The sequence below is a fragment of the Hippoglossus hippoglossus genome, chromosome 23 (genome assembly GCF_009819705.1).
Source record: "Hippoglossus hippoglossus isolate fHipHip1 chromosome 23, fHipHip1.pri, whole genome shotgun sequence".
Lineage (NCBI taxonomy): Eukaryota > Metazoa > Chordata > Actinopteri > Pleuronectiformes > Pleuronectidae > Hippoglossus > Hippoglossus hippoglossus.
This window is the reverse complement of record NC_047173.1, coordinates 14483202-14758129: the sequence shown is the minus strand read 5'-3', so window position 1 is coordinate 14758129 and position 274928 is coordinate 14483202. Positions and strand designations below refer to the sequence as shown.

The 274928-nt window shown below is 44.9% G+C and overlaps 9 protein-coding genes and 3 long non-coding RNA genes across 30 annotated transcripts in view; 5 read left to right on the top strand and 7 right to left on the bottom strand.

The window, feature by feature from the left end:
- ppfia2 (PTPRF interacting protein alpha 2) overlaps window positions 1–23475 on the bottom strand; it is a 119879-nt gene extending 96404 nt beyond the window's left edge. For 3 of the 11 annotated variants that reach the window (XM_034579034.1, XM_034579039.1, XM_034579037.1), the window contains exons 1-2: window positions 23096–23474; window positions 15078–15336 (exon numbers count right to left, since the gene is read on the bottom strand). In XM_034579034.1, the coding sequence (XP_034434925.1) occupies window positions 15078–15326 (249 nt within the window). In that variant the 5' untranslated portion in view covers window positions 15327–15336; window positions 23096–23474. Of the gene's footprint in view, window positions 1–15077; window positions 15337–23095 lie in introns of all 11 variants that reach the window. The other 8 variants (XM_034579042.1, XM_034579044.1, XM_034579038.1 and 5 more) reach the window with 5 other exon arrangements.
- Window positions 23476–45301: 21826 nt separating this feature from the next.
- si:ch73-352p4.8 (cystine/glutamate transporter) lies at window positions 45302–50335 on the top strand. 3 transcript variants are annotated; one of them, XM_034579060.1, is made up of 13 exons: window positions 45302–45530; window positions 45594–45888; window positions 46656–46782; window positions 47175–47290; window positions 47411–47536; window positions 47627–47726; window positions 47800–47844; window positions 48330–48453; window positions 48549–48652; window positions 48748–48844; window positions 48999–49148; window positions 49259–49436; window positions 50131–50335. In XM_034579060.1, the coding sequence occupies exons 2-13, from the start codon at window positions 45660–45662 to the stop codon at window positions 50193–50195; spliced, it is 1461 nt and encodes a 486-aa protein (XP_034434951.1). In that variant the 5' UTR covers window positions 45302–45530; window positions 45594–45659; the 3' UTR covers window positions 50196–50335. The 3 variants fall into 3 exon arrangements, with proteins under 3 accessions (XP_034434951.1, XP_034434952.1, XP_034434950.1); XM_034579061.1 differs by having other exon boundaries at window positions 45302–45582; window positions 45659–45888; XM_034579059.1 differs by having other exon boundaries at window positions 45302–45888.
- A 153-nt stretch (window positions 50336–50488) lies between these two features.
- Window positions 50489–51516, top strand: LOC117757690. Its single transcript, XR_004613187.1, has 2 exons — window positions 50489–50589; window positions 50770–51516. It is a non-coding gene; the product is annotated as an uncharacterized LOC117757690 (long non-coding RNA).
- foxm1 (forkhead box M1) lies at window positions 51370–56771 on the bottom strand. The gene is made up of 9 exons (XM_034579052.1): window positions 56583–56771; window positions 54899–55395; window positions 54666–54814; window positions 54284–54475; window positions 54039–54167; window positions 53875–53934; window positions 53486–53534; window positions 53174–53346; window positions 51370–52984 (listed from the first exon to the last, which is right to left on the bottom strand). Exons 2-9 carry the CDS (start codon window positions 55350–55352, stop codon window positions 52163–52165), a joined length of 2028 nt encoding a protein of 675 aa, XP_034434943.1. The 5' UTR covers window positions 55353–55395; window positions 56583–56771; the 3' UTR covers window positions 51370–52162.
- Window positions 56772–56843: 72 nt separating this feature from the next.
- On the top strand, window positions 56844–58900 carry rhno1 (RAD9-HUS1-RAD1 interacting nuclear orphan 1). The gene is made up of 3 exons (XM_034579064.1): window positions 56844–57021; window positions 57138–57325; window positions 57408–58900. The coding sequence occupies exons 2-3, from the start codon at window positions 57161–57163 to the stop codon at window positions 58116–58118; spliced, it is 876 nt and encodes a 291-aa protein (XP_034434955.1). The 5' UTR covers window positions 56844–57021; window positions 57138–57160; the 3' UTR covers window positions 58119–58900.
- A 206-nt stretch (window positions 58901–59106) lies between these two features.
- zmp:0000000711 (tubby-related protein 3) lies at window positions 59107–80143 on the top strand. 6 transcript variants are annotated; one of them, XM_034579056.1, is made up of 12 exons: window positions 59107–59222; window positions 67350–67391; window positions 69964–70015; window positions 73477–73639; window positions 74415–74645; window positions 77308–77441; window positions 77529–77720; window positions 77810–77922; window positions 78146–78263; window positions 78344–78442; window positions 78536–78707; window positions 79102–80143. In XM_034579056.1, exons 1-12 carry the CDS (start codon window positions 59203–59205, stop codon window positions 79233–79235), a joined length of 1470 nt encoding a protein of 489 aa, XP_034434947.1. In that variant the 5' UTR covers window positions 59107–59202; the 3' UTR covers window positions 79236–80143. The 6 variants fall into 6 exon arrangements, with proteins under 6 accessions (XP_034434947.1, XP_034434946.1, XP_034434944.1 ...); XM_034579055.1 differs by having other exon boundaries at window positions 69961–70015; XM_034579053.1 differs by lacking the exon at window positions 59107–59222 and adding an exon at window positions 64452–64958 and having other exon boundaries at window positions 69961–70015.
- A 575-nt stretch (window positions 80144–80718) lies between these two features.
- Window positions 80719–83841, bottom strand: LOC117757731 (protein mono-ADP-ribosyltransferase TIPARP-like). Its single transcript, XM_034579112.1, has 6 exons — window positions 83696–83841; window positions 82476–83316; window positions 82218–82377; window positions 81943–82130; window positions 81576–81845; window positions 80719–81492 (listed from the first exon to the last, which is right to left on the bottom strand). Exons 2-6 carry the CDS (start codon window positions 83285–83287, stop codon window positions 81051–81053), a joined length of 1872 nt encoding a protein of 623 aa, XP_034435003.1. The 5' UTR covers window positions 83288–83316; window positions 83696–83841; the 3' UTR covers window positions 80719–81050.
- Window positions 83842–84594: 753 nt separating this feature from the next.
- Window positions 84595–87613, bottom strand: LOC117757688 (nuclear factor 7, brain-like). Of its 2 annotated transcripts, none has more exons than XM_034579062.1 (7): window positions 87526–87613; window positions 86914–87350; window positions 86661–86756; window positions 86347–86577; window positions 86244–86266; window positions 86026–86156; window positions 84595–85554 (listed from the first exon to the last, which is right to left on the bottom strand). In XM_034579062.1, exons 2-7 carry the CDS (start codon window positions 87340–87342, stop codon window positions 85010–85012), a joined length of 1455 nt encoding a protein of 484 aa, XP_034434953.1. In that variant the 5' UTR covers window positions 87343–87350; window positions 87526–87613; the 3' UTR covers window positions 84595–85009. The 2 variants fall into 2 exon arrangements, with proteins under 2 accessions (XP_034434953.1, XP_034434954.1); XM_034579063.1 differs by having other exon boundaries at window positions 87457–87573.
- LOC117757691 lies at window positions 84595–100321 on the bottom strand. Its single transcript, XR_004613188.1, has 3 exons — window positions 100312–100321; window positions 97308–97313; window positions 84595–84953 (listed from the first exon to the last, which is right to left on the bottom strand). It is a non-coding gene; the product is annotated as an uncharacterized LOC117757691 (long non-coding RNA).
- A 4819-nt stretch (window positions 100322–105140) lies between these two features.
- On the top strand, window positions 105141–140632 carry ptn (pleiotrophin). Its single transcript, XM_034578260.1, has 5 exons — window positions 105141–105319; window positions 129574–129668; window positions 130200–130373; window positions 132482–132643; window positions 140075–140632. Exons 2-5 carry the CDS (start codon window positions 129575–129577, stop codon window positions 140128–140130), a joined length of 486 nt encoding a protein of 161 aa, XP_034434151.1. The 5' UTR covers window positions 105141–105319; window position 129574; the 3' UTR covers window positions 140131–140632.
- A 394-nt stretch (window positions 140633–141026) lies between these two features.
- LOC117757281 lies at window positions 141027–157852 on the bottom strand. Its single transcript, XR_004613076.1, has 2 exons — window positions 157815–157852; window positions 141027–142797 (listed from the first exon to the last, which is right to left on the bottom strand). It is a non-coding gene; the product is annotated as an uncharacterized LOC117757281 (long non-coding RNA).
- chrm2a (cholinergic receptor, muscarinic 2a) lies at window positions 147394–211129 on the bottom strand. The gene is made up of 3 exons (XM_034578258.1): window positions 210961–211129; window positions 184537–184683; window positions 147394–149216 (listed from the first exon to the last, which is right to left on the bottom strand). The coding sequence occupies exon 3, from the start codon at window positions 149173–149175 to the stop codon at window positions 147673–147675; it is 1503 nt and encodes a 500-aa protein (XP_034434149.1). The 5' UTR covers window positions 149176–149216; window positions 184537–184683; window positions 210961–211129; the 3' UTR covers window positions 147394–147672.
- Between the last annotated feature and the right edge of the window lie 63799 nt (window positions 211130–274928).

Genomic DNA, 274928 nt, shown 5'->3' with positions numbered 1-274928 from the left:
GCACGTTTTCAGGCACGTTAGTAAGGACGGGGGATTTAAACTGATACAGAATCAAAACGCTTGTGTGGACAGAGATCGTTTTAGTTTGAAAATGAACTTTAGTACAGATTTAGCCTTACTTCAGAAGTTTATTCTGCCACAGTATCTTTAACAGAGCCATCATGGACTAAATGCCAGAAAAAAAAGTACTGATTCTGTTCTTATTTCATTCTGGAGCTCTGAAAAAAGTCGATTTACGCCCGTCGTCTCCAGCTGCTGCGAGCCAAGAAGCTTTCTCTGCAGCATCCTGGGAGGAAAACTGTGTAAGTTGGAGGTTTTATGTGGGAGTGTGTGAACGCTGGAAACTTTCTTTGAATGAGCGGTGTCCAGTGTGACTGGGAGGAGAACACGGGAAGAGGTCATGCGGTGAGTTAAGGCTCAGATTAGTCAGAACTCAGGGTGAAAGAAATCCGAGCCCTGCGTCGCCCCCCCCTCATCGCCATCGTTTCCATCCATCTCTACTTTTAACTGGTTCCTCTCCTTCCCTCTTGCGTTCGAGCGGATCAGCGCTGTCACACTGACGGACGAATCTAAACAGGCGTCGCAGCCGCAGAGATGTATTTGTCATAACAACTGCGCATCAGGCTCAGTGGCATTAGTCAAGTCAGAGGAGAATTGCATTCTTAGACAACGGCTTCAGTGCACGTTTTTGTTTATTGGAAAAGAAAACAGAGAGAAGCCCGAGAGACCGTGTGTGTATTTTACTCGGAGCATCACCACATCATTATTTCATTTATCATTTCTAGATATTGATGTTTTTTTTAATACTAGTGCAGAGTCCTGTGGTGCAGTTTTCTTTCTGAAACTGTAAAAGCTGCAGTAATTGATCCACAGCAAATTAAGTCAATTACATGTTGTCACGAATCTGGACAAAGAGGTAGATGCAAGAATAATTTTTCACTTTCTTCCACTGACATTGCGAGAGAGGATGTTTCTTTTTAACATTTTCCCCAAGGACTCATGGATCTTGATGGGAAAAAATAAAATCTGGTATATCTTGAGGATATCTAATCTGTACGAGTGTGTGTGCAATTTGTTGCACCTTGATTGAATTTAGAGAGACTGTTGGACCTCTATTGAGTAACATACTTATGTCTTAAATGTCATATATTATCCAATGAAACACAATGCATAGCGTATGAAGTGTATATTTACCTCAAACAACCAAAGCATTATTTCACATGTACGTGCAGCGGATCAGCTCCCTGAGGCTCACACTGATAACCTCTGAATATAGATTACATTATACCGTAGGTCTGCCGAGATCATTCTATCATGTGAAAGTAATAACCGTAAACCTCTCGAGGCCTCGCGACAGAAAAATCTTGGTTTAAAAAAATCTGCCGCTTTTACTGTCGCCATATTCAGGTTGGAGCTTCGGTCGTTTCATCTCCACTCAGAGCTGAAGTGCTCGGGCCTGGGAAATCCAAAGCATCGATTCAGACGGAGAGAAATTCTCGTCTGACGGTTGCGTCATTGCAGCGCTGCGTTTATATAAAATAAAACCCAGAAAAAACAGCCTTTTAGTTAATAAACAGAGGAGCGTTGACATCGCACTGCAAATCAGTTGAATCATGAATCAGTGGGTGGAGCCCATCGTCCTGGTCTCCTCACGCGGCTGGTGAAGATAAACACTGAGCAGACAGAATTCATCAAGCGAGCAGCACGGCGCCGTCGACTCGACACAAGGCGTCCAAGCACAGGCCTATAAATACATCCCATAATACAGACAGAATGACTGACACGAACCATACTCGGTTGCTAATCCAAACTCCGGGGGATCAGTGATCAGCCGAGCATTTGTCTGCATATTACATGACTAATGCTGTCAGAGATGGAGGGAGATTACCCCAGATTGGCCAATCAAGATGCTAATTAGCTGCACGAGGCATTTCGGTGGCGGCGGGCCGGCGCCGACGGCAGCAGATCAAAATCAACTGCTGCTGATCTATATTCAGTGCGCGCTCTGCGAGGTGGGGACGGTAACGTACACAGAGCGATACACTACGAGCAGAGGTTCGATAAAATGCAGTTTGCCGTCGCCTGAGGCCATCAGTCATTTACAGGCGCCCATAAATCAGGAGACCTGTGACGCTCACATGCTGCGGCAGCGGTGCAGCGACGCTCTCGCAGCCAAGCGGCTTCAGTCAAACGCTTCTTTGTCGGGGAAACAATGGAAACATTTTGCCGTACACAGAGAAACAGTAACACAGTTAGTGGTGCGACGGATGAATGTTTTCAGTCTCTGCGGCATTGCGGCACCATCTCACACAACATACCCCGATATGATGTGCACGAGTCTGCAGGGAGCTGTTTGGTGATTACAGTTTTACTGGGAATTAAAAAAATAAAAATAAAAAAAAGAGGTATAAATGTGAAATTCATCCTTTAAGCACCAACAGGGGTAAAATTGGCTTTGATTGGACGCACATCTGTTCGTCCCTCTTTGCATGAAGCCACAGAGAATGGTCTGCAGTAATCGTACAAGCAATTAAGAGTCTGTACCGTGAGAGCGTTAGAATTTCCGTCCCTTTAATTGGCTCCAAATGACGTCATCGGGGCAAGATGACTGAATTCCTATCAGAGATATTTTTGGCTTCATTTCTGGAAGTGGAGACGCATCGTTTATCTTTATTTATTTATGTCGATAGATCCGTCCTAGAGGTCTTAATTTGTTTCTGTCCTTTCTCAACAGGCCTCTTAACAACTACACGGATAAACAATCATACCAGGTTAAATAGGAAAGTGAATACTCTCTGATACAAGCGATGTGCTGTCCTCTCATTCATATTGTTTTCTTGTTATTTCATTACTCCGCCTCCCGTGTTTCTATTTGGGTTCGAGCTTACGAGACGCTCCGTGCACAGCGACGCTGTTACTCAGACGCACAAACACTGACTCACACAACAAATTAAACATTCATCACATCCATTTCCTTCTTTTGATGCTGCAAAGCTTTGTGCGCTGGTGTATCTAACCGTTTATTCACAGAAACCAAAGGTTAAACACAGTCGCTTTAGTTAATGCATTCGTTTGTTTCATGAATGAGCGGGACAACTGTAAATAAGATGATGTGTAAAGGAGCCAAGGCTAATTTACTGTTGTCCTAAATATTAAATTTATCAAAAAACACGATTTAACGTCAGATAGGAAGACGTGCGTGTCTGAATATGAGATAATTCTGCCCCTATATCCCATAAATGCCTTTTCCCAGCATTATCAACATGCTGGATGCGTTTCCAGTCAATCATATAGAACGACACCTGCGTCATTGTTTCGATGCAGCTCATGAGAACTTGGCGGCTCCAGTGCAGCGCCGCAGCAGCAGCACTGGACGTGGCCGCGCTGCCGTTCACCACGCGCCCTTTGTGGGGTACCTGCGAGAGGAGCGCGGCGGGCAGCAGCTGGCCACGGGAGGTTGGCACCAGATGACTGCTCTCAGCACGGGGAACAAAACAAGCAGCTGTGGGAGCGGTGGGTGGGACGGCCCGGTCTTTAAAAGGAAGCCAGGCTGTGATTATCACAGTGCAGAGCGGGGCCACAGGAAGCTGTGAATATAACCAGGCCAGCGAGCTAACACTTGATGCTAATTAACCACTGACACCTGCAGCCTACAGCTTCATTCTGACTCCAACGCTGAGTGAGACGTTAGTTTTTACATGAGGACAGAAAAGACCAATACAAACGCTAAGATATGTCAAAATACATTTTTCTCAAAGATGGTTTCTGTCATTTTAGGTAGTTCTGATCACGCTCGATGTTCAAGTGATCATGTTTCTGGTAAGTTTGGTTGTTTGATGACATAAAACAGGTTTAAACGACATGATTGACAGTCGAGACGGACTTTGTTTACCGTCTCTGATCCAAACAATAACAAAGGACAAAAATATGAAGTTAAAATGACCAAGCTTTAAAAAATGTATTGTAAAAATGGGTCATTTTGAACCGTTTCTGGGAAAGAACCATTATGCTGACACATGGAAGACAGTGGAGACGTGGGACGGACAGAACCACATGAAACAGACCATTAGTATGTTTTAAATTAGCGATTTCTCTAGGTCTGAATGGCATTATGTTTAAAATATGGTCATTAAATACCATAACTCTGAAGTAGTTTGTTTAAACAGACACCAAGAGGGTCTGTTGTGGGTCGAAGAAAATAAAATGAAAAGTAAACTCCATCTGCTGCATGAAATTAATTTAATTTTCATGAAACTGCATTAAATCCTCGAGGTTCTCTGGGATTTTGAGTGACGCGTCTTCTCATTACAATTCAAGAAATAATGGATTGAAGGTTTGCTGGTTTATAATCATAAACCGAGTAATTCTAGCTGGATTTTAATAACTCCAGAGAGCAGAGAGTGGTTCCACTGTCTGAGAAAGTGTTGGTTGAGCTCTGCCACCAAATAAAAGTGAGTCCATGTATTTAAAGAACTAGAATAAACCTGCCTCTGTGTGCATTTTGTCTTCTGGAGATAATCCACATTCCCTTGTTTCAGAGTGAAAACCTGCTGCATTCAGCTGTAAATTAAACACACGGACAGCAACAGTGACATCAGAGGCAGGAGCCAGACAGCCTGAGAAAAGCTCAGCGGAAAATGCAATAAGTCAGGAAGCTCCACTGTGCATTCCGCCCGCCGTCACTTGGAAAATTGAAATCTCTGCCGCTTCTATGATTTATTCAACGCGCTGAATATTAGTGCAAAACGCAGAGTCTAGAAGGACTCGCTCGTTATTTGAGTTTGAAGAGGCCGACATCCGAACGTCATTCACAGTTTAGGGGGGGGGGGGGGGTTACGTCGCTGGAAGATTTTCTGCTCTCACACTCTGGAGGTGATTGCAGTTGTGCAGTTTTCTACAGGAGGACGATGAGATGAATTGTCTCCACTGACCAGTGCAATTTCATACATCCCCCTCCCAGACTCACATGAGGTCACCAAGACCTTTGACCTTCGTCCACCAAAATCGAATCAATTCATCTTTGAGTTGAAGTGAACGTTTGAACCAAAATTTGACTTTGCTCCCTCAAGGTTTTCCTGAGATGTTGCCTTCTCGAGACAAAGAGATGTTTTGTGAGGTCACTGTCACCTCGACCTTCAACCACCAACATCTAATTAGTCAAACTACCAAAATTCAAAGTTGTTGAGATATCGTGTTCACAAAAATGGGACGTACACACAACCCGAAAACACAATCACTGCAGCCACTTGCTGTCCCCGGCACAGAGACATAAAAACCCACCAATAACTAGAATGGCAGTCAGTAAAACTCAGTCCCTCGCCAGGACCCAGCAGGCTCCTTAAATCCAAGCTGCACACACTCAGAGCTGCAGTTTCCTAAACAAGCCTGGTCAGTTTCATCGAGATTGAAAAATGCTCTTATCATGTAATAATCAAGATTTAAAAAAATGTATATTTAACTTTGGAATTCTTGCGAAAATTCTTGCCTCAGTATCGCTCTATATTACCCAACACTGGGGAAAGTGATTAGGAGAAACATGATTAAGTGCAACGCTGTGCTGCACGCTGTGGGTTGTGGTGGTGGTGGTGGTGGTGGGGGGGGTTGTTGCAGCTGGAAACCTGAGTCACATCAGTGGGCTGCACATCTGCCTCAGAGAAGAGGAGGAGGAGGTCGTAGATGTAGTTTGGGTAAGATGCAGGTACGGAGACAAGGTGGGGTGGGGGGGGATCAATTCCTCGGAGAGCGTGAGCAAGTCGTTATGTTTCACCTTCAAAAACCAAGGATTCCACGCCCGTCCTCATCACGCGGCTACGCTGTCGGTGTGGGAGGGAGAAATCAAATATAGGTCGTGTGTTGCTGCTATAAAAAGGGCATCTGGCTCATACTATTCCCACCACCGACATGATGACTGCACTTTCTGGACAATGTCAGATATGTTAGAAATGAAGCGTTATTGGCGGGACCTCGATATGACATCATCAACGTTTTGCATCCGGGATATTCCTGCTTTCGTTTCTGGAGCGTCAGAAGGAAACTGAGACGAGGGAACCGGCTGATTCGAGAGTGTCGGTGGACTGGACAGAGCAACTGGTGAACAAGGAGCTGGTATCCATCACCGGCAGACACAAAATAAACAGATGTAATTGCTTTCGGAGGCAGGATTACATTTTGCAGATGAGCACGGGCGAGGAGCAGCGAGTGTTGGTCATAACCTCGTTTTCACTCGGCTCACTTAAGTGGCTCTCAAGGGAGCCGGGTTCTCTAATTCATTCAGGCAAAGCAGGAAGGCAGCGTGGACGTGCACGTGTGTGCGTATGTGGACTCAGACTTGAAAAATGATGTATTTCTCGCCTCAGGGTCTGAGTCGTGCCACAGTTCTTCCTCGCAGTGATGTAAACTCTAACACGACTCCCCCCCTCCCCCCGCACACAGGCGTGCACACTCACGTACGTGGATCTCCACTCGCTGGAGGAGGTGACATCAAAGTGTCTGCCTGAGCGTTGTCGCTTCCTCTGCGCACATGATTGATCATCAAATGTTTGTGTAGAAAATTGAAGAAGAAGAAAAAATCCCCAGGAGAGTGTCACATCCATCTCGCTTCTTGAAAACAAAGTGGGAAAAAACAGGGAGTCGTGCATGTAACTCATCACGTCCACAGGAACCAGAGGCTGCGTGAAATCACCTCACACAGTGAACATGCTCGTTTATATTTATACGTCTCCAACAGACTGATTTCATTAAGTGAATTAAACTCGTAAACCACTGACCAGCAGCGTGAGTGCTGGTTAACAGGGGATTACTTCCTCTACCTCTCCCTGGGGTCCTCCCTCTCTCCGAGTGACTGTCACAGCACACGAGAAAATGGAGGATTTCCAGCTATAGAACGATGTTGTCTCCATGTTTATGACATTTCATGGAGGGATTGTGTTTTGTCTTTGTTGGGGTCCTCTGTGTCTATGGCGACATGTGTGTGAGGTTCCACCCTGGCTGACTGTAGGAGCTACCTGGGCTTCAAACAGAGCTGTGATTGGTCAGTGGAGAAGGGTTTTATTGTCTGTATTGTTGTTGTATTAGCCTATGTGTCAAAAAAGTGCAATATTAACCACACTGACCCTAAAACTGGGTTTCTCCAAATCATAGGTCAAAGGTCAACAAAAAATCTGGTCAGAAAACCACATATTTCCTGATATTTCCACAAATAACAGCCCCTCCGGATAATTTCAGATGCTCTTCAATAATTTCAGATGCTCTTCAATCCGACAAAAGACCCCTCGGAGGAAAAAGCTCTTTTACAATGATTGATGTGAAGGAGCCTAGATCAAAAATTAAAACCCTTACAAAAGCCAAACAGAAGCGACAGCTTAGCAGCACCAAATATTTCATCCGGCAACTGGGTCGGTCATGCTTTAGTAATAACCTCCCGTCTGTGGAGGAGTCGTCCCTGCCGCAGACGCTCTGACAGACTGATGCTGCACAGACGCACTTTCCTTCTCTCGGCTTATATCAGTCAACACATCACCATCAACACAATTTACTATGTACGTCATGATCACTAATAGATTCTGTTTTCTTCTTCTTAAAACAACAAGCTGGTTGTTTGTTGTCGTTAAAGTTAATTTAACATCCCCTTTTAGTTATTTGGGACTTTTAGAAATTTGATATTTTATTCATAAAGTGTTTATTCCGACATTACAGCAGTTTTAACAGTTAGTTTTTAGTTTTTTCCCTCATTACAGTCGTAAAATTCCAAACATTCTTACGAGACACACATGACACAGCTCATCACAACGACTGCACTATTCTCTGCAGGTCAAACAGTTACGTGCTCATGTCGTTTAAACTTTCAGGGAAAAACAACTGCAACTTAATTCAACTTTTAAAAGTCGTAAATAGAGACGACAACAAGCAGCTATTCTTCATCACTCGTCTGCAAACACTGGAGAGGAGGAGCTGGATGACACGAGCCACAGTGTGATGTAAACACACCGACCGGATGAAGAGATGGATAAATAAGAAAGTCTTTGTACACAAGCAGCTGCTGTCTCCTTGTTAGGTTGATGCACTGCTCCTGTAACTTTCTGACTTTACAGCCCCCCCCCCCGCCCTGCTGTGCTGTTCATTACACAGATAATGACATCTGCAGGAGATCCAAACCCTGTCTTCTGTCCCCCCCCCTCGCCAACCCACTGTCAGACTCCGGTCACCCAGCATCTGGCGCTTGGCACTGGGATGATTCATCTGTGGGGAGGTACTAGATCCGTCTCCCTAATCAGACCCTAACCTTTCAAGGGTATTGATCAAGCGTCTCTGTCGGAGACGCCGCAGACACGCCGACGCAGACGGCGGCGCGTGGGCCAAGGGTCCGTCCCGGTTTCTGTCGATGTGGAGAAGATTAAAGGGGAGAGAGGAATTAGGGGAGGGGCGGAAAATCGAGGCTTTCGGGGGAAACTGAGAAGAAATAACTTTTCTTTCGCTCGTAAATCAACACTTGTGAGACGGTAGGTTTTGGAGCTGACCGTGCCCAGGACATCTATAAATGACCCCCCCAACATTTCCGTATCACGTAGAAATCCACAGACATAATAATGCTATTTAAGATGCGTTCTGAAGCTTGGAGTCGTCACTGTGGACCTACTCGATGTCAGCCCCCCCTCTCCTCTTCCGACCGCGCATCGGCTGCACATCTAGCCTGCAGGCGGCGTGAACTGGGGCACAAACAATAACAGTAATCATGGAAAATCATGTGCTGCTCTGGCGGAGGAGACCAGCTGACTGGCTGACTGCTGGAGCCCAGAGGGCCTCCTGTACAAGCAACAGAGAGTCAGGGGTGGAGGAAGGGCAGCAGCGAGGAGGGGAACGAAAGAAAAAAAAAAAAGACACATCAGAGAAGGATTCGCCTTCTCATCCCCCTCTTCCTCCTCCTCCTCCTCCTCGAGGAACTTCGTCATCTTCGTTTCCACACTGTGCCCGTGTCGGGGAGCTTCACCGTCTCCCTCCTCCCTCCTTCCGAACCACTGGGCTGTTCTCGACTCACCCCCACGGACGTCCAGGAGTGGTACGTTCCATGATTATTTGGCTATATTGGCTGGAGAAGAAGAATGCGATGACATAGCTGCAGAGAGACCCTTTGACAAATGGCCGTGTCATGTATGATTAATAAACACAGGGGTTGGCTTCCACTACTGCACTAATTACGAATCTTTAAATGAAACTTTAATTGCTGTGTGAAGAGCATGTTTCCAGGCTCCATCAGCCACGGGAACGATGTCTGCCGAAGCCAGTGGGATGGTCGTGAATGAACAGACCACAGATCAATTGGCTGCTCTGTACAGTAATCTGCTGCAGACGTAGTTTTCATTACTACATCAGTGAGTGTGTGTGTGTGTGATCAATTGCCTGGTATCTCATTACTGTGCGGCCGGGCAGAGAAAGCTCTCGGATCAGCGTCTGGGGACCTGAGGCCGAGCTGCTGGTCCTGAGTGTCCAGAAGCCGAGATTTACACGTCCACAAGAGACGGAAAAAGTGACTTATTACTAGATTTATTATTATAACATTTCTAAATTTGAATGTGAAATAAAATGGCACTCAGAGAGCATACCTCCGCCAAGGCCACTTGAATAAAACAAGTTTACCTTACCTTGTAGCTGAGGCCACATTTCTCTGTTACACATCGGATGTAGTTACAGGTTTCAAGCTGTGTTTGTTACGGCAGCAGCGGAAAGAGACTACACTGCTATGAAACCACATTTAAATCCACGGATTCACACATCAACAAAAAGGTTGTATTAACGCTGCATCTTGTGATGTGACAGCAAGAGAAAGAAAATCAGTTCCTCTCTGAACCTTCTACCAAGTTTCCAGGTAGTTTTTGCGTAATCCTGCTAATTGACAAGCAAAGGAACACGGTTAAAAACATAATCCCCCTTGAACCTTAACAGTTTCCTTAAATTCAATCAAGCGGCACCAAATTTCACAAAGTCGTCCATAAATTATTCCCTGGGAAATTGGTGACAATGTCAAAAGAAATCCCAATCTCACGCAAAGTTCTTTCTTAGCTCATGTGCTACTATTTCACGTAATCCTGCTGACGAACACACAAACAACTAAATTAGGGGCAAAAGCAGAAGGTCTTTGGAGGAGGGAATAAAAAGTGTTTGTGAGATGGATTTCAAAGATGAGTGTGAACTTTATTAAAGATAAACCAGCGTAAATCTACGAGATCGAACAGTATGAAAGTGTCCGTCTGTCTGTGATTACACAAACTGCTGTTAAATCCCAAAGCAGCGACTGTGACGCAGACCTGCTCCTTTCAAAGGCCACTCACATGTCTCGTTTGGTTTTTCGGAAAAGAACGAAAAAAAAACAAAACAGTGGCCCACTTCACTTTCTCAACCTTACGAGCTTGTTCAGTTGTCATGTGACTTTATTCCTTTTTGCAAGATTTAAAAGGTCAACTGCACTTCTGGTGTTTCCCTCACAGTTTAAATCCACCTGCTGACCTTCCAGGGTCAACAACACCAAGGTCATTAGTCATAGAGTCTCCAGATGTATGTTCCCCGACAAGAAATCTCAACGCTGTGGAGAACATTAGCATCGGCAACAGTGTCCATGAGACCATGTTTGGCAACAGAGAACAAACAACATGAGGAGAAGGCTCCCGCGGCCCCTCGGGACCCTCGGAGTACAGTAACGCACAGCTGAGCGCTGCGGAGGACGCTGCCTGTCTGCCGGCTCGCCTGCACGGAGCAGGGGTGGTGTGTTGGGGGATGGGAGGACGGTCACATGCGCGCTGGCGCTTTAGGCTTCGGGTTGTCTGCACGCTCTACATGTCTTTCCTCAGCTCTCTCTCTCTCTCTCTCTCTGAACTGAGTCCATGGAGTCTTTTCTCCGAGCAGAGCGACTCCAGATTCCTCGTTGCAGAGGGAACGAGACAGAATAATGAAAGATGAGGAAGAACAAGAGGTTTGAGGGTGACAGTGGTGACAGTGGTGCCCCTCATTCCCCACAAGAAGAAACTAATCTTGATTTACAAATGAATCTGGCACATATAGGGGACAGATATCTATGAGTGCTTGATTGGATTTAAGGAGTCTGCTTGGCCTTGAGAGAGGTACGTTCTCTAATGAGGTCCATTCTGGTTGCCGTATATTTCTGCTTTCCAAAGCAGACACTTCATCCTGTGGACTTGATAAGTGGCTAATTTAATAAATCATTGAATTAATTATATCATGTTGAGCTTCAAAACTGTAAGTAATGAAAAACTAGACGAACTAGACAATAACCGTGAAGTAAAGGATTATTATGGAAGACTGATTTGCGAAATATCTTTGGATAAATTGCTCATACCTCGACAAAATTAAATTAATTAAATCCAATTCAGCCGCAACAAATTACACAGACTCATAAATGTCAGTCCCCTAAACTTGCCTGATATTTCTCACCAAGATCCATAAATTATTCTCAGAGAAATCAATGAAAATATGGAGAAACACCCTTTCACACGGTGTGAAATGATCCGGATCTGCACCATAATTTCATCAAATATTCCCCCAACCCAAATACTGCATCCTTTCACCAAGGGTCAAGCTAATCCGTCCAGTTGTTGCACACAAACAAACACAGATAAAGACGTAAACTCCTTGAATCCAGACGACAAAAGGAGCAAGTTACAAACTTTCCAAACCTGCCAAAGGTGAGTTGATTGAGACTTGAGGTTTTCGGTGGCGTATTCCTTTAACTGTGACATTTACGTCTATGTGCACGAGGCACGTCATGCAGCGAATGGGCGTATGACACATATACAGCTAATGGTCGCCCGCTGTGTCACAAAATGGACGGATGAAATGTAGGAAGGGAAGACGAGGGACAGTGGCTGGGGAAGGGACAGTGGGATTGTTATGCATGTGAAGGGGGGGATGCGGTGTTGCCCTGGAAGCGCCGAGCGGGGACGGCGAATGTCACTCCGATCGGTCGGAAGTGTCATGATGTGAAGCGGAGTCGTGACCTCGGATGGAGGGGAAGGGGTAGGAAAAAAAAAACAGAGGAGAGGAGGAAGACACAAAGCAAAGCGTAAACAGAACAGAAGAGGCAGCGACAGCAGAAACAGAGGGAAGAGGAACGGAGGGGCGGGGGAGACGAACGAGAGGGGAGGGAAGTTTGCGGTGGGCCGACGCCTAATCCTGCCAGAGCTCGGGGCTTCAGGAACAGAGTGATATCAGCGAAGACACACTCACAGGCTGCGTTTCGCCTAAACGAGGCCACTTGTGTCTTTTTAAAGGGAATTTCTGCTGCTTCTCTTCTCATTTACAACCTCCACAGACTGAAGAGTGACCTGGAAGTCACCCATCGTCTGTAAGTCGTTATCTGAGCGTTGATCCAAAATGCAATCCCCCTGAAAATGCTGCATAATTAAAAAATTATTAAGAGGAGACATGATATGATATTCAGGTTCATAATCTCAATTTAAAAAACGCATCACTTTCCTCAGACTGTCCATTGCTGCAGCTCCTCTTTTCAGCCTCTGTCGGAAACACTTGGGTTTTAGATCCTGTGTCTTTACGGCCTCCTCTCTCGCTTTGTTCGGGGGCGTGCAAGACTAGCAGCTGGACGTACACTATCAAATTGTGGGAAATCGTTAAGTGATGTCATTACGAGTCTTTGGGCTTTTTAACTTTGGAGAACTTTACGAATCTACTGCGTCATTTAAATGTGGTTTCCACAGTTTTCTGCTGCACTGGCTAATGCTACACTACCGGAAATCACCTCCTCTTCCCTGTCGTAAAATCAGTAGTTTCCAGCGCCAGTCCAGCACGACGGCTGTTTTGGAGCAGGGAAGAAGAAGTGATATCCAGTAAAAGAAAAATGTCCTCGCCGATACTTGACCCGACATTTGCAGCAGTATTGGAACATCTTTACAAAACCCCATTCATAAAAGAAGTGTACAATCATTACACACCAATAAAATCCAGAGACATTCACACCAGCACAAAGGTGACGACTGCATCTGCAGCATAAAAATCATTCTCTCGGTCCAGAAAGGAAGAAGCTGCAAGCAGAACTCGCATCCTGCTGCATATTGAGCAGCATCACAGCAGGAGCACTTTCCCTCGACTAACTAAACGTCTCTGTGTAATTACCAGGGTCTAACAAACCTCTTCACAAACCATTAGAGTAACGTTGATATCATACAGGCCAATGAGACTCCATCAGACTAATTAATGGAATCGGTTGTGCCAGGACGCCGCTCGGAGGATCCCAATCACCGGAGTGACATCTAATTTAAGCCCGGGTGCCAGGCAAAGCACCAGAACAGTATGTCAGCTCTGTCATTACACAATGACAACCAATGCATCACCGCATCGGAGCCCTCGCCGCCAGTGGACGTCAGTTGTCTGATAATGGCAATGTTATTTCACGTCGGCGGCCCTGGATGTTTTCTGTGGGAATGGAAGTGAAATAGTCCGATTTGCAAGAGACATGCAAGATTGATGTCCTCCTCTTTTTTTTTCTCAGAGGGTAAAATATATGAAGAGAGCGTTTTGTAGCTGGTTAAGTTTTCCCTTTTTTTGGTCTTGTACTCTCAAACTGTATATCATGTCCACTGGTTAACTTCTGAAGAAGCAGAACGCCCCGAGGCTGCAGCGTGAGCCGCAGACTACATCACCCCGAGTTCAGAACCACAGCGTTACACAGATCCACGATGAAACCACGGCAAACGCAGACACTGATTAAAAAAAAGCTATATTTACAACATCTCGGCACGCACCCTCCGGCAATGTGTTCCAGAATGGAGAGGTGTAAGTGGGTTAATTCAAATGATTCCAAAAGGCCAAAAGCTCAAAATAGGAAACATCATTTTAACATTTTCAAACCCCCTTTAAGCCTTAATGTGCGATGACACCAGAGCTAATGCAGACACAGTGTGCGCCCCGCCTGCGTCTGTGAAACCATGCGGATTACTGCGCTATCGGTGGACGCCGCCTGCGAACAAAGTCCTCCTCTCTCCACCAGCGAAACCTCCAGAGTCTGCTGGTACGAGGGTGAGAGAGCATGTGACTGGAATTACCGACACACTTGTAGAAAGTGCTAATCTCTGCTTGCTGTTGGACTTATTACATAAAACTCCTCTCTTTCCCACATGTTTCCAAACATGAACTAAACACACAACAAAGTTTATTGTTTCACCATATTCCACCATATAGGCTGCTGATAAATAAACAACAGCCTAACACGACTTCTTTATCGAAAAGAAAAAGATCCCCATGCGCTGGGAGTCCAACTGCTAACTGGCCCACTTCCCAAAAATATTAATGGATGCAAGCAAGTATGCTAAATTCACATTTTTAAAACTCTCTTGCATGATTTAATTAGAAATTAATGAGAATCACTGAAATGGAAAATTTGCCCAAGTAAAGCCACTGGAAGACACCGAGTTTGAGCAATGTTCAGTTAAGCTGAAGTCAAGTTATACACGGTAAATTAAAAAGTACACACAGTTTCAGCGAGGGACACTGATGGGGAAGAGTTGATGCAGAATGTCGTGCTCACAACCCGTGTGTCCGTCATCTACTCATAAAGGAAAACACCTGGTCAAACCTCGCATTTCCTGGCAAAGCAGCGCCGATATCACTCATCAAATACCAGCATTCATATATCACTACACCATACATCAGGTCTCATTCCACACAAACCACAAACTGCATGCAACAAGATACTGAAGCAACAAAACTGGAGGAAGATTCAATGAAGTTCAAAATGTACTTTGAGGCCAAAATCACATCAACGTCTCTCAATTTCACTGCAAACCGCAAAAATATTTCTGGCAAATCAGATCCACACAGATAAAACTAGGATGTCGCTCAACAGATGTGTCCGGTAGTTTTTGCTTTAACGAACAGACAAAGGTCAAAAACGTGGATGTCCACATCTTCAAGAGGTTAAAACACACACACACACACACACACACACACGTACAACCCTAACATGCCTGGTTCGATTCCAGCCACGGACCTTAGTTGCATGTGTTCCGGTCTATATTTGCACAAACATCCTATCAAGCGGCGTCCGGGTTTCTTACCTGTGGCAGGGCGGAGCTGAGCTGGCGCTGCAGCGAGTCGCGGTCGTAGACGACGTCCTGCAGATGCTGCTGGGACAGTCCGAGGCTCTCCTGGGTTTCCCTCAGCGTGTCCAGCAGCCGGTCCCGCTCGTCCAGCATGTTGACCATCAGCTGCTCGAAGTGGGAGTCGGGGTCCGAGGAGCTGCTCTGAGAGCCGCGCTGGCTCAGCGCCGTGTCCTCGCTGATGGTGGGCATCACCTCGCACATCATCTTGGCTCTGTTGGAGAGGAGGAAGATCAGGGGGTTAAGGAGGGTGGTGATGAATATAATAATGTTGTAGCGCATCTGATACATATAAGAATAGAAACTTCATCATCGAGAGCTAAAAGTTGCTAATAGTAAGAGAACAGAAACTAAATGATGACAGTTCAAATTGAAATTGGGCGTGGTATTTAAATAAAAACCTCTTTAATATCTAAATTGGATTCAGGCTGGAGGTAAGAATTAGAACTAATCCCTAAAGATGAAGATTTATGAGTAGAACAAACGTGTCCAAGTCAGTGGATGTATGAATATCCACCGTCACTGTTTGTATGGCTTCGTGTATGTGACTGGGCCTGAGAGAATCGGAGCTCGGCTGAGCGTCGCCCCACCGCTTCAGAGCTGCAGAGACGTCTTGGGAGGCCGGGCATTTTGCCCTAGATTTCATGCTCGTGCTGTTTAATGGGCCAGCCTGGATTGAGTTACATAATACACCATATCTATGCTATAGTGGAAATGTGAGGCCATGTTCCAGCTTCCCAGAGGGAACCACAGGAGTCATCACAACACAAATCTGGGTTTGCATCATCACACATTGGTGACGCGCGCAAAGTAATGTCACTTCACTAACCCATCGACCAGACATTGGTTCCTCCCGAGTGGGTTAAAATAGCAGGTCTGGGTCTCAGCGTGTTCTGGCACTAAACCGGGGTCTACCATATCTTCTGCAGGCACCGGGCCAGACCCCCACCAGTCCACCATTCAGCCACCATCCGCTGCCGCTTAGATCTGAGAGACCGGGGCCCGGCGTGCTGCTTGGCTGGACACGCTGCACATGCCAGCCGGAGGACAGACTGAGACATGGGTGGTGCATTTTAAGTAGAAGGTTTATTCCCTGACTGTGGCTCAGAAGATGTGTGCAGGGAGGGGGAAGGCGCTGGATGCGTAGAAATGCATATGAATCATCCGGGAGTGGAAACAGGAAGAAACTATAGGCCGCAGGTTGAGTAGCAACAAGAAAAGATCCCTTATTTTTCTAATGTTCTCATTTTCCATCAAGTGAACTATTCTGTCGACTTCTACATCCAAAATGGCGGCTCAGGACAGATTTCAAGTTTATTCAAGGGGTCTTTGCAACTTCTCCTTGAAAACATTCTCCACTTGTCCCCTCAGTGCACCAACAAAGCTGTCCTCAAAATCCAAGGCACAATTTCTGTTGTTTAAAGTGTTTTTATATTTCTCCTTTAATCTGCGAGGAAAGCAAAGTGCATTGAGGACGGGTGTTTTTCTGCTTCGTGGCACAGACGATCCCCTGCTGTCCTGTTGATGCACCTCCTGCTTTGATCGTGCCGTGACCGTCCCTTAAATCATTCCTGCTGTCTATGAAAAATCAATAGACACGGAGCGTAAGTGGACTGACTGATCTGCTATTGTCTTCACCCTCACAAGTAAAAGAAGAAAAGGCAGAAAAACCACATCACTCAATTGTGCCATTCAAAAGGCTGTTTGGCCGAACTTGAGATTCAGAAAAAGGACAGACAAGTCTCGTGTTTAAAAGCCTTGACGCAAAATGAAGTGATAAAATAGTCGCTGCTTTCACCAAAATGCTCCTCTGCTGTTTTTTTTGTTTTATAGGGTTTGAGGAGCGAGTCGTTCTTTTCTCTTTAGTGAAGTGCAGGCAGGCTGCGGTGGTGACAGGTAAGAGTTACCGTGATCCTCCTGAGTAGATAAACACTAATCACCCACAGTGTGAAGAATGTGCCGTCGGAGCCGTCGTTGCCAGCCGGGATGCAGATGTTGTCTTGATTGCCCATCGCCAAAACACTGACAATACATGCTCCCTCTCAACGGAACACTCAATTTGACCCCCTGTTAAAATGGTCAACAGGACGACGACTGAGAGAGTCTGTGCACATTTCCTCCGCAAACGCAACATCACGCCACATTACGATAACGTACGGCGGGGGAAATCTGCCCCCGGAACGCCACGAGCCTGTCAGGCTTCGGCTTTGCATAAATGCATGTCTAATAATGAATATGTACGATTTTATCTGTCAGCGTGATCCTCGTGGAGAGAAATTGGTACTTGTGGTAATAGACCTAAGACTGTTGTATAAACAAGATGAAGCTCAAGTGACTGAATTCAGTGCGGCTGGTTAAAGATGTGGAATCTGAGGCTAAAATTATGCTGGAATCGCAGGAGGGGAGGAACAGCAGCCGCTCAATTGAGCACATTGTGAGCCGCGGATGCAGTGAGAGACGCACACAGACAGACAGGCAGGGATCATTGGGCTTTTCTCTCCGTGCCAGATGCCAATCAATGAATTATTCAGGGGGGTGGGAGGGAGGTTTTCGTCCCAATCGGTGCAACAGATCCAGAAGTCGTTTATTTTTACTGCATATAGCCTCATCCAACCCTCGGACAGAGACACATGGCTGCAGACACAAGTTGAGCCAACAGCACAGACCTGCTGAGCAAAGGTTCAACAAGCACACGAGCAGAGTACAAAGCTTCACGTGATCCAATGAGGAAGAGATCAGGTCAGACACAGCAAAAACCTGAACTCGTATTAATCAAAGTTTATGTAAAAGTCCGGGAAACTGTGCTAAGACCCTCATTATCACTTTTGTAGTCACTTCTGTTCAGCGGCTCAATGCGCTTGGCAACATGTAGAAAATACTACAATAGCCTATTGTACAATACTACACCCAACAATTAACGTCCATGCACAAAGTAAATGGTATTTATATAGCGCAAATACCATTTATTAAAACTACTCAAAGAACCTGACAGCACAAGTCACATTCGCCCGTTGACACACTTTCATACAACGCTTCTGTATGCAGCACTTTTACAAACACACACCATTCATACACGACGACCTCCTCTCTACCCCCTGAGCCACAGCTGCCTCCACAGATCACAAAGTAGTGCACCTCTTTCATGCAGGAGCCCAGAGTTTGCATCCCGTGACAGACTTCCACTTGTTCAGTTCGGTGTTGTAGTTTTTGTTATTTAAAACGAGAAATCTATACAGGTTTTTTTGGGGGGGAATATAAAAGTCTGTGGTAAAAGAAGCTCCACTGCTCCTGAAGCTCCTGAACGCCTCTCCAGTCGTCAGTCTGACGCCTCTACATCGTTCATTTGCATAACGCACACCTAACGGCGGGTGTGGAATGACCCCTGACAAAGCCAGGTCAAGTGAGAGCGGAGGCTGACTTTTCCTACACACCCTGGAAGCGGTTTACCGATCAAAACGTAGCTCCAAGTCCAGGCAAACACCCTAAACGTGTCGCTAACCCTGGAAACCACAGCAAAACTTTTGAGAGTGAACACACATCAGGTAAAGTGAGAGCAGAGGCCGACCTTTCCTACACGCACAGGAAGCGGTTGACCAATCACAACAGAGTTTACAGAGCATGTGAACCTTTTCAAGCAACAACACAAATCAAAAGTATGAACCTGAATATGAGTGTAATATATCTACTTTAAAGAAAATGTGGAAAACAGCCTCGCCTACATGTAATTTTGACAACAGATGGGTGTGAGGGAGGCGGGTTTCGAACTCTGGTCAACAGAAAGCGAGACAATTTAAAAACATTGGTATTGGACATTAAAAAAAGGTCCTCGGAGGGTTGACTACTTCAGATTTTCTGCAAAGAAAAGAAATTTAAGAAACTGATTCTATTTTCTATACGACTATTGATTCTATTTTCAGAGAAATGGAGAAAAGGAACAGGCGAGGAACCGTCTACTTGAGGACAGGAACGTAAATTCTGCCACTTGTGCAGAACCTCTCCGTTTTGGCGAAGAAGAAGAAATCGGCAAGCGGCAGCTAATTCCCTGAATGTCCTCAGTTAATCTCATTAATGGGAACAATTGTGTGAGCAGATAAGGAGCCGTGCACAAAACAGCAGTATGTTCCTGAGCTGTGTACGGCCACGTGGGGCACATTCAGCGCTATCCGCGGCCTGGGAAACATCAAGAGTCGTGCGGAGAGCGAGCGCGTGCAGAACGGGCAGCGGAGCGAGCATGACACTCTGCGGCTTTGGAGATAAGCGCTCGTCGAGCCGGCCGTGGAGGGACTGGGAAAGAAAAGCAGCGTCACTTAATAGTGTGTTTAAAGCTTTGTTTTCATCAAGCATGGAATTCTTTCACTCATTAAGCAGGGAGATGGTCGTTTAGACACGAGGAAGACGAGACAAATTAGGCCTGGGGAAAAAAACCTATTAAGGACGTAATGTGTTATCAAACGTGAGGTCAGCTTCTCAAACAGTTGAGATCACCCTCGGCTCGTCTGTTCGAGCTCGTTTCCTCACCGCGCGACCACGAGTGACAACGCCACTACATCCGCATCAGTACCAGCAGCACCAGGCTGATGGCACGCGTTGCTTTGTGGCCGCCAGGGGAGCTGACGGCTGCGAAACTCCACCTTTAAATAACGTCCGTGTGTGATTTCTTGGCGTGGCGCTGGGCACAAAGTGCACCTGCAGGCCGCATTGATGAGCCCAGAGGGTAATGGAGAAGCTGTTGCACGCCACTCCTTCCCACTTTGGCATCCATATCAGGCCGGCAGTTGGGGGGAAAGGGTGACACAGCGTTTTTTTGTGAATGGAACGGGCCAGATTGCACCGAGAGAAATCCCATTCACATGGCTCCCTGCACCGGGGAGACAAGCGAAGAGACGGAGCTGCCAAGAAAACGGCAATTCAAGTCAGTTTGATTTAATCGGAGCCACAGGATCATACAATCACGCTCAAAGTGGAGTCCGCCGAGCAGATGGAGTGAACAGTTCACTCATCTCTGACACCGCGAGGCTGGGACATCAAATACAGAAATAATAACCCGCACGAGGCTGTGATATCTGCAGTGGGACTGGTTTGAATGCAGGTTCTCAGCTATACACTGAGGTCACTGAGGTCACTGAGGTCACTTCAGCTGGGTTTATTCTGGGAATTCTGTGTTTTTGTGGCCTCAAGTGTAGTTTTCACTCTTTAAATAAAAATTAAACATACTGGAAGGGCGCCTCAAATGTTGTACTTCCATCCCAGTCCAGTATTTATTGCTATACTGGCTGTTTTTTTGTTGTTTAGTTGTAAATCATCTTTCAGCAACTTGGAAAATGCTCTTTCAATAAAATACATTACTAGAATATTTACTATTATAAACACTACAAGGTCTTACTAATGAATAGTTTCTAATATTTTTATATTATTAAACTATTTCTATGCCAACAGAAAAAAACGTTCAGCATTACACTGACAGAATTTTAGTCCTGCAATAGAAAACATTTATGCCTCTTCTATGCAATTTTTTGACCCAATATTCTCTCCCTCGTTATCGACGATCCATCAAACACCAGAGAAGAACGCTGTGCTCCAGGTAATATCGGGCGAGGCAGCCGTACGCCTGTGAACGTCATGTGGTGCAGTGACGCTAAATTTAGCTTCAAACTTGCAATCACACCGAGCAGTGCTAAACACACGTAGATAAACCAGTATGAAGCCGCCATTCTACACAAACGCTCTGTTTTACATGTTCACATGGTTACACAGAAACCAACGTTTTGGAAAAATCTGCACTTTAGACGCCTAAATGTTAAGTATAATGACATTTTTAAAAACTCTCCTGCAGTCTGTGGAACGCCAGCGCTCAGTTCAATGCATTTTAGAGTAATGACCTTCAGCGAGCATCTCACTGTACCTGTGGGCGACAGGGATACAGACACCAGGCGACGAGGCAGCGGAGGAGAGAGATTTTAAAAGGACAATCGAGGTAAATCTCATGAAAGACTGAAGGTAACTAAAAGCAAAAATATCATCGATAGAAACACGGAAGGAAAATGGTGACTATGAGCCTTTAATGGACATCTTCTCATTTTAAAATGTCGGTGCTATTTGCTCCTGTAAGAACTTCCTGATCTGGAATAGATGCCACAGGTGCACTGGTATTTGTCCACACCACAGTTTCCCACAGCTGAGAATAAACCATGTGTCCCACTGTTACTGGGAGGAACCCAAACTGCTGATTTATCTTAGTTATGCACGTTCCATCCACGTTGTCCTCATCTGCAAGAGGACAGATATTTACAGTCGCCTTCCTGGGACCTAAAATCTACTGATAGCTGCTGCTGCTTCATTTCCTTGAATATCAAAGTATGATAGTCACAGAATGTAAATGGAAATAAGGCCAAACATGAATTAACACAAAAAAACTATATTCCTCTGTAGTAGACACACAGAGTAGTAGAAAGGTGGAGGAGACGGAGGATGGCACGGGTGTAGAGTTACACCCTGGCTGCTGTGGAGACTGTGTGTGTGTCTATTTGTCTCTGAGGGTGCTACACCTCGGCCTGTGGGTGAGCCTCTGCTGGGGGGGTGGGGGGGCTCTTCTGATGTGTGTGTGTGTGTGTGTGTGCTGAACTGAGAGTAAAGTCCGCGTGCACATGAAAGCACGAGAGAACAGCGTGCAGCCTCCAGCATCGCCCACAATCTCCTGCAGCAAGGTCACGCAAACCATCAATCGATACAGATTGAATAAGAGCACAGATCGAGGTGAATGAAAAAGAGAAGAGCTGCAGGTTGTGAGTGGTTTGCAACACGCCGGTCGCCACCAACGCCAACATTTCACCTTCCTCGTTATGGAGGCGCTCCGTCCAATGGCCTAGAGGAGACACCCTGCATGGTTTAGGAGACTCCTGCCACAGGTAGCCCTCTGCTCTGGACAATCAAAGCTTTGTCTGCACACCAGACGAATTCTGCATTTGCACGGCGGCGGTGCATCACTGGAAAGTCACACGTCAAATGAAGCGTTCCACGTCTGTGCCACATTCAGAAATAGTGAACAACACAACTTCAGCCGGTTGTCGTGTGTGTGTGTGTGTGTGTGTGTGTGTGTGTGTGTGTGTGTGTGTGTGTGATGGGGGCGATGCTGCCATATTGTGCAGCGTCGTGGTTGCAAATGTTCATATTAATTTGCAAGATCAGAGCAGGAGCATCGCTTTGCCCGTGGCGTGGAATTAAGCCAGCTCCTGCATGTGTTGCATGTGTTCATTCATTTACATTCATTCATTCATTCATAGATTGGCCACATAGGAAGTGTGAGAGCTGCTACACACACACACACACACACACACACACACACACACAAACACACAAACACACAGAGCTATTATAGAGCAACAACCTCTCTCTCCCTCTTCGCATCTCTGTAATAGCTGGTAATAATATCGTTTATAGGAGGGGCAGCTGTTTCTCTATGACAGCTCCTCTCTTTTATTGTTATGAACACAAACACACACACACACACAGACACACACACTGACTGCGGCGTTGTAACATCTCCACATCCTCTGAAATGTTAATTGGGGAGAATCCTTGGCCATTGTCTCAAGTGCATTACATCATTCCAGCCTCTCAGTCTGCATCCCGCCCCCCTTTAACTCTCTCCTGTGACAGCCGGCCCCATCTTCTCCTTCCTCCTCTGCTTTTTTTCCTCCCCTCTCTCCTCCTGCAGAGCCCCCACAATGTCAACCAGACACACACACACACACACACACACACATACACACACATGCAATGCATATGTCACATACACCATGCATGCAGCATCCATCCACATCTGCAGCCCACATCTGCACAAATAAAAAAATAAATAAAAAAAACCCGAGGATGCTTAGGAAGGAGGAGGGCACCGCAGGAAAAATCACCTTGAGGCTGCAGGAGCGGGGCAATGTAGGTCACCGCAACACCGGCGGGAGCAGCGGGTGCATACTCACAATTTATTCCTCCGCTACGAGGAGAGGCTCCGGCAGCGGATCGGTGACGACCGCAGTCTCCCCCGCAAGCCACGCAGCCGCCGAGCGCACGGTCCCTACCAGGCTCCGTCGAGCAGCAGCAGCAGAAGCAGCAGCGGCGGCAGCGACGCCGGGGATCCGAGGATGGAGCTGAAGGTGCGGCTGGTCCCCGCCGCGGGCATCGTCAAAAACGCGCAAGGCCGGTGGTCGCCAAATTAGCCGCGTCGGGTGATGACATTTGATTTCCGGGCACAACACACACACACACACATATACACACATACACACATACACACCGGTTGGAGAAATTATGGCATGTTACAAATTTCTGCTGTGACAAGCGGAGCTGGAAAAGACCATTGTTGGAGAGGACGGAGGGGAGGCGTGTGGAGTCTTAAAGTTGCAGCTGTGCAATTCTTTCCACAGCAATACTACTACTACCAATACTACTACTACTACTACCAATACTACCACTACTCATACTGGTAATAGTGAGGGTGATAATACAGATTTCTGAAGCTATTATCCAATTTTGAGGTGCAAAAATTTGAAATCAAAGGAACTTTAAAAAAAGATTAAAGGAAACACCAGGCTACAAATCATAAAAATAAGACAAATCAAATATATCTGAGACATAAGAGTTTGAAATGAATCTATTTCCTGTCCATACACTATGAATGTGATGTTCATGTTTCCATTCAAGTTTTTTTCCCAGGGTCATTAAAGCAGCCCCACTGGAAGCTGCAGCTTGTTCACCTTCTCCAGTCACACAGTTGGTCTGTGCCAGCTCCCAATTGTTGAAACTGGGATTGTTCTGGGACTGTTTTCTGACACTGTTGCATTTAGTCTGGTTTAGTTTTGAAAATTAGAGAAATTTCCATCGAAGATCATTGATTCAATATCATTTTTTTAAAGAATATTTTGTTGAAGAGATGGTGCATGTATATTTGAATACAAGTCTATAATTTTCACTTTATGCCCACGTATTGAACGTGGTTCAATACCACACTAATCTTCTGGTTTCTGTTTTCTAGTTTAAGAACATGGGGCTGACATTAGGCGAGAGTTGGGCTTCACTCTGGACCCGTCACCGATGTATCGCCAACAACCATTCACACCTATGGACAATTAAGAGTCTCCTAATAAACCCAATTATTCAAACTACATGTCGTTGGGTGGGGTACCGTGAGAAGTGCCAAGCTGGGATTCAAACCAGGAACCCTCTAACCACTGCACCACCTTCAACACCCGACACTGAGCCAACCAGCATGAATCTAAACACTGGGTCAAGAGTAGTTCAGCCTTGTGTCGGTGCTGCTGTGTATTGATTGAGTCTGTTTCCCTCACAAGAGAAGTAACAGTGGGAGGAGCCACTAAAAGCCACAACTTTGAATCACAGGAAATAAAACAGCAGGTGACGAGTCTAACCTGAACCTAATGTTTACTGTTGAAAACATACAGAGGTTTCCTATTCCATGTTGAATGTCATTGAATATAACATTATTTAGCTTCTCTCTTCTTCACACTGGTGTTTTTCTGTACGGTTAAACTTTCGACCTGAAGCGAAATGTTACCCAGTGGCTCAGTGATGGTGTGACCGCAGAAAGAATAACACCATTTCTCTGCTCATCAAATATTAAAGAGCTTGAATGAGTTGAGTCTGAGTGTCACTGAAGCTGCTATAATTTAGGTTTAGAAAAAAAAAAAGGGAGGCATGAATGTTTTAGTAAAGCCTGTGTGCGTCTCCAGGAAGCTGCAAAGATTGTTTAGAAGAGACCGAATCATCTCTCTCTTGATTTAAATGTGCACCAGTAAAATAGTGAGGTTGAAAGAAAGATTTTACAAACCACAGACTTTAAAACAGCAATTTTTTAACTCTGATTCACAATTTGTGGCCAAAATTTGACTCTAACCGGACAAAGACTTGCATATAAGAAATAACTCAAGCCATTATACATCAAGGATAAATGGATGTGGATTAAATAACAGATCCAGGAACTTTCTTCAACTTTTGTTTATGACAAATAAATCAAAAATATGTTGTCAGTGCACTTGTCAATTTTTCTTTTATATCTCGACAACAACAAGGAGCCAGACAATGGTGTGTTGGGCTGTTTGGCCTTGGCGCAGGCACGTGCTCTACAGAGAGCCACTCTATTGTGACTTTGTTTTCAGAAGAATAAATGAGTGAAAACAGTGTGAAAAACACAACGCTCTTCAACAGAGGAGTGAAAATCTAATGGCACAGAGATAAAAAGACATGTGCACATACACACATAATGTCAATGGGACAAATCGTTGCCTGTAGTCGTGGTTGTCTCTGTCCATGGTGCTGATACCTCTATACTTTGTACTATGTCCCACTGGGGGGGGGGGGGTCTGTGGAGACTGTTTGTTGTCCTCACTTAGATAATTACATCTCGTCTCTTTTGTAAAAAAAACAATCACTGTGTAAGATCTATGGACTTGGATCTCCATTCACAGGAATCTACTCTCCCTGGATTCTGGGAAAACATCCATCCTGGTTGATTTATCTTCCCGCCGCCCGTCGCCGGCTACGCTATTTAATCAACAGACATTATGCACTAGTTTGGTGTTTCCTGTCTCATTCTTCTCTTTAGCGGCAACCGAGTCCCATCTGGGGAAAACGCTTTCAGATGGCTCCTTCCTCTGCTGCAGCTCCAGCTTCTTTTTTTTTGCCTCATGTCTGATAAATGACCAAAACAAACAAACTGGAAAAGTGGCGCTGGCTGTCCCACCAAGTGAAGAAATACTATTGCTTGCAGGTCGTGAAGCTGGCGAGTACCGACGCACCCAGAACCCGAGGTTCACCGCTGCAGAGATTCAGCTGCAGGTTTGATTTGGTTTATGTATCAGGTACTCACGGATAAATCCTATTGCAACGATAACATCATTATAGCCTCCTGTATCACATTGTAATTCTTGACATTGATTGGTTTGGAGATGGGCGTGTGTCTCACGTTGGCGTTGTATGAGCATTCGCTAACTTTTTTGAATAAAGTGCATGGGGGGGGGGGGGGAGTAGCCTTTCCGTTTGAATGGAGAAACTAAATGAACCGGTTCAGTTCTCAGGATTCATCTCAGGGTTCGATTTGGTTGATGGAGCCGCTACCTATGAATAAATGCTCCTCATTACTATCGCGACAATAACCATTATAGTCGTGTGTTTATCATGCAAGTGGCTGCTCCTATAGCATCCCACCCACCATATTGACCCACCATATGCCTCATCTGCCACTACAGGGCCCTGTCACTCACTCGTTATTAATTTCCCCAGAGCAGTCAGCGTACGCCTCTGCATATGAATGCTTGTAATGCAGCCAGGTGACGAAAACCTTATCTGAAAATATATATATATATATATATATAGACAGGTTTTGACTCCGTGAGAGCGGCAAAGGCAGAGCTGAAATCAGGGATTTGCACGTTGCATCCTTTGACTGTGCTCTCACTTGAAATGATGCTAAAATGGGCGCCGGGTTAAAAGCCAATGATCAAAGCGATAAGGGAATCAAGAGGAAGCTATAAAAAGAAACGAGACCTGTGACGCTGCTCAAATCTAAATCCTCCTCCTCGTCGTAGCTTGACACGCTCAAAGTGTGAATGTCATTAGACGAGTCACCCGCCCCCTCTCCTCCCCTTCGTCACGCAAGTGGCCCCTCTTTTCACACGGCGGGTTCGTGCATGCAAATCTCAAGGATCTCGAAAGGCTAAGCAGTTGAGCTCCTCGCGGCCGATTAGAAAGACACACACACTCGCAGGCTGCAGGAAACGCTTTGGCAAATGTTTGCCCAGGACGATGGGGGGGGGTGGGCTTTGTGCACCGGTTAATATTAATGAGTAAAGGTTAAAATAAGCAGTCATCCATATGATGTGACAGCTGAGAAAATGCCCAGGTGAACTCAGGGGACGGCGGTGTGGCGTGCCGCCTCGCCGGGGCGGTTTCACAGGAGATCAAAGAAAATGTCTGACACTTTCCACTTCTGTTAACATGTCTTTTCGAAGCCTCCCTCTTTAAAAGTCCATCACCACAGCCTCCCTCTCCCTCTGTCCCTCTCCCACGGGGGGCGAAAAAGTCCTCCCCAGGATTTACACCCTCCCAAACAACACACATCCAGGACATACATCAGGTGTAGAAGTGTGCAGAGCGGGAGGGACACAGGAGACGGAACTCGGAGGATTACATTTCTTTTTTCCTGCTGCTCCCTCCCCCTGCGAAAGTGATGTTATTGCACCTTATCGCACATCTCCACTGTCTCTCAGCTCGACGGCACAAAACACCGGAGCCATGCCCCCAAATTAAAGAGAGTTAATACTCTTTTAATAATAAACACACTATTTATATTGTGCTATTCCAGTCTTACTGGCTTGACAGTAAAATTCACATTCACCCATCTGTGGACACACTTCTATACCCAGCACTTTTTCTATCACAAACACAATGAATGAATACATTCACTGTTTCGAGTTCAGTATTTTGGCAATGGACTGGAGAAGCAGGGAATCGAACCACCGACCTTCTGGTTAGTGGACGCCCCCTCTCTACCTCGTGATTCATGCCGTCAACATTTATTACACGACCACCATGTGCCGCGGTGTCTTGAGAGACGTGAGTCATCTCATTAATCCAAGTAGGAGAGGGTTGAGTTAAAGGCCACGTTAAAATAAAGTGCCCTCATGAGAGGCATTTTTTTATTTTTATGACAAACACAGGGACAGTGTGGAAAATGCCTGAAACCAGCAGGTGAAGCTGTTTCAATAAAGGTGAGACGGCTGCATTGTTTTTTTTGTTTTTTGTTGGAGAGTATCTAAGAATAAAAGATAAATAATGATGATAAATTATAAATGAAGGACTCGCTGACTAAGTGGATGAAAGTTTCATCGCTCTGGTCTCACACTTCACCTACAAAGCAGACGTCTGGGGGAGAAAGTCTGTCAAACATTACATAACAGTTTCAAACATCTCTCGTCGACACCGGAGGGAGAACGTAACGCAACAAAAGCTCTGGAAGCGGAAATAAAGTCAAATGTAAATGAATGCTCTGAAACGGAAAAAGAAAAAGACACTGAAACATCACTTCATCCCAGCGTTTGATTCGTTTTTCCTTTTACAATCTGTGTACGTCATCCACAAAGTTCACAGACCTGGCATGTCAGAGGTCAGCGTCCGAGTGTCAAGGCCACGTGTCTCTCCCATCGTACCTCACACAGACAGGAAGACGAGCCTTGCCGCTGTAACCATTAAGTATTAATCCAGTGTGCGCCTCCGCAATTTGAAAATCCAATTGACTTTGTGTGGCAGCACATCGGGGACGAGAGGAGCCGAGAGAAAGCGCTGCCTTGAACCCATCAGTGGAGCTTTGAGACGACCGTAACCCCCGGCGTGATGAATTGTTCGCCATGATTACAGTTCTGTGTACCGCCACATTTCCGTTCAAACTGTCATATATTTTTAATGCGTCCGGGCTTTTTTCACATCGATGCAATGAAGTTACTGTTCGTATTTCCAATGCAGGAGATGGTGAGAAACAAGGAAGCATTTAAAAGATGCTGTCGAGTCTTGTGGGGATTTTTAAGTGAATCTTTAAGGCACGAGACAGTTTGATTACGCTGAGAGAAATGAAATCATTTCACACGAGCAAAAGTTGTGATTATATGTTAGAATTACACACAGAGCAGACACATGGATTCTTCATCTTTTTTTTTAAGTTCTACCTGCACTGATGTTGCTAAGAGACTGTTGAGTTTTTACCAAATCGTCCCACAGGTCTGAAATACCTTCTGGTTCATCACAGCATCTGCTTTTTTAGAATACAACCGTAGTTCAAGAACTTTTAAGTGCTTATGTACTTTACTTAGGCAGAGCCCGTTGTCACTGGGCTGTCTGTTTGGCCGGTGGTGATGCAGGTTGCAGCTTTTCTTTCTGAAACTGTAGAAGTGACCTGCAGTGATTGTGCTGTGGTGAGTACAGACCGGCTGCTGCACAAAGAGCTGTTCACCCGTTTGTTCAATACCAAATCGCACTAAATTCAACGCTGCATTTCCTTGGGCCTTTAACAACACATGTGCCAAGTGTGAAGACGATAAGATGAACGGTTCTTGAGATATACGAGTCAGATTCAGATTTCTGGACTCTATAAAAAGTTTTTGTTTGAGAAGTGCTACAAAATAAAAGACCTCCAAACGGCCACTGTTAAAAAAAGTTTGTCCACCTGCTCCTCCTCGCTCTGCGGCAGAACCCCGCGTCTGCTCCGCCCTCGCAGTGAGCGATCCTAAATCCAAATCGGTTGAACTGGCGAAGAAAATTCTCCCTCTTGCGTGTGCGCCGAGAACAGAACTCCTGTTGCATCTGGTCCCGATTGGCCGAGCAGGGTCCCAGTTGCCAGGCAACCATCCAGCGGTGTAAGGGGCCTGTAGCTGACAGACAGCTGCTAATGAAGCTGGGATGGCGGGTAGAGGGAGCGCGCTCCAGGAACAGGGGGCTATCCGACCTCTTTTCTCATGCCTCACACGTCCTGTGGTCCTGTTACACAGAGGCAGGGGTGTGTATCTACCCCACACTCATTTGCTTCCTCACTGTGTGTGTGTGTGTGTGTGTGTGTGTGTGTGTGTGTGTGTGTGTGTGTGTGTGTGTGTGTGTGTGTGTGTGTGTGTGTGTGTGTGTGTGTGTGTGTGTGGAGCATCCTCCCACAGGGGCCAGAGTCAGCTGCTTGAATGCAATCCAGTCTGAGACATCCCCCATCTCTTACGCCATCGCCATCCCCCTCGTCACCCAATGACTAATATTTACACAGTGGAAGGAGGGAAATGCGTCCATAAGCTCTATACATGCTCACGGGGTTCCAGAGAGAGAAGCCAACGTCTCCCCTTCACTCTGAGATTTTAGAAAAATGGAGGATTCAGAGGCGTAAGGACACAGATGGCATCCACACCAAACATGATGACCACAGAGCGAAGTGTTGATTGCCGTGCAGGAGCAGGTCACACATACAGATCCTGCACAGCGAGCGTCCTGCTCGGTTCTGCTCGGACTCACTGAAGATTCAATGGCAACTAGAATGACACACGATTCAACAGTCTCCTTATGAAACCACATTCAAATGAGCTGAATCTGTACCTTTACCCCGATCCACGCCAAACTTGATTGGGTCCTCTCTTTACTCGAGTCCCATCCTTCCCTTAAGTTTCGTTCAAATCTGTTTGGTAGTTGTTGCGTCATCCTGCAAACACACAAAATAAAAGGGGTGAAGATATGTTTGTGTCAAAACTTTTCACCAAAGTATCTCATTGCACTCATGATGGAGTCTTGAGCTGTACTTACCTTCTGCTTTATTGTCCGTCTCAGTGCTTTAGACTCTTCTGCTGCATGTTGCAGCGATGCTTGATAAAATGCTCTGTTTATTGATGCAGCCTGACTTCAGCAGCCATTCTGTGCAGCCACTGAAACAGCGTCACTGCGCTGTCGGGTCCCCGGTGACTCTCTGCCTCGCTCGTAAGTGGATCACAGCTCAGATCCCGGCTTAATTCACATTTCTGCCCGAAAGGGCGTCTGGGAATGAATCAAACAAAGCGGTGTCAAGTTTCTGGATTTGTATATGAAATTCATTCAGTGTCTGTTCTGTGCAGCCGAGGACTGTTTCACCAAGTGTGCAATATACAAGCAACAGTTGTGATACCTGACGTCGCCTCCATTCACAATCAGTGTCTAAGCTATGAAGCAATTTTCAGGTTTCAGAAGAAGAACAAACGTCACAACCATCATACAGAGGAATAAAATGTTTAACTGCTATTTTATTTTGACAAAAAAAAACATGTTCTGCAGCTTTCAACTGCATCTCTTCTTTTTCCAAGTGTCCTCAGTCATATTCAGTTGTGGTTAATTGAGAATATGCACAAATTCCATAGATATAGAACTATAAAGTAGAAGTCTGTGCTGTAAAATATTTCTTTAGGACGATGCCTCAATTTTTAGGGAGAATGCAAACTCAAGCCTTGTATCTTCACTCCCATCTAAACAGTTTTTTCTTCTATAGCACAAAGCCATTAATCCTCAGTAATAAAACCTATAAATAAACTATAATAAATATATTAACGAGCACTTTGACACAGAAAATATAATATAACAATAATCTAATCCTTCCACTGCACGTCAGTCTCATGATCATCTCTCTTCGTGTCTCAACAGTGACTAAATATCACCATAAACACTTTTGGACACCCAGGATCACCTCGTCGCGTCATGTCCGACACGTCCGGTGCACGATGAATCTTCCAATGTGGGAAACAAGATCGCCGGGTCCCAGGATAGATAAGAGCTGCCCGTCAAGGTCTTCCAACACTTTCTCTCTGCCGGCAACAACTGATTGATGGCGTCCCATAAAGGTTTTATGAGGCCGGTGTCAAAGGGCCTTGTACTCTCGCCTGCTGTGGTTTCCACTGTATGTTTCGGGGGAAATGATGGACCACCTGTCCGGTGCATCATGGGACTACATGCCGAGGGAAGGAATCGTTACATGTTGAAGTCACGTGATGCATTTCAGAGGAAGTGGAGGTATTTATCTTTATTCTCTGTGGTGAAAGTCCATGCAACATGCAGCATTTTGAGTTTCTTTCTACAAATATATATTACACCACAGCCATTAAATCTTAAATCTGCTCAAACCGCCAATCATTGCTCATCCATGTGACAGGAAATGACTTCCTCAGGAGCTGACGTATATGGAAAACATCCCGTCGTCTTCTGCACGCTGCATTATTTCCTCCTGTAGGTTTCGTGCTCTCCATTTCAAAGGCAAAGTGTCTTGGCCCTGCTGAGAGGCCAGATAGGCAGCGGACATAAATAATTCAAGCGGCTGCAAGGGCAGGATACACACGGGCTCCTGAGAGATCTCACCAGTGCCGGACTGGTTATTTAGGCTGGAGCAAGGGGTGAAGAAGAAGCTCTGACGTCTTCCTCCGAGGCCTCTGGAAGGTTTTTTTGACGCAGGATGATTCTCGGGGTTGAAAATAGTAGCACGGACGCTCTCTGGAGTTTATAAATGGAATAAGAGCTGTGGCTGCAGTTGTAATTGGCTGGGGTTAAGATCCCGGATGGAGTATCGGCTCAGCACCACAAATAGAAAAGGGAGCGAGGCGATTACCTACGTCAGCGGGTGGGAAGAGGGGAGAACTAAGTTTACTGGAACGAACAAAATGAAATGATTTCTTTCCTCCGAGGGACTGATGAAAAATACTGTTGAATGAAGGTGGGTCAAGACATCGAATCGCTAAATGAATTCATGAGTTGATAGTCGTGACTCATCTCGGGGAGGATTCCTCGAATCGGCTGCCAAGGGAACTTCCATTTCCCTCCAATTCATCCTAAACAGAGCATCCGCGGCAACGGACGCTCTATATTTAGCACGCTGAGCGGAAGTATAAATAAAAAACCCAGGCAGGCTGATTAAGTCTCCTCAAGAGCGGAGAAGTTTAGAATTAAACAGAAAGGCTAATTAGCCGAAGCCATCGGGCATGAAATGAGAGTGAAGCCGCTGCACAATGTGTGACTCAGAACATGCATGCATGCAAAACTGCAGTCGACGTGTAATCAAGAGATATCAAGGTGGCAGCTGGGAGTCGGAGCTTATTGACATTTGGTTTGTGGAGGTGAAAATCTGTTATTCAATGTGATTTCATCCTATTTGATCATTTGTGGATCATAAGACAGGATAAGTCGACGATGAAAGGTTAAATCAATTCTAAAAAGTTATTAGATGTCAACTTTAAGTGATCTTCCTTGTCTGTATTGGCAATATCGGGATTTCCAACGATGGATTTTGCAATTTCAAATTGAGGCCTAGCGTCAAATCCTCTGGACGCATGGGTCCAAAAGTCACCTCCTCCAGAGGGAGAAGGTCGTTCAGTATCCCTCCCTCGAGAGCGTCCAGGAACCCAGCAGGAAGAAAGCTACATGCATTTTAAAGCCCTGAACATTTCCCACTTAATCATGGCAGGTCAGACTCTATCGACCCACGGCGGAATTCGACCAGGGTCGAGCTCGTTCCACTGGATTTATACCCTGAGCTATTAGCTAGTTCCTCCCACCTGGTCCCATAGTATCCAGACTGCATACGTCTATGACTAGATGCTGATTGGCAAAGGAGCTGTATACTTGGCTTAAGGCCAAATTATATCATCTTATTTCAGCATCCGGCCACTGTAATTAGCATAAACATTATTTTTACACCGAAGCATTTAGTCTGGAGTCACTAATAAAACGAAGCTATTAGCCTCTTGAGCTCCTGTTCTGGCTGACAGAGATCCCGGACCGCACGCTGGTCCAAACAGTTGGCTGCCGTCCATCCTCTCAGGCCAGTGTGAATCAGGGGATTGCAGCTCAGCGAGTGGAAACACACACTGAAGCCCTGGGAACGGGCTGAAATCGACTTCCTCCTCATTAACAGCAGAAAAACGTGCGGAGAAGCAAAGGTCAGCCGCCCGTGGTCGAGCTGAATCTTAATAACCCACCAGCGGACACAATGAAGCCTGTTGAACACAGTCTCTCCAGGTGGGACGGCCTCGATCAACGCCTCAGATCAGACGATCGCGTTGAGTCCAGAAGAACAAAACCTGAAGCAGCCTCCAGGGGGCGCTGTGTTCTCCAAGCCAAACCATAAAGATTAGCAGATGTGTTCACTTTTAGACACTGGACTCCTCATTAAAATTTTTCTTTCATGCTTTGCAGAGCCATGATTTATTCATGACTGCTTTCTGCTCCGGACCATCCTCACAGGAAGACCTGGAGGGGGAATCAATAGAGGAGACAAGAAAGAAAAGCTCTCTGCCTTTTCCCTCCAAATCTATTCATCACACTTCTCTGTGGATAACTTATTCTATTATGTCACCGATCAGATGGAGAAGACACCGTCCTCTGCCTGTAGGTGAAGTTCGGCCAATTTCACGAGGACTTTTGTAGATTTTGAGTGAATAGTGAAAATTCTGCAAGTTCAAGTGGTGGTGGTCTTACAACTTGTTTAAATTAAAAACTGCAGAATATAAGGTTTCAATTATCAGGCAGTCACTGTTTGTAGGTTTCTTAAACTTCAAATCTAGTCATATAACTATAAGATGATCAAAATCTGATCCAGCTACCTGGGAATTGACTGTGGAACATCTTACCATCTCTCTACCAGTCCACAGCCCTGTTCACACCGGGTATTAACATGTGGTTTTTGTGATCAGATCACAAGCGGACTCCTACAGGTGTGAACGCAGAGGCCAACTCTGAGACTGTATTTATTTCATGTGTTTGAAAGCCCGTGATGATGAACTTCAGGGAGAGATCTGACCTCCTGTTCTGGTTAAAAGAGGAAACCAGTTAAATGTCTCTAAAGTTCTGAATAAATGACTCGAACGTGAGTGGCACATTATTCACAATGTCGCCTTTTTTACACAACCTGTTCAAGGCCTCACTATTCTGTATGAAAAGGTATAAACACAGAAAGGGGGCGGCACGGTGGGTCAGACACGTCACACGTCTGATTCCAGAATGCAGACAAAAATCACACAGGGTGGGATCATGCCGGCGTGTTTGGATCAGTGATCAGGCGTGTATTTAACATGTTATACTGAGTGTTTAACTCAACATTATTCACATATTATATATATACACACTATACTCTCCATGCTCCTCTGTGTGGAGGGTGAGTTAACAAAGAGGCTGTGTGAGTCAGCGCACGGGGTCAGGGGAAGAAAGTAGGTTTCACTCTGTGTAGGTGGAAGGAACAGAAAGACTTAGAACGCCATGATGAAGCTGGAACTAGGAACAAGTTACTGCCTGGTTCACATCCAGGTTTGAGTTGTGAATTGGTTCTTAAGTATTCCTCTTAAAGCCAGGGTTGGTAATTTGTTTCTGAAACACTTATTATCTTATCTGTTGAAATCGTTTCTGGACGATGGAGGGTGGGATGCGTCGGTAGTATTTTTTCACAGCCTGCTATCGTCATCTTTTCCAGGGTTACCAACCCGAGCTTTAAGCCAAGTATTTAATGGGTTCTTTCGTTTTGCATAATCATAAACGAACAAATCAAAAGTGACAGGAGTGAAAACACGACGTCCTTGGGTGAGGAAGCAAAAGATGCTCAAGGAAAACTGCAGACAAAGCTGATGAATCCTTTTCTGGGTTTGTCACGACGGCCGATTCCTCTCACACCGTTAATTATTCAATATTTAAAGTAGAATATGGATCATAGCAGCAGTAATTCATAATTCAGTACTAATCTATGTTTTATTGTGGTTTATGAATACGCGAGTCAAACATACATGAAGTCTCAGCCCCGTTGTCTCATTGATTAATCGATAGGGTTGCAGGGGAGGCAAACAGTGTAATTGTGAAATTGTTGCCGTGAGCTCCGCCACAGCGCCTGTGATTTAATCTCAGTTATGAGGTGTGTGTGTGTGTGTGTGTGTGTGTGTGTGTGTGTGTGTGTGTGAGAGATAATGGCACTCTGGCTTTTTATGAGCTCGGGCCTCGACATCAGGAACGTATTTCATAAACAGTCTCGGCCGTGTCTTGTCCAAATAAAAGATGATTCAACCTGTGTCTGTTGATGTGAACGAGATAAGGGGCTGCAGAGGGAACAGGGTGGAGACGTGTGCGACCTGGACAATCACATCCTGTTCAAAGATCCGTTGATTGTCTTGTTTTTTTCGCTCTAACAAGCGGTTGCATGCCATTTAATCTGAACCATAGAAATATAACGAGTTTAAAAACACTTAATTTTGCCTCATACAGAATCAGATAAATTACCTGAGAGCCCAAAAAAGGGAAGTGTGCACCCGCGTGTTAGGGTGAGATTGAATCAAGAGGACATACACACGACAGCAGCAGCCCACACACACACTAATGCATCTCCTCCTACTTCCCATATGCACTAAACTGACTTCAGGGAAGATTGTAACACTGTTAACATCATCTGACTGGAGGAGTGTGTGTGTGTGTGAGGTTCAAATGAGGTGAAGGGAGCTGATTAAGAAAAGTAGACATGACTATTTGCTCCCCCCCCCTTCAGATATTTCTCCCTTTTGCCAAACAGCTGTAACAAAGTCCTCTTTGTGTTCAGAAAAGATTCCGGACAACGTGATGGATATTTCATTTTATTGTTTAGCTTTGGGAGAAATAGTAGACGAATTGCCGCAAGAGGAGTCTGTCCTCGAAAGAAACTAGAAAGGCCCTAAGCGTGCGTCTCTGAGCAACTGTTGTACTTTTGCCTCTCGACCTCGAGTTTCAGGCGCTTTCGTGGCCACCATTTTCTTCATGTATTATAAGGTAGCAGCCGTACAAACCGGGCTCGGTGAGGTTGACGTGAAGCTTATGTTAATAAAGGTGAATTTTCTCTCGGTGCGTTTGGGTCCTCGCCTCCTGCACAGCTGCTGACGGATCAAGCTTCCAAACGCGGCAGCGAAACATAACAAACATCTGTCACAACGATGGATTCGGCTCCAGATGTTCACCCTCACTTCTGCTGCTGCTGCTGTGAGGCCGGTGATTTCTCTCTTTTTGGATCTTCTCCCCAAAAACAATAAATGTTGTTTTGGTTGTAACAGAATTATTTTACAAAGCCAATGTAGAAGAGGGTCTATATCTATATATATATATATAATAGTAAATGTAGGTGCATGTTTTGCAAAAAAACTGAGAGGGCATTGCTAACAAGTGTGAGACAGAGACAATATGTCTGCTGTGGTTTTATATGTTAATAAAATGATAATTTCGAATATAAGTAAGAACCATAAAACTATCTCGCTCTCCAGCTCCAATCCAAACGACCCATACATCCACCGGGCAGCGAGGGAGGCGTCTCCTAGCAACTGGTTCTCAGCTGAAGCATTGGGTCTGCTGGCGTGTTCTGGAGCGGAGAACACTGGCTCGGCTCTGTGGGTCTGAAGAACTGTCCCCCCCCGTGCAGGACGGAGACAAATTCAACAAGTGTGCAGACGGATGAAGAGGATAAATAGTGTTAAAAATGGAAGTTATGGGATGTGTGTGCTTTGCAAAGCTGAACGCAGACCCTGAGAGAAGTGGACGAACGATGTCGTACTGAATGAATTATGCCTCACTTATCATTCTAGTGGACGACATCACAGCTCCGTCAAATTAATGCGGCGCAGTAAAGCGGAGCACTTCATCATGTGGGGCGTAAATTCCCCGCCCGGACGGATTTACATTGATTGAGCACACAGCGATGAGATGGACACGCCCCCCTCTGGTAATAAAACGCCACAATCAATGAACCTGTCGGCCGGGTTTCAAACAAGCAGTCCGTTGGCGATGTGAGGACGTCCGTGTGAGGAGGGAGATGTAAACAACGAGAGCTCGGCGAACTTCCGAGATGCAGCGGTGCGGAATCGCAGCATCGTGTGATAACCGAATTCCCCAACATTTGCATAATACACGCAATTAGTCAGGTACGCCCCCTGGCCAATCAGAGCAGACAGGGCTTTATCAAGGGGGGGGGGGGGGGGGTTCAGTGTTTCAGACAGGGACTTAAAAGAGGAGCTGCAGCAATTAGGAGCATTTAAACCTTTTAAAATAACAACAAGTCGTATGAGCAGAATCCAACTCCACAGTTTTTTCTGTAATGAGTTACAACATTGTGGATTTACTCAGGTGACTACGTATGATTTGTTTCCTTTTCGAAATATTAAATCTGCTTTTCTCACGAGGAGTTTTAATTGGGTTTAATACAGAGAGAACGAACTACTCTGTCGTTAGAGAGTTCTCTGACTCTTGGGGGGGGGACTCGATACATCAGGAATGCACGTAGGGAATTTCATCACATGGACGGTGACCTTGACTTTTGACCACCTTGATTCTGTTTGTGCTGAAATTTGAAGAAACCTCCCCCCCCCCCGGGGCATTCTTCACATATCACAGTCCAGAGGCCAGAATAACGGGGTTTGTGGGGGTTCAGTGACCTCAACAGGAATCGAACATGCAGACGAACCAAAAAACACGACGCCTCCGGCCAAAGCTGCTGCGTATGCATAAAGCACAAGTAACCTTTTATGATCTAAACTGCATTATTCAAGACGACAGTAAACCACAGCAACATCACCATGGTTACATCTTCCCTCTTCCTTTTCGCAAACACAGCAGACGGAGACGTTAATTAACAATAACAGACGTTTCAGTGCATTTTTAGCTTTTGGCAGCTTATTGCCATCTTAAGATTGATGTTATTTCCGTGACATTTACAGAAAGGTCCTTAATTATCTTGAAGACTGTGACTTGTATGCATGGTGACTCTTAAACTGTAGGTAATGCATCTGAGGCACGTACGACATTTTAAAAATAGGTTTATGTGATGTGAGCTGCTTCTTGGATTGATGACGTATAAGATGGTCGTTACAGGAGGGAAACAATATGTTTGACAGCTCCCTGAAACAAAATACTAATGCTGTATACTGCGCTTGTACACGATGTACATGTAACAGCAGCCTCGGGTTCTGGCATGTGTGGTTTCATGGCTCATCCAGATTATCCCACAAGTAGTCAATCATTTATTTAGTTATTTGTCAAACACAAGCAAGTTCTGATCAAACCTGAGGCCAGAACATGATTCTTTACCAATAATATTCACAAATATTCTTATGATAAGTTTCTGACTGTGTGAAAAAAAAAAGGTGTTTACCATCTTAGTCACCTCCACAATTTAAGTATCATGCTCCGGCGTTTAAGAGGATTTAAAAACCACTTCTTTTTAAGGACACGAAACGGGTCACGGCTAAAAGAACAACCTGATTAAATGAAGAAACAGATCATATATATATATATATGAGATGGAAGAGAAAATTAACATTGTCGGAATTACATGCTTTTTCAACCTTTATATTAATTCCAACCCTCTTCTAAAGGAGGTTTAGATGTTCTGCTGTTCTCATTTTTAATCACAGACTCCAGATACTCTTCAGGACAAGTGATCTCTGGGAAATGTAGTGCACTGAATCTCAGAAACAGGAAGTGATGCTCTACTCTCTGCATCACTGTGAGTCTTGCACATAGACTGGAAAGTGAAGCCAATGCATAGGTGCCTGAAAACTGTGTTCTCTTGTATGACCAGTAGAGGGCGAATCCTCCTTGTTGCAAAAAGAAGTCTATAAGAAAGTGACTCTACTTCTCACTTGATTTAAAACGTCAGTAAACATTTTCCTATTAGTGTAGGCGGGTGTACAGGCTCCACCCCACTTCTCCTCCAAATATAGACTGTTTGCAAAACCACCCGCACATTCACCAGCCTCTTCTCACTATATAGGGACTTCTATTCAGAGGGATACACAAGAAAATACACTTTCCCACACAACTCAGGTCATTTTGTATTGCGGGAAACAATGAGTCCACCAAAAGAGGTACAACCCATTTTCAAATAACCAAACCAATTAACCCTAAAGGAAATGGAATCTACTAAAAGTCTGACCGAAGCCTTGACCGTGCATGAGTGGTCAGATTTTAATCCGTCCCCTGCACCAACAAACAGCTCACCGAGGCACCGAGTCCATTTTTTATTGTCGTGTTTTACAGCACACGCGGACACGGAGGCGGCGAGTTTACACCACCGACTGTGGCTTATCAGCGCGGCTCAGCACCGGCGGCGTTAGAAGTCGTCAGCAGAGACGAGCCCCCCCCACAGCCCAATCACACAGGAAGTAACACGACGTAATTACACTTTAATTCAGGCCGAATCAATATCTGCTGATTGAGAATTAGCTTTAACGAGCAATTTATTACGTCGCAGCGAAATGGACACCGTGGGTTCATTCCTCCTTTAATGCTCTCGTAAATTCATAAAAGGAGTCATCCACGGGATACAATGCACGGTGGGAACATTTCCTTCGCACGTACGAGCACTAAAACTAAAATGAGATGTGCTCTATTTTAAGTGTATTTCACGTTGTTGCGTCCCGCGGAGAAACAAGGAAGCAATAACAATTAAAAGTAGAAAAATAAAACAATAGCGAACGAGTGGGAAAGCGTACGAAACAATAACAGGTCCTAAGATTCATCAGCAGATGCCTGCTCATAATAAAATGGTAGTTTGTGAGTTTTGCTGTGAGATTTGATTCATATTTCCCCTGAAATGTGAAGTAATTTACGATTCATCAATAAACAGCACAACAGATATTTATTTATTGACTTCTGACAGTTGTACATGCTGATATGAAGCAGTGGATATAAAAACCTCATTAACCGGACCCCACAAACTGAAGCTTGGTCATTTAAGCACCAACTCAAGGTCCTTTGTCACTGACACAGTTATGAGAGGAGAGTGGTACAGGCCCCGAACTCTGAAATGACTTAACCTGCAGTTACTGCTTTTAAATTTCTTCTTTAATCTCTTAAAAAGAAACAATTTTTCAATATCTGGGTGAATTTAAATTTATTTTATTTACATTTATTCAATCTTTCTTTGAATTAAATTTTTATTAAATTGTATTGTACCTTAGAGAACTGATATACAAATAAAGGAGGCATTTCTGCAGACTTACCCACAATTCATAGCATTGTGGTGCAAACCACAATAAAGAAGCAACAAACATTGACATTACAAATAAGACATTACAAAATTATTTGACGTGTATTTTGGGTTTACGACCTAAACTGCAGGCAGCCACTAGGAGGCGATGGAGAAGCTTCGGTCGTGTCGTCCATCTTGTTGTCTACAGTCTAAACACACAGCTCGGTGCTAATAACAGCCTGAATTTGTGTAGTTGTTTGTCACAATGATGCCATTTTGAGAATAAATAGTAAAGTATTTACAAATTACCTCTCGTCCACTGGAGCCTGGATCGTGGTGACCTCACAAGTTCAGTCCCTCAAGCAGCTGAGCCATGAAGAACGTAAACAACTTCAATAAAACGTCATAAACTAGCTAAGTTAACTCACATGTGTTGGCGTCATCACTTAATCACCAGCTCATGTCAACAAAGTTTGAAATGTTACAGGCCACATTGTGAATGAGCCTGTATAAGGGGTTTCCTGACATGAAGTACAGGGGCAGGACTGAGCAGGTGCAGGTGAATCCAGGAAGTGAAAGGACAGGGAAGTTTCAGTAACATTTCAAAGTAAAACAGGAAATACAGGATGATACACGTTTACTTTATCTGGAGCTTTGAGGGATGTTGCATGTTTAAACAGTGTCATGCTTCGGTTCTTGTAATGACACTGACATGGGCTGATATTTAAAAAAACAGGAAAACGTTCAGAGACGACAATAAAATCCATAATTTATGATGTCGCCCATGACAGCAAAGTACATTCACGACAAATGATTGCAGTCAAACGTCGACCACAGCAGAGTGATTTATTAATTGTGTTCATTAATTGTGATGATCACTGACTATATTTCTTACGGTTGATGGTAAATTGTTTTCTTGTTTCACTGCCACGTAATTAAGACAAAGAATTACATCGATCTAAAATACTGTAAAATCGGACGTAATCATACGGTAAATCAGAGACCCCGGCCAAGCTAGGATTCGAACTTTAAGAGAGACAGTGCTAACCACTGAACCACCGTGCCGCCTGCTTCTCACAAACATGTGGTATTTAAGAGTCCCAGGCATGGAGAACACAAAGCTCTAAGTTCATTTACCCTGTGTGTGTCTGTCCAGAGTCTTTGTGTCTGTAAGAGACGACGATAAAGAAAGAAAAAGAGATTAGCCACAGAGAGAAAGAGATTTTCCTTCTGGGAGCCATTGAGCGAGAAGAGGATGATGTTTTGTTTTCGTCTTTTATTTAAAACTGGATTCCTTGCGTCTTGGCCTGTGGACAGTGGGGGGGGGGGGGGTCCTCCTCCATATCACTGCACTGCAGAGACAGAGGTTTTTCTATTTACACTCCAGATTCTGGAAGACATCAAAATCAATGAAAATTTGTTCTTCCCTGCATTCTTCCCTCATGTCTGGATGTTATCCATCCTGTAGTTTTTGCCTTGGTCTGCTAAAGTAAGAAGACAAAACAACAAACCAGGGGTGGAAACACAACTTCTTTGGCAGACATAATAAAAAACACACAAAGAAGACACCACAAGAAATGTCCAGTTTTTCTTCTTTGCACAATCCAAAGCTATAGTTCACTTTGTATAGAAGCATCTGCCAAGTGAGGTAACAGTAATGATTTATGTGCTGAGGAGTTTGCAAAACTCCCTCAAGCCTTTCGTGGCAGATAAACAAATGGAACTGAACATACTCGTTGAGATGTGTATTCGCCATGTGCCCGACCACAACAAACTGAAAACCTGAAAGTTAAACACCACACCCTGCCTCTGCTCTACTGAGATCTTCCCCCATCGATAGATCATTGATTCCAAAGGGAATTCAAGAGTTAACATCTTTGTTTGGGACAACTTGTCAGGATTTGTTATTCCACAACCGACCGAAACTTGGTTCCACTAATCCAAACCTGGAACTACAGCTGCAATCGTCATCACTACCACCTGACATCAGACGTCTCGCCGAAGAGAAGCAATTCCAGGCGTCGCCTTGGAGAGGTTAGTGTGATATATACAGATATATGTGTTCAATAATTTAGAATCACCCTCAAAGGGAAAAGGTTTGTGACCCCTGACCTGAAGGTACGTGCTGTTATCACGTCTTTTTGAAGCTGTACTTTCAGAGATGAAGTTTTAATAATGATGAGGACCTATAAGCCCAAAACAGGTCAATGCAGTCAAGTATTTATACATTTAAAACAAGCTAGTGTCTCCTCAGTGTGTGCGCTTGGTGATCGTCAACTTTTGAAAATGTTCGTAGGATCCAGGGGCCAATTTTTAAAGCGAGTCAAATATTTGTAATTGCATAGAAAACATTTTAAAGAAAAAGGAAGGTTTGTTTTTTGCGTATCCAGCTGAATTCTCACGAGTGTTGTATATGCATGTATGATATACATACATACGTGTGTGTGTGTGTGTGTGTGTGTGTGTGTGTGAGGGTTAATTAATTCCCAGGACTATAGCGCACACACCCATGCACCAGACGCCAGGACTTGTTCCATGCATTCAAATACCTGGTTGCCGTGGGCGATTTCTCTACAAGGGAAAACTGATGATTATTTTTGATAAGGGGAGAGATGATTAATGTTAAACCCTGAGCAGGAGCGCATCAAGGGTTTTTTTGGGGGGCCCTGGGCAAAACTGCCAAACCAACAATCCACCTCCACCCCAGGAAACACATGATACTAAACTACATAATTCCATGTCTTCAAATTATTCATAATTATTATCAACATTATAGACTGAGTGCAGAGTGTGTTCTATTGGCTGGGGCCTCATTAGGGGGTTTCTGACCCCGGTGTTGTTGCAGGCACACAGTGTTGTGTTATTCAAGTGTGTATTATTGATATTCACTTTTTATCATTATCATTTATCTTATTCTATTTTGTTTTACTTAAATTATAGTGTTGATTATACATTTTTTTTTATCTTAATTTTCTTTTATTGTTGTATTTTCCATTATCGATTGCTTTGGTCTGCATTAGTGTCCAAATCTGAATGTTTTAAACTCATTTTTGAATCATTTTTAACATCCTATGTTTTGGCAATCACCTGTAAATCTGATTGTTTGAAATTTAATTAATATGAATTATTCTCTTTGTTTTATTTTCATTATGACGGTTCTCACATGTTTTCATGTCACGTCGGCTCCTCCTCCCCGAGGTTCCTCTTTTAACCAGAGCCATATGTTCAGATTCTGTCAACGTTTAATCGTGTACACCTGAAGAAACTGTTGAGAGTCAATCCTGTGATTAACACGGGTATTTCTATACATTTTCTAATTGGCATGTGTACTGAGGGAAATCACATTATAATATAATGACACCTCATTGTGCTGGAAAGCCTTTGTGTACCTCACTCTGACAACAGCTGATTTACAGAATGGAAAAAGCCTTGGGGACCCTCCTGGGTAAATGGCTCATGGGAGATGTCAGGGTTTATTCCCTTTGTATTCTGCTCCCGGTGAGATGAGCCTATGGGAGTGAGGCGACCGGACAGGACTCCTGGGAGGTCAGGTGGAAAAGTGGCAGGGGAGTTGGGCTCACGTCTCCTGGGGTGGGTGTGGAAGCTGGGGGCAGATTCACCCCCAGAGAGAGAGAGGTGGAGGTATAGATTCAGAGCTGAGTGGGATTTCACACTGCGGTGCTCAGGATGTCATGGAGAGAATTTCAGCATCTACCTTTAGTCAGATTAAAGAAGAAACCAAAGTTAGCAACTAGTTATTTAATAGATTTCAGAGTTTATATGGATTGATATCGTGCTCTTTTCTGCTGGGAATAAGTTAGTAAGAACTGGGTAAACAGGAATAAGTGGCATAAGCTCTAAATGCATCAATAGGTGACATGTGGAGAGAGAACACAGTGAAATAAAAGAGCTCTATCTGCTGGCCGAAGGAAGAACAACATCCCGATAGTAAAAAAACTGTGCAGGCTGGATGCATGAACTTCACAACAGTGTGTAATTTAGTGGAATTGATTTAGAGGAAAGGATGAAGAGATACTGAGGGAATGAGAGATATGCACCAAACTGAATAAGAAGGGATGCTTCTCTATATTTAAATAGTCGTGAATTCAAATACATGCTATGATGCATCCCAAACATCCTCATATGACACAGACTCACAGCAGAAGCCATCACATCCCACAGTACTGTCCGCTCACATCTAAAACCTGCAGACACACATCAGACATCTTTACCAAAACCACATCTTGGTATTTTCTGTGTGTGGAGGAATTTTAATGAGCAGCGCAGTCGCTGATGAAGTGAAACTGACATCGATGCAGTGGTCAGCCAAGTGTAAATGAGGAAAAACAAGCTGATAGAGTTCCTCTGTTATTCTACTCTCTGTTATCCGGAGGCCTGTTTGATCCTGGCTGGAATATCAGTGTTTGCTGAAATAAAGGACTTCAATAGCAAAGAAGTTGAGCTTTACAGAGTTTTAGAAAACGTGTGTTGTTGGTGAAAGGCCGCCCTCCTGCGGCCTGTGCAGCTGCCTCTTTCAAAACCCTGACCCTCTTTCCCCCCCTGTACCCGAGAAGGCCTCCCCCAAGCTGCACAGGAATGCAAGCGCACATGCACTGAAAAGAAGAACAGTTCAAATAAGGGACGTGTTGAGCTTCTAAACGGCTGCTTTTAGCTGCTGGAGCTCGTTCTTTGGCCTCCTCGAGTTGGGTGGGTGGGTGCTGAGAGCCAATGAGGGGAGCAAAATACATGCAGGAGAAAATGAGAGGGACAGTCAGGGAGAGGGTGCATGTTGTGGCAGGTGGTACCTCATCCTTCTGCAGCCTCACAGAACTTCAGACTTGTGTCCTGAGGGTTGGCAGGACATAGAGGAGCGGTGGCTGCTGTTTTTGGGGAGAGCAACAGAGGGAAAAGGTGGAAAGAGAGAGAGGGAAGCAGAGGTAAGACCTGAATCTGGACAGAACTCAAATTGAAGTTCAAACAGGCGGAGGAGCAGAGGAGACTCGTTCAGATTGTCAGTTTGCAGCCACGCAGAGATGGAGACGACGCAGAGGAAGACAGAGGGAGACGGGAAGAAGGAGGTGACGGATGAGGAGGTGGTGCACCTCCGCAGACAGATAGGCCTCCTGCCCGCTGTGTCCTTAATCATCGGGTCGGTGGTGGGCAGCGGCATCTTCATCGCACCCAAGGGCGTCCTGATGAACAGTGGGAGCGTGGGACTCTCTCTGCTGGTGTGGGCGCTGTGCGGGATCCTCTCACTGTTTGGTAAGAGAAGTAAAAACATGTCACGGTATTTTAATACTGATGAGGATAATATCAATTATAACTTTATTCATGTAGCAAATTAAAATACAGCTGATCAAATAATACATCATCATTTAAAAGAGTAAAAGAAACGGTTAAAATTGGTAAAAGTATGTTTTGAGAGATGATTGAAAGAAAATGATTGTGTGATCCTTTTCAAACAGTTATACTTATAAATAGTGTTATGTTAGCAGCATATGAGGTTTTATTGAATTTTGTAATGCATCAATTAACTACATGGACACTAAACTCACTAGAGCTGCATTTTTATTCGGATCTGCACCAAGTTGAACAAATCAAGTTCAAGTTTTTAATCAAGTTCTGTTGATACATCCTCCATCCACTGTGAAAGCTCGCTTAGAAACAAAAGCTCCAGTAAACAGACGGTAACTAAACAACCCTAAACCTCTCTGCCAATGGGGGAGCATGACTGTTTGCAGGGTTTTAACAAACACTGGGGTCCGAACACTGGGGTTGCTATAGGGACCTTCAGGGGTAAAGTGTTCCCTGATCTATGGATGTGCATAAAACACACGTATCAGGTAAAATGTTATGATTAAACTGAGCCTATAGGTTCCAGTGTATTTTCCCTCGGAGGCCTGTGTTGTTTGAATGTGATTGTGTCAGGTTACTGTTTGTGTTGCGGCCAACTCTCCTCAAACACCTTTACAGAAGATATTTGTCTTCATCGGCGTGTGACACATGTTCCCTCTTGTCTGTTCCGTCAGGTGCTTTGTGCTTCGCTGAACTGGGCACCAGTTTCACAAAGTCAGGGGGTCAATACATCTACCTGCTGGAGACTCTGGGGCCGCTGCCTGCCTTCCTGCGCCTCTGGATAGAGTTCTTATTCGTCAGGTTAGTTTGGACTGATGGTGGAACGCGTCCCGTTTAATTCAATCAAGCTGCATCACACGCTGATTTCACACACTCATAGATATTATGTCTTTTTCAGCTAGATACATGAATTAATAATCAGAGAAAATGCTTTAAAAAAACAACTTGTCTACTCATACATATACACCATGTCTGTTTTATGTATCTCTTTATTTATATGTGCTGAATGCAAAGTCATTTTTGGATTCACACCAAAACTTAAATGAGTTCTTTCTCGGTCCATCTCCCATCCTTCCACAAAGTTTTGCAGAAAGCCATTAAACAGTTGTTGCATAATTCTGCAACCAACAGACAAACATTAAAACCTAAGCTCCTTGGCAGACGTAAGTAACAAACGTATTTTCCATCTCCAGACCGGCCGTGGCTGCCTACGTGTCGCTGGCATTCGGCCGCTACGTGGTGGAGCACTTCTTTGAGCCGTGCGAGCCTCCCATGGGGCTCATCAGACTTTTCAGCGTCCTCGGAGTGAGTGAGTGGTTTCATACGACCTCCTTCTACCCACGATGCCATCATGCGCCTCCGAGCGATCTCTGATTAGGATCCATATAAACTCTTCTTTTACCGGTCGTTTGTCTTTGTGTCTCGGCAGCTTTCGTCACGGTGGTCAACTGCTGGAGTGTGACCCTCGCCTATCGCACCCAGATCACCTTGACCTTCGTTAAAATGTTTGCTCTGGTGCTCATCATCGTCCCTGGTTTCATCGCATTAGGCAAAGGTGAGAGGACGTAATGGTTCCCTCTGAGGATACAGGCGGATTTACGAGTTATCGATGACGCTCAGTTACTTTTCTCTATGTTCTTTCCAGGACACACAGAGAACTTCCAGAACGGGTTTGAGGTCGACTCATTAACATTGGACAGGCTGCCGTTGGCCTTCTATAACGGCCTATATGCCTATGGTGGATGGTAGGTTCATATTTTACAACCAACAATCTGAACTCTGTGCTTGTGAGTCTGACTTTTCTGTTTTCTCCCTCAGGTTTTATCTGAACTGTGTCACAGAAGAGGTCATTAACCCAAACAGGTATTTTACATTCAAACATCATTTCTCTGTGGTTCATAAACTGTTTGTGAAGATGGACGATACGTCTCCACTTCCTCTGACTAACAGAAGCCAACATATTTCTCGATATTAACACTGCAATGCACCATTAGTGTAGTGAGGGTGCTCTCATACCTCCATATCTCCCCCACCATATTCTGATTTGTGTCACGACAGTTTCATAATCAGCCAAAGAAGATTTTTACACGTCTCTTAATAACAGAAATCTCTAACTTGGTGTTTTGCTTCGTTGCTTCATATTGTATATCCGTGTGTAGCGCTGTTTGCTATGTGTTTGCACTATGGTTCATAAAGTTGTTACCATCCACACGGACAGTCAGACCTCGTAGTTTCAAGTGGCATCAATGCATTTGTCCTTCACTCTTTAGTCTGTCTATCAGAATCTGTTTGTGTTTCTGTGGTGAAACAACATTCCTGTGTCCTCTGTGTGAATGGTGTCTCCTCAGAAACATCCCGCTGGCCATAACCAGCTCCATGGTGACAGTGACGATCCTGTACGTGCTCACCAACGTGGCCTACTACACCATGATGACGCCCGCTGAGCTCCTGCTGTCTGACGCTGTGGCCATGGTCAGTGATCGGATATCAAATGACAAAATCTGGACCAAACAGAGCAACTGTTGTATGTTGTTGTCGAGCGTTTGTCTGCTCCTGTGTCTCTGCAGACGTTTGCCAACCGCGCCATCCAGGCGATTGCTCCTGTGATCCCAGTCCTCGTGGCCCTGTCGTGCCTCGGAGCTCTCAACGGGGGCTTGTTTGGATCACCAAGGTAATCTGGAGGCAGACAGATGGTTATTGTCATTCGTGTGTTTGTGTTCGGGCTGAGAACCTGGTTGTAAGTCCTGCTCGCTCTTTGTGCTGCAGGATGCTGTTTGTGGGAGGCAGGGAGGGCCACTGGCCGCTGATCTTTTCCATGATTCACATCCGCAGGAAGACGCCTTTGCCTGCTGTGATGTTTCAGGTAAAGTGATTTCAATGCACTGAACACAGGAGAGTTTCAAGGGACTTTACTTCTAAATATCTTTGTCGTCTGCCTTCTTTAAATTATTATTATTAGTAGTATTCGTAGTAATGTTATTGTTATTATTCTGACACTCAGTCTTGTCTGTCCTCAGTACCCCTTGGCGATGTTGATGATATTCAACGGGGAGATCTACCAGCTCATCAACTTCGTCTCCTTCTCTCGCTGGTTCTTCATCGCCTTGACAACCCTGGGGATGCTCATCCATCGCCACCGCTACCCTCTCCTCCCGAGACCCTTCAAGGTTCGAGTGCATCGTCCGGACCGGCAGAACTTTCTTACCGTTTATCTCTCTGTACCCTGACCTGACCGATCACTGTCATCATGTCTGCTCTTTTCCCAACGAACCCACAGGTGCCCGTGGTCATCGCAGTCACCTTCACGGTGGCTTGTTTCTTCATCGTGGGCATGTCTCTGTTTTCTGACCCCTTCAACACCGGCTGGAGCTGCTTTCTCACACTGACCGGAATCCCAGTTTACTACGTGACCGTCCACCGCTTCCGTCTGCCCAAGAGGTTTAGAAGCATCTTCAGTGAGTCACAGGATCTGCCAACTTGTCATTGCTGGGACTTTTATGAATGTTATTCTATCAGTTTTGAATATATGTGAAAGAAATGAAAGATTTTGCTAAAGCTTATTATTTAACACAATTATTTCAAAGGTACATAAAACTTATATCAGTTTTACAATTATATCTTCACATTTACAACCAAACTGTTTTTAACTTTGAAAATACTTGAGCAATGCGTTTTCTGGGGTCCAATATATTATATTGTGTCGAGATGAAACAATTACTGACTGATAATAGAGGCAAAGAAAGATATCAAATAATGGCATGATGAATATTTTTATGAATTATTTAAGGACAAGTTCAAAAGCATTAAAAACCAGCCAAAATATCCCAGCACTGCAAAGAGTTAAAGGCTTTTTTTTAATTTAGAAGCACAAATTCATCTTAACAAAGAAATCAGCTGCTTGTAGTTCATTATTGACAAGTTTACAAGTTTTTTTTCTTCTGTTAAAGACGAAATACAAACAGAAATATCCTCCAAATGCAAAGAAGCACTAAACCTAGCTCAGGCGATACAATAGGCCATTGTTTTAACCTCGAGCTCGGAGCTGCCAGACTGGAGCCTGTTGGATTTAGACCAGAAATTAGAACGGCAGCTATGAAAAGCCGTCTCAGCTTTTGCATAAGTCGGATTCTCTCTCTTCTGCATCCACAGATTTCTGCAGCAAGCAGCTGCAGATCCTTCTGGAAGTGGCTCAACAGGAAATCCAGACATACTGAGGATGAGGACATCACGCCCCCTACTGGCAGACTTCCTGAATACCACCTTAACAAATGCCTGGAACATTTCTTGTTTACCCGGCACAGCCACACAAGATGGGCAGTGTTTTCAAACCCGTGTTCACGTGTGTGTGAGTGTATCTGCAGATGATTAACTTTCCTTTCGGAGCTGATCGTCATAGGTGAAGATATGTCTACAAAGAATAGGGCTAGAGAATAGTCTGTATTTAAAGATGGACGACCAGCTCCACTTCCTCCCACCGTTCAGAAATGAAGCCAAAATATTGCTGCCATGTGATGAGAAGTAACTAAAATGAAAGAAACCATCTTTTAGAAAAATGTATTTGATGTTCACCTATTCCTCATTATTCGTAATATAAGCTGAAATGAAGGAGTTTTACTACTTTAGAGAGATTAGATGTGACCTACAGTGTATTAAGACTAACATTCGTCATCTTCTGTGGAAAAAATATTGATAATATATCACAATGAAATGGCATTATTTCTATATTTGAAAAGGTAGCATTGCCTGGCTGTGATTGGTATCACCCCTCCGCTGCTTTTCATTTTTAAGACTTTCTTGTAAATTAGCTTTTTAAATATGTATAATGTAAGTACAAGTCCAGTGGCCACCGTCCACTTGTCCAACTCCTGAAGACACGATGATCTGGATGATTGAAAACCTCCACAGGTATAAACACCAACAGTTTTATTGTACAGTCATATACAAACACCAAGAAGGCACATGAAGCTGTTTGCTAGAGGCCACAACATTCTGATCCTGCAAACACACCAGGTTACTGCGATTTAAGTCTTATGAAGTAAACACAACACACTCGCTAGTCAGTGATTACTTTGTGAAATCTTAAAACAAAACAAAAAGTACATTTCTCATTCTATCCACCAAAGCTGAAAAAACTGTTCTGACATGTTCCCTGTTTTCCTGTCTGTGCTACATGATAATGTAAAAAAAGGCAGTATGTGTTCTCACTGAAACAGAATCTGTGCTGTACAGACACAACACATCAAGCATTTCGTTTCCAAAAGATGTGAAATGTTTAAAAATCCCTCTTGCTGATACAAAGTGCCCTGAAGATAGATACTAACAAACTGAGGAACAATTACTGTGACGTCTCACGTTTTAAATGTTTTTTTTTACAATTAACATATGGAGACAATCCTATTGCTGTTTGTTTTTTTTATTACCAACTCTTCTACATCACAATCTAAACGTCTAAAAGCTGAGTCCAGGAGGCCGACGCCTCGCTGGCCGATCAAGCAGTAATATAAATGTCTTCACATTTACATATGTAAAAAGCTACAAATATATATATTAAAATGTGCAAATCAACATACATATACACTCACTTCTCTTCTCTAGATTCCTTCACAAGTACAGACGGACACAACAGGAAGGATAGAAGATGAAAGAAAACAGGACCGAGTAATGAATGACGCAAAAAAAAAAGCGAGCCAGCGGATGGAGAGGAAACAGGACTTACTAAGCGTCCCTGTCAATCATTCTGTAAAAAAGGTTTTGATTACAAATGGCAGCTAGAAACAAATGAAGGAAGCAAAGCAGATGCAAAGGGAAGGTAATTCAAATGAACAACCACAGCAACTGAATGGAAGGATGCACTCTTCACATTAAAGCTGCAACTTCAGCCCAATCAAACTCGAGGAGAGGTGCCAGCGTGGAGAGTTGCTTCTCTTCTGTTTTACACTAGTGTTGTTATGGAGTGAAATCAAATCAGCTAAAATAAATACATACAAGTGAAGTGCTGAATTTTGCTGTCAACCGGATAAACTGACTTGTTCCTGTTTACCCAAAAGCTTGTGGTCGTCATATCTCTGATTTCTTGTACGTTTGCACCTGCTTTGCTGTTTCTGTTCCAGCTATCCATCCCATAGTGTTTTGAGAAAAAGTCACTGCCCTGTAATATATACACAACATTCCTGCCCTCCAGCTACTTAAACTGTGGAATGTACTCGGACCAGCTGATGTTGGCCATACCCAGGTCGTCATCGTCCAGACAGGAGAAGCTAATGTCCACCAGTATCTTGCTCAGGCTGTCGTTCATGGTATCCAGGACGAAACCCTCTGTGATGGAGCGGTTAGTGGGGGTGCCACCTCCTGCCTGGAGCAGCTCTCTGGAGCAGCTGCTCTGGGGGCCGTCGGTGGGAGAGTCAGATGGTTCCGTGACTCTGGAGGGAGCGGAGTTGAGCAGCTCTCTGGGGGAGTTAAACAGAGGCCAGTCTTTAAATGGGGTGCTGCTGAAACTGAACGAGTTGTAGTCGTGGCGGGGGGTGACGGCGGGACCCCCCGGTGTGCGGATGGGGCTGAAATCCAGGACGTCCTGGCGCCCTTTCCCCACAGGGGTCACCTTCCAGGGCTCGGGTGCGGCGTTAGAAGGGGGCTTGCTGGGGGTGGAGGAGGTCAGTTGGCTGTTACTCTTTATGGGGGTCTTGAAGGAGAACTCCCGTTCGGGGGTGTGCTGATCAGGCTTCTGCTCGTCCACCGTAGTGTCTTGCATGTCGTGGAACATGGAGGCATCGGAGGCGACGCCAGAGTCAAAGAAAGTGTTGTCAGGACAGAGGAGGACGGGCTCCTCGTGCACAGAGCGAATCAGACGCTGTTTACGCCTGGAGCTGCTGGCCTGTCTCCTCGGAGGGGCTTTGGGAGTCTCGCATTTAATCGGAACGCATACTGGCTCCTGCTTTATCTCCCTCTGATAGCCATCGCTCTTCTCAGGAAACAGAACCACAGCTGGAGCATCACTTTTTTCCACCTGTCAGACATACATACCATCAAATTCACACACGTTTCAACACATAAATACAAAATCTACCCACACTAACCACTACTTCGCCTGAAAAGCTGATCCCATATGACTACTATGCTAAAATATATCAAATTTAGTACTTTAAAGATTGTTTGGATTCATCCATCACTCTGTGGTGCAGGGCAGAGACGTTACCTTAGGGGCTATCCGCACTCTCTTGGTTCCTCGTGAAATGTTCCTTTTCTGCTGCGAGGACGACAGGAGAAACGGGGCCGAGGAGGACGGCAGGTAGACGGAGGAGGTGACGGGGAGCTGGATCGGGACCAAGTACGAGTCGGTTCGAGGGAGGAGAGGTTTCATCTTTCTCTCTGAACAGAGAGAAGACAGCAGTAACTCAGAGGAGGACATTTTAAAAACGTGAATATTTCTGTTCATTTGCCTTCTTCAAACTGCTGCTCCCGTCTCCCCAGTTAACTCTAATAAAGTCCTTCCTCTCTGTTAACTCACCAGAGCCAGTTTGTGTCTTTCTTGCATCAGGAAGCACCTTCTTTTGTTGCTGTGGGGAAAAAAAAGAACAAAACAATTCTATTGCTTTAGTACCATTACTGTGCCCTCGGATTTTTGACTATACATTCGTGACAACCTGTGAAAACAACTTGTCTTATGTCTGTCCCTACTTGGATACATGTTTGAGTCTGCATGTCCACTGAAAGCAGACGAGTCCATCACTGTGAAATCTGCCTCCTGCAACAAAAAGTTATTTTCCCTAAACCTCACATCAGCGGCTGCCGCTGAATTCTTTGGATCTCCTGATTTTTCTGTCCCTTCATCTGCTGCCTGACTGAAAAGCTGAAAACTGTTCCTGGAGAGCTGAAAGAAGAGTAAATCAGTCTTACTTGATGGGGAAATAAAAGCATTGGCACGTGGACAGGAGCAGTCATTGGGTCACAACCCGGCTGTGGAGAGGGATGGGAAGGGAGAAGGGGATAATACAGAAGTTGAAATCCAAAACAAGTCAAAAGTGACACAAAACAATGGATCAGTGAAAAGTTGTGCTCACCCTGTAAACCTGATCCAGAGTGAGACATCGATTCGCCTCGGGCCGGATGGTCCAGAAAGAAACTTTACCGTCCGGGGACGTGTCACGAATGAACATGTCGTGCAGAGAGAGGTTATGGCGAATGGAATTCTATAATAATGAATAAGAAAAATCTTTACTGCATGTTTCAGTCTGTGATGAGAGGTTTACTTTGTCACGTATTGTGGTATATGTGGCCATGAATTATACATTGTATACATTAATACCTTCCATCCTGGTTTGGCCACCTCTCTAAAGTAAGGGAAGTGCTCCTCGATCCAAGTGTAAATCTCTTTCAGTGTCATCCTTCTGTTCTTTTGACTGTTGATGGCAAACTGGATCATGGCCATGTAGGAGTATGGTGGCCTCTCTGACGTGGGTTGTTGAACAGCTTCTTCCTCGGCTGGTTTATCCTGTGCCTGTAGAAAAAAGGAATTAAAACACAGAGAAGAATAGAAAATGGTAGCATTTCAGTGACCGACTGGTTAAAGGACAGGGTTTAGGGGACATTGTTGGGACATGCCTGAGATCAGTGTTCCTCCCCCAGAAGCAGCTGTTTACACATCAACATTAACAATCCCAGTGAGAGAATGAGAAGGAGCAGCTGACCTGAAGAGCTTGTACATCTTGGTCGCGGTTCTCTTTGCCGGTCACCTGCTTGGGAGGAGCTGGTTCCAGGGTAGATGGGCTCATTCTGCCCAGCCACTGAATGTTGGTGAGACTTTCGTCTAAAGGGCGACACTCCAGCTCCTTGTTCACTGAGAAGAAAGAAACAAAAAACATTAGGGCTAACACGAAAAAGATACGAACAAGAATGTGCAAAAAGAATCTTAGGTCTTTACATGATTTAATTCCAGTGAGCGGTTTAGCGCCAGGGGGCTTGCGCATAGTTTCCACTTTCACTGGTTGTCCGTCTGCTCTTATCGTAGAGACCCCATCCACTTCAGCAGCAGCCTGACAAAAGGATCCATTGTTGCAGCTACCGCTCTCACTCAGAAGGATGAACTTGTTAGGTCCCTGGGCGCCGCACTCTTTGCCTTTGGCAGTGAGGGCCCCGATGACACTTTGCAGGTCAGCTGTCTTGGGAATGACGACCACCTGAGTGTCGGACATGGAGGGGTGATTCATGATGCGGATCCCATCGGGGAAGCACCGAGTCACGTCCGGTTTCGTGGATTCTTCTGAGCCGGACGCAGCCAACTGGCTTTGCGATCCAGCTGCTGTTGTCGCGTCATTTTGCTGAAACGGCAGCTTCCTTCTTTTGAGGATCAGGGGTCTCCTTGGGCTCCGTCTCATGGTCAGCAGATCACTGAAAAGCCGCTTGTTCTTTAATGGAATTCTGTACAAAGCAAAAGCACAAAACAGTTGACTCAGAAATACATACGATTGTTACAAAGACGGCTAAACATTAACAATAACTCTCAGTAAATGAAATTTGAGGTAAAGATGTCCTGTTAATACTTAGAATAAACTCTTTACTTGACGTAAGGTGTGCTACAACAGTGTCTGCTTTTAAAATCTGATTATAAACCGTTTATCCACGCAAACTTTAAACTAGTGAGTGGTTATGGTTTACCCCTCCATTTAATCTGATGCTGAATCAATATATTTGTAAAATTAATTACGTTGTATATTGAATTCTCCATTTTTACTTTAATGATTTGGGTCTCATTTGTTTTTATTCTACGTTTTAGCTTTGAGTCTGTGCTTGTCATATTAAATATGCTAAATAAAGTGGTGAAATCGATGCAAAGCTACTTGCTAGCTGGCTGTTAGCCTGGTTTCAAACCTTTGCTCCTTTCGCTGATTGACTTAACAAACAAAGAAAATCAATCCTCACTGGTAATAATCAATATTAAAATAATAATAAAGGTTCAACTAAACCGGGAGATGAGATTTCAGTGTTTCAGTTTCTCAGCTCTGCACTAACTAACTGTCTGTTTGCATAAATCAGTTGATCCAGAACAACAGACGTTATGTGACGTGTTCTGTGTAACGTTTACTGCAAATAACTCAAATTTAATTAAAACACCAGGATAACAAAGGAACCCACACACAGCCTCCGATCTGAGGTCGGTTTGTGCAGCTGCTTTGTATCGGCTACGAGGGGCGGTGCAATCCTAAATAAGTACTTTTTAAATCACAATAAGTGATGTATTATTTAGGTAAACAACGCCGAATCACACAGTTGTGTATAATTGTTGATAAAACATCACAAAATATCCGTTTTACGATGTACACGTGAGTCGGAAGTGGTGAAAACGTTAAAACAGCACGTTGCGGAGGTTGAATTCAACAGGAGGTGAATCGGTGGAACAATGGCGACACGTCGTGCATCTAAATGACTCAAAACGACTTCTCTTGTCTCTATAAACCTGAATGAGTCGCTGGATACAAGCTGCTGCAGCGAGTTATCCGACATTACATCTTTCTCTGGGCTAAATGTGACAGGGGAGGCTAAGGGTTAGCCACCGTTAGCAAGGAGGCTAGTCGCCCCTGCGCTATTGTGACGAACCGGAGACGAACCTTCACATTACTGCGATGTTCCGGGCTGTTCCGCTCGACCTGCGCTGCTGCTGCTGGGGATTAAAACCCGTGTTTTCATTCAGCGTGGAGTCAAATAATCCAAATATTTCATGATATCAATAAAAAAAAAAACTTCCTTCTTGTATTTACATGACGTCGTCTGCAGCCCGGAGACGTTTTTGAATTTTGGCGCTGCCCCGGCCCGCTGTGATGACGTGAGCACAAGATTCCACCAATAGCAGCTCGACGGGAGACGGCGACGCAGCCAATCGGAGACGAGGATGGCGGCAACCGGGAAATGATTTGTAACGCGAGGAAAAAGCAAAACAAAAAAAGTTCAGAGTTAAACAACAACAACAACGGAATATTTAACTTTAACATGCATGTGTGTTAATGACATGTAATGACGCATGTGTCTTACGCAAGGAACCAAATAAAGGTACGTTTAATATTAGGGCTGTAACTACGAATGGAAACGTAACAAGGGTAAAACAGCTGGTTGTGGATGTACGTTGTTGTGATGCTCTGCTAACCCTAACCCTTTTATGTATTTAGCTGGACGGGAATGACTTCTATTGATGCCCCGTAAAGCCTCAAACACAGGGAAGCCTCCATTGCTGTTTCTGGAGCGACCACTGAAAGGAGCCAGACTCCAAAATGTGCCCGATGTGCGAGCTGCTCTTGAACCCAAAGAGTTCTTCACAGAGACTCGAGCACAGAGCAGCTCCACTCTTAATTCGTGGGTAAGTTGTGCGTCGATGTGAGCTTCCTGTGCAGCTATTTCACCGGCTTAATATGAATATTATATGACTGTCAATCTTTCAGGTAAACCCACAATTTGACCCATCACTCGTGGCTGCACCTCCAGCAAGAAGAGGGAGGAGGAAATGTCAGTCTACCACGAGCATCCTCGACCGTTGCAGTCAGCTGTCCAGGAAAAGCAGTGTGTGCAAATTCCCCTCATTATCGTTCCAGACGAGGTCAAGAGACCATCAACCGAAGAGCACACGTGCAAAGAAAGCCACAGAGTCGGCTGCTGTGCCTGATGAGGGAAATCAGCCACACAGATCATGCCGAATCAAAAAGGCGGTTTCAAATGCACAGCACGTACAGACGCCAAAGAGACAGTTGGCCTCAATTAGGAAAAAGAAGGTGGAGAGATTTTCTGACAGTGCTGCATCCTCCAGCAGATGTGTTGACCAAGCTGAAGCCTCATCTATTCGAGGGGAGAAATGCAGAATTCCAGCAAATACTTTAACACCTGACTCCCATGAGTTTAGCAGTGTCGGTCCACCACCAGATGTGGACACTCCGACACTAATACAAGAGGGGAGCAGTCCCTCTTCCCCCTCCTTACACATGCTAGTGGCTCAATCATGTTCACCGCCAAGTAATCAGCCACCGGACATTTTGGTGGCGGACACACCAGAGAGGGATTATGGGTTGAAGGTGACATGGAGGAAGCGGAAGGATCTGATGTTGATGTTAAAAACGCGAGGTCTTCTCTCTGATTCAGATGTGCTCATTCACAGCTGATGTTCAGGTTTGGTGAGAAGATAATCAGGCAATAATATCAACAGAGAAGAAACAGCTGTTATTCACTGGACAATTTCTGTGATCAGAATTCTCTATGAAGCATTTTACTGAACTGAATTGAGCTTCTGCTTCTGATTGTCACACATCAGGTTACTGACTGTTTACTGTTTATTTTGATTCAATTCAATGACCAAGCCGAGGAGGTAATGATATAACTGCCTCACCCATCCTGTCTGTATAAGAGTCAAATCGAATACTGAATAAATCTGATTATAAGTCTAATTACTGCAATATCCATGGAAAAATCTTTTTTTCTCCCATTTCTGAGAATATTTTTACAAAGATTCCACTCATACTGGGTTTTTCCAGATAATGTTGCAAATCAAAGGCAAGTCTTGTTTTCAAATTGCAACCTCTAGCAGAAAAAAACCCTATTTCTTGTTATGTAAATACTTCTGCATTGAAATAACTATATATTGATCCGGGCTGTGCCTACATGATCTATAACTGATATCACATCAGCATAACTTTCTCAATGACACGAAAATCATAGGTTTGATAAAAGCAAATGTTGCGGACGGACAATTTGATCGTTGTTTTTGATGCAATGCCATGTAACTCTAAACATCATGTATTACAACAAAAGAGATGTGTAATAAATATATGTGTGCAAAGGAAGACGAGCAGTGTAGGTAATGGGGGGGCGGGCGGGGGGCAGGTAGCTGTTATGCATGTAAAAATAAAACGGAAAAGCAAAATACACTGATGAATAAAATACTTTAGGCAAAACATTTCTGTCATGCTTTCAGAAATCTGATATCTTTGTTGGTGGCCTATAGAGATATATAAATATATATATATATATAATAAAAGAATATAATATTTATACTTTTGATCCTTTTCATCATACACTCTCCTCCTCCGCTCGGGCACATCCTCCAATCAGCGTCCGCCTAAGATCGCGGCTTGACCAATCGCAGCGCGGCTTCTTGGTGTGTTCGGTAACTAAGGACCGCAGTAACATCAGTTCTCCGCAGACCGTGAACCGCCGCACGAGGATCTTCCTTAGCAACCGCGGACGAACATGAGTTACTACAGCATAAGGTAAATAAATACAATTAAAACACGTTACTCTCCCGTCGCGGCTGTTCAGCTCGTCAAACTGTTGCGTGAGTTGCGGCTCTTCCGTCTGTTGTTTTTCTTCTCTCTCCCCCCCCACCCCCCCACCGAGAAACTTAAACTCTCGCCCCGCAACTTTCTCCCGAGCTCCGCTGCGTCCAGGCGGCTAACGCTAGCTGCTCCTAACGGTAACAAGCTAGCTCCTGCGTTCCCCCAGCTGGCGGGGAGGAAAAAAACAAATGACAGCGGCCGCGTGAGGAGCGGGTTTCTCGGCTCGACGATGAGTGTTGGTCCCTGGACGCCGAGCTCAGCGGAGGAGCTAACGCCCGTAGACATTACTGCCATACTCGTGGGGGTGGGGGGATAACTAGCCCCACACTGGAGAATAAACCTTCAGCTGGGACCACAAAAAGCTAGCACACGTAACCAGGGGGCTAAATGTACGTGTCCTCGAACCTGTGGGAGTTGAGGAACGCAACAACAGTGGGCAACACCGTGTTGTGCAATTCTGTACAAGACCACCCATGTTTATTTAGCATCTGTAGTCTTTGTCATTACAAACAATGCGTCGCGAGCAATGTCCTTACCTATTGACTTCACTGGAATTAGTATACATGCAAATATATGACATTTTCTATATATTTATATCTGTAGTTTTATATTGTAAAGCTTTATTCTAGCATTGTTTTCACCTTCTTTTTAAATACACTTACATCTGCTGCAACATTAATTTTTACAGGCTATGTTTGTCCAATGCACAACTTTGTATAGTTTCAGGTATTTATCTATAAATTATAATTGGCTTCAATACTCTGCCTGGGTTACTTGTGTCTTTCCATCTCCTTATACTTAAAGTATTGTATTGTCAATACCTCCATTAGCACATACTTCTTTACAGTGACAGCTTTGAGGTATCTATCTATGTATCTATCTATCTATCTATCTATCTATCTATCTATCTATCTATCTATCTACCTTTTAAATGACTAGACAACACCACATCACTGTTTCATTAAACGATTTGCATCACCGGTTGTGTTATAGGAGCTTGTGCAGTTGCTCCCACGGTGCAGCCTTGTGTTTGAATTCAGTGAGTGAGATGCAAAACAAACAGGAAGAAACACAACAAGGTTTGCACGTCATGTTTGAGCACGTCAGTCTGTAGCGTCTGTCTGTGCCGTGTCAAAGCATTCCTGTATGGTTGTTACACCACCCGAATGAGCCATACGGCCGTAGACATATACATTAACTAGGAAATAAACCAGTCGGTTATTTAAAAGTTACACAAAATCTGGCAACTGTTTCTAAATCTTAAATCAACACTATGAAAATTTTGTTACCTTCCAGGAAGCAAAAAAACGAGTTTCATGGCCCACTGACTTGGAATATGGAGAGTGTTTCCTCTTTAATTCCCACTCCTTGCCCTGAAGTCTACTCTTGCTTAATGTAACTTTGGTGAGGGGGTGTGATTTCCTGCAAGAAGAGCGTAATTGACTGAAGCTGCTCTCAGACATGCACTGAACTCCTAAGTTCTTTCTGCAGCCCCTTGGTAAAAATTCTGGAGAATCTGTAAGTGAGCCCATGTGAGTCGGCAGCTAGATACTATCCAGAAACTCACAGCGTGCGAGTGGGTGCGTTGACAGACACAAAACTGAAAAAACAAATTGAATACAAATATCTAAGGATGAAAAAGAGGTGCCATACACGTAGAAGACGCCAGCAATGTCAACTTGGAAAGACAAAGAACGTGTTAAAACACAAGAATCCTGCAGTGGAATCATGTTTTTTCGTACTCTTCTAAATCAGACAACCTCCTAATGTGTTTTGTGTGAAAGGCAAACTCTTGAAAATGTCTGCACCTAATTGTGTGGACATTCATGTCTGAAAACGTCTCTAATGTCGCAGCACAAATTACCAGAATCAAGACCAAAAAGTTCCAGAGTAATGCTGTGCTGTAGATTGGTTAAAAAGCCATTTTAAAACAGTGTTTATCTCCAATATTCAACGAGGTAACTTCTTAGAATATGAAGAATTCTAAACAGAGTTTGGTTTATTTGTTACGGTGGCAGCTCTTCTGGTTCAGGAAGCCGAGGATTATGGGAGATATCAACTGTTCCGTCGTGTTTGCGTTCAGTGAGTGGGAATATGCAGTCAGAGCTTTAATAGACTTTGTTTTTTCTCTACATAAAAAACACTTAATTGCTCTGATCAACTTTGTTCCCTGCTTCATATTTGGATGGGGTTTTCTTTAGTTTTTCTTACTTCTCTTATTTGAGCCACCTCCATCTCATCTCATCTTCAACTTTCAACAAGCCGGGGTAACGCCACCACCTTTGTCCCCAGCTTTCCATCTCTTCCCCCCAAAACGACCATGGGTCCATCTGCTTTCTTTAATTCCAAACCACAGTCCACTCATTTAAAAAATCTATAACTCACCACATGCTATTTAAAGATAGTGGTACTACTAAAGCCAGAACTAAATGGGAGCAGGAGCTGCGGATGGAGCTATGCCCAGAGCTTCATACCTACAGGAATTTAAAGTATGTCCCTTTTACTTAACTTCAATAGTTGCAGTCACATCTGTCATAGCCAGTGGTATGAGGCTCTTACTGCCAAGACTCCTGTTATTTCCCAATGCCTCAAAGATATCCTCAAAATTGAAATAATAAAATATTCACTGAGCGGCTCAAGGGAGAATTTTGTTTGCTTCACGGTTTGGAGCAGTTGCCTTCCGATTAACCCCAGTGTGTATTTGTGTACTTATGTATATTTGTGGTTTTGTTTGGTTTTTCCCCCCCTCTTTTCCTGTTGAGTATGTATGTAAGGTGCGTGATCACTCCCAGATACAGTCAGCTATGATGGGGAGTTAGGTGAGGGTGTGCGTGCGTTGTCCGTCTCGTAATGTTTGTTATAGTCATATATTTAGTCGTTTTAATTATCATCTTTTTGCATCTTTGGTACACATTTTGGGAAAGTATACCGTCATGTTTGAGGTACAATGTACAACATTTAGCAAAAGCTAGTATAGCCACACTCCACACAGAGTTTGCCTCAGCGTCGGGCTTCAGAGTGCTTCCTGCAGCTTTCCCCTGACATATACTCGACAGGTCACACAAACAGGTGTTGGACAGAAAGGGTCGTATATGCTTCTGTGTGTGCACGATGGAAGCTGCGCAATTTCAAACACTGGAGCAGAGGTCTGCTTTCATTTGGCAGGGAGATAGAAATCAGAGTAGCTCCCACCTTTTCCTGTTACAGTTGCAGTCTGATTATTTGATTTTATCAGACATGTAATCCAAAGTATTGTTTATAACATCATAGTGGTGAGGAAAAGCTATTTTCTTTACAAATGACCTCACAAATCAGTATGTTTCTTGCTTTATCCAGGATTATTAGATAAAAAACAACTTTGCATAGCTACCACCATATTTATGTTTTCCCCAGATGTCTCACAAGCTTTGCGATCTTACCCAAGGAAAAGTCTTGGCCTTGTTACTGTGTCGGTTGAGTAATGTGAGACACAGCCATGGTCTCATTCCTGATCAGCACACCAGCTGTGATGTACACAGTTTGTGTTGGTTCACAGATGTCTGTCGCAGCGTTTTGTAATGATCAGTCTTGAAAGGCGGTTGAATGAGGTACTCTTCTCTACTCCTTTTAATTCATCTCTCACAATTGCATTAATCTCAGTCTTTATGTGTCTTATGATTACTCCTTGTAAGAGTGTGTCACTGGAAAATTTCCCAAAGTACGAGAACTTTCGTAATAATTCCTCCCTTTGAATTGAACTGGTGACTGGCGGTCTCTGGCTGACACATCTGAGGAGACAACAGTTTTCATAACAGCATCACAAGTGTAAAGTTGCAAAGACTCCCAACATGAGTGTAGTGTTGAAAGTGGGAGGCTGATAAATGTGTCTCCTCCTTTCTGTTGCACTGTTCCAACACTGCAGGCTTGCTGTGTAGTCTGCCACACATCATGATAACAGTATGAGTATATTGTTGAACAAGTAAAGAAAGGCTATGAATAAGCTTCCCCCACCAATATATATATATATCAGGGGTTTTGCAGGAATTGTGAGCACAGTTGGAACATGTAGTTGACCAACCAGGGTTTGGCTAATCTACATGTGGTGCAGGCCTCCCGAAAAGGAATTGGTATGACATTTAAAATCAGCGAGTCATCTTGTATGAACAGTGTTTCACCATCCTTATAAATCAAGTCAATTGAAGAAAATTCTCCTCAAGGTTAGCGGCTGACCTCTGCAGCCTCAAGCATAGTTTGTGGTTGAGTTGTGATTTACTGTGGTTGTCCCGTGGATTCCAAACACACACGGCCCAGCTGGCCCTGAGTAACACACTCAGTTTCTCATGTGCTGAGAGACTGGAAGATGAAACATTTCTGGTATTTCCAAAGAAACTCACTTGAATAATTCAGCCCTACAAACATTTTGTACAGTTTTTGCTGTATGTCAAGGACGAGGTAGAGTTTCTAGCATCATGTTAAGTAGCTGCTTTCAGCCGAAGAAGACTCCATCTGCTAAACATTTAACGAACAGCAGCTTTCCTTTCTTATCCACCTTAACAAGATAGAGCATCATTGTAGGGAGCGTCATGTGTCTCCCCTTGTGGTCCCCAAGAGAAATAGTATTATTACCAGCTCTTGTAGCACATTTCCATCATTTGTTTTGAGCTCAGTAATTACTCCCTCTGGTGAATGGCTCCCCTGCTCATCATCCATTGACATATTTGTCATTATCCCACCGTCTCTCAGGACAAACAAACACAAACACGCTCATCATTTTTCTCTGTGCTTTCTTTCCCCTGCTCTTGCAAATAAGCACAGGAAAAAAAACAACACAGGATTGGGAGGCTCTGGTCTCCTAGCAACTAGATGAAGTCCCCCACACTGTCTGTTTTTAGACAGGGTGATCTATAGGCATATTGTGGGGAATGATGACTGGAATATTTTACTCGCATGCTGACAGACAATACCGAGCGACGTAGTGATATCAAGGGGGCATTTGGGTTATTTAAAGATTTATAAATTCCCGCTATTGCATGTGTAACCGAGATGCCAGACAGGGCAACAAGCAGTGTCTTCCTTTTATGAGTCAGAGGAAATGAGTGATTCTGAAAGTTGTGGAAAGCAGAGAAATACAGGAACTTTGGTGACAGCTGTTAATGTGACAGATATTTTTAGAAATACTTCCAGCTTTATGTCAAACAGTAAGACATTTTCCAGAGATTTTCCCGCCTGCCCCCTGCTGCTACCTGTCCTGTCGGTTCATATAACTTTGGTGAAGTTCGTCGAACATTCACACTTTGCTCTGTTAATGTTGATGAGGTGATATGTCAGGATTTAAGCTGGTCACTGTCATACCTATCCCCAGCTGAATCCCTGTGCATTGCCTGAAGTGTGAAGTCATGGTAACAACAGCTCCAACCCTCCCAACCTCAGTCTGCCTCAACACTGGGAGATGTTACTCCCCTGGGTGGGACACAGCTACTCTTTCGCAGTGACATAACAGCAGAGCTCTTGGTGCCTGCAGGGCTTACCGCTGGGGCACGATTGCACAGTAACTCTGAGCTCCAGTGTAAATGAATATTTTTGCAACAGGGTAGATAGGAGAAGCCCAGGACTATAAATTCCTGCAGCCGCATCCATGGACACTTTAAAGAATGAGGGATCTCAGCCTGTCTACAGTCGCTGGTCATACAGGTAGCTGCACACATGCACGTTTATGATCTTTGCACTAGAAAACAGCCACTCTGCTGTTGCCCTCGGAAGACTTACAGTTTGTTTGTTCGAGTTGGACTCATTCATCAACACAGACACAGATTTTGGCTTCAGTCGTCCAAGCTGTATTTCAGGGTTTAGAATTGCAGAGCAGCCTCTGCCAGGACGGTGGGTTAGAGCTGTTTTAATGTTTCTTCCAGTCACACTGCTAGAATTCCCAGCTGGATGGTCGACCTGCAGTCAAAGATGTGCCTCTTGCTCATGTTTCCGCCAACCACGTCTTTACTTATTCAGAGTATCAGGCTGTGACCGTGTGCGCTGTAACCAGAGTCGAGACGATTCGTGCGTGTGTCTACTCCAACTTGTTTTTTATATGCCGTTTTAAGTGGCACACTCACAACACTTAAAACATGCGTAACTAGATGCCACTGATTTCTAAAACAGCTGAATTTATTTCTGACTGTTAAATGCGTCTCTTTGTCGAGGCTCCGTGATGTCTAGATGCTTTTGTAATCACAGTATCACTACTACTCTTGTACTGTTTTTGGAGAAGTACTTTAAGAAATATCCGGAAAATTGGTTCACATATGACGCGTTCACAGGAAACATTCATGTGAGGAGTGGCGCCTAGGTAGAGCACACAGGAGGCAGGACATGATTTATAATTTAATGTTGTGAAAGCACAGCGTTTTTGATTACAGCAGATTGACACCGGTATCGGAGCTCATCCCCAAAAGCTTGAATCTTCACGTCTTTCCAAGTTGACGTCTTTGTCTGCTTTTATCATCCTGAAATCATTGCATTTGTAAATCAACCACTTCATGTTTTCCTGAAGCATCTAATGTCTTTGACTAGCATGTGGGAGGACACAGTGATGCTGAGGAAACAGATTAAGACACAACATCATCAGATCCTTGCTCCAGACCTCTTGAAGCGGCTTCACAGTAAAATCCAGAGGTTTTGAAGGAGCAGCGGCATAATTATTTACGCTTTAGCCTCACAGTGAAAGTGTTGTCATGGTGAAGTTATCAGGTTTTGTACCACAGTGTCTGAACAGAGACATACAGCAAAACCTGCACTCCCTGACCATAAACTATCGTTATAGCTGCAGATGCTGCTCAGTGGTAAACGCACTTATATGCTCACTCAATTGCAAACAAACAATTTACCGCCCTATGTGTGCCATACTCAACACGAGCCACCAGAGACTGCCTGTCCACAGAGCTACACTGTACCCGTCCTCCTTTCATGCATGTAATTTGGGTATAATTTGGTATCATTTCTCTTTGTGCTCACTGTGCTCTCAGCCACAGGCAGTGAAGCATTTCATCTTATCAGCTCTCATTTAATCCTGCATGCTCTCCAAGTTGGAATAGCCTGTGGCAGGAATTAATTCAACTTTCATTCAACTTTCAAATTTTCTTTTTGAAGTGGCAAAGTGGAAGGCTTTTAATTAAAATTGACAACAGACAAATTGGACTCTATTCCAATTATAAGATCCCTCTGGTTAATGCCATGCAGATTTTTTTTATAAATAGCTTTGATATTGTCTTCTGGAAATAAGTCACTGATCAACTTGTCCCTCTGAACCAATGGTGCATTAAAATCATATTAGTCCTGAGTATTTGTATTTAGATGTGGAGCAGAAAAACAATTACACGCCTTGGTACAGCCGCCTCCTCCTCTGTCACTCAGTAAATCTTTACAGCACAGTGCTAAGGCGTCCAGTTACGATGGAGCTGTACTGAACTGGATGCAGGTTTTTAATCAATGCCGGTGGAGGCGAGCTGTTGACGGAGCCGGAATCTCCATGGTTACCTTGGTCTGACACTCAAGGAAGGGACAACAGTGGCGTGTCCCTCTCTTGTCACCCAAGCTGTGACGAACTGATGAAACATTGATCACTCACAGCTGTGATGAGGCACCAAGTGTGTGTGTGTGTGTGTGTGTGTGTGTGTGTGTGTGTGTGTGTGTGTGTGTGTGTGTGTGTGTGTGTGTGTGTGTGTGTGTGTGTGTGTGTGTGTGTGTGTGTGTGTGTGTGTGTGTGTGTGTGTGTGTGTGTGTGTGTCCGTATCCAGGGGGGATTGTCTTGACGCCCAGCAGATTGACGTCTTAATGATAAACTCTGAGGGATCTTGTCTTTTATTTTAACCGACACCTGCTCAACAATTATCCTCTGACTTCATTATCAATAACTGTCCACTAAATTAAAGCCTCTGCTTGTAGTCAATTAACAAATTAATAAACCCATATAGGATTTTGGATTTGTCGATTTTATTTAATATCCCATACATCTTTTGATCTTGTTAATTTGTGTCACTCTCTTATTTCCGACATGTCCGGGGCTTGGGGCCAAATTGCCAAATGTTCCAGACCCTCCAGCTCTGCCAGCTTCTCCTCAAACGCAACAACAAGGTAAACGGCAACACACACACTCCACAACACACACTCACACAACAAGCATCTCTTGTTACACCTGTGAGTTGAATTACTCGAAGATTACCGACAGACTTAAGCATGGATTCAAACTCTGTTTTTCAAATTACAGATCATCATTAGTTGAAAAGCAATTTTGGTGCATGGTCAATTAGTATGGTCTTAAGGTTATAAAATGTCATGTGAATAGTTACAATTACCTGTTGTATTTATCTAGAGTACGAGGGAAGATCTTCAAAAAATATCCATGACGCAAATACCAAATTAATCTTTTCATATTTTCTATTTCCTTTTCACTGATAAGATGAGTCACTAGTTTTGATTCCTCTTTTGTCTGGAAACAATCTTAATGTGCTTCATCAAGTGGCAGGTTTTTTATCTGGTAAAACATCCCTGGCTCAGGAGTGAACAGTATCATTACAACAGAGAGATTGTGTTGGAGGTAGAAAACATCAGTCAACATCCCATAATGTAACATAATATAGAGGTTATTAACCAGACTGTGCTTTGTACCATGGAAACAGTCATATTAATGGCACAGCTCAGTGGGAAATCTTAGTAAACATTTTAATCAGAGTTATTTATGCCTTGGCGTGATTGTACGATATTCACATTAGTTTTAGACAAACAGTTAGTAAGTCTCTCTGGCCTTCCTGTACGTATTTTCCTAACTTAAAGTCTGGAGCCTCTACAAACCACACAACACACCGTAATGACCTCTCCCATCCGTGTGCCAATGTCAGCAGTGAGGATCCTCAAAGGAGGATTTACAAGTATTGATATGAGACACTGGTACCAGATGACTAAGAATGGTCATATACGAATATAAATGCACCTGAGTTAGCTGAGAGGCTAGTTTCCATCAGCTGACCCTTTTGCCAGATGTTGATCCTGCAGTGATACAATTGAGTAGAGAATAGATAAACATAATTTTATTGTTACTCGTTATTTTTCTACTTTTTGGTACACGTGGGCACATGTTAAATAGTTTAAAAGAAACAACAATTCATTTTGATAAAATATAAAAATCTCTACATCCAATTACTTTATTAAATATTAATATTTTTGCTCAAATAGTTATACTATCCAAGTAACCATTGGGCCGGATAAGCAGATATGTCACAGTACAGATATTCTGATGCCACATTTGCATCTTTGCCACCATGAACTCAATGAGCTCCTGTTACACTCAAGCTTCTGCTGTGTGTTGACACAATGCTAATGATTTCACACGATGCTCATTACGCCTGTCAGCACCAGGTAAATCTCTTTGTTTACCAGTATACCAGAGTTTACCAGAGGGGAAACATGGATTACTATTGTTGAGGTGTTGTTGTTTTCAGCTTTTTATTGGCTGACTTATCTGGCTTGCATGTGTTGTCCCCCATTGTGAATCACGAGCGATCCACAGGTTTTACCCACTGTTCACTTCTCATATACACTCACTGGCTCAGTGTTAAGTCCGAATTGATTAAATAAATGAATGTGTGACAGTAGAACGAGCTCATCAACAGCTTCCTCTGTGTCCACGTGTGTTTGTCACCCAAATGTCTTACTTCCTCTGGTCCTCAGCCCTTGATTATGTTCAGTGTTCTCAATTAGAGTGGAACGGGCTTATTAAGGCACAAATGAGTTTCCGGCACTCGACACCTTTTGCCATTCACCTACTGTCCTCCGGAGATGAGCTGTGATGTGTCACGTCAGCGAGCATCAGGCATGAGATCCTTAAGAAGCGTGTGTGTCGTCACCTATACACACTAGACCTTTGGAGAGGATGCGAGAGCGACTTGAGAGAGACGGAGGAATGAGTCAAACATTCGATGAGCTTACTTAATGGGGGCGATAACTCTTCTCTTCCTACCCTTAATCCCCTCCTATCAAAAAAACATTCTCGCCAAGCAGAACATGTTCTACTTAAAGGTTTACTCGACTGGGAAAGATGAAAGATATGAGAAATGGAGTCGGTGACCCTGCACACAGAGGAAGACAGCGGAGACGTAGTGTAGGTCTCTGACTCAGACGCTGACAGTACAGACTCCTGCTGTTGCCCTTTTCTCTCCTCCATGTAGCTAAGCAACATGGACCCAGTCCCTTCAGATAGGTGTCCAGGGTAAACGCCCAGAGGACCCGGAGTGCGAGGCATTCTCTCAGCTGGAGCTTTGTCCTTCTCTTTCTTCCCTGTACAAACTAGCTTTCTTCCGTTTTTTCCTCTATGAGTGAGCGGTGCCACGTTACAGCTACAGTCTCAGGAGGTCATTTAATTTAAGTTTAAGTCCATTTAGTGGTTTTGACTGAGATGTAAGCTACATGTCTTTAATTCTTTTTACTGAATTTTCTTTTTAAAACTGCTGCTACTGTGCTACAGTAATGCCTTGAATAGTTTATTTTTGATTAAATATCATACGTGATAAAAGGTCTTTATTGCTTCATATTAATGCAGCAGCAGTGATGCCCTCTACTGGTTTGAGAAGAGAAAATCCAAATCCAATGTAAATGCCTCGTGAAATGTGAAATCTCTGATTCCTTACGATGTTTCTCCTTCTCTCAGCAGCGGCATCGAAGATGACAGCGCCAGTCTCATGCAGCAGAAGCTTGAAAAACAGGTAGGAAGCGTCTGTTGTTTGCTTCTTTTCATTTTTCTGAAGAGAAAGTAGTGTCTCCAATGTGTTGTAGATCCCTGCTGTTATCACTGCTCACACTAAGATGGCTGTTTTAGGCTGAGGGCAAACATCGGCCGTATGAGCTCCAGCTAAGATTTTGCGTAATACTGGTAAATGACGGGGCGGAGAAGGCCTTGTGTTCTGCTCTTTTTGTCACCGAGGGGTGCCAGCTGTTGGCAGGAGCAGCTTCAACATCATGCAGCGGCGTGCAGTTTGCTGATTAGTGTTTTCACCTGCACAGTCACTTGGAATTTTAATGCTCATACTGCCTCCTCAACCCTGAACCGCTCCCTGTTGTCGCTCGTTACAAAAATACAAAGTGCTTCACGAAAATCCATGGGAAGGAAAACAAGACAAAACACAGATAAGGAAGATTGAATGAAAGAAAAACAAACGTCCGTTATAACCAGTTATAAATCAGTTTTAAGCAAATATTTTAAAACTGGTTAAGTGCTGGTAAGTCAAATCTCCAGAGCCTCTGGGCCCTGATGGTAAAAACCAGTCACCTCTCAGTTACCGGCCTTGACTTAGGCACTAGTAGCAAGTGTTGGTAGGAAGATCTTACATTATGGCTTTTGGTGCATAGGGAGACAGCAGCTCTCTAATATAACTGGTCACTAGACCGTGCTGAGCTGTAAAAGTTATCAAACGTAATTGAACTGGAACGGAACGGAAGCGAGGATTGGAGAGAAATGTGCCCTTTACGCTTGTTGTTGGTTAAAATGCGAGCAGCAGCTGAAGCAGAGACACTGAAGATCGTCTGGTACATGACGAGACGTAGCCTTTCCTCCGCCACACGTTTGTTCTCTTTTCATCCTTTCTCTCCTCCCGAACGCTCCGCGAGACGCTTTATCCCCCGAACGTTGCTGTAGAGCGGCGGCGTTGCACTTTGATTTGAGCTTGAAGCCGCGCGCCCGCTATCTCAAACGTCAGGCGGAGAGAAACAGGAGAGCCAGACTGGTGAGTTCAAAGTGAGGAGGATTTACTGCGGGGCTCCTGTTTGTGTGTGTGTGTGTGTGTGCTGCAGCCCAAACAGCCTCACTTGAGTCTTTTGTCCTTACATAACTCACGAGGACAAACACACATGCAATCGTGCCCCAGAGGGGAGATCAAATGAAAGTTGTGGTAAATATGAAAAAAAATATATTAAACAGTGAAACATTTTCCCTATGTGTGCACTCACTGTAGCATTTTCCCCACCTTGTTTCAAAACGCCAAATGAAAACCATTCAGATATTAAATCCAGGATGATTGTGACTGAGCGTATATCTCACTCCGGGCGCGCTTCACAGCCTCCCTCTCTCCTTCTCTCGTTCTCTGTCTATCTCTCTCCTTCTGGAGTGCTAATGACCACTGATTCAGTCAGCAACAGCAACACACACACACACACACACACACACACACACACACACACACACACACACACACACACACACACACACACACACTCACACTCACACTCCAGCGCTCAGTATTTGGATGAGAGACAGAGCGTTTTTTTTCCAGAGGAGGCTGTTGGTTTATTGATCCTCCAGCTCAGCCCCAGAGAAGGAATGAGCGACAGGAAGAGAAAGTCATGCTTAGGAGAAACGCTGCTGTTGGGACTTAGCTGTATCTGACCTCGAGACCAACAGGACCAACTGTGATGTTATTTCTGTAGAGAAACTTTGCCCCACGCTTGTTCAGGATGTCAATGGAACGGGTTTGTAACTTCATACGTTTTTCTTTTTTCATCTGTCGCGAGATGAGATTGTTCCAGTAATATCCAGCAAAGCAACTTTAACTTTAAACTTTTCAGTGTATGATGTGCGTGCCCTCATTGTTTTTTCTTCTCCTCCCTATGTAATTGTTATCAGATTGATTGAAAGGGCACACATGATTATACAGTATGTTTCAAGTCGCCATCTCTTTTCCCATGTTTTGACGGACAAAGGAAAGACTGTAAAAGCCTGAATGAAGTCACATCCTGGGCTGAGTCTTTACACAAGAAGGGAATATTACAATAGATTGGCTCAAAATAGTTCACTGTGAAGGAAGAGAGAACAAACTGGTCAAACTTTGATTGTGTGTAGAATAAGTTCAGGGTAGGGCTTGGTGATATGGCCGAAAATGAGATCAAGTAAATAATACAAATATTTTTATCAGTCAATATCGGTAATTATCACGATACATTTTTTGGACAGATTTTTGCTCCTGAGTGAAGGTTATGGTTTTAAACATTTGTCTATACTTGATAACAGTGCACATTACATAAGCATTGTATCAGCTATATGGGACTGTTGTTATATTGCCATCGATGACAATTATATTGTGATAATTATTGATATTGTTTTATCACTCAACCCCAGTTCAGTGTGCAGCTAATCTCAGTTTTTATACAAATAAACTTGTTGTGGTTTCAGTTAACTTGTTAGTCATTATCTTTCCAGATTCCCCAGCTGAATCTATTGAGGAAGTGATAAATGTAGGTCTGGATTGTACCGCTCCGACTCTTATCATGAGGTTATTCATTAAATGACTATTTTCCACATTTGCAACACTTCCCCACAAGTGTAATCATATTAAATAAGGTTTTTCACAGATGAGTGGTAGCTGTGTGGTTGGTGTGGTTGTACAGAGGGGAGGTGGAAACAGCGAGACCGACCCTGAGCTCTGGCACAATGACCGCTGAGTTATGAAAGCTTTTTAGTCCCGACAAATATGAGACAAGGCCTCCCGGTGTCTTCCAGCTCACTAAACAGCATCACTAAACAGGACTCATCGTTGTGCCTTTGACACGCCAATTAACGGGCTTGCGTAATCCATCGGCTGCTCTGACCGCAGAGGCCGGGGCGCAGGGTTGAGCGGATATAACGTGAAGTCATTATACGTTTATATCACAGGAGCCAACGGAACATGTCAATTCGGTTTAGTCATTAAGCTGAGAAGGAAGAGGGAGAAGTGTTGTCGCGATTTGAAGATCCTGAGACCAAATCTTCATGTGATGGACGAGCAAACAACACCGATGAGACATAGCATCCATTACTTTGGTCTTTGTTTGAGATGTATCTGAGCCTTTGCCTCGTGATTGTTTGGTTTTAAGTATGGCTTAATTTCCATATAACATGAATTAACAGCTAAAGAAGCTTTTTGTTTCTTTACATTAAAACATCCAGTGGTTTAACTGAACCTTTAAATGAGTAAATCAAACATACAAACATATATGAACAAATCTAATGTTAGATGTTAATGACACAAACAAGTGGAGCGAAGCCGGAACGGAGGAGAGAAGGTTGACGTCTCATTTCGTTGGGTGGAGACGTCGACGTCAAATGCTCTCAACCTCCTGTAATGTTCACTAGAGGACTGTATCACATTTCTAAAGTTTCACGCCACTTTCCCCCCCCCCCCTGTTTGGTCAACAGAGGGCACTGTTGGAACAGAAGCAGCGGAGGAAGCGTCAAGAGCCACTCATGGTCCAGCCCAACACGGAGGCCTGGCCCCGGCGCTCCAGGACGCGGCGCGGGGAGGAGCAGGCGCCACTGGTGGAGTTCCAACCCAGTATCGTAAACGATGTCAACATGGATGGTGAGGGGGAAACAACTCATCACCAAACAACCCCCCCCCGCTGTTTCTTTAATGTTGCATCAACAACTCATGAAGGATATTTCTTCATTATTTTGTGTAAAAACACAGTTGCTGCTATTTTCCCAGAAAAGTGTTGCATTTGTGGTCAACATCCAATTTCTACGCTACATTACATTAACTCTTCCACTGTGTCATGTTCACTGATTTCCGTGTGGAGCGCTCTGTTTGAGGATTAAAACACTCCATCCTTTATTTCCCCCGGAGCTGGAAGTCTTTGCCTGCCAGTGTAGGATGATCACAAAGCGAGCCGCCAGACTACCAGATTACTTAGAAGGGTTAGTTTGTGAGATCAAGCAGCGACAATATTCTGTTGACTTGCCGCTCCGCTTCACAGCGTGATGCAGAAAACACATGAAGGGCAACGCTGTGCCACACAACGTGGGGGAAACAACATGTTTATCTAGTCTGAGATTACTGCGTCCACTGCAGTGTAGTTTGGAAGTTTGGACAAATCGATAAATTAACAGCTATCTAGATAATAGTATTTGATATCCAGACATATACACAGGACTGCATGTGGCACTGTTAAAATGTGCTTTGGTTAATGACCTATACTGACGCCAGCCACCAGTGGGCAATAGAGGCGCTTTGGCTTCACTTTTGGGGAGTGGTCAAGTCGTCCATGTTTATTTACAGTCTATGGTTCTTTGTTATAACCAGAACAATAACAACTAAAGTTACATCCAACTGACTTACAGCTGGTTTCTCTCACTAGGTATTGATGGCCCAGCAGCCTTCATGGGCTCAGACGTCCCTGATCTTGGAACCAAAATCCAGATCCTCTCGCCGAGCCAAACCCAGAACAAGTCCCAGTCCCAGTCTGAGTCCCAGTTCCAGCTTCAATCCCAGCCTCAGTCCCCTGCTTGTGAGGAGCCCGAGAGAGACAGAGACACTGAGACGCTGCTCGAGCCCAAGACGGATATCCACGAGTTACTGCAGAAACAAGGTGAGTCCCGACAGAGATGAGTCCCTCAGCGTTTGACAAAGATTTAGACTATACAAGATAGATATCACCCATATTAGAAAAACAGCTGTGTAATTGTTGTTTTTGGAAGAAAGAACCAAAGTGTTAAATGTTTGGATTAATAAATCACTTCCTAAACCTAGATTATCAGTCAAAAAAGTTATATACCGGAGAGCAGAGACTCAAAATCGACAACAAATTATCTTTTCTGGTAGAAGGAAGTTGTGGACTGACTCCAAAAACAGCACAACAGTCAAAAATGTTTTATACATCCTGGTTGGTTTTGGTTCAAGTCCATGTTAGTGATTGGCCAGTGCTGCGTCTTGTCAGATGACGCCGTGATGCGTCGCAGCAAAAGTTGAATCCGATTCAAGTTGTTCGCAGCACGGTGCAGAGCTGCCTTGTTGCTGCTCTATCGCCTGGTCTCATTCCCAGTTTTAGTAAACAATGTTCGACAGTTCAACACAAGCTCAGTGTGACATGAGGTGGAAGAAGTGAGGCTCAAATATAAATAAACACCAAAGAGAGGAGAGACAAGAGGAGGTTACTCAGATCAGGATGAGCTGTCATCTTAATGAGTGTGTGTGTCGTGTGAATCCAGTCTTAGTTAAAGTGATCACAGTCACAGATCAGGAGCTCAGAGACTCTGAAGCTTCTCCTGCTGCTGTGAAGAACAGAGATACAGACGCTGGTGTGATTGACGGTGACGCAGCGAGAAATGGGTCATTTAATAATAGGGCCGAGCATCGTTCACACTGCAGTCTATGGCACCAGTGCAGCTTCTGCCAGCCACACTCACACCACCAGCTGCCAGGGCTGCATTTTTTATTTTTTTAAGGTTTATGGTCTTAAAACCCAGTCCAGAGTGGGTTGTGTGTGTATTTTTATTTTTTTATCCACTTGCCCCTGTAGACAAAATAAAGTTTGTCTTCTTGACATCTTGACTTTCATTACACAATAATCTGGCAGCCCCAGTCTGAGCTCCAGTGTGACGACGCCTCAGTAGAAGATATCATTGTCTGTCTCATTAATGGACGAGCTCGTTGTTATTGTTCTGTTAAACACAGGAAGACGTCCTCTATCTTTAGCTTCCCGTCTTTGCTTATTATCCCAACGCCTGAGGACATGGAGGAAATATGTGATAGCTCATTCAGTCAAAGTCTGTATTTTTGTCCATGATGTGTGAATCTTAATTTTCTGCCGTGTGCAAACTTTTCTGTGCATGTGTTGTCTTTATTTTGGGTTTTGTTGAGCGGATTGTTGGTTGGAGCGTTGTGAGTCCGCTCTGACATTTCCAGATGGTTGATTTCATGAGCCACTGGCTCACACAACTTTGTTTGGTATTTTAATTGGAGCCCTGTAGTCACTGTGGGTCTCAATCTGTATTTGTAATGACTCGCTCTTTGTCTCGGGGAGAGATGCACATCCACGGTTCAGCTACTGTAAAAACACCAGAAAAAAACCTGCCATCATGTTATTAAACAGTGATAAATAACACTTTCAACACTCGCCTTCTACAAAACAGCATCGGCCAATTCAAACCCTGACCTCATTTAAATCTGCTGAAGATCCAGGAGGAGGTGTCTGAGGTCTGAGAGCAAGTAGAAAGTGTCCAGTGTGTGTGAAGACCGGCTCCATGTAATTAGTCCGACTTTGTAACATACTCTATAGATGTTATTATCATTTCTGGTCGAGCGTTTGATTCACACGTTACATTTAATCACAAACATTAACACATCAGAAACAGTTTCCCCGGCTCACCGAGATGTTTCCACGCCGGCGTCTGACAGCACATTCAGACCGAACCGCAGCCGCAGCCAAGAGCCGCGTCCCGGCGGATAAATCCAATTATCAGTGAAGAGACAGATGTCTCAAGCAGTCTAGATCGGCTGCAGTCAGCCAGGCCCGTTCTTACATCTTCACGACCGTGTGACCGCTCTGTGGAAAACATGCAACCCCACGGAGGGACGTCGGCCTTCATCTCCCAACATTAAACTCAGAAACTGACTAATAGAAAGATTCATCCACTGTGACAGGTACAGCTTCAGTAGAGACTTGTAAAATGTTGGTTGGATGAGCAAACTGAATTATCGTGTAGTTCTGTCTGATAAAAAGATATTTGGAGATGACTCGGTTGGATTCATTCTTTATTCTTCCATTTTCTTGCTTTGCTGCTTCAGATTTGAAGTCAGCCTCCTCCATGTGGAAGAAAAACCCTTCAGAGAAATGCAAAAGTCTTAATTTCTAAAAAAAATATAGAACTTAGATGTAAAATATGAATATAAACATATATTTTCTGTTTTGTTTATTCTGTAAAATCTCTCAAAAAGCTCACTTTGTCCAATTCTTATCCGCCGATATATAACTATTCAAAGGGGAGTGAGTGTAACTGTGTAATCCATTAGCCCCTGCTTCAACTGTTGCTTAAATATTGCATCAGTTCTTGAGAAATGTACGAACCAAAACATTTAAAAATACACCTGAGGGACAATTTTGTACCAAAAGTAAAGAAACCCTCTGGGAAGAAACAAAATAAAGTCTTTCAGACTCTTCTGTAGTTTGGGATTTGAACCTCTGGGACTAATTGTCCTTCTTCTGTCTTGTGTGAATAAACATCACACAAATAACTCCTCTTCCTCACCAGGCCTCTGTGGCAGCATGAACTTCGACGAATCCAGCGAAAACGAGGAGGATACGGAGGAAGATCGGACACGTTCCCTGTCGCCTCACGCAGACTCCACCAGGCCTGAGTCTGCTGCCAGCGGCAAAGACGTTTCAGTGAGTCACCGACAAGCCTCAGGCTATAGACCACATAATCCCAATCCCAGCCGAATGACTCAAATGTCCGTGTGTCCCTCTGCCCAGGAGGTCGTAACCCCAGGATCCCCCACACCGGACAGCTCGCTGATCGACGTGGCCAATCTGGAGGAGTTCGTCCTCCGTCCGGCTCCACGCGGCATCACCGTGAAGTGTCGAATCACCCGGGACAAGAAGGGCATGGACCGCGGCCTGTACCCCACCTACTTCATGCACATGGAGCGAGAGGACGGCAAGAAGGTAAGAGAGGGCCGTGGTGCTCTGAGAATTCATTATATCCCTGTTGGAGTTTTTAGAGACATGTAGAGACGTTTATCATCTTTTTCCAGGTGTTTCTGTTGGCAGGCAGGAAGAGGAAGAAGAGTAAGACGTCCAACTACCTTATCTCAGTGGACGCCACCGACCTGTCTCGTGAGGGAGAGAGCTTCATCGGTAAACTGAGGTAAAACCGCAATCTCCTCTTAGGTTCGCCTGCTTGTCAGTAGCATACCTGAATCTAAATGTAAAAGGTCAAATCTGCCTAACATCCTGAATATCTTTTTTGGGGACGTGCTTGGCAATGGAATTTTGTGCTGATGGTATAAAATCAACTTTAACAAGTGTGTGACAAACAGCTGAGTTCACCAGGACTATGACCAAAGGTTATATCCATGCAACCACTACAGGTCCAACCTCATGGGCACCAAATTTACCGTGTACGACAACGGCACCAACCCCTGCAAGAACCCCGGGGCTCTGCTGGAGGAGAGCAACACGCGACAGGAACTGGCCGCCATCTGCTACGTGAGTGACAGACCAGCAGCCATCAGTGTGTCTCCTGTTCATTCGTTATATGAAGCGAAACTCTCTGTGCCATTTGGCAGGAAACCAACGTACTGGGATTCAAAGGACCACGTAAAATGACCGTAGTCATCCCGGGCATGAACATGAACTTCGAGAGGGTCCCCGTGAGACCTCAGAGTGTAAGTGTGACGGTTCCTTTTTATTTCAAACTTGTGTTATTTTAGCACAAACCTGTTGTGTGGCTTGTTAGAACGGATGTATTTGTGTGACAGGAGCAGGAGAGCCTCCTCAGCAGGTGGCACAGCCACTCACTGGACAACCTGATCGAGCTGCACAACAAGGCCCCGGTGTGGAACGACGACACGCAGTCCTACGTGCTCAACTTCCACGGACGAGTCACTCAAGCCTCCGTCAAAAACTTTCAAATAGTTCACGACAACGACCGTGAGTACACATCCGTCCTGATCGTTGTTAGATTCCCCCCTCTGTCTTTTGTTGTCTCGTTTGTTTGTTTGTCAGGAGGATTACACAAAAACTATTAAATGTATTTCTAAGAAACTTGTTGAAAGGAGGAGACATGAGGCAAGAAAGAAACTATTATTTAGAAAAACAACAGAGCAGATTTTTTACACCTAATTGAACATAGGGGGCGTTTTTTTAACATTTTCCCTGAGAATAATTCATGGATCTTGATTAAATAAATCAGGGACATTTAGGGAACTAATATCTATGAGTGTGTTCAATTTGGTGCAGCTTGATTGAATTTAAGTGGACTGTTATTCTCTGCTATACTGTTATAAACTCAGTGCATGATCGAGTCTGTTTCCCCTCCAACCAGCCGACTACATCGTGATGCAGTTTGGCCGCGTGGCCGAGGACATCTTCACTCTGGACTACAACTATCCCATGTGCGCCCTTCAAGCCTTCGCCATCGGCCTGTCGAGCTTTGACAGCAAGTTGGCCTGCGAATGAGCCGCTGGCTTTTTTACCCGCACGCACACACACCCCCCCTCTGCCGCCTATCCTCAGATCTCCTCTCAGGAGGTCGCCCCGGCAGCACCGCTGTCACGTGGTCGTCACCGGGAGTCACACGGATGAAAAGAGAAAAACTGTGATGAGACTGAAAAGACGACGTTTGTCACAGGTGTTGGTGAATCCAACAACTCCCCTGTTTCCTGTTTTGAGTTTTTTGTTTGTTCCATGATCAGTTTTTACCCGTTGTGTACTGTAAGTGTGTACAAATACACGTGTGTACAAAGTGAAAGGGAAAAACACACACGGCTCTTATCTGTGCTGGAGACAGGAGCTCTCGTTAGACACTCAAACATCAGACCCTGTTTGAAGACGTGTGTATTAATCCTGTCTTTTCTGTCGTGTCCACTCGTCTGGCACCACCTGCTGGCCAAACCTTATATCTGTCAGTAATAAGTTGTTTTTCCATCCATCCATCATCTTCCTCTGTTTCGACTCTAGTTTGGTTTTAAGTATGATTTCATTATCCTTCACTTAGAGCTCAGTCTAATCTCCTTTCTTTGTTTTCGTGTCGTCCTCCCTCTGATTTGTTCCCGTGTGGAAAGTGCATTATTCAGGACTGACCTGTGTTTTTTTGAAAGTGTAATTTTTTTAATCCATGTGACTGTGCTACTTTTTTCCTTTTTGTCTTAAAGATAATTTGTATCATGGTAAAAAAAAAAAAACTAAAACAAACGCAGCATTGCACATTTTAAGTGAAACTGTAAATACAAGACAATGTAATATCTTCTTATTTGATTTCTTCTTTCACGTCTTAAAATGGTTAATGCCATTTCAATGGAAATTTGAAATGACGGTTAAGTTAATCGCTGATAGATCATATATTCATGGTTACACAAAAAATTATTTAACCAAGATTTCACTTTAAAGCGACATCTACAGTCGACTGAGGATTAAAGTGGCGTTTTGTTGAGTTGAGATGAAGTCGGAGGCCATTTGTTTAAAGTCTAAATCTGTTTCAACCCCTCTTTTGAATTATGAGTGGAAATTAAAGGGACAGTTTAGTTTATTATTACATTTCTGTACATCATACAGTTTATGAGGCTTTACATCATCATTGAACGTCACCAGTACTTTGATTTAAAGTGCTGGTCGTCTGTGAAGGTCAAGTGGAAACAGAACTGTGTATTACGCACAGTTACTTTTAATTCGGTTTTCATCTGGATCCTTAATCGATGGTTTTAAAGGAATTAATGTTGCAGATATTTTAAAAATAACTGTGCCAGCAGTTTATAGAAAATCGTGTTTTGTACCTAAAAATGTTGGTTTGAAGACCGAATCAAGATTTATAGAAGATATTTTAAATACTTTTACAATAAGAGACTCTATTTGAAACTAACACACTATCAGGTATATGTTTGTATTTTAACAGATGGAAAATATGACACTAAAAACTTCATGTAAACGCAGTGAGACACGAATGTATCCGGTGAACTGTTTATTTTCATAAACGGGACAGATGTCAATTTGATTCAGAACATCTTCAAGAAGAAAAAAAATAAAGTGCTTATTTCAATAAACGTTTAAATAAAAATGTTTAAATGACCAAAATAAAAGACATTTTGAAAAAGTGCTTCACATGTTTTTGTTTTTAAATGCATTTTAACATTTTAGCTGACGTGTCTTTGAGGTAGAACTTCATTGCACATAATCTACGTTGTGTACATTTTACGAGAGCAAACTGAACTTTGAGCTTTTGTAACATTTCAAGTCTTCGTACATCTGAACGCTTGTGAACACTTCTCCTCTTCCTCCTCACATAGGGACCTCTTTGGGGACGTCTTGGTACTTGATCAGGTAGTATGGGTAACACTGGCAGCTGTCAAACACCACAAACATGGTGGGGAAGTCCGTGTTGTCCACGCAGGTGTCGTAGAGGAGGTGCTTGGTCCTGGGGCTGAGCGGCGGCGGGCGGCGGTAGTTGCTCTTCCCCACACTCGCCTTCCCCACCAGCACTTTGGCCAGGAACATGTGGCGGACCTGGTCGTGTCCCGCCCTGGCCGAATAAGTGTGGGACAAGGAGGCGGCGGTGGCAAAGTAGGAGCCGGAACCGTAGGCCGTCCCATTGACGCCGGCCACGCGGGGGTCGAAGTTGTTGTGGCAGATGTCTGCGGCGGCGTCTCTGGTTGTGCCGTGGAAGAGGTGTCTCTCCAGAGGCTCTTTGGACGTGTGCTGCTTCTGCATGTGCACCTTGTGCCTGCAAAGGACATATTCCAGAGTTCTTGTGTGAAAACATATTTAAATCTTCCGTGCAGCAGTCGGGTTCACTGTTGGATTTACCTTTGGTACTTGTCCCAGTGCAGGAGGTTCTGGACCTGCTGGATGCTGATGACGTCCACCTTGATCTTCGACAGGCTCTGGTAGAAGAAGTTGCAGACCCTGTGGTGGGCCTGCGTCCCCGCCGGGACGTCTACCAGGTTGTACTCTTCCTCCGGGGCCAGACACCACACCGGAGGATACCAGGAGCTGAACTCCTCCAGGGGGTCCATGCTGAAGTTGGCCCCTGGCGGATCACCAGCAGGCCTGGTGGGCTCGAGCAGGATTCCTGTCCTGATGTGTGGGAGGAAGAGGAAGGAAGGATGTTAACGGGATGAAGAGGAACCTGCAGGTTTGAGTGTGCGACAGAGTAAAGATCCAGGATATTAACTGCAGGTACGGCTGCATGGACACCGGGGGGCGGTACACCGGCCGGCAGCGGACTTCTCTCTGGAACCCGGTGGAGACATGGGTCTGGGTCATGGTGGTGAAGTCCAGCTTGTGCTCCTGCAGGCCGATGAAGAAGGAACACTCGGGCTCCTTCTCCTCCATCGCCTTCAGCAGCAGCTGGGACACGTCCTGCAGGGAGACGAACCAATCGGTGAGCAGGACGCCGCTGAGAAATGGCACCGAAACACAAATTGACAGTAAAAGAAGAACATGAACCTTTTTGTATTCTTCCCAGCCGCAGTTGTTCCAGCAGTAGATCTTCCATTTGCTGGGGAAGTACGGGTTCCTGTCGGAGTTGCTGAGCCGTCTCACTCCTTTGTACTTCGACAGTTCGTCCGGCTCCATCGAATCAAAGTTCAAGGTGCAGCTCACGTGTCTGCAGGGTTTAAAGCACCAGAAACGCAGCAGAAGATTTCAACTAAAACCTCACAGCTGTTGTTTTTGACTCAGGGAGATGGTGCCGCTCTGACTCACCCATCCTTGATGGAAACCACCTCTTGGGCGGCGTCGCAGTAGCTCCGCTCCAGCAGGACCTGAAAGCGAGGCGAGATGCTGACCCACATGTCGGTGAGCGAGCACATCAGCTGCCAGTGGTAGGGGAACGGCGTGTGGTGCTTCCAGCACCTCACCCCCGCACGACACATGCCTAAGAGGAACCTGTCGCAGATGTCCACGTCAGAGGAGCTCCTGGTGTGGAAAAGACAGGGGACGGGGGATTTGGACGGGACTGGCGGCTTGGTAGGTGCAGGAGTTGGGGTCTGGATGACGGCACATTTCCTGGCCGTGGCGCCGGGCTGACGGGGAGGCTGGCGTTGGGAGATGATGAGCGGCAGCGGGACGATGAGGGAGGTAGTCGGCTTCGGAGGGATCTTCTGTGGTTGGCATGGTGATATCTGGGTGCCGGTTTGGGAGAAGGTGAGCAGGACGCAGGGGTGGCTCTGGGAGGCGTCACGTTGCTGAGCGACCGACTGGATGACCGCCCGAGACTGCTGGGTGGCGAAGGAAAGCGCTGAGGTCCATGCGGCGATGGAGGCGTCCTTCCCTCGATCGGAGGTCGCCGGGGTCAAGCGAACTCCGACGCTGTAGGCGTTGACGCTCCAGGCGACGTGGACGCGCTGGGACCTCACGGCGTCCCACACGGGGAGGCTGGTGTCGGTGTCGGGGTGGATCTCCAGCAGGAGGAGGTACGGGCTCAGGAGGGTGACCTTGGACGATTTGGACGGGGGCTCGAGGACATCGGCCGCCATGTTTCTCTTCACTCCTTGGCTGGATGAGACGTCAGCCATCTTGAATTTCCTAAATCACTTTTTGAAAATTCAGAAGATCATAGAGGAGGTTAAACTGAATTAAAATCAACTGAATTACATGTTATACTATTAACCAGATTATAAATGTATTAAACATATTTGAAATTCACAGTAAAGAATTAAGCTGATGTTATAAGGGAATAATAATCATAATAATAATAAACGTATTAATATACATTTCTCTGAATATTTGAGGCTCTGTCTTTTTGTCCATCCACTGGAAATCATCATCTTCTGAAGCTCCAATAAACATGAACTTTCAAACACGTGTTTATGAGTTTAAAACGCAGTTACTTGTCTCTTATTGGCCACATGCTCTGTTAGCACAGCAGCTAATGAAGCGAGTTAGCAGCTGATCAACAGAAGAGAAAGTGATGGAAACTTTACCTTTACTTTACTTTATGTTCAAGCTGCAGCTGCTCAGTTCAACACCAGAGGAAACGAACTGCGAACTCAACTTTAACTCGGATTTAAGTGATTTAAATAAAGATTTGTACGTCGATATAAAAAAAGAGGAGGAGGAGGCAGGAGGCAGGAAGAGAGGAAAGAAAGTGTGAAGGAAGGAAGGAAGGAAAGAAAGTGTGAAGGAAGGAAGGAAGGAAGGAAGGAACCCAACAAATTAAAGCAAGAAATGAATTTACACGCTGACTTGAATAATATGTACACACACACATAATTCAGCCCATCATTTAATGTGATTTTGTAATTTTATTCCGATACACAGAAATAACAATTAATAACGATACATATTAACATTTTAAAATATTCAGTTTCATCTGAAATTGTTACCATTATTATTAATAATAATAATGGTAACAATTTCAACCATAAAAACAACAATAACTAAATAATAATAATAATAATAATAATAGGGAACATTGCTCAATATTATAAAAGAGCCAACATTAGCTGTATAGGCACATTTTCCTCTGTTTTATATACATATATATTTTATCAAGTAATATTGTAATAAGCTGAAATAATAATAATGGCATGTATTCATCTGTCCATGGTTTCTGTGCACTGCCCCCCCCTCCCCCCAGTCCAATGTAGGGATATGTACATCTTATGTATTGAAATGGCTGATGTGCATTTGTTCACTGTATCTACTGTAATAATCGTAAACTTGATGCGTTCTTCTTTGTTTCTTGGAAAATCCGTTCAGTAGCTTTATTATAAAACAAACAAACAAACCACTCACCGCTTCTTTTAAGGCTAAAACATCTGGTGGCTCCTAAAACCACCGGAGGAACTCATCAGTTGCACAAAATCAAGGGAAGTCTTTATATTAGTAAATGATTTATTATTAATTAGTTCCCACAAACCTCAATGACATCATTAGTGAGCACATAAAGCTTTTTAGTAATGTATAAACAGGACTTGGCTCAAGAGTTTGACGTGCAAGTGCAGAATCATTATGCAAACTTATATTCATAAAAATGATAATTCTCTTAAATGCTGTTTGCAAGGTCACCGAGTATTAAGATATGAAGAACCACAGACAAGAGGGGGGGTGGGACCTTTCGAGTGCAGGGATCAAGTTCAAGTTAAATCATTCTCAGTGAGCAGATAAGGCATTCATTGTGTGGATATTGTAGAGAAACACAAAAGATCTGGTGCTCTTTGATTTCACATTCTGAGCAGCCTCAAAGATGTTCCTCATCCTTTTTTTGGGGGGAAAAAGAAAAAAGTTGCGTTCTCTCAAAAATACTCAACAACCTTCAGGGAAACTTCCTTGGGCTCCACGGTCAGAGGACACAGCTGACAGCCCACCCAGAAGTAGGGGAAGACCCTCTCCACGATGGCGTGCTTGAACGTGTAGATGAGCGCGTTGTCGTGCGGGTTGTGGAACGACACCCGGCCCTTGTCGCAGTCCAGCAGCACCCGGACCTTCTTCGGGTTGTTCTTCAGGGTGAGGCGGGTCAGAGGAGAGGTGCCCGCGAAGTACATGTTGTGGTAGAAGTACACGCACAGGTAGCCGTTCCTCAGCACCGACGACATCTTCTCCTTCCTCACCACCGACTCCTTCGCCACGCCGACAACCCACGCCGTGTTGTCGCCCACGTTCACGTCCCAGGAGTGCTTCCCCGAGGTGAAGCTCTCGCGGCCCAGCACGGCCGTGTCGGGGTCGAACCTCTCCGGGTTGTCGGGCAGCTGCTGCTTCTCGTCGCTGTCGCAGACGCTGGTGAGGTCGTCGGACAAGGTGAGCCAGGGGGCGGCCGTGTTCGGGTCCAGAGTGACCGGGGCTGAGGGAAACAAGATGGACGGCTGCTGTGAGATGTGGCTGATTCAAAAAATCTCACCTGAAGGGAAGGAAACTGCAGCTAAAACCTTCTTTCTGCTCAGATTCAGGTATTTTACTTTGGGTTGTTACTTATGTTCAGAAAAGGCCCGAACGCTCCTGTCTCGTTAAGCCCACTCTGCTCTGATTGGCCAGCTGAACCAATCTGTTGTGATTGGTCAACCAATCCCTGCACAAGATAATTAATGGTGAAACGCTGCATTCATTATGCAAATGAGGGGGTATGACATCACAATCACTCGGAAGTATCGAGGTGTTTCAGGAGCTTCAGTGTTTTTAACTTTACTTAACTTTGACAAATAGAAATAAACCTTTAAAAGACGGTAGAAGGAAGAAAAAAGTAAAAGAGCATCACGTGTCACCTTTAAAGAATAAACCTCAGCGTGACCTGAAAAGTAATCGAGCACGTTCTCACTGTATCTGATGATTTTCTGCATCTTCTCCCAAACGTGGAACGTCAGAGATCCCACATATTTGGCCACATCGATGAGCGCCGCCGGAGTCGTGACTGGAGCCGCGACTGGAGCTTCAGCTGGACTGTCGGCGCTGCGGGAAAAACGAGGAAATGGACTTTGTGTCTCAAATTATAAAAGGAAAAGAAAAACTAAAGTTTAAAATATAAAAGTTTTCTACCTTGGCAGCGTCCCCTTGCATTTCTGAAAAACAACACATTGCAATTCACTTAAATAACTGAGATTCAAGTGGTTCGTGCTCATTTTTAAAGATGTTTACGTACATGAAGGACAAAGATGTCCTCTAAAGCCATCTGCTCCTCCAACTCTCTGATGGACGCCGACACCGACGTTATATTCCCCTCAATCTCTGCAATCCTCTGCATCATCTCTCGCTTCTTCTCCTCTTCCTCACTCCTCAGCTCCTCCATCCTGGCGTCCTCCTCCGCCTGCAGGAAGCTGTGAAGTTTCTGGAACTCCTCGCGGGTTCGTCTCTCCACGAATTGGGCCTGGACCTGAAATGAAAAGCAGCGTATGACGGAGGAAGGTTTCGGAAATGATCAACGCGGTAAAACACGTTCACACCAGAAACCAGCACCTGGATGTGCACCACGGTGTCCTCGTAGTTCTTCTTCATTTTGTCAAACGCGTCCCTCTTCTTCTGCAGCACGCCGAGGGCCGACTTCATCTTCTCCTGAGTAGAGAGAATTCATTTTTTGAGAAACTTATTAACATAACCTCATAATTGTAACGTCCTCAAACACGGCAGCTCATTGGGAGCTTAGATAAACAGCCTGGAGGAGGAGCACATCAGTATTCCACCTCAATTCGCCTCATCTGGAAGAATTCACCTTCACGTCTGCCACGGCCTCGCTGACGGGGCAGCAGTCGTGCAGCTTGTGTTTCCTGGAGGTGTGACACACCACGCAGATGGGCTCCTTGTCCAACAGGCAGAAGAGCTTCAGCCTCTCCCCGTGAAGGGGGCACATCTCCCCCGGCTCGCCGGGCAGCTCTCCGGCCGCCCTCTCCTCGGGGCCCTCGTCCTCAGGGATGATCCACGACTCGCACAGGTTCCTCAGGGTGAGGCTGGGCACGGGGTCGTCCACGCTCTGGGTCCTGCACAGGGGGCAGTCGCGGCTTCGATCCCGCCGGGTCCAGTACCGCTGCAGGCAGGACGCACAGAAGCTGTGGCTGCACTTGAGGACCACGGGGTCCTTGAAGATCTCGCAGCAGATGGGACAGGAGAGGTCCACCTCCTGGAGAGAGAGCCGGCCGGCCATTCTGACGCCTGGGAAACGAAAGTGGAACAAACACAGAGACACATGATCGAACACAGGCAGAGTTTGTATTTATACCCACAAGCACTTTCACTTTAAACTCTGCTGCACACAAACCAGTGTTTAGAGCCTTTTACAGATCAGCTGAGTGTCAGTTTATACAAGAGGAGCTGGATGTAAACATACCCGACAGCCTGTGACAGGAGGACGTGCTGGACTGTGAGCACTTCCTACTTCCTGTTGTGTTGAGTCACTTTAAGGAGGAGGAGACACAAGGTTTTAACCCTTTACTTACCACAACCTCTCAGACACCAAATCTATGGAGCTTTTCACACGTTTGAAGCGTCAAGACGGAGCAAATACAAAATAATGTTCATTTCTATGGTTTTATTTTAACAAAATTTGCTTTTTTGCTTGTGAACTGTGGTGAGGATCCACCTCTACAGGCTCTAAAGTGTTTGAAAATGAAGAAATGAATGTTGCCTGAAGTGCAGTCACAAGATTCTGCGTCACTTTCAAAGATTTACAAGCCAGAGAAGTCGAGAATAACTGGTTTGAGTAAAACCTTTAAGATTTAGTAACAATTAAAGCAATAACACTGAACCATTAGTGTCAAATGGACTAAATGAGAAAAGTAATACAATTCAGTTGAAGACTACACAGCAGGTTATTTTCAATCATGATGTTTCACCTCATTTAATAGGAACAAATAACGAATTCAAACCAAAACCTTTCAGAAACATAAACACTTGAACATACCCGTGATGAGAACAACCTAAAACAACAGAAACCATCTTTGGCTTCACTTTTAGGAGCCGTCATGTCGTCCATCTTTGGGTCAGCTGGTTAGAACCTGGGAGGAAGATTTTACTGATTGACCGACATTAAAAACCTGCAGCTTTGGCCCTGTGATGTGTCGGAGGGGCCGTCACCTTCACGCCGTCCCGTCACCTTGAACAGGAGCTCCAGCACGAAGCCACTTTCTTTCCTCGAGTTGCGTTTAGGCGAGATTTCTTCAGAGCCTCCTCGCCGTCTTGTCACGAGAGTGGCAGCACAGATGGTCTGTTTGTCATCCACAACAGAGGAGCTGAGTTTCCAGCAGATGTTTCAGGTTGTTAGTTTACTTTTTCCTCTTCCTGGAACCACTCAGAATGTTATTATTTTTTTAAAGGCGTGCTGAGCTCGGCTTCATCTGAGCAATAAATCATTTCCTTTGTTGATATTTAGTTCATAAATTATGAATAAAAGGTCTTTACAAAGCTATTTAAGTTTTCACACGCTGCAAAGTTATTTTATTTATAATTGGAACATGGTTTCTGTGCTTTGTGGAATTCTGTGAAGATGTTTTTGCTGTTAACACTTCATGTGCCACAAGTTAAGTAAATGATATATAGATATGAGAGGAAATATGTTCCATCAATTACAGCTTTTTAATCCAGAAACCTTTTTATTCGCAAGTGCTCTTTACATAGGGCATACCATCATTTTATTTTACATATATCTATTTTATTTTTATTATTTTTAAAACTACTAATGTTGCCTCAGTCTCAGAAGACAGGAAGGTTTATAAAAGAACTGCAGCTGTTGAGTATTTGTCATCATTTCTGATTCATGCAATTTAAGTCTGATCCCACGACTCTGAGCAATAAAACGTGTCAGCACCTTCAACTCAGAGAAGTTGACATGTTCCCTCTGCTGTTGTATTTCCCCGGTGCCACTAGATGTCAGGATTCACCCACGTTGGGAAAAGTCGTCCTCTGGCTCCTGAGGCTTCATTCAGACAGTGAAAACAGACAAACGTCAGGAGATAAGATATGATCTGTCCTTCTGAACCATGATAGAAGAAATACCTGTGACCTCTGGATGGAGCTGTCCAACGTTCACATCTACCTGGATGTCACAGTTCGGCCTCAGCCCCCCCCCCCTGCTCTGCAAATTGGTTGTCAGCCATTGTGGCCCTGGCTAATAGTGATTCATTATTGCTGGTGTTCGCAGGTCTTCATCAGGGCTGAGGGGGGGGAGAGAGAGAGAAGGGGTGTGGTGGTGGTGGTGGTGGTGGGGGGGGGGGGTGTTGTGTCAATCTCTCAGCATCTAATGAGGACAGGCGGGCGAACGCGGTGCAGAGACAACCTCAGTCAGACCTGTCTAACCACATGATACTTCACAGACAGCATCAGGACCACTCACCAAGCCTTGACGGAGCCGAGCTGCAAAAACCATCTGTGCACGATCCCCCCCCCCCTCCCTCTTTTTGTTATTGATGACTGCAGCTGAAGGGGGGGGGGGGGGGGGGGGGGTGGTGCATTACAAAACATCATGAGTGACGCATCACACTTTCATATTTATTTCAGCCTTGTACAAGCCTATTTGCAAATGTGGGACAAAAAGTCAATAGTCTATTACGCTGCTGTGCTGTGTGGTGACGCCGGACGGAGAAAAGTCAGCTGGAGCCGGTGGATTTACGGAGCGAGGCCGTGAAGTGAAGAAACAAGGGAGGAGGAATGAGAGAAAGAGAGAAACAGGTTTTATATTGTGTTGGATTGATGGAGTTTACGTCTCCTCCACTTCATGACCGGCTCCATGTTGACACACTGAGGATTATTCAAACATGAAAGCACCCGTTCCTCCTTATTCAACTTTTAAAAGAAGGGTTGTATGTCATGTCATTTTAAATAGAATTTAATGGCAACAAAACAAAAGTCCTGCTTCTGTCCACTTGAATAGATATTTACTCAATATTCACTCTCCTTTTAGCTCCGTCTTGGGGCTCCACCACCTCCTGAGGGAAATATTAAGTTCTGTAGCTGCGAAATGCTCCAGTTGTTCACATCGTCTTCCTTGTTCTTAAAGCCAAGACACCATCTTATTCTCTCTGATATCTTTCTGAGCTCAGCGTTGGTTTGCTGAACGAGCCACATGCAAACTGCAGAAAATATTAGAAAAGCATTTAAAAAAGTGCTCAAAACTTACTCTTATGATCTTGCTTTAGCTGAGTCAACTGTGCGTTTCCCTTTATCCCAACCTCAACGTTGCTGTTACGCTTTTTACAGCGTTCGTTTAAACACCTTTTGTTGTCGTAATAACTTCTGTTTCTAATCCTCGGTTCCGTTTCAACTAGTTTGAATGTAAAGCACCTTGCGCTGAATTGTGTAAAATGCTGTATAAATAAAGTTAATTAAAAGTTTTATTATGATGCCATTTGCATCAGCTAGAAGCCATTTGATGCTGCACAGGTATTATTTTAAAACAGCTTCCTGTCGAGGCGATGCAGTTTACTGCGTGTTGATGCATTGGGGACATTAGGCAAGAATAAAACATTAAATATACTATAGTAATCTACACTTTTAAGATCCTACTCTTCTACTCAAGTACTGAGCTTTTTGACTCCAACCGCACTTGAATCTCTCAATATTTGAAGGATACCTGCAGGATGATAACATTCCAGCGCGTATTGAAGTCCCTGCAGTAAAACGATTACAGTCAGTGGGCAGCAGCTGAGTCAGTGTGCAGAGCAGACAGGACATTATGAGATTAATCTCCAACTTTGGTAATTGTAATTGCTGCCACAGAGGCAAGAGAGGAGGGGTGGGGGGTGGTGGGGGGGAGAGGGCACCAGAAGCGATTTGCTGCCGTATCAATATTTGATCTTTTCAGATTAAAATACTTGTGACGCGTCGACAAATCATTTCCGTGCTCCTCACATGGTGACTCACGAGGAGCCCGCTGCGAGGGAAACGCTGCACCTCCATTCCATCGGAGGGGTTTTCTTTTCATTTCATCTCCTCTTTCACACATGAATTGAGTGCTCCATCCAAATTGGATTAAATGCACAATTTGATTACGTTGTGCATGGCACTCTAAAGCCTCCGTACCTTTATTTTTGGTCACATATTGATTTCTCTCCTTTTGATAACGGCTGAGAAACTTTTGACGACAATCTGACACAGCTCTGCTCCCTGCTGCCTTCCCCAGTGTGTGTGTGTGTGTGTGGGAGGCTATGACTGAAAACACACACTTGCATGTTGCTCACACACACACACACACACCGACGTGAATGTGCATGAGGAAGAACCTACAGGTTTTTTTATCGAATTGGAGGTGAATTTCTTCTTGGAGGAGCTGCTGGAAACCTCTTGAGTCTCTGGAAGGTCGCCAGGTTGTGCAGATTCACAGGAAAGCCGCAGTTATCAGTGTTTCCCACACACACACACACACACACACACACACACACACACACACACACACACACACACACACACACACACACACACACACACACACACACACACACACACACACAGAGACACACTCTCCCATGCACACCTGCACACAGCGACCCAACCCACTGGAGTTTAAAGGAGTGACATCAATTCAATAAGCCCAGGCTGACAGGAGCGTAATACACCAACACAGCTGCTCTCTCTTTATCTCCCCGTGAACCCATTTCCCCTGCCGGCTTCCTCCCTTCCCTTTAAACTCTGCCTCAGCAAAAGCAGAGAGTGATGACAATTTTGTTTTAGCCGGATGAATGTGTGCCGTCTGGGATGACCCAAATCTTTATTAGGTTTCTTTTTTTTGCCGTGAAAGAGAGAGTCAGGAAATGGCGTCTGTGTGGTGTCAGGGAAAAGGCTCCCAATCTTTTCCCCTGCAGGACTCGAGTCACTTTCATTTTCATGTCATCTTCGAAAATTGGAGAAGCAGGATATCAACTGCTCTTGTTCGTGGAAAAAAGGAATCTCAATTAGATCAAACTCATGAAAGTGATGGAGCGCCGGGGGGGGGGGGCCTCGCATTGACCGTCGCTATGTGGGTCATGTGGTCCGGGGTTGAGGCCGCGGCCGCCTGTCACCATCGATGTGTCACTTCGGCTGTGGCGTGACATGCCCGGGCGCCGGGTGCTGCAGCCGGGGATCTTTCCCAGAGGCAGGGGCGACGCGATCGTGCTCGCAGCCTGCAGCACGTTGGGGGGGCTTCGACTCAAATGTGATCGTCACCTGAGGATCTTATCTGCTACATCAAACTCCATCGTGTGTGTGTGGATTTGTTCTGCAGGAACAAGCCCCGGGCCCCCCTTCATTTCATCAACCAGAGGGAGGCCGGGGTCTCTTTAGGGCTCAGATGGATGTGCTCGCCCTGCCAGTATCACCCCCACAGGGCCCCTATCCCGTCATATAGCACATTAAAAGATGGATACCCCGCCCTCCGAGGGTCTTTGCTGCGGCAAATACACGACATGCACTGCTGGATGGAGGCGGCAGAATCCCCCACTGACCCCTACAAGTCCTCTACGTGTGTGTGTGTGTTTGTGTGTTTATCACTACGTGCTCCTAGCGGGGGGGTGATAAAAGCACCCGTAGAGTGTGTGATGCACATAATTCGCTTGATAAACGACCTGATAGCCGTGACCTGGACAAAACAATAGCAGAGAAGAGACATCGCATTAAAGATACATGAGGCTTATTTTGAGGCTGTTTGTCTCGGTAGATAAATCAAACACATCCGCGATGGTTCAAATGTTTGCCCGGCGTTTCCCGACAGGAGTTTTGTGCGACCCGAGCGATGATTTAAGGAATCCCGGGGGGGCACACGTCAATTTTGCAAGATGATATTAATGTTTTTTATCTCAGCCGCGAGGAGGATTTGAATGATATGAATCCCGGGATTACGGCTTTCACCGGATTTTGAAAAAGGTGTCAAACAGTCAATGACAGCGGTGATCCTGTAATCTGGGAAGTCTTAGTACAGTATGTACATCACACACACACACACACACACACACAGTCAGACACACACTGATTCAGAAACTCAGCAGTGCCATCGAGGCCACAGCTGCGAACAGCAACACCACCGCCCACATCGTGTCTGTCGTCATATCCCACCATGCTTTGCTCCACTTTGTCCCAGCAGCCCTTTGTACTCAGTGAGAGCTTCACTTTTCTTCCCGCACGTTGAAATGTGCTCAATTTCCATTTGAAAATAAATCTTTGCACTTTTTGAATTATTGCTGTTTACACTTTGCAGCCGTCACCGTCTCTCACCCCCTCTGGTGCGTTTACAAGAGGACGACATGAACCGGCCTCATGCTGGGACGGTTCGCTGTGGGGAAAGAATCAATTGTCACAATAAAAAGAGATTTAAAGGGCTAATAAACATGTGTAATAAAAGCTACTGTACAGAGAGTCTCTAACTGGATGTAAATACTGTGGAAAGGTTATTGCCGAGAGCGTGAGGATCATAAACGGTGTCAGAAATGGGGTTTCGCTCGATGGAGAATCTTGTTTGCACATATTTTATCGGACGTATATACTGCAGCTGCTAATAAGCACATGCATATATACAGCACATGTATGAATAGGTGTATTAAACCGGTTCAATGCATTTTAATCAGGAGAAACAAATAAGAGAACATGGTGCTTAGACCCAGATCACAGGAAGGAGAACGCCATGAGTGAGGAGCATGAAGTCAGGAGGACGTCTGGTTGGAGGGTTTGATGGGAGGGGGCCCTGGTGGTGCAGGGGTGGAGACGGGTCCCGCAGCTGAATCACAGGAGAGAGAGAGAATATTTATAAGTTTGACATTGTGATTGGCTCAAGGTGAGTGTGTCAGGTTGTGATTGGATGAGAGTGAGGAGGAGCAGGATAGAGAATCATAGTAAATAAAAAACAGAGACGTCCTTGTATGTGTGATGTGTGAACTCCACGACTGATGAAGACCATGTGATGTGATGGAAAGCGCCAGAGGAGTCTTGTTAGGAGGATCTTGATCTGGAATCGTTGAGAGACAAAACCTTATGGCTAAATGAGATCAAAATAAACTAAGAAAATGAAAAATCTTTTTAACGTGGACTGGTTCTGCAGACTCTCAGTTCCAAAGAGACCAACGAGTACGAGGAAGATGCTCAGAAATGCTCTTTCACTCAGTTCCTGGGTTCACGTCGTTCACATCGAGCCCCACACCGACACATCCTCGGGTCACGGCCTCTTAAATTGACTGAGTCCCATGCATGTGCGAGTCCTTTCAACATGGACGACAACAACAGGGACCAACACACATTCCTCCTGGTAACCAGCCTGTCCCCTCCTCCTCCTCCTCCTCCTCCTCCTCCTCCTTCTCCTCCTATGGGTTAGCGGAGAAGATTTAGAGCCTCGGACAGAGAAAACACAGACACGTTGCCGGGATACCAGCGCGCTGAATAAACTGATTGCATCTTGCGCTTAAAGATGTACACTGAATTGGATTACGGCGGCTGTTTGTACCTTATTAGTCTGACATTTCTCCAGGAGGAGGATTGTGTCCCCAGATGACTCAGAGAGTTGGCTGCATTTAAATGTCAGACTACAAGGGCTAATGATTTTTATGTCTTGACATGTTTTAATGTGCTTATGAAAGTGGAGAGAGAGAGAGAGAGAGAGAGAGAGAGAGAGAGAAAAAAGTGGGTCTAGAAAAGTGCAGATTGCGGAAGGAGCCGATAAGAGACCTCCTTTTTTATCGCCGCGGCTCCTTTCAAGAAGAGGAGACACGGCAAACTCTTCAAGTGAAGCCCCGACCGAGAGCATTTGATGATAGCAATTGCGTAATGAGACCATCCTGGAGCTCGACTTGAGAAATCACAGGTTTAGCGTGGGCGAGACGGAACAATGCAAGTCTTTGTTGTGGTCCGTCTTTTATCCAACCCCCCCCCACACGCACACACCCCTTCAAATATTAATAACTTTTCGATGCCCTAAATCTAATGAATGTCACATCCAGTCTGGGGAGGCGCCGAACAGCAGCATCTCTTTAACAGGCTCGTACGAACGAGAGACAATAACTCAGCCTTAAGCCTCCGCTGCATTAATACGGTAGCTAATGTGGCCTGTAATATGGTGACCATCTGTATTGACTCACGTCCGCACTCGGCTTTGGATGAGGTGTTTAAACCACAGCCGGAGCCGTAATCAGCCATCGATCCGCGGACAGAGGAGTTCTCTTGGTCGGCGTGTACGGCGGGCGAGCAGGAGGGAAAACGAGCTGCGGTGATTGTTCTGGCTGGCGTTCGCTCCCTGACCCAGCCGTGCCCTCCGTGAAGGTCGAGGCTTATTGGGTGTTTGGCAGCGTTCGTGACCGTCTCACCACGTGGTCACAGGGAGTTGTGATATCGAACGCGAAGCCGTTTGTGTCCTTTCCAAGAGTGTGTTTCACAAACGGTGACGTTAATATACCGAAAGAGTTCAGATCTTGAGGGAGCGTGTCGTTGTAAATGTGGAAAAGTGGAGAATAACTGCCTTCATGTGGAGAAAGACATGGACGCTGTAACAACATATTGACGTCTCTTCGATATTTGTACAATTAAAAAAAGGATCAGGTGCGACTGACATTTAATAATTTAAATGTTTGTGGCTGAAAAGTTGGTGTCAGGTGCCTGTGAGAGATGGACAAGCAGTTTGCAGAGTCAGGAGTTTTAACATTTGACATTAGAATTAATTTAGCAGCAAAATTGATGAACAGGAAAGTCAGAGGATGGTGACAGACCGACTGCCGGAGGAGAACGAGGAGCACAGAGACTTTATAGTGGAAAAAAAGGAGGCGGGATGATTGGGAGGAAAGTAAGAGACACACAAGAGGATGAAAAGCGTCAAAATTCAAATCCCAAAATACAAGAACCAAGTGTTTTAGTGTTTTAATTTATGTTCTATAACGTCCAGTCACGGTTTTTTGCTTTGCACAAATAGCTTGATAGCTCGAGATTCAGTCTGAATTGATTCCACCAAGATCTCTGTCACGCTGTCTGATTCCAGCCTCTTCTCTGGGAGGGATATGCACGGTCCGGTCAGTGCTCGGGTCAGTTATTTGCAATGTGCCCGGCGCCTGTGACTGATGGTTACGAGGTCGCCAAAGGTCAACGCAGTCCGGCCTCACCTGCCTGGACCGGGGCTGCTCTCCACCTCATTAAGGGCAAATCAGAGAGCAGTCACATCCTCTTCAATATGACGGGAGACACTAATGCAGACGTCAATGGGGTCGATGCTTTCGCTGCATCTGCTTGGCTGAAAATCGGACCAGATTAAACACTGCAGCTGCTTTGTGTGCGGCTGGTTTACGAGATGGCGCCAGTCATAAAATATAACTAGTGAAACGCAGAATGCTCCGTGGATTCTCCGGTTTCCTCCCACAGCACAAACACATGCACAGTGGGGTCAGGTCAAGACTTTCAAGTATGTTGAAACGCTAATGGACCCATCAAATTCTCTTAATGCTCTGACCGATACTCAAACCTCCTGGTGGAAAAAGTTCAGAACTTAAGAAAAAGTTTTACAGGCGAATTAAAAGTTGTTGCTTTGTAGTTAAACTTACAAACCCACTCAACCAGTTAGTATAATGGAGACCATTCGGGAGGCTGCGTCGTAATGCATCACATTTAATGAGAACACTGCACCTTGTTGACAGGTGAAAAGTCTTCAGCGAGCATTAAGGGCAGCGTCCGTTTCCATCCATAACAATCTGTTCACCGTTGAAGCTCATTTCCATTAAAGCTGCTGCTGTGGTTTCATCAGAAATGAATGGTAACCAACAGGAGCCAGTTTAAACTTGTTTTGCCTCGTCTGTGATTTGAGGCTGGACGTCCGTGTTTGTCCCGACGTCACGATCGAGTTCCGTCACTTGATGAATGTGCTTCTCATTTACAAACAAGCGAGTCACCTTTAATCAGGATTGATCACTTCTCCTGCTCCCAAACGGGGTACATTGATTTTTTTGTTCTTTTTTTTGGCAAACTCTGCAAATCAAATACTGCAGGTAGACTGGAGCAAACCCCCCCCTCCCCCAAGTTTAATTACAAGACTGATGGCTCGCTACAAACCCCCCGCTGCTTTCAATAACGCCGTCCACATGATGAGCGCTGTGGTGTAACCGAGGCCGGACATAAACCCTGAGCGCCGGCCGCAGATGGTCGGAGCTGTGTTGTCGGATGGACTTGTATTTACTTTACCACCTCCTGGATTGACAGTGAGCACCTGCAAAGGGCAGGACCATCGCCCCGCTAAGCCCATGTGTGTTTACACGCCTGGCCGACTCAGAGAGAAGTCCGCAACTGGAGAAATGAGGCCGAGGGCCCGGTGCCAATCACACACACTTCTGGCCGTGTTGCTGAGTCCCTGGAAGACGAGAGGGAGACTCTGCTTCTTGCGTATTGTCCCTATTGCTCAGATGTTGTCTCATCACCGTTAACACCCGATTTGAGCCTCTCATCCACATGCAAACAGCGATTTAAGTCACTTTGTAAACTCCTTCCCCAAAGTGCAGATTTTCCAAAAACTACAACAAACAACAATGGCGGCTATATACCGGTTTCATTGTATTTGGTTTGCACTGTTAGGCCTGGTTACTAGTTTGCAGCTAAACTGGCCTGGTGGGGGGGGGGTTGTTGTCTTTCTACTTGTCTGGATGAAGATATTTTGTAAAATAAAGATCGTGTGGATTGAGTTTCTTTTTAAAAACCGAGGGGAAAATGCCCTCAGATATCTGCAGTGGTGCAGACAAGGCGTCAAAGTACTTCTCATTCCATTATGTTTGTGTGAACGGGCCCGACTGTGGTTGAACTGCAGCCGAGGATCCACCTCTCTCCTCAGCCCTCTGGTGAGGTTGCCGGTGGGTAATTTATTTTCCCATCGATTGGGACTGAAGGCCCTTTCCAAACACTGACAACTGGTGATCAGCGGGAGTGAGACAGAGGTGTTTTATTATGAGGATATTGACTTCTATCTAAATTCACTTAAGTACCGCGGGTAGGTCGTCTGTGTGAAGCGTTCGGAGGGGAGTCGACGATCAGAGCGAGCTGAATCACACAATCAGACGCTCCACTCTTTTCTATCACAGGCCTTTTGCAGAAATGAAAAATTATGAACTCTGGAAGATCTCCGCACAATTCAGGTCGGACTTTCACCGCAGTTTTCCTTTCAAATATGAGCGACGCAGCAGGAGATTCTCTGATCGGACTCAAATAATCCACAGGTTTTACTAACAGGCTGGAGAAGTGTCCACAGCAACTGACCTGGACATTTGCATTCTTACAAACAGATTATTTGGGATAATTACAGGAGATTATCGGGAGTTCGGTGCAGGTCTGGACGCAGCTACGCAGACGGCAGGTTTGTGCAAACACAACCTGATGTCCTCGGGTCCATGGAGGTGGAGGGTGGGAGGTTCAGCGTTTGCCCGCTGACCACAGACGAGGTGACGGAGCAGATCAAACAGGAAGAAGAGTAGGAGTCCCTCAGGGTCCATCGGTGATCTCACTCACTGATCTCAGGCGGTTTGTTTCCTCCCTTTCTTTCTCCCTTTGCTACTCATCTCAGCTCTAATCCTGTTGTTAAAGGTGAGACGCTCCGAGCTCGAGTGCAGGCAGACGAAGCATCATTTCTGTTTTCCTTCACCCGTCTCACTCCAGCCCTCATTTCGCCTCCACGGCAATTTCCTCACTAATTGGCCTAAAAGCTTCTGTGAGCCAGGCGTGAAAGATGCATTCAGGTGCACACGTACTTATACCGGGGGTTTTTTGTTTTGCTTTCTTGAGGCTTCGGGTTGTTTTGACACCTGAAAGTTTGAATTGTTTGACTTGTCTTTGAGACCCCGGAAGTCAGGAGGAGTGTGTGTGTCTGTTTGGGGAAAGAAGAATAGAGTTTATTTCACCTGAGGAGAATCTATAATCCCGAAGACGACTGAGAACAAAACAGCAGAGCAACTTGTATTCTGTGGAAAATCCCTTTTTTTTGTGAGCTCATCAATGAAACCTCATCGCTCACACATGACAGATGTTTGTTTTTCCCCATCAGCCGCGGATGTTTTTCATCGTGACTGAAAAAGATGCGGCGCCGCGGTGAAGACTCGCTCGCCCTCGACACGCTCGGCTCGCCCCGTCTTTCACCGTCTTTCACAAGCTCGTAATTTATGTTTGAACTACGACTCGCTTGAAGCTTTTATACGTTTTCATTTTCTGTCATCATCCCTCCGACCGGATCTCAGACTGGATCATCAACAGCGCTCAACTTCAAATAACGACGAGAAGGGAGCACGGCCATTTTTCTCTTTTCAGTCTGAGCCTCTCTATAGCATAAGATTTAGAATCCACTAATGAGAACATACGCTGGGCATACTGGGAACACAGAAGTAAGGCATTAGAGATTAATGAGTTTTTTTTGGGGGGGAAGCAGATAAACGCCGGGCGATGGGGCCAGACTGTCGGCGGGGAGATGAATCAGGGCTGGAGCTGTTTTCGCCAAATGCCGCCACACACCGCCGGCCACGCCGAAAGTGTTTTTGCTCCTTCAGATTAATTGTCAGTAATAAATTAAACTCTGTGGCTTGGAAACGCCGCTTCCAGGACAGGGGGGGGGGGGCTCCTCGCTGACATGGTTATAGATGAGCACGGGAGAGGACATGTTTGATTTATCTGCTCGGTGTCACATTGAAATTCGAGTGAGGAAAGTTGTGAAGCGCAGTACACAGCGAAATGAACCCGCTACTGTATCAGATTTCCATTTGTTTGACTGGTAGCAGCTTCCGACAGCCTGACACTCGAGAGTAACTCCAAAACTTGACGTGTTCTCGGATCCCGCGGGATTCCGACGAGACGGAGGCTGCATTATCATACCCCCCCCCCCCCAAAAAAAGAAGAATCCTACTAATAAATCAGCATTCGCTCATTGTCGGTCTGATTATCTCACTAATCAATAGATTTTCACGACTGCGCTGCTGACGCTTAAAGTGTATGATGACTAATTAGCATCAAATGGATTTTAAATGGAGATTAAATACTGCATTAAGGCCTGAATAGCAAATGCAGCTGCAGCCTCGGAAGCATTAGAGGACGCTGCCTCCTCTGCTTCATCCACAGTCAACATGTGGGGGGGGGGGGGGGGTGGTGGTCGCTGGCCACTCAGCGACAGAGAGAGAAAACAAACCGATCGGATTCCACGAGGGGAAACGCCGGGGACGCTCTTTGGAAAAGTAAAAAAATCTCTTTACTTTTATTAGCTGGGGCACGTGGCACATAAATATTAATATTAAACGAAGCGCTTATGCTTTATTAATGAAACTGAGCTTCTTGTGAAATGAAAGGGACATAATGGGACACTGTTCATTACCTCATACGGAATAGAGGGGAGCCATAAACCTCATCAGGAGATAAAGATCGTGCTTTCATAAGGATTTGATTTGTGATGGGAGTCGACTGTACTGAGGTGTGTGTGTGTGTGTGTCTCACTGGAGTTATATGAGTGTGTGTGTGTGTGTGTGTGTGTGTGTCTCACTGGAGTTTTATGAGTGTGTGTGTGTGTGTGTGTGTTATTGTTCATATTGATCACCTCCACTGAAAAATGGCCACAGTCGTCCTAAATTCTTAAAGCTGCTAATCAGTGTTTTTACATTAACAATGGATCGGATGTGAAAGTGGCCTCAAGAAGATTAGTTACTTTTGCTGTTCGTGATAATAAACTTTTCTGATAAATACTTAATTGAATGGCAGACGGGCAACGTGGTGATGCGTCTAACTGCTGAAGAGTCCCGTTCCTCCATCAACAGTTGGTGGAGACCAAAACTGAACCAAAACTGTGGTAATACTTGGATTTACATAATATTAGTGTATTATTTACATTTCAAATGTACACCGTCTATTTAGCTTATAGTCAAAACCTCATTGGTGGATTCGCTTGTCTGCATTTTGAATACTTCATAACCTTCTACTTTCCAGATGCTACATTCCATTTTCTCTCCAGTGTAATTGTATATTTCTGTGTTTTTATTACTGTCACCACCACTGTATCCATCCTGGAAGAGGCCCCCCCCCCCTCGTTGGCTCTTTTCCTCGGAGCTTCCTCGACTCTCCACTTTCCCCCGATAAGGTTTTTTATCAGTGGAGTATTTGCTTTGGAGCGACGCTGCCCTGCGCCGTAAACCTCTCAGACACACACTTGTGATAAAGGTCGATATATAAATAAACCTGGCTTATTTAATTCGGTGTACGGAAACATCTGGATCCAGTATTATGCCATACTGATGTAATGGCGGTCACGGCCCCACAGATGTTCACTGTGTGTGTGTGTGTGTGTTGTGTCTGATGTGACTCGCAGCCTTGCAGGGTGCATCCTGTGAATCACACTGTCCAGACATTTTGTTCCTGCATTTTTGTCCACGTGCGGTATCTCTACACGACGACGGAAATTTATGGACTGCAACAGCGAGCGTATCTGCCCCCCCCCGACTCTGGATTATGTTATTACAGCGGGTTCCTGGAGTAACATACATATATATGTGTGTGTGTGTGATTATCTTATTTCTAAACAGCTGCTGACTTGATTTGACGGGATGTTCGGAGACGTGGCAATTTTCTCACATTTTCTTACGCCCATAAATTCCATCTCCATTTCCTTCCCCGACATGTTGCACAAATTGAATGCTTCCTTTTTTCAAGATAAGGTGTGTAAAAAAAATTACTTTTCTGCTCTCATCTGTTTGCGTAAGAGACGAGATGGAGGATCAGAGCTGAAGCAGCCGTGGTTTACAGGAGGAAAGAAAAGGAGAGATGGAAAGAAATGCAGTGACTGACTGCGACTGGCTGATTTCATTTGGTTTCATCAGACTCTCGCCGTGGACGGGCCTCAGTCGCCGCCGCGTTCTGATTGGTTCTGCCACCGGACGTACAATCAACGAAACGGGGTTAGCGTGGGATTAAACGATGACTCCATCCCAGACTCTGTTCAGGAGCCGGTGGAAATAACCAGGGAGCTGCACGGACGTATAGAATAAAAGATCATATCCCACTCCAACGACCTTTTTAACATCCGCGTAAAAAAATCCACCCCTTTGGAGCAGATCCCGTTTCCATCGTTTTCTTTTTCATCGTTTGTCATATCCCATTTAATCAAACGAGGGGAATGATATCATTGGAGAAGCTCCTGGTGGACGCCACTAAAGCATATCTATCGCACACTTAGGGGGAGGGGAGGGGAGGGGGGATCGCAAATGGATGAGATGTATTATTAATGAGTTGAATATGAGACGGCAGCAGAGAGATGGTTTATCGTTAGCAGCAGGGGGGGGGGGGGGAGTCAGACTAATTACTGGGGCCGATGCTGAAAATCCCCAACAGTGCAACATGATGCCGAACCTGTGGATCTCTGACACCGACGTATCTCTACATCGCAGCTTTTCAAAGGTTTGACCAGCGTGGATTTAAAAATACTCCACATCAGGACGACCTTCACGTGTTGAATCTCGTTCGTCTCCAAAAGTCAACGCCTTCATTTCTTAGTTTCTGTCTTAATTTAGACTTTTAGATGAGGGGCCTGCTTTTCTGAGGCCGATTCACCAAACAGCCCCAACGGCTCTTTTATATCTAATCCATTATTTTAGCTTGTAGCCTCTTGCTCAATAATCATTTTCCCTTTTAATGACTTTCAACACAAGTTTCCCGTCGCTAGGTAAAAGGTGTTCAAGTTGCACGACTCATTCTTTGCTTGAACTCACCATCACCTCCTCACCGCTACATGTTCAGAGCCCGACCGATGTAGATATTTGGGGTCTGATACTGAAATTAGGGAGTAAAAACTTTCCGATATATGTAATTTAAAAAAAATAGCAAACGATTCCTTATGCCTAGTTCGGAAAACACGATTTTTTTAGCCTGATTTTTCCATTTGCTCCAACATTGTGTGTTTTTTCTTGTTGTGTCATTGTCTTCGTTAGAATGGAATGATAATCGATCAATAATCAGGTCAACTCTGTTATAAACCAATAATAACACAAGCATATTTGGTTTATCTTTAAATCTTTCACATATTTTATATCTCTTTGTTCCTGGTTGTGGTTCAGGGAGCAGAGAGGGAACTTTTCTTTAATTTAACTTTAATGTTGTGCTCTTCCCTCCTAAACACAGATACCGACAGAAAAGGTTCACACCGGCTGATTTCTATCAGCCGACCTATAAATCAGCTCAGGAGGTGTTGCAGTGAAAAGCAGATTTTCTTTAGATTCGGGAACGTTGTGCCAAACTTTTAAAAACATGAACAAAATCCCAGTTTGCTTCCAAAGACTTTTGTTTTAAACGCAGCTCCAGGGAGAGGATTGACTGATGAACGAGGTTTTCGTCCGACCTCTTTTCAGAATGGTTTTATTGAGCCTGCGACACAACGGTTTCTGATTATGCCGCCACTTATAAATGACCATTAAAGCGCTGAAACAGATCATTATAATCACATTGTGAATGAGTGAACAGCATTTTAACAACAGACCCCCGCACTTAAAGATTTATCTGATAATTATGAGCTTTGAGCTGCTTTTTTAGGGGGAATTGCAAGTTTTTTGTTGTTGTTGTAAAGAATGAATCTGAACTTGGCACTGAATCAATAACCCGAGTGGCCATATAAGACGATTTCTCTGTGTGTGTGTGTGTGTGTGTGTGTGTGTGTGTGTGCAAGCGCACTACAGAGACCAGGCTGACATCACGAGTGGACAGAACTAATGGTGCACTCTATTGATCGTGTGTGCTGGGATCTGTCAATCCAGGTCTGTGGAGCTGCAGCCGAGGCCCGAGCTGCTCTTATAGGGTCATCTCCAGCACCCTGCTCCAAACACACAGAGGATATCAACAACACACATACACACACACACACACACACACACACACAGTAGATGGATATCAGACTGAGACTTGCAGAATCTGTGACACATCTTTTTAAAATAGCCTTTTATTTATTCCAGCACAACGTTTGTTCGCAAACATGTCTTATCTGTGTTATTATTAATTATTGTTTTTTACTGTTGGGTGGTTTATTCCGTCTTATTTTCTGTGTCATTTTAATTGCCTGCATTTATTTGTCCTTAGTCTTGACGACAGAAACAGGAGTTTGTATAGATCAGTACAAACTAGTTTAAAGATGAATCGTCTATATTCAGGTTTGACTACTGAAAGCAGCCCGTATTTTTTTAACTGTGAACGTTTTTATACACTTTGTTGACTCAGACTTCTAATCAAGGAGGTTTGTCATTAGTGGAACAGAAAATCAGTGCCTCAGAAATCTAATAACACATTAAAGGGAAAATATAATTAGGCCTCCAGAACTTCTCTAAATGCAAACAAGCAAAAGTAATTGTAGCCGATTACGTGACTTTCATTCCTTAGTCCAGCTCTGGAAAAAAACTGCCTTTTTAAAACAAAGCACTCACATCAACTCCTCGCATCACGTGTTGGACCCCTGACCCCCCCAAAGAAACCATCACATAATCTGATGTCATTCACATGACACAGTACAGTGTGTGTGTCTTTCAGCTCTGGCCCCGTGTAAAAGGCTGAGAAACAAAACCCCCGAGTCCAGCTGGTGTGCGTCAATACTCTATCGACTGCTGTGGTCGCGCTCACTTTTCCATGGATCAACACGATCATTTATATAACTCTGTGTGGTTTGACTTGGCCGCTGTTCCTGTCCCTGTCTGCTGATTCTCCTCGATAACCCCCCCTCTCTGTCATGCATCCATTTTTTGTTTTGTTGTTTTTCATGTCCGTCTCTTTCCCCCCCCCCTGCGCGTTCCTCCTGGCGGAGCTCCAAACCACTTTAGGCTTCCCCCCCCCCCCCCTCCTCCCCCCTCCCTCCAAACTGCACCTCCGCCTCTTTCCCTCCATCCTCTGTCTCACACGTCTCCTCTCCGGGTGTCTCACTGAGTGCCAGGCGGGGCGTCCCTGGAGTGACCTTGGGGGTAATGAGCTCCTGATCACGAGTCAGGAAACCCGGGCATTCAACACCCAACCCCACCTCCCCTCACCCCATACACACACACACACACACACACACACACACACACAAACTACACAGCTATCGTATGCTCAGCCCACAAAGAGAAATAGCATTGAAGAGGCAGGGCAGCGGGGCAGAGGTGCAGATGAAAAGAGTCTAGAGAAACTACTTCTTCAAGCTCTGATACATACAACTACCAGACCTCCAAACTCAAGTAAGTGGATTTTTTGTTTTTTTGCACACGTACTGGTGCATGTGCTGCGTGGGGTTGGCATGATGGGATTGTGAGGTGGTAAACTGGGGCAAGAGGAAAAGTTTGAAGTGTGTTTCCAGTAGAACGGATGGTGTGAAGGCCGAGTGTGTGTTGTGTTAAGTTGCTCAAAAGAAACTTGCAATCGTAAAACTTTGGGTAAAGTTGCAAAAAAACTAAGTGTCACACATTGTTTTTTGCATGTGTCGATTCTCCACGCTCCTCTTTTGCCCAAACCGGTGAAAGTGAAGACGCTTCTGTTGACATGGTCCTAATCGCCTCTTTTGTTATACTCTTCCCATTCCGAGCAGATTTTCCCTCCGGGCTGTTGATAGGAGACGATAAACACACACACAAAAAACATAAAAGACTATTAAGCTCGAGATGCTGAGAATTACGAGCGCAGATGGAAAAGTGGCTTGTAGACGTGTTGGGTAAACAATTGAGAAGTCCTAATAATCCAGCAGCCGTGGGCTACGGTGTGACTGTGGCGCTAAATCATTAACCGGCTCTTTTATTTTTTTTTCTTCTCCTCCTCGGTTGATTAGACTTCAAACATCCATATGCTTTGTTTAATATCGCTATCAGCCAAATAAATGCAAGCCCGGTTAAGTGTGTCTGCGCATGTGCCGCCGCCGGTTGAAGTGGGCCACTTTTTTTCCCAGGATGTCGTAATTTGGGTCAGGCCTGACTGGAATGACAAACCCCCCCGGAGCAGCCAGTATTGTGTCAGCGCTATGTGGTCCGGCAGAGCTTCTTGCTTCCGTTGCCATGGCTTTCTCCAGCCCCGGTGTAGCAACCCGAGTCACACCAAACAAGTGTTCCTCTCTGTGTTATGGGCATTCCTGCCGCAGACAAAAGCTCTCCCTCCGGCTCATTCTTGCCCGAAATGAGGTGTCCGCTCCGTTTCTTTAGAACCGACACATGGTGTGGTCCTAATGAAAGAGCTGGGGGAGATTAAACATGAGGTGGAGATGAGCTCGAGAGGCTTTGGTCCGTAGGAAGTCGGGGCACAATGTGGATTACGCTGGACGCCGGCCAGCGGAGGCCAAACTCATAACAGCTCTTCATTTTCTAAATACTGTAGACCCTGGCATTTTGCTTTCCATGATGGCCACTTGGAGGCCTTTCAGGGGACATTTTACACATTCTGCCCTTTTCCCTTGTTAAACACTTGCCCCGCAGACTCCACCACGTGATCTCGCCTATATGTCAAGACCGAGCACAAAGCCAGTTCATTTCCTTCTGTGTCTTCACAAACGCTTTGACGAGACTGTTCTCCGCGGAGGAGCCGGAGCAATAAGGCATAGAATTGCGCTGTTAGGGCCCTGAGAAGTCCGCTCCGGGGGGGAGGGAAGCTGCCGTGAATGGAGCCAATTCTCATCTATAGGGCACAAGTAAGTGAGAGAGAGAGAAAGGGGAGAAAGAGGGGTAGGGGGGGGTGAGGACATACACAAAGATCCTCACATTGAGTGGCTGGTTTTATTCTTGTGGGGTACGCACTGACCCCTCACATGTGGGATGAACAGAATGAGCCCTGATGGGGTCCAGAGGGCCTCCACAGAAAAGGACAGGATAAAAGAGAGGGAGTAGAAGAAAAGAGGAGGGGAGGGATGCCAGGAGAGGCCTGTCAAGGCAACATCCTTCATTACGTCCACTTCCAGACATCAGCGAGCAGGGTTTGCAGCAGATTAGAGCCGAGAAACCTGAAGACGAGAGTGTTAGAGGAGGATCAGGAGCGATACATTTAAAGTTTATGGTTTTATCTTCCTGCTGCTGGTGAGTTAACTGAGCAAGAAACACGAGCCGTTCCTCAATCATTCAGGTTGTAAAGCAGCGCAGACGAGAGATCACCTCACTATTACGTCTTAACGTGGGCCAAGCTCCATAAACACATGGATACTACACCTCCCACAATGCAACTGAGTAGTTTCTTTTATACCCTCCTGTATTTTCTCACACTTAGAGAAGATACAGCTCTTTGTAGTAAAATGAAACAATCAATCACAGTTTACTGAGAGACGTGAAGCCAAAGCATCTGGATCACCCCCTAGTGGTTGGCTGCAGTAAGTGCTCCTCCATGTTATTGGATGGGACAAGGGCCAAACTAAAAAAGAGTTTCTGTGATTCTAAGTTCTTATGACAAAGATGTGTTCAAGTGCTCGTTTTTTAGGTAAGATTGTTTTTTAAAGATAGTTGTGATAAACTGGAATAATCCTTTAATAAAACCTCTGGAAATGCAGATGTGAACACAACCACATCTCCTGAGCCTTCCACGGAAATCTCACCCAATTTCTTTTCTGTAATTCGCCTGCGGCGACACGCAGCGGCTGCGGCGGCACCGGCTCCCGAGGCTCTCCGGGTTAATGGCGACGTGTGGAAATGCGTGTGTTCTCCTGGAGACATCAAGCGCAGCCGGCATCTCATTACAGGCCCAATCAAAGCTGTCTGCAAAACCACTAAGCTGCTGATCAGAGAATGTTCCTCTTGTGCGCCGTCGGTCCCCACGTCCTTGGTGAGGGATTTCAAATACACAAAGTCGGGGGGTTCGTGTCCGTGCACAGGTGTTGAGGCATGTTGCGTCGTCTCCCACATCTAACTCTGCACCGTTAAATTAAAAAAGGTGCAAATTTCTTCCTCCTCCCTCGACTTCCAACCGATTTTCTGCTCTTCCGGTGGAAAAACAAATATCTAATTGTGGCCTGCATCTCTGCCGCCTCGCTGTTGACTTGATCCGATGTTTGATCCTCAGAGAGCTAATGATAACCTGAGGCCCTCCACTGTAATCAGTCAGCTCATTAGTGTCCCACTCAGTGGCACAGCCGCCCCCGCACTCGTACACGCACAAGCTGTACCAGGGCCTCTGCCGGTGTGTAGGTGACAAAAGGCCAGAGGTCATGAGGCTGGAACTGAAGCTCTACTGAGAAAGTGAACATCCAGTAATGTGAGACTGCTGCCTGGAAATTAATTGGATGCGATTGATTGGATTTCGGTGTTGGTCCAGGGACAAACTAGGAAACAGCAACTGAAAACCAGTTTACTTATTTACTAGAATTCACTTTACATATGGAAACATGGGCCGTGTCCTCACTAATCACTATTTAGTTCACTATATAGTGAATTCTGTAGTGCTTAACACGAGCAGAGCACATTCACTATGTTTGTTACCTAAAAGTATTAAGACTACTACAGGCCTGGGAGGAACTGCAGGGGTAATCATCCTCTAAGACTCCGTCACTATAAGCACCTCCTTTCACATCTGACCCATTTGCAGTATGAACTATTGATGAGGGCAGTTTGAAGAAGGTAAAACTGACACTTCTGCACGTTTGCCTCGTTCCAGCGTGAAGCTTTGCACAGAGAAGCAGCTGCAGTTGTGTATCTCGAGCAAATGTCAAACAGGGAATACTCAGGGTCCCTCCGGGTGCTCCCTTCACTCCAGTCTGTGTGTGTCCAGGGTTGTGTTTGCGTTTCTCTAATGAACTGAGGGATGATTTTCGTCTCTCACACACACACACACACACGCACACACACACACACACACACACACATGTCGTCAGAGAACGAAACGCAGACAAAGAGGAGAAGTTGTGCAAAGTCTGTCTGGATATTAGCAGTTAGCCGATATGAATGTTGTCACAGTGTCTTTTCTAATGATGAACAACTGCTCCTTTATTTGAATCCCTCTCCAGATGATTACCGGCGCAGCAGAAATAAAAGTGCGTTATCGACTTGGGGAAACTTTCTCCCCGATGCAGGCTCTTGTTAAAGGTAACCCCCTGAGGGGACCATTAAATACCGTATCAGCCAATAGGCTGCCAACGCCCCCCCCTAAATGCTGTAATCTATTGGCTCAATCAATGCAACCTCATTTTGTTCAGAGCTGCTTTGGAGTGGACTCCACATCCATGGCCGGTGCTGTTATTAACGATATCGTAATCATTTAAAAAGAATTTGATTCTTGCGAGACGTAATCAGTATTAAAAAAAAAAAAGAAGAAACATTGCGGCAGGTTGCTTTTCCTCTCAGGGATGCTGGGATTTGAGTGGAAGGTGAAATTGATGGCGAGCAACACTGTGGAACCGCATCTGCCACTTAGTGTTGCTATTCTAATCCCGTCGCTAATTGGATTGCTAATGGTAATGTAACTCAACAGATTAGAAAGGTCTGCGTAGTTTATTGTGGTTTCCAGTCGTCTTTTAAGTGCCGCGATGGCGTGAAGAAAAAAGAAAATACATTTCTCCCTCTTCGGCTCATTCAGGGAAATTAGATGTTCGGGACAGAGGATCTCTGCCTTCTCGCTCTTGCAGCTCATTTTGATTTGGTCAAACATTGGTAACCAGGCTGCTTCAAGGCCCGAATCTTCAATACGTCATAACAGAATAATGTTCACAGTTTTTTGCAGCCTCCTCATGCCAGAGGGTGGTGTCTAATCCTTGGTTAAATCTCTGCAGGTTTTAATCGGGTCCAGTGGAGAGTTTCCGCTGCTCCTCTTCCTCCCTGGAGGCTCCAGATTCTGGAGAAAGTACGATTTGGAAAATTAAACACCTACAACGGGTGGGGAGAGGATTAGATTAGGCCCCACTCTGTCATCGCTGTAACACCGAGGATGGCGTTTATGTCCACCCGCCAATAAGTGATTTAGAAACCAGGATCAGTGAGGGTGTGTTCAAGAAAGCCCCCCCCCCCCGAGGATGAAATCTTTGTCAGGAGCTTGTTACTTGCCCTGAATCCTCTGAAAGTGTGTGTCCATGTCGTCATGCCCTCGTGTCAGCTGGAAATTCATTTTGCATTTTGAATCCCTGACTTGAGAGATGAAAGTTTCATGGAGAAGAAGAAGGGGAGTCGAGTGGGAAGGAATCACGAGAAAGGGAGAGCAGGCGGAGAGAGAGAGAGAGAGAGAGAGAGAGAGAGAGAGAGAGAGAGAGAGAGAGAGAGAGAATCATTAGTCGTGTCCATTAGTATTCCATCCACAGCGTGAACTGTGAGACAGCCGGTCTGTCCAAATAAACAACCAGCAGAGGGGGGATGCCTCATTATAACGCGCCCTCTTTTTTCTCACCCGGAGTTCACATTCCATCAGACCATAAACACCGGGCCAGGGCTGCGGCCTTGCCCTCCACCTCCGCTGGAGTTTTAGGGTTGTTAGCCGGGTTAGTAAAGCAACATCTCACCTGCTGCTCGGTCCGGATTCAAGGCCGCGTCCCCGGGAGACAGAACACGAGAAACACAATGTGAATTCATATTGTTTCATCCCCCCCCGAGGGGTTTGGGATGCGTGGCCCTGACTTCCTGATGCATTGTCTGGTTCAAGAGGCGTCGCTGTGGTAAAGACGTCTCCACTCCCCCCTCCACCCCTCGACAGTTCATCACAGGGAGACCCCGGTGATCCCAGGGGGGGGGACACCTTGTTCTCAGCTGCCACACAAACCTGAAACCAAGAGCAGCTTCACCAAGTTTCCATTCAAATCTTGCATTAGACACCTTTATCTGAAAATAAGGACATTTAGCTTATACAATATAATAACCATTAGAATAAGTAACTTAAACATCAGGACACATCACTGCTGCTTCTAGACTGAGGACGTTTTCACACATGAATGCAAAAGAAGGAGAGCAGCTTCCTCGAGGTGTGTTTGAAATATCAGTTCCCCACCAGCTTTTATTGCATATTCTCTTTTATTGCCTCCGTGTGCCGTTTGTACTCGGCCGAGCGTAAATCTTTTACAGAAATCGTCTTTTTTTAAAACACATTTCCTCTCAAATCATGTACAGGAGGAGGGAATGGCCATTAAACATGTAGATGGAAATGTATTAAGACCTCTATGCTCCCGCTGAAAGGGTACGACAGCATTACACAGCACTAAAGCTCGTCCCTGGGGCGGCAGACCTAACAACTACCCTTTACTTGTGTGAGTCTGTTTCTGAAACTCCACCAGTTGTATCCTGAAAAGTTCAATTATGCGCCCGGGTGACCTTTAGACATTATCGTTGGGGGGGGGGGGAATGCAGAGGAAATTCACACAACTGCCTTAATTCAAATGAACAGTTTCCCCCTACGTTGCATTTTTTTTGTGGTGTCGCACACTTGGCATCGGGTCGCTGTCGGCAGAACGGCCACAAGGACGAGTTAATGTCGGGACTCGGACACGAACCCCTGCTCACCAGCAGTCCACCCGCCAGTCGGGGTCAAACTAGCGGCACCACGGCTGAGCACTAAACCCTCGGTCCTCAGCGGTGGTTTCTCTTTCTGCATCCTGGTGCCGTAATCAGTTCACTGCCTCAATGAACTTTAATAACATTGACATTTATTAACCTCATTACCTTTACTTCAGGGGGAATTGGCACAAATTTCTTCTCTAAAGTGTTAGAAACAGCTTTGTTGGATCAAAAGGAACCAAAAGTGGAGCAATTATCCAAAATCAACAATACAAAGAGGATTTAAGTGGACGATTTGTCAACTTTATAGTCTTAAAGCAACACTGTGCTACTTTCTATCCATGAAATATCAGTTTAGAAAATTAGTCAGAACAATGTTTCCTCTTTCATTTCCACTCGTCACCCTGACCCGTCTGCTTCAGCTCTAACTTTGGTGACGGTCGTAGCTCCAACAGTCAGAATCAGGCTCAAGAGTGAGGTCACGGTTACGTGAGTGGAAGCAAACGATCATCGCCTGCGGAGGCCAATTACGGATCATTGCCTGCTGGAGGTGGGAAGTGCAGGATGTCCAGGATATCCATGAAACCACTTGATAGCTTAGATACAGAGTGAATGAATCCCCACGTGTGGCTGCAGAGGGCGCTGTTGCTCAGTAAACGTTGCACAGTGTTGCTTTAACCTCAGCAGTCAGAGTAATTCTCCACTTACTTACTTAGGATTTTCCTTTTCTAATTCATCCGTTGTCTTGGTGACGTCCTGGTTGAGTCGTCACCAGTGCAGCTACAAACATGGACACCGGCTCCTCCCCTCTTCAGACTCTGAGACAAACAGCTCTGGACTTCAGTTATCAAACGACCTGCATGTCGGCCACTTGCTCTTTTCCACTCAGGGTGAACCCACCTCGACGGCGGCGACTCGTGTGATGCACGTTGAAGTTAAACCCGGGTGTCAGAGGAGGCGGCGGCCCCCCCCGACACACTCTGCAGCGTCTCCTCTGACTCTTCTAATGCTCAGTGGCAAGTTGAAAGGTCACGGTTTCGTGCCCCGGGCTGTGACTGCGGGCAAGAGCAGCTTCACCCCCCCCCATCCCCCTCCCACCCACTTCCACCTCTTAACCCTGAACCCGCCCCACGGCTGAGCACAGCCAGAGTCGTGTTCAGGGCCACTGGCATCCACACAGCGGCCCTGAGTTGTGTTTCCATTTTGAACAGGAATGATTGGATCTGTCCGCGCAGCACAAATGGGCCGCCCCCCTTATTTATTTATAAATTGCGTCGCATATATAGTATCGCCACATTTATGGTTTGGTAAATAAAGCTGCAGTGTTTTGTGCAGATGGATGTAGACAATGACAGCGGCAGGCACACAGAGAATCTGGTGGGCTGTTTTCCCTGATGGATGGAAATGGGTTATTGCAGAGGCAATGGGATGGTGATGGGATGGATGTGTGTGTGTGTCTGTCTGTGTGTGTGTGTGTGTGTGTGTGTGTTACTCATGTTGTGTGGAATCTGTTTACACAGTCACATTTTGTGGACTTGTCTTCCTTATGGAGACAAAAAGCAAGGTTCAGGTTAGTTTTAGGTCAAGGGTTGGTTTAGGTTGGATAATGTTAAAATTAGGTTAAGGGTTTAGGTTAGATTAGGTGAATTTTAGAATTTAGGTTAGATTAGGTTAAGATATATTGGTTCGATAAGGTCAGGTTTTAGATTAGATCAGGATAAGTTAGGCAAGTAGTAGCTATGGTTAAGATTCGAGTAAATCTCCAGGAAATCAACGTTTTTCAATGTTATGTCCTCTGAAGTCATGGAGACACAACTCTGTGTGTGTTCGTGTGTGCGTGTGTGTCTGTGTGCAGCGTGAATGTTGGTAGGAAAATGGGGTTTATTTAAAACCTCATGTGCGTGAATGTTAAATGTGCGATTTCAAAAACCACAGCTGCAGCACACGTCACAGTAAAGCCTCCAGGATCTTGACTTCACGCTTCTTGTTCGTCGGCTCCTCTGCACCAACAGAAGAAGAATCTCCGGTGACGTCGGACCAGTCAATGGAGCCGGAGACAAACAAGCCGCAGCCGATTTTTACTGTGGAATAAATTAGGTGGCGTGAATGCTGTGTATTGAATTCCCATCAGCCTCCCCCCCCGGCTGACGTCAGTGGTCCACAGGCGACGGATCTCTGTGGTGCTGCTGCACGTGCCCTCCTCGCTGACACATACACACACACAGGACTTGGCATGGATGCCAATTATATGCCAATTATTATCTATGTTCTCCTTTTCAAGTGACGGACGTTGCACATGCAAAGTTATTTCCATGTTTATTAAGTTTGGTGTGAGGGCGAGATTTCTCAGGATCTTTGGGAAAACAGGTGTTCAATTAACTTTCACGCCATGCGAGACGTCTTCAAGCTGCACGGGCGCGTCTTTAGCTGCCTTTTGTTTCTTTGTGTTGTTTTTATACAGCGACTGACGCGGTCCCCGATCGGCGGTTTGCTCCGGAGAGTGTGAAGACGCGTTCGAGCGAATCCACAGGTTTTAGATTGGACTTTGTCTCCGTCCTGCAAAACTTGCGGGGTTGACGACAGTGCGAGATGGAAGCGACTCGCCGTCGTTAGCCGTCCAATTCCATCGCCTCGCGGCCAAATGGCCCCAAAGACAATGCAATAAAAGTGATGGATCTGCTTCGGCCAAAAGTCGTGTCCTTGACAGATCAGGGATGTCCAATCTTCCTCTCTGTCCACCACTCCCGGTAAATAACTTTCCCCCCCTTTTGCTTCCTCCATGGCTGGAAATAAGACTGTCAGCGGGGCCTGGGATGTAGTGCGTCGCGAGCTGTGTTTGATTCATTGAGGGTCGCGAGGAGGGAGCTGAGCGACACTATCACTGCCAACGGGAGTAAACAAGTTAAAAATAGCCGCCGTGGAAACGACTTCTGTGCTGGTTTCCTCACGGTTTGCATCGAGAGGCAAGACAAACAGGTTATTATGATATAACCACAAAATATTAACGACACAAATAAGTACAGTCATGATAATTAGTTGCAAACCCCTTTCGTCTTAATTATGTTGTGTTGCTCTGTAACTCCTCTGCCTCTCGTTACCGCTGCCTGGAAACCATGAAAACAAACAATGGGGGGGAATCGACTTTTACTTAGAATCTAATTTCATGTAAAGTAGTAGAATCTCTGGTGTTTTACAATGATTCATGCTTTAATAAGTAAAGTGAAAAATGGAAAAAGAAGAAAGGGAAAACAAATTAAACAAGGGGAACCTGCGATTGGCCACCTCTCGCCCGGTAGTCAGCTGGGATCCGGGGCCCCTGAGCAACATTAAAAATATCTTTGTTGGAGTTATAATAACGTTTGAATGGAGTTTCTGGTCTCCTGACAAATCAAAAACCTCCAACTCCTGGCAGAAATATTTGGCCATTTGATAGGAGATACTTCCGTGTGGAATCAGGCCAAAAATACGTTATGAAAAGTGCATCAAATGACTTTTTAACATAAAAAATAAATGACTGAATGTAAGAAGGGAATCTGAAAAGCTCAACTTGCAGAGTTTTGATCCGTGTTTAAAGATAAAGAGCGAGTGAAGTTAAAGGACTTCGCGTCTCCACAGTTTTTTTCCGAGAGACGTGTCTGAGAGGCCCCTTCTGCCGCTGGTGGGTAGATTTCGTGGCTGTTTCACCGAATGAATTCTGATGCGCCCGCCGTGGTCCGCGGCGTCTTTAACAGTCCCGACAAGTCTTTGTTCTCCCCCCGTTTCTCGTGTCTGATCCCCAACAGCCCACAGGGGAGGCTCAGTCGGGCCGTGCGCTCCGAGAGAAGCCTTTTCTGTTTGATCAACCTCCAACATATTTGAACAATTTAGGCAGGGATGAGCGCAGGTAATTCAAAGCCTGCCAACGGAGCGAGATGAGAAGACGCGCGGGTTGTAGCGGAGTAGTCTGGCCTTTTTTTATTCCGGCGTTGGATGATATTTTTTAAATGAACCTCTCCTGCAGCTGACATCTTCCATCTACAAAAATAATCACAACTCCCTGCCCCCAAAAAAACATCTTTACCTTCTCTCTGCTTCCCTTATTCCTACTCAGGCGATAACTTATTTCGCCCGGTAGAGGCCGGCGTGTGGTTGACGAGGTCATCAAGCTTTTTTTCCAACGCCTTCGCACGGAGGTCACGGGGAAAAGAGAGCGGACCACGGATATCAATTCATTCAGCCTCAACGGGAGAATGTGGAGGAAATCAATGGGACATCGAGCAGCAGGAAACAGACACACACACACACACACACACACACACGATGGTGTGAAGTACACGTTGAGGCAAATCTACGCCATTGTTTGAGCGGTAGAGAGAGAGAGAGAGAGAGGAGCCACAGGGTTCAATATGGCCATGAAAGGACGCTGATGGTGGTGTGTGTCATTAACTACACTCAGAATGCAGATGAGAGGTCAGAGCCATTATGGATAGATCATGAGAGCCCTCTGCTGACAGTGAAATCCAAAGAAACCAGCAGCAGCAGCAGCTCAGCGTCTCTGCCACACATTAGGAAAGTAAAAATTAGAACTTGTGATTATTTTTCCGTGGTTGACTCATCACAAATTAGCTGCTTTTTTTTTTCTTTCTTCTCCCTTTTCCTTGAAGCCAGACTCTGGGAAACTCTCATCATCATTTAGCTCTAACGTCTTATTTCAAACACCCACCTACTGCGGTAAAAGAAATGAAGCAGCGGGTTTTAGCGATCCAGGGGGAGGAGGAGGAGAGATTGGAAACAGCCTCTCGGAGTGACCGGTTGTTTCAAATGATGATTTAAAGTTGTGAAACAAGGGTTTCAGCCTCACACGGGGGTTTTAAATTCACTTTCGCTCGGATTTTAATAACCAGCGCTGCCTCCCGCCAAGGGCCCAGCAGTCCTCGAATAAAACCACGTTTAAATTCACGCTTATTTCTGCACAAAATCACTCGCGCTCGTAAATATCAGTTCCCTACCTGATTTTTTTTCATTAAGATCCATGAATTATTCTCTGAGAAATCAAGGAAAATGTTGAAATGATTCCTGCAACTGCCCCCTGATCCAAATTTACACCAAAACTTAATGGGCTCTTCCTTGGGTCATGTCCCACCCCTCCGCAAAATTTCATATAAATCGGTTGAATAACTTTTTGCTAAATCCTGCAAACAACAAACAAATGGAGACGTAAACACACAGGAGTCATTTTTTCGGCTGTTCAGAAACAGAAAACAATGCAATTGCATTTTAAAATTGCAATCAATTACAGGAACCGAAGATAATAGAACAAAGCATAATTCAAAATGAAATAATAACTCATTAGGAAAACTCTAATTAAAAAAGGAGACTGATGGTTATTCCACAGTTTTGTTGAAAACTTTCACGTTACACTGCAACAAGACAGAACTTTTCTTTTAATGTGTTTTCAGGTATTCGAGAAAAGTTTGATCCAGATGATTTCAGATTCTTATTCATAGTTTTTTACACCTCAAGCCATTTTAATTAAAAAAAGCTGTAATAATAATAATTTCCTCTCATGAGAACGTGACAATCTATTCAACATGTTCCTTATTCAGCCTCGAATACAACAAAAACAACGACTTTCAGGCTGCCGGGGTTTATTTGGTGAGAAAATAAAAAAGTGCACGAGGGAACAAATCCCCAATCAGAGCAGAAACACAGAAACACCCAAAACTCCCGCCTCTCTGCGGGTCGTCCACCTGGGAGCACGGCGCCGGTGAATATTAATCAAACAAGCCACGAGTTGGGAATCAAACACGAGTGTTCCGGCTGCGCTAATCCACACCTGCAGCCTCTCCTGCGCGTGTCAGGGCGTCCTGGGGAGAAACTGGTGGAAAATGACCGGTGATGATTCCCCTCGCAGCAAATCACACAGGTTGGTGATTAAAGGGCCTCAACTCGCTCGGTTGCACTCATCCCTGAAATTGGACGGATATCAAGGTAATGCTGAGACTCAAAGGGCTGAGGAGTCCGATTGTTATTTTAAAGTTTAAAGTTTTTAGGGAGGGTCCTTGACTTGACAAGGGCCTGTGACATGTGTCTCGGAAGACGTGTATTTCTCGCCGCCGCCGCCGCCGCCGTGTGTCTGAGGTGAGCTGCAGCCTGGAGGGAAATTAATCAACGTTTGCCTTTTGTGAGGCTTTCGTAATGTGCAGTCGAGCTTTATTCCTCAACAACAGGACGGCTGCGCTTCGGCTAAACAAAGACACACAACTGTATCTTTGTTATTCTGCATTAGAGCGCATACAGACCTGCCACTGTAAGACCTGTTTCAAAAGAAACACACATAAAGGCACCTGTGATTCACTGTACGTGGGCTCAGGAGAGAAATGTGATACAGGTATAAATATATATATATATATATATATATATGTATATTCTGCAGGATCTATTCCAGCAGTGTGACACTAATACTGCAAACACAATGTTACATCTCCTCAACGCGGTGGGAAGAGCTGTCAACAATCTGTGTTGCTCAAGTGAACGAACAGGATCTGCCCACACTCCCTCAGTCATTGTCATCGCCTGCGATGTCGGGACAATGCTCTCATCTCACACGCGTCCCGGTGACGAGTGAAGATTAGCAACATCGCAAATGTTTTGCCGAGGAATGAGAGGAACATTAATGCATCCGCTTCACTCACATCTTCACGTCTCGCACGGCGCTGGGCAACCCTCCCAAGAGGATAAAAACACAAACTGGCACCAAATTCATGAGGAAATGAATCCGTCTTTGAATTTGCAAAAAAACTTGTATTATTATGATTCTTTATCTAAGATTTTAAAGGGTCTGGCATCAAGTTATCGACCCGGAGCCCTGAGGTCGACCAGCCTGATGCTTCTGGACGTCCCGAGACCTTGCAATGGCTCGGTCTAATCTCTGGAACAGCTTCAGAATCGTGGTCATATATTTCTTGGGAAGCTCAGACCCGAGAAACGTTTCCATCATTGCTAAAGACCCACTTCTTGAGTTTTAGATCTTCATTTCATCAGTTATGTGTTCTGGATTGAAAAAAACAAAACCTAATGACACATATCCTGCATCCAGCCACTGACCTTGAAGCTCTATCAGGTGGAGCTCGTGGGGTTCACGCTGCAGAACAACTTCTGCCTGCAGACATCAACACACGAACATCTGGCTTTGATTTCATATTCTGTTTGCACTGCTGCATTAAGGTTGTTTTTTTACCAACCTTCTTCACGCAGCAGACTTGAAGACAACTGCTGTTGGATTTAATCTACGCGAACGAGACAGACTCGCCAGCGAACACGAACATATGTACATCTGTGCCCTGATGTAATTATCGTAAGCTCCGCGCATGGGGGGGGGGGGGGGGGGGCAATAAACAAGGCTCCCTGCAGGATGTGTGTCAACAGAATGTGAACAAAATAATAAACTGTGACATTTGCATATAAATAAATGTTTGGATTTTCTCCATCGTCCCATACGTGGCCCCTGAGAGAAGATTTGACTCCCTCTCTCCCTCCCCTCTCTCTCTCTCTCTCTCTGCAGCAGATTGTCTCGTACAGTTTCGGTGTGGCTCAGATTTGGGATGAAATCCAATCTGGTCTGTTTTAAATAGACGGAGAATGTAAACTACAATAAAAGAGAGAGAGCAGAAATCGTCTTAGTCTTGATATTCTCAGGCTGCTCTTAGATCTGGTCCTACACTCTCTGCTGGAAGAAGCCGGTGTGGGATTACAGGTAACCGCGGGCGTCCTCTCTCCACCGGCTGCCGGAGTCGTGCTCCGTCTCAGCCTCGCCGTGTGACGCCCGCCTTGGCGGAAGTGGGTGGGTGAAGGTCTGTGGGGAAATGTTGGCGTGGTGTGTGTGTGTGTGTGGGAGATGTAGGTTATCTCAGACTGGAATCATGGTTAAATCCAGAGGATGAGCAATATCTCCTCTCACTGTGTGTTTGTGTGTCTGTGTGTGTGTGTGTGTCTGTCTGTGTGTGGTGTCTGTGTGTGTGTGTGTGCGTGTGTGTGTGTGTGTGTGTGTGTGTGTGGTGTCCTGCGGCGGATGTGAGGTCCTGAAGTGCACATATGAGACGGTGCAGCCGGCTGTCATTGTTATGGAGATTGACACTAGAGCACAGACATGCATCTCCTCTTAGTACACCCCAGCCACTAGGGGGCTCCAAAGTCCATTTCCCCCCCCCCCCCCCCTATGCAGTTTTGACATAATTGAATGAGTGACACAATGACAAAAAATGTCTGCTTTGGCAGTTTAAAAGGACGTTATTCATATGACACATTTTTGAATTTGGAGGAACTATAAGAAATTTGAAGATCATAACAAATAACAGTGTGTGGGGGGGGGGGTGCTACATTTTCTGGTGTAACTTATAATTTACACTCGGTTATCACACTTATACACACAGAAATATCACACATGTGCAGGCTGGTAAATATCTGTGTATAAAGACTTTAAAGCAGTGGACGATTTCTCAGCATCCAACTCAAGGCAGAGGAGACACAGACTCCTGATACGACTCCATCATCATCATCATCATCATCATCATCAACATCATGAGTCAACCACCCCCCCCCCCCCTCACTGTGAGGCTGTCTGAAAGTGTGACTTTATTTTTTGCACCAGCTCAATGCCAACGTCTGGTATAAAAGTTTTCTTCTCTAATTTAATTATTCACTGACTTTTTTAATTATTTCACCGTGACCCGAGTCTTTTCTCCAAGCTGTTCAATTGTCTCGTTTATTAATTTCTCTACTTGTAAAAACATAAATGTAAAGTGCAAACTCCATCAAAGTGTTGCAAAGTAAAGAACAATAAATTAATCCTGTAATAAAAGAATAAGCGTGTCTATAATGGACTGTATTTGAATCCCCTCGCAGTCCATCTGCTGAAAAGTTTGGTAGAACTTCTTTATGACTTCAGTGATAACAATGACCTGTTCACACTTAGATCTACAAAGTCTTTATAGATCCGATTGGCATTGATCTCCTCTCGTTTCGGACTCATGGAGGCTTCCAGCACCGTCGCAGAGAAGTGGGCGGGTGGAGCCAAAACCGTGGTTCTTCCTGCAACCCGCTCGCGACTCGAGAGGTGGCAGTTAAAAGTCTGTAAACTGCTGCTTCGGGGGAGAACAGCGGTCGGCTTGAAGTGGGCGGGAAAAAAAGAAGACAATCGCTTTAAAAAGGCTTTAGAGAGGTGTGAATCTGGACCGGGGACAGAAGCAGGGAGTTTAAAGATGGATCTTGGCAAAGCTACGAGTGTTAGAAACCCACTGAGGCACATGGAGGGAGAGCGGAAAAGTGGATTATGCAGCAAAGAGACTTTAGACACTTTGATTCATGTTCAAGCCAAAACTAAAAACCCTTTTGCTTTTTATTACCTCCACAAAGGAAGTTGTGTTTTTATTGGTATTTGTCCGTTTGTCTGCAGGATTTCTCAAAAACTACTGAAACGATTTTCGGGAAATTTAGTGGATTAGTGGAAGAATCTCTGGATCTGGATCAGGGGCCAGATCAGATTGGGAGTTAATCTGGTTCTTCTTCTTCAGATGCTTTGTCGTCGTGATTGTTCGCTCAGAAAAGACTTTGCTCGCTAGCGTTCCTCCATTTTCGTAGCAAAAGAACGTAACATTACCGACTGATGGTGAGAGCCCCCTGCTGGATCAAGAGCCAAACTACTTCCGACAGTCGTTGCAGGTTGAATATGAACCCCCCCCCAAGTTCAAATGAATATTTGGATTTGGAAAAAAAAGTGACAGCCACAGAGGTAGCCGAGATACGAATGGTGCTTATTGTGCTTCACATGTGGTGGAAGCTAATTCAATCTGGAGTGAACGCGTGTCTTTCTAATTGACTGCTCGATTATCAGCGGTTTGGACTCACTGACATTTAAGTGCGAGCCTGTCAGGTATCACACGGCAGAGATTTTATACAAACACATCACTGCAGTTGAAATAAATCTTAAAACGAAACCCCTTCCATTATGTTGAACTCTACAAATCAACATGTTCTTCATATATATTCGATTTTTATTATTTCCTGAATTATTCATGCGCTCGTGTCCTGACTGGCAGGCGAATCTGCTGCGGCCTTATTTATCTTACAGTTCACAACACATTAGGGGGCGTTCTCGCTTTTCAAGAGCACTGTGATTCCAGGGTTTTTTATTTTAATAAGCTGTCACTGCCTCTCCCGCTCTACACAACGGACATTTCCACAGTCTGTTTACAAGCGGAATGAAAAACAGAGAGGGAGGCTGAGATATGTGCGGCGCTGCTCAAGTGGACAGAAACACAAATTGTCTTTATATTTCGCAGCTAAATGCAGTGAATAGGACGTGGAGAGAGAGCGAGAGAGAGCGAGAGAGAGAGAGAGAGAGAGAGGGGCAGACAGGGTGTGAAAGAGACGACAGCAAACAGAGCTGCCCTCATGTGTGCAAAGGCTTCAGCGTACTTTAATGAACAAGTGGCTCAAGGTGAGTTCAGCGAGTTCCTGAGACAAACACACACAACGTACAGATAAATGTTGCCCATTCAATTAGACACACCTCCAAGTTGTGGCCTATGAAGAGGAGGAGGCCGGAGCGAGCGAAGGAGAGAAGGAGGCTCCTCATGTTTCTGGGATGGATTTCCTGCTGAATATTGGAGATAAACTCTGGTTTTAAACTGATCTACAGTTCAGCTTTACTCTTGTAATCGAAGTTGCGAAAAATCTGTGTCCACACGGCTTTTCCTTTTTTCCCAAAATCTCAAAAACAGAACAACAAGAGGAAACATTCTCCATATTCACAGTCAGTTCAACCTTCAATCATTTTGAAGCTGCTGTTTTAAGATTAAAAAGTTTCTTAGTGTTGCTTTAAAATGTATCAGTGACTCGTACCTCGTCTGAAACATGATGGTGCGTCTCAAAGCAGATCCACTCATTAACTTCCGCCATCTTAAAATAACAAAATAAGACATTAGCAACCTTCCAAACTTGTTGTGCCATCACCGCTGCGTCCTCAAATTGAACATTCTTCAATATTTGTTTTGAAATTGTTTACCCCCCGAGCCAGTGATTAAAAAAGTATCTTGTCTTTTTTGGGGTATTTTACAAACCTGTCTCCACAGAGAAAATGGAATCCACTCGTGTGCCCCCCCCCCCCCCCACATGAAAACATGGCTAAAATATCCCAGTGAATAGACTGAATAGAGCCCCAGATAAAGAGATGAGAGATGAGTGCTGCACTCGGCCTTCGCTCGTGGTACTGCAGTTTTATAATCCCCAAAAAGGAGGGTAATTGATAACCACTGGAGTTCATTGTTCGCGGCGACATAATGTCCTTATATGCGTGTGAATAATAAAAGGGAGAGGGGGCTCGGAGTGGGTGTTTGGAGGCGTAGATATAATAAGATCAGCGTAATGGAGGCATTCATGCGTTAATATACGTCCTCAGTTTTGGCATTTTCAGCTCCGATGCTCTCTCAAAGCTTTTGTTAGTCGTCGTTATTATTGTGTTTTTTATGATTAAAACAAGTCCGGCGTCGCCGTTCAAACCGGGCGCCGTTTTCGAGACTTCGCCACACACACACACACACACACACACACACACACACACACACACACACACACACACACACACACACACACACACACACACACACACACACACACACACACACACACACACACACACACAGAGAGAGAGAGAGAGTACCACGCATGCTGCTTTTGTTCCGGCGTGCAGCTCCCTGGGGTGTCCTCCGGGGGGGCTGTTCTGAGCGATAGCGGGGACCCTCTCCACACACTCTCCCCCCCCCCATCCCGCCTCCACTGTCTGACCTTTTACAAAACACAAGTCAGAAGATGTGTGGCATTTTCCTCTAATCACCTGCACCTAAGCACATGAGAAATGTGCCCCAAGAGGAATGAATCACTTTTCCTGAATGGCGGTCGTTATCTAATCCGCAGGTGTCATTGCTCCCGGGCAGCGTTTCTCTCAGCAACTTCACCTTCTACTCATCCATATTCCCATCGTCACCCTTGACACGGCCGTTTATGCTTTACATTCTCTAATCCACTGTTTATTTGCGGCTGCATTCCGGCGTTATGTGGCCGACTTCACTCGCTCGTGTGCCTGCCTGCCTCTTTCTTCCTCCTTCCTCCGTCCTCTAGTCGATACACTTCTCATTTCATCTGCGCCGGAATCTCTCAAAAGCCGCAGCTCAAGGAACACACAGAGCGAGAAAGTCCTAAATAAATCCTTTCAATATGCTCTGTGTCTCGGGGAGGCATCCGCTCCCCCTCTGAATCACAACTACTGAGACGGGAAAGCCACTTAGAAGTGGATTTTTCTGCCCCCGACTTTTTTTTCCCAAGGACACAGCGCCGTGTTCTCTGTCTCTACCTAAAGCTAAACAAAGAAACTTGTGGATAACATGTTCTCTTTTGCTTTTGTTGTTCTAAATATCGTTAAAAAAAATGACTTCATAGGAGCAGAAACAAGCCGGAGATGCTGTTTAATTCAATTTCCTTTATTTATTTCAACCTTATTCACCGCGTGAGGGTCATCGACTTCACAAGGAGGACAGACGTCGAACCAATAGAGGTTCTTGAGAGGGAGAACCTTCAAAGAAAGACACATCCAACAGTCCACACAAAAAAAAACACATTGTTATTGAAGCAGCGACATGAAACGATGCATAGAATAAAAACAGTGTCTTTAAGATGACCTCCACACTCCACTACCGTGCTTATATACACTTCTACTTCTTAATTTTCTTCAAAAAGAGAAAGTAGATCTTGAAAATAAAACTCTTATAAGGAGCGTTTTGAGTTTTCCGGCCACTTGGGGGCAGCAGAGAGTTTGTACGTGTCAGAGACTGAATATTAAGATGGCCGACATGAGAACTCTCCAGTAGTGAAGCCAAATTATTTCCATTTCTATTAAATCTTATAACTTTGCAATATTTGACCCTGCCTCTGCTGTGCACAAATATCTGTGCGTAACCTCTGCATGATCCTCTCTCTCTTCTCTAAGTTCATCTTTGCACCTGGAACAAGACTCTGAACGACCCCAGTGACTTTCTCTCCACAGGAAACCAGAGTTTGGAAGCGTTTTCCTTCCGACTCGTGTTGAAATGAAACTCTGAAACTGAAAAAAATGGCCACGAAAAAGACAGAAAAGCCAGAGGGACAGTTTGGGTGAAGAAAAGCTTATTGCACAAGATGAAACATGCTTATTGCTGCAGGTTTTGTCTCCAACTTCCTGCTTTTCCCAAAGTACACGAGGAGTTGTGCATTTCTTTATCCTCACCAGCCTGTTGTGCGCTCAGTCAGCCTTACGTCATGGAACATGTTTTGGCGAAGTCGTCCCTTCCAGTGGCTCCAGGACGTATTTGGAAAAGCTCTAATAGCTTTACTTGTAACACATGAATACCCTCTTTAGGATTCAGTGAGCATGAATATTTGAATGTGCAGCCTCTTATGAAAGCAGCTACGGCGACAACCGTGTCAATACTGTGTGCGCAACTTTTACAAACAAATAAACAGGAAGATAAGAAGATGTAAGTGTTTGGATCAAAATGCAAAAAATATTATTTACCCGAACAGACACTAAAAGTTGTTTAACGTCTCTCAAAAGTCTGCATACCAAAAAGTATTTTTTCCTCAAACTTGTACAAGAGACGTAAAAAAAAAATGGATTATAGCTCAAACTCAAGGCTGTTTTGGACTTTTAATACGTGAAGGTTTATAACTTTTGTAACATTTTCCTGCTGTAAAGTCAATGCACCAACAGGGGGCGCATTAATGTGCAGGCACAGCTCAAAAGCAAAACCTGGAAACTAGAAAACTTTTTTTTGGCTTGTGTACAAGCGATTTGAATTCAAGGCCGAACAGCTCAACATCCATCCATCCATCATCTACACTGGTTATTGTTTGAGGGCCACACGGAGACTGGAGCCGATCCCAGACGGCTCTGGAACGAGAGACGGCGAAAAACACTGAGCTGAAAATATGCAGCTCAGTCAAGCCAGAGGCAGCCTTGCATTAGTTTTATTCATTATCATTTAATAATACAAAAAAAAAGAGAGATTATTGGTGGTTTAAAGTTTCTTCTAAAATATTGTGTTTTTAACGATGATTGCTGCTTTTCTTTTTAGAATCTATTACTCAAGTCAAACGCGGTTTTTGGACCAAAACAAATCCTTAAATCTAATAACAAAGAGAATCACTCCCGTCCACACAACTCTGAATATTTAATGGTTTGGTTGAAGCGAGCAGGAAAAGACTTGATTCTTTGATTTGCTACCTCCGGGGGCAGAGTTTAAAAAAAAACATGTTTAATTCATTCGCGGCTAAGTGATATTAAAAGCAAACACGTGTCTTGCGGTAATATTTGTGCTCGTCGCTCGCACACCACCGAGCCGCTGCCGCTCCTCCGTAGCGTGGGTATTTTGGGATCAGCTCTCTGAACAACAACAGACTTTCTGAGAGGTTAACGGTGTAAGTTAAAGAAACAGAAATCCATTCTTCTCAGAACGATAACGTTGGAGATCTCTCTTCACTGGGCTCAGACGACTAATAACCCGAGTGATGCCCCTTTTCCTGGACCTCATAATTGATTCATTAAACTGGTTCCCTCCTTTACTGCTGCACTGTCGGCTCCATCGCCTCGTGCCTTTGTATTAGATGCAGGCAAGAGGATGTGATCGTATAAATAGATTCGCCTTCATATACTCTGCAGGGATTACGTCAGTCCTAATGAGACAGAGAGGAGAGAGGGTTTTCGCATCTGGTGATTGTGTTGTGGAGTGACAGGGCTTCTCTGGTGTGTGTTTGTGTGTTTGACATTGTTGTGTGGCCAGTATGGTCTTGATCCCCTCCACTCCCTCACCAGGAACCCACAACTCTGTCTGGTTGGATGAGGCAAATAGAGGAGTTGATAGGACTAATTCTCACCAGCTCATAACCACACAGACCAATGGACGCTCCAGCTAAAGTAACTCTTTACACCTTAAACATGAGCAGATACTGCTTGTGATCATATTTGCCCATTCTCCACATTAAAAGTAGGGCTGGTTATGTGTTTATGAAATATCTTATATGTTGAAATCCTCTTCACGTCCCAGCAGCCGTCAAGAAATAAAGAAAAAAGGAAAAGTGCAGGATTACAAACCCTAGTTTGAACACAGGATGCAATTTCAGAAAGGCTGTAGTTGAATTTCCACTGACACTGGATGAATCATCTGTGATAGAAAAAAGCTAAACCTCACAATTTTATGTGCTTGTAAGGTCCGATCGTCACGTTTACCCAGAACCGGTCGGACTATTGTCAAAGAAGAAGAAGCTTGATCCTTTAAACCAACGGCCGGTCGGAAGCCCCTGGTGGTTTCTCGCTCGGCCCTGAACACTGTACCACAAAAAAAGGGGAAAGACAAAACCCTGTAAGTCAGTTTAATGAGAAACCATCTGAAAGTAATGACTTGACAACTCAGATAACGAGTTGGTATATCCCACCCAGACCCGTCTTCCTCTTCTCACCCACCACATGTCCTCAGACTTATCCCCCCCTCCCTCACCCCGACTCCCCCGCCCTTCCACTTAGCTGTTCCCACTTGTCGTCACCCGAGCACCCCCCCCCCCATCTGCACCTCATTCATCCATCAGCTCCGCTCTTTATATACATCAGGTCGCGTCTTTTGTTCCTCGTCGCTTCGTCTTGTTAGGTTTCAGCTCTGGCTCGCTCTGGGGATTTATACTACTGCTCGTTGTCTGCTTGTGAGCCAGGTTTTTAATTATTAAAGATTAATCACCACAACTGCCCCGACTTGGAGTCTGCCATTGGATCCAAGCTGCCTGTGTTGGTACCAGCAATCCAGACAGGACTTTGGCAGAGCACAAGAAACGATGTGTCTGAGAATTTTTACAAAAAATTCATCCGCACGTGAAAAGAAGCAGAGAAAAACAACCTGAAAGACAAAACACCAGCTCTTGGAGATGAAGAGTTCCTTGTATTGACGGTAACAACTTCACGGGCGATAGCATGTAGCAAAATATCGCTGCACACATCTATACCGTGCAGCAAAGTTAGAGATCTCTTATGTTATTATGGGCTGCCACAGTCTGGATAATTAATGGGAAACACTGCTTTGACATGATAGGGCATTAACCACAGTGGAGGGATGTTCCCTTTTAGTTATCATCATTACTGTTTTTAAAGCTCTCTAAACTAGGTGTCGAGCTGCAGGTATTCTGACGACACATTTATGGAAAATCATAGTGGACGGTGGCAAACCCCCCCCCCCTCCAGCGCTTCTTATCATGAGCTTTAACCAGGCAGCACACATGATACTCAACTGCTCCGATCCACTCCGTCATCCATTATAGGTGCTGTCATGCTCCGGAAATGGGAGCTACATGGTTGGAGGAGTGAGAGACTCCCATTTGATTTACTGACCCCAGGAGGAGGAGGAGGAGGAGTAGGAGGAGGAGGAACCCGTCATCTCGCAGGATCCTCTGGCTACAAAAAAGGAAACGGTTAATTCAGTTTAGTCCCAAGATTTATTTCTCTCCTCGGCGTACTGTATGGAGTGCTCATTCAAAGTCATCAACCCTGTGTCCCCCCCCCCCCCCCGCCCCTTTGTGCCTGCAGTGCACCCGGAGCCCATCACTCTGCGTGACTTACTGAGGAAAAGACTTTCTTATCTGCGGAGAGGCCACAATGCCTTTCTCGTGGAAAACGATCCTTATCGAGCCGCCTTCATTGGGCTTCTCTCTGTGAAACTCTTAGAACTCATTGTATTCGCTTCCTTTCAGGTTGGGATTCAAGGATTTACTTTTTTGTTCCTTCTTTGGGGGGGGGTTATGGAAATGAGTGATTTGGAATCTCTTAAAAAGTCAACACAAGATGGAGTGAAGTGTTTAATCAAAACAGTCTGAAGAGCATAAAGACAACCACGAGGAAGAACTGAAAAGTTGGGATTTTGTATTCGTTACACAATGGGATGGACAGACATTTGGTAATTTTCCTCCACGGGTCTGCAGGAGGATTTTCTTCACCTGTAAAACACACACACACACACACACACACGCACACGTCGGTTGTTGAAGGTAGTGGGTTCAGCGCACTAATTAAATCACACTGCATTAGGAGGATCACAGTGGCAGCTTGCTGCTGATCCACATCCAGCTGGAGGATCATGAACCGAAGGGATTCTGATGCACAATATGGAGAAGTAGATTGATTCGTTAAACCTTTAAACCAACTACACTGAATTTAGAATCGAATCTGCGCAAATAACGGTCGAGAGAGAGAGAGAAACCGAGAACATTCTCCTCCATGACAGGTGATTAACTTGACATCTCAAGCGTTCTGCTCTTTTCTTGCCTGAGTACAGCAGGTGCAGGTTTTTTCTTCAGCCGTTTCTGGGCTGTTCATTTACTCTGTTTGGTCTCAAAACATAGAAGAAGCCTTTGGGCTATTTTGCAGAAAACAAGAATGGCTGTTATTTACTGCCCTTAACAAGACTGTGTCTGCAAACCTTCTCCAAAACTACTCAACCGATTTCTGTGGAATGTTGTGGAGGGATGGGGCATCACCCATAAGGACCTGTTAAATATTTTGCATTGCTCTGGGTAAACGTTGTGTCACTCTTGTAGAATCAAACAAGCAACGGTTTCTTTAAACTCTTCTTATGAGAACTTCTTATTCAAATCGTGTTAAGCTCCTTTCCTTGTTTCGACGACTCAAATCAAACTGGTGTGGTGACTGTTTCCACCCGCGACAAGATTTCACATGAGATTGACAGCAAATACACCAGTGACTGACAGTGCAGACCATCACAATGTCGATATTGGAATCCAGCACAGTGGTAATGACACAAGACGAGACGTGGACATTCCCCAGGCTATTCCCTTGGTCTCATGAGACGTGTATTGCTTTTCTCTGCTACATTTTTTAGGAGGCTCCTCAAAATGTATGAGTTTTGAAATGTAAGAATGCTGAAGTCGGGCTGAAGTCGCTTCACTTGTGCACCGAACAGAATTCACTCAGTCGCCTTGTCTCTGTGTTTCAGAATGAACGGACAGAAGCAGTGGACGAGGGTGGCTGTGATGGCTCTCCTGGTGCTGACGGTGATGGCCGCCGAAGGAGGCAAAGCAGAGAAACAAGGTAAACGCCGGAGAAAAAGCACTTTGTCATTTTTTACCTCTGCAATGTTTCCTCAGTGGAGCGACACACAAAGCTATCTCCCCTCGCAGGCTCCGCAGCGAACAATGTCCCTCGTGACGTCTTATTTAAGTGGACACAACTTTTCCAAAAATACATGAAAATAGGGAAGGTGCCCGTGGGGTTAAAGTAATTTGTCCCCTTTGAGAATTCACCAGAAACAAATAGCAATATCTCACAAAACAGGGAAAAGTAAGTCAGATAAATCCCTCTCGGGTAAAGAGAACAACATTTAGTCCAATTTAAATTCAAGGGAAAAAGTTAATTTGCATTGGAAATTAGTGCAAGCACCGAAACCCATTATAACTGCTTTGTAATATTAATAAAAAGTCCAAGAGTGAATACTTTTTTACAGACATTGCATGTAGCACTTTATGTTTTTTATGTTTTAATAAAAGCTTAGATTCAAACATTCTTCAGCCTGAACCGTCTAATACGACTCCAGTTGTTCAAGTGTGTGATTGTGTGGTACAGGGAAGAAGGAGCGCAAGTCGGACTGCGGCGAGTGGCAGTGGAGTGTGTGCGTAGCCAACGAGGGCGACTGCGGACTCGGCACCAGGGAGGGGACGCGCACCGGCACCGACTGCAAGCAGACCATCAAGACCCAGCGCTGCAAGATCCCCTGCAACTGGAAGAAGAAGTTTGGAGGTAAGAGAGAAGTGTTCAAACTAAGATGGCACTCTGCCAAGGCCCAACGTTGACCCTGAAATGACCTGTACTGCAGCTAGCCACCAGGGGGCGATCTAGATGCTTTGGTTTCACTCTCACGCAGCTGTCCTCATCCATCTCTGACACTAAGGCCGTGACAAAAGGAAAGCAGATGCTCTTATTGAGCGATGAGCAGTGTAACAGGTCTACATGTGATCAGATCAGTATTTAGATCATCTTCACCCACATGCTGACCCAGAAAAACCTTCCTCTTTCTGTACAGCTGCGTGACTCCCATCCATCCCCCCCCCCCCCCCCCCACACACCTCCACATGATGTATGGCCGCCTGTCACTCTCACAAACAATGGCCCCACTTCCACAATGGGAGTGAGAGAGCTCGCTAATTAGAGGTCCAACAGGAAAAAAACAGAAAACGGGAAATAATGGTCCTGCTTTGTCATTTGCTTTTCGGACTGGGAGTGAGTGCAGCCATCAAAGCTGAAATGTCTCCCAGTGACAAACCTGAGGGACTCTGTTGCCCCCCCCACCAGTAAGGCCTGTCAAGCATGGAGCCTGCAGCTCTGCAATGTGTCCGTCACAAGTGATGAACACATCAGGAAATAGTGCTCCGGTTAACTGGCTATATAGATTATAGCAGCAGAAGTTACATCCTCTCGGTCTTTGAACTTTTGGAAGTTACTTGAGAAAAGAAAAGACTGGAAAGTAAAAAGGAAAAGAACAAAGAGTGATGTCTGCCCCACTTTCACAGAAGCTTCTTAGAAACCAGTCTTTGTTATTTAGGAATTTTGACCTGACCTGAGAGCGCCCATTAGTGAAGCCAAATTATCTTGATCACCTCCTCCATGTTAGTGGACGGGACATGGACCAAAGTGGAAAGTCAAAGTACACGTTTCCAAAGATTAGGTTACTGTCATTCTTATCACACGTCTATACGGTCAAGTGTTCATGTTTATGGTATATGGACGTATTTCAACAACAAACTGTGATGGATGATGTTTTATTATGAAAAAAAAGGTGTTAGATTCCTGAAGAAACTTGAGAAACTTTGATTCTAAAGATGCCTGCCAGCGAGGAAACTCTCTCTCTCTCTCTGAGATAAATTATAGGGAGGCAGGCGTGTTTTTTTTTTTTTTTAAAGAGTTGGATGCTCATGAAGTCCCTGTAGGATTCCCGCAACAATGGCCCTGTCACTCCCTCTGAGCGCTCGCCGTCCCTCCTCTCCTCACCCCTTCTCCCACCTCGCTGCTCCTCTGATGAGCGCCCTGGGACCTCGGAGGCAGTGACAGGGCGTCCGACGCTTTCATGTGAGAGGAAAGTGGCGAATGAGTGTCGCGGCCCCGAGGGAGCCCCGGCTAGAGTGGCAACAAAATAATGGAGGGACAGTACACAACACACACACACACACACACACACTCAAAGTACATTTCTATACTATACGACAGCCACTGCTGCTGCGTGCTGGGGCAATCTTGTATCCTCTGGGGTTGAGTTTAAGATGGATTAAATTCAATATCAAATGAAAGCACATGTGTGAAATTTATTTGACTTGCTGCTGTAAGTGCTTCCACTCGCTCTCCGCCGCTAAGATTGCATCTGTCCCTTATTTCCAGGCTCAACGGCAGCCAGGCTGGTTTTTTTTGATTACATTCATCTGTTAGCACGTTTTCGTCCTATAGGAGATATAAGATCAATAAATGAGACGCCATCTGTTCCTGTTGGCAAACAGCAATCAGCACTTTTATTTTGTTGTTAATAAGAGCGGGCCTCGTGATCCGGGCTTTAGCAGAACTCCCTCTGTTGATCCTGGACACTTCTCATTTAATAGGACGCAGATAATAGCCAAATAAATTATAAATGCTCATCAAACAGCCATTCACGGACCAAGACTCGCAGCTCTTCAGGCTCAATGGACTCGTTCCGTTGACTGATTGCAGTTGGCTGCTGTTTATAACAAGCACAGAAGCTGCAACGTGTCATCTTTACCAGGTTTTCCGCTCGGTTGCGTCTGTACCATGCCTCCTCGGAGCTGCTTTCCAGAACAAAGGCGTTCTGATTAAGTGTCTGTTCTCTTTCGTGTGCGCTATAGGGGAATGCAAGTATGACTTCCAGGCGTGGGGGGAGTGCGACCTGGCGACGGGCAAGAAGAACAGGACGGGCGTGCTGAAGCGGGCGCTCACGGACGCGACCTGCGCCACCACTGTCACAGCCACCAAGCCCTGTGGGAAAATCCCCAAGACCAAGCTGCAAGGTAAGCAGGGGCGGATGAGTGATCGCCGGATAGAGACATGTTGAGTCCGTCAGCAGCAGCAGGGTTCGCTGGAGTCCTGCTGATGGACTCAACATGTCTTCAGAAACATGGAACAAGGTTTTCTGCCATTAAAACAACGGGATATGAATTAGTTTTTTTTGCCTGTTAAAGCAAATTACTTAAAAGTTATAACTTACTACATTTGTCAATAGTTATTCATCTAGCCAATGTTTTGGAGGAACTTTTAGCCAGTGTTACAGTGGCTTACATTTATTTGGAGGCTAAGTTACACAGCAATATTTTAATGATCTAATTACTCTTCGGGCCATTGTAGCCGGAAGCTCGTAATTGTTTTCGCCCCTGTGTGTGTGTGTGTGTCTGTGTGTGTGTGTGTGTGTGTGTGTGTGTGTATTTATGTACACAACAACTCAACAACAAATGGTTGATTCACCTTGGAGCTGATTGGTCAAATTCAACAAAGATCTGGTCCAAAAAACTAATTTTCAAAGATTATTTCCGCAAATATCTGAAGCTTAAATTGATCAGAAAATTACCCCCCCCCCCCATCATATGATGTCATATGGCGAGTGATGCCTTGAAGACATCAACCCAAGTTCCAAAAAGCATCTTTCAATATATCTCTCTATCCTCTAGGAAGACCTCAAACAAAAATATGGACAATTATTTAGGATCATATGATAGGAATGACATCATCATGACATCACTTTGAAGTTGCGAAATTACATCTTTCAGTGGAGTAACTTTCGCAGCCAATGAGATTAGAGACACGATCTACATCTGCATGATTGCCTGATTGGGGGTAGCAACAGTTCTGCGTCGCTCCTCCAATGCTTTTCAATTCAAACTGTAATCTCTTCGACTCAAACATAATTAGTGAAATGCATTACAGACCAACACTGATGCAAAACAAGAGCTCGGTGAGCCAGTGCCGTCTGGAGAAGTGTCTCCTCCTTCCCTGTGTGCGGCCCGAGGAAGAAGCTTCTTCTGCCAAACACGTCGGCACAATAACGGTTATTAAAAGGAGTCCATCACCCTGTCCCGAACCGAACCTCGTGTACGCTCCATTCAATCTTCATGAATTCAAACTCACTCAAGACAAACCACAGTATTTTTTCTTTCACAGAACCAAAGTTGAAGCGCCGTTCAACAGGGAGGAGCTGGAGCTGTGCGGTGGAAATATTTATGTTTACGTGACACGAGATTGATTCGGATCAAAAAAGTAAAAATCGTGCCGAAGCAGAGCCGACTATTTCAGAGGGGAATTATTCCCAGCGCTTTTCTCGCACTGTCAAATTATTGTAAACAGTTGCGGGGGGGGAAGTTAGATTAGTTGGTTTGTTTATTTAATTATAGCTGGAGGGATGTTTACCAGTCGGGTGTCTCTCCGTTTCTCCAGCTGAACTCCTGATCTTCCTGCTGACGGGCTCCGTTTATCTCCTGGCGTTTGATGTTCATATTTTCTTTTTAACACAGAGGGAAAAATACAGAATCTGAATTTAATATAAACTCAAATAAATTACCTTCAGTGTATTGTTTACATGTGCGTGAACGTCTCTCTCCTTTGTGATTATAACTGTGCAAGTTCAGTACATAATTCTCTCGTCTCGGCCCCGACTGCTTCTCCGCTGAATCCAACAAGCCCCTGCAAATGATTTAATCTGAGGCAACGGGGCCGCGATCCTTATTTACATTCAAGGCGCCATCAGCGGGATGGAAATCCACCTACTTAAGTGCTCAGTCGAAAGCGCTGAGTGACAGTGTTAAGGCCGGGGTGAATAGGTTAACTCACTATTCAGCTGTAATTACATGCTCTTACCTTTTCTTCAGTCATGTCAAAGACACTGAAGTCAGGGAGCTTCTCTCTCGCTCTCTTTTTTTTTAAATGTTCCTTTCTTCTCACATTCCCCTGGAAAATGAGGAGCTGTCAGAAAAACCTGATTTGACACAAGATCTGAATTAATGGAGGAATATATCTAATAACGGCGCCGACACGTGTGGGATCGCTGGTAGAACTGCTGAGGACAGAGCTCTTGATTCAATGCCCTTTTGTTAATTGTGCAAACAAGGATGCGACGGAGCCGCTGCGGGTGTCCCATTGTTCAAACAGGATAATAACGAGTGCAGAAATGCTGCCAATGGTCATAAACTGGGGCGTTATCGCGCTCGGCAGATGACATGTGTGCACACAGGGTTTGGAACGCGGAGTTTGCTTAACCTTACCGTCACTTCATCAAACAAGCAGAGTCGCATCAAGCCCCAAATTATAAAGATAAGACAGCGTAAACACTTCTGAGACACAGTCCCTCTGCTACAGGATGTCTGCAGCTGCAGCGCTGCCAACTGTAACACGTCTGCTGTTTGTCGAAGGGTTTTTAATGCCAAACTTTATTTGACTTTCTATAAAGCAGGAATCTGTTCAATTTCTTTTTCACCTCGACAGCTCATCACTGATGAGTTTGCGACAGGAAGTTTGTTCAGGGAGATGTTCCCCGCCAGCTGCGAGACGTAAATGGATTTATGGTTTGAAAAGCGAGCGTGGAGAAGTGTCAGTTCAGTGTTTGCTGAGACGTGGGACTGCTCTCTGAAGAGCGGCTGCAGCATTAGCTGTTTGCAGCATTGACACATGTTTTGGAGGTTTCGCTTATTCACAAAGGGCAAATTGCAAACAAGGGTTTTTGCTGTTAAAGCAACACAATGCAACATTTGTACCTTTAACAGCAGCTGCAAAATGAGTTTGATGGTTCAGTGACTTGGAAGAGAGAGAAAAGTTTCCCCTTTTATTCCCCGAACGTCTGCTCCTGTTCTATGCGACTATGGTGAACGGGTACGATCTCCTGTGGGAAGTGTGGAACTGGCTAAAGCTCCTTTTCCACTGGTTCCACCATTTTTTAGGGAATAACCTGCGTATACCTACTAATTTCAGGCTAAAAGAGGTTTAATATTCTAAACTTAAACTGTCAGAATCAGGTCCAGCAAGTTGAAGAGTAGCGCTGAGCTGCTTCATCGCTCGGACGACGAGCCCAACAGAATGAACCTCAGTAACACCCTGTTGCTTTAAATATACATGTAGAGGCCTTGTGTAACTTCCACCCCATCCTCCGTGTTGATTTATGCAGGTTAGAGCTGTGGGGGATGGAATGCATCCCATAATGAGAGTGGCAGGTCTCCAATCTGTCAGGTCCCATCACACTCAAATTCACACCTGGAGCCAATTTACTCAACCGGCATGTCTTTGGGAAACGTGGACACACAAACAGCATAAATTATATATTTCTTTGCTTTTGCTGATCTGGTATAAAAAAAACAAATCGATTAAACCATATCAGTTAATCCTGTATTAACATAAAAAATACAAATCCATAAGAGCTGATTATTCTGCTTTTTCTAATGTAATTCGATTCCACGATGCAGGTTGCAGGTGCATTCTGTCGATGTAGGTCATGAACATTTCATGTAGGGCATATGTAAATAAAAGGTTCCTGTGAAAAACGTGCTTGGCTTGCAGCCGTGTGTAGAGCAGCGCCCGCGTACACCTGCACGCATCAGTTCTGATGAAGGCCCGGTGGCTTGGAATGCGGACTGACAGCGTAAGAGGTGTGAGAGCTGAGGGCAAAAGAGAAGCAGGGCGAGGATGACAGTGGCTGAGATGAAGGGAGGCAGCCGGGGAAGAAAGAGCCGCTATCTGAGCGAGGTGTGATTTCTCCCCACGTCTGCCGGTTGGAAGATAAGCCCTGGGAAGCAGAGGGGTTACCGGTGGAAATATCAGCTGCTGTGTGGGGAGGGGGGATGCTGTCCTGTGTGTTCCAGGGGGGGGGGGGGGGGATGGCAGCGATACAGTCCACAGCAGCAGGATCAGAGGCTTCATGAAAAAAAAAAGAAAACAAATGTTTGGCTTGGGCTTGACTGAGATGGAGAGAGGAGAGACTATCTAACCCCGGGGCCGGCAGCTGAGATGTGCCCCGGTCAAATCTGCAATTCTGAGCAGCCACCTTGGGTCGAGGAGATAGGTTTCCCCTGACTGCAGCGGGTTGCCCGTGATGGAGGCGGCATCTGTCATGTGCAGATTCCGGAGGACACAATGCTAAGAGGCACCTTGGGAGCGATCTGAGACTCAGAGTTGCGTGTCTTCGCTGTCTGGTCCGGGTGAAACACAAGACCCCGCGGAGCGAAAAGGAGAAAACAAAGAGTGACAGGATTGAAACATTATGAATACCTGTAGAAACCTTGAGGTGTCCGCCTTCTTCTTTCAGCCGAGCAGGAGCGAGCGGCGCACGGGGGAGCGCTCGGTTGCCAGAGCTGATTTCAGGTTCAACAAAAGGCTTTGTTCGGATGAATCTGGCATCTCCGGCTTTCTTTCTTGTAATCCTTCTTGTTGGACAAACAGGTGGTGCTCTGATTTTCTTAAATCAAACACATGCACTGCCAGACACCGAATCATCCTTATACACAATACTTACAAAGGACGGGAACGGAAACTGCGGAAATCAAGTTAGGAAACGAGGGAATGAAGTTTGTGGCCAAACAATCTGTGCCAAAGATACAGATTTTACACACGTTCTTTAAGATATACATTTTTAAAATGGGAACCTTGGAAATGGCAGATTTTAAATATGCTCTGTATTTCATATGGTAAAAAATGAACGCAGTGCTCCTTCTTTATTTCATGAGAAAAATGTACTTGAAGTATTAAAGTTGCTGATTTTATTCGCTTTATGAGTTGTCGGAGTTAAATTGACGGCAGAGGAAAATTTTTATATGCGATTCCCCACATTTTAAATATCAAACCTGCAGCGCGATATAAGGCGTCATAAAAATCAACGATTCAAGTATTGGAGTTTTCCGTAAATTATTTAACGCCGAACAGTTACGTAGCATCGAATGAAAGTTTTACTGAGGGGATGAACTTCTTTACACTTCAACCTGGAATACATGTAAAAATAAAAAAGTGAGATTCTGCTGTTAACTGAATTTTGAGCATGTGTGTAATCGCCGTGCTTCAGACTTGTGCAGTGAGGTTGTGAGTCTGTGGTGAAGAGCGGAGTGAACAGTGTCATGTAATCTGCAAAAGCTGCAGAAAAAGTCCCCATCTCGTCTCTGAAGCTGATAGGAAGAACCGAGGGAGGGAGGAGTGCATCCTTCTCCTCCGTCTCTCCTCGGGGAGCAGAACATGCTGACAACACAACATGAAAACTAAAAAAAACGAGTGAACGCATCCACACAGATGAAAACAAGCAAACAAACGGAACGGAAGAGCAGTTTCCACATTGGCATGAGCGGCAGCGCGTCGCGTGTCAGAATCTAAACGCCCCTGGAAGTTTTTTTTGCAACCGAGGCGACGAGCAGAGATTTCTAAGAAGATTTTTTTTCCCTCGCAGACGCACGATGTGAATGATAAAAAAAAAAGCGGAAAGTCAAATTAAAAATCTCATTGACGACGCAGAACTCGTCTCTGCTCGGAACCGCTCGCCCGCATGTCATTAGAGGATCTGTGAGTTGAGCAGGTTTCATTTCAACGTAATCCATTTATACAGATATTAATTCAGGATTTAAGTATTGGCAGTCTTTTAATATATAATCCCACTATATCTTTTAAAAATACACCACATCATCCGTATATTACTTCTCTCTCTTTATTAGATTTCAGACATCATATCTGCTCATTTTATTTCATTAGTAACAACGTCCTGACCTCCGACACCAACAATATGAAAGAATGATGGTTTTTATTTCACATTTAACACGTCTGCGCTATTTCTATAAACCAGCTTTGGCTGTGAATGTGAACCACAGCCACGTGGGAGGATCTGTATTTAGCAGGACGCGCACTGAGGACTTGCTTTGGATCGCGCACACGTCTAAACAAAAGAGCGTGGATCAGCCAGGCTGACGTCTCTGTTCAACGTGTCATGAGGTGAAAAGGTCAGAACGCGAGAGATCATCGACACGACTCCTCTTCCTCCTCACTGTCCAGAAATGAAGCCGAAACGTCCCTGGATACAAACGCTGCCATCTTGTGCCTATGACGTCATTTGGATTTGGAGTGTGCTCGGCCAATCCCGAGTCAGTCTCAGCTGTCAATCATGACGTTTCACCCTCATTTTATCGGATAAAAAACTTAAAAGAAAGTCGACAGCAAACGTCAGTGCGATAAGAACGACCTTAAAATGACAGGAAACGTATTTGACGTGAATTTTTCAATTTAGATATTGAATTATGTCCCATCTGCTAACGTGGAGGAGGCATGGATTATGACCTGCACTGCAGCCAGCCACCAGGGGGCGATTGAGCCGCTATGGCCTTTGGGGAAATCATCCATCTTTAAACCCAGTGTGTTAGACAGTCTTGGAGCCAATCTAAAGAAATAAGCAAATTATTTGCAACTATACTTTTCTTCAAGGACATTTAAACTGATTTATGAATTGGAATAAAACTTTATCTTCTAATATGATACAGTTTATTAATAATAAATGTGAATTATCAGCTTGTTACACAATAATAAACCTGTTTTGTAGGAAAATGGAACGATCTCCACCTCATGTGGACACGTCTGATCATAACATTCTGAAATGGACATCCACCTGTTATTATACAGGCCCATACTGTATGGAAATCACACACACACACACACACACACACACACACACACACACACACACACACACACACACACAGAGATATAGCAGCACTGAATCATCAGCGGTCGATGTCTGACACCAGAGGAAGACAGTTTTCTTCCATCTACACCCGGCTTCAACCGAGGCGATCACAAACAGCAGATGTCAACTTACGCAACAACACATCCCACTTCCACTGCGCCCGGGAAGTTATAAAGACAAATTCAGTCATAAATAACTTCGGCAGTTTCCATCTCTGCCTCTTCCTGCTGGAGAATTTCAAAGGGCCTGTTCCTCATTTCGCCACACAAGATCCTCTCATGTGTAGATGTGGGTGTTGAACCCACCTCTGCACACGTGGAGGTGCACGATCAGAGGACGCAAAGACAGAGACACGTGAATCTAGACAGACGGAGACACATCTCGGTAGGAAACGGTTAGCCAGAAGCTAGTTAGGCCAGACAGGCTGCCGGTTGGACTCTCTTCCTGTTCACCAGAGCGGAGAGGCTGCCGAGCAGGGAGGGAGTCGGCGGACCGTGGCGTCTTGTCACGGCTGCCAGGTATCAATCCGCCGTTTGCAGGAAGTTGATAAAGCTTTTTGTCACGTCGCAAAAAAAAAAACCAGGCGACCAAATCAATGCCTGAGAGAGAGAGTGTGACGGCCTCCACCGCTACCTGCACCCTGGCCCAAAAAACATTTAATACGATTGATTATTACTGTCTGAGGGCAAGAGAAAATATTTACCTGACGTTACCATTACCTACAAAAACTCTTTGTCTTTTTCTGTCCTTCCAGATGCGAAGAAGCAAAAGAAGGAAGGCAAGAAGCGAGACCGCACCCAAATGGACTGATGAGGTCGTCGTCGTCGTCCCCCCCCCCGCCCCCCCACCCCCGGGAGGAAAGAAGAAGAGGGTGGGAACATGTCCACTGCCCTGTTTCAACACGGCTCCTCTTTATACGTCCTGTAGCTTTGACAGTAGGAGCCAATAGTGGAAAACCAGTGGAAATATGACTTTTAGTGACCAAGTGTTTTACTTTTCCTTCTTTTTCCTTCTAGCACCTGATGAGATACAACTTGTGTGTGTTTGCTTATAGGAGATATAAATATAATACTCAGTGGTAGGGACAAATAATGAGTACGGAGATTTGTTTACTAGCGTTCTCACCTAATGATGTTATTGCTAGGAGTATTTTTTTCTGAAGAACAAATTGGATAGGATTTGTTTTACAGCTGCAGAGCCTAACTCTCATCTGGTCCGTGCGGCCACTTAATGAGGCAGTTTGTGAAAAAGTGAAGCTCTGAAACCATCTTTGCTTAATTAATTTGAGCAAAAGAAAAAAGTTGTGCATTTGCAAAAAGTTAATTGTAACTCCGATCACTCTGTGGGTTTTCTCATTTCCAATAAGAACAAACAACATAAGTTGGTTCTATCTGGAGGCTGCATGAAATAACTTCTGTACGTGTGTGTTGTAACTGTTTTTAGTTTGTTGTTTTTCCTCCTGCTGCTCTGCTGTACCTCAATTTATACACTGATTTCTACTCTCCCAGCTCCCGGCTGTAAAAAAAAAAAAAACACACAATTGTAGTCCTCAGTTGGACTTAACATGCCCCCCCTTTTTGTTCCCTGTTACATTTCCAAAAATAAAAACCGAATAAAACAAAAAAAAATGTAGAGGAGATCCAGAGCACGTGTGTGTGTGTGTGTGTGTGTGTGTCTCTATTCAAAAAACACCCCCGGATTTCAAACACATTTCATATATTTTTATTTTGAATTTCATTCTGAGAGAATATGGCACAACGTCACCACAGAATTCAGTTCATCTTACGGCGTCGCAGGTGTTTTCGGTGGTCGTAAAACACTCAGGCTCATTGTCCAGAACAGGATAATCAAGAATGCATTTTAAAAAGGGAAAATCAATACCGTTGTTTTACTGTACAGGAAGTATCATAGTGGGAGGAGGGGAGAGGAGAATAAATGGGGGGAGTCTTTGTGGGGGAAGGGGAGGGAGGGGGGGGGGGGGGGGGGGGGGTTAAACATTCAGATAGTAGCTATTAAACACGTGTATGTACATTTCAAATGTACCGCATCCGAATTACATATAATGTGTTATCTTATATACAAAGCAAACAATAGACTTCGATTTATTTTTTTCCTATTGCGAGAGAAGCCACAGTGAGTGAATCCACAATGAACACCTACGTACAGAAGTAAATGAAAGATGAACACGTGTATGTTACATTTAACACTTGCAGCAGGCTACTGATTTTTCTGTTTTTTTGTTGTTTTTACATATTTTAATTTTTTTGTTGTTTGCCGATTTTCGTTGTAAATCCACGTGTGACCCTTTAAAGTTCAGACGAGGTCAAAGAAGATTTAAAAAAAAAAGTTAAAATTGCAAACGTTATGAAGTTGGAAGCAGGCGGGCAGCTTCTTTCGTCAAATTTACAGGTGGAATAAAAATGAAAAAACAAAAAAGTCCAGCCCCTGCCTCTGGTTTTATGTTCCGTCCTCCTCTCAGATCTGTTTTCTTCTTCTCTGGCGGCAGACGTCACTTGTGGAAGTCGCCTGAAACGCTCCGAAGCTTAAACGTCTGGATCCAGTCGCTCGTTTCGCAAAGGCGGGAAATCCACATCCGAGCAAATCACCCCTCCGGAAACGCACACATTTATATTTCCTACCATTATAATCACTTTCAAAACCCCACAATTTTCATATTCATCTTTAAATAATTCATTTCTAAAACAAAAAAATCAACTCTCTGGCTGTACACTGATAATACTCCAATCTTCAATAATACATTTTGTACTTTTTACAATGAGAAAAAAGGAAGGAGACTTTTTATATAAAAAACGTGATAGAAAATGTACAATATAATGTATTTGTATGAAATCCAGGAACCACGTCAAAGCTGTGTCTGTTTCTAAAGTGAGTCTTTGGAAGCTTGTTGCTAAAGAAAGAACTGTGTGAAGATGGTGGAGGAGCAGACAATCAAAACCCAGTGTGCATCTTTCCCTGATGTGTGCCATGGTAGTTTGTCCAATCTGATGCCTTCATGCTGAGGATGCCATTTGGAAAATAGTAAGAACACACACACACACACAAAACAAAATGACGGCACTGATCTCAGTATAATGACAGACATGAAAAAGCACAATTTCCCATTTGACAACACACTCTCACACACACACACACACACACGCTACACACACACATGACGGTAAAAGAAACAAATCACCAGAATTGCCTGCCTTGCCTGCAGGATAGCTTTAAAACCACGTCTCTGCTGTGACTGTACACCGTTTGGTTTTTTTTTCGGGGAGAAAATGATTTGAAAAAGGCTTCGAGATGATGATGATTGTTAGATTGTTCAAATCCAAACTTCCATCGCCTCTGCAATCAGCCAGTGGGGCTCTGGAGATGGGGAAAATTACAGTAATGGGAGCTCAGAGCTGAGAAACTAAAAGAAAAAGAAATAATTGTGATAATAATTTAGGAAGGCTGAATCTCTCGCGCTCTCTAAAAGGTGCAACACACACACACACACACACACACACACACACACACACACACACACACACACACACACACACACACACACACACACACACACACACACAAGAGAGGACGGGGAGGGGGATTTCAGGATAGAAGAGCAACTTTGTTTACGTCACTCCAGGTAAGGCACTGCAAATTGCTCTGTACAATCTGGCGATATATATATTTTTCTACATACTTCTCCATCTCCGACAAACCTCTCACAGCGTGGACAGGCTGCTGTCGAGGAGACAAACCTTCATTCTGAAGTAAATCTCTGATAAACCTTATATGTCATATGTGCTCCGTAGAAAACGGGAGCGTAGCCCTTTGACATAAGCCGTGTGAAGAGGAGCCCAACTAGCTCTGACGGCACATTGTGATCCATGGAGGTTGTAGTCGTGGGATGAACAATGGGGGATGGACGCCCCTGCACGTGCACAGGAATGCATTTGGCTTGTAAAAAATGTGTTATGATGGTATTAAAACTGTGGAACCCGGTGTGCACAGTGTGAAATGAGATGCAATAAAAGAGCTGGAGGGACGGTAAACAGCGCCGTGTCGCGCCGTGTTTACACCCGGCGGCAGGTTTTCGTCTGGGACGCTCAGATTCCTGCGGCGGGACCCTTGGCTGACCTGCACCCGAACGGCTGCGACTTCTCCAAACATGGTTCCACACGCAGGCCCGAACCTCTCGCTTTGGATTTAGTCACCGACACCCCCCCCCCCCCGCTCCATCCTCCCTCCCTCCGTCACCATGACTACAAAGCCAAGATTATCCGTTTCATACGGACACCTTGGGGTCTATCAGCCGGCGTCCTCCCCTCTCATGCATGACAGCTTTCACTGTCACCGCTCTCTCGTTCTATTATAAGCCCACGTTCTCTCCTATCACCCACTTCCCCCCTGGTTTGCAACACAAAAGAAACACCTGATACACAAACGCCGTTTTGTTCTCATCTGTTCGACAACAAGAGCGGGGAAGGGGGGTGAGGGGCGAGGCGAGCGCTTTACGGGAACTTTGCTCCTGTTGCTCAGAGTGAATGGCATGCAGATAACCACAGGGAGCACTTGTGGTGTTTTTTCTAAGATGCATCTCGCCTGTTTCCCATTCCTGGAGGTGATAAAGTGCCATCGCCTTCCATCAAACACCCGAGCAGCTGCTCAGACCCCCGGACCTCCGGACCACCGCTCGAGCTGCGAGCCACTTACTCTCCTGCTGGCATCACTCACACGACGGTTTAGCCAAGAGATTAATCAGATATTCTGGGAGGCTCTTTGCCCACGACTGAGACGTGTGACAGATGTCAAACAGACACGGCTCCACTTATCACCGTGACGGATGGTCGGACGCTCAACTTGGACGGACGCCCGAGTTCCTGCTGAAACTGATAAAATACAGAGCGTCCATGAACGTGCACCAGTGGTTGAAGGAAATGAAGTTCACCAGTATTGTACTTATACTAAAATCCAATTATTGCACCATTTGAATTGTCGAAAAGTAGAAATCTAAATGTCATGTTTTGATCTGACCTACAGTCAGGGTGGGTCTCAACTCTATGGAGGACCATTCAGATTTTAGAAGAGTTTGTATAAAGACCTGATGTTGTTTGGTTGTTTCCTGGCGTAGCAGGAGGAGTCAAATCTGATCAAACCACAGATTAGTAGAAGAAGTTATCAAGTTATCTTTGAATCTGTTTGTCTGTTTATTAGCAGGATCTTGCAAAAACTACAAAACAAATAACCACGAAACCTGGTGGAAGGATCCGGTATGGGTCAGAAAAGAACCCTTTAAGTTTTGGTGTGGATCCGATTCAATGGGCGGATCGAGGAGTTTGTTTTTACTTTTTCGAACATTGTGATATTGCGACTTGAATCCTTCTTCCCTCACTGATGCACAGCTACACGTGAGAGCTCCTGTATTTAGCATCCAGACCTTCTAGATTTAGCTTTTAGCTGCAGGTTGCAAGCAAATACATTTAAATGCCATGTGTGTGTGTTACAGATGTGTAATTTGAATGCATGGATGTTTATCCTGCACAACTCTGCACATACAGGATCTGCACAGTGTATAATGGAGCTACAGCATAATAACTGCAGGACCAAGACACAGAATTAATTATAGAAGGAGCTAATGAATGTATATGTCAAATTTGCATTTCATGAACTCGAACGAGACGGTAACAGGATCGGGACCGAGCCGAGCACAAAGTGGGGCATGTGGGGGTGGGGGGGGGGGGGGGGGGGGGGGGGATGCCGAGCGTGCACGACGCAAGCTGAGCGTGTAATGGGCCGTGTTTAATCTCAGATGTAGGTGTTCCACGCCGTCCCGTAATCTGATCAGCCTCATGGTGACTTTTCATTATAGGATCTGTCCCAGATCTCTCATTGAGGAGGAGGAGGCCTTGAGGAGCTCCGAGAGGCACCCCCCCAGCCCCCCCCCCCCTCCCCATCAGGCGCTGCGACAACGCACAACTCCTGCATATTCATCATTCCAGCTGATGAGCGTACATTAACGTAACGGGGAATCGTCTAATAGTGTGAAATGATGGATGACGTGCATGAACACACGGAACATGTCTCACAGTAAATTGATATTTTCTCATTTGTTTTTTTTTCTTTTTTTTTAAATTAAACTATTTACGACTTTTAATCTAAGAATATGGATTGTTTATCACGTTTAAATGAATTAGCTCTCATGCATTTTTTAAACATAGAAAGGAGATGGTTCACAAACACATGGTAAGACGCAGAATTAGCCCTTTAATCAAATCACGAGGTGCCAACCTGTGATCAGAAGTAAACTCCAGTCTTGGAGCGCACGCACACGCACACGCACACACACTCACACACACACACACACTCACACACACACACACACACACACACTCACACAGTCAGTCTTCATCAGTACACACTGTGGCATCAATCCACTAATCACCAGGATCAAATCACATCCCTCACTAAGCCACACACACACACACACCAAAAAAAGAGAAATTAAAAAACGAGGCCTTCCCACAGCTCTGAGCTCCGACCACCTGTTTCCCTGCTTCGCTCCCTGACGGCTCCTCGCGGGGAGGAACCACTGGACAGCAAGATATCTTAATGACACAAGCAGACGTCCTGTCAGCGGTCGCACGAGCTGAAGTGAGGCTGTGCAGAGGAAAGAGTGTCACTGAACAATCCACATTTTGTAATGTACTTCCGTCTGTTGTTAACTCGGCCAAGGAGGTTTATGTTTTCATCCCCGTCCCTGAAAGGATAGTGTTCTTTTTAAAAATCCTCTCTTTACCATTTTTCTTGATTTCTCTGAATGATTCACGGATCTTTATGAAACAAAAATCAGGCATATTTAGGGGACGGAGATCTGTGAGTGAGTGTAGTTTGGTGCAGATCCCAAAAACTAAATCTGGATCATGTGAATTTAAATGTGGTTTCATAAGGGGACTGTTGTTTAATTCTTTCTTCCCTCAGTCTCTATGCTAAGCTAAGCTAACAGCCCCCAGGCCCAAGCTTCATGATTATAGTCGTGTGTGGTATCAATCCTCTCATCTAACTCTTCGGAAGAGAGTGAATAATGGTATGTTCCATAATGTTGGACTAATCCGTTAAAATTGGGACAAAAACAAGGACTCATCTGATGGTATTTGCAGCATAATCTTTCCCCGATGAATAAATACTGTACCGCAAAGTCTGGATCAATATCCTGCATGCATGTTAAATTCTAATTTATAATCACACACAATAAAAACACTTTCTGACTGTCCACTGTTCAAAAAGCCTGTTTGGAAGTTTGTACCAATACATGTGCTCAGTGAGGTTATGTAACCAGGACACTGCTGAAAATGTCATATTTTCAAATCTGTGAGCACAAACAAAATTGCTTTCCCCTCGATGGTTTTTGGGTCGAGGCAGACATTTTTCAAAACCTGGTCAAAAGACTTGCTACTTATCTGTCTGCAGAAGAACGTGAGAAGTTACAGATTTTGTTTTTTATGTGGAATTTGGCACAAACTTTAAATTCAAATTCATCTCTCGCTGTTGGTCCCACCGCTGTGCAGAGCTGACAAGTGCTGCTCTGATACATTTCTACATCTGCTGCGTGTTGATGGGAACTTTTTCGCCTTCCGAGACTTAATGTGACCGCGTCGGAGGCAAAACTACGCGAGCTGCCTCGTAACTATTCTCCCTGCTGCTGGTTGGAGGTGTCATGGTGGTGATGGCGATCACAGACGCACAGAAAGAAGGCAGGCAGACGGGCGCACGTGTGTGTGCACGCCTGTGCTCAGAGCCTGCACACACCCACATGTGCACACACACAGATAAGAGTATACACTGATATGTACAGGTATCTACAGGTATCTTTACTGAAGTTCAAACTGTTGAGGTTTGTAAATTCAGTCAGCCCTATTTTCCCAGTGTTGAAGTTTTCTTGTTTTTTGTACGGCATAGATCTTCCTCCGCTTTTTTTATGTTTTTAAATCCCTTTCATCGGCGTCACTCCCGAGTGCTCTCTGCTATACACACCCTCGTTGTTGTGGATTGACAACTCTGGATACTACTGCTTCTATTTTTCCCACAACAGTCCTCATCTACGCTGCTTCTGCACAACACGTCTCAACGCAACTGGGGTCAGTTGAATTTGTGTCGAGTGCTACAACCGGTTATTGAGAGAGAGAAAGTGGTGAACTAAAGATAAAATGGTGGAAAGTAATTTTAAAGATACGCTTCATCATCATGCGCACAAACCCCCCTATCACAGACGCACATAAACATGGATGGCATGAACACACACACACACACACACACCTTCACGCACACATGCACAACTCCTTCCTCCCATGTGGCCCGTGTTTATCTGGCTGACCTAATATTCTTGTATTGGCAGAGGAGAAGGTGTTTGAATGTCTTTTTGAACGTGGCGTTGCACAGAGCGTAGCAGGCCGGGTTGATGGTGCTGTTGATGTAGCACAGCCAGTAACCGATAGTCCACATTGTGTTGGGGATGCAGCTGGAGCAGAAGGTGTTGATGAGCACCATCACATTGTAAGGAGTCCAGGTGGCTACGAAAGCGACCAGGATGGCCATGATGGTGCGGGTCACTTTTTTCTCCCGTGACGGCGGCGCCTTCTTCTTCTTGGGAGGCTGCTTCGTCATCTTTACGATCTTTCGCGCCACGTGATTCTGCCGCTCGGAGGCCGGCACGATCTCGACGGTGGCGTTGGACGGCGTGTAGCAGTCACTCTTGGGTGATTTGGTCTTGATCTTGATGCAGGTCAGCTTGGACACCCCCGCCTTGGCTCGCTGACGTGGGGGTGGTTGGCTCGTCTCGAGGCTGGAGTTGGCTGTGGACGGTACCACCTCCTCCTCCCTCTGATTGGACGCGGCCGCACTCCCGGATGTGGAGTCGTTGGAGCTCTCCTTCTCCTCTCCAGGAGCACAATTCTCTCTTGCCCCTTCATCACCTTCGGTTTCTCCCTCGGCATTTGAGGAGGGTCCTTTACCATTTTGCAGTTTCCCATCATGCTCGTGGGCCCCAGCATCAGAATTGTGGGTCTGGGAACGCTCCGCCACCTCCACTGGTACGTTGTTGTTGTTGGGTTTTGGCGTGTTGTTCCTCCTCTGGCCAGGTGACAGGGGTTCGGTGGTGGCTCCTGACGGCTTGCGGTTATCCTTCTTCACACGACTCTTGCTTGCCCTGGAGATCTGCCAGTAGAGCTGAATCATGATGATGACCGGCAGGTAAAAGGCGGCAATGGCGGTCCCGAATGTGACGGCGGCGTTCGAGAAGAACTGGATGTAGCACTCTCTCTCCGGAACCGTCCTCCCACCAACGATGAACTGCCAGAAGAGAATGGCGGGCGCCCAGAGGATGAAGGACAGGACCCAGGCTCCAGCGATCATCATCCCTGCCATCTTGGTGGTCCTTTTGACCGGGTAGCTGAGGGGCTTGGTGACACAGAAATATCTGTCAAAGCTTATGATGAGGAGATTCATGACAGACGCGTTGCTGACAACATAGTCCAAGGCCAACCACAGATCGCACACCACGGGCCCCAGGGGCCAGTAGCCTATCACTATGTAGACTGTGTACAAGTTCATGGAGCACAGTCCGATAATTAGGTCAGCGCATGCGAGACTGAACAAAAAGTAGTTGTTGACGGTCTGTAAGTTCCGGTTAACTTTGATGGAAAGCATGACCAGGATATTTCCAATGACTGTGACCAAGCTGAGGGAGCCGGCCACCAGCACGATGAACACCACCTCCACAGTCTTGTAGGCGCTCTCGCTCTCTTCCACGACTTCTGTGTCATTGCCTTCGGAGGCATTCCAGTAGGTGAAATTGAATACATCCATGGCATTTGGTCTTTTGTTGCCACCTCCTACTCAGATGGCACCTACAAGGAGAGAGAAACAAAAGAGAAGAGGAGAATTGTGAGGAGGACTGTGTCGGCTTCAGGGTTTTTAGTCATCTCAAGAATCTTTCATTGCGTGTACAATAGAGGGATGTGAAGATTATGTGACTGAATTCCACTCAGAAATATCTCTACCCTCTCTCTTCTCTGCGCAGAAGTCAAGCGAATGGACTTGACTTTGTTTATATTGTGCTTTTCCAGTCTTATCAACCAACCACTCAAACACGTCGCATTCATACACAGAGCTTTTTCTATCACGCACCGTTCATACAGTATTAGTTCGGCTGTCAGGGGACATTTGGGTCTCAGTATCTTGCCAAAAGGACACTTTGGACAAGCCGGGGATCAAACTACCGACCCCTTGCATAGCAAATGACCCCTCATCTCCCTCCTCAGTCTCGGGCACCCCGGAGAACATCTGGAATATATTCAATATGCTTAACAAATGATGTCAGGGGTTTGATATTAATGACGCAGGGGTTCATTCTAAAATATCAATATATTCATCTACTAACCATTAGTATGTGAAGTGTTTCTGTGTTACATCAGTTTTTAGCTCGTCTAAAAACCCATTAAATAAGAGCGACACATTTTAATACACACAGATAAGCATAAATAACACATTTCCTTCAAACCCCTACTTTGTTAGAAAAAACCCATTAAGTGCACATTAATGAAAAATGAGGTGTGAACATAAGGAAACAAGTGAAATGAGGATGTCACATCGATGTTCTCAACACAGATAAAGCCCAATTACTTTCAAACTAAAATCAGTGGAGGGAAGATGTTATTTCCTCTCTGGACAAACGAGTTCATTAAAATGATTCATTTTGGTTTAAAAAGTGTTTCCAAATACAGAGTTTGAGCCAAAAAGTTGAGCCTGGAACCGCAAAACAGGCACAGGAAGTTCATTTATGTGTTAAAAACACCGTTGCTGGCCGTCTTCAGTGCAGCTGATGGGCCTTTCGAGATCAATCCCCCCCTCCACCACTGAATCCGCACAACCCAGAGCACGGTAAAAACTTTAAAAGGAATTATTGACAATATTGGAGCAGACGTTTTATCTTCAAAAGGTCTATTTCCAACTTGCACTTAAAAATTCTCCTCGTACGGCACTAGAAAATTCCTTTGATCCCAGAGTGGCCCGCTAGTTCTCGTTTTTTAACCTTAAACACTCGCCTGTGTCTACAACCTCACTTTGATTCATAAACTGCTCAGTTTCTGTGCTTCACAGAGCTTTGATATTAGGACGAGTGAGGTTCGTCTGCTCCGCGTCGTCGGCTGGGACACGACTCCTGCAGCCTTGTACGCTGCTGTGGTGCAGAGTTCACGGAATGCTGTCACTTCTCAGTTTGACGTGAATATTATCAGGCTGGTGAAAACTAAATTGGTGTTAATGTTTGTGAATGGTAGTGTCAATGTCAGCTGGGAGAGATAATTAATGGACGGATTATCAAAGCTTTTTTAAAGGATCCTTCTGCTTCTGTACTTATTACCTGAATCAATACAGTTTGTTGAAGTTGTAGTGAACTGGTGCAGTGACCGTTCTAAAACGGCCTGTTTGCAGCTTTTACAGCTACAGTGACCTGCAGTAATTGAGCCACTGCAAAGTAAAGACCTGCTGCTGAACCCTGGAGCTGCTCCACCGCTGCTGCTGCACAAAGAGCTGTTCACCTGTTTAATCAAAGTTCAGCGAAGCTCGCACTCCGAACGCAGAACCCCGAACTGGAGAATCAGTCGGCGCTGACCTTTTCGTGACCAAGCAAGTGTCACGATCGACAACTTAAGTCCCACTTAAGTCACTTCTTGATTCAATTATTGATTATGAATGCATTGTGTGACCAAATCACACCTTAACAAGACATTTGCCAAGTGTGAAGTCGATAAGATGAAGGGTTCCTCGAGATGTGTGAGCCACAGACAGATTCCTGGAATTAATAGACTCAAGTGCGGAGAAATACTTTAGGTCTGAGGTGTATATTTTAAAATACATCTGTTTGACTCGTTTGCTTTAAAAGCACAAATCTGTGAAGCATATATTTTTTTACACATGTTCCTTCAGTGTGGTTATATTCGAATATACTTGTACTTTGTTTTCTTTTCGCCTCAGTATTTCAAATTGTCACAACTTGGATGACATTTATACAACTTGATTTGGGGACAATAGATCGGCCGTTGACCATCTAAAGAAAGTCAGACACTGTGAAAGTGACGCATCGCCCTGAATGCTAATGAAGTGTTACGGGTGACACGCCACTGCAGCCGGAGAGCTGTCTTGTCCAAGACTTTGCCATTTCGAGCTTAAGGTCTTAAACAGTTGAGTAACGAGAGAACATTCACTTATCTGCTGCGCCAGAAATCCCTAATCATTGCATTAGGCATGGAGCTAAGCTGGCCTAATCCCCGTAAAATGTTCAAGTCCACCATTTTATATTCAAAAAAACACCAACAATACCAATGGGACACACTTGTGGCTCGCTCGAGACAAGTGGATCAGAGAAAGTAAAGTGGATCAGTGTAGATGGTCATAGCACAGAGGAGGCAGTTAACTCCCCTCGCTGCTCTTTGTCCACCTCCTGCTGCAATAAGCCTCGTCACACACAAAAAGCTGCACCCCCAGACTGGAGTCAGCTAAAAGATGCACAAATCCCTTTTTTAGCTCAATGCGGACAGCTGCGGTTTTCAAAAGGTCCCACGGGACGCCGGTGGTTGGCTCTAAAGCCTCCATCAACACACTGAGTCATGTTAGCATGAAGCTACTGCAGAAAAAAGACGTGTGTGCCTTCCAGGAAAGCAAGGGCACATTCAATTCGCAGTGTTTTACTACGGTAAGAACGACATATTGCCTGAGACAAGGCAATGCACACACACAATGGATTCTTATGCACGGGACGCACTGGGTCTGCTGTCCCTGTCAGTTGTTCACACGGGGAGCAGGTCTGCTACGTGCCGGCTGCAGAAGGGTTTTGCCTTTGAGAATGGCCACGGAATTTATAATACAATGTAATACATGTCATTTTGTTGTGACAGAAAAAAGAAAAAAAAAAGGCTGCATCTTCAGGGTCCTGAAAACATTTCACAATAAAAGCCATTGGAATAAATGGATTTCAGCGAACAGAGCCTCTACAGAAATGCGTACAGGAGGTGATGCAGATACTTGTGTTTGTGACAGTCGAGAGTACAGAACTTGAAACTGGTGAAATATAATTTTGCTTTGAATAAAAGAATAGGAGAGACCCTCGAGACGAGCAGCGCGAATTGTTTATCGTACGTATTTTACAATTAAGATATTTTACGCAAGTTAATAGAGCAGCTAATCAATATGTTGACGGAGATAAATATGACAAAATCACTCCGCTTGACATTTTATACATAACCAACAGTATGTACGTCTGAAAGGATTCCTGCTTATATATGCTGAGACACAGTGAACAGGAAAAAAAAAAAAAAAACTTCCAACAACTTCAGTGTTGACTGGTAACACATCCTGGCATTCCAGCCCGCTGAGCATGAGTGCAGTTGCCGTCGCCTGGGGAGAGCAGCAGTGGCACTTTTAGCAAACTGCAGCCATCAATCACAGATCTTCCCTGCGAGTCTCAGTACGACTGTGTGCCGGTGCATCCGACGGAGCCCGATCCGAACATGAGTGACGCCTCCATCATTATACCCGGAGGAAAGAATATTAAATGATGAGTTTGTCCCTGACGTCATAGTTTTGCCGCAGTCACCGTCCTTCCACCAATCCTGAATTTGCCCCTTTTTGTTTTTAGTGTATTAGAAGAAGAAAAGAAAAATGAGACAAGCCAGTCACTGCCATGGGAGGAAGTGAATAAATGAGCTTGAGTATTGTTGAGTGTTCGGACTTACGTATTCCTGGCGCTGGCTCACTAGAGCTGAAAATTGCTTATGCCCTCTGGGAAACGGTAAAGGGCCGAGCTGCACCCCTTTCTTTACAACTCATGTCCTTGCTTTGTCTTTTGTCGCACACGCTGGTCAGATGTCCACCGTGCAAAAAAAACAATTATTGCCTTTTTTTGCTTGAATGGCAATACCTGCTTTGCCTTTTCATTTGAAGCTGAATAACGACCTGCGCGGGGTCATTGCTTCTGTCACGGACAGTCAACAGGTGCTGCATTTCTGTTGATGCAGCCTTGAGGATGAATGTAAGAAACACTGTTTTCAGATGTGGCAGCTGTGTGGATGCATTTAGCCGCCTCCCTAGTGTCCAGAATCTTATTCCCCACCTCTGAGCACTGATCCAAGGTAAAGCCCAGGGCACCTGCCCCCTGCTTTCTGATGATTACATGCATTTTCATTGCCGGGCCTCTCCGTGGGAGCGTGTGGGGTTAGGCCTTCGTTTACTTGCTGTTTGCAGAGAAGCATGACCGGAATGCAAAAGCTATCATCGCCACATTACACCGAGTGGGTGCAGATCTTTTCTGTGCTCCACTCAAATGGTGTTTTTCAGTTCATGGATAAAAGCAAGTATTAAAAATAAAAAGAAGAAAATCACTACTTCCCTTGCTCAAGATCAAACCGACTACAGTCAAAACAAAAACAACAGATGCCAGCAAATTGAGAAAGAATGTGTTAATGCAACTGTTCCGATGAGATTTAATGTGAAACATCAATGTTGGCAGGTAAGAAAAGTCTTTTTTCCACCTACATCCATTTGGACGATGTCAGATTAACATCCTGCTACGGTATATACTGTCTCATCCCAAGTGTATGTTCAAAAAACGACTGTTTACAGATAAGCTGTCACTACTGACAAGGCATCCAGACCCCCCCCCACATACACACGCAGGAAAATGTATATTCACAAATATTGGAAGCAATGTTTGGCAGGAAATGAAAAAGGTCCCGATAACCATCGAAGCGACACGCTGTCCCAGTGTGCTGATGAAACATGGCTATCAAAACCATCCAGATCTAAAGCTGGAGTATAATTACACATTTGCATTCACTTTCGAGGCCTCAAAGGAATCAGACGGCGAAGGATAGATCTCGACAGATGCCTGCGGTGTAAATACTTGTACAGAGATTGTTGGAAACCAATTATTCAGCCATTTTCAGCCATTTATTTGGGTATTGGATCACAATGACAGGGGGCATCCTCCTCCCTGAGCCTACAGCTTCTACCTGGCTAATCCTGGGGTGTTCCCTGCCCAGAAATGAAATGTAATCCCCCCCACTCATGGATCCCAACCTGAGGGTAGACTCTAGGGGGGCACCTCCAAAAGGGAAAACCCCCTTAGAGGCATCCAGGTGAAAACAACGGGCTGTTTTTCAACTCAAAAGAGCAGCCGCTCTGCTTAAAGCTCATTCTGGATGTCTGAGCTCCTGCTTCAGGGTGATTTGCACAGGGTTTATGTTCTATATTATGGAAATGTCACAGTTTGTTTCAAAGCAAAATGGAGCCAACAACGTTTCCCAAATTCTCTGTTTAAGGTGCTTGAAAACTTGGAGGTTATCTTGACGGCAGGCGTTTAAACGGAGCACGAGAGATGAGTTTTAAAACTAAAGTGTGGCAGCGTGGATGTGGCCTGTTCTGGAAAACGTCCAATTCTATTCAAAGGCGTTTTTTCTCAGAGCAGGCACTGGACACAGACATGAACCAAACATTTATCACTCAGCCTCCCACTCTCGAGGTCGTGGCTCCAGGAGGAGGTTTCCCAGGTTCATTAAATTCTAGCAATCCCAGCTAATCTCTGCCCCTCACCCATAGGACAAATTTGTCTTGAGAGGCCGTACCAGGAGTTATTTCCCCCTGACAACACAGCTCACCGGGCCACAAAAGCACACCCAACGCGAGGTTATGACTCAAGGAGTCGACTGTCAAAACCAATATTCTCCGGAATGAAAGGATGTAATTACAGCCCAACACCTCTCCTCCTTTGCAGGTGTGACAAAGCCTCTCAAACCCAGACCTCTCCGGCAGTGCTTGTGTTAAGTGGGCAGGAGGCGAGCGGCGTTAATGGAGAGTTAACGAGCAGGAAATGGCATCCAAGCGGGTGGAAAAACAAGCTGTGATAATCTGCAGAGTCGACTGCTCAAGAGTTTCCCCAGAGAACCTGTAGGTGGCCACGTGCCACTGTGCGCCAGGCGAGGGGAAGGAGTTTGTGTGTCTTTGTGTATGCACACATATTGATTGAAAACAGGGCGACAGGGGGGGGGGGGTGTTATGAATACAGGTATTGGTCAGACCCCTTTTCGTCTTCTGTCTAATGCGGTCAACCAAATCAAAACAGAGTGGCTGCTCCGCTCCCTCCTTATTTCTGTCTGCAGCCCTGACAACGGCCCACAATTCTTCCCCCGTGACCTTCAGGTGCCTCTTCAGAGAAATGATATACACACTGATTTACCGCGAATTATCCTCAGCGTTGCCCGAGTGTGGTTTTAAGGTGCCCTCTGTGCAGCTACTCCCCCACCGCTGCAGAGAATACTCAGATCAGCCTCTTGATACCGCAGCTACTTTGCTGTTGCAGCCTCCGACGCACGTCTGTGAAAAGGGAGTCGTACACGCGACCCCTGCCGCTCTGCGAGGCACCTCAACCACAGACTCCTCGTTCACCGTAAGCTGCCACGTTAAAAAAAGAAAGAAAAAGGAATCCGTTCAGATTCTGGGAGCTTCTTTCAGCCTTCGGCTGCAGCATTGATTCAAATAACCTTCCAGAGCCGATGCCAACTTATTTTTAACAGATGCAGGTCAATGGAAAGATCTTACATGTGTAGCTGTAACCGTGGCTGACAGTCCAGAGGCCACCCTGTCTGGAATCTATCACCTGCCTTCTGGGATGTAAAAACTCAGCCAGCAGCGAGCGCACAACGTCCTCGAGCGAACCGGGAACGCACGGCAGATGAGTCAATTTTCTCCTGTCATGTAGCAGCTTCGATTGAACAACCATCGTCACGCCACCTACCTCAGACGCTCGCCATCTTTGCCTCTCACTTCACATTAAACGTTTTTATGTCACACAAATAACCGAGCGGAGACTGAGAAACCCTGCAAACACGTATCCTGTGTTGATTCGGCTTTAATTAGCAGATTTCCATATTTCTAATCATATTCAAGCTTCTCACGAGGAGAAGCTGTGGTGGTATCTGCTTCCCCACTTAGAGCAATGTCTTAGTATATTTTAAGTAACATCCGCTGTGTTTCCACTAATCAAGGGCGCTTTCACAATTACCTTTTTTGGTCTGAACCTTTGGACTTTTCAGTTTAGTCTGAACCAAAAGAGGGTCTCAGTCCAAATTAAACTGAGCCACGGTTTGGATCATTGGCAGTATAAAACATTTTCCTGGCTAGTTCTGACTTTTGGAGCAGAAGCAATTTGTAGGATTGCCAGCAGTCTTATCCTCGGACAATATTACAATTTTGCTTATATCAATACCGTGATATTAAAGTGGCAGTTCAAATGGAAAGACCACTTTTTCCAATGCACTTTATTCAAAAGAGTTAAAAGTGGAATAAACAACACTGCAAAGTCAAACGCAATTAAGTCTACAGACCAATCAATCAATGTCAAGTGAAGGTAGACGCAGCCCAGAATGGTGACGACGCCAGGACGTACGCATGTGAAACCAAACTAATCAGATCAAATGGAAACTATGTGGATGAGGAAACATCACTTTTATGTCCCAGGTGTGTTTAGCTGTTACATGACAAACACTCAGCAGCTCTGAAACAAGCTATAATCACCAGACAGACACGTTAAGGAACATCTGGTGTAGGTGAGTCACTTCTCTGGTGAAGACGGTTGCCAGCCCGCGACAGATATCCTGCATACGTGTGTGTGTGTGTGTGTGTGTGTGTGTATGGGGCTGAACGCTGCAGCGGGTGACTGATGTGAACGTGTTGTGATCCGACACTGAGAAATCCTTTGAGCTGGAATAAGTGCATTGACATTTCCACGGAAATATGTTCAGATTTTGATTATCTAATCTGTGCCTCGTGTGGGCAGAAATAGAACATTGGTGATAGTTCCTGGATGATACAGTGAGTTTCTCTCTCTCAACACCTCATCCTCGACACACCCGCTGAATGCGAGGCTCGTGTTCAGATAACGCCAAGGAAATGGAGTCACTGCCGAGCCTCGCTTGGCCAGGAGCTCTATAACGCACCATGTTATATCTGGCAGTACGGTGTCTTACCATATTGTGGCCATCAGCGAGAAGCATCTCCCTAGTAATGTACCCTCCATTAGAATCACACTATGGCCTGTTTCCTTCTATATTACCTCAGGGACTCCCCTGCTGTCTCCCTGCTCCTTCATACCACGCATGGGAATGAGGCGGCCCCGCTCCTCTCCCCCGGCAGGAGCTGGCTTTATTACCGAGCTCACACGGAGCACAGACACGGATGCACCCTCCACCGAGCCGGTGCATTTTACGCGGTGGCTCGGTAATCGCTTCCCCGCAGGTGGAGCAGAGAGCTCTGCTGGTGCTGCTCTGGGACTTCCTCTCCCAGGCTTTGTTCAATTAAACCCTGCTCTTATAACCGCTGCCACCTCTGAACAAGTGGATAGTGTCACATTACCTTGTATGCAAATATGAAGGAACGCGATGGATAGGTGCGACTGAAACACACACACACACACACACACACATAACCACACACTTGAGTTTAGATCTGCTGAAGAGTTTGAGACAGCGCGACTAAGAGGATTAAAATTAAAATATGACGCAGCAACCGCTGCAAACAAATGGAAAGGTCACCTATTAATGTGGTCGCCTTTGAATAATGAGATTGGGTTATGCAATCGAGCTCTCAGGCTCCGACCGGCGTGCAGACCGACTTCGTGACCAGACGCGTTAACTCAGGCCGACGAGCAATTACAGCTGCACACCTTTGACTGGAGTGTTCAGTGGGTCTGACCCGTGAGCGTCACTCTCGAAAAAAGGTTCAACTGCCTCTGAACACGGTGTCAAGCGCATGTGATGTTACACACAAGCTGGTTGCAGTACTTGAAGCTCATTATAGTTGAGTCCTGTCTCGAGAGCAGCTGTGAATAATCCACTACGCCGGACACTGGCTTTACTTAATTCCCCGGACTGAAAATATGAATAATAGGAAGTTTCATTGATGAATTCAAGCAATTTGCTTATCGAAACCTATTGAAAACTCACTGTAAGCACAATTTTTTTTAATGTAATTGTATTTCAAATTATACTGATGTAGCAGCCTGTAGCTTTAAGCCCATTAATCTCACTCTTCCTGTCAAATGGACTTAGTTCTGGGATCAGCGTCTCGACTGCTCCTCTGCGTCAAAAACATTCACCAATACGAAACCCTCCTAACGTTCTCCGTCCCGAGGAGATGATGGATGCCGCTGCCATTTCCCCCGAGCATGATGGTGCTCCTTCGCTCACACTCTGTGAATCAGCATGCCTGTCTAAGCACTCTTAATCGCTCGGCCCGCACCCCCCCCCCCACCACCGTCACCCCGTCCTCCTTCCCCTGTATGTGTCTTGCCTGTGATGTAATCACGCTGGCACCAGCCCTCCATAGAAAGCTGTGGTGCTCATTAAGATAGGGAAAGATAGCAAAAATGGGAACAAAAAAAAAAACAGCCAGGGAAGGGAATGAGATAAGTGTGTGTGCCTGTTGGATTTGTTCCACTTCATTGTTTCTGTGTTTCACAGCCCATCCCCCCCCTCTATGCTTTACTGCCTTCCTCCTATGATTCAGGGTTTAGTAATAAAAAGCAGAGCTACGTTGCCCTTGGACACGTTGTTCTATTTACAGTACCTGTTCTCGAACAGAATATTATAAGCAGCATTTAATGGAGATAATGTTATATAACTTTATGTTATATACGCAGGCGATATCCAAGTGTACCTCTCTCCCACCAAGTGATCTCGGCACAGACCTCTGCTCGTCTCAGACGGAGCCACGTTGACGAAAACATGCAACCTTCAACTAAATCTCCAAGACTGAACTCTCTCAATCATAAAGATCACATCCACAAGCAAGTGTGAGAGGAACCGAGTCGAAATCCAGACCATGTGGCAACTTTTTCCACTTTGCACTTTGCAACATGACAAAAGCCATGTCGTACCTGACTCAGTTTGCCATTTCTTAGGTCTTGCCTCAAGCTGCCATCTAGCAGGCCTCCCCCTTCCTGCACATTGAAATCCTTAGTCCAGAATTTGGTGGCTCACCTTGTTTTTGATCAAGGTCACATCATTCCACTGCTCACTGACCTCTACTGGCTACACACAGCCCTGAATCAAATGCTCTGGGTCTGCACCACAAGTTTATCTATTTTTAAAAGATGAATCATCCCCTTCACAGGCCAATTTCAGTGCAAACTTCTCATTTCTGGTTCTCTAATGGTAAAATCTCATCTGAGACAACACATCCTCTCCTAACACCTCAGACACCATAACATTCCAACCTGATCTCCTTCCATTTTGTCTTCTTGAAAAGATGCAGTAATTAGTGCCTCCTCCGAGGACTCGCACCATAACGAAGCTTGAGTGTTGTTTCTCCCTCCAAATGAGTCAGTGCAAGTAGTGATAGGAACAAAGTTTAGCATTCTCTCTGCTCTACCCACGTTTGTTTAAATGCAGCCGTTGAACCGAAAGCCAGGAGACTTTAGCAAACTGTCTGCTCCGGTGCAGCGTTGTGGGACTCGCGGTCCAAGAACCACCGATGTATGAAGGCTCGCTGCGGTTGTTCGCTTGCCGAGGGATCTGTCTCACTTGTAGAGGGGCAACTTGGGCTGTGTCAGATAAGACAGGAATGCAATGTGCCGCAGCCAGTCACAAGTGGCCATCAGCATCCCCGGGCAGTAATCTGCAGTCTGAGGCTCGGTGGTGTCGCCGAAAATAAAGCTGACAGAGGCTAATCCCCTGCAAGTCAACCTTGATCCAAATAACAGATGCGGCATGACCAGAACTCAAAGCATTCAAACCTGACAGCCTGTCAAGCCGTCTCGTTACGGGGACGGGCGATTTTTCGACAGGACCCACTTATGTGGCTTTCTCCGTTTGATTACCTTGTCACTGCTTCTGATGATGACGTCTCTAAAGGGGGGGGGGGGGGGGGGGGGTCTTCGATGGTTTTTGACAGCTTTCGCATAACTTCCAATATGGGTCGTTAAAGGCTTAAATCTATGCCACATTCTAAAAAGACACATTATCGGGAGGCCGCTGCTCGGGCTTTTCTTCCACCAAGAATTAAATTAAATTAGCTCCCACCCTCCAAATCTCCACGATATTTCACAGCCATTATCATCAATTATACATGTTGTGCTGTATATTAAATACTCCCGCTTCGCTATCTGCCCTCCTCTTATTTGCATTGCCTCGAGAGGCTGTCCCGCCTGGAATAACCATCCATAATGGTGAATGCTAAGTTCAATTATGTTTTGTGAACTTTTTTAAAAAGATAAATCACGGGGGATTTTCATTTTGTGGAAAAGCTCGACTGCACGAGGGGGGAGGGGGGGGGGGTATGCTGCGCCGAGGCATTTGGAGAGACAAGAGGCATGTCCCTGCATCACATTTGATTTATTTAAGCCATCTGTCTTTTCTCGTATGCGTCGGCACAGCAAATTGATCGACACAAACAACATTGTGTTTTGCTCTTTGCATACGACAAACAATTTATGCCTAAAAAAAAAAAGCTGCGTCCTGGACAACAACACATGTTAGGACGGTAAATTTGTCCCCAAACAAAAGCCGCTGATTACTGTGGAAAATCACACAAACAACATTGTGCTTTACACATGTCGCACCTTCCGCCCATCCATTACAGAGGTGTCTTTCCATAAACTGATAGAAGCACATGTTAAGACGGTGATGCACAATGGAACAAAGCCACTGTTGAGAAATGACGGTGGAAAAAAGGTATTCGCCAAAGGACGGTGGAAGGAGGTGTCAACTATGTAATTAGCCCTTAGTCCTTTCCTCCCCCCTTTCTTTCAATATCTCATTCCCTTGTGCTCTGAGTGACAGCTGCAGATTCCAGGGGAAGCACGTCACCGGGAATTTTGTGCTTCAATAAAAAAAAACAAACACCCTCTCTACCATTAAAATGCGGCTAATTGGCGTCTCTCATTTGCTGGAGCAACAACGGAGCAGCGAACTCAACATCCCATCAAAACACGGTGCCCAGAGCCAATCACATCCCTCCGTGTACACAGTCATTAGCAGACCCAGCACTAATGATGGCCATTTTGTTGACATTAGTGCACGCAGAAGAAGAACCAGCCCAGGGGAGCCGGCTGTCATGTCCCATTCTGTTAATTGGTAAATTTTGATGTCGTGTCGCTCGCAGCCAACATCCAATGAAAAGGCCAATGTGTGACCCAGTTTAGAAGAGGGTCACAGATTGTGCCTTAGTGGTAGAGCTACACAAAACCAGTGAGACACTCGGATTTAACCTATCACAAACACTTCATCTGATCAGAAACATTAATTCGCGGTGAATGATCTGAGTTTTGAGCAGGGACGGGCCTCGGACAGGCACAGACGTGGAATGAATGACTGACAGTTGGCTTCAGTAAAACTGACAACTGGATGATAACAGGAGCTTTGTAATGGAGTTTAACAAGGTCTGTGACAGCAGAGATAACTCGCTACTGTCTTAGACACTGATGTTCCAGCACACGCTGCTGCTGCTGCGCTGGGAAAGCATCGAGAGAACGGCTTTATTCAACAGACAATAATACTGCAGGAGTGGCGCATCTCAAGGAAACTGCATCTGTTTAGCATGTTTTATTGTTGGGTTGCAGTAACGTCTGCATGTGCACTGATGGATGAACTTTCTGCAAAGTATAGATTGTTGATTGCAAAACTGGAAAACTTGGATTCTTACTGGTAAATAATAATAATAATATCTAAAAACAAACTTATATATTCCAAGTTCTAGTTAAATCTTGTCATATATATATATTTCTGAGATATATATTGATAAGGGGAACTTCTGTTGTTTTACATAAAGTGTGCAGTGTTCTGGTCAAAGTAATTGAATGCAACTAGAAGTCCTTCATTTTAAAAACATAATGTGACTCAGCAAGGTCAAACAAACTATCAAACGAAATATCTCAAACGAAATATCTCATAATTTAACTAAATGACAGTTTGCAAAAATGTCCATATCTTTATCCATTAAAATAAACCAACTGAGACGTGCACGTTAGCACAGAGGTGACACACGCACCAGTGGTACAGTAGTGATGCAGAGAATGATGTCCCACGTAATGCTTCTGCTCCCACTGAATTTATTTTCCAGCTCTGCCCTGAACAAGCATACGGCCCATTTGATAAACTGTAAACAGACACAACAACTTCAACAACTTCCATCACTGTAGCTTTGACAGGACTCTTGTATGTTTGATGCTTGTTCCACCCGCCCCTACTTCTAATTATCACTGGTGTGCAGATGTTCCAGAAAACTGGACTAATTATGTGACATTTCAGCTTTTTACTGTGAATTACAGATGTTGGTCGACTCCCTCCCCCTCTGCCTGAGCACTTGTCACTCTTCTCTTTTAACAGACAGCATTCACACGTTACTCAGTCCGTGGCCGAGGTGACATCATCCGCCCCCCAGGCACAGGAGAAGCTTACGGAGAATTTAGTCGATCTGGAAAAAATAAATATAAAACGGTGATGTGCAGCCAGATTTAGCCTCTACAGCCACATTCATGCAACACAGTCACAAGCAAATTGCAAGAATTTAGGTGTTTACACAGTAAGAGTGAGAATTTAAACTAGATCCAGCTTTATTTTTTAAAAGAAAGACAGTAAAATAGTATATTTCTGCTTTGTCTGCACTGGTAAAGTTGATCCATGGCCATAAAAACGTAATTGGTATATGATAAGTTTGCAAATTGAAAACCAAACAACAAGAACATGGGCTTTTGTTTGCAGGGCTCCTATGTTTGTTTGCGTTGTTTTGTTCCCTCAGTGTAATTCCCCCTTATCTTGATTGGAAATGAGCGAGTTAATGAAGCTGCCTCTGATGGGTTGAAGGGATTATTTGCCAACAAGCAAAATAAACACTCGTGGTTCAATCAGCCAAACAGGTAACAAGTCATTAAGTTGCATGAGGGAAGACGGCACGAGTAAAGAGACGGACGTACCACGGATGTGATATCGGACTTGTGACACTCGGCTGCACACGCCAGTCACTACATGCACTAGAGCTGCTTTAGTCTACTGGTCCACCTTTGTCGTTCCAATTTAGATTTCACTGATCCTGGATGCCACATTTTAATTTAATACCTTTTGCTCTAACAAATGAACTGACTGAAACGCTTCTGTGTGGCGGCAAAACTTTTTAATTTAGAAATTAAGGCTTGTGGAGCAGGAGGGATGGTTACAGGGCAAATTGAGATTGTGTGATTCTGTCCTTCAAATGGGATAAAGCACTTTTCTGCAGTTTCCCAGTCTAATGGGGTAAAGCAGACCTCGTGAATCCAAAAGGAAGCGTCTTCAAAGTGGTTCTAACGGAGGGCGAGCACAGGTTCTGGGTGTTTTAGCGCCGACGCAAGTGTGACAGCGATTATATGAATTCAGATTAATTCCAATGAATCCATCCCACATTTCTGCTCAGACTTTGCCACGGTCTGTAATTTAACAGGAGGATTCTGATCCCTTTTCGTTGTAATTCGATTCAGGCGACGGCTGGTTACACACCAAAAAATGGGATAATTGACCCGAGTGAAAGGGTGCGAACATCCTCGTCTCTGGAGGAAAAAAAGATTAAAATCTGTCTCGGCTCATCATTACGCTGCAATCACGGTGTCAGTCAGCCCAAAAGGAGGGTGAGAGTGGAGGAGCGGAGCAGGAGGAGGAGAAGCTGCTGCCTTTCAGTTCATTATGTTAAAAAAATTAATAAAAAAAGGGAGGAAAATGTGCAACTTCCTGAAAAACTACGCTAATAAAAAAATCTTGTTTACACGACTGCAGCGTTTCCTCCGCTCAGATCAGGAGGAGAATTCCCCTTGCTCCAGTTGCGACTGACTTTTTAAAATCTTGTTTACTCCATGTTCACCCATACGTTGTCAATAAATTGCAAAATCTGCATCAACTACGCAGTAAAACAGCGAGGGCTTGAGACGGCACGTTGTGATACCACTGTGTCAGTGTCGCAGGCTCTTTCATTCCAAAGCCAGGAGCAATAATCTTCATTGTTTGGTTTAAGAAGAGGAGAAAAAAAAACAATGACATGATGAAATTCAGGGAAAGTGAGGATTGCACTTCGTTGAGTTTGATATCATTTATTTCTTGCACTATTACAGCTTCCACAGAAACGGATTTAAATGTTTGTCTTTGCATTTTAAATCAAAGAAACGATTCAATAAAAGAGTCATACAAATAAAAGTTGTGGCAAAAAAGTGCTTAGTTGAGGTCACGTTGTTGATTCCATGATCTGCACCATCTTCTCTCCTCATTTAACTCACTTACTTTACACCACACAGGGCTTTTCTTGACTATTTTTAGATTCTAACCTTCACCATTTCTAAAGCCATCTTTCCATCCATTCAGCTCAAATGTCAACCCTGGAATATCGCATCTACTCTGCGAGACTTTTCACACCTTCACAATATGCACAGAGCCGGGGTCAGAGCTAAACGTTTCACAGGAGATTGTGACGGATGGATCTGTGGTTCTGTGGTGCAGAGGAATTCAGAGGAGTCACTGCGCTGAGAGCTGCAGAAAACACCCGGCGTCAGGTGTTTGCAGTTGAGTGAAACCAAGTAAAGCAGGAAAAACCGTCCCCACGCTCGATCACACGGCTTCAACACAGCCGTGTGAGCAAATGCTGGAGGCTCCTTCAGATCAGAATATATCAACTCTGACTCCGCCCCTCAGCTCCCAGCTGCAGGCACTCACCAACTAGGTCTCAATTAGACCATACAAGCTGCACAGGCCACAAATGCACTGAAATACTCAAGTTGTAGCAAAAATAAACTGAATTTTTTGAATATTAGGTGATTTAGTTTGAGTTCATGTCACCCACACACACGAGAATGACCTTTATTAAAATGTCTGCAGACAGCTGCCACCTGAAAGTGTTTACCTGTCGCAGACGAAAGCGACGCACGTCCAAGAGCTGAATCTCATCTGCAGTGATTTTAAAGATGTGCGTTTCCTCCACGGCTCATTTAAGCACTGGATAAGGTCAGATTTAATGGAACAAATAACTCCTGGTTAGGAGTAATTACAGAGAAAAGGATCCGTTTAAACTCTTTGATGAAATTAAAAAAGGTCCATTACTCAGACTGGTGCTGGCACAAACCACCATCACAAGCAAATCTTCTGTTTTATAAATAGTCACAGACAGACTGACGGCTCCATTTCAGGGAGGTTTCACAGGCCTAAGAGTAACAGATAGCCTTCATAATTATAATCATATTCATGTTGTCATGCTCATTAACCTGATGGATAATTCTGCAACTCGAGGCTAAACTGAAATGTCAAAGTCCAGTTCCATAAAGCCAGTGGGAGAATCGCATTTATTAAATCTGATTGTGCAAAAATGGTCTTTTAGATTTGAGCTGGCTACTGCTGCAAAAGTCCCAAAATGGTGGATGCTACCTGACCTGGTGTTACAGAATATTATGTTAGAACTCCTCTGTTGGTAAAGTGCAGCTTGTAATTGAATCTCTCGCATAACTGCCCCCTAACACTTAATAAAAAATAAAAAATAGTTTTAAATTTGGGAGAAGATTTATGCAACTGTCGTATTTGTTCAGTAAATCTATTAAATAACGGCTTGTCTCACATTAACTTAGCTGGATTAGCTTAGTAGGACCAGACGTGACATAGTTTAAACCCTCTAAAATAATATATACTTTCATAAGTATTTATACAGATTAAAGAAATAAGTTATATATTGTGTTAATAATTGAGTTTCAGAGATGCTTACTGCCTGACCCCATGTCGTCCAGGCTGCAGTTTTATATTTCCCTTATGATTTGAGAATGGTTTTAATATTCCTATCGTATCTATACAAGAAAGAGAAAAAGCCTTTTCCCCAAACGTTTCCCTTAAATGAACAAGCTTGTACTTCAATTAAATGATGAACAACAACCTTTGAATTGTGCGTTAATGTGGCGTCGGACTAATTTATAAAAATGTGTTCCTGCCCGTGAACATTTACGTGAACGCAATCTCAAATCAGAACAACTCAGACAGTCGCTGCACATTTTGGTAGATGAGCACCAGTTGCTGTCGTCATCACTTATAAACCAAATAACATAATTTTACACTAAATAGTAGCTTTTTAATGTGACCTTGTCAAATGTTACACTTCTTTCTTTGCTCTTTATTATTATACAAATATTTGAAATAGATATCCAAGTGTTTAAACTCTTTAAAGACATAAATTCAACCCATTTCTTTTACAGTGTCCATGTATTTTTTTCCACATTCCAACTGAAAAGCACATGAACACCCCAAAACCCAAACAATCTAAACAACAACTTTACAACTCGGGGGAATTGGAACCTTCTAAAGAGCATGTGATTGCACAGAAAGTTTAATACGGTACTTTCTCAATACTTTTAACACCTTAACAGCAACATGCAGCTGTGCTTTTGTTCTCTTTACACGTGCGTAGGCCCGCGCAGTTTCATGCATGTGTTTGCAAATATGTAATTTGTAATAACTTCCATCTCCTGAATGAATGAATGAAATGTGTTGCAGGTAGATTTGCTGGAGTTTCCCTGCAGGTGGCTTGCATCATCTAACTGGTTCCTCTGAAGAGCAAGGTGCCTGCAGCTGGGAGCTGGGGGGGCGTGGCCGTGCACATTTTACCTGTGCATGAGCCACAACATTGAGATGCATGTGCACGGTGAGGAAGCTGCAGAGTGGAAGAGCGTGTGTGTACTGCTTTAATTCCTCCGTTTGCCAATTTAGGAGTAAATACCGAAGAAGCTCTATTTTGGGGGGAAAGCACATTTTCTCCATCCATTATTAAAATGAGGAGAGGTTGCGATGAGATAAAATGAGATTATAGTTAATACCCAGTTTATCTGTTTTAAGCCACAGCTATTGGCAGCCAGGTTGTTGATTCTCCTGAAACCTGTGCTTAGCATGTTCCTCCGCAGAATGAAAGGAGTCTACTAAAGAAGACGTTTAATTTAAGGTGGATAATGGAGGTTTAACGGTCCCTTTAAAAAAAAAATAAAAGAGCCCTCCTATGCTGGGTTTGATTGGTTTAATGCTTTTGATTTGTTTGTTTATTCTCATTCTGTGTGTCTCTGTGTGATTTCCCCTGGCTCCCCCGTGGAGCAGTGCTAAATGAAGTGTGGTCCACACACACACACACACACACACACACACACACACACACACACACACACAAACCCAAAGTGGCACTGTTGTCTCGCAGCGAGCCGGAGCGGGGGGTGGTACCCATCAGTGCAGGTTTCATCCCAGAGGAAATGATTGATTTTGGGTTAGCGAGGATCATGTGGTAAATTTCAAAGCTGAGGTGCCTTATTTTGTCCTTTTGGATTTTTTTTTTTTAAAGAGTGGGAACACACGATAAATCTTTCTCCACGTAGCGCAACCGATAATCTAAACTGTGCTCGGAGTATTCACACGAAAAAAACACACACACACATTCGATGACTTTAAAACCAAGACAACGATGGATTCGAATAATTGACTGTTTCTCGATGCTCATTAGAACTGAATTTAAAGCTAAACAGATGCTGGTGCTCGATTTAGTGTTTACAGTAAATGACATGGAATCTGTCCAATCGGCTTTTTGACTGTAAATGGGCCAATGGAGGCCAAAAACTACCATTAACAAAGTAGAACAGTGGTTTCACTGGATTCATTTCGCTGTCTTTTAACGTCCAAATCAATACCTTTGAAATGTGAAATTTGATATCGAGCTCAAATCAGGAGTTTAGAGGTATTATCTTTAGAGACATGCAGGGGTTTCCTCTGAAGGACTAATATGTTTGTTGAAAATAGATGGTTTTAAGTCTTTTCTGTCAAATCAACAGTCGCAAAGCATTGTGGGGCGTCTTTTAAGGTGTGAGCTCATTTTGGCTTAGAAAAGATGAACTGTCACAACAACCTGAAATATTATACACAAGAAAACACTGATTTTTGGTTCAGCACATGTCATTTTCTGCACATGCATGCTCTGGTGCACCTGCAGATGCTTTGTTTAGGCCTGTGTGTGTGTGTGTGTGTGTGTGTGTGTGTGTGTGTGTGTGTGTGTGTGTGTGTGTTGGCTGCCCCTGCCATTGTTAGCAGTGCACTTGGAAATGTCCCAATTGTCAACAGCACCTCACATGACCACAGAACCTCTCCCAGGTGACTTTTCAGAATACATCAACATGCCTCTTTTTTTTTTTTTTTTTCATATGCACAACAAAACCCCGTCCCTCTATTCGTCTGCTCCCTCCCCGCCGTCCATCCTGTGGCTCTCCAGCTCAGCTGTGTCCATCTCTTAATGAGATTAGGAGATCAGGTTGTTGGCATTAATCAGTATAATAAAGGGTCTCTGAGAGCATTTCTGCCCATTAGTGTCATTAGGCTGCAGCTGAAAGGAGAGGCTTTGTAGAATCTGCTTGATCACGGCTGCTCAGAGGAGGTGTGCATTCATCCCTCAGGTGCGCCTATTGATCTGTTTACTCCCCCATGCCAGCCTGCAGGACTCGGTGGAGATGGCCGCCACACGGGAGCTGAAAGGGTCGAGCTCTGTCCGGCTGCTTCTCTCCACTTCAGGGACGTAATAATCCTGCAGGTGCATTTTCTTTTAAAAGGGACCTATTTGTAAGTTGTTGTTTTTTTTGTATTACTACAACATCAGCATTGACATCTTTGCATTCACAATACAAGAGATTGAAGTACCCCCCCCTCTTAGTCGCCATAGTGATGAGAGGCGATGGATCATAATGGGACTGGTGATACCACCCAGCAGTTGTTGACCTCAGCCAACCAGTGCAGCTTCACTCCCTCCTGGTGTTCCTGACATATTACGATCAAAATAAGGAAGCCACCATGACCTTTGACCTGTGACCGCCACAATCTACCACTTAATCTGAGTGCAAATGAATGTTAATGCCAAATTTGAGGAAATTCCCTTAAGGTGTTCTTTAAGATATTGATTCAAAAGGCAAAGGCGTGTTTTGTGGAAAATTTGAAAGGATTCCCTGGAGGCGTGACTGCGTTCACAGAGCAAAATGTCCTAATACACAACATAAGAAGTGATTGCAACATGTTTGACTACAGTATTTGGTTGTTGTGTGTATTACCACCTCATGTACTCTCTCATGGTGGAAGATGAGTTTCATCTTTTTTAAAACGTGTTTTCTGAAGTTGCAGTGCTTTGAGATCTCGGGGCCATGTAGACTTGCTGTAAATGCCAGAACGAGATGTCTGCACTGCTTCTCTATGTAATGAGTGTCAGTGTTAAATCAGGGATTTTAAGATCAGGCAGCTGGGAACCAAACTCAGCAAATTTGGATGAGCCGCCCAAGGGAGTGAATACTGTGAGTTTGTCTTTATTTCTCCACCCAGGCAAACCGAACGGAAATGATAAGTTCATCGGGCTGTGATGCAGACTAACTTCAGTCAAGTCTATTGTTCTCGGGTGTTGTGCGTCTCTTCTTGCAGGGACGAAGCGCTGAGTGGTTTTAATCCGCGGCCTCACGCTGTCACGCTTTCATGTCACAGCGGGTTTGATAAACCACCGCTAAGCGCCGTGTGCCGAGCAGAAGCACCGCCAGGCGTCAGTCCAGCTGGACGGCCGCAGCCACACTCCAGGGGCTGGCATCAGCATGCTACACTCGGCTGTGCCGCCTTTCTGTGGCGAGGCTGAGAGGGAGTGGCTTTGCCAATTTGATTTATAGCCCCAGATTAGCAGCTGCATCGGAGGCTGGAGGTTGTCGTCCTTTTGTGCCTATGGAGACATGTTCTTGGGGAGAGGGGAAGGTCTTGAGCAAACTTCCACGTTGAATTTCAACTAGGAGCCTGTGTGTGTGTGTGTGTGTGTGTGTAGCCTCCATTTTGCACATCAAATCCCTCTGTGTATCAATATGTATATGGAAATTAACAACCATATGGTCTGTGGGCTCTGCACTTGCCGACCGTCATGAAAGGACCATTATCAATGACCCCTGCAGTAATAAAAGCAGCAGCTTTATGCGTGAGAGAGCGAGGAAGCCGCAGCGAGCAGCCGCAGAGGCCAGACTTCAGTAATGGGTCAGTGCACACTCTCAGCAGAGAGCTCCTCAAAGTCTTTCCCTCTGCCAACCTCGATCCATCCAAGGGTGAGATTCAAGTTTTTCCTCACTACAGATTTCACTGATGTAATTGCCAGAAGTTCAGCAGTGCATATTTTGTGCGAGTTGCCAGAGTCTGAGGGGCAAATTGGTATCGCAGCATGTTATTAGATTATTCTGCTGATGGTTTTGGGGGGAAAAGTACATTTGCAGCATATTTCGATGCCAGTTTGTAAAGTACAAACCTGGAAAGCAGACGGATGTGGGCGTCTTCGTGCAATGGTGCGGCACTACTGCCCTTTTCATGGCCCGCCTGCACAAAGTGGATGTGAGCCAAAAGTTGCCCACTTGTAAAATGGCAAATGTGGCCAAAATATCCCCCAAAAAACACGTGATGCGTTAGGTGAGGTGTAATCTGGATGTGAACCATGCCAGGCCAACGATGTGGGATGTAGGCCAAACCTATGTTGCTACATGGGAAGGTCACTGCTTCTGGTCTGAACACTGCTTAGTGACCTGCCAGCACAGATCAACCTGCCGCGCCACAACCTTGATTTTCACATTGTTTTTCGAATGAGATTCAACTGGGAGATTCCATGAGTCCTGAGGGATCCCGTCCCATCTCCTGTCTTCATGGCCCTGCATGTAATGAAGACATTTCACCTTGATGGGGGGGGGGGTAGTTTTTCCCCCGTGGCCTTCTCAATAGTGTTGCATTCACAAAGTGATCCCTTGATATGATCGAATGCTACACAGGGTTTCTGGTGCAGAAACACCGAGCATCAGCTTTAAAGGGAGAGTAAAGCTGTCAATAGTATTTTAGTGTGGATTTGCCTTTTTTACTTCTTAGGAAAACGGCAACGAATTGTGACTTGAGCCGACAGCAGCTTCAGACCGGATCAAGGTGAACTGACATTCAGGAGTAAGAGAGTGCGGCAGAAAAGAAAGAGCCACATCTTTCTTCAGCCTCTTTGAAAAAGTTCCTGAACAATGTCCTCGTGCTACAATGCAGTAGTGGGATTACTTAATACGATTACCAGAGCTGGCAAATCAAGCGTGGTGAATGTAGCCCGTAATTACAGCGAGATGATGAAGAAGGTGTGTGACAGAGATTAGAAAAAGGTAAACTCCAGTGAGCCATAGCAACACAATATGCGGCTAAAAAACACACTCGGTGGGTTTACAACTAGGATGTTGGTTAATTACCAGCCCCCTGCTTTACGCCTCTGGCCCCATTCGTCTTAAGTCACGGATCAGTGTCTCCCAGTTTCTAACGCTGTGAGATATTAGGTAAAACCACAGACCGTCTTGTGATGAGATCACCGGCTGTGACGCCATCGTGTTCAGACACTGAACTGTAGTAGTTATTAAACTAAAGCAGCAGGAACACGGCCTGGTTTGTCTGTGGACACATTTGTGGTAACGCATCACAACCATGCATGATAGTCACAAAATGTTCAAACTAAAATTGTCCTCACCCCCCCCCCAACACACTATTTAAACAATCTAATTACTCCACTTTTGTTTTTACAGCCCAAACATGGAGTAAAAATCATTTGTTTCCATGCACTGTCCAATATTCTCTACTTTTGACCTTTTTTAATATCCTTTTAACTCTATTTTGGTCTCCTCCACCTCCCAGATAGAATCTGCTGGATGTCTAAACTACTGGCAAAAGTGTTTTATTTTATTTTATTTGGGTGACCAGCTTTGAGACCATTGTTGGCTCCCGGGTGTCAAATGGAGAGATTTTCACATCGATCAGTGAAATCCTCTGTCACAAAACATCCCAGCCAACTAGGCTGAATCCACTTTATCTGTCTCATCCTGCACGTTGGATTCCATTAATATTCATCCGGTGTCACATAGATGTTGACATTTCATTTACTGGAATCCACCGGGAATCAACTTGAATCACATCCACCTTGGAAGATATGGTGATTCCTCCTAACAGGCAACACCCTGAGGCTGAGTGGAGTTGAACGTGAAAGCCTCTCGAGATAAATTTCCCCGTGACTATAATATGTAGAACGTGCAACATAGAGATGAGACCCAGGAGACGCACGTTTGTTTAAATGGTAGAAAACCGTAATGAAACGTGAACATCTCTCCCAGGTGCTTGGGCGATCGCAGAGCCGGTGCATTAGGGTGTGAGAGGGGAAACATCTGTATTCTGTACACTTCAACTGTTCGAAACCCCGGTTGCACGAGTAATTGATCACCGGTCCGCTTGCCCGGGCTGTCCTAATCATCATCCATCTCAAGTATTGATTAAGTTATATGAATACAATCGACAGCAGTGATTTAGATGACACGTATGTCTTTACCGTCAGGGTCGTCCAAGTATGTGTGTGTTTGTTAAAAAAACTTTTTTTTTTTACACGAGTTCTGGATCTTCTGTGTTGTAAAATGCACATGAAACACAAAGCCATACTAGTTTGTGAAATTTGTATCCTGTGTCTCTGTTTATTTCCCCTTATAAATAAACCAGAGTCTAACCTAACGACATGCATCCCTGAGGGGAAATTAATTCCGACACCATAAATGTTAGAAGGAACCAATGTTTCATGTGACAAACACACTGATTAATCTTTAATGTACCCATGTGGTACCTCTGGGGCATCGCTGCACACAAGGTTAACAGAGATACCACGTGTGTTTCAATATCTCATAGAAATGCTGTGTCTGAGCTTGGATCTGGGCAGAGACTTCTTTCTATTTCATGGGGAATGTGCACAAAGTCAAGGCTGGTCGACTATACAAAAAGATGGTGATGAGATCCTCACTGTGATACAGACAAGGTCTATAATGTCAAAATAGAAATCTCTAGTTTCCATATTGCCTATATTCCAAGGGGAGAAATGAGCCTTATCTCGGAGGAAGGCGACCATCCATCAGCAATTTCTCTCAGTTTATCAGCCAGCGCGAGTCCAAACGCACAATGATGTCAGACATTAATCAAACGCTGACACCTCACATTCAGGACTGAGACATGTACCCTTTTCTCCCCGTCCAAATCGGGTCATTGTCCTGCTGAGGCGCCGGCTGCAGAATGAAACACTTTTTTGTTGTTGTTGTTGTTGTGCCAGCATCACAGAGCTGGGGGGATTGTGCTGGAATCGTGTGGAAAGGGCAATGAAAATCCCCTGAAAATCCCCCCCCCCCCACAAAAAAAGCACTATATCACAAACTCCTGTGCCACAGCCACTTCATTACAGGTTTATTCTCGCTAATGTGTTGCAGAGGTGCTCTTAGCGTTTTGCCCCCTCGCAGAGAGCAAAGACAGAGCATGTTACGTTTACTGTGTGAGCCTGTGCCAGGAATAATCTTGTCACTGCAAATGCAGCAGGACGAGGAGAAAGGGGCTCCTTGTGCTCGGGTTTGCAGTCTCTTCTTCCAGACTCCCCGCTGACCGTTCATTCATTCTGTTTAGAAATTACTGAGAGCTATTGATGTGCTGAATCGAAAATCCTCACAGGGGCGATGCTTGAAATAAATTGAACATCTTAGACACTGTGTGGCTGTCTGAGTCCCTCCATGGGGCTATACTCATGTCAAGACATTGATCTACCGTAGGCACCCAAAGAGCAAAAAAACGTTTGGGGAAAGTCGGTCGCTGATTTTAAGCGTTTGAATTAACTCCTGCACTTCATTAAACCTGTTTTGGAAGATTTGAATTATTCAGATGGATGAGCATCTGGATACAAAAGGGGAGGAAGCCAGATGTGACCCTGGATCACATCCCTTCATTCCCTCTATTGGTTGAACTCAAGTCCTCTTTTTAATTTGGTAGGGGAAGTCGTCATAGCATGAGAAACAGGGGATCTGAATCAAATCTAAATTAAAATTAAAATATTATCCACAGAGAACTGAACTCTAAAAAACATGAGGCCAACCTAACGTTGGGTTTGTACTTGACACCATCTGTTGACAGCCCTCCTGCTGTAGATGCCTATGGTGTGTGTTGTGATTTGTTGTTCAGCATCAGATTTCTCCCACAGGTTGCTCCACCTCAACACAAGATGGCTGTTGGACACCTGATGAGCTCCCCCACACCAACTCCATGTAGAGTACATAGAGGTAGAACGCACTTCTAACCAAGTAACGTCTATTTAGCTGAATTCTTAATGATTTCATTGCCCAATAGCTACGATAAGTCTAACCTGCAAAGCCAACATTATGCCAAGTTTAGGGATAGATCATGGAGAAAGGGTTTATGAATATGCAAACCAGGACTGCCACAGGAGGTGAACATGAAAATTAGATGACCCGTGTATGAAGGCTTGAGTCCTGCAGCTGCCGCAGGTTCAGTTGACTTAATTCTGTCTTATTGAATAAAGTCTAAATTCCCAGAACATATATTTAAGAAATCAAATTCCTACACATCAACCCACTACCATAACCTAACCTCTACAATCCTGTAACACATTAAATTAGCCCTGAATGGTTCCATTGGATATAAATTCCAATGGTTGGAACAGTCAAAACTCTCTGGGAATACAAGATTGCATGAGCTGCCAATACTTTATGGCAGATGACTGAGATTTAGGTGTTTTTTAAGAACATTTTGATATTGTGCAAAAGTCTCCAGTTAATCTCCGGTGGCCACATTGTATTTTATACAAACCCCTTTTTCATGGTAAAGTATTTATTTTCCCTTTTTCAATAACAATGGCTTTAAAAACTTCTGCGCCGGCTGTCAAACTCATGAGTGTCAGCCGCCGTGCCATTACAGGTGGCATTCTCTGTCTCTCGCACACAGCTGCCATCTTGAAGAGTGGGTAGTCATGCAGAAAATTGCATTTTTCCATGTTACCCACACACTGACTGGCGGTAGCATGTATGCAAATTCTGGCATCGGGGGGGGGGGGGGAATCTTTCAGTCACTGCCTCGAACTGGAAGGCGAAACAAAACCGGAATGCAAACTGGCTTGTAATGGCAGATTATGTACAATATTTAATGTGTGTGCACTGAGAGGTAATGGCTGGCGTTTATGGGACTATCTATTCTCCGGGTAATAGCTGTGATGAATGGTAATGATCTGAGAGAAGCAGCCTTATCGTGTCGTGCATGTTCCCACTGCTAATGCTCAAATGACCAGCCACTGTTTACAATGTCCCCAGCCCCCCTGCAGATAAACAGCGTACACAAAGAATTCAATACCTTCTTGTCATTGCGGCGTGGCAACAGTGGTGTCCCCCCCCCCCCGAAGACCATCAGGAGACTTGGAATGCAGCGTCTCCCCTGCGCAGTTGAACTAGCAGCTCTTAGGCGAGGCCATGTTCGATTCCCCCTCTGCGAGTACACAGCCGTCTCCTGAGACTAACATCAGTTGTTGGGAGGGGAAGCACGGACTGCGATGTTCGGAGTCACATTGTGTGCACGCTCAACAAACGTGTGGCGATTTTCTCTTTAAGGTTAAAAGACGTTTGTGTGGAGGTAATTTTTATTCTCCTTGAAAGGAAATGTTTACTGAAAATACGTAGTAGCACAGGAAGTCAATAAACTCCACAACAGGATTGTTCTGCAGTTCATGATTTAGTACAACGTCAGGGCTAAATAGGAAGTAGATTAACTTCTATGTTCTGAGGTAGATGAGGTCAGGGTGGGTTTAGTTGCCTCAGACCTGAACCATATTTAATTTGCTTTATCCACTTTCTGTCTTAATTATACTATAGATGAAATATGCAGTTATTACAGAAAGCAAGATAAAATATGTTGATGGGTTGTAGATTCAACATAATGAATATAGAAAGATTTGGGGGAAAATGATAACGCCGGGGCCTGATGGAAAATGACTGCATGAACTAAAACTCCCTGCACACACATGACCAATGTGTATGTTGCTAAGTAGCTAATGCTAGCTCCTATATAGTCCATTGGCAATAAACACAATCGTCAGCGTAGCAAATTTGCAAAGTGAAAAGCACCAAAACATTTGAATACATTTTTTCTTGACCTTGGCAGAGGTATACACTATAATTCTACTTTCCTATTGAAGCTGAATTCACAAAGACCTCATGCTCCGAATGCTAATAACCTATATTTTGCACTAGCTTGAATATTTGCACACCAAAATCTAACGATAACTAATATTCAGCTCTTGAATTACACATCCAAATCGTCCATTTTGCTTTTTCAGGTAAGAATTGTGCAGCCCATGAACATTTCCTGTCTGACGCTGACCCGTGTGGTTAACCCGCGGTAACCGACCTCCTCCTCCTGCGGTTTCGGTTTCCGTTGTGTTGCCGATCGGAATCACTGCCCATTCCTGATCTCTGTTAAATGCAATGGCAGCTTGCATGGTCATGTCTTTCCCCCACTTCTTCATATAGGAGGGCGAATCCATATGACATGCATTATTCACATCGCCGATACGGGCGCCATGAATACGCTGGTGATCAATAAATGATGGGAGTGTGAATACATTTAGTGAGGTGGACGGCATTTCGCAAAATACGCGCAGTTGTAAGCGGTATGATTTAATACTTGAGGGAAATTCAGGAAGATGAATGGATTTTATTGCAAATCCTAATGTGACACGTTGCTATCAAGTGGATATTTGGAGACGTTCCCTTGCTTCCAAATTCCCAGGGGGGCCAGTCGGAGGCAGACCTGTAATCAATGACCTGGCTTCAGTAATTACTGTTTACTTTAGCTCATTATTCTCTCAGCTTTGATTAAGCAATAGCCCTCATGTGAAGGATATGTGGCCTTAATTGGTGGTTGCCAGGACGCTTATCTCCGGCTTCTGTTGTGATGCCTGTTGGGAGGAATGGCGCTCGGAGAATGAGAGATGCCTGGAGGCAGCTATTCTGGGCCCCGTCCTTCGAGCCGTCCACATTCTCTAATTGTCCGATGAGTCAATATGTGACAGAAGCAGTCGAACGGCAGGCAAACGGCAAATCCTGCGCACATGCCTCACGCGGTGGAAGAGAACAGTTCATATGTTGACATTAACAACCTAATTAAAAACCAAGATGGGACATGATCCACGTAGCGTCGGATGCTCATTACGCGCAGGTGGCTACACACAAAGCAAGCGCGCGTACTTACAAGCACGTGCGCGAGCGACACCGTCCTAGACACCATTTAGCTAATCTACACACATTCAGCCGAGCGTCGCTAATCCCACCCAGCTGGAAAAAAAAGCTGGTCAACTGAATCGCTGAAATCCGTAGGTGATTAAAATATATTACCATGGCAGAGAAATCCACACTCGACATTAACGATGGATGTATGCACATAAATTCACCGCTGCCTCGCGAGTCTTGATTGTGAGCCGGGAGGAAAAGTGCAGGTAACTAATTTAATGTATCAGAGATGGAATTTTAAGCAGAACAAAGTTGTTATTAGAATATGTTTGCTCATAACTGTTATTTGTTCTGCAGCGCACACACACACACAGACACACACACAGACACACACACACTAAGCTTTCCTAAGGCTGAGCAGAGTCGGCTGTCACATCTAACTTGTCAAGTAGAATCATGCCTCTCAGCCACTTGTTTCAATCTCGCTGGAAACTGTGGACATAAGCTGAGAGAATAACTGTTTTTTTTCTCTAATGCACAGGGTAAATCCACAATGCACTGTGATGTTAAGGCACTTTTTAAAATCAAATTCCGCAATAATCAAATGACTTTAATTTATCTGGAGTTTTAGGTGAAGTCAACATCAGAAATTCTAGACGTTTTCAGAATTTTACAAAGTTAAATGTCTGAAAGCAGCTTCTAATTGTCCCAAATAGCCGATCCCACTGCGTCCCTTCATTAAAACGTCCTTAGAGTCCTTCCCTGCAAGAGACCTTTACATTAATCCCCCCCCCCCCACACCCTCGTGCACTCTGAGGAAAGAAAGACCATCCAATAAAACCCTGACCCCCACTTTAATATTGCTCTTGTGTTGTCTTGTCTCACTTAACACAAATATCAGGTGCGGAGTTAAAGTGTGGTGTTTTTTTATTAAATGCCGGGATACCAAAAAAATACACACACACATGCACTGAGCTCCATTAGGGAAAAAAAAAATGATATCGAACAACACTTGTCTTCTCAGGTGGATCCACATTCCTGCTCCAGAACCCAGGAGGCGCCTGTTTTTGAGTGTGTGTGTGTGTGTGTGTTAATCTTTTGCAACTGGCTCTCCGTCTCTTATTTCCATGGGTAATTGGCTATGCAGCACACAGAACCAGAGACCTGCAGGCTACTCACAGGAAGGGGAACTCGGGGATGGAAGAAACTGAGATCACTGGAGCATGTCTAACGTTTTTTTCTCCCCTCTAACCTCCATTCAATTACTCTATCTCGTTGTGTACTTATTCATTTTCTGCTTACCCTCCCCCCTCCCCCCCGTCCCATACCGTCCTCCATGAAGCATATGTATTTTTCCAGATTAAAAAAAATCTCCATCTTCAGTCTCAAACCTACTCAGTCTGTGAGTTCGCCCGTATCTCGATCACACCTCCTGCAGAGGCCTGCACAATCTCCTGGCAGATTATTTTGATGGATTTACACAATATCAATCAGAGGTGCAGCTCGAAGTAGCCCTGTACCATCGGCAAGAGATTTATCTGAGCAGGGGTCCGCCACAACCATGGGAATATGCATGTTTTCAATCGTGCACTAGTATGTTTTTGTATAACGTTCTATGTATAACACAAGTCCTATAGGTGGTACGTGCCAGTGGCAACACACCGTGACGCCAGCCATTGGTTTGTGAGCTAGATAGGACACTCCCACCTAAACTTGCAGCCTGCACCAATTGGACGATACTAGCTGTCAATCACACGGTATCTACGCTTTAGTGCATACAGTGCTTTATTGACAAATTTACAAAATGAGCATCATGCTGTACTTAAGATTTAAAACATGAACTCCTGACGTTATAAATCAAGTGAGAAGCAGAGACATTTTCTCCGACTTCTATAGAAACCGACTACTTTTTGCCACCAGTGGAGTCGCCCTCTGCTGGTCATTCGAGAGAGTACAAGGTTTCGGTCACTTTGCGGACCCGGAGTCTACGTTCAGTCTACGATTACAACCCACAGTTTTACTGAAAGGTGACCTCTAGTGGCTGTAGTGTATATATGACAGTATTTATAGCAAATATTCCTCCGTCTATGTTAAACTAAAATATGTCCAATTTTCTCTTTTATACTAATATTACGTATATATTTAAGATTTGCATGTTTTATATACATTGTTTTTTGTTCATATTTTTATGTGGTTTTCATATGAGCCATTACTAGCTGCCACCACATCCCACACATATATTTAACATGTAATTTATGTATTTTGTATTTACTTCGAATGAAATCAACGAGTTAAACAGGAGCAAAGGAATACACAGCGTTCGGGGTGTTAAAGCTCTAGTAAGGGGGGGGGGGGGGGGGTCAACGTATGAATTAACTAATATTTAACTATGTACCATGTTCCACACCCTTTTCTATAATTGCTACTGGCCCACTCCTACGGGCTGTATGTGAGGACAGGCACAAGCGACCCTATAGCGTCGCTTCAGACTTTGTTTTTTTTGATTAACAACATCATCAGGCTGAAAATTACATGTTTTCCAATTACTGCAAATGACACACACAGTTACACTCCTGTCAGAAACAGACATCACAGCGCCCGGCCGCAGCCTCCTCCGATGAGGAGGAACCGCTCCCCCGGTGACTCTTCATCTAATGTGACTAGTATTTCACTTGCTCCTCTCACCGAGCCGCACTGAATGAGGTCACATTCCTCTGACCTCGGGGCATTATTACGCCGTAATCATGTGTTGCTCTGCATGGCTACATTTGTTATTCCTCGTTGACAGCCAAGTGGTAAGAAAAAAAAGCAATTTTACCTGATGGATGATCATAAGAGGGGGAGAGGCTATATCAGCTTCTTGCCTTCGCCAGTGAATTATGCACAACGAAATCCCTCAGATGCCCGAACCGGCTGCCCCCAATACCTGCCTCCTCGAATATACTCCCAGTCGACGCGTTGTACATGCCGGCTTATTATTGCCGGAGCTGCGAGGACTTTCAGACTTGTCAGAATGTGCACGAGGCATATTCATTATCCGAGTATTTACTTGTCCTCTTAAATCAAAAAGCCCGTCAGTCGTCGCGTTACAACGGCCCGATGAAAAATTGTTGACTTATTTTAAAGCAGCGCGGCTCGGACGACTGAGTCATAGGTCTCGGGCCGTTCGTGATCACAAGAAAATCCATCGTCCGGCCCCCACTTTGTCTGTTGGCGGCAACGGGGATAACGTGTCCAAGTGGGGCTCCTCAATCTTGTCATTTTAAGTGCAATCAATACTGCCCCCCCGCCACAACCCAACGCCTCTGAATACCAGCCCCCCCCTCTCTCTTCACACTAGGCTGAACATTTCAGTCAATATCTGACTGGAGGGCTAAAAACATCTGCAGAAGCAACCGCAAAAAAGCTCGGCAGAATTAAACGCTTTGCAATAGAGTGGCGACGACGACTCTGCAGGAGCGTCTGTGGAATGCAATTCTCTGTTGATGCTGACAAAAGCCACGTTTCAATATGCTCTAGATGTGAAAGTGTGTTTTTCTATAAACAGCGACACACGTTTGCAGGACTGAATGTTCTTTCTTTTTTTTTTTTTTATCTCGCTGTCTGTCATTGTGGATAATCCTGAATTTAAACCAAACTCAAACCGTGTTCGATTCGTGCTGCAACACAATTAGCAGGAGACTTTGAACGCAACCTTTTCCAGCAGTGCAGGTTTGGTCCCCGCAGCCTCATGCGTCACCGTGGACATTTCTCAATGTACGGCCGGCCGGCAACTTCCCAGATGGCTCCGATCCATAAAACGCCGCCTCTGGCCAATGTACCTGTAAATTAGTCTACCTTTTTAAAAAATTCAAAGAGCCCAGGGAGAGAGTTTGATATGTGCATCTCGGTGCTTAGCCCCGGAAAGCGGTTATATTAATTGCCTTGAGGATTATGAGACACAGACCTCCACTCCCTCATGCATATTTGACACTTCAGTCAGCACGCTCGGGCCCCTGGTGCAGCTAATGGATGATGTTTGGCGCCGTGTTGCATATGCATAAGGCACCAAATTCTGAGTGGGTACGCCGGAGAGTGCATGCCCACGTGTGCCCGTCTGTCTGAGCATGTGTGTCGACTCTGTTATCTCGAGCCAGCCGGGGTGAGCGCGGCGGGGCCGGGTGGTCGGGCGGCCGGTGTCTAATTGGTGCGCCTGCTCCCACTACGCTGCCCTCTCCTCTTAATCCGTGCCAGGGATTTGGCTGGCTTGACACAGAACTGACCCGGCCGTCCTCCCGGGAGCGTAATGTGAACAAACAGTCAGAAACCGAGATGAATTGCGGAGTCACTCTGACACGAGAACAGAGACGTACATGAGAGACACAGATACAGCGCGCAGCCAGACGGAGGAATGCAAACGCACACACTCATCTGCAACAATCTCAGTTCAAAGAGCCGAAATTCCATTTGAGATATGGCTCTGGACAGCATCGCTATGATGAAGAGGGAGAGCACTCGACAGTGTTGTCGGTGGAACGGCATCAAACACTGGTGTGAGTATTTGTGTGTGTGTGTGTGTGTGCTTGCAGTTGCCATGTCAGCTGATACTGTTAACACATGTTCCCAGAGTGAAAAGTGAGCTTGTTGACTTCAAGTGCTGGAACGTTGCTGCACACGGCGTTCCTCTCAGTCTGCAGAGATCGTTCGGTGTGAGTGACGCCTGATCTGATGGATTCTGATCCGCACACACAAACATTATTATCTCATCTGATATGCATATGTGTAATAATTGGGAGGTTAATGTGACACTGATTTCAAACCGAATCTGTAGCTTTCTTACGTCTGGAGCCTCTGATGACTGAAAGCTCCAGCGTCACTCCAGCTGTCGCACAGAGAAAAGAATGCAAACGCCACAAAGTCATATTGCTGCTGGTGATGTATGAGATGTTAAACTTGTGAATCAAACAAAGTAGAGCAAACACTGGGTTAGAATTAGACCCTGACTCGATTTCTGTATATATTTCACTGGATTGTATATTTAAAAAGAATTGGCAATCTTTCCTAAGATGTCGTTTTCAAACCCTAAAAACAGTCTAACAGTCTAACCTATATATATATATATATATATATAAATATTACAACATAAAAAACTGGGATGATACTCAGAAGAGCTCAAACCTCCGCCAAGGCCAAACAGTCTCACTCGTAAATATCTGTCTCTAAATGTGCCTGAAGTTTTGTGGAAAACGTTTTTTGTGTAATCTTGCTTACAAAAATACAAAAAGGGGTGAAAACACAACTTTATACATTTGTTTGTATTATTGTATTAACATAATTTTCTTTGTAAAATCCATATTTACGCTGCTATAATGAATAATATAGAATCAGGTCATTAAGAGCAGAGATGCAGTTGATTTCTAATGTGTTTACGACACTAATGTGCATTTGAATGGCTTTCAGTCATTTAGCTAAAGGCTACGTTAATAGATTTTCTCGGGCATTTTGGGGGCAGGGAGATCATTTGCAAACACACCATTGACGTATTATCACTTTACAAACGGCTGCTGGTTATTTACACATCCAGGACGCGCTGAGCGACATTAGCATTAATTTGGGTTTTTACTGTTTGGAGCCTCTGTTTGGTTTCCCCTGAAACTCCCGCGGGAATCCTCTTGCTCTTTAGCGGCTAAATGTTGCTCTGTGTTCACCGGGTAGCTGCTAAATCCGTCTGCCTGCCATTTGCTGGTGGGCACGTTGTGTAAAGTGGCTTCATCAGAGGGTTTGTTTTTCAATAACAGACACCGACTGCTGCTGGAAGCCTGACAAAAGACCATTTGAAGCAGTGAAATCAAAAAGAGAATAAAGCATAAATAAAAAAGCAACTTTAACATATTGTATAAAAAATCTTTAGCCCAAAATGAATTAATTAAGAAATCAGGAAAGTGAGTCTTTATTTCTACTTCTAGAGAATAAAATCGACTATAATGAGTATCTACTTCAAACTTAGTATTTGTGTTTCCCATTGAGGTATATTTAACCTGCCTTTACGTACAAGAAGAGATCCACTAGAGGGCAGTGCAGAGTCGAGTTTCCGACAACAAACATGGCGACGGTGAGGAGGTTGTGATAATGTCCGTCGGTTTGTCCCTGGGACTGGATGAAGTATCATCATAAAGATGCCTGTCGTTAACTTTTAACGCACAAAAAGCTCCGTCTTTGTTGAAGTGTCTTCCTCGTGTCGCAGGCTCGTCGCTGCTCAGCGTCGTCTGCTTCCTCCATATCCACGAGCTTTCAGAAGACGTACGGGGCAGATGGCTCTAATCTGTTTTCCACATACAGTGCGTATCCAATGTTGAGCATAAAAGGAACTTTTAAGTAAAAAAGGGGATTCTCCAGGGTTCTGTCTACTGAGTCTGGCCGGTGTTTACGTACTAATTACTGCAGCTCACTTTTGCTTCTCCGAAAAGCTGCAACCACCAGGACAAGAAAAAGGACCTATTCCACACTGGCATGTTATAAACCCAGTGCTGTAACACTCAAATGAAAACTGGTCAGTTTACCCTGCATTAGCATAAGTAGCTACTTACCTGAGATCATTTTCCTGATGCACTACCATGACCCGGCAGGTGCTCGAGCCTCGTGCCTGACGACACTGCCACTGCTCACGGCCTCAGTGTGACTGTGTAGCACGTGTACTTCACAGTAACAGCAGATGTGTATCTACTGATGTGGGTCAAACTCTGGTGACTCCACTGATAAGTTGTGGAAATGTCACATACACACGAAGCGTTCAAGGTTCAAGGACCATTAGCATCGAGCCCTCGTTTTGTAGTAAAAATGATTTGACTTCAATTACCTTTATGCATAATGAAAATTATTTATTAAGAGCATGATGAATAAATTTGGAATAATTAGTAAAGTAAATGAGTAAATATATCATTCCGGAGACTAATTGAAACTCATTACGAGCAATAACCCACAGCAGAGTAAATAATCCCTCAACTGGCGAAATGTACACGTGTAATCCACGTGTAATCGTCGTGAGCGCTCGGGAGTCGCAGGGAGTGGGTACTTACAGCAGGTGCTAAGCAGTCCGTCCGGCTCTCTCGCACTCGGATGGCATACTCGGAGAGTGTGTGTTCGATGCGGCGCCGCAGAGGCTCTTTGTGACAGAGGGAAGCGATGAGGATGTTAGGCTCCAGCTTCATGGTTAATCGCCATGGCCACTGTGCAAAGAGAGAAAGAGGGTAAATCTGAATTAGGTGCTGCCTTAATATCTCATCTCTGCAAAAACCCTGATTGTGTTTTTCTTCAACAGCATCCATGTAAAGAAATTAGAGTACGGTTAAAGAAATGGTTAAATCATGTGTGCAGACTTTGCATGTTGACCTCCAGTCGACTACCTTAGCTTCCTATGGACTGTAAACAGGGGCTAACCTGGGTTTTGGACTCACAAGTGGTTTCCCAGTCTCTAAAATGAGATAATTAGCGCAGAGCCTTTGTTTTCTTATCAAGCCCTTGACGACGAAGTGAGTAAACGTGTTTCTTGAACTATTCTTTTAAGCTTCAGGACTGCTTTAGGAGATTGAACCTCCGCTAACACTCATACCTTTTCTCGACATGTTAAAGAAAGCGGAACAAATTCCAGATCTATTGCAATGGGCTCTTCCGTTGTTCATGCCCCCACCCCCCCTCCACCAAAAGTCAATTATCCAGCTAACAAGCACACAAGCACCAATTTAAAACATCCACAACTCCTTGGTGAAGGGAACAACATTTCTTGTAAGAATGTAATAAAAGGTTCAATTAGAGTTCACTTCATTTCCTGCATTTTAACCAATCGTAGACGTTAGATATTCGGTAAAATATTGGTTAACTGCAGTTTCGACGGTAGGAAGGCCCCATGGTGTTGGCCTGGTGTTTAACTCTCAGTCCTCCCCTCATAAATCACACAGTCCTCAGTCCCTATAGACCTGTAACCCCCAATATACATAATGTACACATCTCACATGACAAGCAAAGAAAACGATGGTGGCTCTGCCTCCAATGGAAATCAATGTGGCCAAAGTTCACCGCAACGTGTGAAAGCCGCGGCGCTCGGAGACCATTATCCCCAGAGTGCCGCGGCGTATTTCCAGAGGAGCCACTAACCTCCGTGTTGAAATGCAAATGTGCGCTCGAGCACCTTTCGCAGGGGAAACCAAAGCGGTTTCGAAATCTCTCTAACCCGAGCCGCGCACGCTCATTAACGGCAACTCTTAACACGCCGTTGTTTATGACTTTAGCATATGAAGAGCGAGAGGGGAACAAGAGCGAGAGCGGAACAATGTCACACCTGCGTTTTGAAAAAAAGCCAGCAGAGAAATAACTGGAGCTGAGGAAGTAAAGAAGGGTGGGGGGTGGGGTGAGGGGGCAGGAGCAGCTGATGGAGGGATAAACCCAGAGGCTTCAGTGTTTTGTACACTAAGCCGGTCTGTGCCGCAGCAGAGATGCAGTGTCATGATAACGACTTGTGTTGATGGCGCGTCGCTGCACGGACACACTAACCGCCGCTGTCTGCCGCACGCCGTTCACTGTTATGACTAATCACAGAGCCCGAGACAGCTGGCGTGAAGAAATCAAGGTCGTTTGGCAAAAACACGAGCAGGGATGTACAGAGAGTGAAGGATTTTGGGGGAAAGATGACGGTTAGAGTTAGACAATGCATTTCCCCGTGGTGAGAATCTGCCCACTGATCTTCCTCCGGTGCTCTAATCCATTTATTATGCTAATAGGAAAAAGCTGTTAGCGTGATCAGACATTGCATAAACACGAGTGTACTTCAATGTTCTCTAATCATGTAGGAAGAGGATTTTCGGAGGCTCGCAGCGATTCTGCCACATTATAAGATGATGAATATTATTCATAAAAAAATTGTCAGATGATGATAAGGGTTTGAAATATCCAGTAGGCAGCCTCGTACGTGGATCGCAATCTCGCTCGTCGTCAGCCGGTTAATTCCCCCTCGGGGCAAATCGGAGAAATCTGAATATCTGCGCCACGAGGTTTAGCAGATGAGATACGCTGCACCCTGATGGCCGGAGGGTGGGATGACCCCAGGCAAACACTGGACTGACCGTATATATATGTGTGTGTGTGACAGTGTGTTCTCCCTGGGCACAGCTTGACCCCCTTTATCCACACTCTCATCGTAATCTCCACAGAATTACCTCAGCCTCTGGGGGAGGTGGAAACTTATGAAGTACAGCGAGCGACCTGAGCGGTGCACCGGTCGTCACCGAGGAACTGCTCGGACACTACGTGGAGTATGAAGTCCTGAAATGTGTCTAAGACCTGTGTGAGCTAAGTAACTCGCTGCTTTACAGATGAAAACCTGCTGCTTGTGTGTCTGTGCTGCGTGACTATCACAGACTTCATATTCTGTGGCTGGGATCTACAGACGGAACTAATTTATTCCAATTTTGTGGAAAATCTGATTTTCTTTGTGGTTTTTTTTCCTTCCTCTGTTGTCACACAGGTGCCTGGAAGAAACGTATTAAATTAGAAGAGCTCCGAGCTGAGCTGGGCGGCGCAACCAAATCATATTTACATCTGATTACACTTCGTCGACAAATTTCATACATATTTGTTATTACTCCCCAGGACGGTCTGCTGTCCAATGTCGGAAATGTTCTCCCCCATTATGCAGCGTTTAGGAAACAATGGATGAAACAATGGTGCTTTTTTTTTTTTTATCAATTGAGTTTCTTAATATGGAAATTACCCTTTAATAGACCCATTTTTTTGAGATCCTGATCATCTGCATCTCAAACCGTTCATCAGCTTCACACTTGTCAATATTAATAAAACTTGACGAAATAGACAACCAGAGCTCCGTAGCAGTGACATCTGGGATTCAAACTCAACCTAAGGAACGTTGTCGATCATGATAACTCATTCTGTAGTTCGGTGTTCTGAGTCGAGCTTTACCAAGCTTTACCGAGCAGCCGGTATTTACTTTTACAGTTTCAGACAGAAAGCTGCAACCAGCATCACCACAGGCCAAACAAAACAGGCAGGTTTAAAACGGCCACTGCACAAGTTCCAGTATTTTTAGAAGCAATAACTGAGATTTTTCTGCTTTTCTTTGTCTCGTGTAATAAAAAGCTGAATATCTTGGCGCTGCCGGTCACACAAAACGAGACATTTTGAAGGTGTCGCCTCGGGGAATTAGGAATTTGTGAAGTGACGTCTCTATAGATCAAACACTCGGATCAATTTATCTGTAAAAACACGATCAATGATCATCATAGCGTCACTTTGTCACATGATTTGACACGAGAGTGAGTGAAGCTTCGGTCATTTCAAGGTTCCTCGACGGGTCTTGAACGCAGTGGGTCACCTCTGCGCGGCGAAATGAATAAAAACTCCATTAAGTCGAGGGCCGTGCACAGAAGTAAGATGAAGCTGGAAAAGTGCGAGGAGGTGCCCGCCAAGGAGGATTTGATATCCCTCAGAGATTAAACCATTCATATCACATTCACACTTATCACAACCTCACCTCACAATACCCCTCAGTGAACTCGGTGTTCCCGCTCCTCAAGTGTGGGGCCGCTGCTTTATTGCAGCATCAGCATTTTTGACTGGGAGGAGGGGGGCGGAGACGCTTCTTCAAGTTAGAACCCGGTCGTAGATCTCGGCGGACGTCTACACTGACTCTTCATTATCTGGGCTGAGGCTCCATCCCAGCAGGGGGGGGCATGTCTCTGGATTAAAAAGCCTTGATTATGTAAGTGTCTGAGAGGCTGCCTGTCGGCCTATTTAGAGGCCAACGCATCAATCTCCCCCCCGACTCTGCATCTCCTTAAGAATATCTGGGGCTCATCCTTCCAGTATAGGCAGCACATGATGGATCTATACGCTGGATCTGCTGTTAAATGTCCATTTAACTGTCTGCTCTGACTGATCGGGAAATAACATGCACGGACCAGTGCCATCGTTTACTAAATCTATATCTAAACTAATGAATTCTCAGTAGAATGTTTGTTTCTGTACCTTTTTTATATATACGGTATAAAAGCCGAGTGTTTGAGCTTGAGAGCGGCGAGAGACTCGGGCGTCGATCGCTCTGAGCCGCCGTGATCAACACAAAACCCAAACCAAACAAAGTGAGTGATTAGTGGCTCTGTTTAACCTCGGGGCAGCAGGATCGTGTTTCTCAGACCGGAGAGTTTACTCGGGTATTTGCACAGTCGTCTGCCTTCCTGCAGTTCTTCTCCCGCTGCACCACATCCCGCCGCCGTCCCACTCACAGCCGACGGAGCTAATGAAGGAGACGGAGAGGATTTTTTGAAAATAAGGTGCACGAGGGTTTTTTGCAGATCCAACGTCTGTCATTGCTTTATTTTGTTCAAACTGACACGTGTCACGGGCCTTTATACTTTAGTGCTTTATGCTTGTCGTTGATTCTATCCATCAATCCATTGTCTTCCTGCTTATCTGGGACCAGGCCACGTAGACATCCCTCTCTTCTCTGCTGTGTCTACATGTCTTCCTGGCCAGTTGGGATATGTAGTCCCCCCCCTCACAGTGAGTTCTAGGTCAAGCCCCCGGGGTCTCCTCCCGGTTGTAAGTGCCCCGTAAGCCTCCAAGCATCCTGACCCTGATGTCCAAACAACCTCAACCGTCCCCTGTCGTCAAGAAGGAGCCGTGGTTCTACTCTAAGCTCCCCCCGCTTGTCTTCTCACCCTACGGCCATTTTAAACTTTTATCTACATTTTTGCCAATTGCAAACATAAAAAAAAATGCAGACTTGGCTATTTGCAGTTTGTGTTTGCAATGCACCCGGGGGATGGACAACTATCCCAACACAATTACTTTGATACTGAGAGAGCTCAAGGTCTTCTGCCTTGTTTTTAATTAGGAAATATTTGTGTAATAAGAAGTACTTAAAAATGACTGAAACCATCTTTGGAAAGAAAAAGAGAAAATTAAATGTTTGGTCTAATGCCCCATCTATTGATCTTATGATCTATACAGCAGCCAGCCACCAGGGGGCGATCCAGATGTCATTTCCTCCATCTTGATAAACAATCTATGCTTCCACTTCTGGGATTTACATTTCCAAATGCATTCTCGTGATTGCACTGGTTATCACCGCCGTGTTTATTAATTACTCTGAATAACGCAGCATGATCTCTGTGCAGATACCATCAGAATATAACCATATCATACTGGGTTGGAGGCTGCTGATTTATTTTAACCGTTAGTCTCTCTGATGTTGGCAGACATCACAACGAGAGGTTGGATTTTTTTTTTTTTTCCCCGGTAATCGTTTCATTCCATTTTGATTTCTTGAGCAGAACGAATGTGCGTTCAGTTTGTCAGGTTGTCACTGGGAGGAAATAAAGAGCAAATACAGCAGGTGAAATGAAGTTGTTTGTTACAGCTACTGGGCCTTGAAGAGAATGATGGGATGGATTTGAAAAAAAAAAAAAACCCTGCAGATGGAAGAGTCTTTTCTTGAGGTTAATGTTGTGTGAATGTACCAACTCTGATGGTTTCTATATAGAGAATAAGAGATAAGACATTGATCTGCAGTTTAATTTACTTGTTGCCCCTTGACGAACCAAATGCACATTTATAGAAATGACTCAGCCTTTCATGCTTTTTATAAACTGTGCATCTCCAACGTTCATCTCTGGCCTTGGCCGGGATCAGAATTTTGACAAAAGCAAGAGAGAGATTTCGGCAAAAAGCTCAGAGTGAGGCATCAGACATTAGAACGAAGCAAAAAGGTTATCTGCTAACACAGAAGATAAAGTTTGAATCAATCATTTGAGGATCATGTAAAGGTTAGCGTTGCACATTACAACCAATAAGTGGCTTGCAAAGAATCCCCTCACAAGGAGAATAGATGAGAATTCCACTGCACTTTTGATTTAACAGTATAATCAACCATCTGGACCCTTCATATAAAGCCAGTGGGGTTTTTCAAATCATGCGCATGTCTGGACCTAATTTAAAAAGCTCCGGTCAAGAGGTGGAATAGAGGGAGTCGCAGGGCAGCGTCTTCACTGGGCCATAAAAGATGGAGGTGAAAATAGCATGATAGTCTTTTTTTTTTTAAGTTAAACAGCGCGGGAATGTGTCCTCGGAGGAAAAGCGGAGAAACGCCTGTTAAGCAGACATCAGTGGAAGTTATTTGCTCTTTCTGGAAATTCTGTTAGCGGCTCACACAGAGGCAGGGATTTAATTTGTCATTCCTTTTGTAAATTTGTCATCCTTCTTGCACATCCTTCCCACATTAATTTGCGGGACATTCAATTTGGGTTTTTAAGGACAGCTGAAAAGGTGCATTTACATACTGTCCTTGATCGGCGTAATCCCGCTGGAGGATTAAAGCGATCAGGACGCCGCGAGCTGATAAAGTTTGACAACTCCTGCGATATGTTTGAGGGTGTGAAGCCGCAAAGGAGAATAAAGTGGTTCTGTGCTTGACTGTCACATCGAAAAAAATGAAAGAGCAGTGATGTTTTATTTCATTTCACTGAACCCGGAGCAATTTGACTGTGGCCCTCGGGTCAGGGGGGGGTCTGAATGAATCACAATACCTCATGCACGCGTATTCTTGTTGCTCAGCCACACACTCCTCTTTCTCCTCAGCCGTCCCCGGCACCTCACCATCACGTCTAACCCGCCTTGTTTTCAATGTTTAACGTAAATCTGTTCTCCAGATCGTTCAACCCGACACGATGATCGCATCTAATCTCAGCTTTAGGCGACATCCACTGGAAAAGGGCTTTTTCAAACTAAAATGATCTCTGTCCACCACAGAGATCATTGTTCATGGTTCATGTCCATACTAACACACATCACCAGACCCCTAACGAACACTGGGCGTGCTGGTGTAGCCAGGAAGACAAGCGTGTCCCCATCATGTCCCACTAGACACCGAAAATTGGCGGATTGCTCGAGTATTAGCTCTTCTCCTACGCATATAAACAGTTGTGTCATCGTAAAATACAGAATTTAACTGCACAACAGGTTCAGCAACGCTTTTCATTTATTGTCCACGTTGTGTTCAACACTGGTAGCCGAGGCTAATGCTGGTTTTTTTCTACTTATCGAAGGGGATCGTGTGATTGGAGCAGGACACATCTACATTGTGACTGAAATGATCCAATCAGCAAGCAGTTGGAAGTAGCCTTAACGTTCTTTCATCTTTATGCCCAAACACACTTATGCAGGTCCACACATCGCAGCGGCACAATGATACTGGAATAATTCATCCCATTTGCAGACAATTTTACTTTATAATTATGAACAAAGCCTCGAGGCTGCACATAATCGTTAAACAGATTTAACAATGAATTAAAAAAACATGATTAAATATTAGGATTTTATAAAATATTGGTATATAATTCTCTCACAGGCGGTGAATCATCGACTAAATCCCTCTGCAAATCATCTCGCAGCCCAGCTGCAGCCTGCTCTAGATTAATACCCGGGCATTTCTATGGAATTGATTATTTAACTTTTTCTCTGTGTTATGTTTTATCTCCGCGCGGCAGAATGGCTCCGCGCTGTCATAGAGGGCTTTGCCGGTGAATTGAAAATCCTTCAGTGCAGGTGTGGAAGGCAGACGAGTGAAGAGGCTCCTTCACTCCTGCACTCCACTGATAACTTTAACATTTGACCACGCATTGTGTTCCAGCAGCTGGTCTCATGAAAGCACCCTGCCGATTGCTTCCCCTTCAAACAGATTCCCATATTTGTTCCTCGCACGACTTTGAGTTTTGAAAAGGAAAAATAGAGGGAAGTCTTGAAAGGGAAAATAGATGACTGCGCCGACCTGATTAATGAGCGTTTCCTTATCAGCAATCTGCTTATTTTGTTGAGCTAAGTTGCGAAGGCGGCGCGACGCTTCAGACGAACAGAAGCGCTCGCGTCAAAGTAAAGTGGTGAAGAGTCGAATTCCTGAAAAGATGCGTTTTGTGTTTCCCTCCACTGGGGTCAAGCTGGAAATGATCATTTCAGACTCTCAGCAGTTTCTCTTTCTCAGATTCAGGTGGTAACAATGGAGGCTTCTGACACTTTAATGGCTTCATAATGAATTAGTCGAGCTCGGAGAAATGAAAACTGTGGCTGTCAGCCGGTTGGGCGGTGGGACCGGTTCTCCCTGCCGCTGCTACGAGAAGGAGAAGAGGAGCTTCCATGCCGATTCTGTAACTAGGTTATTGGTTACTCTTCCTCCCCCCCCTGTTTCCTCTCAGTCCTCCTCTTCTCTGCCATAAGTCTGTTAGTGTTTTCTGGATCTGGTTGAGTTTACGGCGATTTCATATTTCTGAAGAAAGTTTCAAATCATGATAATAATAGACACATTTTCCTCATGTGAACATGACATTTTAGTTTTTTTCCACCATTCCCTGCTCTTTCTCTTCTTATGGCTAAAACCAATGAACCATTTCCATGCAACCCTCCTCCCTCCCTCCCTCCCTCCCTCCCTCCCTCCCCGCGTCACCAATTCCTGTCTTCACACTGCAGCCATTTTCCAGAGCGATTCCAGGGGATAATAGCACTCACAAATCATCCGCTGGGCAGTGGAGCCCGTGAAATTGATGGGCCTTCGTTTCAAAACAATGGAGGTGCCTTATGAGGGGCCTCATGATGTCATAACTTCAGCGGCTGACAGGCCGGGCAGGTGTATTTTGGCCCCGGGTCGGGCGGCGGGCCAATGAAAACCCAGTCGGGACGACTTAATCAATCGACACATCGAGGGGGGATGACTGTGGTGTAAGCTGCTTGCAGACACGCTCAATCACATTCTCCGCACTGAGCAAACTGACAGTTCTTACTCGGGGAACCAGGCCTCCTTATCTCCCCGGAGTTGAGTAATGCCTCACTGTCTGTCCGCGGCCGAGTCTCGGCACCGTCAAGTCCAAAAAACTGAGAAACTACTCAGACAAAGATTATCTGAGAAAACTTCGAGCAATATTTTCCTTGGTCTTGATTGAAGAATGAACGAGTGAAAGGACGCTGTGAATCTCTGCAGCTCCTGAAGTGTAAACGAGTGGGTGGGCCATCAATGGAAAATGCCAGATCCTGATTTGAACACACATATTAAAATGAATGAAAGTCTATTTCTCACTGACACTTCGTCTCTTTCAATTAATTCCTCCTGCCGTTGCTGACGATTTGAATCGGCCGTGCATGGTTTAGCGCACAGATAAAAATTTAAAAGCCACTTACATGCCTAAAAGAATTATCGATGACTGAGACGCGTGGCTTGATTGGAAATTGATCGATTTGGCGTTGTTTCACCTGATCTCATGATTTCCCACCGCTCACACAACAGGGAGTCTGATGCCTTCTTTTGTTATTTTTCAACAGGCGGCTCCACGGCAGCAGAACATGTTCACTTCACCAGCGTCTCTTTGTGGAAAGAGTCGTGTGGATGTTTTCTCCCCGGACCCTCACTTCAAAGCGACAGGGTGATCTTTGCAATGACGGATGCAGCTTTCCTATGGCGCCGAGAGCCGGTGGAACGAGCTGCGCCTCATGTCTGTGTTTCATGTGCCATCGCCCCCTTGCAAGAGCGACAAACAAAATCCACACTGGTGTCGAGACAGCGGCGCGGCACGCTCAGCTCCTCCTTTTTCCAATATGGATGCCTGCTGTCATTTTGTGGAGGAACACTGGAAAAAAGCCTCTGCTGAATGCAGCACTGTGCAGGATCGGCCGTCACATTTGATACGTAGGAATTTGTTAACACCGCTTCAGTGCCTTTATTGCAAATCTGTATACAGGCGGCTCATTTTGCAAATAAAGTGGATGTTCTCAACATGTTTGTTTGACCTGTGGTGATGCTTGGTTGCAGCAAAGACCTGCTGCTGCACCCTGAAGCCACCTGCTGCTGCACAAAGAGCCGTTCACCTGTTTATTCAAAGTTCAGTAAAGCTCCACTCATTATGCAGAAATGCACCAAATCCAAACCCTGCTCTTCCTTGGGCCCTGAACAACACACATGCCGAGTGTGAAGCCGATTAGATTCACGCTTCTTGAGATATGTGAGGCACACGCAGACAAAACAGATAATTAGATGAGACACAAACTCTACGGAAAGAAACAGCCACACTTGGGACCCATTACATGAGCGTGCACTCAACTTGAGGCATGTGTGAAACAGCCCAGATGTTTCATGTGATTTTTCACCAGCTGTTTTTTTGCAGTTTTATCACTGAACACAACGTGCAGGAATTTAGATGTTTCCACGGCAGGTGTCTTTTGAGGGAGATTCACAAAATGCTGCAACTAAACAGAGTTGTATTCAAATGTCTGGAACCCAGAAGTTGCACCAAGCATGTCCAGTTTTCAACTCAGGACTGAAATAGGTAAAAAGCTCCAAGGAGAGACCGCAGTAGTAGTTTCTATATTTTTGGCTGCTTCAAATACTCATCAGGGAAGCATGTCATGAGGTCATTTCCCCCTTTTTGCTCATTTTCACAGTGGAAAACAAACATCAGATTCTGGATCCGAGCATGAACACGCAGAGCCCTGAAGGATCAGCAAATTTATCTGCAATTTATGAGAATTCATCATCTGTGAATCCCTGGCTGCAGACAAACACTGGGGGCATTGGAACATTTGCTATACTGGGCTGAAACAGAGCCGATGTTTTCACGAGGAAAAAAATGTAATTAAAAGTCCATTTAACAAATCTACTCGGGCAGGTTTTTTTTCTCTAAATTTGGCTCCGAGTTGCTCGATCCATCTTCTCCTCACCCTGCCTCCAACCTGCTGTCCACACGGAACACTTCCAACTCGCTGCAAATGAGCAAGCGTCAACTGAAAAGCCCCATCTGAAATCCATGGGAATGGGGGGGGGCTTATAGAGGCGTTCTACATAAAAAGGACATGAGTGAATCCAGATTTCAATGTTTTAACCTAAAGGAAAAAGATCCAATCTCATAAATCATCTGTGGAATATGTATTTTGAGTATCTTGTGTAAATGTGACTATTTGATTGGTTTATTTTTTACATGAAAGCACCTTGGCTGGGTTTTACATCACAGTTCACCGTTGGAGAAACATTTCAAATGGATCTAACTTAGTTTGCAGGGCGCAGGTACCTAAACGGATTACACATTGAGCTGCAGGAGCACGAGTGGGTGAAGCGGAGACGGAGACCATCTTTTCGTGATGGAGGGGAGGGGGGGGGGGGAGGCCATGCATGGCTGCTCCACAGGCTCCAGACAGACAGAGACTGACAGGAGAAACGTGGGGACGGCAGCCAGGGGAACCTCCTCTCGCCCGCCTATGTACGTCAGCCACAGCAATCCTCAGATGTAGCCGAGCACCACAAGGCAGACAGACGGACGGGCACACCTCTCTCTCTCCGCCAACAGAAGCACATCTCTGCCTGTCAGACCGGAGCGGGGAGGGGGTTAGGGGAGGTCAGAGTGGCCGAGCGGGAGCAGGCAGACAGCTTGTCAATGCTGTTGACAACCACATGGATGAGCCAATACTTTAGGGAGCCACAGTTCTACTTTCCTGTTTATTAACACACGGTGCTTGTACTTGGACGTGCCCCCAAAAATGCTCCGATGTATTTAGAAGGAAGTGCACGAGAGGCGCTCTCACTCACACGTTCCTGGATTTGAACGTTTCATATTCGCAATCTGTCCGCGTAGCATCTCGGCTCCCGGCTCTCAGTCGAAGCCACAGATACATATACGAGCTGTTTATCGAGCTCGGCCGGCTCAAACTGGCACATTCATTTGTCACCGCTGTGTGTCTTGGAGCAGAGTCTGATCCCAGAGTCAACATTAACATGGCTTTTCTAGGGCAGCAGCTTCATTATTGAGCCCCCAGCAGGGAGAACCACACCATTACTGCTCCGGGGGAAAGGGAGAGCGAGGGGAGAGGGAAGGAGGAGCGAGGATATAGGATAAGCGGAATGATGAAGTGGGCAGAGGGTGGAAGGAAGGAAGGAAGGAAGGAAGGAAGGAAGGGAGGGAGGGAGGGGAGGGGAGTGTGAATGAAGAATGCTGGTATGAGGACGGATGGAGAGAACAAGTGACCAAATAAATCACCGGCCTGCAGATAATTGGACGAGCTGCACTCGAGAGACAGTTGCGGCACCCGGGAAAAGTGACACCATGATTTGCAATTAACTCCAGGAGAAGGATTGGGATTTCAGTTCCCTTTGGATTAATTCCAGGAATGTGATACCTGACAAGATGGCCACCGTAATGAATCTGTTGGGCTGCAGCAATCATTATCATCATTTAACTTGTATGATGGCGCCCCCCCCCCCCCCCCCCACACACCCGAGGAGCACAAATCATATCAAATTGGACCTGAAGGGAAGGACCTGGATACCTAACGACCCAGAGCAATTAGCATGTAGGACCGTGACAGGGCTGCAGTCGAGGGCTGCGGTGAATTTAATGTTTGTTCGGTGAGCAGTGGAATCTTCTCCTCTGTCCCCCGTCCTGTAGAATCGCAGACAAAGTTAAAAACGACCACGAGGGCGAGACGATCCAGCCACGTGCGGCGTCGACATTTTTTACCCTCGGCAACCAGCCACGTCCGACCGGGGGGGCTCGGCCGAGGCCATGGTTACGCCCGACACTCGCTCATGTAGACAGAAGAGTAATTTAAAGATAGGAATCGCCAGCGACGTGAGGTTTGTGTTCATTCAGCCGCAGAAGCAAATGTGTCTTTCTTCACTCGACTGAGATACAAGAGAAAAATTAATGAGCGTTGATCACGGCACTAATATTAATTTCATCGAGAATTTGTTTCTTTTTCCTGTTTATTGCATTTCCAGCTTTTAATACCAAAGCTAACAACAAGGAATTGAATAGAAACATTATCACAATGGCCAATGCTTTTTCTTCTTTCTTATAATTTTCACCTCCTATAAATTCAAAAACACTTTTCCCCTCCCCCCGACCTGTCTTTGTGTTTTATTGGATATTACCTGGATCTAATTGAAAATGGATTATTCCTTAATCGCTGTGATTAGGCTCCTGCAGAAACGCACTGTGTTACAACGCGCGGTGCCACAGTCTGGGCTTTTAGGAAACTGTTTGACCTTTCCAGCGCACATCCCTTTTATCAAAGCACTAATTACTGTATGAGTCTCATTTGGAGCCGAGAACCAGACAACAGACGCGCGTTTGAATATGAAGTCGGACTCTCGGCGCTGATCACTGAACGGTGTGCGTCAGGTCACAACGTTTAAAAAAGTAAAGTTATAACTCTGTCACTTTGCAAAAGTAACTCTGAGAAGTGCAAGGTCCCAATATGAGGCTGATTATTTGGCCAAATGATGCAGTAGTGTGAGAGGTTTACGTCACCAACTGAAGCTGAAACTCACGATCGTCAATGAGAGCGTCTGACCCGATGTTGCATTCTGCGTTACGAGCTGAAACACGGCTGCCTGCAGCGTAAACAAGTTCCCATAGAAAAGAACAAGCTTTGTAGCAACAGCACAAGAGGTTGTTCAGTGCAAAACATTCCACAAACAATCGCACGCAGCCGACGACGCCTGCAGTCCGTGTTTGCTTTCTGCGAGTTCCCAAATCTCTGGATTGGGAGTTGTTTGTTTAAAGTTGTTTGTTTAAAGTTGTTTGTTTAAAGTTGTTTGTTTAAAGTTGTTTGTTTAAACGCCAAGTGTGTGTGGTCCTCCGTCTCGACTGCATCGTCTAGTGTGTGTGTGTGTGTGTGTGTGTGTGTGTGTGTGTGTGTGTGTGTGTGTGTGTGTGTGTGTGTGTGTGTGTGTGTGTGTGTGTGTGTGTGTGTGTGTGTGTGTGTGTTCTCATGATTAAATGATTAAAAACTTGGTTGTTGTGTTTGTGGTCTCCCACATTTTTTAAAATAAATAAAGATTTGAGAATCCTCCAGTGTGGAGAGGGAATTACAGAGTATGATAAAAAGACACAAATATTAATTAAATCAAAACGTACAAATGTATTAGTTCACCTAAAGGTTCAGTGTGTTCGATTCAGGTGAATCGATCTATTGATGTTGAATATAAAATAATCCTAGTCAAGTTTTCATTAGTCTGTTTTCTTTACCCTACAAAGGAACCTTTATATTTAAATACTTTACATCGGGAGCGGAGGCAGCCATGTTTGTTACAGTAGCCCAGACTGGACAAAGTAAACACATTTTGAGTTTTTATGACGACTGAAGGCGACAACAGGTTCATGTTTGGAAGAGGAGGGTGAGGTGACACTTCACCACTAGATGTCACTAAATTCCAAACACTGAACCTTTAAAACCATCTTCTGTTACTAACACTCTCTTTTATTAGAGTTTGTACATTAACGTTCAGAATTTCTTCTAATTAGAAATCGATCATTGTTTCACCTCTACCAGTCGTGAGTCGTTTTGCTTTACGCACTTTGGCAAAGTCCTTCAGCAGCTCTGTAAAAACTCTGCCAACTCCAGAAGCACTGAAGGCTTTTGTTAGATTTTCTTTTTTGTCCCTAATAAAAAATTAAAGGGTTTCAAAAATCTGTGACTAACCAAAGTGGAGAATGAGAGAGTGCCATTTTTAATTAAAACGTCCAACACTGGAGCTTTAGTTTTTTGGCATAAACCAAATCAGCAGCAGTCTCATTCCAAAAAAGAGCCTGAGCCAATTGATACTCCTGTCCTGTCCTCCGTGCTAACAGCTTCCAATTATCAGCCAGCAGGGCAATGAGACCTCTCTGATTTAGTGGTGTTGGGCAGTATTGATTGGACTGGAAAACTGTGTAAAATTGGAGAGGAGGGATGACCTTGTCTCTTGTACTCGTCTCCTGATTGACAAACAAAGTAGAGACATCGGCGGAGAGTCAAACCTGCATAGCAATGCTCCCTGCTTCAGGGCTGTAGAGTCGAAAAACTGTGTTTTAAAGATTCCTGTAAGTTCCCTCTTATCAGCCGTGATGCATTTCTGGTGGAATATGCAGGCAGGTTGTGATTCAGAGGATCTTATTATTCAGGGATTCGATTTTATCACTCTGAGGAGATTGAGTCTGAGGAGAATCGCAGCCATTTGCAGCCGTAGGGGGAGTTTCCACCCACTCCTCCTCAAAGTGCATCATTAAACCAAGAGGCTGGGATGAGACCACAACTGCACAACTTAGTACAAGTTTAGACCCACACACACACACACACACACACACACACACACACACACACACACACACACACACACACACACACACACACACACACACACACACACACACACACACACACACAAACCTTTGCTCTGTCTCTCAGCGGCATCATCCTGAGCTCACAAAGTCAACGGCATCGAGCGTTTATAAAGATGGACGACATCTTCTTTTAGTCTAGTATGAAGTTAGTCATTAACGCGATACGTCTTCATTGATAGGAAACTGCATCGTGCATCTGTCGTCATGTCACAGCTGACATCACCAAGAGGGAGACGTCAAACCACCAGAGGTCAGTAAAAACAAGTTGTCTGACAAGTAGAGAAAACTATACAAACACTTAAAAAAGCTATTTGACGTAAACTAAGTGACGGCCCAACAGCTTTCAGCAAACTTGGAAAAGATGCTTCTTTCTTCACTGTGTCTTTAAGTTGCCTCATATGATCAAACATGTCTTTTCTCTGCCGTGACTGTTTGTGAGAGGGCCATCAGAGAGTGTGAGGGGGGGGGGGCGGTGGGCGCCGCACACAGTGAGTCTATCCCTCAGTCTGTTTGTGTTCCACCGACGCAGTGTAGTCTCTGGACTCTGTCGGCAGTCCTGTTCCTGTCAAGTCAAATAACAGCATTTCAAATAGGCTCCTCGCTCTGACACGGCGAGCCGGCTCAATGGGAGGCCACAGAGGTTCCAAAGAGAAACAAAAAAGGAGGTTGGGGAAATTTGCTGAACTCGACCCCGTGTCTGCTGCAGAATGCAAAAAGAAGCGCACCCCGAGTTCCACAACACCGTAATGCACACAAGCTTGGATAACCTCAGAAGTGTCCAAATACCCTTCTTGCTGGCATTTCTTCCAAATGTCAAATCATTCACCTGAACGAGCCACACAGACCTTCAGGGATCTGCGTTCGCTAATGTCAAACCAAACCCAACCCGAGCTTTGGACGCTGTCTGCTCTCTCACAGAGACGCCGGAAGGGGGGGGAGGTAAAGACAACCAGGTCTCAGACGACTCGGTCACGCTGCACTTATCGAGCGAACTTGTAATCTCAGGCTATGTTTTGTCTCTTAAATAACCCGGTCATGTTTATACTGTGGAAGTGTCTCATGACCCGGTTTCCTGTGCAACTTGCAATAACACTGCATGTCTGCATACTCCAGTGATTTCCTCCACCGGCCCCCAAGGTGCTGCAGAGACACAGGACGGTTGTCTTGTCCGAGGGAGGGGGGGCGCGAAAAAGACTAGACGTCCACCAAATGCCATCAAATGAGACAGTGGTATTTACGACCATTATCTGGGCTGTGTCTCACGTTCACTTTGGAAAAAGACAGTGCAGACAGAGTTCATAAATCAAATTGGCCCGAGCGCATAAAAGAATACTGCGGTTTTCAAAAGCCTCGGGGCATTAAAGGCAACACAGGATGAACCCGATGAACACCTGAGGCAATAAACAGAGCTTCACTTGCAGGGGAGCAGATATAAACTGACAGAGAATCCAGAAAACAATAACAGACGATCATTGTGTCTAAACTCAATAACAGCAGCTCAGGTTGGGATGAATAGCAGCCGCCCGCCTCACTGGCTGCATTTACATCTTGGCAACAGATGATTTGAACCTGATTACTTTTACACCTGGCATTGATACAGATCTGCATTTTGCACATAGAGATCCAGCCACGTCCTCCCTGTGTTTGCATGAGGCCAAACACCAACGGAACAAAGATGGAAGAATGGAAGAAGACGGCAGCCAAGCGTGAATCAGCTCTATTTTGTGTGTGTGTGTGTGTGTGTGTGTGTGTGTGTGTGTGCTTGTTTTTTAGAGCAGCGAGGATCTTCGTCTCTGATCTCCGTCTCCCACTCCGTCCATACGAGTGTCTTGAATAACGTCCACAGTTGAGGACTGAGGAGAAATAACTGACGTGACAGCTCCCCAAAGGTGAAGCCGAATCACCTTGATCGCCCCCTGGTGGGTGGCTGTAGCATAGGTCATGAACCCTGCCTCCTCCGTGTTAGCAGATTTGACATAGACATAACTGAAAAGTCAAAATACACTTTAAATAAATGTTTCTGTAATTTAAGTTATTTCTTATCATACTTTCCGATATGTTAGATTTTAATTCGTTATGTGATGCTATAAAAACAACGTAGCTATTGGCCGGATCCCGATATAAACTCCAAGTGCAACTTATACCTGGTTGAGCATTTATGGAGTCTTGGGTCTTCTTCCCTCTTCCCTGCTCTCCCTCTCTAATGCTTAACTCATGTCCAGGATATTTTATTTTTATTTTTGTACCATGAGAGGAAGTGGAGACACGTCGTCCATATTCATATACAGTCTGTGTTTGGAGCACCACCTGAGGTTTGGCAAATTGGATCACACTCTCGCGTGCATGTTCACCTGTACTTTCATCTCTATCCGATTGCAGACCAGTCGCCCGAAAAACACGTTTAACTACCGGCTCCCTCAGCGAGCGCCGCCGTGGCTCTCCTGCTGCGTCGAGAGCCGTGTTTACCTTCTGATTTGATCCACAACACCCAGGGTCAGGGACCAGTGTTTATCTGTTGAGTGTGTACACAGTGTTGAGCTTCGTGTCGAGCCATCTGTCTCCCAGGCAGCTGTAATTCAGCTTTGATTTCACACGCGCTCTTTTTTCCTCTGTGGGAATGTGAAGAGGGTAATCCTTTCATACAGTTGCAGACAATCCGGGAGACTGCGTGGACAAATGTTTTCTTCCATTGTCACCAGGCACACAAGACATTTTCTCAACCCCCAGAAAACCCTCTTGAGCTGAACCAGTGAATGTTTTCTCAAATGACTGATTTATACAACTGTGGTTAAAAAGGAAAGTCACAGCACTTTCTAAATACCCGTCCCTTTTATTGGCCTGGAGAGGAAGTGAGTACCTCGTCAATGCCTCACGAGGAGACATCTTTTCGACGTGAAATAAAACCGAAGGTGAATCTGCCGTTTCATTTCCGCAGGTTAATGGACAAATGTCTCTCTCACGCGTCTCCGAGCTTATGTAACACAGACTCGAGCTTTTAGGCACAGAAAGAAATACAGCGCAGGTTTATGTATCAGTCACCTGACGACTCATGAACGGGCTTTCAAATACAGAATTGGAGGTTTTTATCGGGGACAGTTGCAAAGTGAGAGTCGGAGATAATCAAGCGCAGCCCTCAGGCTGATGTGAACTTTAGAAAAACCTTTCACGTGTTTCGAAAGAGGATAATACAAAGTTTTTTTTTTAACGTAGCAACACTTGTATCTTCAGGCTTTTGCTAATGGACGACAGAGATTAATGCTGAATAATGGCATCTGCAATACAGATCGTATATCCATCCACTGTTTGTCTTTCTCTGTGTGGAACGCGTTGCAGGAGATAGAGCAGGTCTTCTGAGGATTTCTGTCATGGCAACAACATTCATAGAATCACTTCCTTTTTTAGCAATTTCTCTACAAAGTAAAAGCACAATTCCAAATATCTTATTTGCCTCAAGCTGAATTACAGAGCTTTCATTTTAAAAAGTTGTGAAGTCGAGTCTGAACATTGTTTCGATTGCGTAACAGACCTCTGTGCGTTAAGTTGACTGATAGATTCAATTTCACGTTATGATCCTGTTGGAAAAAAGCTGCGCAAATAACTGATTATGTGTTGAGCTATTTCCGTCTGGAGCAAAGTGGTCTGAGCATCATTAACTGTATCCAGGAGAAACAACAGAATGACAACAACAAGAGGCCAGTGATTCATTGTTGGCATTAAGTACACGGTGCCTCCATTTGGCGATCAGTCCTGTTTATCAGCTTCGGGCAGGTTTGTAATTAGGACAGCAATACCTCCAGGAGTACACTTTGACTTTTATTGCCCATTGAAATAGAAGACGGAAGCTAGCAGCTCATTGACTTGCACTTAGAAGTGGACGGATTAATGCCCAGCTATTTGTAATGCATCACACGCATACTGTAGTGTAATCTGTGGCAAATCTTACAGGAGTCTCAATGGGATATTCCAGCTCTTCCCTGTGGTGTTTGGCCATTATCTGTTTAGTCTTTAGAAAAAGTTCAGATGTTCTTCTCCGCCTTGTTTGTCTGTTTAAATGAATTTAAGCCTCTTTTGTATCTGCAGTGGCAGATTTGTTTCCCGGCACAAGCAAATCCTCCTATTTAGAGCAGAATTTAAAGAAACAGAGAGACGGAGCTGAACTTTGTACGCTTGGATTTCATCCCCTGAAAGACTGAGTGCTCTTCCTGTTGGCTAATTGCTTGTTAGTGCTCCTCACCCCACGAGGAGAAAGAGTCACACAGGGCTACTTCAAAAAACACCCACACACGCAGCATCTGCAGCAGCACATGCAGATATTAAGCCGCCCTGTCATGTCGGCGCCGTTTACAAGAAGTAGCCTCTGCACCCTGAGACGTGTCGCGAAAGTCACAGCGCCTAGATGAAAGCGTAAAAAAGAAATCACTTGACCGAACTCTGTTCAGAATGTTTGCTTTTCTCTCCGTGCACCTTAACTGTGTGTGCAAACTATAGTTCAGCAGTTCAGAGGAAAAACTTCAGGCTTTTTTTAAGCTGTCGAACAATCTCCCATCATCGAGGAGAATCAGGACCCGCTGGCAATGACAGTGGCTCCTCCCTGCCCAGGTCCAATAAGAGCAAACAGGCTAAATGAATGTTTTATGGAGCCGACGATAACGGGGGAGCCAGAGTTTGAAGTAGCCGGCTGGAATTATCTGGTAGTGAGGCCTCTGAGTAATTAAGAGCAGGGAATGGCCGCCCGACATTATTTTCTGGATGATCGAGCGGCAAGACCGAGGAACACCTGAGGCTTTTGGAAGCGGAGCCCATTCGTCAGGATCTCCAGAGATTGTGAGGATCACACCGCAACTGCAACTGCTGCTGCTGCCACGACGACTGTTCAGCTGCTGTTCAGATTCTCCCACTGACTGAAATGTATGGTTCTATTATGCTGGATTTAAAAACAATGCTGGGGAGGACGGGCTTCAGCCGCAGCACCAAGGACAATTTAGAGGCAGCTTGATTTAAAAGAAAATGTAAAGTCTCCTTCAAGGCCTGGCCGTGATGTCACTGTTCTTTTTCTTTCAGTGCCACTAAAACATAAACAAATCTTAATTTCCCTCTCCTGGCTGAAGTTCAGCATCACCATGGTGACCGGGTTTGGTGTAAAGCAGGCGCACTGACCCAACATGAGGCGTCACGACCAGATTTCCGTGCACAAACTAAAGAATGAAAGACAAGTTCTTGCATGAGAGAGAGAGAGAGCAGCATTTCAACCGCAGCTGAAACTATGAGGCCTGACTGTCTTTGTGGATGGTAAAAACTTTACGGATGATGTGAGTAGCGTCACACACAGATAAACAATGGAGCGATGAAGCAGAACACCGAGTTAAAGATCTCTTACGTTATTATGAGAAGTGTAAAATACATTTTTTTGCCTTCTTTATGAAACCGTGGCAGGACAAATTAGAATACGCTGGGCCGCCACGGTCTAGATAATTAATGGGATTAATTAACGGCATAAACCTTGGCGGACGCATGTGCTCTCAGAGTGCCCTTGTAGTTATCTAATGTATTGCATTATGAATATGATCTGTAATTGCTGATGGCACTCTTATTGATTTACAGTCTACGTATATCTACCAGAATGATGTATAATGGCAGAGCCGTATACTGTATATGCTCCGTCTTTCAGTTTGGGTCCTGGAGGAAGATAGCTTAACACAAGGCTGGATCAAACCCGCCTTCAATCATCTCTTAGTTATATTACTATAGGCCTAGACCGCCCGGGGACTTCCCATGATGCACCAGCGCTCCTCTTCCCCCTCGCCATCTGTATGTATTCATCTCACATTAATGCATGTTTCTAACTTGGCATCTTCCCTCTAACATAGTTTTCTCCTCCTGAACGACTGAAAACAACCCCCATGATCCTTCTTTGCTACAAATATCATCATTATTACAACGGTTCACATTGTTATTGTTATCATCGCTATTATACGGAACTTAGTTTGGTTTATTTGTTTATTCAGAGGCCACGCACGACACAACTGTAGAGTTTGAGCCATAGAGCCAATTTTCCTCTGCAGCCCCTGCTTGTGCAATACTAAAAACCAGTTACCATTTTTAATGCCGTGGCCTATCAGTGTATATTATATGTATTTTAGTTTTTAAGTTTTTATGACATGAGAAAAAGCTCTGAAAACCAACCTGCCCAGCACCAAACACACAGACAGACAAAGTTAGCAAATAGCTAGCAAACATTGTGGTTTCCAAATTGTGTTTGCAGCTCGTTTCTGCTGCCTCCAAGTGGCGGAAACTGAGTTGTACTTGCAAGCGATTCTTCTTGTACCCAAACCAAATTACCTGCCCTTAATGAACTCCTCACTCCTTAAGTCCCTGCTCCTGTCGCCTGATTGGCTCACTTTGTCCAGTGAATCAATCAATCAATCATCCCTTTGTCAGACAGTCAGGGACCGATGAAGTTGTTCCAATCCAGCCACAAACAAAGCGATATGAGCAGTTCTTTTGAATGACTCTCAGAAAGAACCCGGCAATAAGCTCCAGTCGCCTTTAAAGAGCCCTAATGCCCACCATTATGAGCCATGAGTGACTTCATCATCACGCCGCCGCTTCTGCCGCCTCACTCAGCTACTGTACTTGAATGAAAGACGTCAATTCCATCTCTTTGCAGAGGTCAGGCTCTTCCAATAAGAGGTCAATACTCCTGAATCACGTGAGATGTGGATCCACGCGGACTTCAGGGAGACGCAGGGCTGATTTCATACAAATAGGTTTTATGAGCAATTACAGTGTCGCTGGATCCATTTGTGTGTTGATGAAATATGCTGACACGATGCTGTAAGTCGAGCTCAGTCCATTGATCCTGGGCCTTTTGTTACAAATGCAATTACACTGGGTTTGTTTCGTCCAACTCTCCCTCTGTCGGCCACATAATGACCGTAAGGAGGAATCTCCCCTCCTCCCATCCTTTTACCAATCAATGCCACTCCCTGCCTTCTGTGGTTCGGTGACACTTCTTTTTATTGTTAACCTCTGCAATCACCCGGCACCTGATAAGGAGCACGACTACCAGTACAACAGCCTTTTGTCCCGAGAACTGAAGATTCAGTATATCTGCATCTGAAAACCTCTCCCTCGCTGGACTACATGGACATTTCAGCTCCTTAAACCATATTTAGTCAATAACCTCCTCATCCTGACCCTGCTTCCTCCTTTCAGATACTCACTTGTACCCGACACGTTCGCCATTATGTAAAAAAACCTCCTCTTTTCATCTCTTCCGCTAAAACAAATCTGCACATTACAGCAGAACCATTCTTCTGCCTCGTCTCAATCAGATCTCCAACACCCGGCCGACGCTGCGTGGACTTCCTGGCTCATCCTCCGCGCGGAGCCCGCCCCCCCCCCCCAAAAAAAACAACATTTTAATTGCGTTTTTTAAAATAAAATAAATAAAGTGTGCCGAGGTAGGGAAAAAAAAAAGAGAAAGCGATTAGAGCGGGAGCTCAGTGCAAATATAGGCGCCTACTGTGGTTGAAAGCGTGATAATTAGACATTCCTTTCTGTGTGTGCCAGCTACACAGATTCACTGATGTGCACTGTGCAGCCGCTCCTCATCCGTGAAGCTTATGTCCATGGAATGAAGCAACTCACCAGCTAAATTTAACAAACCTCAAGTCGAACACCGTTTCCCCCCGGATTGCCAAAAACATAGATTTATCATCAATGTGCACTGGTGGAAGGTAGATGCATCGAATCATGAGTCCCCCTCCTCTCTGTCCTCGTTGGTGAGAGTAAAGAGGAAATGATATTCGGTTCTGTTTTGCCTGTAAATACATTTACATCCTGGTCATTTCTTAACAGTAAGTGTTTGTCAGGTTTTCACCACAGGGGGCGACGTGCATCACTTTTAAACACGACTGCAACAAATTTAACGACCAACTGAATTCATTCATCAACGACACACAATCTGATAATCAAATTACTCCCATCGCTTTACATGCCAATAGGTGTTATTCACACGTAGTCACTGGCCACATGCAACACACAAATCAATGTTTGTCGTCATCCGCTATCACACTCAAGCACATCGACAGCTCCAGGGGAAAATCCTGCACGCTGTGGAATATCTGCATCGCTAATGTAATATCGATAGTTAGAGAAAGACGTAGCCACAGTTCCGACCTCGGTAAACCTCGGAGAAATTGAAAAGCCCATCAAAGAAGTGTTCAGTCACAGTGCATCCAAACCTCATCCATCAACGGCGACACGTCAACGAGGATGATGAGTGGAAATGGACGGCAACAGGTCGGAGAGGCTTCTGGGAAGTTGCAGGGAGAGGAGAGTGATCGCAGTGGACAGGAAGCACGGCAGGGGAAACCAAGGGAGTGGTTCTTGGTTCGAATCCCGGTTTCGAAAGTCCGGTTTCCCCCCCACAGTCCAAAGAGGTTAATTGGAGACTCTTAACCGGCTGCAGGTGTGAATCTGACTGTGTCTCTTTAGGTCGACCCTGCGATACTCTCGAAATCCATCACCCCCCCCCCCTTTCGCCCAATGTCAGCTGGGATTGGCTCCAACACCCCTCCCCTTCCCGGTTTGGTTGATGGATGAATGAATATGGCAGTTTCATGAAGAGCTCACTCGTATCCACCACTTTTTAAGATCTTCATATTTTTCTGAACTGTAAAAAGTCATTAACTCACTAACCTGCCTCAGTTCTTGTAATAAAACTAAGGACATTAGGTAAATTTAATGAACTGAAACTGTGAAAGTGTGAGAAGAATCTAAAGAGGGCCCTGTTTGAGTTGTTAGTACATTGTCATGTTAAAAGAATGGATTGTTTTCCCATTTGTTGACATTATAATTACATTTTCTATCATAAGGATTATAATGTGATTATTCTGTGTATAGAATCTATATATATATATATTCACAGCTTCTTTTGAACTATTAACTGTTGGTTCACAAACATAAAGAAGTAGTTCTTCACTCTGGCTGTGGTTTAAAAGGTTCGTAGATTGTGTTGAGTGATTTATGAAACCCGAAGGTTTTCTTGTGGCCGCACAAATTGTGTTTTCTATAGAAACATAATAGGCTGTCAAAAAGCTTTATCTACAGCTAAACAAATGGCTGTGGTGCAAAGCCGCTGGTTCGGGTGTTGGATCCGATGATGAAGTATCCACACAAGAAATGAACATTTACTGAAAAAGCAGCAGGTGGAAAATCTATCTGTGGTCACGTCGATGCTGATTATATCACTGTGGCTGTTCCCCAGCAGGAACAACAACAACAGTGCAAGTCTGAAGCAAGACGAACTTTCTGGATTCCAGACAGAAGCAAAAGGCAAATCCGTGTGTCGACTTTTATTTGGCAAGACACCAAATCACATTCCAAGTTGGAGCCGTGCATGAGTGTTCAAGAGCAGCACCAGAAACTAGAGGCGACACGAGTCCCTTTTTGTTTACCTGCCATCTCCTCAAACAAAACCAATTACTGCCAGAGACTTAATCAAGGTCAAGGCACAGCACTCATTCACCCACTGCACAGCACAAAGCCACATGACAACACTCTGCACAGATGCTGCTGCAACATATACTCTGTTTAACCACAAAACCCTCGTACACATCATAACTCTTCTCTGTTCCAATGCACAAAAACCTCCTTCTCTTGATGTTTAGCAGAGTGAAATGAGCCAAAGCAAGAAGATCACAAGTAAGCCATCGTCCCACTGCACTGATTCATCATGACACATGTAATAGGTGGAGCAGACATTTGCGTTTTTGGCTCCTCTTTTCATTCACATACGCAAATACAACATTTAAATTGTCATTTTCATCCGGATTCTTAAAGAAAATGGGGAATGCAGCCCCTCAGCTGTAGCGTCAATCGGAAATGTGGCTTCTACCTCCGATTATCGAGTCGTGCATGTGGATTTATGTGCAACTAAATCACTGCCATTTACAGCGAGACTCTGACTCTGTGCGTAAAACCTCTCCAACTATAAGACGCGCAGCCACACAGGTCCAAGGAACCTGCAGTCTCAGGTCCTTCGAGTTGCGTTGCGCTTTTACGCACGTAGGCGAAATCACCTCTCATTCTCCGGTCTCCAGATCTTAATGTGCATATGATAACATCACATTGGGGTTTGCTTGGCATGTATTTTTTTTCTGTTTGGTGATCGGGGAAAACTGAAATCAAGCGTGATTGATCGAATCGAGGAGACAAGAGAGGAAAGTGCTTCAGGGCAAATGCAGACTCGCACAGATCTGCGGCGTCTCCAGCACCAAACGCACGATTAGACATCAGGGTCGTCAACACAGACGAAGGCAGTTTGATTCTGTAGTGACTCTTGAGAAACTAAACCAGTTGACGTTTCGCGAAGACAGGAATCTAATGACGTGGAGGACGCTTTTCATCCAAAGCGCACGAGTGGGTGCCACCGACGCAGCAATTACCAGTTAACCCCTGCTTGGCATTTACTTGGAAAAATAACCAAATCACATTTGTTGGAAGCGTTTAATGGTTGAGAGACTCCAGAGCAGGGGGGGGGGGTGTAACTGCGCTTATTCAGCCTGATATTTGACGAGACCAGCGCGTAATCCACTATCCACTGAGGGGGGGGCGTTCGGTTGAAATGCAAACTGGTGATGACATGAAACGATGCCATTTGGGGGAAAGAATTCACAGTTTGAAATCAAGCACAAATAGTCTTTTAAGTTCCGCTCTCCTCTCTGCCTGCGATGCGCCATATGGCACAAGCAGGTCTGGAGCTACAGCATGTCGTTGCCCGTGAGCTCACCATGCAAAGCCCCCCCCCCCCCCTGCACATCTTCTACACGATATTCCATCTTTCTTTTCACCATAATCACACATAATTCGATTGGGATTCTCTTTGCAGAAGAAAGTTACGCACAATTCATCAGTATTGCAACTAAAATCCAAAAGAAAAAACACTCCCACAAAAACGCACTGTGAAGATCTACTTCACATGTTTGGGCTTTTTTTTTAACGCACTGGCTTTATACGAGCAACAGTTATACAGACACAGCTCCGTATCTGGGAAGTCTCAAGTTCGATCCCCCTGGTAATAATAACCGACACCTCCTGTCCGAGGATCCGTGAGTAAAACATCTCAATAAAAAGCTGCTGTTTCTCGGTCACCGCACAAGAACAGACACGCTCCGTGTCCTGGTCAGAGGGATTTCGGTAAAAAACCTGCGTGAGGAGAAAATATCTCCACTCTGTTTGGTTCAGAAAAGGCAAACATGTCATATAAGGAAAAGGAGAAATACTCTTCCCGTGTCTTACCTGCTTTCATGCGGTCATGCTGGTGGTGTCTCTCGGTCCGCTTCATCGCACCGCGGCTGCATGTCTGGGGACATGCTTCTGGAGACGGGCTGTGGAGACGAGGAGCGCCTCGGCTGTGCGAGGCAGAGTGGGGGAGGAGGTGAGGGGGGAGGAGGTGTGTGTGCGTGTGTGTGTGGATGTGAGAAAGAGAGATAAGGGAAGGGGAGAGAGAGAGAGAGAGCAGTAAGAAGTAGGCTGGCACTTTCTTTGACGCTAATGATTCGTCGTTATATGCCTGTTTAGATTCAGGGGGGTTTTACCACGAGGGCAGCAACACGTGATTTCATTTTAATATAAAAACATTCGCCTAAAAGCTTTAAATTTATATCTATTCCTCCAATGCGCCAATTAGACCAGACAGGACCAGACACACATACCCGCAGTGTTCAAAGGAAATAGGACTTTAGCACTATAGCACAGAAACATATATATATATTTAATGTTTTGAGCTCAAGTTCATTCATTTTCTCGCACTTGTTGTGTCATAAAAAGTAGATTGTGTGTGTGTGTGCGTGTGTGCGTGTGTGTGTGTTCGTTCATTCAGAAAGGAATGGTGCGAGCTTTACGCACGGTTTGCGCACGGTTTACGGTTTCAGCACCGAGGAGAGCGCAACTCTGAGGAGGGGGCGTGTTCCCGATACTTGCAGGATTCACCTCTGATAGATGCAATCACCAACATTTTCATATTCAGCAAATCTTACATGTAGAGTCACCCCCACTAAATCCTCCCCCCCGGCCTCCGAAGCTGTGAAGCGTATCCTCCAAAAAATCTGCAAATGTAATGTGGATTCTTAGAAAAATCCCATTTCCAGTCAAACAGGGGGGTGGGGGGGTGGATGAGCTGGGGGCTGGACCAGCCAGCAGGAGGGAAGGCAAACCATTTTCTGGATATCTTGGAGCACGACAGAATGAATCACCAAACATTTACGCTCAATTAAACACATTTGTTTGCAACCGACTCTGAATGAAAACAAAGGAAAAGAAGAATTTTTAAATCTACGTTTCAACACAGCCCAGGATCTGTTCCTCTCTCTCTCTCTCTCTCTTTTCTCTTCCCTGCACAGGAACTGTTGATGACCACGTGACAGGGAGGACCTGCTCTTCATCAGCTTGTATACATTGTGCATGTAGGGCCTCCTCTCTGTGAGGAAGATGGCTCCTATTATCATGACTGATTTGCACTTATTGAGATTTACCCACTCTAAGTCTTGTTTGACAGGAGAGCTCTGGTGTGATGAATTACGACGCTGCTTCTGAAAAACCAGGCTGCCGGGTATTAAAAGGCTTAGTGTGATTTCACATCATTCGATTTTCTTAAAACCTGCCAGAGAGAAAAGATTGTTTAGGAAAACAAAGAGATGGGAACGTTTTACTGACATCTACTGGGGAAGTGATCCGTCCAGAACAGGAGGCCCAGTTAAAGCCAGTGCCGAAACCAATCAGGTCCACTCACCACACTGATGGACAGGTCACACCAACTTTGTTCCAATGACCCCCCCCCCCTTCTCATAAGAAAAGTATAAATAATCAGTTTTTACAGTTTCCATCACTCCACATTTCCAGAGAGCGAAGCCATTAGGCGCAGTGTGAACGGGGCCAATCCTGAACTTTGACTGTCAATTAAAATGCATCCAGTGGCACAGGTTCGAGTTTGGGAAACGCATGTGAACTGTACCTGAATTATTTAACAATGTGGCACCGGTAGGAGGTTGCATACAAAGCAGCCGGGCTCTGTCAAGAAAATAAAGATGGAGGCGAGACGCCATCTCATCCGATGACGGATGTGACGCAGTTTTACATATTTTTACCTTGGAGACGAGAAACAATGTGTTAATGGCTCGTGGGAATGTTCCAGGTTCTGTGATGCATTGTTAGCACCGGTATGTTCTCCTGACTGGATCCCACCTGACGGCCGGAGCCAAACATGCTGGGTGACAGTCAAAACACCCACTACACGCTATAGTTATTCATTCTGAGATAACATGAGTCACAGGATGTGCACACACTCTGCTCATTACTCCTGTGTGTGTGTGTGTGTCTGTGTGTGTGTGTCAGTGTAAACAGGCACCTAAATGGCCAGGGGCGGACCCGGTGTAGCATGTGCACCTGTGTCGTGCCGAGCCTCAAAGGCCTGTCTGAGTGCACCGCAATTAGTTGAGGAAAATCACAGTTTTTAATGGAGTCACTCTTGCCAAAGTAAAAAAGACGCCGCGAACTAACAAGTGGTCTAATGCGTCGTCCTGTAAATGGCAAATGCATCAAGTAGAGAGTAAGTGTTGTCGTGTCGTGGATGTGCGTGCGCTCTTCTGGTTTCATGTGTTGCACCGGGAATCTGTTGTGCGAGACGTCTGTGTTTATCTGCTCGTGTCGGATCACACAACAAACGTGAGGATTCAAAACACTTTGAATTACACATTGATATGTTATATAACAACAAATCAAATGTAAACACGTGAATTCGTGCTGTAAATCAGATTCCTTTAAAAATATATGTATAATTTAAATTCTATGAATATTTCAGCTGTATTGAGAGAAAATATCTGTTTCCACTTCTGTTCTTGGAAACAGGTGAAAAATTTGATTTTAATCTTAACAATCTTATGCAATATTCATCCAAACAAACACATTGTCTCCCGCGAGTCTATAAAAACATTCTAAATGTCACTTTGTGAATATAAGGCATTTATTTTTGGTTGATGTATCTTAACTGTTAAAAGATGGATCTACGTTTTATAATAAATACTTTATTCATCACTTCTCCAAAAACAGAAAAACACAGTCGGTGCAAATACCGATTTAAACAAGTTGGTGCAAAGGACAATGGATAAACTGAAGCAATAAAACAATCAATTCTTATTCTGTTGCATGTGAGGCAGCGTGGGAATATTAATACTGTTTGAAGGAAAACAAAAAGAAAGAAAGTCCTCTGCACCAATACAAATATTTTCTTTGGACTTAAACAGTAATAAAATGCTTCAACACATTTAATCATTGATACGTTAAATAAAAAATGTGTAAAACACAAAGTTAATAAAGCTTTTACACTTCTTCTTTAAAACCTTTAAAACGTAGACATCCTTGAAAGGTCATTTTTATCCATTCTCTAAAAGTGGAGAAAACAAACACTGACTTTTATTTAATATCACTGTGATTGCAAAGGTTAGACTTTATTTGAGAGAAACACTCAAAGAAAAGACACAGCATTGATCTTTTTATATACAGTATATATATTTTTATTCTACGTGCATTTACTACGTGCAGCTTCAGTGTTTTATATATGAATTAACTACATCGTGAACAATATGTTAATCCAAATAATGACAGGTCAGTTAAATGCCGTCACACACTCTAGCTTAGGAATAAAGTCTGTACGCAGTTAAAGAGCAGTTATAAATAGTGCAACAGGTCCTGGACTTTAAGTGCATCCATTGATTCGTCTTAGTGGCCAAACGGTATTTTTCCTTTTCTACCCCGAGCTCGTGAGCCATCTTAATGTGATTCCTCTTCACCGAGCTGTTACAGTTAAAAAATACTGATTAACTTCCATTTATAACTGGTTCTCCTTGTTTAAACGCCGCCTTAATTGCTCTCTGCAGTCAGTGGGAACCTGCCGCAGTCGAGTGCCTATTGATTGATTGGATCGTCAGTCAATGTGAGCGGCTGTCGAGAGACTTAACTCACTTCTTGAAGGGAAAAGAAAAAAGAGAAAAGGCCAAGGTGCCACTTTATTAAGGTGAATGACATAATTCTCTTGTTGCTTTTTGAGCAGCTCTTTGGCCTTGAGTCATTTGTAAAGTCCAGACGCTGTTTACCGCTCCCTTATCCTACGACCCTAAATCCAGGATTGTTGTTTTGTGATCCGGTAAACGAGCTGGACTGGGACCAGTTTGTCTCAATTGACCGACGAGCGGGTTTTCTGCAAACCTCTCGGAGCCATCGGAACAAAAGACGAGCGGCCGCGGCAGAAATACAATACGCACAAATCAATAGAGAGGATGGCGAGGGCAATTTACTGCCCCCGCATCCAGGGAACAGGTCAAACAACTGTCACAACAATTTGAGGCGTGGGTCATTTACTGGGGGGGGGTAGTTTCATCTTTTTCTTCGTCCTGTGCGTGTTCACTCGTTCAAAATGTAGACGTTTCTCAGTCCTCTCCTCCTGTTTGCTCATTTTTGCTGTTGGTCCCTGTTTACAGTTCGGCACAATAACGAGTGAAGCCTGTTCTGTGTGCATCAGCGTTTTGAAGTGTGTTTCACAAGAAATCCGGTGACCTGCCTGCGAGTATCTGCTGAGCTATTAGTCTTTGTGTTCAGCAGTTTGCCATTAGCATAGCAAATCCACCGTTTCAGCAGAATCCAGCCGGCAGGTGGACACAGCCTGGATAACACTCCTGTGGATTCCACATTCAAGTGCCACCAAGTATGTTCTGTTTAAAAATCACTAATGTGAAAAGTGTCAGTCACTCTACCAACCCCCCCCCCCCACCAAAAAATGAAAAATCACCCAACTCTGCAGTCCCCCCTTCGCCCCACAGAGAATTTAGCCACTGTTAGCTAATGGTTTTTCATTTTTCTGCTCCACAAATTCAGTTTCCAGCCACAGCGTGCAGCGATTTCAGCAGAAAACATTGGTTAAACCATTTCCTCCGGGGTTGGTGGAGATGAAACTGGAGCTAAAAGAGGTTGATATTTTGATTTACATTCATCAGGTGGACAAAAGCAGGTTTGCAAATGGATATTTATGTCGTTTCTAGTTTGCCGCATGTGTCAGGTCACGGTTTACGCAAATTATATCCTGATCGGCAGCTTTAATCACTTAGTTCACATCACGTCGGGTTTGATATTGAACAGTTTAGCTGCAGTGGAGCGGATTGAAGTAGATTTCTACTTTTTAAATAGACATATCTTCCAGTTGACATCTCATCAATGCAACGTAGCAACACGCGAGAGCATAAGCGTCCTGACTCCACAAGGTCGTGCACCTCATCACGGTCGCCCGAGCGGATATTAATCTGCAACTATTGATTGAGCTGTCGTGTATATTTTGGGTGGATTTTTCGCTTTAAGCTCAGACGTCCTCTCGTTGTAGAGCGAGCGCGATGAGGGAGTGAAGTGGCTTATCTACCAGGCCCGGGGGTTAATTGCCCTCAATCCAAGATCTCCTTTTGAATGTTTCCACGTCTCCAAATTAGTTCATTAGCAATTCTTTGCAATTCGGTTATAGTGTCTTAATTGAGGGTAATTAAGTGAAGTGATGGCATTAGTGGATTGGTGGACAAAGCATCAAAACCTCTGCAAGGGGCGTTGCATGGGCTACATGTCATTAATGGTGACACTCAAGAATCAGCCCCGCAACCTCTAATTGTGCTGAAGCTTCAGATGAGCACGTGTGTTCATTTGCCTGAAATGTTTCTTTTGTTTTTTTTTGTTATTTAGATAAGTGGGCTAATTGGAACGGAGATGAATTCTGTACCGGTGGCAGACGTGCAAGTGGAGCTTTGTGGGAACAGCAGCAGATCACGATAGCTCTCCCCACTGAACCGGAGTTGTAAGAAGTATTAAAACATATACAGAGCATATTTTGATATTGAAGATTAAAGGGTCAACGCACATCAAACCTTTCAGATGTTAAGTTTTCTTGAAATCCCTGAGGAGTAAGAAGCAAAAGACACACGAATATTTAATATAAATAACAGTACTGGACTGGTATTTAATTGCACATGATACAAGAATAAATACAGAGTAGGTTGTCTTAGGTTTTAATTATCGAGGTGTTGAAATATCTGTCTTAGGAGGTTTTTTTTCGACATTTCTTACTTCAGTAAAAAGTAATTTCGATGAAAAACAGCTCCCGGCACAAAGCAGAAAAACAACAATGTTCTGCCAATCAGATCCGAACACATTTATTAAGTACGTGGGGCTCTGGAGGGGGAAACAACACCTTTAGTTTAATTTGGATTATGAGGTGAGATTTGAGTGGTGAAACAAATCCCACGTATACAACAAGATCCAGACTCTGCAGAAAGGGAGGAGAGGAGGAGGCACAGAAACCATCACAGGGAGAAGATGTCGAGTTTTGCATCAATGGGATATGAATGAGTACAGATTCAGCTCGGTGCATCATGTGATGTCCCCCGGCCGTCTAACGCCCATGGCGACATTACTGAGGGATGATTCAAGGCAACACTGAGCCGGGCCTTTTATTTCAAAATGAATTCAAACAACTCTTGAATGAACGGAGAGTGTGTCTGCCTCCCGGACCCAAAACAGGAAGCTGCTTCCACAGGTGAGGAGCCTGGAAGCTGAAGGCTCTGCCGCCCAGAGACTCGAGGAACCATAAGCCTGCATCCTGGAAGTGAAGTGAGGTAAAGGAGTATTACCTGCTCCAATGGTTCCTGACCATTAACCTCTTTTTGCCTTTTGTAAGACTCCTGATTGCATATATATAAAGGAAACACTTGTCTGCAGAGGTGGAAGCATCAGTTTAGACCTTATTGTTAATCCACAGCACAAGATCTGAGATCAGTGACACATTTTACTCTAATAAAGTGAAGCGGAGCACAGCTAGAGAGGTTTTAATGGAGAGCAGGGGTCGTCTCCAAATGGCTCTTTTATTATTCTCATTTATTCTCACCTGTAGGTATTCCTTTAATCTAAATATAGCTAATGGATGGATGTGGAGGATCTGAGGATGAGTCAGAGCTGCGTCTTGGATCTTTACTTCTCGATGCAGCCCGATAATAAGGAGCTGCAACAGTCCAGCCTGGAAGTAAAGACGGCCTTTGTCTCATGTGGGAGTTAAAAGTCTCACATCCAGCGGCTCCTTACTCCTCCTGAGACTCCTCTTTCTTCCTCAAAATCACATTTGTCATGAAAGAATCCCCCTCATTGGCTTTTCATTTACTAAGGTGTTGAGCCGGGACGACTCAGCCCCGGTGCTGGCTTCTTCTCATTGAAATGGAAACGTTGCCTTCACGAGCCGACAGGACGATATTTAAACATTAAATCTTCGTGTTTTTAGTCTCAAAACCGATTTCCCCTCAGTCTTTAACTTCTAAATCGTCTCCTGCTTCGACCAGGCCGCGCTTTTTTCGCACGGAGACGACTGAAATTTACAAACAACTTCCCCCATATGAGGACGTTTGCCGAAAAAAAGTTTGCAGGTTCACGCCGAGAGCTGTGTGACGGCGCTCTCTCTAATTATCAGTTAGAAATGATTAGAGCAGAAGCAAACGCTCTGTGACGATGCTGTAAAGCCACCAGGATGGAAAATTACTCCACGCAAACTGTGTGCGAGCAGCAGCTGGAGCTCTCTCGGAAAAGTTTGTCATTGAGTTATTAACCGAATATTATAAGAACTTCTCTGAAAAGGAAAAAAGAAACCAACACGTCCTCGTGTATTTCTGAGTGAGCAGCTGAGCGTAAACACACGTATACGCTCCTGTTGCGTCATTAAGCTACGATACCATTCACAGTGACTTCATGGGAAATGACAGACAGATCGTGTGAGTCATAAAAATGCTAATGTTTTTCTATTGGACGTTTTTTTCTTCTGCATTTGCCTCCGTGCACTGCAGTCGTCTATTGTGCCAACAACAACGAGGCTGGAAATTGGAACCGCACCGAATATATATCGTCAAGCGGCCGGCGCTCGTACGGCTGCGTTTGCAAAAAAACAAGATTTGACTTTGGCTGGAGTCGGCTGCTTGTTGTAATCAAATCTGACCCGCGATCAGCTCCATCAGCTGAGGTAACCGCATGCAATGAAGTGGAGAGCGGAGGATGAGGAGGTGGTCTCCTCTAGTGGTGCAGATTATGAAGGGCTGTGGAGTAAACTGGTGCGAGATCAAAGATCCTCAGCCGAGCGTGGCTCCCCCTTGTCTCTAAACAATAAGAAATTGAAATTGATTATGCCAACTGAAGCAAGACAGAGCAAAAGGAAATTGGAAATTATCGCTGGTGACTGTGGGAGACGCTGGTTGGGGGGAGGAGAGATGCACCGACTTGACACACAGGGTACGAAGCCTGGAAAACCTGATTCCACATGTGTTGTCTCCAGTTGATGGACCAATCAATTGGTAGAGTGGTTCCCAGTCAATACAACCTGTGCCCTCTTAAAATGAAATCATATCTTACCCCTGATCACAGGTTGTGGCCTTTTAGAAATTACAGTTATGACAAATGATGCTTTTTACAATCAGGTTTGGTACAATTCCTCCGACTAGTTTCCTTTATCACAGTTTCTCCACACAAAACACAAACAGTGACACTTTGTGAAGGTCTTTTTAGGTCCACACCACATTTTGGCAAATCTAGTATTAACAGCTCTCTGCATATGAACGCAGATACATTAAAAAGCCCTGATATCTGTTGCTCTCCACACAGACTGTTCAAACACGATTTGGTCAAACGATAAACAGAAACCAGAAAACTTCCGGCTGCCAACAGATTCTGCGCATTCACATGTGGAATCTGTTTATAGAGATTGTGTTCTGTAGAGAAACACAACTATTGCATAACTGCATTTACGTCAAAGGGAAGCGATCGTGGTGGAAGTTTAGAACAAAGGATGATGTGGTTTCACTTAGATGTCAAAGTAAAGTTGTCCTTCAAATCGATTTTTTCAATATTTAACCGAATGCTAAGTGCTGCAACTTTGTAAAAAATAAAACAGACGCAACCTTGCAACGCGTCTTTGGCTGATCTTTGTGTTTATCCTGTTATTTCCCTTGTTTGGTTCGTGGATTTGTGTCTCACTTGTCTGTTTTCTTTCTGTTCTTGCACATTACCTGTTTAATGTTGTCACTTAATTCCTCCTTCACTGAGGACCTGCTCCACCTCCAGTTTCCACCATCCGTTCCTTTCCAGTTCGTCTTCTTAGATTCCTGTCCTCGTGTTTTCCTTGACCATTCTTTGCATTTTACAAGACTGTTTTTTAAAGATCTGCCCTCCAATTTCCTCCTGCATTTCCATCTTGCTCTGGACGTGACACAATGAGCAGGTATTGTTTCACCAAAGAGGGTAGAGGTATTATTTCCTCATCATGTTCACATAATTATCCAATTAAGTTCCCTCCTGATGCTGCTGCAAATGAATTTATGTAATTTATAGGGGACTGAGTTTGTCTTTGACGTGGACGTGAGCTGCAGACTGTTCATCCAAAACTGGTTTTTAATTTCAGCGATGGGAAATTCTCATCCTTCAAACTCGGCAGCTGAATCTGTCGACAGCAGAATCCATCTTTCCTCAATAGTTTAATAACACATCACTCAGTCATTTTATCAAGCAAAACATTCCCCTGGTTTTAACTTTTGCTGCCGTGTGGGTGTAAAAGTACAAAAGTTAAATAATAAGATCTTTTGGTTTCTGGATTGTTGGGTGTGTAGGTCAGTCGGCTTCAATCCCCACGTACGTATACACATTCCTTACATACGTGCACCTCTTCGTAGGAAAGAAAGTGTTGGTCTGCAAGATATACAGAGATGAGTATCTCCAACTTCGTTTCTTTGCAAACAGATATATTACGAATCCCCCTGCACAGAGATGAGTGGACAATGTTTACACCTCTTTGCCCCTTTATCTCAAGCAAAAGGGGATATTTCAAACTGTTTCTTTGGGCTGTATAATCATTAATTTATCAAAAATAACAAATCCCCAGAGTGATCAGTTCCTAGCTGGCAATGGTTTGGGCTAAATCTGTAAATACACACTATGGTTAGGACCCTTTCAGGTGGTGGTCGTGAAAACAAAGTTGCATTAATCTGTGTAAATCCCTGTCCACATTAATTGCTGCCTCCAGTTTCCCGAGTGCACAGAGTTTTATGTCCACGTATGGTCAGTGCCAGGGTAATTGAGAAACAGCTGCTGGGAGACGTTGGTGCCAGACAATGGGTTTAAATCACTCTCTGTGATGAGGGTAATAAGAAATCACCAGAGGAAGAAGGAGAACCACGGAAGAGCCTTTTTTATTTTACAGTAATTACAATGTAAATGTGAGAGGTAACATTAAGAACAGCCAATCAAATCTAAAGGGACATTTTGCTGCAGTATTAATTAGGAATCCGGGAGATGGTCAAGCTCTGTAATGTTTAATGTTGATTAGTATAGTTGGTTAAATTCTATTGAAGCTGGTTATAACTAGCAGAAGGTTTTTAATCCCAGTGGATCATCAAGGTTTACGATGTACTGGTAATGAGGAGACCACAAAACCTCACAGGACACGTACTTAACAAACATAAATAGGTTACCTATAAATACATACATACATACAAGTACATGTGTTTTGCAATTAGTGAAATCCCATATTTATGCTCATAGAAGATCCTGTTTGTTGTGTCTATAAATAAGTTTGTCTTGACCAAACAAAGTTGTGTCCATGATAACGATCCCCCCTCAGATGTGGAAGGTGCAGGAATCCGTCGCTGCTGTTTCACAGCTCGTCTGGAGTCTCAGGGAAAGGGGGGGGGGGGGGGGGGGGGGGGGGGGGGGGCAGAGGTGTGAAGAGCTAACTGGCAAACGGCCATAACTCTCACTGTGGCTTAGAAAGAAAAAAAAAACACTTGTGTTTTTGGCAGACAGGACGGACGGACGACACCGGCAGCGACTGGAAGCTGGAGAAAGTTCATTCACATGTGAATACGACAATCGAAAAATGCTTTTCCGCACTTGGGAGCGTGACTTTATTTTATTGAGCTTTTGTCGGATTTGGAAAATTATTTTAAGCCTTTGTTGGCGTCTTAAAACGTCACCTTTTGTTGCTCGTCACCAGCACGAATCCAGACACTAAACCAGCAGGACTAAACCACACATTTAATAATAATCCTCTGGTACAATTCAAAGAGCAGCGTTCAAATCCAGATGTGTTCAGAGAGAGATCGGTGAGAACCAACAGACCTGAAGGGTTTTCTGTGATATAAAGAGGGAGAGTGAATCTTTTCTTTTACTGCAAGTCTTTTATAATGAGTGAACTGTTTGTGCTCCATGAAATTAAAGGCAGCAGACGGAGAACATCAAGCTCTTAAAGGGGAGTTAATCACCAGGCATGAACTCTTCTAACCTGTTTTCTGTGATCATTCATCCGGAAGCATAATGAGCACAATTGTTAGATTTTAGATTCTCACAGAAGAGCTGATGAAGACTTGTGGGAGGGACACGTCCTCTAGAATCTAAACAAAGTCCAATCTCCCTTTTTCCGGAGAGTAAAACCTTGTTTTTGTTGGTCGGTAAACTTTAATCATGCAAAAGTCAAAAGTGCATTTTAATGTTAAAGCCCTCCTGGATCGTCTCTGAAACTCTGTGCTTCTCATTCCAGAGTCATCACAACAACAGAGCAGGTGCTAACGGCTCATTGCAGGAAAAACTGTGTGAACGTTATAGTATTGAACAAATGGAAATTTGGGATTTTATGATCACATTTACGGGGGTTTAACAAAGTTCACTCAGACCTTGTCTGTGTCGTTTGTGCTGTTGATATTCCCAACATCTTTTCATCCTGCCGTAGTTCTTACATTACCTGCCTGCTAGTTTGCCAAATCCCTCGACTTTGCCGCAGCCGTGTCGTCTAGCGTTCGCGTTCTCGGGACTTAACCACTTCAACTCCATGCACACGACTTCCCGATGTCACAATAATGAGCGCAGAAGTCCTATTTAAAAAAGGAAGTGCACGAGAAGGCTCTGTCTTTGTATTTGTAGCTGATGTTTTGTATGAAACACATGAGATATGAGAGGATTATAGTTTCAGGATCACTAATGTGTGTGAATATTCTTCAGGGAGGTGGGGGGGAGATTTACGTCGTCAGTGTGTCAGATGACAGGAAACAGCCCCATCGCATTGAGAAAGTTAGCGGAGATTGGTAAAAAAAGCCATAAATATTTAAAGCAATTATAATGAGAGGCTTACTTTTGCGAGGCACTTAATGGTCTCTAAGTTATAAATGAGCGGTCAAAAGGTTGCAGCCGATGTGAGCGCCCAGGAGACACTCGTAACTCTTACAGCAAGTTAATTGGTGTAGCGCCTATTGTCTCCCGGTATTCGCTTCCACTGCTCGTGCTTCCACACTTCCTGTCTGTTACCCGTCCTGTCGTCCTTTTTCCTGGATTTTTACGCCTTTTTCCTTCCTCCGTCTTCATCTTGTTTGTTTCGTGGCCTCTTCTCCATAATCGCCTCTGATCAGGGGCTGCTTATATTGAACTATAAGTACGGATGAAGCGCGAGCCGGGGAAACTTTAACAGACACGGAAACGGGAACACGGGCTCTTAATGAGCTTGTGCAGGGACTCCTAAAGCCCCCCCCCCCCCCCCCGTATATCAATGTTTAAAACGGCTGTAAACTCACACAAGAGTTTTTTGTTTGCTGTGGGAGCCGTGAGGGAGATAAACAAACGGCTCACAGAAGAAAGTCGGCTCGGTCGATAGCTGAGACCCTTTGGAACAGGTAACACAGATCGATCGAGTTCAGCAGAAGAAAAGGTGGACGGAGCACTGAAGAGCGAGCCGAGACGCTTCTCTGAGAGGATTCAACTCAATTCAAACTTCTTTTTTTTATTGTGTTGTGCTGAATTCAAAGCTGTAAACAAAATAACACAACAATCAGAAACTTGCAGTCGAGCTGACAGGGACTGAGGCTTCTCTTAATTAAAACTTCATGTTTACGGCTTGGTTTGTTCTGCTCGTCTTTAAAGTGTCACAGCTCGACACTTAAAGAAAAGGTAATTACAGAGGTGGGTTTTTGTGTGTGTGTGTGTGTGTGTGTGTTGAGCCCAGGTTTCTTACTTTCCCCAGTTTGCCTTTAATTCACTTCATTGCTCAGCTTTACTTTCTGTTTGTTCGCCACCGGTGCTGCTGCCACTATTTGCAGGATCGACTCCAAAGAGGCGATAAAACATCCGTTAAAGCCTCGGTACACTCACACAAATGTGGTGTTAGTTGCTCGGGCTGATTAGACTCCGACTGTGGCAATGAATGATGTCACAGAACTGCCAATGCCGATGTGCGGTAAACAGAATCACGTGACCTGCAGAATTCTTACGTCCTGCCTGTGTCTGCTGCTCCTGAACTGAATCCTCCTCATTTCAGCTCAAAACATCCGAATCCTCCAAAGCTGCAGCAGAGACACTTTCCCCTGTTTTTCTTCTTCGGTGCAGCTAATGAAGTTCAACTGAATTTGGCAGATGATTGTTCAGCAGCTCCCCAGGTGGCGGCTCCCATTTGCGGGAACATCTGCAGCGAATGCGGCATCAGAGCTCGAGAATTAAGAAGAACAGATCTATTATCAGAAGTCATTCAAAATTAAGGAACTCCTGAAAGATAGATTCACTGAGGTTCCCCCGGCAGAACGCTGCTGAGTCATTTCTCAACTCTGTAGAGCTTCAGTTCAGTGAAGTGAAGCGAAATTAAATGTGCTACGAATAGGATGAAAATAGCTGGAAGTTTTGGGGATATTAATAAATTGATGTGGTTTTAAACATTATGGTCTGAGGTTGTATTTGTTCCCCGGTGCTGTGAAACTGTTTTCAAATAACTTGTTTGTATCTGTGACCTTCTGTCCCACTGTTGGCCGGAGCTTTTTTTGTAACAGTGTCAAAAAAAGGGTCATTGTTGTGTGTGTTTGCCTGCTGGGTCTGTTTGCATGCTGTCTCCCTCCGTGTGTGTGTGTGTGTGTGTGTTGTGTGTTGTGTGTCGTCCACGTTTCGTTATTTTTCTACTGTAGAACATCCAATTTCCACTTGAACAAACGCCAACTTAACTGGCAATTCTGGAAAATAGCTCCTCCTTTGTGTGGGGATTATAAAAAGGGAAACATGAAACCGCCGAGGCCGACCGCTCGGTTTAAAACAATCACGAGAGCGTCCGTGTTTGTTTAGTTTATGTGCTTCATAAAGCGGCGTGCCAACGCACAGATCCTCCAACCGGCCGCATTCCTACCCTCCAGCCGACTCATTGAGCAGCATGTGATTCCTCGCAATGTGTTAAATTACACCGCCTTTCATTTGAATACAATCCAGGGAGCCTGTTAAATAACTCCGCTTCAGTTGGCCTGCAGTGTTTTTCACTGTGTCTTTCCTCGCTGCTCGAGTAAATCAGCCTCGCGAGGGGAAAACGCTTTCCTATCGTGCTCGATGACTATCTGGTTTTCGATGTTTTTTGTCTATAAACAGATCCTGCATGTGAATTTACAGAATCTGTGGTCGAGGGACAGGATTTTGGTGCTGGAAGCTTTCTGGTTTGGGTGGATGAAATTGACCAATTGACCAAAAAACATCCATCGCATGATATTAGGTCAACATGTATTAAAAGAAATTGAATTGCAACATAGCTCAACACATTTCATCCCTCCACAGTTTGCTACGTCCCTCCGTGAGACGAGGTGCGAAGGCGAGGAAGCTAATCCTGCTCCAGATTTCTACAGTAAATATTTATTTCCTGATACATTTTTTTTTTTTTATTCTTCACACTTTCTTTCTTCTGTTATGTTTTTTCCTGCCAAGCCACAGAAACCGAAGCGAAGCAGTCGCCTCATGGCGTCGGCGCCGAGTCCTTGCTCCACAAAAGGGAGTCAACAGTCAGTCTTATCTAATTTCAAAGTGTGGAACTCTCACTTTCTCCCGCGCACCCACTCAACACACGTTACAGGTTTCATTTAAGAGAGGAAAGATTTGTTGTGATCCACAGAGACTCTTCTACCTCCTCAGCAGAGCCTCTGGTGTGGTGCTGCGCTCCCCTCTGCAGTCGCGTGTCTCTATAGACGTATATACCTTGATTTCCACAGCGCAATCCTACACAGTAATTAAAAAATCTCTCGTACTCTCATTTGAATATATCCATCAAAGGCATGTTTTCATGCCTACGCCTGCGTCACACCAAAAACAGGTAGAGCCGCGAAATGTGTAAAACCCAAACCCTCTCTCAAGGCCTCGTGTATATGAGGAGGGAGCTGCGAAGACAGAGCTGTCTCACACAAGCACATTCATGGAAAACACAAATGCAAAATTGACGATGAAGATCTAACATGTGGAGTCACTTCCTGTGGTCAAGTGAATCCTCGTTCGTGCAGCCATCGCCTGAAATGTAGGCTTGTCAATGGGAAAAGGTCATTGGAGCAAGAACAGAAGCTTTTTAACTAAACACGTCGCCTCTTTTAGACGTTTGACAAATTAAATAAAAACTCACTTACATTGCAAATACAATAAAAACTAAAAGTATCATATTAAAATGATATTTTATAGCGTGATAAGCTTTTCTGTCCCCACAAGTCAGAGTCCAAGAGAAGACCTAAGTGGCCTTACCCCGAAACCAACAGGTGTTTAGCTTGTTGACGTGTTTGTGTTGCTATGTTCCTGACGTGCATGCTTATTGCTTATTTTTCTTGATAACAGACAAGTGCAGTGTAAAGAATAAGCCCAACCCATGTGACCAACCCGACCCAAACCAGTCCTGTCCAGTCCATCGGACCCCAAATTCTCTGTTTGTCATTCAAAACTAAATGAAAGACTATCTGCTATTAGTCATAAAATGTTATATGTTATATACTCTCATCTCTATAACCCTTTTTACATCTTATTCATTTTTCATATGCACAATGCTGCAAGCACACGCTCACATGCAGTAACTGCTGTTTAACTACTGGCCTGGGATGACCACATTCCTGGAAAACCTCTCCTCCTCCCACAAGAAGCCTCCCTATGGGTCCGCCAGCCTTTTCATACCCGGCACTTTAAATGCATTAACATTGTTCCAAACCATTAAACGAATTTTTCACACAAAAGGCAAAGAGTACACAATGTAAGACATGACTCAATTACCTGGAGACATTACGAGCTGGGCAATATTTTCATATCAGGGCCGGAGTTTCCCCCTGCGGCTCCGGCATGAGGGTGGATAATATCACATTAATGCAGTTCAACATTTGCCACGATGGCCCCATTGTGCTGCAGCCTCTCAGCGTGAAGGACAGCGGGAAGAAAGGAAAGAGGAGAGGAACACACGTGTGAATATCAACCAGCGACGACTGAATCCCCAACAGCCGAACCTCACCGGCGTCTGAGGCGAAGAATCAAAAGAGCCGAGGAGTCCATTTCAGCGCTTTAGCTCATTTATTCACTCAGAGCTCAGGGATCCCAGTCAATGTTTATAATTTATATTTGCGTCCACAGGCGTTTGGCTCAGAGGCCGAGAGCGAAATCCAGCGAATACACATCTAAATGAATTATAATAAAAGACTAAACGAGCTTCTGTTATTGAATTAAACTCTATAAGAGTCGTTCTTCCTCACGTTTGACACCAGTTTGGCTTCGGTTAAAAATCATTTCAGCAGTTTTCATACGACATGCTTTCCCGTCAGAGGAAGCGAGTAATTGCGAGTTTAGCTGTTGTGTTTTTCTAAAAATGAAGTTGGGGAACCGGGGGTTGTCGTTTTCCTTTCCAGCAGAGTGCGTGTACAGAGGTGGCTGATGGGAATCCACTCATGCATATTGTCCCGTTGAGACAGCTGCTATCACGGGCGCAGCCAAATCAGCAGCAGATTACAGCACAAGGTTTGAGTTGATGATTAATGGTGTGAGGCTTTTTGTTCTGTGCATGGAAATCATTTAATTTTCATCATTTCCCCCCCCGAAAATAATAATGAAAAGTTTTAAAAGACACAGAAAAATTATGGATTTCTTGTCTCCAGCAGAAGCAGATACATGAAACCCATTTCTTGTCCAGCGTGTTTTCTTGATTGCACTTGACCGGCTGCTTGTCTAAGCAGAAAAAGATGTGCAGATACATGTTATTAATCAAAATTCAATTACTCGACATCGTTCTTCAGTTCAGGTGTTTCAGAGCAAAACGGCACGAACTCATTCAGCTTTTTGACACATTACAAATACGTGTGTAATTTGTAGACATTACAAAAAAACTGGTGATTAGTCTGAACATCGTTAACGCGTCCAGACTGCACGGAAAGATTAAGTTGTGTTCTCATGGAAAGAGAAGCAGAGGAGGAGGAGGAGGAGGAAGGATAGAAAGTGAACTGGTCCATTTAACAAATTCTGTCCTTGGTGTTTTATTACTGCTCGTAGTCATAGCTGAATTACTTAACAAGCCCAGTGGGACACAGAACCGACTGAAGACACACAAAGTGATGACAGAGATGCATGAAATGATGACAGAGACACAAAAATAACAAATAAAATAATACAATCCAACCACAAAGATGTCAAATGACCAGCAAGACAACAAAAGTGACGTCAAAGAGAAACAAATCACAATAAAAAAATACAATATCAACCACAAGGATGTAAAATGACCATAAAAAGAAACAAAACAACCACCAAGAGACGCAAAGTGACAACAAAGATTTATGAGATGATTACAGGGACACAAAAATAACAAAAAAAAATTATACAAATCAACCGAAAAGATGTAAAATCACCACAAAGACTCGCAAAGTGACAACAGAGATGCTTAGAATAATGACAAAGGGACACAAGTGACAACATAGAGATAAAATCAACCTCACAGATATAAAATGACCATAAAGAGATTTAAAACAAAAAGATACGAAACAACCGCAAAGATGTGACCATAAAGACACACAAAACAGCCACCGAGAGACGCAACGTGACGACAAAGAAGCTTAATACGACAACAAAGAGAAGCAGATGACAACATAAAGACACAACATCAACCATAAAGAGACACAATACAACCACCAAGAGACGCAATGTACTGCCAAGGATTCATAAAGTGACACATAGTGACAACAACCTCATCATGGTACAAATTAACCACAAAGATATCAAATGAGCACAAAGAGATGCAAAGTGATGACAAAGATACATGAGATGACGACACAGAGACACAAACATAACAACAAAATGATACAAATTAACCACAAAGATATAAAATGAGTCATAAGGTGACACACAGATAAAAACTACGACAAAATGATCAAAAAGTAACACAAAGAGAAACAAAAAATGTCAACAAATCAAACTTAAAGATGTCAACATTCATGATGACACACAAAACGACAAAGTGAGTGCAGACATGCAAAACGATTGCACAAAGAGAAAGAAGAAATGCTAAAAAGTTCGTAAACAGATGCATGATGTACACAAAAAGATGCAAAGTGACAACAATCATATGCAAACTTGCTGTGAAGAGATGAGACACAATCACAAAGACACACACACTGTCCACAAAGAGATTCAAAGTGACCACAAACCAGGGGGCCGCTGCGTTCGCCTCTCATTCTGTCCCAAGAATTTTATTCCTCGTGGGTTTTTATTCCTCACGGAGCCGCAGCTGACTCTCTATCGACCGTCACATGGCTTCAGAGTGATTCTCCTCAATGTGCCATTTATGCCTTTCTCCCGAGTGTGTATGTTCACTGCTGGTGGCTGTGAACACGTGTGTGTGTGTGTGTGTGTGTGTGTGAGAGAGAGAGAGAGATGTTGTTTTAATGAATTGAATTGAAAGAACAATCTGTAAAGCTCTAGATGTTCCCTTCTTATCTCCTCTGCACATCGAACCCAGCGGAGCTCAATTTAAAAGACCAATGTTACCGCGCACGGCAACACGTGGACCCTTGTGTACACATGTTCACGGCCGAGAATCGATATTGAATTTCACTTGGCTGCACATAAAAAGGTGATAATGTTCCGGTTCGCTTCTCTTGATCACCTGGTTTGGCAGTTTATGAAGCCACGGGAATCAGAAGCTGCTTGTATTGATCTGTGAAGTCTTGGCCCCGGGGGGGTAACTTGTAATCTCTCCACCAGGAGCACCTCGGAACACTCGATAGGGCTCAGCAATCAAATTAAAAAGGTGCTGGCTCACTTGGGCACAGGGCAGATGTGCACCTCTGGAGTCGATACTGAGTTATTCAGCACATGTATATCCCTCAAGGCCCTTTTCCCCACATACAACAAGGTACCGGACATTTAAAACACACCTGACGCGACTGGAAATGTGTTGTAAAAATGTAAAATGTATTGTTTTATGTGTCATGTAATTCAGGGAACTCAAACACACACTAGAGTTTAGATGGAGGACACTAAACGAGCCTATGAGGATCCATTGGCGCCCTACAGGTCGGGTCAGGTCGGGACATGAGTTTCTAAAGGCTGATTCTTCTTCTTGTCCCTGACACACATGGCTGTTTACAGAAATGTGTGTCAGGGACAGTGCAGCAGAGCAGTTTACACTAACTGAATCGGGCTCGGACACAATCAGAGTCCCTGTCTTGTTCAGGTCGGGCTCAGGTCGAGCTCACTCACAAAATGCACTTGCCCTTTGCTCGGTGAAGCACAAAACCGTCCTTGCTCCGCACATTGAAAAGAAAGGGAAGCGGTGCCGCTGTCCTATCTTAAAGTACCTCAACACAAGTTAATCTGCTTTTACACCGGCGAACAACGGCTATGTTCGCCAAGGGACAAATTAAATTGCTCGTCCCGTTTGGGAATGAATTGACCTTGTGCACCAAAATAAAACGTGTGTTTATTTGTTTGAGCTTTTAAATCAAGATGACATTCAATTTATTATAACAGCCGACTGTTACGAACCATAAAACGGGCCCCACGTCCCGTAAAGTCCACATGGTGTCCCTTTGCATTGTAAATGCTAAAGTAATTTGTAAGTTTATGAGGTAAAAACCCTGCACGTGTGGAAAGATCACACCAAACGAGATGTGAGCGTAAAGAACAGTGACATTTCAAAACTGCTCTTTTGGTGTTAAATTTAGAAATGTATTCATTCTGGCTCCATCAGGTGATCATGCATGATCGGTCTCGGGTCGAGTGATGAAACTGCAGAGCAACGATTAAGAGTCATCACTTTTTACACTCGCACTTAAAACCAGTAGAACAAAATGAAAGGTAGAATCACGTAGAAGTGAATGTGATGTAAACCTTCCCAGGGGTTTTGGATTTAAACGCAGCAGCATTGGGAGATTAAACGTCTCCCACGCTTATATGTTGTATTGTCACAGACCATGAAGTCACTGCACTGTGTTTTATGATTATTGAGGTAGTTACAGTGAAGAGGGAGAGGACGGGGATGCACAGACTGAGAGACGCTTATTGGAAAAATCATATAAAAGCTGAATGTCCTCCGGGTTTGAATGACGAGTAGGAACTGTCCTGCTTAAATTGATAATGCGTTTATACAGGGAGGGGGTGTATTTTTTAATCTAGTGGTGTAATTGAATTGAGGGACTACAAACATGGGTCACTCACATCAACAGGTGATTAGTAGAATCAGTTTCTAGGTGAAGGCGAAGGTGAGATTTAAGGAGGTGATTAAAATCCCCATTGGTGCTGCTGTCCTCAGATCCAGGACGGAAGCCGGTGCACGGATTAAGACAAGAGCAGAACAACCGTCCTCTCTTTGAAACACTGTTAGAATCTGCAAGGAGCGTTTTAAATCAGCCCTAACTGATTGAGTTGGAGTTTCTGGGACGTCCTGGGACAACACATCGATAGGTTGTGCATGTATGTGGGGACACGGTGTCCACAAGCTTTCTTTATATTTAATAGTCTAAACTTTTGTTTCTTTCCCCTGCTTTGAGAATGATGTTCAAATATACTTGCCCTTGAATTTTAAAACTAAGAGTTCTCTGCAGCCCCTGTTTGCCTTTATAACGTTAAATCATGGATGAACTTAGACTTCCTCAAACTAAATGAAAAGAAGACTGAGGTTGTTGTGTTTGGACGCCCTGACCTGCTGGATGTGGGGACACCCCCCTGAGCCCTCTAGCCCCTAATATTCACTTCTCTTGGTGTTCATTCTCACAGTGTTTTTAAATTTGACAAGCAGATTTCCTCCGTTGTTGGGTCTAGCTTCTTTCCTTTTGTTTTCCTACAGGAGATGTCTCCGGGGTTAAGTAGCTTTTACAGCCACGTTGCTGAAAATCTTTAAACCGTCTCTCCAGTGTCTCCGTGTGTCTGGATCCTCTCTTCGCCGTCATCAGAGGAAAAAGCTGACTCCACGAAAACAAACTGCTGCTGTTGTCATGTCGGCACTAGAAGGGGAACATACAAGCTCCTACGTTGTTTCAGCTGTCAGCCTCGCTCTACGTTAATGTAATAGTTTATTACAGCAGACACAATCACACAGGATGCTGGGGACCCTCACGAGCGGGGAACACATTCGATTTTTCTCCCAACCAGCTGTTTCAAATTACTCGGGTCTCTCTAGCGTTCGCTAATGAAGGATGGCGATAAAATATTCATGGGAGTTAATAAAGCTAGCTCTTAATAAGGCCTAATTGAATCCACTGGATTTGTGTAAACCTGAGCAGCTACAAACTTAAAGAGGATATTTATGACTTAGAACTGATGTTTGTATTATTCTGCCTGGAACTGACAGGAACCAGAAAATATTCGAGCAAGGATAAAACCTGTCCTGTCTCATGAATGAGGAGCTGGTGTAGAAGGGTCTGCAAATACAAACACAAGACAGGTATGTTTGAAAGTTTAGCAAAGGTGAGTCTTCTCCTGCTTGAGTTTGTTGGGTTTCAGAATTTTATTCTTCTAAAATCATTAACTGCAGCCTGACCACTAGGGATTTTAACCTCTCAGCAGAACACTTCTACATCTTCATCACTTCAAACAAAAACTAGAGCATGACACATATGTATTTTGGGACCAATACTACTTTATATTAGGGAGTAAAACATTTCCGATACTGATATTTTGGCCGATATATATATATAAATATGTTTGAAATAATGAGTGATTTCTAAGATGTCGTTATCAAACCCTCATGACCACGAAATTAAAGTAAAGCTTGATATTTTACAGTTCAACAACTTTACAATGACTGAATATAGTAAAAACTTCAATTAAGAAATATATAAATATAAATGTACATAGATATTTACACAAATGCACATCTCTCCTGTGTTGTCGATTCTTTAATAAAAGTCACACACGGGCACGATGCTCACATCAGCTGATAGTATCCGTCGGGCCCTAATGCAAACAGCACAATTTGTTTACATAAGATATATGAAACTGGATTTATTAAAGAAGCCGTCTCGAGCAGATAAAGATGACAAACAGTGTAATCCAAACTGACAAAGACAATAGAACTCTGAGAGATGCGACCACTTTCGTTTGACAAATGAATGCGGTGCAAGAGAAATGTCAGGGAGGATAACAAACAGAGCGCGAGGCACAGCCGGCGCTTAGGGAAATTACGGCAATGGCGAAGAAAAAGGGGAAAGCAGCTCTGGCGTAATGGGATTGTCGGGGGGAGCACATCTTTGATTTAACGCGTGCGGTTTCATCCGTCTCATTCAAAGGTAATAGGCAATGAATAAAGGGCCCGGTCACGACTAAATATCGAGAGGGCAGGGAAATGACGGGGATGAGGATGTGCCGGCCGCGGAGGTGAAAGGTCGTCGTCCACGTCCGACCTGTTTAGACTTTCCTCCTCTCTCTCTCCATTCTGGGCTACATGTTAATGCACAAACAACACGCTGTATCCGGTTTATTTTGGTTGCCCATCTGTTCCTGCTTTGAATCAGAGTTCCCCTGGTCTTTGATTGAATATGCCGTTTTATCCCCGGTCGCCTACATTTTAATTATCCCCACCCCGTACTATTTCCTCAGCGCCATCCTGCAAAGCTGTTTACTGAGCTTTGAATGGGTTTTTAGCACCGAATAGGCTGTTAAAACAACTGCAGCCCAGAGGTAACGTGCACTGAGAGCTGTGCAGGAGGAGAACGAGCCGTAAAAACGCTTTTTTTTACACATTAACCGCCTCGGCCCTCTTGGAGTTGGACTTGGTTGAACACGTTTCTCCGCTCATACGTGTTTAGTCTCCTGCAGGAATATGTAGAACACTGATCAGCGCTTTCTTCCTCCTGAACCACAGTGAATAAATTCATTTGCAGTCGCTGGTGCTCGAGCCACAGCACCGGGCGCTCCTGAGATCGATGGCTCCTGAATGGAAGTAAAGAGCAATGACAAACTGAATAGCTGGATTTTTATATTTATTTCCTCTTCCTGCCTTTGTGCCGGCCTCATCCCCCTCTCCCTGCCAATACACAAGTGTTCCTCTGCACTGCCCTGGGCTCTGGTTTTGTTTTATTTAAAATCTGTGTTGTATGCACAAGTGGAGCGGTTCAAAGGGCTTCTGAGGATGCAATCCAATTCTCCGAGCTTCCATTCACAGCTTTTCTGTCTGCTCCTTTTTTCTTTTTTATTCTGCAAAAATGAAATGCTGGGAGGTTTTCAAGTCTGAGAGCACGGTGGTTTTCTTGTTTTTGTGGCGGGACACAAGGCCAGGTCACCCTCTTTCAATGTTGTTGTGTTTTTGCCGCTTCTGACATTCCATTATTTTTGAGGGGATGTATTCTGCTGTTTCTGGGACTTACATACTGCTGCTGATAGGACCGCTTCCCCTTTTTTCATGTCCCTGAGGGGAAAAAACGGCCGATATTCTTTACATTGAAATGTTTTATCAGTCAGCCCTGGTATAAGAGATGGATTCATATCAAACTGGCGGCCGTGCACTGATCTCTGCACTTCTGATATCACTGATGGCTGGACTGGGATGCTTAATTCAGGATGAAAACTACTTTTCAGACCTTTGTTTTGAGGGAGCTGTATGAGCTCATAAACACTTTATGGTGCTGAAAACGTTGCATTCATCCTACCTGGTCTAACTGTCAAATAACTTAACTTAATTTTCAATTGTCTGGTTTATATATATATATATATATATATATGTTTAAATAATCAATTATTTAACTGGTATTAATTTTTCATACATTTCAGTCACAATCTTCAGACCCAAGTTCAAAACTTTTACAAAATTAAAGCGCTGCAGTGCAACTCAATACAAAAGCATCGCGGCAACAAAATGAACGACATGTTGACATAAAAATCATCAAAATTAACTTATCTGCTTATAATAATGGTTAAACTGAAAAATATCATTTAATAATTTTCTTTAATATATATATATATATATATATCAGCCAAAGAATCCAATATATCTGTATAAGAATTATTTCACTCCTCAATCCGGCTCAAATGCTAAGACCCCACAAACTGAAGACACCATTTTCCTAAGAATCCGGTGTTAATGTTTTCCTCTGCAGCCAAAGGAGAAGTCTGGTTATTCCTCACTGTTCAATGTGTTTCCTCTGATATGCATCCGTTGCCTTATCTCGTCTTTTCTCACCCAAACCGGCGTCTCTCCTCGCTCTCCCTCCCCCTGACTCTCCCGCTCTCTCTCTCTCTCTCACCTACATCTATTTGCGTGTGCTTTATTTTATTTTTTTTATCTCCACTGCCAGCCTCGGTATCCATCACGTCAGTGTCGCTCCCACTGAAAAGCTCTCCACTCCACGCCCGCAGCCCCTGGTGTCCTCGCTGCGCCAATTAGAAATGCATCTATATGTACATCTCCAAACACCGTGTGTGTACTTCCATTTGAAAACACTGATAAAGTGGCTGCCGTCCTTCCTCTTATCGCTCGCCGTGCTGTGGCTTTCGAACGCCGTCCTTCAGATGTAAGGAATGAGAACGCCCCCCCCCCTGCTTCGGCTAAATCCCCAAGTGCTGTTTGTCCAAACGGGGAAGTTACATAAGTGGATTTATGATGCATTCTTCCTTGATCTTCTCAGACGTGAAAGATGCTCGATCTGTAATCTGCTACCTGCAATAAGAAAATAAGCTTAAATATCTCACAGCACAAGTCTTATACTTGTTATTTCAAAGGGATCCGACTATTTTCTTCAAAACATCCTGATATTAAATAAGATGGGGAATAATGCACAAGATGTCCGAAGTGACATACACTCAAAACTAAGTTATTCTTGGACGATAAGTTAATAGGGAACTTTATTTTCCTTGCAACAGAAGTCACTATGACGCTATCACGATTTCTTGTCTATCTTTAGGGATTTATTTGACACCAATAAGATAAGAGTTATTAATTGTAATGATGATTAAGAAAGAATTTTGACGGGGGGGAAAGATTTCATTGGACATTCAGTATCTGAGTCATAAATCAGCGGCCTGTCTGGAAAACGTCACATCACACAGGCAGGTGGTATTTTCTGCCCTAGCAGCTTTATTAATTAAAAGCCAGAATAACCAACACTGTGATGTGAAATGATTTCATCCCCCACATGAGCAATGACCGACGTGTTGGCTGATGGAGCTCGTTACTGAGTCGGACAGAAGGTTGTGGGGTCCAGACTTTGTGACGCAGGGAGGAAGTAGAGTGTAAAGTTCAAATTGATAAATGCTCAGGCTCTCTTTTTTCAAACTCTGTATTAAGTTTCACCTGCAAGCAATAAAAAAAAGCCGTCACTCTGTATGTGCTGATTTGACACATTCTCCTCCTGTTCATGTGGGTTCACTCCCCTCTTTTCATTAATGCTTTTCTCTTTTTCGGTCTTTCTGGCTCTGGCTGCAGTGCCCGAGGACGATGAGTCAGCTGCTCGGTCTGTTTCGTCTCTCCATCACAAAGCGGGACATGTTGACAACACTTCGAGTTTTCTCTCCCGGTCCGCAGAGGACGACTTCCAGTTCCTCGATTCCTAACAGTAAACAACATCTCCGGTCCAACAGGTATCTGAGAAAACCCCCGACTGATGATCGAATGTACAGAACATTTCAAACGCAGTGTTACACTCGCACAGAGGACGTCAAATATTTACCCAGCACATACCTGTTCCCCCCACAGGAGCAGGATGTTCCATTTTTGATTCTCCCACCGGCGGCCTTGATATTAAAACTCATACAAAGGAGAACACACTTTCATAACATCTTCTGATTTGTTGAAACCTGAGTGCTGACACGTCATTTTTTTCTACCTGAATCCACAATCGGAATAAATCCAACCTCATCAGGAACCACAGGCTAGTTTGAATCCATCCTTTTGGGATGTACAGCACATTTGAAAAGATTCCTGTGGATGTGAGGACATAAAGAAACAGATATTTCACTCACATACATCATTTATAACCTGAAGAAATCCTCCTCGCCGTCATCTATTATACAACCTGTGTGTATTTATTCATTATGCAACGCCGCCATCCGCCTCTGTAATACTTTTACTTAAGTGAAATTTAATGACCTTGACTGTACTGTTAATTGCCACGATACAGTGCTACTCTCGTTATCATATTAGGCCATTAATAAATAATGATGTTTATCCTCCGTAAGCTCGGCCTGTTGTCTGCAGAGCTTCGCTGCCTCCTCGTCTCCGGCAGCTCCAGCAGCTTCGCTTCCCCGCCGCTCGCATCAGCCTCCGTAATGTCCGACTAATGAGAGCCACGCTGACGCATTCACGGCTGCACACAAGCTGAAGAACGTCCACATGCTTTTGTTTCATTGATTCAACTTCACTACATGCAACTGAGAGATTAAAGGTTTGAGGGGGAAAACATACAAATCTATTATTTTTTGGAAACTTTCCAATTTGTAAAGAAATAAAAGGTGAGAGAAGATTGAAAAACAAAACTGATTGACTCAGTTAAACTCATCACATTTTATTTTCGTTGATGGTTTGTCATGAAATGATTCAGTCACTTTCCTTTGAGGTTCACAGGAGCTGGAACCGATCCCAGTGGACGTTTGGCGAGAGGCGTGTACAACCTGCACAGGTTACTGTTAAATGTCGTTATCCGTGTTGCGTTCTGCACTGGTCGCTGAGGCTGATGCTGTTTGTTTCTTCCCTGAATGTGATGAGGAGCCTGACGAATCGGTGAAGGCTACTTCGTGACCGAAAAGACCCGATCGGCAAGCGGCTGTGAGAGTCAACGTCATTTTGCTTCCAAACATCTGAGGTTCTACTCGTCCAGACTGAAAAACACAAACCCAGACGCAGCCAGCAGCATTTCCAAAACGTCTCTAACAGCGGCTCTAAAAAGCTTAAACTTTTAAAATGAAAATGTAGTGGTGTGGCATAGAGACGCACAAACATCCACATTCACACCTGTGGTCCACTCAGAGTCTCCAGTTAACTGTGGGAGGAAGCCCGAGCACTGCAGAAAACCCAAATGTGCTTTTCTATTGTTTTTATCTGTTCAAGCTTTTGTGGGACTTTCTTTTAAAAAGGCCGGAACACACCAGGACACACAGGTATTTAAAAAGGGCAAACATCTGTAATGAACTCAAGTCGCCACAAGCAGTGAGTTGACTCAACTCCAAGAAATGGGGGGAAGTTGTTAGCTGCGTTGCACCATTAACTTTTATTTAACCCTCCGTGCTGCTGGTTTCTGCTCCACAAAACAGGAATGGTTCAGGGACAAGAGGTGCTGGCACCAAAAAGCCTCTTGGAAAAACTCCAGTTACTATCTTCTTTGCATGGACGTGGACGAAGAGGGACATTTTTCGTCACTTTCTTTGTGAGAAAGGTTCGTTTGAGGACAGTTTTCTGATCGTTTCCCAGAGAATAATTCATGGGTCTTGATCTAAATCAGTCATATTTAGAGGACTGATGTGAATGTGTGCAACTTGGTGCAGCTTGATTGATTCGAAGGGGACTGTTGAGCCCTGGCTTGTGTCTACTCACTCTGCAGAGTGTCATCCTAGTTCATTCTGATTTCAAACCGTAAAAAAAAAACAGTGTTACACAACGTCTGCTCCCCTCCCTCTCCTCTCACCTGCACTGTGTGTGTGTGTGTGTGTGTGTCGGAGTTGTTGTGTTGTCGGAGGGAGGTTGTGAGACAGAACAGTGTCGCTGACTGTGAGGGAAACGCTGGCATCCCCAACACTTCCACTTAATTAGCAGCCACATTTCCCAGGAGCCGGCTGCCGTCGTCGAAACGTTCGTTGTCATGTTCGATTTCTGTTAAATTAAAAAAACACTTCTTCTTCTAGATTTTGGGAGTTTTAGCTGCCGTGCTCTGATTTTGAGGGAGCGGAGTTTGAAAGCAGCCCCCCTCAGCTGTGGCACAGTTTCTTCATTACACAACTCTATAAAAAACAAAAAGTACGGCTACGTATCAAAGGAAAAGTGAAATTTTGAATATTCCAAATTTGTTTCTTTGAAGGCATCAGACTAATCCGTCTTCCCGGAGGAGGGAATGTTTTAGTTTTTGTGAAAAAACCAGTGGGTGCCAGTTGACAGTGAACATCTGATGCTCTGAATCTGCTGGTATCAGTCACTTTATCATTTATTCACGAGCTGCCAAACACGTCCAGAACTTCAGTATAAAATAGTAATAACTGTAAGTATTAGTCAACCTCATTGTTATTTCAATAGCAATATTTGTATTTGACTATTCAAGCATCTGTGTGTTTGCGTACAGATGCAACACTTAACTGAAACCTTCTTTAAATCCACTCACGGCACCAAGGTCAAGTATTTTCTATTATCCTTGTGGATTATATTTTCATGCTAGTTTTACAGCTGGTATTATAAAGTCTAATCTTTGTTTTCTTTCTCCGTGTTAGACCAGTAGCTTAATCACTCCTGCAGAAAATCTCTGTTTGGTTTATGATATGTCGAGCACCAGAGATAAGTGTGTGTTTTTCTCTCCCAGAATCCGAAACCAGTCGCCGGCTGTGTGACAGATGAGATGAGCGCTGGCGGAGAAGAGAGAGAAAGTACCTCAACTGGTCGGGCTGATGTTTGAACAGACGCTGTGGCTGCTTTTCAGCTAATTGTCTCGAATGTTTGCGGTTCGGAGATCGGACTAATCTCTCAATTCCATTAATCTGTTTGTTTTTCATTAGAAGCCCAGAAAAAGTCGGATCAGTCTTGAAACTGAACGATAAGTGGGATGCGCTTATGTTCAAAGACGAACCGGCCAAGTTCTCTCGCGGACAGGAAGCCGTCTTCATCCGAGTATATCGGAGCAAAAAGATAGGAGTGGAACTCATTAAATGATTATGTACGACTTGTTTGGCGGCGCTGAATAATTCATGCTTATTTGATTGCCGTATGTGAGGGATTTATTAGGAGGTGGTGCATCATGGGAGCAGATACTTGTCTAGGTTGCTGAAGTTCAAATTCCAAAGGTATAGACTCTCCTGTTTATGTGAAGCACGGGGGTAAATGAAACAGCCATAGAGGAATCTGCTTATTCTCCTCATTATTTTTTGAATCACTGCATACTTCAACGTACTTTCTGTTTGGTGATGCCGGTCTGAAGTCGGCGCCGGCACTTCCACCGCTCCCTTCGCCTGCTCCCTATATGTGGACCGCCACTGTTTGTCTCCTAGCAACAGCATTTGGTACCGTTTCAGTTGCATCCCTCTGAAGAACAAAAGAAGAATTAGCTTTGAAACACTTAAATTAAGCTCCTCCTATTGCAATGATTTGTTTCCCATTTGAAGGATCACACACACACACACACACACACACACACACACACACACACACAGACACACACCCGTACACAGCAGGGCAATGGGATTCCTCTTACTGTTGTCGATATCCCCTCCAGCTTTGTCACTGTGGCATTAAAGCACAGGTTCTGCATATAAATAGAAACCACCTTGTTTTTAAAAGCCAGATTCTCTATTTCGAGCTGTCTGCTGCAGAAGCTGTCTGTCGGGAGCAGCAAGGGAGAAGGGGGGGGGGGGCGAGTGCACCTGTTGGGAGGTCATTGGACGTCTGACAATTATTGGTGCAAGCGATGAGGAGATAATGGCCTTTATCTTTATTTCAGCAAAGAGGCAACGTCTTGTCCATTAGTTTGTCAGCAGGGGGGGGGGGGGACTGCCCTTGTAAACCTGCAGGACAGAAAATGAAGAAGTCAGACGGCGGCTCTGCAAGAAAAGGACGAGGGAGGCCATTAGGTGAGAGGCTTTGCCGCTGAAGTACATGAAACTCAGTGGAGTGCACGTCTCCGTCAAGGCCCAACAGTTCCCTTAAATTAAAACAAGCCTCATGGCTATTAGGTCACATTACGTCTCTCAGCTGGACACTGGTGGTAGTCACAGCTAGTTACACTCTTAAGAAACAGCATTTAATTCCACTAAATTAAGATTTTTATTCTGATCTGCATGATTACACACACTCGTGTTCCAAATTGTCACAGTTTCATGCTGTGCTCAAAAGTGTGAACTTCTCACAATAACATCTCTAAGTTGGTGTTTGTTCTGTTGCTCTGTTGCTTCCTGTCTGCAGCTCTAGTTGCCTCATGCTCGCTCGGTGTCTCCCTCTCACATTCTCAGTCCATAAAGTGTTTACTACCCAAGCAGACACAGACCCAGACCTCATAGTTTCATCTGCGGCTGTGGGCGTGTCCACGAGTGGAGCTCAACACTGCTCATCCATACCATTCCCTAAATCTTTTACCCATCAGGATCCTCCCCCTGATCTGGATCCACGCCAAAATTTGATGGGTTCTTCCCTCGCTCCTTCCACAAGTTTTGTGCTGAGCTGTCCAGTAGCTTTTGCGTAATCTTGCTTACAGACAAACCAACAAACCAACAACAAGCGGACAGGGGTGAGCTGTAAGCAATAAAAAAATTGAAAAATAAATACAAAGTGCTTCACTTCCGGAGGCGTCTGCTCTGACCCACATTTGCTTAGTCTTGTAGGCTGCGTGTGCCAGTTGGTGAAGTCTAGTGACGGTTAAAATCTGGCATCTGTGCCCAAAAGATTTTATTAGAAGTTGATATAAGTTACAGAACAGTGGGCTCGCGTTCACACACACACACACACACACACACACACACACACACACACACACACCTGGAGAAATAAAGCTGCACCAGAGCTTTTAAATGCTTTTCCTCTCTTCTGCTGCTTATCTTTTTATCCAGCCGTAGACTCTCTGATATTTGATGCTCACCTCTCTGTAAGCGCCTCGCCGTGCTGCTGTTTGAGCTGTGTCAGCAAGTGTCCCCTAAACCAGGACTAATACAGGCCCAGTGCAGCCGCCACGAGTCCAGAAAGACAGAGGATGAGCAGTTTAAATACGACCCAGGGGTACGGGGCACAATAGCCGTCTTGGTCCTTGGAAATTCCTCCCTGCATCCTTTATAAAGACGAGGTTACAGAGTTTTCACGGACACAGCAGTACTGGAGATTAGGGGCTGTTCTAAAAGACGATTTATGGGGGGAACTGGAAGATGCTGTCCAAAAGTGGAGAGAGTGCAATCTAGGAAAACAATGGGGTGAGAGAAAAAGCTAGAACAAAGCAGAATAAACATCAGAGTCCGGCATTTTTCTACTTTCCTCCGTGCTCACAGAGTGAATGTAAAGCAAAACACTGCGTAGCATGAATTGGATTGAAAGGTGACGACCATGAATCCTTGGCATCACGATTTAGACTCATAAGTCCTACCTCCTCCATGTTAGTGGATGTGACGCACTAAAAAATAAAAGTACGTGCTTAACAGCTTTTTTATTATTCAGACAGTAAACACAAGATACAATTCTGCACACTAGGTCATTAAATCCATCACCTAGTGTGAAATGGACATCGTTACCATCCTGTAACGTCTGAAGGGAGCCATCGCGGAGGCCATTAGCTAAACACACAGCAATGTTGCAGAGACCACGTTCGAAAAAGGTTCAAGACTGTGTTAGTGTTCGTGACAGCGTGGCAGAAAACACTTCTTCACCCGTATCTAAAGTGCCTGTTGTCTTGCAGGGACACAAAATGCTCAGTAATAGTGCAGCAGAAACAGCAGTATTCATATTGATGAGCACTCTCGGGCCTAAAGGCTCACGATAGGCGGAGGCCAAGTGGTCGGAGAGCAGCGGCGCGGAGACGCTCCAACCGAGACGCCTCCATTCATACATTACATATTTAGGTGCAGGTTAATACAGTGAGGATTGACAGATTAATCTCCGTGCCCGAGTGCTGCGGGGGATTACATTATGCGGAGGAAGCGAGGGATTTCTCATAACTCAGAGCTGGATGCACGAGCAGCACAGAGCCCATTCAAGGTGATGAAGGAGGAACATTAAGAATGAGTCAAGGGTGTTTCAGGCAATAATGAGTAAGGTATATCAGACAATATGTCCACGAAGTAAATACCGCACGTCTCAAAAGGTTTGCAATTATTTTAACGACAGAAGGAAAAAAAACAACAAGGCTGTTGTGAGTCTTCATTTCTCCGTCAGTCGGAGCTCTTGAATCATTCATGACCCGGAGCAATCAGAGGGTTTTTTTCAATCACCTCAGGGTTCAGAGACGGAGCGGGAGGAGTTTTGAGAGTGAGACATCCTCCGAGGTCCGTAGGAGTAACATCCTTATTTTTGCATGTAACAATTTATATCTAGTTCTAGCAAGAGGAGACTTTTTTTAGATAGCGAATAAAGAAAACAATTAGAAACTGGACTTAAAAAGACGCAGCAGTGTCCAAGCAGTCGCCCGTCATGTCCTCGTTTCGGCTGGTACCGCCCAACAACCTTTTAGACTTGGTGGCACCTCTCGTATACGTGGATTGAGGACAGGTCCGTGCTCCAGATTCTCAGATGGCTCCTGGAGTGTGAGTACGGAGACAACTTGGACAGACGAGTCATTCTGTTGGGAACTGTGGAAAAACCTTCACCACTGGTTTGTCAAGGCAAAGAAACGTGTGCAGCCGCAGAAGTGCTGCTCCTGGAGGAAACAAGCTGGGGCCAAAAGTGTGGAACCAACCTGCAGACAGTTGACTGAATCCCTATTTTTAAAATGTTACTGTCATATGCACAGGGAATCTGCAAAACCCACACAGACACGGGGAGAACACTGCACCAACATCCAGCAGAAATACTGGTTACCAGCTTTAACGCAAGACTCATTATAAAGATATTTAATGCTCATAAAATAAAGTCACAGCATAATAACAACTATAATGTGCGTATTCAAAATGAGCAATCACCTTGAGTAGTGAAGACAAGTTTGCTTTGTAATGTTTCTGCTACATAATGGTCTCTCTGTCTGCGACCAGCTGAAGTAATAAAAACATTGGACCTCACTTGTGGTGTTTAATAAAAACACTGCATATATCGGCGATATCTCATATCAGCGTAAAGTGTGTTTCGAAACTTTTGATGTTTTTGTTTTTAAGTCTCAAGTGGCACAGAAGTTCCTATGCTAAAACAATTTTAATGGCCAAAGTTCAGATTCAGATTTCTACCAAACTGACACCATTAATAGGCCTCAGCAGAGCCGGGACGCCGCGTTCCCCTGGATGCAAACAGCTCTCGCAATGGTTGATTGGTCATATGTGGGTTTCTCCGTGCTTTTTAAGCATTAATTCATGCCCTGTAACACTAGGAATGACCAGCCACCCACTATATGCATTGTTTAGAGCCGCCTCTTTGTATTGGGAGATGAGTGAGCCCACTGGGATCCATTAACGCTGACAGAACCGAATAAAGCTGTGTACACCACAAGCTCTCCAAACTTTGCTTTGGGCAGAAGAGAAGAAAAAAAAAACTTTTGTGTGAATTCTTTTGTGCCCAGTGGACCCGAAGTGATGTCAGATAAGATAAATGCAATGACACGCTCGGCTTATTAGTACATTGCATCAGATGTGTTGGTCCGGGTTGCTTGTGTCTCCTCTCAGCCAGGAGAAATTAATGAAAGTCCGAAGACAAATATTAATACGAACATCCTTAAAAAAAGTTTACTGCCTCTCGTGCAGATCAAAGTTAGAGAGTTTAATCTGGTTAAAGAGCTGATGCAGAACCTTACAAGGGTCCATTATTGCAAACTCACACCTACAAAGTTTCCTACCAAACTTGTCTAGTCCCATTAACAGATCCAACCCACCGATCACCTCCGATGGGTTCTGGTCCCGTTTTAATGGTTGAGTTGTGTTTATGTAAAAGCATCTTTTCGTCCCTGCAGCTGTCAATGTGCTTCCTCCTGCAGCTTCCTTCCTTCCTGCAACGACGTGTGCCCAGTTTGATGAACTCGGAAGTGAAGGGGTCACCGGCTTTCACAACAAAACAAATCTTTGCAGCTGATGGACTTTAAATAAGTTGATTTAAATGTATAAAATACTGCACATCATTTTAATTTCTTCACAGACATCCATAACGGCAGCGAACTGGCTGCTTTGAGTCGGTCTTATAATTACTGTGTCATCATGACTTCTGATTGACTTTCTTTGTTGTTGTGAGTTTCTCAATTTTGAAGCGTCCTCACTGTGACGAGTCCCTCTCTCCCTCCGTCACTGCCAAACCCAAAATAGCAGCCAATGTCCTTTCAAGTTGGAGCGTCAGAGGTAAATTGGTGTACAAGAACTATTTTCCTCCAGAGCTTTTTTATTCTCTTCTTACCTCGACTCCATCTGCATTGTTTTGCTCACACTGTCCATTTTTCACCGCAGAGGAGAAAGCTGACGTTTCTCACCCTCTTCAGGAGGAATGTGGCGCGGCGTTATCGGCAGATAAAGAAGAGAGAGAGCTACTTTGACTTTTATTAGTGCTAACATTTATCTCATTTGGTGACTGCTATATTTCTCCGTGGGGGGACACTCATAAAATCTTTGTCCAGGCTGCCAGCTCGTAACGCTCCGTCTATTAAATCAAGTTTGTAAGGGAACATTTCCAGATCCCGTGTAAAAGAATTCTTATACCGAACCATATGGCGCCTGAAGACAGGAAGAGAAGGAGGCCGCAAAAGCTGCTTGTTTTTTACGGCATCATCATATTCATTCACAGAATTAATGGGTAAAAGTGGATTGAGGTGAAGGACAACAACATAAAATATCTTCACTAGAGACATAAATGTTGTATTCTGCACATCATGTCAAATATGGTTATTTTTTACAGTGATTGCATGGACTACCATGACAATTTGACAGTCATGGTCCCCAGACGATGCACCTTAATGACTATAGTGACCCCTAGAACCCTGTATCTATATGGGATTTGGACGTAATTACATTTACGCCAGGTGTTAATGTGTCTCTTATGAAAACATAACCTCCTCTGAGGGGTAATAACAAAACATTTCCCTCAGCCTTGTAATTTGTGCCAAAGCTAGCATGCTAACAGGCTAAATTAAGATCCCTGTCACCATTTTGGCCTTTTAGCTCGTTGTGCGGCTTCACAGAGACAAAACAAAGAATATTATCAACTTGTAGTTTTGCTGCATGAACTTACATTTAATCAAATGTCCTACAGGCGACTTCTGACGAGACAGAGCACCACTTAGTTTGCATTTCAGCCTTTCTGTCGGGGGGGGAAACCACACACAGACGAACGGAGCTGCTGAATTTAGAAAAGAAAAGACTCGCTCTCAGCCTGCTGGCAACGGCCATGTATAATTGATTGAGGCATTTTAGAGGACTGGGCCAAAAAAATCTCAGACAGATATGCTTTATTAAATGAACATTTCATGCACTTTCTCTGAAAGTTGGACAACCCCAAGGTAGTTTGCCAAGAGAGGTGATTCAAAAAGATGGATGAAATTTGACGAGGCGACGTTAACAAGGATTAAGTGTAAGAGTTGGTAATACTTTGTGTGTCGTGATTTCACAACCGAGTCATAAACATGCTGAGAGAAACCTTAAAATAAACTCTGGTTGATGCAAGAGACCCACATTCTCCAATTAAAGCTCCCTGGATGTTCATTTTGACATAAACATTTCACTTTGAACACACAGCGCTGCTTACTCAGACCCACTCTTCTCCTCATAGCAGTTAATTGTTCTCTAATTATCCACAACGCAGAGAGCGCCCGCTCTCGGGCCGATACCCGTGCGACAGGTGTTAATGCGACAGGTTTTTAATAATGCATTCGGAGATCTGATGACCCTCCTCTGGAAATTTTTCTCGGTCACACACACTCGACTGCACACACACACACACACACACACACACACACATAGTCCTGCATGCAAAAACACCATCTGCTCCTGCTGTCCCGTCTCCTTTCCTTATCTTTATCCCTCTCCAAGCTGCCTGACGTGCAGGGGACGGTGTGTTTGAGGTGGGAGCAGCTGAGGCAAACAGTATAATGTATGATCAGCCAAAAGTCTTATGCTACGATCGCTCCGAGTAAGAAAACCGCAGTCATGAGTGTTAATAATATGTGCTAGAAATAGGAATGCACGGCCTCTGAGGCTTGCATACAAGCATCTCTCGCTCCGCATCTGCTCTGTGCAGATCTGTTTCCAGCGAGCCGTCTGATTCCAGGTTTAACTGCTCTCAGCGGGTACAGCCTCGGGGTCTGCTCTGCCGTCTGACACACACACACACACACACACACACACACACACACACACACACACACACACACACACACAAACACACACTGTATTCGAGTTGGAGAAAATGCTGGCTCCTTCTGTATTGTGACCATATCTTAACCATACCTCTGCACTTCTACCCTCCAGTGTTTCTGGACATGGTTCCTCTTCATCTCGCCTTCATCCAAGTCTCCTCTCAGCGTCCCCCCCCCCACCACCACCCTGTCTTCCTCCTGTCTCTCTGCCCAACCTCGCCACCCCTTCCCCCATTTCGGTCTCTTTGCAATATCCAGATTCACAGTTAAGCCACCGCCCTCCAGCTCTGAATCAGTTTCACAGAATCTGCCTGAAATTCTCATTCTGCAGCCTCCCTCTTCATGCACCACATAAACCAGATATTTATACCTGAATTACGCTTCTGGTGGATTGTTCACACGCTGCTCACACACAGCGTATCTGTCCGTTATTGCTCGCACGGCAATTAGCGCCGAACCTTGAATTGTTTGGCCAGAGGCCAAGTTAATCTCGATTATTCTTCTTGGAAATGTCTCGCAGACATAAAAAAGGTTTTTATTGCACAAGTCAAGGGCTCAGGATTCAAAATATCTAACGTGGTTATGTGCAGTTATGAGCTTTTCTTTCCTCCCAGTGTCTATTTTATCAGAGTCAACGGTGAAGACTGGCGACGCCAAGCGAAATCGTCTGGAAACCCTGAATTCATTTTCGATTTTCAATGGGCCTCTGGACTCAATTGGATTCACCGACAACCAATCATAGCAATGTGTCAATGTGGGACATGACCAGCGGGGCCAGTTGGCAGATTGAGCCTTTACCAAATATTACAGTACACACGTCTTTCTTAAAACCCTGTGAGTGCAGGTGTTGGTTCTCATTTAGAGAAAGTAAAGCATCCTGTTTCTTTAACGGTGTCCTGATGAACCTCTTCACGTTGATGGCAGCTCCGCCCACTTTTAGATGAATGGTTTTGATTGGCCTCGATCTGACGACACCCACTCGTCTGTGAACTACCATTTAAAGGCCTTGAGTTTGGCATCTTGTCTAGCGCCATCTTGTTTTTTTTTTTTTAAACCAGAAGTAACCATATATTGAGGAGCGAGGGGTGGAGCTTGACTTTCACCCATTTGACTGCACCAGCTGTCAATCACACGGTATGCACGCCTCAATGGATCCATTTGTCTCGACTTAACTTGAAACTAGAGATTAAGACATAAACTCCTTTGGTAAAATGTTATACGTCTTACAAATTATAATTATTTGTGTCTAATTTAGGCTAATGGCTAAAATGTTTAGCAGGAAGCATCCTGTCAATGCAGAAGGATTGGGAGCTCAAATGCCTGTAAAAAAGTTCAAGCAGTGATGTCTGTACGACTTGAAATAGCACTGAGGTTGTACACATGCAAACACACAGGAGAGGACAGAGTTATCTTCCCGCAGTGTATTTACCTCCTGCCGGTGTCTTTGTACGACGAGCTGCTGTTTGCTGAAGCCAGTCTGGGAGCAGACACCAGTCGATGGAGGTGCCGCTCACGACCAGTGCAGCATATTGAGTCTGCCGAGGCACGCAGGCTGAATGGGGCTGATTCACCTTGTGTTTGACCAGATGCTGTTCTCAGGGTGTGTGTGTGTGTGTGTGTGCACGTCTGCACATGAGCATGACTCTGTGTGTTTGGGGGCGGCTATCAGCAGCTGACCCGTGACCCCGCCGGGTCTGTGTAGTCCGGCGCTATTCTGCAGGAGGACTGGAGGATTAATGACAATGGTGAGACCACCTCACAGTCCCCGCCGCGGGGACCAGCCACTGCTAATTAGATACACGGGGGGAAGATGAAAGTGCCCTTGTCTGAGCGGCCAGATATCAAAGAAGGCTGCAACAAGCTCTGTGAGATTATGTAATCTTTCACAAAATGTGCTTTTTTAAGTGTGCCTCACTTTGGAGAACACACCGTGGAGCATGGAGACACGAGGTGTGCAGAACCACGTGCTCCGAAAGTATTTTACATTTTAACAATTAAAGGGCTCCTCTCAAAGATAAGCTCGCTGTGTGGACGCCCCCTGGGTAATTTACTGCTCGTATAGAGTTATAGTCTGGCCATGATTATTTCCGTCCTTCTTGCATTAATAGCTCTATCTGCCATAACCATATATAGCAATCCCAAACAATAAGTCTCACACTATTTCTTCAATTTATGCTAAATTTACCTAAGGCGTTTTAAACTGCCAAACAGGGTGTGCACATTAAGCGTATAGTCCTTGGCTTGGCTCGCGGTTAACAGGGTATACAAAGGCACTTCAGGCTCGGTAATTGAATGTTTCAAAATGCAGTGGTCCGTGGGATTGACAGTTAACTTCTTTCCCTTTTTTTTTTTTTATACGCAAGCTTTCAACTGTTCCTCTGACCTTTGTAATCAAAGAACTGGGGTTTTGTCAAATGCTGGGCTGCACAACCGGAGGGTTTTTAAAAGCTCGACGTGGGAGACAGCAGACACAACAACAATCGTTTAATTGAGAGAATGCACAAGTGGCTTTCCAGAGACAACGAGAGGACACGTTAAACAAGCTGTTGCCACAATTCCACAAGTTTCTCCGTTTCTACTGTCCATCAGGTACAGGAAACAAAAGTCCTATTTATTCGCTTCCCCGGGTTCAGCTGGTAGTGATGATTCACCATGGGTTTTTACATCCAAGCCTCCTGTCACTCATCCGCAAGTGTCTTATCCGAAACATTTCTGACATTTACCCCCCAGGAACCTGGTCGACCAAAAATAACCCTCCACTTTGCCACTTCATTATTCATGTCCATTGATGAGAAAGGGCAGCCCACGGTAGCGGAAGGCAGACAAAGAGCAGGGGACGCTCGCCCCTCCGCTTGCTCCGTTTGCTGAAAATAAAAAGGGGATTGCTCCAGACGGCGTGAACACAGGAAATTGCCTTTGATGTGAGCATGACAGATGAGAGCATACAATTTGCTGATTTCACTTGTGGGGTGGGGAGTTTTGTCAGGTCTGCAGAGGCCTCGTGCACACACCCTCAGGGCAGGCAGGTTTTTTTATTTTTTTATTATTATCGTGCAGAATATTGGCATGCACGTCCTATTCAGTCTATACCCGACCTAATGCGGTGTGACGCTGTACCGCTTTCATGTTGGAATCGGTTTCTCTGGAAGACTGACTCAATATTTCTCCCCCCCCCCCCCCCCCCCCTTCTATCTGTCCATTCTGTCTTCTTCATCTTTCCAGCTGTTTGGCTTCACCTGACAGAGGAGGCCGGCCAAAGGGCGGCGGCGTATTTCAGTACCAATCTGTGTGCACGGTGAGGGGAGAGCACTTCTCCTCAAATCTCCGAATGCACTTTGAGGCTTTTCCCGTCTCTCGTCTCACTGTGCCCGTCTGAGTATACATGCCTTTTCTCTGCCTGTGTGTGTGTGTGTGTGTGTGTGTGTGTGTGTGTGTGACAGCGAGAGAAGAGGTGGCCAGCTGCTCAGTGCTGTGCTGTGAATGTAAGACAGTAGTCTCCACTCCATCCAGCTGTCTTGCCAGTCTCCTCTGGGTTTCTCCGACACACTCTGTCAGCCAGCACCTCACACATCCCCCCCCCCCCCCCAACACACACACACTCCCATCATGGTTTGTACACTCTGTCCTCTATATGTTTATCTCTCGGTCTCACTCTCCGACAAGCTCCTCGACACATCACCTTCATTTCATTGCCTCGCTGGAGAATTCAAAGGGGGGGTCTCGCGTTTGTTGTGTGGCAGCCGACGCTTCTGAGAAACAAAAAAGCCCGAGTGACAGACAACACTGAAACCTTTCCTCGACGCCGCCTGGGCAATTAAACCTTCAAATCCATCAATGCAGGCTCCAGGTGGTGCGCCATTTATTTATTATTACCGCTTTAGCGATGCGTGCGCGCTCAGAGCAAACGGCACGCTCAGGTACGGCAGATTTCTGAGGACAGATGCGTTTCCCTGAAATTCACACAGGCGCTACACACTTCGAGGACTTGGCTGGTTTGTGACAGGCGCTCTCCTCCCAGAGCCGTGTTTCATAATTGAGTTGCAGCGCAGGTGGAATTCATCATTCACAGACCTTTTTGTTTTTTCTGCCGTCTCCCTCCCGCGTGTAGTCAGCGCCTGACACGACGGTTTGAACTGTCTCTACAGCTGATGGAGCTGCTGTAACTCCGCCCGGCTCCATGGGAAACAATGGTTTCTGGGAGAGTAGAGGAGGTTAAAGTTAAACTTCTCGCTATCCAGAATATCCCAGATAGAAGTGCTGCCATCTTGTTTCGATGACGTCATCTGGAGCCGCAGGATTGACTTTTCACTCCATTTTTAAAGAATCAAATAACTAACAAACACGTACTGGGAAAACTGGCATGCGAACGTACATCAGTGTGATAACAAAGATCCTAAATGACAGAAACCATCTTTGACCTCTTAGTTTAGTCCATGTATCATCTAACAACATGGAGGAGGTACAGGTTTATGACCTATGCTGCAGCCAGCCACCAGGGGGCAATTGGGAAAATTAAATCTCACTTTTTAAGAGCTATAGAATGTCGTCTATCGTCTATGGTTCACTCATATAACAATCAAACATCCAAAGAAGATAGTCATGTGGTGATAATGACTCACGAGCACCCACTCCTCTCAAGATTAAGCCAAGTTCAGCTGCACCTTTAAATCGTGCAGAGATTATAGAGATTTTTTTTTACTGTGGCTTTGCATCTTTTTCCTCCTTCTTCTTCTTTTCAGAGACAGTGCACATTAATCAACGGCGACGTTTTGAAAACAACAGTGTAAATGTGTCGGCATTAGCTCAACAGATATTAACTGCAAAAACAGAAGCTGCTCAACAGATAAAACACATTGCACACAATAAATTTCCCAAATAAACAGTGAACATCAATCTTTCCTGTGTTTCTTGCTCCGTTTAACACGACAAGAAGAGAAAAACTTAATTTTCCTTCGAAACAGTGGAACGAGAATTAGATTTTGCTGAAAAATGAAAAATGCCATCGCTTGAGATTCGAGCCTCGCTGATTATCACTTCATCCCGAATCCAACACGTCAGAGAACCGTGGTCTCAGGAGCCCCGCGTGGAGGGCGACTGTTAATCTGAGAAGTGGCACAATCTCGGGACAAATCTGCCGACAGGCCGCGTTCTTTCACCGCATGTTCCTCGTCGAAAGCCCCCGCACGACGTCCTCGGATTGATCAATCACCTGCTCACAGGAGCTTGAAAGTAAAAGGGGGACATTTGTCAGCAAGAGCCACTCAAACTGCCCCCCCCCCCCCCCCCCCCCCACCACCCACCCCCCCACCCCGCAACCACCGCAACCCCCAACCTCCCAACGTCAACCTGCCCCCTTCCCACTGGCAGCCTCGTGGGCACAAGCCCTGCATGGATGACTCCCTGAATTTTCTGTGTTTGCACGTGTGTTCCCATCTGTCTGTGTGTAGGTGTGTGCGTGGTTGTGTTTCTTATTGCACACACACACACACACACACCACACACAACACAAACACACTAACACACATCCACCGGAGCAGGAGAGGAGAGTCAAGCGGGAGATTGACTTTAGCAAAAGGAGCAGACAGCTGAACGCTTGAGATGTTTCCTCCATAGGACTCAGCTTTCACAGCAGATTACAGGCACTCGCTGACTGGTCCTCAGTTTAGTGGCCAAGGACCCATCTCGAATACTGATGGCGGCCGGCGGAGCAGTTCCGTGACTTGAGCTCCAGTCGTCCGTACCTCCAAGATCTGAATACATCAGAGTGTCTCCTTCTCTAACCTCTGAATTTTAAGATGTGCATTTAGACTAATATATGTATTTCTCAGTATTCTGACAAAACTGGAGTTTTTTACCACATTTATTTTTTTCGCCAGGAATATTTCCTTCATTAAAGACGGATGTATCCCAGAGCTTATCTCACCAATTGAAGTGGAGATGAGTCACCCAGACTTGCAGAGGCTGTTAACCCCTGCCGAGCTCAGCTGAAATGGAAACGCTGCACAAATCACTCATCTCTCTGGCTGCAGATAGGACTTTCTTTTTTTCGCTGTGGAACACGCGAATTGAGGAACAGGGTTCATCTTGGATAAGTGTTGGTTCAGGCTGCAGCTACTAATTACTGTATCAACCATTCATCCTTTGGTTGCTTTGGTTCCCGGTTCTTTTCTTTACCCCTGCAAATATTGGATCTCGTGCACATGCTCGACTGTTGGAACTTGTGCAAATTGTTTTTTGTATTGTGCTATATGAATAAAGAATCCTATTTCCCATCATTTCTCTGTTCTCGTAGTATTTGCTGTGCGGTGACTCTTTGGATGTTTCATATACTGTTGAGGCGTGGCAGAGTTTTTAGTGGATTTTCATCAGTGGCAAACAAACTCTTTTCGGAGTTCAGCGCCCCCCCCCCCCCCTTCTCCCGTCTGTCTCTGCCGGGCCTGCAGAGTGCAGCCCATTGATAAGGGTTTCTGTCCTTGTCACCGAGGACTGATGTCTTTCTGTCAACTCCCAGGCAGCCTTGTTCCTCATTCGTGCCATTGTTTTTGCCTCTTTTCATACCTGACAGATTCCCTATCTCCCCCCCTCTTCCTCACCCCTCCCTCATCCCCATCCCCGAGAGGCATCCATTCCTGCCGCGGTGCCAGCGGGCGCGGCTTACAAGTTATTGTCTCAATCAGGGCGCCTCCTCCAAAGTCACATCGCCACCAGCTCATAAAGCTGTGGGAGGGCGCTCCACTTGTGAATCCCATGAGCTCTCTGTCTGCGGCTCGTGCCTGCGACGGAGATTTACCAGAGGAACTGTATACATGGCCCATTGTCGTGGCGTCCAATCAGAGGAGACGCGCTGGTCCTGCACGCACAAATTCTCTCTCCTCGTCTTTTCAAACACACACGAACACACGCAGCCATTTTGCTCTTTCACCACCCACCACCACGATGGAGCTGCGGCTGCGTCTCCTGTGGCTTAACACCTTTTGTGTTCATTAGCACTGTGCAGCGGCGTGTCAACAGCTCTTATTTACTAATTAGCGACTGCCGACAATAGCTGAGACGCACAATGGAGGGGACAATGGTGATGCTCATCTCTGGCGCCCCTGTCCTGTGACAATAAAAAGCATTAGTCATTCAGCTGTGTAATAGGCTCTTCTGCTGTCAGTGGAACGCACACACGCACGGCCGATCCCTGTTTTTGTGTTTTGCTATCACGAAAAAAACCTGTGAGAAAACATTAAGTTTGCAGGAATTCTCCCTCCAAGGTCGAAAGCAGTGGTCTGACTGTGCCTGGCCGGTGGGAACAGGGAGATAAAGAAATGTCAAAGACTCCCGTAAATAAGAATATAAATAATAAAGTCTCCCCCTGCCAAGCTTTGTTAAATTGAACAGCAGAAGGAGTCGTTTCCCCCTCGCACACCCTCTGAGATTTTAATCTCTCCTGCTAAATCTTTTTCACCCTTTTCTTTCCTTTGTCTTCCAGTCGCTCCCCGGAGACGTGGTGCACGCTGCCGTCGTGTGATGTAACACTGAACTCAACCTGTGAAGTCAGTGAAGAGGGATCAGGCGCTTCGTCACTTTCTACATTGATTTCTGAAAAACAGCCGGAGCCATTGAATTCCTCCTTAAGTGCAGAGGAAAGTAAATCGTTAGATACTTAAATGACAAAATGGGAGAAAACTGTTTCCACACATGCACAGAAGTCTGGACATGTGTGGAAACATCCCCAGATGTTTACTGGAACTTCTCCTGCAGCCCGATGAAGTTTCTAACACTCGAGGGACGTCACTGGATGAAAAGTGATGCAAAGGGTAAAGAAGATTTATTTATATATTGTTGGGGGGTTTTTTGTTTTCCAGCAGGATTTTAGACACATGAACTGCAACAGTGGGTCAGAAGCAAAGTGAGGTTTGACACCTGGTTGCACAGCAGGATACAGACTTGTGTAAATTATGGACGACAACAACTACTAGATAAGGTCAAGAAATGGTAATTTGGATGCAAATCAGTCGGGGGTCCAGTGTTAGAGTCGGGTGCTCAAAGGGACGGACATTTTTTTGCATGGTCTCAAGAGTCTGCTTGACGAAAAACGGAGCTGTTTGACGTTTATACTTTGTTTCTGCACTTTCAGGACATTTGCCTCTTGAAAAAAAAAGAATGAAATTGCAGTTTTTAATTAAAATGTTCTGGTTTTTCTTTCCTCTCGTGTGTTATAAAGGTTTTTGTGCATAGAAAAGACGACGAGAGACACGGAAAGAACTCCAGTCAGGTCGAGTCTGAAATAATGTACATAATCTGTATGGGAGAGAGAGAGAGAGAGAGAAGTGGGTGGAAACAAAGCGAGCTGAGTGAACAGCTGGATCCCAGGTGAGAATTTACAACATCTGATAAACAAAAAAGAAGAATCGCCCCCCCCCCCCCCCCCTGCCAGACGCCCCAGAGCTCATCAGCGATGCTAATTGATGCGCAGCGTCTTAAGTTCCCTCTTGACGGACAGACTACCGATACCTGATAAGCGAAGCCCCCGCCATTCTCGCTTTATGCAAGATGATGAGCGTAGGTATGTAAATGTGTGAGATCGCAGGTGAGGCCCACGTCCTGGAGCGGGGAGCGGGGAGCTCTGTGGGGGAGGTCAAAGGTTTCATCAGATCTCACCCGCTTGGCTCTCACATTTGATTAATATTCCAAATCCCTGTCGGGGAAAAAAAAAAAGGAATGACCTAAAAATACCAGTATATTGAATTGTTCTCGCCAGATTTTTTCTCTTCCTTTTCCTCATCCCTCCCTCCGACCTCCTCATGCGTCTCGGGCCCCGGAGTGGGCGTCGTCCGCTCTGATCCTCCCAACACTCAACCACGCCTGACCCTGATGCATCACCCGCTCTCAGGCACGGAGGAAAATAGACGAGAGGGGTGCGATCCATCTCCTGCAGCAGCGTTCTGTGGAGTAGATCACTGGTCCTCTCCTGCTTTCATCTCCCAACTCCAACAATCTGCCACCTGGCCTCCGCACAGAAACAGTTCATCTGAGCCTCGGAGCCGGTTTCTCGCTTTTTTTCCCTGTTTATCCTGCGATGCATCGGCCCAGTCGGACAGGAATTCAAGAGAAGACAACACTTATACACACTTACACTTACACACACATGCCAAGCATTCTCGCAACACCACCTTATAAAACAGACCCTTGTAAATCCTTTGTGTTTCATATTTGATGGGAGCAGGATTTCTGCCGCGGGTGGAATTCGCCTGTTCGCAGACCTGTATGGATTCTTCCACTTTCATTACAATTTCCCTTGATCCAGGTTGTGGCTGTTAAGGAGGCAGATCGCTCGCTTGTTCATGCAAGGATGGAAATTTCCAGGCCACAGTTGGTGGGTGTGTTAAATACCTGCGGCGAAGCATTGAGCACGAAAACCTCATGTTTATTAGTATTTGTATATTTTCCATTTCACCTATGACATATTATTAATACTATATTAAGCTGCTATATGAGCCCCATTCACTCTAATTCATTTAGGACGACCTGGCGACTGCCCTCTCTGGGAATTATAGTCAACTTCAGTGCAACCGCATTAAAGGTAAGGGCACAGGTTCTCCGTGGACAGGTTCTCTGTGGACAGGTTCTACATGGACAGGTTCTCTGTGGACAGGTTCTCTCCGTGGACAGGTTCTCGTGGACAGGTTCTCTGTGGACAGGTTCTACGTGGACAGGTTCTCCATGGACAGGTTCTCTCCGTGGACAGGTTCTCCGTGGACAGGTTCTCCATGGACAGGTTCTCTCCGTGGACAGGTTTTCCATGGACAGGTTCTCTCCGTGGACAGGTTCTCTCCGTGGACAGGTTCTCTGTGGACAGGTTCTACGTGGACAGGTTCTCCATGGACAGGTTCTCTCCGTGGACAGGTTCTCCGTGGACAGGTTCTCCGTGGACAGGTTCTCAGTGGACGGGCTCTAGTAGCGACCTCTCCTGATGTCCCGTGATGAATCTCAAGCCCTCAGGATGTGATCACCTTTCTTTGACTCACTTCAAATCGTTCATCTCCTCCTCATTTTACAATCCAACACTGGAGGTCCTCACGTTCGCCACATTAGTCTGTTTTTAGCGAACAGCAGTTAGGGTTAATGTCTCTTGATCTTCCATGCAGTCTTTAGCCTGTAAAGCCTTTTAAGACGATGGTAGAGGAGAGTGTAAATGACTTTATATTCTGCTTCAGCAGTGAAACACCTCTCGTGTTTTAGCGGCAGAATAAACCTCTGAGTTGGTTATGCAAACGTTTTAAGAGCGGGTCACGCTCCGGACTTTTAACTACTCTCCTGGGAGAAACTAAAGGAACTCGGAGTTAGAGGAATGATTTAACGTTTATCTGCCTTAAACCAAATCTTCCAACTTCCGTCTTTTTCCTCGCTCTCTTTTACACCTTTTAACCTTTTAACCAACAGACAGGATACAACATAAAGGAGGTTAAAAACAGCATATAACAGTTTCCTTATAGAACAGTTTGCTGTAATATTGGATATGATTGAGTAACGTTTATATTTACAGTCACTAAATCGACTAAACACCTGTTTAAACTCTTCACCCTCTCCGGCACCTGAACTCATCTGTTTGCCCGAGTCAGTCTTGTGATTCAGTTTTTTTCCCCCTGAGCCAGCAGAGCAAATTTATCTTGGGGACGGGCTGAGATCCAGTTTGCCCAGCGGCTCTCGCAGGGAGCTCCTCTTATTATATTGCTGTTGTAAATTCCAAGGGGAAAGACGGCTGATGAGGCCGACATGATCCGACAGGCACCTGCCTCGCCCTCCGTGTCGTCCTGGACTCCAGAGTTTGTTTTCTGTAAAGGAGGATATGCACATTTGTATTATGGGAATATGCAATGTTTTCTTAAAGGCAAAGGAACAAAAACAATTGCTCTTTGTTTCTTAAAGTTTTTTTTAATTTACTTTCCTGTTTCCTTGACCTGCTTCCAAATCAATCAGCTGATTGAGGGCATTCAAATCTTTCACTTCAAGTAATCAGATCTTGCCACATCCGCTGCGAGCCAATCACGTCATTGTTGTCAAACTCAAAGTACTGGTTCCTTCCTCTCTCTCCGTCAGCTGCCATTTCAGTTTCCCACAGACGCAGCTGATCCCTTCGACATCCACGTCGAGCTCTCGTCCGAGCCGACCCCTCCAGAGAACTTGTCGTCGGGAATCCCGGCTTCAGAACGAGATCCTCAGCTCTTCAACGCCATTTCTACCGTCATGCGTCCGCATCCTCTCAGCTACACATTAGTGTGGTTGCAAGTCCTCCATAAAACCTCCATTAAAATCTGCAGGATTCAGATTTGATTTGGATTTGCATCAAATTGCACACACTCATCAATATCTGTCTCGTAAATATCCGACCAGGAAAATATGCGTCTGTTTTTTAAATCAATATCCGTGAATTCTTGATGAAAATGTTGAAAAATGTCCTTAAAGAAAGTAAAAAAAAACAATAATCCTGGATCAGCCCTTTAATCTGCATCGAAATATGATTCTTCCCAGAGCCGGGCTCCATCCCTCCACAGAATTTGGTGGAAATTGGTTCAGTAGTTTCTGCATAATCCTGCTTATACCTCCACCGAGACTAACACCAAAATCCCTCCATGTTCAAGAGATGCAGATGCTCTGATTTGTAAGTTCCTCCTTCCAGCCGTCCGTCAAATTCCATCCAAATGATTTAATGCTTCTAACAAACAAACCAACTAACACCTCCCTGGTTGTGGTAATAACACGTTAAGCCTCTCATGACTGAAATAGCTTCAGTGTCTCATGGCGATTGCTGTTGTTGTGTCATGTACGAGAACAAAAAGGAGCCCGACGATCGCTCTTGGATTCCGTCTCTGGCCTCATCACTAAACACAGCTCACTGCCAAAGTGAAGGAGAAAATAGTGCTGAACAGATGCTGCCTGTTTTAAGACATTAGTACCCTGGTGGAAACAGCACACACACACACACAACACACACACACACACACACACACACACACACACAGCCTGCGTAGCTGGAAGCGGTTGTGGCAGAGTTTCTGTTATTATTCAGGTTTTTTGTGTCACACGTAACTTTGGGCTATTATGTCAACTTCCTCTGCAAACTTGCAGGGCTGAGGTGGCTCCTGCAGGACGGAGCTGAGCCGGCTGAGCATATGGCGAGAGGAAGCTGCCTACGGAACCTGAGAGCGAGGAAGAGCACGCCGCTGACGATTTGCATTTCTCCCTCATCGCGCCGAGGAGCCAACGTGGCGTGATAACTTCACAATTTTGAAAATCGCATGAACTCGGTGCCCACTAATCTAAAACGGTGACAGGAAGAGCGGCTTTGGATTCGGGGCTGGTTTCTGCCTCGGGGGGTCCATGCATATACACACCAGGGATTTATTTAGGGTTTAAAAGGGACGTAAACACACAATGACAGTTTCAGAAGTTTTTTGCTCAGCACCAGAATATGTATTATTCAGAAATCCCTGAGTTCCAGGAAGGTGCGTTTACCACCTGAGGACTCGGAGATGAACCGACATGAAAAAACCTACACACGCTGTTGTGATTCTTCATCATCGCTATAATGAACTGGGCAAAGTAAAGCATGTAGGTCGAGTGTGAGCAGGCGGAGGAGTTGAACTCCTTGAGGAAATAATTGAGTTAGAAGTGAAAAATAGATGGTGTGACTTTTCAAAAAACACGAAGTGTCGGGTTCACTTTTCCACGAGCTGCCTCCCCTGCGCCCTGATTCCTCGGAGCGGCCACAGACGGATCGGTGCTCTCCGGGAATTTGCATTGTTAGGACAAGCGTTAATGATTTAATACACAATCTCTCGCCGCGGAGGGGGGGAAATGTGGGCGATTGAAAAGGAAAGTGGGTCTGAGACACAGCGTTAAGAGGATTGTTAGGACAAGCTGAGAGGCTCCCTGCAGTGATCCAGACAGGAGAGGCAGAATGTGGATAAGTCAGAGTCCTACCCCCCCTCATTAGTGATCAGTGACTTGGCCACCGGTCCGCCGTCATCACTCCACCGTGTGAGCCATTAAAAGTGGAACCGGCCAAGTGGAAGGAGACAGGAGGAGGAACGTGTGTGGAGCAGACTCGGGGAGGATGGTTTTTTTTATCTCTGGGGAAAAGCGGTGGCCCATCTGGAGACGTTTCTGTCGGGGAATCTGTGGGCCAGTCCTGCCAAATACCTGACATCTGCCCAGTGTGAGAGGGTGAGATCTTCCACCGTGGTGCACAGGAGCCGGGCGTCCAACCAGCCACCTGTCCACCCTCGTACAGAGGAACTGGTAAATTGGCACGATTAATCCAATCCCAATCGCCATGTGTGCCTGTGCAATTATAAAACCGCAAAAAGCTTTGATTTAGTCAAATAAGAAATGTGGGGCTGTGCTTTCACACATGCACTGAACTCTGGATAATCTTCATGGTTTGGCCACGAGCGACTGGGCGGGAGACAAGACAGATGCAACAATGGAAAAAATGCAAAATTGAAAAAGCGGTGCCACAGAAGACACAGATGAAGATGTTGAGTTTTTGGTGATAAGGAATTTGTTGTGCCGTGAACAACAACGTGATCTCTACAGTGGAATGCTGCACCACCCGTCAACTGAAACCCTCTGGAGACCTGGAGGAGTCGTGTTTTCCTCAGGAAGCGAGTTCAAGACCTGCCTTTTTAATTTCCAGGCCGAACGTGCTCACACTCACCTGCACACACACACACACACGCTGAAGTGTTGCCACGAGACATCGCCCGGTGCCGTGCGGCACAAACTGGACCAGTTGTGGTGTGAAATACAGAAAATATGCCTCACAGCGAGTCCATCTGCTTACACCGAAGCATCCTGGCTGCAGCTCCACAGGGTCCGAGGAAATAATTTGACACGCATCTACCGGCGTCGCCCGCTTTCGTCCTTTCCAGACTCCCCGCTGTGTTCTCCCTCCAGCTGGCTCCCCTCTCTCCCTCTCTCTCTCAGTGCATCTGTGAGCCCTGGCACTTGTGTCAGTATTTGCTCTCGAGGCGTTTAGCTAATGCTATGGCGCCCCAGGGTGATGACGGGGGAAAACAAGCAGAAAATGCCCCTCCATGTGGATTCATCACTAAGTGCTTGGCATGGCGGGAGCAATGCGAGGCCTCGATTTGCTCTTTCGTGGCGTCTACTGTTGTTCTCCAGGTGAGAGGGGCTTTAAATCGCAGGTATTTTAAACACGCCTCAGTGCCTCAGTCTTTCTCAGGCGGTGCAGCCACTGGGAGCTGAATTATAAAAGAATAGAAACTTTCCTGCGGTTGAATTCCAGAGCAGAGGATGAAGCTTCAGGAGGAAGTTTGAAGTTCTCGCAGGGACCAGTGGCTCCAGAGACGATTCTACAGATGCTACTTTTTTTTTCTCCTGCACTCGAAGAGGAAGGAGACGCAGCCGTCATCCCACCGAGCGACTGCACACTCCACTTCCTCCTCCTCGTGCGTCTCCGTTTCACTGCGGCCAAGCAAACAAATGGCGGCTTGACTGTGTAAAGCTCTGTTCCGAGTGCCAAAGCAAACTCTGGCACCACACTGGCACCCCCCCCCCCCTCCCTTTTATTAGCTCCTATTATACAGTGAGCCGCCAAGTCCCAAACGAATGTGGTCGCTTGTGCACAGACGCTGCATCGCGACGCGGCGATGTCATCAAACTAATGGATCACTTTAATTAACTGACTGACTGAATAAAATGCGATGCCACGAAAAAAACAAAACAGGTTCCCAGGTTTCGCTAGTTGAAATCTGTCCCTGCTTCTTGAAAATAAGAAACGTACAAGAATATATGACGGAGTATTTGCGTCGTATTGAAGAAAAAACTATTTCAAGAATGAATTCATGATATTACGCGAATAAAGTCTTAATTGAGAAGAAGGACATAATATTATGAGATTAAAGTTGTAATCTAATGAGAAAAACTCTATTCCAAAAATGTCGGTCAAATTAAATGTGGTAAAATTCCACTCAGTTCGTCTTTTAGAACGCAACAAGACTACAGATGAATTAGAGAATTAATTCATAGTGTTTTATACGACACACACTCTGAAACGTGTGGTTCTGGCTGCACCCTGGGGAAGAAACAGAGCCAAGATCCCGGAGCACTTCCCCAACAGGTTGCATAATATATTTATGCACAGGGCTCCAGTTCAACAGCTGCACTCAGACAGATCTGCTGACAGGCTCTGCATGTTTGATAAGAAACCTGGCTCCTCACACAGGAAAAACGTGTTCCTCGACCTGTACATGTAAATCTCTGCAGCCTCGTCCTCTTCACACCACAGAAGATTGATCAACAGCAGCGTCTGGTGGTTTTTTCCATCCACATGTAACTTCACTCTTCTATATTATGTGTTTAACCTGAACTGTCACACACTCAACCTGTAATAGCGGGTTAGGGTTGGAGAGACACCTTTAAACACACATTGACTGCTGAGCCGTAAATCGAATGCAATAATGTCACCTGGTTTCATTCTCTGCACCTATGGAAGGAGGAGGAGCTTCCTCCAACAGCCTCCAGTCGCAGCCATTTACTGCCACGGTAGTAAATGGCTGAGCCCGTCCTCTCCTCAGAGAGGTGGAGCACACGCCCAAAGGAATGAAGTCAACAACCAGATGCTTTTCCAAGGTAATTTCAATCAAAGAGGATCTGCAACACAGAGGAAAATGTTTTGGTTGTGTTTTCACCCTGTTAGGAAGGTTCATGCAGAATCTACTACAATGAATTTCATGAAGGGGTTTGGGTCAAGGGAGATTCAATAAAGGAGGAAGATAAAGGATTTTTATCACTTTCTGTAACATTGAAAGTGTTTTTTATTTTTATTTTAGCAGGATTACGTAAAAGCTACTTTTTACTTTACTTTTATCGTTGAAATCTCAGAGAGTGATGTTTAGAAGTTTGCCGTCTTTTGAGTTTGTGCCACTTGGTGCAGATCCAAACAAAAATCTGAAGCCATGAAACTTTGGATCTGGACCAAGAACTGGATTCAGAATTTTACTCATTACTTCCTTTAACATTGTGACATTTTTTTATATTTAACCAAATTCCAAGGAAACACTTTCTTTGATCTTGTGAGAAAAATATAGTAAATAAAAATCTGGATCTAGTGACTTTCGATGTGGTTTCATAGGACTGTTGGGCCTTGGTTGAGGTCTACGATCTCATTCTAGTTACTTTTATTCCTCAGGAAGAATCCTCCACACGCGGACATGCTGCGGTGGTTTGTATTTCTCACTGTCGGTGGATCCCTTGCCGGATGCTTTGATGCTCTCCTGCTTGCAGAAGATCATTTGCTGCACCCAGACCTGATTGATGCAGCAGGAAACGAGCCGAGGTCTTTCTACGACACCTACATGTCTCGACGGCTGCGGCTCAGCTGTCAGGCAGCCTGTTGATCAATAGCTGCGCTCAAGTGTCCTCAGAGGTGACGGAGAGCGACAGAGGAAGTCGTTATTTCTTCCTCCACTACATGTGCGGTCCTTGCTTTAGTCCCACTGTAAACACTGACGCTGCAGGGATAAAACAAGATGTCGACACGTGTTTTCCTTTCTTTACTCGTCGCCCGCACTCTTTCGTCTCGCGCCGAGCGGCCGTCGCACGCAGCCGTTGAGGGCCACTTGAGAGTTGAGCTTCTTTGCCTGATAAACACTGAATGGAACCAGTGATGAGAGAGCTGCAGAGAGGTGGCGTCGGACGAGACAACGGGAAATGGAGATTGAATGCATGCACTTCAGAGGAGGACTGATGGGATTCAATCAAAGATGCATTCACTTGTCAGTAATAATAATAATCTAATGAACAAATGGTTAAAGATAAAAAAGAAAGTGTCTTTTTATGATTTATTCTTAATTTGTTCTCTGCCAAATGTGAAAATCTCCGCGTTACAGCAACGGGTCTTTAGCCCGGGGGCCACGGCTGCTCAGGCCAGAAGGTGTTCTCCTCGCCGCTCGGTATTTCTGTATTTCTGTATTTCCCCGACCTTGATTCAAGGAAAGCTCTCGATGATATCCTGGCGTACGCCTGCTAATGCAGTTGACCTTGCTCCTGCGAGTCCGCGCCGTTTCTGACTGGTAATGGTTATTGTTTTGAAGTCGTGACCCTCGATTTAGCTCGGCCGTTTGCACCCGGGCGTGAAGAGTGAAGCTGTCAAACGGCCAAAGCCTGCAAGTGCTTTTCGTTTCTGCCCTTTGACCCCACTGTATATATATATATATATATCACATAATGTATAGGTATGGCTCAGTGTTTTTGATTCTGTGGTTTTCACAGGATTGCCATGAAATTCGGTGCATGCACGGTGCCCAGAGAATTCTTAAATTGGTCAAATTTTTCATATTTTCAGTGAAATATGTGAACATTTGGATGGATTTGCACCAAATTGTGGATTATTTAACTTTTTTGGAGTTCCTCCTCGTAAAATCTGTTATATAGCTAAATTGTTTTTTATCCCAAGGCCGAGGGGAATGATGGCAGCTGCCGTTTGCCGGATCTGGGCCACAAGCAACCAAAGGTGCCAAAGTTGGTAGTTTCAGACGAGTCATGCCCTTGGAGCTGAATAAGGAATTTAAACTCTTGGAAACCTCTCGTTCAGAGCAGACGCCCCAGCCTCGAGGTTCTATAACCTCATTAAGTGACACCTCAGATTATATCCTAGTTTCTTTCACGTATTTAAGTACAATCGCGCCGAAGCTGAGAGGACAAAGTGAGTGATTGAGGCCACGCTGTAATACTGCGACTGCTGAACTCATTCCTAGGTTTATTTGATGCATTATTTAAGGCGGCAGTGTGTGATACAGTGACCTACTATCGGAGCGACTATTTTTAACACCAATTATCCCTCCTCCCCTCCCTCCGCCACCAACAACACTTCTCCGCCGAGACGGAGAACAAGAGGAACAGAGAGGGATTTTCATTCGGGGGTTGAAAGGAGCCTTTTAATGTCGACTGGCTGCACCGCCACCGCCGCCGCCGCCGCCGCTCAAAACACTGCCGTCGCTCCGCCTCCTCCGCCCCCTCAACGCTCCCACCCCCCTTTCTGATGATCACCACCTCACTCATCTTCGTCCCTCCCTTTCCACCTCCTCCTCCTCCTCCTCTTCTTCCCTTTGAGGTGGGCACGGGACGATAAGGATTAAGAGACGATAACAGACTCTCGAGCGGAAACACCTATCAGTCAAATTAGTGCGTTAATGGCCTCGGGGGTCAGGTCCTGATGCTTTTTAAAAAGATGACTCGTGCTTTAAACACCCCGACGAGCTGCGTCTCTGCGTGAGGGAGCTTAAGCTTTAAGGCGTCTCCCATCTGCGGACTGGCTGATTGATTGACAGCTGAAGGGCCGACATGGTGTCATGAAATTGACTCACTCGAATCCCGATCTTTGTTCGTCCTCCATCATCCAGTTTCGCTTCCATCACTACAAGCTGTCCAATGCGCTAAGTGTTGCATTCATGCCAAGGATCTTTCCCTTTCTCTCATTTTTCCTTTTAAGCTTTAGTTGTCATTCACTGTAATAACCTTGCTCATTGATTTCATAAAGCAAAAGTATCAAAAAGGAGCCTGGTTCGAACGAAACAAAAAAAAGCAAAGGACGCTTTCAGAATGTTTTAACTGGTGTCAGGAAGGACGAATTTCACAGTAAAATGTTAAATATAATAGTCGGAAAATAGTTAATTAAACATTGCATTAGTTTGTCTGTGCTACCAGTGACACTGGTAGCACAGACAAACTGGACGAATTACATAGAAGTGGTTTTATTTAACACAACTTTGTCCGTGCAGGTAGTGTTCACAAAGTTTGGCGGAGCTTTTACACTGAAAACAGCTGCCTGACGACATGGCCGCTCCCAGAAGTGAAGCCAAAACATTTTGACGGCCCCCTGGTGTTTTGAGCATAATAAAGAATTTCTATTTATCTGCATCTGTGTCGTTTACAAATTTTCCGTGATTGCCTTTGAGACACGTTACGACAATATGGACTAAGACCGAAACAGCCCATTTGCAGCTGAGGGGAACTGAACGATCAAACTTCACATCACTTGCAGTCATGTAATAACACATCAATACCTGTTTTACTGTTAGTTTCCTGCTGCGCTATAGAAGCTCCACATCTGCAGACTTTCCCAACAGATGCACAATTCTCTGCTCCCTTCAGCCGTAAACACATCGTAAACATTATTTCAACGGGACTAAATATATCCCCACAGTGACACACCTCTTTTCTGAGTGGAGAACATCCTGACTTCCCCCTCATTACTAACTGGGTCACCAGTGTGACCCACAGTGGCGACGCGTAGATTTGTCCACAGTCGCCTTATTAGGATCCGGAGCCTGTATCGCAGCCTGGGGACTGGATCCATCATGTGCACAAACACAGCAGCAGGTGCATTCACGGAGTCCACATTTAATGCAGCCGCCTGTTTTCACACGTGCACCGAAGCTCTTGCATGTACAGTAAAGTGCATGTGTCCACGCACGCCACACAGAATTTCAATTATGGCCCCGGTGCCTGGCCCAAGCTGGGGTATGAAATGCCAGTCGGCGTGACAGGAGCAGGTGGATATTCTGCTTGTGGAGCGAATGTGGTGGCGGAGGCCTGCAGGAGAGAGAGGGAGGACGGGGAGGGAGGGAAATATTAACGGGAGAATAAAATGATGGTGACAGCAGAAAATGGCAGCGCGCTCCAACATGGTGCTTATGGATTTATTCTCCGTGCGTGTGCGGAGATGGAGAGATGGTGTCTCGCTGCAAGTTCCCGTCTGACAGTTTGTTGCCACTTTGTCATCACTCTGCCTGGTTGGGCCTCACTCACACGAGACCCACTTAGTGTAATGACATAATGATCCCTGCGATGCGCATCAGGGACGATACCTGTCGCTGTGATTCAGCCGCACGAGATGTGTGAGCCATCATATTTTTCATATTTTAATCACGTAATTTCCCGCAGTTGGCGAAAGGAGTCATTTTTCTTCCCAAAAACACAAACAAGCTCGGATATTAACTTTTTTTATCTCCTGAAAACTTTCTTTCTCACTCTGAGTAAATTTCCTCCTTTTCCTCCAAAAAGAGAAAACTTATTTATTATCAATCTGGACTGTTTTTGCTTATCAGTGCTTTGTGGTGACCTGGGCGGCAGTGAAGTAAACAAAAGGCAACTTTACATTATCTTTTAAACCAAGTTATTTGGAACAAAGAAAAAATAAATCCTGTTTTGCAAAATGAGGCCTTAAGTGGAAATTCACAAGTTTACTCCTCATTGTTTCCAGAAGAAGAAGGAAGCACGGTTCAAGCGTTTTTCTTAATCAGCTGCCAGCAAATTAATGTTAATAATTAATGTTTCTTTCTCAATAGATCATTTTCATTGATGAAACATTTATTAAGACCTACTTTGCAGAACACTGTATCGAAACTATCTTTTCCTTTCCTGCAAATACACATTTAATGCATGGCCATCTTTTTAAGTTCGTTAACTTTTATTAACAGAATGTGAAGTGGACAGCCGGACTAACAGAAGGTGGAATGAACCAAAACAACCCAAAACTGAACCTTACTCTAAATTCTGCAGGTTCATAAAAAGTTTGCTGATTGATTTTCTTTCAATATTAATATTTCGTGTTGCTGCCTCTGATGGTTTGAAGAGGCCCCCCCACAGAGATTCGTCTCTCCCTCACCTCCAGCTCTCCTTGATGAGCCCGTGCACACGGCCCCGCGTCAGCAACACGGACCATCTGATAACAGAATTAAACGCTGAGCTCTTTTCCCTTCAATTATCTTGTTGTTCTCGCGTGTCAAGACTCCTGCTGCTCCTCCGTCCTCCTTTCTTCTCCCGACATCCTTGAGGAGGGGATAAGCTGAAATGCCGTATTGAATTTCTGCCATTTCCCACATTGTTGCTCTCAGTGGTCGGCTGGTTTTTTGGTTGTGTTACTCTAATTCTTTTTCAGGCTCTCTCGCTCTAGAACAAAGCACATATACAACTGTTAGTCAGTAAAAGGTCAGTGTGTACAAAGAAACTCTGTCAGTAGTTTCCAATGTTAGGTTTGGTTGTGGAAACTATATTTTGACATATCAGAGACGCCTGCATCTTCTAGTCCTGAAGGGAATTTCAATTATTACACTTTTAATCTCCATTGGACAATATGAAGTTTGAGAAATCATCGTGACTGTTTTTTTGTACCACACAGTAATTTGATCAGAGGTTATTTAATTGTTTTTTTATCATGAGTTTATTGTACAGTTAGTTTGGATGGTAGGAAAACTGCACATGATTTATAATAGATAAGAAATCCAATCTGCATCACAACACATCTTGTGTAGGTGTGAGGACGAGGCGGATGAAGTTGGGTTTATCTATCGGGTTAAATCCACCTGTTATAATACAGGAGGAGAGATGATTACATGGGGGAGAACTGACGTCTGATTTGATTCTATTCCTGTGTCTCTCTCACCGTCCTGTGATCCAATACAAAGACACGTCTCCCTCATTTTGCTGGTTCCCCCCCCCCTCGAGCCCCCTTTCGAGCACCCTCAGACATCCTCACACCTCACATATCATTAAACCACAGATACTGGAGGAGAAATGGAGTGTGGGGGGGTCTGTGGGGAGTGATGACCCTTTTGCTTTTCTTACATCACCAGTGATTTCCTCCCCTGCAGGTGCAGCAGTGAGGAACACACGCTCCCTGCGTTGCTTTGTTTCTAAGTGCAGGACTTGAAAGGCCTCGGACTCCGGCCCTGTTAATGAGGCAATTGAGAGATCTGAGGCGCGGAGGTAATTTGGGTTTTAAAACAGCAACGTGTGTCAAGCGTTTATCCCGAATGGCGTTTGCCATCCACAACAAAGGTAGGGGGCAGCTGTGATCTGAATGCCAGCTCTTTCAATGTCCAATGTTTCAATGTTTTATTCGCGAGCCCGGCTGATTTTGCGGGGGGGACGCTCGCCGTTCCCTCTCGTCAACGCGCTGCGGTAATGAATTGGATCTGAATGAAGGCGGCTCTTAGATTAGCTGGTTTTCCTTTCTGAGATTTCCTCTCATCTCTTTCACCAAAGTCTGGGAGAGAAGAATAAAAAAAAAAAACAAGATGGGGGGGAAAGAATGATTGATCTAAATGGATTTTGCTGGAGAAAAAAAAAAAAAGGCGAAGCGAGTTCATTAAATAACAATGAGAGAGCATCACAATGTGACTTCACACGATCCCTTTATGAGTCGGCGGTTTTTCGGTGTCACAGCAGCCGTTATTCATGAAAGATGCAGCGTTGACCTTGAACAAACCTTGTTTTCACACAAATTCATTTATGGCTCCGGAAACGAAGGAGGGAGGAGCCTGTGTGGAGAACACCGCCTTCGGCTCAGGTGCGTCTCACGTACATGTGACGTGGTGGCATCAGTGTGCAGAAGATGGTTGTACATGTGTTTTATATGGAGTTATGGTGTTGAAGAATGTGCTCAGCAAAACAATGCGGGTGACAAAAAAGGACACTGCTGCATTTTGTATATGGGTCAAGCTCCAGAAATGCTGGATTTCCCATTATGCAATTAGTTTTTAATTAGATTTAACTGGCTGATAAAAATTCTCATATTTCAATCATCATTATTTCCATTAGTCAAGATTCATTGTAACGTCCAATTCGTTTTTCTTGTGTATTGCTTCCTGTTTTATTGTGAAATACAAAAGACTTAGTTTTGTTTACCAAGATGGACGATGTGACCACTCGCCCCCAAAGTGAAGCCAAATCATTCTAATCGCCCCCTGGTGGTTGACTGTTGTATAGGTCTTAAATCCCGCCCCCTCAATGTTAGCAGATGGGACATGTACCAAATTAAAAAGTCAAAGTACACGTTAAATACGACTTTCGCAGTTAGTAGTTTCACAAAGATGCACGTTCGTGTTTATGATAAGTTTAGTTCGGAAACTAAAGATTGACGGCACAAAATGGCGGCACCTGTATCTGACAATGGCAAGAACCAGAGATGCAACATTCATTTTATTTACAGTCCAACCCTGTTTCCCTGCTGTTTATATTCTACATCTAAGTCCACATCTACTCTCAGTATCACACTTTAGCGCCTGCGGCAAATTCCGAGGCCGGCTGTGCTTTTGAACCAAATGCTAACGACACCACGGCCCTTTCAGAAAAAGATCTCCTGCACGGTCAGAGAAACCAATGTTGAATGTTGGTGCGGGAGATGAATGGATGTTAAAGTTTCCATTTATCCTCCTCACTTCAAAGTTGTGTGGCGGCGTGCAAAACGTCACGCCATTGCTGTACATCTGAGACGCCAACAATCCTGTGTACAGGCTCCACCCTCCATGCTTCACCCGTGTGTATAAGGACTTTCAAGCGAGGATCAGGTTTTCCACGCTGCAGGTTATTAAAGGGCGATGTTCACACTGTGTTCACCCTCAGCTTCAATATCACTGTAATCTGCAGCTTAAGTAAACATGGAAATGCATTTTTCATACCCTGATAAACATGATTAAAGTAATAATATTGCAGCATCGTAATTATGAAAACAAATAGACCGGAGATTGTGTGTTCAATTATAGTGTTTCAGTGGATTTTAATGCACCAGCAGCCCGTGTAGCCCTCTGGAGCCCCTGGGGTTTATTTACCATTTGCTGCGTTTCGACGGCGAGGCTATTTTGGATCAACTACTTTGCGATGTGTAGATGGTGCTTATCCTCTATGATGGATGTTTACCACTCGAATGATATCCCACACACACATCGCACCTTCAGCCTTTTATTCACAGCCGCCTCGAGCTTAAGAAAAATATGTTTTCTTTATGCTAAACTGGTGCTAAAGCTGACTTTCCACCCCCCCCCCCCCCCCCCCCCCCCCCCCCTCAAAACACATCAGATTTCCCATTCCGGCTTAGGGTCGGGTTTGGGTAATGTTGCTTCATTACGCTAATCAGGAGGCGTAACCACGGGCGACAGGTTAATGTGTTCATGTGCTGACCCTGAGACTTTTCCATCAGTCAGCAGACCTGTTCCGAGAGGAGCTCCCGTTACGCGGTAATACTCCGGCAGCAATTTGGCAAGACCTCCACTCTTTTCATGTGGGCGGCGTCAGGGTGCACGGAGAAAATCGGCCCGATCACAGGAGGCCGAGGCCCGAGTGCTCCGGCTCAGAGTCAACATGAATAGGATGTCCTGTCCCCTAATTAGGCGGCAGCCATCACGTGCACGTCGAGACGCCTCGGCTGAAGACACGAGGCCACCTTGAGAGTCTAATCTACGAAACCCACTCATGTGAGAGGTTGAGGTGGAGAAGGACAGAGAAGCAGACAGCGAGGAAGTCGGGGCTGTTTTCCAGATTCTTCAAAAAGAGTCTCAGAAAAAAGATTTATTCTGGTGATGGTGCCGTCGCTCGGCTTTCGGCGCCTAGCGGTTGCCGTTGATGAGTAACCTGCCATGCCTCGGCCCGAGAGATGAGCCTAATTAATTATACATGTTAACCAGCTCTTTTTCTAAACGGAATTTTCCGCTGAATGACACAGGCGTCGCTCACCGCCGGCGAGTCTTCAGGAAACATTTATTTGACGTCTACTTTTTAATTTAAAAATATAACAGTCATTTATTATGTATTATGGATATTTTTATGGATTTTATTTTAACATAAATTTTCTAAACCAATGTTTTGTTTGTTTCTTCGCGGAAAAACTGTCAGACACAAGCAGAGAATCTTCGAAAAATGGCCGGAGGGGATCTTTTAATTAACAGCTACTTTGATGACTGATCATTTATTTTCTTATTTAACCGGCACAGCCTCTCATGCACTGATCCTCCTGCTTTTCAAACCTAAAGATTTTCTGTTTCTCTGCCTCATTTAAAAAATATCACCTCGGCAACCTCCAGCTCTCGCAGACTCCGACGGACACTTGTTCACAATTTTTTTGACATTTCAAACTCTGAGCAATCATTTCATTAATCAAACAGTAATTGGCAGATTTCATCACATTTCCCAGTTGTGTGCGTGTATATATAGAGCGAGAGGGAGAGGAAACTGTCATTTTTCAGCAGGATTGCAGCTAGTTACCGCATGATGACATCTCCCGTGCCCTCCCACACTCGCCCGTGGACGTTGCGTGGTTTCGCAGTGGATGTAATCTCTCAGCTCTGACACCCGCGTCTCTTGATCCTGTCCTGACGGCCGACTGCAGCCAATCGTCTTCCCGTCCTCGCAAACCACCGTCTCCTTCTCACCCCGTGTCACTCCGTCCATCCCTCACATGTCGGCCTAATGGTGCCGCAGCCCCTCTCCAGATGCTTCATTATGAAGACAGGCAGCTGGCCAACAGGCGTGTGTCCAGCCTGACATCTCCCAGTAGCCCTCTTGCTCCTTCTTTTCCACACATCTTGCTCGCTGACCTCCCTTTCACCTGGCATTAAAATGCATCATCGCAATCAGAGGGAGCGGAGTCTCGGTGTAGTTGCACCCGAGAGGCCCCCGAACATCTGATGATCCGAAACCTCAGCGGAGGTTCTGCCAAACATGTTTGGTCATATGAAGAACAAAGTGTGAATGAGTTTCTGTCAGGGGAGATCAGAGGAGACGCAGAAAAGTGGAGCACAAACTCAGACGCTTATTAAAATATACAAGGCGAGCACTTTGTTGTTGATCCCCTTGCAGGAGTAATTCATGCGGGGTAAATTATTTAACGTGGGACGATTCCCCCCCCCCCCCCCCCCCCCGTAGTGAGCAATAAAGAGGGTCTTTAGGTAGAGACGTGGGTTGGTGACCGGAAGGGTTGTCGGTTCAGTCCCTGGTCCGCGAGGATAACTGTGGGTGAGGGGAAAGTGAAAGTGCAGCTCCTGACCCTCATTCATTACAAGGCCACTGAGGAAAGGACCTTCACCCCCCCAGCACCACTCCAGTGGAGCTGCTCCGTGACCAGCGGACCTCGGCTATCGTCTGATGATGAATGAGCCTCTGGAGGCAACGGATAATATTTTGGGGCTTCCGGTGTAGACGGTGGGTATCCGGGCCAAGACTCCTTTATCTTCCCTTCGCTGCACAATGTTCACAGACCAACTCGTTTCTTTTAGCACACGAGTCAAACGTTTCTCCACAAAACAAAACACAAACAATGATGGTTTTTGTAGGTGGTTCAAGTCCAGACAACCTTTGGGCTCATCTCTATTAGCAGCCATCTGTGTATGAAATCAAAAAGAAAGTGGACGATGCATTTCGGAGGCGAACATCACAGGTCAAAGTTCAAAAACTCGAAAAGCATCGCCACAGGAAGAGAATGTTTAATACGTCTGACAACATAATACGTAATAAGTGATCGGTCAAACTAGGAATGAAAACCAGAAGCTTCCAGGCCCCAAAACCTCCGTGTTCACAGGCAGAATCTGTTTATCGAGGTTGATCAGACGGTACTTGTGTGTTATCTGCCAAAGAAAGGCTCCCTCTCACTGAAACCTTCATTCCAGAATAAATCTAAGTTTTTCATACTCTGTAGAATGACAGCAGACTTGTGCATCAGTCGGACCAATTTAAAAACGAAGTGACAGGCGGCTGGAAGCTCCGAGCTGATGACAAACTGTGTCGTTCCCGACAGTGTGACGAGAATGATCTCCCTGATTGAATTTAAACTAAAAGCTTTATTTTCTTTCTTTTAGAAATTCTATTTATTTTGGATTCCGTCAGGAAAGGACAGCGAATCAAGTACACAGCAGTCAGACAAAAACATCCTGTCAAAAGTAATTGTCAGAGAAACAAGGCGCCCGACGTCAACTGTTGGTGTTGAGAGGAACAGAAGTGATATGTGGAAAAAAAAGGTGAGAGTGACGCGTGAAGTGGAAAGTTTCAAAAAGTGTAAAGCAACTTCTTCACTTTGAAATAGCAACTTCTATATTTGATTGATGGTTCAGTGACTTGGAATAAAGGGAAACACCCTTTTTTTGAAGCGTAATGCTGAACTGCAGATCAGCGGCTGCAGAGGGCGCTGTTGCTCAGGGAGAGTTACATAATGTTGCTTTAATATTTGATAAAGATTCCTCCACAAACTGGCTGGTGTAGCACTCCCCCGCTGCTGAGACCATTTGGTTCGTAATGCTTCAGTTTAAGTCATTTTATGGTTCTGTGCTCAGCGCTGTGGAGACCCCAGTTCAAACCCCACTGGGGCCCTCCTCTGTGGGTTTGCCTGTTCTTCCCCTGTTTTGCGATGATTTCCTCTGGGTGCTCCGGTTTCCCCTGACTTCAAAAGACTCGAGGATGTGCTTCTGACACCTCACTTCACTGAGGTGCTGGTCCCACTACAGGAGCTGGTCCCTAAGCATCGGAGCAGAGATTCATCTGAATGCAGAGACAGTGCAAGTGAGATGTACCAAATATGTGATCATACTGTAGATGTGAATATCCTGCCTCCTCTCGTTTTAAAACCTAATATAAATACAGTATATTTTCTATTTCAGCTGCCATCCTTTGCCAAGATGCTGCAAAAATACTTTTAAATATTGTGTTAATAGCAGTGGCACCCCCCCAGAGAAGGTCAGCGGCTGCAGCGTCCACCATCGGGGGTCTCTTTGTTCTCTGATAGCTCCAATGTTCTCGGCGTTAATCGCTTAATTAGCAGCACTTTCTGCAATTCAATTAAAGGCAGCGTAAGTGTGGAGCGGCGGCGTTGACCCCCCCCGAGGCGATGAGCGCTCCCTGGACAATTATCTGGCCTTCTACTGTAAGTGTCTGAGGGGGCGCGGCACACGAGCTCTTCTGCGGTGGAGGCGATGGAGCTGCACGGAGATGGCGTCCAAGTGAATTGCGTCA

Bases quoted from the DNA above. Each gene is read 5' to 3' on its own strand.
- chrm2a (XM_034578258.1), bottom strand. From the start codon at position 149,175: ATGGATGTATTCAATTTCACCTACTGGAATGCCTCCGAAGGCAATGAC.
- LOC117757731 (XM_034579112.1), bottom strand. From the start codon at position 83,287: ATGGCTGACGTCTCATCCAGCCAAGGAGTGAAGAGAAACATGGCGGCC. The intron at 82,378-82,475 runs GTGAGTCAGAGC...TAAACCCTGCAG, and splicing joins GTGGTTTCCATCAAGGATGG to ACACGTGAGCTGCACCTTGA. The intron at 81,846-81,942 runs GTTAATATCCTG...CCCACACATCAG, and splicing joins TCCATGCAGCCGTACCTGCA to GACAGGAATCCTGCTCGAGC.
- ptn (XM_034578260.1), top strand. From the start codon at position 129,575: ATGAACGGACAGAAGCAGTGGACGAGGGTGGCTGTGATGGCTCTCCTG. The intron at 129,669-130,199 runs GTAAACGCCGGA...TGTGTGGTACAG, and splicing joins AGGCAAAGCAGAGAAACAAG to GGAAGAAGGAGCGCAAGTCG. The intron at 132,644-140,074 runs GTAAGCAGGGGC...CTGTCCTTCCAG, and splicing joins CCCCAAGACCAAGCTGCAAG to ATGCGAAGAAGCAAAAGAAG.
- foxm1 (XM_034579052.1), bottom strand. From the start codon at position 55,352: ATGAGACGGAGCCCAAGGAGACCCCTGATCCTCAAAAGAAGGAAGCTG. The intron at 54,815-54,898 runs GTAAAGACCTAA...CTTTCTTCTCAG, and splicing joins GCTCACTGGAATTAAATCAT to TGAACAAGGAGCTGGAGTGT. The intron at 54,476-54,665 runs GTCAGCTGCTCC...TTTTTTCTACAG, and splicing joins AAGATGTACAAGCTCTTCAG to GCACAGGATAAACCAGCCGA.
- si:ch73-352p4.8 (XM_034579060.1), top strand. From the start codon at position 45,660: ATGGAGACGACGCAGAGGAAGACAGAGGGAGACGGGAAGAAGGAGGTG. The intron at 47,727-47,799 runs GTAGGTTCATAT...TTTCTCCCTCAG, and splicing joins CTATATGCCTATGGTGGATG to GTTTTATCTGAACTGTGTCA. The intron at 48,653-48,747 runs GTAATCTGGAGG...TTTGTGCTGCAG, and splicing joins GGCTTGTTTGGATCACCAAG to GATGCTGTTTGTGGGAGGCA.
- zmp:0000000711 (XM_034579053.1), top strand. From the start codon at position 64,903: ATGGACACTTTAAAGAATGAGGGATCTCAGCCTGTCTACAGTCGCTGG. The intron at 74,646-77,307 runs GTGAGTCCCGAC...CTTCCTCACCAG, and splicing joins CGAGTTACTGCAGAAACAAG to GCCTCTGTGGCAGCATGAAC. The intron at 78,708-79,101 runs GTGAGTACACAT...CCCTCCAACCAG, and splicing joins AATAGTTCACGACAACGACC to CCGACTACATCGTGATGCAG.
- rhno1 (XM_034579064.1), top strand. From the start codon at position 57,161: ATGCCCCGTAAAGCCTCAAACACAGGGAAGCCTCCATTGCTGTTTCTG. The intron at 57,326-57,407 runs GTAAGTTGTGCG...TCAATCTTTCAG, and splicing joins GCTCCACTCTTAATTCGTGG to GTAAACCCACAATTTGACCC.
- LOC117757688 (XM_034579062.1), bottom strand. From the start codon at position 87,342: ATGGCCGGCCGGCTCTCTCTCCAGGAGGTGGACCTCTCCTGTCCCATC. The intron at 86,157-86,243 runs GTAGAAAACTTT...TTTTTCCCGCAG, and splicing joins TGCAAGGGGACGCTGCCAAG to CGCCGACAGTCCAGCTGAAG. The intron at 85,555-86,025 runs GTGAGAACGTGC...TGTTTCCCTCAG, and splicing joins GCAGAAAATCATCAGATACA to CCCCGGTCACTCTGGACCCG.